This window comes from Schistocerca nitens, chromosome 1, assembly GCF_023898315.1.
Source record: "Schistocerca nitens isolate TAMUIC-IGC-003100 chromosome 1, iqSchNite1.1, whole genome shotgun sequence".
NCBI lineage: Eukaryota > Metazoa > Arthropoda > Insecta > Orthoptera > Acrididae > Schistocerca > Schistocerca nitens.
In genome coordinates, this window is record NC_064614.1 from 809,647,468 (window position 1) to 809,935,825 (window position 288,358).

Consider the following 288,358-nt stretch of genomic DNA (forward strand, 5'->3'; position numbering starts at 1 on the left):
GGACGAAGTTCCGGAATTTTTTGAACAGACCTCTTATAACGTCATAAACACTGAGATACGTAAAAAAAACAATTCCGCATCTTACATGAAGTTTCTTTTACATTTATTCCTTACTATTGCGACACTCTTACAGTCGAGTCAGCTTAAGCAAATTCCTGATCCTGGCGGCGCTTTTGTTAGCTTTCAACTGTGGAGCGCAAACGACTTTAGGTGCAAACCGTAGCCGAGTTATGAAGAGGCGTTGCCATAGAGATATTTGCACAATCGCGTTGTAGACACGCGAAGCAGCTGCCCCAGCGTATAGAAACTGTCCAGAATCATGTTTCTTGAACTGAATACTGTACTTATGTACTTAAACATTACGCATATTTTTTTTTCTGCGAGTGTTTCATGACTTCGAAGGTGTTATCACGAATGCATGGATATTAATTTTTTTCTGTGTTTCCCTACGAACACAGCTCACTCATTGTGTACGTTTGTGATAGGAAACTAGTAAAATTGACGCCAGGCTGTGCCGGGTGTATCAACTAGCGTAGAAATAAATAGTTAGTGGTAGAATGCAGACCAGGTCTTTTTCAAATTATGTAAGCATCATAAACAAAATTTAAAAAACAACAACGCTGTTTTTCCTGAACATCTTGTATAAACGGTGAAAAGGTTGAAAAAAAAATCTGTATCAGGGGAAAATGGAAGGAACTACTTCGTATCGTTTAGGAGTCAATAAGACAATGCGTACAACAAATTTTGTATTCTTCCCTCAAGTTATTTTATTTGTGAAAACATCAGCTCACTTTCAGTTACATTAATTCATTTGCAAGAAGCAATACAAAAATTTTGTCATTCTTTCTTTTTTAAAATTAAATAATTTTTTTTTTTCAAGCAGGAGTTGTCCCTCTACAAGTGCAGCAAAAAGCTGCAGGCTTCTGCTGCCGCTTTTTTTCTGATATGTGAAACTGGTTTGTGTCTGTCGGGTACATAAGACCAAATACTGTGAGATATTTGCAGGAAATCAGATACATATATATACAGATACATAATGTCACATACACACATTTAGTAGTAGTAGTAGGAGAGGGCTGAATCGACGTGCACCTTTCAAAAATATTCACAGTTCAGCTTATGACTCAACCCCATATTGGTCTTCTCATTAAATTCGTAATTACTATTATTATATAATATATAGCATACGTATAATACAAGTTAATTATAATATGTATAGTATGTACATGACAGAAACTCTTATTCAAATAATTCAGTAGTCTGTGAAAGCTGCAGTGTTAATCTTCCATGCAAAGCGTATCTCTTTGGCAGAGATATGTTAGCCCATCACGCACCCTTGCTCGCCCAGTTGCCTAGACTGCCAGGTGAAACTTCCAGAATCACTTCCGACAGCAAAACCTCTCTCTCCTCACTTCCACCTCAACAGCATCCACGAGGTCAGCTGCTAAACTACACAAGCCTTTCTTTCTTTCTTGCACACGACACTGCGATTTCGTGAAAAGGGCACTATTCGCCTAGCGAACGTCTTTTATGTGAAATACTAAACCAATGATAATGTCTTGGTTGAAAAGTTACTTTAGCTGTACGCTACTATTCGGTCAGGTATTAACCCAGGATGTTTCACTGGTGTAATAATTTAGTTTTGGGAGAAATGTGCTCGACTGGCTGAGGATGTGAAGAGACTATTTCATAAGAACTTGAGTCACATACGGACATTATTATTCAAGTCAGTCACAAGAAATTTAAATTTCGTCTGCGTTCGTTACGTCAAACGACAAAAAAGTGTAACTTCTTAAACTGTTAGCTGAGAAGTAATGGTGGAAATGAACATTGGTCAAATCTACTACCAGCGGTGTATTTTTTATCACATCAGCTCCACTAAGTTACGTCCGACAGTTACTCCTTCGCAGACAGGTTACACCTCTGCAAGGTAACGGCTCATCCTTTTTGACGTAGATAACCAGGAGAACAGTAGGATGTAGTGTCGAACACCCTTCAAAACCGACTTTACTTCCGAATTTTGCTTCTGTAATTATCGACAGGTATAGCTCTATCGGCGACAACACAGTAAACAAGGAAAAGTTGCGTCACATCACATTGTTTAAGCTTCGCTTTCGATACAGGAATCTCATTTTAATGCCTAATAGGGTAGTGTGGAATCTAAGCATTGCGATCTACGCAACAACTCAAAATTTTTGTTTCGTGCTTACACCACCATGGTTTCCTTAGCTGTCTATTTACGCTTCAAAGCAGCACTCAGATCTTGGATCTGCCAACATCTCCCTCCTACTTTTCGAAGACGGTTATGAAACCAACGCAGCACACATGTCGTTTCCCAACAGTCCTGTTCACGACTGACCAAGAGATTTACTCTCTCTAAATACTTCACCCAGCGAACTTTAATTTAGTCCTGAAACTTGTAGTGGTAGAAGAATTTCATAGCGCATTTTGGTCATTTTTAGAGTCAATAAGAATGTATGGTATCAATAGCTGCCCTTCCTGACTGAGACGCAAAGTAACGTATAAAGCTGTACATTAACAAAAACGTCTCCATCAATGATTAACTTCTCGTGGTTTGCATTAACAGTCATGTAAAGTTTTTTGAAGGACATTATATTCTCTGTTAAATGTGGAGACTATTTATTTCATAATTACAATTTCGGCCTTGAGACCATTATCAATCGTACCTTAAGACCATTATCAAGCGTACTGCAAAAGATTTTGCTTCAACACCTGTCAGACTTTAAAATCCCATCCGATATGTATAAATGTGATCGTTTTCCTCCGTTTATTGTTATTTCACCCACTGACAGCCCACCCTTCGGCCCATATGGGGCGGGGGGTGGGCTGTCAGTGGTACTATATTCCGCTCATCAGCCATGAGAGGTTTTTAAGAAATATAAGAAAGATGTGAAGAAAAAACACATTAGGTCTGTTTTTTTAATTTAAAATCAAAGACGGACGTCTAGGAAACGAAAATGTATCCATTTTAAAACCACATGGCAGAATGATGAAATTCTTCGGAGAAAAAGCACTGAAGCACTGCCCTGAAAAAGCTGAAGGACCTGCACTGTGAGTTATCTCTGAAGGAGAGAATATGTTCCTCAGGATTGAGACGTGTGGGCAGAAACGATAGGGGTCTGTCAGGCCGAAAAATTATGGATATGGAGGTGGGTGGGTAGAGGGAGAACAGGAGATGGAAAATACATATAGTGGGGAGGTGTTTTGTGTGTGGACAAGGTAGTGGTAACAAGAGGAAAAGGGTGGGGATGGATAGAGAGGGAAAGGGAGAAAGGAGCCATGATACAGAGATGGAAAGATGGGAAAGAGGTAAAGATGATATTAGGAACAAACTTCCCGGCGGATCTCCTTTTCCGGGAGAGGGAGTTGGTTTATGTTGTGTTGGGAGAAGAAATGATCGGACGGTAGGAAGTGTTGATAAAGGCGCGGCAGCATACCAGGGTTGCTGATCAGAAGGTAGATAATGTCAGTTATAGGAATCTAGTCTGTGGATAGTATAGGAGTGCAGAGGTGTTCCATGTGGATGCGGAGTGGTGGCAATGCGATAAGATAGTAGAGCATCCATGTGGAGGAAGGTAAACAGACGTGGAAGGAGATTCAGAGAGCAAGGCGTTCGAGGATTTGAAGGGAACTTTGGCGGGATGCTGATCCATGCAACATTTGCATAGCAGAGGATGGGTCGGATCGAGTTTTTGTAGGTGTGGAGAATTGTTGGAGAGGTTGTAATCCGCAAGTTTGGCCTGTTAGAAGTTTTCGTAGTTTTTGTATGTTGTGGGCTTTCAGTTGGATGGTTAGTAGGTGAGGTTTCCATGTCCGTTAGCGGTCGAGCATCAGCCCAAGACATTTCAGTGTATTAGTTAACTGGATAGGAGGGCCGTAATTGGGAAGGTAAAAAGTTGTGGAGACGGAAGGTACGCTTGGTTAGTCATGAAATTACTGGCTGAGTATTGCAGGGTTTATATTAAGAAGCCCTTGTTTACACCAGGAGTTAAACTGATTGAGGCGGATTTGGAGCGATCTTTGTTATTTCTTTGGTTTAGGGTAGAGGGTAAGGAAAGCAGTGTTATCGCAATATTGAAGGAAGTTGATTGATGGAGGTGTTTTTGGAATATCGTAGAGGAGAGGAAAGAGGGCAGAGCCTTGCGGCACTCCTGCAGTGAGATGGAAGGCACGGGAACTGGTATTGTTAACAGTGACAAAGGAAGGTCGATTAGATAAAACAGATTCAATAAGGCGGACATGGTTACCTGGAAGTGCACACGTCTGGAGTTTGAAGAGGAGACCAGACTACCATACGTGGTCGTAGCCTTTCTCTAGGTCGAGGGAGGCAAAAATAGCGTATTAACGTGAGTTGAGCTGGCTGGAGAAGAGATGGGGGAGGTGCAGAGCTGGTCATGAGAGGAGAGATTGGGACGGAAGCCACACTGGTTAACAAGAGAAGGAGGTGATGCTGGTTCAGGTGTAATGGTTGTGTCGGGAGAGCATGAATTCAAAGATCTTGCTAAAGAGTGATGTGAGGCACGATGGACGATAGGAGGAAGTATCAGTAGGAGTCTGTGCGGTTTAAGGAAAACAGGATTTTGGAGGTTTCCATAGTTGAAGATAGTATTCTGTGGAGAGGATAGTGGTGTGAAGGATTTCAAGGGTGACTAGAAAGGAGAGGGGTATTCTTTGAGGTGGCATGTCATCGTCAGAACTGAGAGTTTTCAGTGTAAGAAGAACTAAACGAGCGTAAAGCTCCGCACATCATGAGAGGATGTAAATTAATGAGCTATTGGCACTGTTAACGCTTAACAGATATCGCGATAAAGCTATGTTCTTAGACACAATTCACTGCGATTAGCGTTAAGAATATTTACATTGGCAATAGTTCATGTAATTTACATCATTTCACGAGGTGCAGTGTGTCACTCTCGTTCAATACTGCTCTGTTCTTACGTTGAAAAGGTGCAGTTCTAACGATGACATGTTAGCTTCATCAGTGCTTTTTCTTACTGACGCCTTGAGAAAGTACGAAGTACTATGAACGGGAAACACGATTAATTGGTGAACAACAAAGAGATCAAAGACAGGCGGTTCTACACATTATACTGTGACCATAAATGAATTCTTCTATTCAGTGGGCAGCGAAGCCCCATTTCTACTGAGGTAATTGCAATACATTCTGCAGCACTGTTACATTCAGGGCGTGTGCTGGCCAGGGACTGGAACCTACATTATCATGTTTTGAAACTTCCTGGCAGATTAAAACTGTGTGCCGGACCGAGACTCGAACTCGAGATCTTCGCCTTTCGCGGGCAAGTGCTCTCTAGGTTAGCAGGAGAGCTTCTGTAAAGTTTGGAAAATAGGAGACGAGCAACTGGCAGAAGTAAAGCTGTGAGTGAGGAAGGGGGGGGAGGGGGGTGAGTCGTGCTTCGGTAGCTCATTGGTAGAGCACTTGCAAAGATCCCGAGTTCGAGTCTCGGTAGTTTTAATCTGATAGGAAGTTTCATATCAGCGCACACTCCGCTGCAGAGTGAAAATCTCATTCTGGAATATCATATTTTGCAGATAGTGGTATTACTGAGCTGTCTGAGATGTCACTCCAACTCCTGCACTACTGTTACGAAATCACTCGGACTCTTCCCAAAAGTCTCATTCTTCATCGATTCAGTATAAATAGTAAGTGAAAAAGTGTCCCGTGAAAATGACGGTTAACAATGGATGTAAAGTTACCATTAGATCAGTTCTGATTATAGCTGCAGACGTGGTACGAGGGAACTGTTATACGGTTTGGCGCTTCGGACGTAACTTGTGTGTTGATGTAATGTAGACAGCCGCGATTCTGTTCCATTATTCGATTATCTCAAAGACGATCGAAGGTCCGCAAGGGAGGAATACCAGACATGTCTGATGTGGATTTGTGTACTCGGTAATCGGCTGGCGCCGGAGCACAGCGGCAAACGTCGGATCGGACACTGACGCCGGAGGCGGCGGTGTCTCGTGCGGGCGTCTTCCCCGGCAGTGGGCGTCGGCGGGCAGCGGTGCTGGGAAGCCGGGCGTCGTGTCCGGGGCGGGGTCCGGCGGCTGCTAGTGGTGGTAGGGCGGGTACAGCAGCGCGGGACCCCACCGGGCTCAGACTAGCCCCGGCGGCTTGACGTCGTCGAGCGGCGGCGTGTGCGCCACGGACGCGGGCGACGCCGCCGGCTGCGACGCGCCGTCCTCCGAGTCCGAGCACGACTCGGAGCTGCCCTTCTTGGAGCCGGAGCCGGAGCCGCCGCCGTTGTGCGTCTTCACGTGCTTGGCCAGGTGGTCGGAGCGCATGAAGCGCTTGTTGCACACGGGGCACGCGAAGCGCTTCTCGCCCGTGTGCGTGCGCAGGTGGCGCTGCAGCTCGTCGGAGCGCGTGAAGCGCTTGCCGCAGAAGAGCCAGTTGCACACGAAAGGCCGCTCCCCCGTGTGCCAGCGCAAGTGCGCCTTCAGGTGCGAGGTCTTGCCGTACACCTGCAACAGCGGGCGCGCCTCTTTTACACACGGCAGCTTCACGGCCACTTTAATAAGAAATAAATTATATTGTGAAGGCGCTGTAGCACCAGACAAACACCTGCAATATCTAAGTCTGCAGAGGCTTTCGTGGCCGTTGTCATTGAAAGTAAAATCTGCTAAGAGATCAGGATGCTTTACGTCCCCCTTGAAACTTCTTCTCCGAAATTCGAAGTTTCGGTCCCTTCCGCTTCGATCCTCGTCAGGAGTTTTCTGGAGCTTCTGGGTGACCGGACAAAATTAGAAACTAACGCAGTGATCACTCATAAAACTGTGTATTTGTACACTTTTTCCGAAGAAATGGAATTGATGGACAAAATTCTTCATAGAACGGCATCATGGAACCAATCAAAGATATTACACTGAGGTGACAAATGTAAAATGGTAGCGACATGTACCGGGTGATCAAAAAGTCAGTACAAATTTGAAAACTTACTAAACCACGGAGTAACGTAGATAGAGAGGTAAAAATTGACGCACATGCTTGGAATGACATGGGGTTTTATTAGAACCAAAAAATACAGAAGTTCAAAAAATGTCCGACAGATGGCGCTTCATCAGATCCATGGCGCTTCATCGGATTGGCGGGGTCACACCGTCTTCTACATGTGTCCTGACACCTCAGTTACGGCAGTTTCAACTGCGGCGCACCGCCACACAGGCAGATTATTTGTTCGCCAGTTCTTGGATGAAACCTTTCCGCCATGCGGGATTAGCCAAGCGGTTTAAGACGCTGCAGTCACGGTCTGTGCGGCTGGTTCGAGTCCTCCCTCGGGCATGGGTGTGTGGGTTGGTCCTTAGAATAATTTAGGTTAAGTAGTGTGTAAGCTTAGGGACTGATGACCTTAGCAGTAAAGTCTCATACGATTGCACACACATTTTTTTGAAACCTTTCCAGGCAGATCGGTAGAGACGAGCCATCGTGTTCGCCACGTTCACCAGACATTTCACCACTTACTAACGTGTGAACTCTTACGGCGCGAATACGAGATGCTGCAGAGGCGGGGACGGGACAGATGTTGATAAGCACATAGAGAAAAGTTGAATACCGCGTACGTTCTGAGAGCAACAAACGGAGAGCATGTGGAATTGTGTCCATAAAAAAGTTTTATGGGTTAAGCTACCATTTGCAACAAACCACATAACAATATCTAATCATTTTTGTAATGGATGAAGGACTTCACGCCCATCCTCCAAGTTTGATTGGTTACATTATGCCGTTCTTTAAACACATAACAGCTGTGTTGTACTGTTTACAGAAAATATTTTAAATAAAATTCGTCTGGTTACATTGGTTAGGTCATAATAGCTGGTAGCAAGAGAGGGAGAATGTTACCAACATACGGGCGCTTGAGGGCAATTGACGTTTTTTGATTGGCTAGGTCACCGCTGTCATTGGTGGAAGGGAGACGGCGCATACTTCTTTCCCTTCCGGTCTGTCCGCACTGCAACACTGCACAAATAAAAGTTGTTTGCAACAAATCAATATACTACTGCTCGCCTGAAAACTGTTCCAGTAGTCCACCCTGAATTACTGTTGTCGTGCCGACAAGGTGGTTCCTTGGTAATTGTTTCCATTCCACTGCTGTTGGTGGGCCATCGTCATTGGGTAGGCACTAATCGCTGGAGGCGAAAGAGAGGGAGAATACTGCCGTGATATCATAGTTATTTTGCCGCCATCTTGATAGTTTATATACTTCGCGCACCTTGACTAGGCATTTACTTTCTTGATGGCATGAAGATATCTCTAAGAATGACCGTAATTTCTACACAGGTGGTAGCTACATACTTTTGGCTCGTGGCTTCTCGCCATCAAGCAAGTAAGTAACAGAAGTAAGGAAGATTAGGATTTCACGCCCCGTCGATGACGGCGTCATTAGAGAAGGAACGCAAACTCCGATTGGGGCAAGGAAATCGTTTCAAAGGAATCATTCAACTTACACGATTTAGGGAAATCAAGGAAAAAGCAAATCTGTATTGGATAACCGGGATTGGTTCCCGCATCGAGTACGAGTCCACCGTCTCACCATTTCGCCACATTGCTCAGTAAGAAAGTAACTATCTGGAATTATGCTTTAGATCCGCTAAATACAGAAGTAGTAGGCCTATACCAATGACGATGGTCCATCAGTGATAATGTAAGAAGTTTTACCCAGTTCTCCACTTCTTCGTAAAGAGCACAGCAAAATGAACTTTTACAAGGGAACGCGACACAGGTTTCCGACAGTGTTAAGTCACCCAGGCGAACACCAGAAGACTCCTGACGAAGATCCCAGCAGAGGCGACGAAACGTCGTGTTTTGGAGAAGTAGACTGAAGAGGAATGCGCCGCTGCCAAATCTCCCAGAAGAATTTACCTTCACCTGAAATATCGATCACGAAGTCAAGTATGTGATTAGCGAGTGTAGTGAGTTTCAGACTAACCGCCGCTCTCCTGTGTGCCAACGCAAGTGCGCCTTGAGGTGCGACGTCTTGCCGTACACCTGCAACACACGCGCCATCCTCTCAATATCGTGGCGTTACAAGGGCTTCAGAAATGCAGTGCAGGCGCTCTAGTGCCAAACAAACACTAAAATATCGGTCACAAAGTCATGGGCATGTATGACTGGTATGGTACTAGTGACGGTGGATTATGTATTTGACATCTACATTATACAAATACGCCACAAGGCACGGTAGAATGCACAGTGGAGGGTACTTCGCACCATTATATTAAATATCGAGATTTTACAAAAACTTTATAAGTGTAGGACGACACTGCAATGGCAAACAAGCACTAAAATAACGGTCACATGCCCTTTAGGACTGATACCCTATTAACGATGGTACATTCTGTAAGTGACATCTACATTTACACAAATACGCTACAAGCCACTGTATATTGTATTTTGTATCATTATATTAAACATGGAGGTTTTAAAAGACATTATAAATATAGTGGAGACGCTATGGTTACAAAGTAATACTATAAATTGGTCACAACTTCATGCATTTCTACTACGACGTTAGTGATAGTTGATTATGTAATTGACATCAACATCTACACAAACACGCAACAAGCAACTGTAGACTACGCAGCGAAGAGTATTTTGGACATGTTCCAATCGCTATCCCTGTAAAAGTGATCGACAGATAAATAAAAGTACTACCACCCTTTGCACATGAGGCACTTGAAAAATTACCGACTGTGTCCCTACGACAATCAGTTCCTTCACCAATAATTATTAATTTTATTTTATCTTTTTACAGATCAATAGTTACTCAAATAATTAAAGGGAATACAGCCGCGTGACGTCTTCGACATATCCACACTCCGTGATTTTCAAGATACAAATGGAACAAGGAAGCTTTCCCTCCCACACAACTTAATTGCTATACTTGTGCCTTGAAAATGAAAGGATGTCATGTGGAAATAACGGCGGTTGCTGAAGACGTCACTAGGCCGTGTTCCCATAAGTTATTTGAACATCTTACACGCCGGGAAAAACTAAAGTTTCAAATCATTGGTTATTTCTATTCGTTTACCCAATTACGAGCCTATTAATTTTCATTTTATATTCTCTCCTCTTCTTAGTCCAGAACTGCTGGAGAATTCTGTTACTGTACCCTTAGTGAAAATAATTCAAGGCAGTTTATTAACACATTCATTACTGAAAAAAGTTGATGAGCTGCAATTCTGTCTTCAACGTTCTGTCTGTCTCTCTATAACTGAAAAGCTCTTAGACATACAACGTAAAAACCTGTAAGCTTCTATGAATCGATGTTCTTGCCAGATTCTGCACCTTAATGATCCACACAGCTGTTTGATATAAGTCGGAAGTAAAATTCTTGAGTCGTTTGCTTGTTTCGTTAAGAAAATGTGTCATGCGTTGTCCAAGCAACCAATGAAGACTCGCTTAAACACTGTAAAAACGTTGTCATAGCAGTGTGTCTACTTCAGGAAATGAATATGTTATTGTAGAAAGTACATTTTCTAATTTCTATATGAAATCTCTGCATGCTGTTAGCTCTAGTTCTGTCGGATACAACCCCAGTGACACTTTCAGACCACATCACCTATTATTATAGCATAAGGAGCAATCAATTGGAAACGATACAGATGGAAAAATTTAATAAATACTTTATTGTTTCAAATGTAATAGCAATAACCACTTTCAGTCCATGTTACCTATTATTATAACGTAAGTGGCAACCAAATGAAAACGAGACAGTTGGGAAAATGGTAATAAATTGTTTATTGTTTCAAACATAATCGCAGTAACTGTTAATACGCACATTTATCCACTTCGAGACACTATGGTTAACGTCTTTGTGCAAAAATGTTTACTGTTGTCTACGCAACCATGATTTTACGCAGGTGTGCACCTCTTCCTCAGAAGTAAATCAACGGCCACGAATGCTTTCTTGAATGCTCCAAAAATATGTAAATCGCATGGGGCGAGATCAGGACTGAATGGAGGATGTGTAAAGACTTCCCATAGAACCTTCTGCAGCGTAGTCTAAACTGCCTGCGGACAAAACACCTGCCCTCATGTTGCCGAGGTTGTTTCGACGACGCTGCAGAAGTATTGCTGGGGAGCCCATACTCATCCTCCATAGAATCCTTGTGATTTCCGCGTTTTTGGAGCCATGAAGAAAGAAATTCGTTGCCGTCGATTTATTTCGGCACGCCTGGATACGATCATGAAACCGCTAACATTTTTCTATGAAGGGGTTGATCGTCTCTTTGCCTCACAGTGGGATAAATGTACGTATCAAGAGTTATGGCGATTAAATTTTCCATCTCTCTCCTCTTGACTGCCCTCTATATAATTCAAAGTTTCTCTATTTTATTTTGCAAAGCGTTCATTGGTTAGACATCGTGTAACACAGAGATCCCAAGTATTTGTATCGAAAAGTTTCTAAGAAACGACTCCGGTATTACGTAACCAGAGTCTGTTTGGACTTTTAAATTTCATTGTCTACCTGTAATACAGCTTATTGAATAGCAGTCTGCAGCAAGTTCGTTTTCTACATTACATAGCTTCATTTCTGCTGTTTCTGTAAACATCACGGGAACAAATACTCGCTCGGTTCTGCGATCATTTACTCGTTGAATTCTGTCGTTCCACAAGGCATCATCTCGGGACCTCTGTTGTAGCACATGATATTTTAGGTCTATAGCTATTTTGCAGCAGTGTACTAGTTAATGTAAGCAACATTCCATGTTAAGCTATGTCCTTACAAGGCAGCAGCATGCAGAGATTCTACCACTAAGTAAGGAAACCGCCACTAGTTAGGGATTATAGAGAGCTACTAAGTGCAGGAAAGGAAGCAAACAACAGGGGTATGAGCACTGTAAGAGTAAGTGTTCCAAATATACTACAAAAGCGAAGGAGTGAGGGCGGATATTCGTGAATGAGAAACCGGTGATTTGCAGGGAACTGTTATTGCAGCACTACGAGAGAGACAAAGCGGGGAGGAGCGTATGTGTGTGTGTGTGTGTGTGTGTGTGTGTGTGTGTGTGTGTGTGTGTGCGTGTGTGCGTGTGTATGTGCGCGTGTGCGTGTGGAGGTGTCGACAGACAGCGTGAGCCTCCTGGGAGGTGCATTGGTCTGGACTGGGTGCTTACCTTGTCGCATCCCGGGATGTGGCAGCTGTGGAGGTTCGTGCCAGGGGGTTGGCACTGGAATGAAAAGAGAGGCGGGTATTAGTCTCCGAGCCGGGGAGCGGGGGCAGGAGGGCTACACTGCTGGCAACACCTCCGGCAAAACAAACCGGCAGACGGCGCCCGCAGGCGCTGCCGCTTGCCGGCTTGTCTTTGCCAGGAGTGTCTCTAGTGGTACGCTTAGGCAGTGACAAATCTCACACAAGAGAAATCACTTTGCTCATTCGTCCAACTTGAATGACAGCGTGTCAGACATATGCAGGGAGTATTACAATAAGTAGCGAAGACTGGCACGAGTAGAAGTGTACGATAATACAAGCGGTAACGTTCCAGTAACCGTGGGCCCGCTACAGAGCCGGTTGCGAGATAATTGCGGATTTATCGTTACGAGCCACCACTACCTTCACTATAAAGCATTATAGTAGCAGTAAAGCCGAATAGGGCACGTAAGCTTTTCGATTTTTATTGGGGGTCAAATTTCACCCACGGACCATGGTTGGGGAATGCGGTTGATGCATGGTGGGACACCCACAGACGACATCTAATGCGCCGATATGGTCCAAGACAGACAGGTCAGGCAGGGTCTGTAATGTGGCCTGCGAGATCATCTAACCTCGGTCCTCGCGAAAGCGAATTGTATAGCCTTATCAAGCTTCACGAGATAATACGTGGGGTGCGGGGGCGGGGGGGGGGGGGGGGGGGACGATACTAGCGTACAGTAAATTGTAGCAGCTATCGCGCTGAAGTAGTATTGTAGTTCAATAATGCTTGAAAGTGTGGAGACCAGGTAAGTGAAGTATTAATCGAAACGCTCACATTTCAAATACATTTGCATTTGACAATATTTCCTCCGTCTCCGTAGCTGAATGGTCAGCGCACCTGACAGTCACGCACAAGACCCGAGTTTATTTCGCGGTATTGCAAAGGATTTTTTTCCTTGGTGGAAGAATCGGAAGAGGGTCCACTCGGTCACACGATGACAACTGAGGAGCTACTAGAATGGTGAGAAGTATCGGCTCTAAGGTGTGGCTATCCGACGATTGTCGCGAGAGCTGTGTGCTAACCCCGCGCCCCTTCATTCCGCATCGGAATGACGTCGCATGGAAGATGATGACGTGGCGACGGGACCTGATTGCGGAATTACTAGTTAAGACAATATTTCTCGCTGCAGTCGTTGTAGGCTCGTAACCACACATTGTGTTTTTCTCGCAAACGGCTCTTTTGCAAGCCCATATGTACTGGAAAGATCTTGCTTCAATTATCGTGTGCTTTCACCAGTGTCAGTTTTCGCTGTTCATTATGGTACACCCTGTATATCTAGGGTGATGAGCTCAACTATTTCACCTCAAATAACCTTTGGCTCGTTCAAGGAATTTACAATCTCTCTTCGCTGAGACGAACAGGGATTAGGGACTCATGAAACTGAAGCGACTTTGCAACTTCTTCAATCACCAAGGTAGAGCCATCAACTTTCTGTTTTAAAACGAGACACACGAGTTTTTTGCTGTGCAACAGTAGATCTGCATGAGACAAATTCAATAACATATTTCATTGGTAAGTCTGACTAGAAAATACATTAACTATGAGGACTTTTGTGCTGTCGTTGGGACGTTCGAGTGGAACACACTCAGGTAGCTCCATTCGCCACGGAAAGTAGCTCCACCTGTTAACTGCGTCGTCGAGATAAGAGATTATTTATCTGGCCGTAAATCAGGCTGAATGATTTTCGACTAAATAAAAAAAATAATAAAAAATATGTTTAAGCCTGTGTAAAGTCTAGCACTCAGTCATGACTTAGCGTCTCAACCAGGCAACGCATGTTTCCATGGAGAGGGGCGTGAACTTCTAACGCCCTGACAAACGGCCGCAACAACAGTACAAAATTCTCATGTTCGATATATTTTTCCTTTTTTTGCAAATTCTCGTAAGACACATAAAAGGTCAGTATCAGCGAATTTGTCTCATATAGATCTGCTATTCTGGCAGAAAAAAAATAGCGTTACATCTCGGTAATTAATGAAGCTCAGAAAACGGAATAGTCTTTTGCATGAGATCTTGCTCACTATTCATCTAGCTGATAAGGGACTGCAGGTAACTTCGACGAGTCAAAAGTTATTTGAGGTGAAAATGTTAGACACCTCGCACTATAAAATACATTCCAGAAATGAACACAATGGAAAATAAGAAATGACAATATGCCTTTCAAACATTTACAAGAAATCAGTAATGCGACAAGAAATCGGCAATACGACAAGAAGGAACAAGATACAGAAACATAGTCAAGAAATAACACATACGTAAAGAATTTAGAAATACTCCTAAATATTACCAACCAGCTTGCAAGTCTACATCACATCAAATCATATGCAGTACACAGACTTTACCTATGAACGTTACTGATCCGTTACTACAGCATAGTAATAAGGTATCCTTTATTTCGGGCTAACACTCTGGTATCTCCTTCTATGGTTACAAACTACCGTAATTATTATTACATGCACAATACACTACAGTTATCACTACCTTCATGCTCATTACGAATGACTTTTCCTTATGAGGTTGTCATCACTACAGTATCTCCAAACATGCCGATCAGAATGCAGGCTGCTTTTGTTTTTCAATTAAATTTCTCATAATTTCACCATATGCACAACCACACAAGTGGCGGTGTGCTCAGATCAACATCTCGTTAATTTAACAGTAATAAAATCCAAGCGCAAAGCATAGTATAAGCAGAAATTTTTTTCTATGTATCATTAATTTGTTTTTAAAAATCTAAACACATTTTACAGTAACAAAGAAACATTAATCATGTGGCCTTACAAGCTCTGTACATGGGACAGTACATTTTATAATTTCAGCAAAAGGAGTGGTATAGAGGGTTTAACGCTCCATCGTAATACATGGTCGTTAGAGTCTAGTCTCGCAATCGACAAGGCTGGGACAGGACATATGGGATGATCATTTGAGGGAACTGCCTTGACATGCGCCTAGATCTGGATGAACGGCAGTTCTCCCACACCCAAGTCCAATAATTTAGTAACAACTATTATCTTGCTGTAAATGCTTACTGCTACATCTGAACAGATATGAACAGTCTTGATTTCTATTTGCGAAAACCATTACATACTGTCATTTCATTCTATTTGGTTCTGGGGCCTTTGATTTACTGCTGGGTAGTCTGGTTCCTTATTCTCAATTCTACATAACGCAGCCTGTTATTAATATGTTCATTAAGTAATACAACATATATTTTCTCGTCCAGTTTCGATTGAAAATATGCGGCTTTGTTGTGGGAGATCGTGTAATATTACCGCTCCAGCCCTTGCAGTTTCATAAAGTTCCGGTATGTGGTTGCGCTAACGAAGGTGTCTCCCAAGGGGAGAGCCGTGACTGGAAAACCACAGCATCGCAGATATTTATAAGCGCTTGCAGAATGTCTTCGGAGACCTGGCAGGGAATAAAAGCACCACGAGTCGTTGGGCGAGGTGCCTATCACCATCGCAACGACGTCGCTCAAACCCGTCCGATCTCCAGGGTGCCGGCCGACCGCACACACTTGTCAGGCCTACAATATTGGAAAGTGCCACAAAAATGCAAGCGAACTTTCCGTTCTCCGTGACAAAACAAAGCCTCACATAACTCTGTCCACACGAGGGGGGCACACAAAACTTCAAGGGGCTGTCCTTCCAGATCGGCCCTATACCCCGAATCTCGTACCTTCCGACTCGCATCTGTTTGGCCGTAGGGAGCAGCAAGTGGATGATGGAGAGGTTACTGCTGCAACAGGACATTGGCTCCGACGTCGACCCGTACAGTGGTACCATGCTGGCATACAGGCCCTCACAGCAAAGTGGCTTAAGACCGGCGCGTTGAACAGAGCTTGTACCGAAAAGTAGCCAAAAGAGTGGGGAATAATATGGTGTATTGGGATTCTGAACAAAACCAATCTGCTTTCAGAAAAGAAATGATTTGTATTATTTATTTAACGCCCCTCGTGCTATTGTGCGGCAGTTGATTCACTTTTGTAACTAATATTTATGGTACGTAAACATCCAAGTCTTTTATGTTACGTGCAATACATTACTGAATATTTATTTTTATTTTGTGGCGTCTTAAGTTCATGTTGTTCATGTATCAAATTTGCATACGTGGCTGAAATGACTGGATAAATGTCTTTAACAAGTGGAATTAACGGAAATGTCTTTTTTTTGTTCATCAGTGTCTGCTACAGATCTAACAAGATCTCTTCACCAAGATGAAGAAAACAATGAAAAACATATTTCTGCGGAGATATCAAACGTCTTTTGGATGGAGCCAAGAGGAGATTAAAAGGTACAACGATGGAATAGTTAACTTTCCTGGGTTGCGAATTTCACAGAATGTACTGTACGGGTAGCCCGCATGCCCAATGGATGCTTCACTCTTTCAGTAAATCTCTCTCGAACCAAATTCGATAGCGAAACGAGATAAAGTAAATAAATATAAATGTCGTGTGACTAGGGCCTCCCGTCGGGTAGACCGTTCGCCGGATGCAAGTCTTTCGATTTGACGCCACTTCGGCGACTTGCGCGTCGATTGGGACGAAATGATGATAATTTGGGCAACACAACACCCAGTCCCTTAGCGGAGAAAATCTCTGACCCAGCCGGGATTCGAACCCGGGCCCTTAGGATTGACATTCTGTCGCGCTGAGCCCTTTTTTTTTTCATTTTGTTCGTTGCTGATTGTTGCGTTTGGTCGTTGCGGACGTCTAGTGACATCCGTTCAAGTTCGTTTCTGATCCTTTCACTCACTTTTTTTTTATTACAGAGGCCAACCAACTCTCTGACCGAACACGCTGAGCTACCGTGCAAGCGCCACACAGCTACCGGGGGCGGACAGTGAAACAAGCTGATAAGCTGATTCCGTACTAGTTACAGGCTAAAGCTCTGTTTCGAATCTTTAAGATAGAGCAATACGAGCACCCCTCTTTTGCTAGCTCAAAGCTGCATTCTACTACTGTGTCTCCTGGTTCGTGCTCAGCAGAGAGCTGATTTCGACTCCTGACAGGCTGCAGCCATGTTCTGGACCGCGGATATTACAGAATGAACTACAGAGGGCCCTGGAAGCGACGTTCTGTTACTACTTCCCTCCCAGACCAGATACAAGAAAGAAAGAAGCTGATTTCGCACAAGGGTTGTAGGATCGGGGAAATGGGGGTGAGGGCAGTTGGGCGCTAGCCGCCGGTCGGTACGCACCTTCCCGCAGCCGGGGATGTGGCAGCTGTGGATGTTCTTCTTGCGCAGGTGCACGCCTGCGGGCCCGAGGCGCTCCGCCTCCTGGCAGTTGGGGCAGTCGCAGGTGGCGCGGCCCGTGTAGCGGCGCTGCGAGCGCGGAGACGGCACCTGCGGCGGCAGCGACGCCGCGGCAGACACCGGCGACGGCGACGGCGCGTGCGCGTGCGCGTGCGCGTGGTGCGCGTGCAGCCCGAAGGCGCCCTGCGCCGCGCCCGGCAGCATCGACTTGTACGTATCCTGTAGGCACGACCAAAAGCACACACCCTCAACACTATACTCTGTCGTCGTGCCTCGAGGCAAGTATCGATATCTATATCGACGTCATAAGGAGCCGAAGCTGACGATATATCACAAGTAAAATATCGATATTTTAGATTCGTATATCAAAAAGACAACTAACAAGACCAAAATAGTGGTTATAAATAAACCGAGCAGACAAGTAAGTGTAAGCATTAAGATAGGAAATATGCATAGACGTGTAGTTAAGCTGGCAATGCCGCGTAAGAAGTTACATAGCAGGTGAAGTATGACTTTATTGATCACAAGGTATCTATGATGTGTTTCGGATTTACTTCCATCGTCAGTAATCCAAGTGCGAAGGTAGTACAGCTGGTATCGCTCTTGTCCTTGTGCTACCTTTGCACTTGGAATTGTGAGGACGAAAATAATTCCGAAACTCTTCACGCATACTCTGTGATCAATAAAGCCAATCTTCACCTGCTGTATGATTTTTTATGCGACTTAGCCAGCTTAACTAAAGCTCTACGCATGTTTGCTGGAATAGTCCATAGCCTCCAATGCGACTTCACTCACACTTTTATTAAAATAGGAAATAAAGTACTGATGCAAATAAACGAATACTGATGCAAGTTAATGAATTCTGATACTTGGGATGTACAACAACAGATGACAACAAATGTATCTTAAAAGAAGCAATGAAATAACTAAATAGGCCTTCAGAAATAAGAGTAATTTATTAACAACTAACCACCATAATACAGAAACAAGATATAAATTCATCGAGACTTTTATTTGGAGCATTTTGAGTTTTAGTTGCGCAGAGTGGACTCTAGGCAAACTAGAAAATAAAATAATTACAAGCAATAGAAAAGTGAATACCGAGGAAAACCACAAAAACATCCTGAACTGAGAGCAATTACACAGACCTTGACAAGAAAAACTAAATTAACTGGCCACCTAATTCGTCATAGCATATTCATAAAAGGAAACTTGTTATTGTTGTTGTTATTGCGGTCTTCAGTCCAGAGACTGGTTTGATGCATCTCTACATGCTACTCTATCCTGTGCAAGCTTCTTCATCTCCAAGTAACAACTGTAACCTATATCCTTCTGAATCGTTTAGTGCATTCATATCTTGGTCTCCCTCTAGGATTTTTACCATCCACGCTGCCCTCCAATACTAATCCCTTGATGCCTCAGAACGTGTCCTATCAACCGATTCCTTATTCTAGTCAAGTTCTGCCAGAAATTCGTCTTCTCCCCAATTCTGTTCACTACTTCCTCATTAGTTACGTGATCTACCCATCTAATATTCAGCATTCTTCTGTACCACGACATTTCGAAAGCTTCTATTCTCTTCTTGTCTAAACTGTGTATCTTTCATATTTCACTTCCATACGTGGCTACACTCCATACAAACACCTCCAGAAAAGACTTCCTGGCGCTTAAATTTATACTTAATGTTAACAAGTTTCTCTTCTTCAGAAATGCTTTCCTTGCCATTGCCAGTCTACACTTTATATTCTCTCTATTTCGACCATCACCAGTTATTTTGCTACCCAAATAGTAAAACCCATCTACTAGCTTAAGTGTCTCTCAATTTCCTAATCTAATTCCCTCAGCATCACCTGTGCGTACGGGATGAGAAAGAAAGACTGATTGTTGAGGACTGCATCGGACGAGATTTGAAAACCTGAGAGCTTAAAGGTAGATAGGGTAACATGCAAGACAGAAATCACAGCTAAAACATCGTGTACGAGTTAATAAGCGCGAATTTGTCTTGCATATTACGCATCCTCCCTCTTTAAGCTCTCAGGTTTTCAAATGGCGTCCGGTTCAGTCCTCAACAGTCTTTCCTTCTCATTCCGTCCACTAAGTGTCCCCTGATCCGGGGTTATGGGCGACATTTCCGAACTCTACCCCTTTTTCTAAATCTCAGCAGTTCTTTTCCTTCATCCTGTTTCTTTCCCCTTCAGCTCTTCTGGCAGTGGAAGGAGCCACTGGCTCCGAAAGCTTGCTCACTGTTAACACCTTTTATTTGTGTGTTCTCCTGGTGTCACTTAGTGCGTAAATTTTTTTATCTGTCCAATTACTTATATTTTCAGAAATATATTTGTCTACTCCCGTAACAAGAAGTCCATGACTACGTGGATTATAGAAACTCGGAAAGGCCCAGAAGGTCCTACACCCCAGAAACCCTCTTGTCAGAAATGACCATATCTCGAAACACAGTACAAAGTTTGAAAAGCATTCAAGTCGAAAGAAGAACTAAAAAGCCCGGAAGACCATTGACGGAAGACCAAATCACTCATTATAACGGGTGCAGGCATCGATATTGTCAGTACGCCGACAGTTTAATTTTCTACGAAATATTGGTATTCACGATAAATCGATGTTTGAAATTACAATGAAATCACTACGCTTAGATGCATACAGGCCTTGATATACGCCAATGGGAACAATCGCAAGTGTGTACCGCGACCGGTTCAAATGGTTCTGAGCACTATGGGACTTAACATCTCTGGTCATCAGTCCCCTAGAACTTAGAACTACTTAAACCTAACTAACCTAAGGACATCACACACATCCATGCCCGAGGCAGGATTCGAACCTGCGACCGTAGCAGTCGCGCGGTTCCGGACTGAGCGCCTAGAACCGCTAGACCACGGTGGCCGGCACCGCGACCGGGACTCGAACCCGGGATCTCCTGCTTACATGGCAGACGCTCTATCCATCTGAGCCACCAAGGACACAGAGGACAGTGCGACTGCAGGGACTTATCTCCGGCACGCCTCCCGTGAGACCCACATTCTCACGTTGTATGTCCCAAAAAATGGTTCAAATGGCTCTGAGCACTATGGGACTTAACATCTGAGATCATCAGTCCCCTAGAACTTAGAACTACTTAATCCTGACTAACCTAAGGACATCACACACAGCCATGCCCGAGGCATGATTCGAACCTGCGACCGTAGCGGTCGCGCGGTTCCAGACCGAAGCGCCTAGAACCGCTCGGCCACTCCGGCCGGCCCCAACTCATTGTCCTGCACTATATTCATAGTGCTCCTGCCCATTATACTCATTACTCGCGGCTTTTTGACGATTCCCGTAAGAGTTAGGGCACTGTGTGTGCATCCGCGCAGAAGAAGATGGTCAAATGGCCGGTGAGCATTATATACAGGGTGATTCAAAAAGAATACCACAACTTTAAAAATGTGTATTTAATGAAAGAAACATAATATAACCTTCTGTTATACATCATTACAAAGAGTATTTAAAAAGGTTTTTATTTACTCAAAAACAAGTTCAGAGATGTTCAATATGGCCCCCTCCAGACACTCGAGCAATATCAACCCGATACTCCAACTCGTTCCACACTCTCTGTAGCATATCAGGCGTAACAGTTTGGATAGCTGCTGTTATTTCTCGTTTCAAATCATCAATGGTGGCTGGGAGAGGTGGCCGAAACACCATATCCTTTACATACCCCCATAAGAAAAAATCGCAGGGGGTAAGATCAGGGCTTCTTGGAGGCCAGTGATGAAGTGCTCTGTCACGGGCTGCCTGGCGGCCGATCCATCGCCTCGGGTAGTTGACGTTCAGGTAGTTACGGACAGATAAGTGCCAATGTGGTGGCGCTCCATCCTGCTGAAATATGAATTGTTGTGCTTCTTGTTCGAGCTGAGGGAACAGCCAATTCTCTAACATCTCCAGATACTGTAGTCCAGTTGCAGTAGCACCTTCGAAGAAAAAGGGACCAAAAACTTTATTGGCTGAAATGGCACAGAAAACGTTCACCTTAGGCGAGTCACGTTCATACTGAGTTGTTTCCCGCGGATTCTCAGTGCCCCATATACAGACATTGTGACGGTTGACTTTCCCGTTAGTGTGGAAAATTGCTTCATCACTAAACACAATCTTTGAAACGAAAGATTCATCTGTTTCCATTTGAGCAAGGATAAAATCACAGAAATCGATTCTTTTAATCTTATCAGCTGCAGACAGTGCTTGAACCAATTTCAGACGATAAGGTTTCATAACTAACCTTTTTCGTAGGACTCTCCATACAGTTGATTGTGGAATTTGCAGCTCTCTGCTAGCTCTGCGAGTCGATTTTCCTGGGCTGCGAACAAATGCTTGCTGGATGCGTGCTACATTTTCATCACTCGTTCTCGGCCGTCCAGAACTTTTCCCTTTGCACAAACACCCATTCTCTGTAAACTGTTTACACCAACGTTTAATACACCACCTATCAGGAGGTTTAACACCATACTTCGTTCGAAATGCACACTGAACAACTGTCGTCGATTCACTTCTGCCATACTCAATAACACAAAAAGCTTTCTGTTGAGCGGTCGCCATCTTAGCATCAACTGACGCTGACGCCTAGTCAACAGCGCCTCAAGCGAACAAATGTACAACTAAATGAAACTTTATAGCTCCCTTAATTCGCCGACAGATAGTGCTTAGCTCTGCCTTTTGTCGTTGCAGAGTTTTAAATTCCTAAAGTTGTGGTATTCTTTTTGAATATACGGAGTTGCCGCAGTGGTTACACCGGTTCCCGTGAGATCGCCGAAGTCAAGCGCTGCCGGGCGCGGTCAGCACTTGGATGGGTGACCATCCAGGCCGCCATGCGCTGTTGCCATTTTTCGGGTTGCACTCAGCCTCGTGATGCCAATTAAGGAGATACTCGAGCGAATAGTAGCGGCTTCGGTCAAGGATACCATCTTATGACCGGGAGAGCGGTGTGCTGACCCCACGCCCCTCCTATCCGCATCCTCCACCGAGGATGACACGGCGGTCGGATGGTCCCGGTAGGCCACTCGTGGCCTGAAGACGGAGTGCTTATATATATGAAGATGGTATCTGTTCTTTCGGACATGTCATCTTCATATATAAATCGATGTTTCTTTGACAAACGTGAACGAGCTCCGGTAAGATCGAGAGCTGGCTTTAGTTGCCGTTAGACGAGACGATCGTACCTGCAGCAGATTGTGTCCGCCGGCGGCGGAAAGCAGGTGGTTGCTGGCGGCGAGCGTGTGGCTGAGCGTGGAGTAATCGGCGACGGAGGCGGCGGCGGCTGACGTGGCGGCGGCGGCGGCGTAGTTGGCGGCGGCCATCTGCGCGTGCGCCGTGGCGCCGCTCATGTCGAGCCAGCCGCAGCCGCCCGCTGCCGCCGCGGAGTGCACGTCCCACCACGCGTCGCCCGCCGCCTTCAGCGCCCCCGGGTGCGCCGCCGCCGCGCCCGGCATCGCGTTGAACGGCCACGACTCGTAGGGGTGCCGCGGGTACACGTCCACCTGCACCGGCAAAGACACACTCTGGAAACCGCGCACGTCGTACAGCGTCAACAGCCCCATCTGCATCTAACTACACAGGGTGTCCCAGAAATGTTACGACAATCTTATAGAGGGTGTCTTGAGGAACAAATCGAGGATAGTATCCCGTTCCAGAAACGTCATCCGACGACCCTACAGAGCGTCGAAGTTACAGGCGCCGGCGCCTGCCGCTAGGCAACCCCTTGGGCAGCGAACGTTACCGTGTACGTTGACTGACCATAGGCGGAGCGTCTCGCAGTGCTGTTTGCTATTCAGTGATCTCGACTGATTGCCACGAAAGCCAGTGGTGAGGGACGAGCTAGCTGAAGCGTCTGTGTTGTCTCATATGTAAACGATGCTCTGTTGCCTCGTTGGATGACGGTTTCGGTCACAGGTTCGCACTCGCAGTTAATTTTTCACTTGGAACCCTCTAAAATCAATTATTTTCGTTTGCTGTTGTTTCCAGTCCAAAGACAGCTTTGATGAAGTTCTCGATGCTACTCTATTCTGTGCTAGCTTCTTTATCTCCCAGTATCTTCTGCAACCCACATCCCTCTTAATCTGTTGAGGGTATTCTTCTTTCAGTCCTCCTCTACGATTTTTACCGTACGCACTGCCCTCCAATACTAAATTGATGACACCTTGATGCCTCAGAATATGTTGTACCAACCGATACTTTCTGGTATACAGGAGCAATATAAACTGCATTTGGAATCCTGTGTCTGCAAGCGCCATGGACCAAGGCATCAGGGCATCGCATTCGTGCGACTCAAGGTCCGCATACGCAGCAGCTATCCCCGTCCTCCTCGCAAGCGATCGTGGCAATCACTCGCGATCACTGAATAACAAACGACGTTCCGAGACACTCCGTCCACGCTCCATCGGCGTACAAAGCAATGCTTTCTGACGAAGGGGTGGCTTTTTGACAGGCGCTGCTAACTTCGACACTCTGTAGCACTGTTGGATGACGCCTCTGGAACGGGCCACTATCTTCGGTCAGCTCCTCAAGACACCCTCCACGACCCCTCAAAGTTCGCCGTAACATCTATGGGGCACTCTGTGTATCTTCATTACCATGAGCCATTTCTATTATTTCTCGAAGTATGCCACAACATGTCTGGGACATACTGGATTACTAAACGGCTGGAACGATCAGTAAGGCCAGTTGGAAGTTCCCTATCTAATGACTTCCAGGGGCAATAAAAACTTGATTTTCAACATAGTGTACGATTATTGACCAAATTTAAAAATTTAAGATCCTTCATAATCTACTCATTATGATGTATAATCTTACGGTGAAGGTTTAGCACAATAAGTCAAGTATTACAATTAGAGATTGCGTATATGTCTTGCGGAATCGTAATTCATGCTGCACAAATTACCCACACTACATTCGTCTACTATTTGAGAAAGCTAACACCCAGCGAATTAGATACAAATATGGCATTTCAGTCTTCGATCGCTGTTTTTTATTTTCAACGACCTGTTTCAGGGTAGCTGCACATCTTCAGATCATATATTGCAGTTACAGAGTAACTTGTCAGTACAGAACTATCGGTTCATCGTCATAACACATAAAAAATAGCGGACAAAGACTGAAATGCCAAATTTTTATTTAAAGAACGATCGCAGAAATCCCATTAAGACAATCATGTCTAGTTTTGATAAACATAGCGAATTTCTGCTATCTTTACACGTAATGTAAAACATTTTCGAAACTTTTTCTCGCTGACACCTCGACAAAATAATGAAAGGGAAAAAGTTAATCGCTTACTACGTTTTGGCTATTCGTGCAATAAAACTTCAGCGTTAGGCATAACGTCTTAATTTGTTACATATTTCCTACTAAATGTATTCGCCGTACATTTTGCATTTACTACTGAATGTACCAGCAAATTTATGTTATTGTACGACACATGGTTCAGACGACATTAATTCGTACACATTGAACACATTAAGATATGTAAAACAGATGTTTTATACCTGAGAGCCGGGGAGAAGGGGGGCAGCGTTTACTGGTTTCTATCGAATTAACAAGTCAGGGGCACACACGTCCAACTGTGGATTGGTAGGCACTAATAAATACACCACATCAGCTTCCTGGCTCTCATGGACCATATATTACCGACCAGCCGCCGTCTCACGTTCTGTTAATGACGTCATTCGGATGCATTACAGAGGGGTGGTGGTGGTGGGGGAGGGGGGGACGAAGGAGACGGGAGGGATCAGCTGTCGGCAATTCCGAGCCGTTATTTTTTGAGAACCCTGGTCCGCTCGTGGCAGTCAGACGCCATGACCACTACTTACTTTCAAAAGAGGATTCCTTTCTCCCCTTCATTCCTTGTTTTCACTCTCTTCTTGGACTGGCTTTCTCTACCATTGATATTCTTAAAAGAAAACTTCGTTTTTCAAAGTTGAAAGGAATTGTAACGTAAGACCGTTCTTCTTTCTAATGTAGTGAATTCTGTGACATAAGTGCTTTCTCATTCGTAACTAAACGTTTTGCGGGTAACCTTATAATATTACACGTTTACAAAAATCATATTACTGCGTCCTTAGAAAGTATGCTTTTTATTTAATTGAAATTTGCGTGAATGAAGGAAAAAAGCAAGTTCATGAAGTCAGTTGGCCTTCAGTGGCTTGTTTCATAAAAAAAAATCTCCTTGGTTACATGAAACATACATTAAATTTCCTTTCTCGTCCTAAATTCCAGTTCTCTAGGATTAGTAACTCCACCATTGAGTATTCCAAAAATAAACCCTTGTTTCTCAAAGGAAAAATGAGTTTCAAATGAAAGTGCATCTTCTTTCTAAAGTAAAGAATTGTCTTCATTCTGTTTGTGAGTTTCTGTCGTCCTCACTCAAACTATTGTTTCTTGATAATGATGAACTCTTAAATCTTTATAAAAATTAAATACTTCCTGCCACAGAAACAATGATTTTGCTATGAAGGTGGACCTTGCCTGAGCATAGGATGGCTTTTTCTTAACGACAGCCATTTTGCTGCATTATCTTTCCTTTTATTTTGAAGCAGACACTTTATTTCATAAATTATGAATTAGCTAATTTCGCCTGCTTGGGCATTGTTGAGCTGCAACATAATAAACACTGTTATGCTTGCATGATGTTATATTTCACACATCGGTGTGCGGAAAAAAATTAAATATGCGATTTCACTTTAATAGTTACGCTTGTACATTTCAATGTATTATGCATGCTGGGTTGGTGGAAAAACGCGCGTTAACAGAAGCACTTTCCTTGTTCTCTATTTTGATTTATCAACTCGGGTAGTAGTGCCCGTAAAACGATGGTTTTCCGAAACCTTTATCAGGAGCGCCATGACATGTCGCACGCTACTATATGGCTCGTAACATCCTGCAAGAACAGCAGTTTTTCTTGTGATGTAAGTTGATAACAGGAAAGGGAGCGAAACATAGTACTGAAATTATTTTTCTGGTGTATCAGTACTTGAAACAGTGTTCCCCCCTAGGTCGTTACACATGATAAATGCTGCACACGGCCCAATGTAAACTTTAATTAAATACTGAAACAGATAGCTTTTTTTCTAGATATTGGAAGACCATTCTGTCTCTTGTCCCTAACTGACATATGCCCTCTGAGATAATGCAGCGTCTTTTTCAGAAAACAATCAAAGAACTTTCATATTGCTATTTCTCTGAGTAAGATAATTGGTTTCTCTTTAAGGCCCATTTTTTCCCGCGAAACTCAGTGTTTGGTTTCTATGGAGATTGCGCGCTGCCGGAAGTCCAGGGATCGCCTTATGTCGTGTCACAGCCTGTGAGGTATTGGCTGCCGGACCGAAACACATTAAGCGGGCATTCAAAGGCGCACATCTGTTTGCCGCGAATATGGTGTGGACATTTGTGACGTTCGTCCATGCATGTCGTAATTTCTGATTCTTTTCCGCTCTTGCATTCCATTTGACTTCGTGTCCTTTTATGTCTTTCTTTTGGTAGCCGGAGTGAGAGTGTGGGTGAGGGCACGGGGGGGGGGGGGGGGGGGGGAGGAGGAGAGGGCGCAGTGCCACCTACGACCCGACCTCCAAAAAAAGATATCCACATTGAGGTTGGACAGTTGTCAAAAAAATGCATCATCTGCACCACTCCTCTACCTAGCGAACACTTGCTTCACTCACACCCTGCTCTGTTGTAGAAATTGCCTAAAACTCGAGGAAGACATTTTAATGAGACATTTAAGCATATGAGATATATGTATATCTTGATTTTAGTGTCAATATGCGTGTTACTAAGTACAAAGTATGTGTGTACACGGTGGATAGTGTAAGGAAGCTCTCCATACTTTCTTTTCAAGATCTATAACTTCCACAATATTGTGTCACGCTTTAAAGCTAGTAAACGGAAAAAATATTTGTAACTCATTTAACCAGTACTATATTCTTAGGAAATACTGATAATAATAATGATCTTTTAACAAAAATTTAGTTTCGTGACTGAAACATAATGCAACCCTTTTATTTAATATCCCACTCACAAAAAAAAAAGAATCATTTTGTTTTTGAGGGGGTAACTATCCCCAGGGTGAGAAACAACGGTGCTTACGAACCTTCCCCAGAAGAGCTGCCTGATGCGCAGCGACGGCGGCGCCTCCGCCCCCGCCGCCGCCTCCAGGCGTGCCTCCGCCCCCGGCTCCGCCGCCAGCTTCTGGCGACGTGGTCATGGGCTGCCCGGGGAAGTAGAGGTCTCCGCCAGAGGAGACGGGCGCGCCGTATCCGCCAGCCGACGAGACGCCGACGCCGACGGCGCAGCCAGCCGTCGTCATGACGGGTCGACCCGCGTAGCTGGCGCTCGAGCTGACGGCCATGGAGCGCGCCACGCCGCCCGCGCCGCCCACGCCGGCGCCGTTGTTGTTGTTATTGTTGTTGTTGTTGCCGCTGCCGCCGCCCGGCGCGCCACTGGCGCCGGTGGTGGCGGCGCCGCCCTGCTGCGGCGACTTCTTCCAGGGGTGGAAGCCTTTGCCGACGGCGGCGTCGGCCAGCGGGGGCGGCGACTTGCTGGACAGCTTGTTGCACTGCGCCGCCAGCATCGCTAGCGGCGTGCCGCGCAAGCTCGGGTGATCCTGTCAACAAATTGCGCGCCAGTGAGTTACCGTACCCATCAAGAGTTTCTGCACATCACTATAATTTCAGTTTCAAGGGCTAAAAACATTACCATCAGTTTGTTATTTCCATAAAATAAGTAACGCCGTATGGCACTGTCGGGTGGAATACCCCGAAGGACTGGCTGATACACGTAACTACAAAGGCTTTTGTATCGTTCGCGCACTGTGGCACATTTCCACAGCAAAGAGAGTTGTGTGTTTAAGTATCTAATAATGGTAGGGTGCTGTAATGTGTGTAGTGTGGGCTCACGATTGTGTTGTATGATGATGATGATGAAATTACCTGGCAGATTAAAAGTGTGTGCCGGACCGAGACTCGAACGCGGGACCTTTGCCTTTCGCGGGCAAGTGCTCTACCATCTGAGCTACCCAAGCACGACTCACGCCCCGTCCTCACAGCTTTACTTCCGCCAGTCCCTCGTCTCGTACCTTCCAAACTTAACAGAAGCTCTCCTGCGAACCTTGCAGGTCTAGCACTCCTGAAAGAAAGGATATTGTAGAGACATGGCTTAGCCACAGCCTGGAGAATGTTCTCAGAATGAGATTTTTACTCCGCAGCGGAGTGTGCGCTGATATGAAACTTCCTGGCAGATTAAAACTGTGTGCCGGACCGAGACTCGAACTCGGGGCGTGAGTCGTGCTTGGGTAGCTAAGTTGGTAGAGCACTTGCCCGCGAAATGCAAAAAATGGTTCAAATGGCTCTGAGCACTATGGGACTTAACTTCTGAGGTCATCAGTCCCCTAGAACTTAGAACTACTTAAACCTAACTAACCTAAGGACATCACACACATCCATGCCCGAGGCAGGATTCGAACCTGCGACCGTAGCAGTCGCGCGGTTCCGGACTGCGCGCCTAGAACCGCTAGAGCACCGCGGCCGGCGCGAAATGCAAAGGTCCCATGTTCGAGTCTCAGTCCGACACACAGTCTTAATCTGCCAGGAAGATTCATATCAGCACACACTCCGCTGCAGAGTGAAAATCTCATTCTGGAGATTATGATGATGATGAGACAAGGGAGAGGGTGAAACGCTGTGCCGGCACATAGCCTATTCGTCTCGAAGAGGGCAGACGATCACAAAGCGTCCATCCGACGGACGGATCACCATCAACAGTGTCACACGTCCTCACTTCTTAAGACACTGCGGAGAGGTTTGGAATTTAATCCACGACACTGGCGCAAATGCTGGTGATCAAGGACTCCCTCTTCTCCTTTGCCCTAATGCAAAGTAAAAGTAGCCAATAGCGCGTACAGTACTCAGGCGCTCACCTATCTATGTACTGTCTACGGCCGACGTTGCGTAACTTCGGTGATGTATCGAGGTCCAGTGCATTCATCGAGTAAACGTTTTTGGCTACTCCCATTAGGTTGAATAATCTAGACGTGAGCTGTAACATTTACATCCACATACGGTGCGTGGAGAAGGGTAATTCTGGTTCCACTATCATTCCCCCTTTTCCTGTTCGCAAATGGCGCGTCGGAAGAGTGATCGTGGGTGTGCTATGATATTAGCTCTAATTTCTTGATCTTCTGCTTGTGATAATTTCTCAAGGAAGTAATTATTTTATCTGATACTTTCACACTGTGACTAGTATTTGGTGAGCACCTCGGTAATGTTCTCGTGCCACCTAAACAAGCCGCTCTTTGTTGAGTTTTGTCTATTTCTTTTATTAATTTAACCTAGTAAGAGCTTCTGATTTATGAGCAACACCATAGAAGCGGTGTATCAAGCGTTCCGTAAGCCACCTCTTCCATCGATGATTCACATTCCCTAAAAATTCTTCCAGTGAATCTCAGTCTGACATCTGTTGATCCTACAGTTTGTTCGATGTGGTCACTTCAGATTAGGTCGCTCCGGATGGTTACTCCTAGGTCTATTACGGTATTTATTGTCTCCAGCTGTTTGACGCCAATAGTCTAATCGTACAGTAGTGGGTTTAGTCGCCTATTTGTACGCAGTATGTTATAGTTGTTTACTTGCAGAGTCATCAGCCTGTCCCAACACGAATCATCGATCCTCTGCACGCCTTCCTGAATTCGCTACACTCTTCTGCCGTTACTACCTGGTTATAGACAGTGCATCATCTGCGAACAGCCTCGTGGGCCGGCTGGTGTGGCCGAGCGGTTCTAGGTGCTTCAGTCTGGAACCTCGCGACCACTACGGTCGCAGGTTCGAATCCTGTCTCGGGCATGGATGTATGTGATGCCCTTAGGCTCGTTAGGTTTAAGTAGTTCTAAGTTCTAGGGAACTGATGAACTCCGAAGTTAAGTCCCATAGTGCTCGGAGCCATTTGAACCATTCTGAACCAGCCTCGTAGAGTTACCGACGCTATCCACTAGTTATTTAAAACACACTGTAAACACTAACCATCAGAAGAGACCTAAAGAGAAATGACGGTATAAAACAAACTACAGGAGAAACAGATGGCAAACCGAGATCCACTGGAAGAATTTTAAGAAAATTTTAATAGTCAGCGGAAGAAATGGCTTACATAACATTTTTGACTATCGCATTCACACTTCCTTCGGTAGTCCTAAAAAAATATTTACATCTGTCCATTTTATTCCTTTAAAAGTGACGTGCTGAGTTCTGTCTCAAGGAAGTCCTAAATTCAGTCACAAATCCAGTCCGATACTCGGTAAGGGTCGTAAGTTGTTCACTAAAAGACGAAATGAAATACCTTCCTGAAGACTGAAGATACGGCATCAACCTCGGCACCGATGTCCACGCCGCTGTGGGTCTCATCGCCAAACAGAGTGAATTGAGAGTCGGGAAGTCTCTGTTTGCGTAATCTAGTTGACTTTTACAGAGGTGATTTTCATTGTCCAAAACTTGGTAGCACGTGAACAGAGAACATGTTCCATACTTCTATAACAGATTTACCACAGCGATATGGGCGTAACACTACCATGTTTGGGAGCACAGAGGCTACTTTCATACAAATTTTTCACTTAGCTGTGTTTGTTGTTTACTTTATTTGCGGTGCATTTCATTTTCGATTATCGTGCCTACGTGCAGCGGGATGAAGCTGTAAAATGCTACGGAAAGAAACTAAACAACAACCTCTACTGAGTGGAAAATTGTATTTCAAAGGGAAGAACACTGCAACAGTTCAAGCTGAGTTAGTGAAACAATGCACCGTAAATGACACACAGGTTCGGCGATGGAGATGCATGAAGTATGGTCAGTAAATAACGAAGAACCAAGTGGAACCATCTCTCTGCGAAGAATCGGGAATCAGAAGAGAAGTATAGATCCTGGTGCTCGAATACCGGCGCATCACAATCGAGGCGATAGTGGAAGAAGTGAAAATGAGTTACGGATACGTTTTCAGCATCTTACACAACATTCCGAACATTACAAAGGTCGCCGCTTGCTGGGCTCTGCGATTGCTCACACCAGTTCAAAAAATCAGACGAGACGAAGCAACAGTGGAGATGCTGCAGCTGTCTTAGGGCGATCCAGACGGCATCTTTAGTTGCCTCTTCACTATCCTCGAGTGCAGGGTTTATCACCATCGTTCTGAGACAGATGAGCAAAGCAAGTAGTGCCAACATGTGGGCTCAGCAGCACCGAAAGAGGCGAAGACCCATTAATCATCGTAGAATGTGATGTTGAGTGTTTCCTGGGACTACCAGTTGTAATGCAACAGATTACTCTTATAAGGGCCGAACCGTCACAGGAGCGTATCACCTGATCACAGGTGATAAATTCTGGATTTTTGAGTACGATCCTGAGACAAAATGGCAGAGTGAAAAGTGGCATACTGAGACATCTCTTCGACCAAAGATAATTCGAATGAGCAAACCTAAGATCAAAACAGTGCTGATTTGCTTCTTTGACATTAAGAATATTTGTTACTCCGGGACAAAGTGAAAACAAGGTGTTTTACAAAGAAGTCCTTGAAAGGCTGAGTAAAATGGTAAACTGCGAGAGACCAGATATTGCAAACAAGTGGATGCTGTGTCATGATAACGCCCCATGTCAAACAGCAACTTCCACCACGGAACTTTTGACCTCAAAAGGCATTCCTGTTGTTCCACAGCTCCCCTATTCACCTGATCTCAGTCTTTGTGACATTTCCTTTTCCCAGAATTGAAAAATTCGTTGAACGACTACGGAGAAAATTCAAAAGAATGTGACTGACATATTAAAGGCCCTACCAGTTGAAGTCTTTCAGCGCTGTTACCAAGACTGGCACCTACGCCGAAAGGAACTACTTTGAAGGGGACAATATTGTTGTTGAAAAAAAAAATCTTTATGAGTTAAAAAAATCAGTCTCATTACTTTTCTCACACACCTCGTAAATATGACTGTGAGCGAAGTTCGCTTGTACAGACAGAGCCGGGGAAACCCCGGGGGTGGGCGTCGCATTACACAAGGGACTATTTCGCAGAGCAGTAAAGCCGAGGAGAGCGTCGTCGTCTCGGAGGCGAGACGGCGCGCGGGGGACGCCGGGAAGCCATTAGCAGGCTGGAGCTGCGGGCCACGCCCCCTACTTACTGCAACCCTCCGAGCCGTTAGCTAAACCAACCCCAGCGCGCGACCTCTGGCGGCGCCCACTGGAGCGTGATCTACTGTCGCGGCCCCCGCGGCATATGGCCGTAATGTATTCATACAAGCGGCCCGGGGAGCCGGCAAATTGCGGGATCACCGCATCCATCAGGGGACCGCCCGCCGTCCAGGGGCCCGGAAGCTGGCCGCGTGGCCGCAGCGGGCAGCCGCGCTCCCGCCGGCCGCCTAATGCGTTCGCCACTTAGCCGCCGTGATTCCGGCTATCAGCGGTCGTCCGCCGGACCTCGAGTGTTCCCGCGGTTCCGTCTGCGGTCCTCCGCTAATTTCATGGACGCTGAAGCCATACAGACAGGACCGCTCGAGGGAATCTGAGGGAAGGAGGGTATTAAGAATCATTTGAACATTTGCAAACTGGTCCCTTCAACCCCCCACAAACCAACCAACCAACAATGGATCTTTCACTCTTTAGTGTAGTGTCTGATGGGTTGGAAGAGTTACGTCTCTCGATAGTATCCCCTGCGGACAGTAAAAATCCGTCTGTGTTCTACCTTGGCAGCTCGCGGAAGCCGAACCGTTTGTGTTGATGACCAGTAGATTGCCTTTCAGGGGGAAATGCTGCGCGAGTTGCGGCAAACACGGAAGCTGTCGCAGCACAGGAGAACGATCGAACACCCAAGTCTGCAAGAGAAGCATAATGACATCATGGAAGCCGAGAGATAACGTCATACTAGTGACAAAGCAGAGTGTAGCAAGGAAGGCTATGTAGAACGCAACAACAAGTATTTAGGTGGCGAGGCAGCAGAAAACAGCCACTGAAAAATGAAGTGAAAGTCTGAAGTCACTAGAAGAGCGAAAACCTGCGGGAAAGAACCAGGACACATAATGTTACAGCCAGCCCCATCGCTGCAGAGCGCAGAGGAAGTTTCTACATAAATATCCCAGCCTTCTTAACAAATGTCTGATTGCCGAGTGCTGGTTGCCTTCTGTTCAGTTTATAGTCTCAGCCCTTGTGGCAGTCGTAGTTATCCAGTGCGAAGGGAGACTATGGAGGTCGACCCTGCTGTCTCCATTCGTCTATGGATCACGTATCCGGGTGAGTGCGATTGCTACGGTCGCAGGTTCGAATCCTGCCTCGGGCATAGATGTGTGTGATGTCCTTAGGTTAGTTAGGTTTAAGTAGTTCTAAGTTCTAGGGCACTGATGACCTCATATGTTAAGTCCCATAGTGCTCAGAGCCATTTGAACCATTCCTTTTTTTTTTTTTTTTTTTTTTTTTTTTTTTTTTTTTTTTTTTTTTTTAAGGCGCTGCTGCTACCGGCTGCACTGCCAACTCTGAGACAACGTTGATGCGGAGCGGAGGCCGCCGTCACCTTGCAGGTCTGTTGGGGGCTAGACGTGCTTGATCTGGATACTGTCCGTGTCATCTGCTCTGGAGAAAAGGGATTTGAGGGGGGGGGGGGGGGGGGCATGCTGCTGCTGTTGAAAGCCGACCTCTGTGAGCCAGCGAGTACTTTAGCTGGACCTGTTGCCTGACACCTGACTGCAAATCTTTGACTTCAGTCAGTGCACTTTGGTGATCGATTTGTATAGCTGAAGTCCACCGCAGTCCACGAGTCGACGGCCGCCCCGTCACGTAACAGCAGCCACACGACACGCCGCTGTGCTGGTGGTACTGTTGTCGAGCACGTGCCAGCCTTCTACTGCTGACGAGGCTCTGCACCACCGACCCGACTGTGGCGCGGTGCTTTGGAAGATAATCCTGTGTTACTGCCTACTAAATGTGTTATTGTCAATGTTTCTTCTCTTAGTGCTCTCGAGCGTGAATAGATTCTAACCACCACATCCCACCCGGCTCTCTCCTGACAGCTATCGGAGTTTGGAACCAGACTCCGAGAGAACTTTTTGGTACGCTATAGCTGTGTCAAGGAACGGGACTCGAACCAACAACGTAGCCTTTCTTGGGTTGATCTAGCTATCCAGGCACGACTCACGACCTTCCTTCGCAACTTCAGTTCTACAGCTACAACTATACTCCAAAAGCCACCTTACAGTGGGTGGATGAGGGTATCCCTGATAGCACTGTCGTTTTTCCCTTCTCTGTTCCATCTGCGTATGTTGCTTCATAAGAACGACTGTCGATAAGCTTCTGAATGAGCTCTAATTTCTCTGATTTTCTCATTTTAGCCATTTTAAGAAAAATACGTGGGAGGTAGTACTAAGATTCCCGAATCGTCTTCGAATGTAATGTCCATACGCGGTATGCAGCGCCTGTCTCCTAGCGACTGCTACTAGAATTTGCTGAGCACCTCCATAACGTTCTCTGGCTAGTTAAACGATCCTCTGGCGAAACGTTCCACTCTTAATTGGATCATCTCTATGTCTTCTGTTAATCCTATTTGGTAAGGGACAGAGACGCTTAAGCTATACTCAAGAATCGGTCAAGTGTCTTGTAGATCACACTGTCCCGGATGTACTACGTTTCCTTAAGGCTTCTGCAATGAATCTCAGACTCTTATCAGCTCTTCCTACAATTACTTTTATGTGGTTGCTTGAGGCGGTTACTCCTAGGTATTTTACGGCTGCTGCTGTTTCTAGTTGTTCTTGTAAAATAGAGTAGTCGAACAGTGATGGTACTCTTCGTCTAGTTACGCCCAGTATTCTACATTTATTTACGTTCAATGGTAGATTCCAGTCCCTGCTTCAATCGTCGATCATTTGCATGACGCTACAGTTTTCTGGCGTTGCAGCTTTTTTGTACACAACAGCATCGTCTACAAAATGGCTTGTGGAGCTTCTGAAGTTATCTACTAGATCATTTATATAAAAAGTGTAATGGGTGTAAGTGCAGATATTTGTATTGGTGACTGAGGACGGTGCACTGAGCAACATTTCATCAGGATTTACGTCATTTGCAGACTAATAATTATAGCCATTACAAGTCACATGTTTTTAGCTTAGTTAGTACCTCCTAGTGTATTTGACAAGAGCAAGCCAGGCGTTGAAGTGTGGACAAGTCGACACAAACCTGTTAGTCAATACTGACAGGCGTAATCCATTTAGTGGTGCAGTACGACCGTGCAGAAAACATAAGGGCGTAAAGTTTGTGCAGTGTTTGTTGGAAGACTGTTTGACAGAGAGGAGAAACAATGAACACAGTGATGTGTGTAAATATTTAGGCACCACATATAAAAATATCTTCACTTATACGCGTTATAAACTGTAAAGCCGGCCGTTGTGGCCGAGCGGTTCTAGGCGCTTCAGTCTGGAACCGCGCGACCGCTACGGTCGCAGATTCGAATCCTGCCTCGGGCATGGATGTAGGTATGTGATGTTCTTAGGTTAGTTAGGTTTAAGTAGTTCTAAGTTCTAGGGCACTGATGACCTCATATGTTAAGTCCCATAGTGCTCAGAGCCATTTGAACCATTTTGACCGACCTGTAAATTTTACACTATAGTGGCCTTATCCCGAACAGTCCCTTGGGGAACTCTGGAAATTATCCTTACACCTGTCAATTTCGTCCCGTTTAGAATACCCTATCGACTTTCATATCCTAGAAACTGCTGAATGCAGTCACCCAACAGGAATGGTGCTAGGTAATTTCGTATTTTGTTCACTAAAGAACAGTGCCGAGTTGTATCGAATGTCATCCAGAAGTCCGGGAACACAGCATCAGCCTCGAGGCCTTCGAGTACGGCAGTCTTGATTGAATGGATGAACATACGAGCTGAGTTCGCATGGTGTCTGGTTCCGTAATCCATGATGGATCTTATAGATTAGCGTTCTACCAGTCCTCTGTCCTACTTTCCCAAACGAAAGACTGGTATAGTGGATCACTCCAAGCTCGCCTACCGTATGCATGGCTCTTCATTTCTTCAAACTACTTCCATTTGAGCCAGTTAACCGCAATAAAACCTACGTCTCCCGCTGCAAATTTTCACATCTCACATTTCCCTCCATTATAAAATAATACGATTTCTTAACCTTTCACGATACATTCTATCAGTCGATTCCTTCTAAATCCTCTTCTTGAAAATAAGGGTATCTCGGAGAAACGACTTTGATGCAGCCTGGGTTCTTCCTAGAATGAATACTTCTTTTCACAGTGTAGTGTGTACATGGGAGCCTCCGGTATTAAACGCGACGGCAAGTTGATACATGTATCAGTGATAACGGTGAACTTTCCAATATTTCACGTACATAAAGGTTTAATGTCGTGTCCTCGTGTATTCTGTCCCTGTCTATTCCCCGTCATTAATTTGCTATGAAGAAGTAGAAAATACAAGTAATGCGTTTCTGGGCCCTCGTTGTACATCATATTCCCGTCTCCTGAGTATGAAAAACGTGTCCTGAAAGTCTTGTGACACTCTGTATAATAATCATGATTTCGCCGGCCGCGGTGACCGAGCGGTTCTAGGTGCTTCAGTCCGGAACCGAGCGACTGTTACAGTCGCAGGTTCGAATCCTGCCTCGGGCATGTATGTGTGTGATATTCTTAGGTTAGTTAGGTTTAAGTAGTTCTAAGTTCTAGGGGACTGATGACTTCAGATGTTAAGTCCCATAGTACTCAGAGCCATTTGAGCCATAATTATGATTTCAGTATCTCTCTTAAAATGTGCGGAAGGCATCTCTTGAAACGTTTCCAACTAGACGACATTGAACGTTTACTTATTTTGAGTACCGTTGCTTTCATACGCAGAAAATCTTGGAATACGACAGTCACGTAAACAGAGGCACATTTTGTCACACGATCACGAGAATGTCACTTATAAAACAGAATTCATTACGCATTTCTAGCAAACTTGTGTTATTGTGGGCTTCAGTCCCAAGACTGGTTTGATGCAGCTCTGCACATTAGCCACACGGTAAAAACCAATGCCGTCAGAAAGAATTACCGCTGCAGTTTCCCGTTGCTTTCCGCCCTTCATAGTACTAGTATAGGAAGACCATGTTGGAGTAGGTTACGAGGCCGGATCATTCAACTGTCCAGACGGGTTCCCCTGCAACTACTGGAAAGGCTGCTGTCCCTCTTCAGAACCACAGATCAGTCTGGCCTCTCCACAGACACCCTTCAGTGTGGCTACACCTACCGTACCGTCATCTGTATCGTTGAGGCACACATGTCACCTCACCAAATCTAGGTCCACACCAAATATGCAGTCCTAACATACGCGAAGGATGCCCTAAAAAGTGCCGAAAAAGAAACACCGAGGAAAAAGTCCAAAGAATTTAGTTGCAATAGATATGAAAACGACAGAGGTCTACCGAGGCTTCCGGGTTTCCCCGCTTTTAACGCACCATCTGTCAGGTTGCTTACGGCGGACCGCTCCTGGGCCGCGTTGTCGCGCTGAGTGTATCGATCGCCGCGAACAATGGCGGTGCTCGGCGGCGGCGTGTCCACTCGCCGAAAACACCGCTACCTGCTGCAGCTGCGCGTAAACACCGTACCACAATGCCCCGAGGGTGTCCGCTCGCAGGAAGCTCTGCACTCCCACTGCTTAGCACCACGTGTTCGTACGCGATAACCAGAATGTCAAAACACAGTGCATCTAACAAGGGAACCTCCGCATCGCAACCCCCTCAGATTTAGTTATAAGTTGGCACACTGGATAGGCCTTGAAAAACTGAACACAGATCAATCGAGAAAACAGGAAGAAGTTGTGGAACTATGAAAAAAATAAACAAAATATACGGAAGATAGGCAACATCAAGGAGAATGTAAGCTCAGGAGCGCCGTGGTCCTGTGGTTAGCGTGAGCAGCTACGGAACGAGAAGTCCTTAGTTCAAGTCTTCACTCGAGTGAAAAATTTAATTTTTTAGATAATCAACTAAGCTCTCCAAAATTCCAGGACAGGTACAGATTTTCTTGGACATATGAAGGACTTGACGGTCTACACACGGAAAAACTGAAATCGTTAAAAACATGACAGAGCACAGGGAAAACTGTGTGACTGTGAAACTGTTGCATTCATTTGTTGCAGTTTATGTGACAAACTCTTATGTTTTCACTACTTTTTTGGGAGTGATTATCACATCCACAAGAAAACATAAATCGGGAAAGGTAGAAGAATCTTTTTACCCATTCGCCAAGTGTACAAGTTAGGTGGGTCGAGAACATATTCCTGTCATGTGACGCACATGACGTCACTAGTGTCGTATAGAATATATCAGACGTGTTTTCCTGTGGAGGAATCGGTTGACCTATGACCTTGCGATCAAATGTTTTCGGATCCTATTGGAGAGGCACGTCCTTTCGTCTACTAATCGCACAGTTTTGCGGTGCGTTCGCAAAACACAGACACTAAACTTATTACAGTGAACAGAGACGTCAATGAATGAACGGACAGATCATAACTTTGCGAAAATAAATTTTCACTCGAGGGAAGACTTGAACCAAGGACCTCTCGTTCCGCAGCTGCTCACGCTAACCACGTGACCGCGGCGCTCCTGCGATCGTATTATCCTTAATGTTGCTTATCTTCCGCATTGACCACTCAGTTTGTATATTTTGCTTATTTTGTTCATAGTTCCACACGACTTCTTCCTGTTTTCTCGATTGATCTGTGTTCAGTTTTTCAAGGCCTATCCACTGTCCCAACTTATAATTAAATCTGAGGGGGGTGCGATGGGGAGGTTCCCTTGTAAGTATACAGTGCCCCGCCTTTTCCTTATGAATCACATACATTTTAAAGAAACGAAGTGGAGTTGGAATTTTGTGTTGTCTACGGAAACAACAGAAAAAGGAAGAAGAAATAGGACGCAACATAATGATGCTTGATATCAAGGGTCGCTGTTGCTTTACGATAGTGAAATGGGAATATTAAGAAAGCTGAGACAGTCGCCCTTACTGCAAAACGTGGTGCAGAATTACAAATACTATAGAAAAAACGAGATAAGATGACGTTACGAAAGCTCTACGCGTTTGTGAATACGCCGGCAGAGAAATGTAGCACTTGTGCGTAGCCGCTTACGAGATACATAACCGAAGGAAAGATAATGTACGGGACCATTTGGTATTTTTGGAAGACTATAACAGAAAGAACCTAGTGACAAAAGTGGTATTATCCTCATGAGCAGGAAAGACTGCGTTTGGTTCAAGGAGCACTGGACTCATATTCAGGAGGTGCGAGGTTCAGCTTACATCCAGATCAGTCGTTTTTCTAAAATATTTCAGTTGGATGTTAGGCTGGTTTCTAAAGCAACGCCACTGTTGGTTTGTTCCCTCAGTAATACTACACTATGTAAATTTAAAGTGACTGATGAACTAAATGTCAACGTAATACTGAAATTAACATTCCTTCTTTCAGTCATCTTTCTGACGCGAAAATATTTGGGTGAAAGTGCTCATCCAGTCTTCAGTGTGGTATTATCTGCTACGTTTATGAAGTGTATATGTTAAAACTGTCTTCATTGGGTTGCGTTACCTTCAGCGTGCAGTTAAATAAACAACGTTGCTCAGAGAATAACGCATTTCCTTCGATGTCCAAGTTTAGGGAAGATGATGATTTTGATTAACGGGACAGCACTGTTGTCCAGAAAATTTGCGTGTAAATCTCTGTGGCTCCGAAAAGCAGAAAAGTGGTTCAAATGGCTCTGAGCACTATGGGACTTAACTGCTAAGGACATCAGTCCCCTAGAACTTAGAACTACTTAAACCTAACTAACCTAAGGACATCACACACATCCATGCCCGGGGCAGGATTCGAACCTGCGACCGTAGCGGTCGCTCGGTTCCAGACTGTAGCGCCTAGAACCGCTGGGCACCACGGCCGGCGCAGAAAAGTTCTAGTATTGTGAGTCATCACTCTTTTAAAACCAGGTGTCATCGGTTACTTCTGAATACGGCTTCTTTCTGGCGCCAGAAGTGGTTGGAGAGTGGATATTACATACACGCAGGACTGTTGTCAAGTTGCGATCGAAGTTGTACTCCGTAGCAATGATTATGAGATCCGTAAGACATCTCCTGAGCAAATTGCAACAAAGTCTGAACTCAAAGCCCTTGATAAACAAGACACTGGCGCAACTTACGCTGATATGTGCAACAGTGCTACATCTTCAGTCAGAGTCATCAACAGAGTGTTTAGGTGAAATTCAAGAGGGAAGCCTTGCTCAGACCTTCCCTGTCACCTACGATGAAGTGTTCAGGTTCCTGAACGGGCGAGAAGGAAGCGGTGTACGTCTTACAGCAACAAACCTGAACCAACTTGATGTGCTTCATCCAATGCACATTAATTTTAGAAACGAATAAATCTACACAGTGCAACAAGTCTGAAAGCAGGACTGGAAATTAAGTGTAATAAGACTAAAATATCTAAAAGCAAGTTGAACAGTTTAACAAAAATATCGTTGAAGAAGTTCAGGTGTTTCTGTAAACCGTAGATCGCTCTATGAGCAACATACAGATGCGTATTTGGACTTATTGGGAGATATGGGAAAAAATGCAAATGGACCAGGCCCAGCCTGTACTAACATACGTACGAGAGAATTGAGGGACAAATGGGAGTAGGCAGAATATGTAGCCAGGTTAATGTCTCGTGTCCCGCTCTGAGATAAACAACGATGCTGAAGTGGATATGCGTACTGGTCAGAGGTCCGTGCAAGCCACCGGTGCACTCGTCGCTGCTTCTGCACGCTAGGCGGCGAGTCGCAGTGCAAGGTCCGATGCTGCCCATCTCCCCTTCTGAAGTCCCGTCCAAAGGTTCCTCGAACCACAGTCGTGCCGAGCTTGAACCCTACCATCAACTCGCCTACGGATGTATACGACAACTGACAAGCCTCGTAGTATCCTGTACCCTCTACCGAAGCGCCACCGGACTTTTGTACACAGGATGGGAAAAAATAAAACTGGCCCGGTTAAATTTTACAAAAAGACTGACACGAGACTGACCCCTGTTGATGAACGTCACAGAGGATGCTGGAGAAGGCCACCGTTGCCGTCGATGCAGTGCTGTGATCGATTTATCGAACTGGTAGATCAGGTAAAACTCACGAACGGAAAGATCGGGCGATCGAGGTAGTCAGAAGATTGCACTGCGTCTCCGGATAGTCCTCTCTTCACAGAATACCTCACTCGCAAGTGACAGTATTGTCAAAGTGGTGTGTTATGTTGCTCCATCTTACTGAAAATATGCATACAGCCGTTAATCTTCTGTGAGCTGATCTACATAAGGACTACGCAGTTTCTGGACATACCGGTTAGCATGAACACCTTGCGATAGAATAGCGTTGCGATGCGAACACCAGACATTGCGCATCAAACCCCAATCCTGAGATAATGAAGCAGTTCTTGAAAGTACTGACGGGGATTCTCTGAAGCGTAATGGAGCATGTCATTTCACAAACCCTAACAGGCCGAACCGCGCCTCACAGGAAGAAATGAAACCCTGGGGATCCAACAGTCCTGATGACACTTCACTCAGAAGCCGCCGGCAGATCTCAAAACCCGAAAGTTCTTCGTAAAAGATAGAGGCTTAAGCAATGACTTAAAATTTGTGCCGTGGCTGGGACTTGAACCTGCCTCTTCTGCTTTCTAGGCAGAGGGGAATATGGGCTGAAACAGTTTGTGTTAGGGAGGGCATTGGACTTGTGCAGGGGTGGTAGCCAGAAAGCTTTGGTGCTGAAATGAATCTCACATCTGCCTGGTAAGCAATAGACCCTTGGTTCAAGTCCTGGTTTGTGCCACCAATTTTAATTCATTGCTTCAGCTTCTACCCTTATCGAAGTTAAAGTTGAGACTTATATCTCTGTGGAAAAATGTTAGTCCATCAGACCTGAATGTTTGTCTGGCTGCCTTAGCTAGTGCACAACAGTAAATTTGTAAGAATGCAGCTGCAGATCCTTTCTGATAATGTTTACACAATACGATCTTACAACTCCCGTTTGCACTGACAAACAGTGTTGAGATTTTTTCGGATACGATTTTTATTCGCTGCAGAGTCTGTTTTGCGCCACTTTGCCAGTAAGTTATGTGAGTTCACAAACCCTGACAAACTGAACCACGTCTCGTCTGAGGAATTGAAAAACTGAGGCTCCACACAGTCCCGATTCGGCTTCATTCAGTAGCTACCGGCAGAACTCAACACGGCGCTTTAACACACGCCTTAACTCATTCACAACAATAGATTTGCAATGGTACAGATGCAGGCCGGTTTTGATAATGTACCGACACATCGATTTCGTAATTCTCACTTGCGCACGCAAAACTGCACTGAGATTTCGTTGAACAGTCTTCCAGACTTTCCCCAAAAATGGCTCTGAGCACTATGCGACTTAACTTCTGAGGTCATTAGTCCCCTAGAACTTAGAACTACTTAAACCTAACTAACCTAAGGACATCACACACATCCATGCCAGAGGCAGGATTCGAACCTGCGACCGTAGCGGTCGCGCGGTTACAGACTGTAGCGCCTAGAACCGCTAGGCCACGCCGGCCGGCAGACTTTCCTCCACTGGAGCACTGTTTTCTGAGGTTCGAACACTTTTCGGATAGTTATGGGTTTCATTCGCTACACAGTTCGTTTCGCGTCATTTTGCCACTGAGATTTGCACTACAGACTCTGCTTGAGGTTTTGCCAAAACACACCTAATCCTACACTCTTGCGCAAATAGTTTTCTACGATTTACGCTTCGCATAACACTAAAAAATGAATAAGTGATTTTTTATCGTGAGCGCCATTCTTTGTTCCATTCCTGATCACTAAACACGTCTGCTCGTCTCACGAACTGAAATGTAATGAGACAGCGAAGTATACAGGCCAGGGCATGCGGAAGATGGGCATGTGCAGACATGTGATAAAACAGATTGGTGCATCGATGTTTCCAGCATTTTCAATGATGGGCAGTTTCACTGTTCATTAACAAGTGTCAGTTCCACGTCACTCTCATAAACAGTTTCTGGCCAATTTTATTTTTTCCATTCTGCATATCGTTATTACGCCGACTTGTACCTGCCAAAGGACCATGCTGGTAAATTACCGATCTTTCTCGTTGTATGCCATAGGACAGCTTAGCTATTCCACGCACCTGATTCTGAAATCGTACTGCAATTTTATTTGTTGTGCTGTGTAAACGGAGGACTGTGTCACAGTGTACAGCAGAACTAATCGTACACGGGCAAGTAAAGTTCTTTGCTGGATTCTATGAGGTTAGACAAGAACAGTATTGAGACATAATGGAAAGCGGACTAATGAGGTGAGAAAACAAGAATGGTAAAGGTGAAGGGGAGAAATCTGGAGGGGATGCTCAGCCAGCAGAAGGTCTCAAATGGCTTTATGACTGACAGACTGCAAAATGAAATAGTCGCAACTTTTTCGTTCAAACAGCTAGGAGTCTATAGCGAGGCAGCATTGCAGCAGGCAGCACGCGGCGGGCCCTGTACGGTAGCTGTAGTTGACAAGACGGCTGTTAATTGCAGCAGACAATGGCGACGCCTGTCCTGTCCTTTCCTATCCCCGCCTCTACACTCCACGGCTGGCCGCCCCAACCGCCACCGCCACTGTAATTCGTTTCCGTGCCAGCCGCAGCCGACACCCTCCGCTGGAAGAAACACAGGGAGCCGCCGATATAATAACTCCTCAATGCCCGAGGAGACGCTGCACCCCGTCTCACCTAGAGGCCGCTCCCTGATTTGTGAGTTGCGCCGCCTTTCAAACCTTATTCTCTTTGACGTTACATGAGCACGCACTCGTGGGAAGAAGGCCATCAAAATACTCGCCTTCTTCTATGACTAATTGAATTTCTGAGGTAGTAGGGATGAAATATTGGGAGAGAAAGGTTGTCTTAAACTTATACTGCAACAAGGTTCCAGTTATAAGAATCGAAGGTCATGGAAGGAGATCAATAGTTGAGAACGGGTAGAAACAGGGTTGTAGCGTATCTTGCTATTCGATGTCATAATATGAATGGTAAAACAAGGGTAATAGAATGGAGGCGAATTGAATAAGACAATATTGACGGAACTGTAAGGGGCAGACGGAAAAAACTAAGTAAACTGTTTATTGCTTCTAAAGCAATCGCCATAACTGTTAATACATTTATCCCACTATGTGGCAAGACCGTCAGTGCCTTCATGGAAAAATGTTTGCGGTTGCCTATGTAATCATGATTACACCCAGGCGTGCGGCTCCTCGTTGCAAGCAAATAGACAGCCACAAATGTCTCTCATCCCGGCTTCAAAAAAGCGGAAATCACGGAGGATGCGTAAGAGTGTCCCAGCGAAACTTCTCCAGTATGCATAGGTCCCGAGTTCGAGTCTCGGTCCGGCACACAATTTGAATCTGCCAGGAAGTTTCAAGTTTCTCCAGTATAGTCGATACAACCTTCGATTGGTAATAGCAAGAAAGACTTCTTTAAAAAGAGGCATTTGGTAATATAGAACATAAATTTAAATGTTGGTAAGTCTTTTCCGAAGATATTCCTTCTTAGCGCAGACTTGTACGGATGTGAAAACGTGGACGATAAACAGACCAGACAAGAAGAGAACAAGTTTTATGTCCGTGTCTCGGAACCAGAACCGTGCTACAGTGCTCTGAGAAGCATTATAGTGAACTAACTCATGCTGATGTCTTGGCGAGTAAATTCGCCTGATGTGAATCGTACGGGACCCATCTGGGTCCCTATCGGGCACAATCACCGCGTACGCAAATCGGCGGCCCGTTATTTACGCGAATTACATGACCTGTGCGTAGACATCTGATGCCACATACCTCCTCCACAAATCTACCAGCAAACTGTCGGATTCCTGTTACGCGGAGTCAGCGATATATTTCATTCCAAAGACTTACAAACAAGCTATTAAGCAGGTGGTCATAATTTTCTGGCTCATCAGTGTACACGAAGGCTGCCAGCTCGCGCTGGGATAATAAGTAACACGCTTTTGAAGAAAAGTTTATAAGGAGAAAGCAGATGCTAGCGAATTTACTCGAAGGTTTTCATCCAAGGAGAAAGCGAAGTGAAAATCTTTCATGCAGCGCAGATGCGTTCAGCCGTACGTGTTCGATCTATACAAGGGTTTTGCAAGACGAACTCGTTTTTCAGCTGGAGCTCGTAGCAGAAGCAAACGATCGTAAATTCCTTATCACATAGCTCAGTATTGTAGCATCGACATCTGAATTGTGTAGTAAGTGGCACAGCGAACGCTAAATGGCGTCTCTAGTTGCTGAAATTTATTGCATGCACCAAAGAAACCATTATCTCAGCTCTGTTCAGCAGGAGCTAGGGCAACAGTATTCTATTAACCTGACAGCGGGACTCTCTCTTCAGCTTATCTTCACTGTATAATGCTATACTGCATTTTCTGAAACCCAGGCCTCTGAATGTCTTACTTAAAATATTATTCAGTGTCTTACCTAAACTGTTATACTCGCGGCAACAGAACGCTGCACTGGGGCGGCAAAAAGCTGTTCGGCTACAATTATGAACAAGGAATCTTTGAAGACTCGCATTTATGGATTTTGAAGGAAACGCATCTAATGTTTCGAATGTATCAAATGTAGATTCCATATAGAATTTTCGTAAATTTTACTCCAAGATACTAACAATGGAAATCTCTTTCTGAAAACCGCGCCAGGCGACTATTTAAGGATAATTACTTAACTTCTCGACTGGTTTCGTTCAGTTGTCCATCTCTTACCTGAGACATCCAGTCAAACACTGCAAACTTCAAATTACTAACCAAGCTGTGTACTTGTACTCACTAGCATTTTATAAAATGAAATATGCAAGTAACGAAAACAGTTAACTTTGTAAACGTGTAGTATCTAACTGATTCTATGAATAATGTCCACTGTTGAACACATGTAAAATGGAAAAATTTTGTGCTCTTTCGCACATCAAACTCAGATGTTGCCTTTAGGAGCAGTGGTACTTGCCATCGGCGAGCTATGACATAGCTTTGCGTCCACATGGAGGTTATTAGAGAGCAGTGCAGCAGTGGTAAGGAGAGGAAATCTAAATTAAAGTAACTGGACACAGATTTGAAGCTGACTCCCAGTACGCATGCAGCATCTCAACCACTGCGCCACCTTACTCGGTAAAGAGGAACTGTAATCACTGTTGGGCAAAGCTTTCTTTGCAGTTTAGCTTTCACCGTAGAGTGCAGTCAACATAAAGCGATATTCTTAATGTTATAGTTCTGTCAAACCTTAGCTGCTATTGATACCACATTAATGGTTTTCGGGCTAGAGCCGTCAGTACGGAATCGAAAAGAGGTAATGTTTGTTTTGCCGGACGCGTTTCGCCTCAGTTTATTTAAGCATTATCAGCCACTTAAAACACATATATCCAAGAGATATAGACAACAAAAGATGTTTAAGTCGCAACAGTTTGCAACTTACACGTACACTAGAAGAATGTGTAAGTTAAAAGTGATGCATACAAATGAGAATGTATATATATTTCAGACCACTTGACAATGCCTCAAGCAACGCCGTGCGTGGCAGGTATTTGGATGGGTAACCGCATTGGTGCGTAACGCTTTGTTGGCGGCTATCCCTTTGCCTCTCGGACAAAAGAGAGGATGCACTGTGGTGTACAATTATTGATCACCAGAATTTGCGCCAGTGTTCTGAATTAAGTTCCAAACATCTCTGCAGTGTTTCATGGAGTGAGAGCATGCGAACAGCTGATGGTGATCCGTCCGTCCGATAGAGTCATTAAGTTCGGCTCCTCCGGTTGTGCTATTCGAGAGGAATGGACTATGTGCTGCCATCGGTTTCACCCTCTTTCTTCTCTCATTATCACACAAGGCAGACATGACGTTACACTACACCCACACCCATTACAGTTATCTACACATATCGGGTGCACTTTAACGCACAAATCTCACACTGCTCGAAGGAATGGTGTCACTACGTTCAAGGGACAGGAAAAAGCTTTCCAACAGGCGGCTGAACCTGCCGCTCTATGTCTCCCAGCCAGTCATGCCATACAACTTTGATTTTTTGTACGTTAATAAATCAAACGAAAAGCGTTTGGCAAGACAAATATTGCCTTTATTCAGGCGCTTACAGATGGTTCTAACCTAAAAATCATTAATATAGTACGCCAATATATTCCTATGATTCTGGATATAAGTAGAAGAACAAGTAACCTCACATTGTAAGTCCCTCGAATCATCTACATTCCCACTTTTACCGTAACTGTACACACCAGTCCGGAAAGCCAAGTGCGTTACACCGCCCTCTTTCGGGATACGCGGAGGGGCACCAGCCACTTATCTAGTCAGCCCGTTGAATTGACGAAGACGGTCGGATGTACCGGTCAGCATGGATATGATTTGTAGGTGGTTTCTCACACGTGACTAGGTGAATTCCGGGCTAGTACCTACGTCCCGGCTCAGATACGCTCTACACAAACATTTAGAAACAAGTTCGCACACTTGAATACGAGACAACACTAGACGCTGCCTGATGGGGCACACAGGGGGAAGTGATGGCGTCAGTAAGAGCATCTGGCCCCCTAGTACCAGTAACATTGCCACCTACGAAGAGACACGCTGTCCCCGTTGTAACACAGGAAAAAAGGCTAGGGAGAACAAAAAGATGGTGACTGTACACATTACATATAAGAACATACGTTCGTTGTGAGCTGTGTAACAGACGAAGAGCAGTGAGAACTGAAACATATTTGCAACTGCATTTTCAAAAAGTGTTTGTCATAGGGTTTACATGTACTACTCGGAGATGGAATTTTCTCTTAAGACAGGTCGCCGAACAGCCCGGGGTCAAAGTTCACAGTGCAGGGACGCCCGCCTGCCCTATGCCGTCGTTAAAGGGGCTCCTGGCTCTGTCATCAGCGCACCCTCAACTCCTTTGATCAATTAAGGAGAGTCGCCTTCATTAAGGTTGCATCGGCTGAAAGAAAACCCGTAGCGCTCGCCTAATGACCTAGCCTTCTTTGCTTCTCAACCGAGTCTCCTTTTTGTCCTGGCGACTTAACAGCAGCAGCCGTTCTTGACGGTCACTCTCCTAGTACCAAGAAAACTCGAAAAATTAATGAGCATCTTCTAATAATGAACATAATGTGTCTAAAAAAGCGCTTGCATTAAAATGTTCCACGGTGGCCCACTGTTGCGTCAGTGTCGAATTACACCGATTATTCAAAACATTTAATTATTCATGTATTTCATACACATGTTGGAATAAATGTTACGAGAATATGCGGCTGGAATAGATGAATTCACATCTATCTCATCGACTCAGTAAGTACGGGTAAATGAGGCTGTCTCACGGCTCGCAGGTACGAACAGTACACCGAGAAATATTTTTGTCACTAAGAAGATTGTGATTCAAATCACGATACCACATCTTTGTTCTATGTAGTGTGTAGATTAACATCAAGAGGAAATAAGGAAGATCAGAATTTAACGTCACCTCGGCACCAAGGTCATCAGAGGTTGGTTAATATGTAAATCAACACCACTGTGCGTGCAAACTTGTACGCATGTTAGTTGTAATTAAGATGGGAAACAGTAACGCTAGACAAAGTGGTAGGAACTTTACTTCCATATCTCCTTAAGCTGGCTTCTCCAATCCCAGGTTCTCCACTTCAAATTGTTCAGTGGAGCATTCTCTATATCCTGTTACATTTTTGCACTTTCTTACGGAAACATCATTTTCGATACGTTAATTGGGATAGCAGTCATTACAACAAAGGCGTTTTTTTGTTGCGGCAAGATCTTTTAACGAATTTTCAGTCACCAAATTCCTCTTTCTAACACGAAAATACTTTGTCGACTCCCACCAACGTAGGAAGAAGTGGTCATCGTAATAAAATTCACAAATGGCTGCTTCTTTTCAGAACGGAGCTGTAGTAAAATATACTTGCCTATTTTGTCGTAAACGTAAATCCCATCCACAGATTCTGACGGACCCATCGATACCGAGCGATCGCCGTGCCAACCATCGCCAATGGCATCATTAGTATGGAGAAGCGTGGGGTTAGCACGCCGCTCTGCCGGCCACTGTCAGTTTTCGTAACCTGGAGCCATTGCTGATCGGTCGAGTAGCTACTCAGTTGGCCTCACGAGGTTGAGTGCGCCCCGTTCCAGTCCTCTCGCCTGGGAAAAAACTCCTGGCTGTACCGGGAATCGAATGCAGGACCTCAGCATGGAAGTCAAACTCGCTGGCCGCACAGCTACGGAGGCGGACCATTGCCTATTTCACGCGAAATCAATCCAAGAGTAAAAACTGTGCTTTAATTTGACAGTAAACTGAAATACTTAGCCGGTCAGGGTGGCCGAGCGGTTCTAGGCGCTTCAGTCTGGAACCGCGCGACCACTACGGTCGCAGGTTCGAATCCTGCCTCGAGCATGGATGTGTGTGGTGTCCTTAGGTTAGTTAGGTTTAAGAAGTTCTAAGTACTAGGGGACTGATGAACTCAGATGTTAAGTCCCATAGTGCTCAGAGCCACTTGAACCATTTTTTGAAATACTTACATCTAACTTAACCAGCGCCAGTCAAAAGTCCATATCCACTAGAAGGGTGGGAAATGCTTGATTCATTTCGTCAAGAAGTGTCTTGCGTAGTGCTTCCGCTCGTAGAGCGATAACTTCCACGAACAGAGTCGAGTTCGCTCGTGCGGGCGTTTCCGCACCAAGTGTCGCAACAGAGCGCGGCAATCGCCCGAGTCCACGGGCCGAACGTTGAGTGAAAGTCATCGTTGCACGTGATCACGTCACACTCTATGGAGTGTCGCCCATTGCTTGCTATATCACAGATCCACTCCCGCCACCCCACCCCCACCGCCCTCCCCTAACGTTGGAAGGCGCCTCTTCAGTACGGTATATCCTAAACGGCGAACTGGATTGCTGCCGTAACGAGCACTTGCGCACCGCTGAGGCAGTATGCGACAGAAGTCCTTCCGACCTCCCTGTATAATGACAGCTGCGCGTAAAAAAGACCTGAAATTACCCGACTGTTGGAGACTCCCTGGGCGGGCAGTCACGGGCTTCCCCGAGAGGGCAGTCCGCCGGCGAACGACAGTCGTCCATAAAGCGGCACGGTGGCCCTTTACGAGCACAGTGTCCGTAAAGTTTAACTGTCGGAGCGCAGCGCAGCACAGCACAGCACAGCACGGCAGCGGTGGCTGGCGCCCTGGGCGTTCGTGCAGCCGCAGTAAAGGGCCATCGCGATAGCGCCCCGGCCGCCTTTCACGCCCGGCTCCTTATTTATGGCAATCCGTGCCCAGCTCTGCTCTGCTGTCTGCCTCGATCCGACGGCCGCCGTTCTTCCGTGGTATATGGAGCGCAGTGGTCGCAGGTTCCGTCTCCAGCGCTACGACTAAAGCCGACATCACACGGGAAGAGGCAGCTAACGCCGACGTGCACGCAGATAGGATATCCAGCATCACGAGACACAGCGCCGTCGGCACACGGGACGGGTTGGTTCAGAAAATTTTTCTTTCAGAAAATTACACTACTGGCCATTAAAATTGCTACACCAAGAAGAAATGCAGATGATAAACGGGTATTCATTGGACAGATATATAATACTAGAACTGACATGTGATTACATTTTTACGCAATTTAGGTGCATAGATCTTGAGAAATCATTACCCAGTACAACCACCTCTGGCCGTAATAACGGCCTTGATACGCCTGGGTATTGAGTCAAACAGAGCTTGGATGGCGTCTACAGGTACAGCTGCCCACGCAACTTCAACACGATACCACAGTTCATCAAGAGTAGTGACTGGCGTATTGTAACGAGCCAGTTGCTCGGCCACCATTGAACAGACGTTTTCAATTGGTGAGAGACCTGGAGAATGTGCTGGCCAGGGCAGCAGTCGAACATTTTCTGTATCCAGAAAGGCCCGTACAGGACCTGCAACATGCGGTCGTGCATTATCCTGCTGAAATGTAGGGTTTCGCAGGGATCGAATGAAGGGTAGAGCCACGGGTCGTAACACATCTGAAATGTAACGTCGACTGTTCAAAGTGCCGCCAAAGCGAACAAGAGGTGACCGAGACTTGTAACCAATGGCACCCCATACCATCACGCAGGGTGATACGCCTTTATGGCGATGACGAATACACGCTTCCAATGTGCGTTCACCGCGATGTCGCCAAACGCGGATGCGACCTTCATGATGCTGTAAAAAGAACCTGGATTCATCCGAAAAAATGACGTTTTGCCATTCCTGCATCCAGGTCCGTCGTTGAGTACACCATCGCAGCCGCTCCTGCCGGTGATGCAGCGTCAAGGGTAACCGCAGACATGCTCTCCGAGCTGATAGTCCATGCTGCTGCAAACGTCGTCGAACTGTTCGTGCAGATGGTTGTTGTCTTGCAAACGTCCCCATCTGTTGACTCAGGGATCGAGACGTGGCTGCACGATCCGAGACAGCCATGCGGATAAGATGCCTGTCATCTCGACTGCTAGTGATACGAGGCCGTTGGGATCCAGAACGGCGTTCCGTATTACCCTCCTGAACGGACCTATTCCATATTCTACCAACAGTCATTGGATCTCGACTAACGCGAACAGTAAATTCGCGATGCGACAAACCGCAATCGCGATAGGCTACAATCCGACCTTTATTAAAGTCGGAAACGTGATGGTACGCATTTCTCCTCCTTACACGAGGCATCACAACAACGTTTCACCAGGCAACGCCGGTTAACTGCTGTTTGTGTATGAGAAATCGGTTGGAAACTTTGCTCATGTCAGCACGTTGTAGGTGTCGCCCCTGGCGCCAACCTTGTGTGGATGCTCTGAAAAGCTAATCATTTGCATATCACAGAATCTTCTTCCTGTCGGTTTAATTTCACGTCTATAGCACGTCATCTTCGTGGTGTAGCAATTTTAATGACGAGTAGTGTAGTTGCTGTAGTAAATTTTTTGGGTTGCGGTAGGTGGGTATTAGCTATCTACACAATATTATCACTGCTTACCAGCATTTTTAGGCCAATAAGGTGATGATTATGTTAAATAAAGGGGTCTGAAAATGTGGGTTTCCACTTTTCAGTATTTTAGGTGTTCAATGTATCTCATTCTAAGGTTCATGTGTTTCTTTCACACATGTGCTGAATGGCAATCATGAAGGTTTACAGACGTACTTTTGCACATCTTCAAACAAATAAAGCAAAACAAAGTTTTTGTAATATTGCTTTTCCAGGTTACCATGAATCATCTCGAGTTTTAACAAAACATTTCTTCCTTCATATCATATATTCTTAATACTAGTCTGGTTATTCCGATAACTGCGGATTGGTTATTCCAGTAACTGAGGACCGCGTGTACAGCACTCGCCACGTTCTTTCTGAGACAGATATAGCTCATCACATGCATCTGGCGGCCTTTTAGCAGCAAAAGCTGCAATGCAGCCCTCGAATCTAAGCACAGAGATGTCGTGCTATTCATCCCCCCTAGTAGATTAAAATCCAATCAGTTTCGTACATAGAACAGATTCTGACCTAGCCTAACCTCCTTGACCCCTCCAAAAACTCATGAAGGTGATCGGACGCAATGTGACCGAGCTGTCGGCCGATGTTATCGGGCGACTTCTGGCGACGGAGCCACTGTGAATACAGCCTAAAGCGCGTAGATGTCTCCGCCCGTACGTTTGTCGTCATGAGAGACGGGTTATAATACGATAACCTTGAAGCGTCATAATCTGTCTCTAGATAAATACTCTGCATGACGGAGACTACAGCCTACAATTACTCATAGTTTGGTTTTTTCTTTCCTAGTCCTATCTCTAACTGAGAGAGGAAAAAAGACTGTCTAAATGCCCTGTGCGAGTCCTAGTCTCTCTTTACTCATGATTCCTGCGCAGCACTGATCTCCAAGCACAGAGGCGTCGTGATATTCATCGCACCCTAGGAGATTAAAATCTAACCAGCTTCCTACATAGAACAGATTCTAACGTATTGTATTAACTACAGTATTCTTGTAGCTCTTTACTGAATTACAATATTCCTTAACTATTTTCTTATTACACTAAACAACATCACAAATATTCTTCTGTCATCCTATGGCTAAGTCAGAGAGTCAGTGTAGGTCCTTCAGTTCATCCTAACAGCCATGCACTTCACACGGAAGTAAATGGTCCATTGATTGGATTTCAACGCACTCACATTTAGGATTGACTGATGGGCCCCATTTGTTCATCAATTGCTTACATCTACCAACACTCGTTCCGAAACGGCCCAAAATTGTCCCCTATTTCCTCGAGAGTTTGAATCCGTCAATCTTCTCTGGGAGTCGTACAAAAAAGTTTGGTTCTTATGTCTATCTATACAGCCCTAGTTTGTTCCAAGCCGTCTTCGAGTCGAACGCTTGCAGCTACTCGACGATTTTCAGTATAGATAACCTAGATTTAGGCCTGTTTGTAGGAGACAGGTCTTGGTGAATAGGGAGTTCTGAGTTGTCTATGATTTCTCTGTAAGCTCTTGTGGGTAACTATGATGGCTTAATTTCAGGGGGCTCTATGTTTACTAGAACGGGGAGCCAGGCATATGGAGTGGACCAGAAGGTTCCATAGATTATCTGCTTTGTCTCCTTCAGTTGGATATCCAGTTTAGCTATGTGTATAGTTTTCATTCAGAATGACGGACAGGATTCAGCCATGCTGTTGACTGCTAGCGCTGGAGTCCTCAGCGTGCTCGCTCCACAACGCCATGTCGTTTCTGTCAGTTTCGACAGGATAGCACTACAGAATTTTGGTTTTCTGCTTAGTATCTTCTAATTACTTCACCACTACTGTAAATCTCTGAAGTCGTCAACGATCTTCAAGTTTGACGTCGCTGTGAAACGCTTTAAAGTCGAGTTGTAATGAGAAGGTCATTCAGCATAGTGAATCGTTGACAGATATTTGGTTTGCACAAAGCATTAATAGAGCCTTGTAACAGTCGGAGTGAAAGCGGCAGGATTAGCGCCCAACAGGGTGAACCGAGTTTGGCTAGGGTAAACGAATTGTGCGCCAGTACCTTTGGTTAAATTCTCATTTCCTCTGTCTTTTGAAGAGAAAAGAGAGGAAAATGTAGAAAGTGATCACACCTTGAGATAAATGGAAGGCCGTTGTTTCTCACAGAGTCGACAGTGATAGTCACAGCCTCCTTTTTTCCATCCGTAATAACATTAATATTGTGCTTATTTAACGTGTTAAAAGGTATTCACTCAGAAGTTCGACAAATTACACAAGAAAATCTACTTATATGAGATTTCGCTCTGTCTTCGGCAAGTGTTTTTGTTTTGCGAAACATGCTGAGAAAGGCCATTTGAATTAGTGGCAGGAGCGACGGAGAATTTTATATGGTGGCAGTGCCGCCACATACCCTGAGAAACTTTTCTTGACTGTGACAACTGCCACGGAAGCCCACGCTTGTATTTTTACGTTATTGATAAAAGTCGTATGAGACAGTGAAAGTGACACCTTCACTTTAGAACCTAGCTGTCACAGCCGTAAATTGGCAATATGCAATTATTTTTTCCACACCATACATTTCTTTCAGTTCCTACCGTCATCAGTTTAGTGGAGTATTCTTTAACCGTACTGCCTGATGATGTGAAAAGCCGTACACAGAAGCTGAAAGTCGGCCTCTTCTACGAAGAGATTAAGAAGTGAGAGAGCGACGCTTCCAGGAGGTGGCCACGACTGGCCACTACCCCGATACCCCACGAAGATTACTGCAGCACGACTTTCCAGAAACTACTCGCCTGGAATTTCCGGACCAAAAGTTTGGTGACTAACAAATCTTACTGCGGGCAGCGCATAGAGAAACTGTTCTTCAGTTGTGCACGCGTCCGACAGATAAAGTCTGCTAATACATCTCTCACACATTATTCGGGTAACAGTTTTACATAGGTTCTTTCTTCTCTATTTCTGCCTAAGGAATGTAAATGTGTACCACGAAAACTCAAAGTAAAAGATATGAGAAAGCTCGTGAATCAACAACTTTTCCAAGTATTGTTTAACGTCTAGTAGCCAACGACATTATTAGATTAATTACGCGAATAACTTAGATAATCCGTCAAAAATACCTCTTTAGTTTTTGCTCGTATGAGATGGCTCTAAGCACTATGGGACTTAACATCTGAGGTCATCGCCGGCCGTTGTGGCCGTGCGGTTCTAAGCGCTTCAGTCTGGTACCGCGTGACCGCTACGGTCGCAGGTTCGAATCCTGCCTCGGGCATGGATGTGTGTGAAGTTCTTAGGTTTCAGTAGTTCTAAGCTCTAGGGGACTGATGACCTCAGATGTTAAGTCCCATAGTGCTCAGAGACATCTGAACATACCCTCTTTACAGGTATAAGCAAAAGAAAGATCAATTGTGTCCACATTTTTCCCGGTTGACTAGTTTACCCTTAAAGTCTTAAGATGAAATGGAATCTACTTGCCGCTGTAGAGTTTCACTGAAAATAACCATGCACAACATCTGCCTTTGTACGACCCGTTCCCTTATAGCCTTCTACTACAATGGTCTTAATGAGGCGTTAAGCTCTAATCACTATTCGTTCCTTTACTACTTCGAATAGTCATTTACTGAACTCTGTTAGAATATTAAAGGCGATGTAACTCGATTTTCTACAATATTGCCTTAGCTATACAAAAGTTATTTGGACAGTACGCCAATCTCAAAAGATAATTCAAACTGAAGCACTGGCGATCTTGGGAATTTTGTAGGGTTACTTTTAGCGTTTCCTATATAAATAAGAAGTGGATCGTGTTTTTATTACGCTTTCTCCGTTAGTATCCATTACAAAATCACGTGAGTCCTTATAAAATACGTTTCACACTAATAGGACAGGCCAAGTAACTTTCATTAAATTCTGTATTACACCAAAGCGACACAGATGGATGTCACTGCTTTTCCACACGCTCACCAAGTCTCTGTAAATAACGGTCGAAATGCTCTACCAATCGTTCAGTTCCTTAACAACAGAAATCCACACCTCGGTCACGGAGACTTTCGATAATCGCTGTGTGAACGTCTTCATCTTTAGAAAATATGCGACTGCTGCGAGTCAGTTCTTCGACTCTGTGATCATTATCGGCTGTGGTCGTTGTTAATGGACTTCAGTCTCGATAAGCATCATACACGTCTGTGAGGTCTTGCTTCGATTGTTGGAACCATTTCACTACGTATGGGCATGAAATTGCATTTGGTCCATACATCGCCAGAATTGCCTGGTGAATGTGTGTGCGAATTAGACGTTTCGCCCTCAATAACCTTTCTATCCGACATATTTGCACACAGCTACACTCGCACGCTGCGACGGATCTGTCATCCGTACTACGGCAGACCTATGTCTCCAGGAAACCCAAAACATGTATCCTCCTCTGATACTGCGCCACTCTTGTTCCGCAATGGTCTCAGCGTGGGACGGCACGTTTAACACTTGTCGATGTCCATTTAGATGCTACCCAAGGACAAGCTGATTGTAAGTGCTTTGTCATTCTGCGGATATCTGTTTCCGGGCTTCGCAGGTGATGGGCAGTCTCTAAGTTTGGATTCAGGAATTATTATATTTCTGCGGTCGTAGGCCGCTCAAAACACAGTACTGTTCTTTAACTGAAAATAGCTCGAAAGTCAAGAACGACATCTACCGGAGAATCCAGTGAATAACGTTCTTTGTGTTTGTGTGATTTAAGTTTTAAGGTGATTGGTTTCTGTTATGGTCATGACTTGTTGGCAAAAACTGTACCTATTGGCATGGTGGATGGATATAGTGGGAGGGGCAGACCTAATTTTGAGTACATAAGGCAGGTCGTTGATCATGTAGGGTGAAAGATTTGTGCTGAAACGAAGCGACAGGAATCGAGAATCGCATCAAAGAACGTCTAGAGTTCATTGGACAATCTCTCCGTCCAAGGCAGATGTGGTAATTTGCGTAAGGACGTATCTCAGCACCTCGGTGTAACATATCACCGGTACCTAGATTCAGTATTGCTCCAGATCGCCTCCGTGTCTCATACGAGCTGGTCAGTGAGCGATAAGGTAGGTGCTGTAATTTGGTAGAGGAGATCATCATTAATGAAGCAAGAGAAGCTGATGGATCGTTAACTGAATACGTCAGGCAGTCCAGGATCTAAAAGTGAAAGGAGATACGGCGCAGCATTGTGTGGGACTTGGGGAGGTCGTGATCGACACCATGCACGAGAAGGGAGGGTATTCTGTAGCAGTATGGAGAGAGGGAGGGAGGGGGAAAGAGAGGGGGGGGGGTTCCTGGGCATTCCTGAGCGCTCGGCGGGCCGCCAGGCGGCCTTGGCTCTTGACACAGTAATTGCAGCAGATCGCTGTCGGCCACGCACGCTGCCCTCCGACAGGGCCATGCCCCGGTTCTGCCTACGTCGACGCTGCGGCAGGTTTCGTCCCCGTTCCTAGCCCAACAATATCGTTAATTTCGTTTCAGGTATGCTAAGTCTTGCCCCCGCACCTTTTTTTTAAGAGCGCACAGTTTGTACTATGAATCTAGTGACGAAGAAGCAACCACTGCCCTGAATAAATTTCAGAAATGAGCAACAATGAATCTTCGGAGAGAAATAGAACAAGAAGTTCGGTTACGACCAACGGTAATGCATTACTGAAGACCCAGAATGATAAGAGGAACAGCAACCGATTACAGTTTATGAAATATGTGTGGGCCCATCGACGCCAGGCTTGAACCAGGGAGCATCATATCCTCAAGGTGTGCCACAAGTTTCAACTCCTGAGTGCCTCAAAACTACCAGCGGTACCAGCTAGGTGCGCATGCCAAGACTAGAGTTTATGCAACGTATGCCAGCAACAGCAAGTTCTGAAGTGCCAGTTAATGGAGAGGTCCACAGTCGTTTCCGGGGCATGACATTTTACGTTTTTAACGGCCTGAAGACCGTCGTGGAAAACTGTCAGAATGAAGGAGTCGATATTTGTAGATCCCGCGCCTCCGATGAGATGTTTCACCTCGGCTACATATCTTGCTTCACGCCACCGAAACCGGTTACTAAAAACATTCAGGTGGTAAAAGTATGACACTGTTTGGTTAATAATTTTTTTTTTTCTTCTGGATTACGTGCACCAGTAAATGGTCAGAGTATTTGCTTCCGAAAGCAGTTAAAGGGGGATAATCTAACCGCTTATCCTGTAGTTTCTGATGCTATGGTTATGGAGGAAAAGCATGTCTTCTATCATATTCTAAACTACAATGTAGGATAGAGTGTTGTACTGCGGAACATTTTTCACACCACTAATTTAACACATTTTTTTATTCCGTTTTTAAATGATAGCATTCTCATCATGCGTGATGCTTTTTTTTATGAAATTAGAGAATTTGCTGCGGAAAAGTAAAGTGTTTCTAAATGCGAAAAACTGTTCCGGTGTACAGCACCTATGGACCACCTTCGAGAGGTGTAACAATTCCCCTGTGGTTTATAAATGCGTGAATTTCCACGGCGGTACACAACCGCGACATTTCGCAAAAAATTTCAAATTTCAGTATGTTTCAGCCGCGTTGTAGCGGTCTTCCTCAGGGTGTTCTTAGGAAGACCAATGCGACTCCTCTGAAACATCGGGTTTTTACTATTTTAGCATTTAAGTTTTTTTTTTAAGTTCACGTGGCAATAGTTCCAGGAGGATATTAAGGAGATTGTATTCTGGATAGTTTTTAATTATTGGCCAAACTGTGGTTCTTAGGTCAAAAGACTCCCTCACAGCGGAACTGCCACGGGTTACGAGCGTTTTTCTTTCTCCCACCGCCGTAGAACGCTCCCCATCGCAAGTAGTGTTAAGGGAAGCTTCACAATTAGCGAGAAGGCACAGCAATCCCATAAACGCCATATCCAGACAGTTCGACGAAAAGATCTCATTACCGAAGAGGAACTGTAGCGACATTTCCAAACAGGAGCGACCGTATTAGGCACTCTCCAAAACAAGTAAACTTCATGAGAGAGTTGTACCTGTAGGATAGCGTACCTAAGAACACATGATTTCCCTGGTCGGTATCAGTTTAAAGTAACGTTAGGGAATGCGTAGTAGAACCCGCCGTAAGCAGTTTTCGGCACTTTCAACTGTTTCTGCCTGTTATGACCCGTGGGACCCTGTTTTGTGCACATCGTGGTAAGTTCACAGATGCGAACACGCGCCTAACGGTCTAGAATCAACTGTCGCCGCTCTGGAGAAGAAAGTTCTAGTGCAAGGGGGAAGAAAGTTCTGCGTGTTGAAGTGCTGTATAATATATGAAAGCTATATGGCAGATATTCCTAATTCATCAGATTGAGAGTGTTTTAGTGGTGACATTCTATATATCTGTAAAATTAGTTATACAACGTGTGGGCAATTACGCCACAACCCGTCGGTCCTGCATCACTTTGTAACTTGAAACGAAACAAGGTCTTGTACCGTGAAAGGCTTGATATTTGCGAATGAACTAAATTTCTTTAACGTCTGAACAACTTTCCCCGTCACGAAAATGGAACTTTGCGTTAGCTGGCAATTGCTTCTGTTTCGGAATGTTTGTAAGTTGTAACTGGTTTTTGATGATGCTTCTTCTTAATTTGATCTCACTTTCTGGTTATTGATGTGGGGCAGAGTAACAATCTGACACAACAGTATATTTCGATTCAAATACTTTTAAATTTGGGATATTCCTCCGTTGATACACAGCTTCGACATCGAAGGGACGTCGTACTCTTAACTCTCCTCGTGGTAACTTCACAGATGCGAACACGCGCCTAACATTTTAGAATCAATTGTCGCCGCTCTGGAGAAGAAAGTTCTGGCGCAAGGAGGAAGAAAAAACTGTCCGTGTAATCTCAGTCATTAAGAGCGCACCACCTCTGGCCGAGGAAGACGTCCGTCAGCGCAACAAAAGGCGTCACGGGGCCGGCTCTGTTATTATGCGCGCTTAAAGGCCGGTAGCCGGTGGCCCGGCAGCCGTGCTGGCGGTGCCGTATTAGTTTTACGGCGGCAGAACAATGAGGGAGTCGCTGCCGGCTCTAGCCGGAGCGCCGTGGGCCGATCGCTAAAGGCCGCCTGTAGTCGTGACGGAGCAACATCTGGCGGCCTCCGAGGGCCGCGGGCGCGGAACACAGGTCTGCCGGCCAGCTGCGCCGCCAAAGTGGTACAGATTATCTGCGGCCCCCCAGTGCTCTTAAAAAGATATAGCGCGAAATATGGTGCTGAGTCGGCGTGAGTTATTGTTCGCCTACTAACCAGTTCCTCGCCCGAAGAAGGAAGGCAAAGTAAGGTACAGTGTGCCTTGTAAGTGCAAAGTGTGACACTTCTGATAAAATGGTCTCTCAGATCTACGAGTTAAGTTAAAATGTGGTGAACAGCGAGCAAGCTGTTCTCGTTCGCAGTACGGTAGTCTCGATCGGAAGACCAGTCACCATCAGCATCATTATCACCGAAAATTTCGGGTAGATTAAAACTGTGAGCCGATCGGCGCTCGAAACTGGGACATTTGCCTTTCGCGGGCAACTGCTCTATCGAAAAGCTACCCAAACACGACTCACGATCCGTCCTTGCAACTTTACTTCAGCTACTACCTCATCTCCTAAATTCCAAGCTTCACTCTTGCAAAACTTGCTAGTACTTCTAGAAGAGAGCAAAGTTTGGAAGACAGGAGATGAAGTGCTGGCAGAAGTATAGCTGTGAGGACGGGTCGAGTGTTGTCTTGGGTAGTTCAGTCGGTAGAACCCTTGCCCCTGAAAGGCAAAGGCCCTGGTTTCATGCCCCGATCCGACACACAGTTTTAATCTCCCAGAAAGGTTTCTTTCCTTCGCTCTCCTAACAATTTCGAATATGCGATGCTTTTCCCAATATCTAGCCTAGACTTTTTATTAAAGTTTTCACATTAACAGACCACGTCTCACTGTTGTAAGGCAGAACTGTTCACAGACAATGATAGCAAAGCTTTCTTATCATCGGAAGCTTGGTTCTGAAAAGCCGGTTTAGGATAGCAAGAGAACTGCAGTCTATTTTCACTCTTGTGTTTATTTATTCTTTATTCTATCAATAATGGTTTGAGAACACCGAAGCTGCTTTCGTAAATATCACTGAAGGGAACAGAAACTATTAGGGGCCACACTTTTTGATAAACGCTTCTCTTCGTCGTAATTAGTTTCGGGCCTGAGCTCACTGTCAGGAGAGAGTGAGGATTTCTTGTACAAATTTCACATTATTTCGGCCTTGAGGGAAGGTCTTTCTTCATATACTGCAGTATAGAGGTCTGCATTAATTACCTGTACCCTGCTGAACCCGACCTTCACTAAAGACAAGATGGGAACACATGAGCTTTCATCCAACGACACGTTAGTTACTGGTGTCAGATGTAAACACATGTGTCCCAATCTTGTCTTTAGTGAAGCTTACGTTCAGTGTGCTACATCTAATTGATGCAGACCGCTATGCTGTAATACACAAAAATAAACTATTCTAAACGCCTAAACAATATGAGATTTGTACAAGAAATTCTCACTACTTTCTGACAATGGGCTCATGTCCGAAACTAATCATGACGAAGTAAAGTATTCACCTAAAAGTATAAGAGACTGCTGTTTTTTTCCTCGAGTATATACGGTATTATTTTAGTCATGAGAAAATAACTTGAGACAAACGTAAGGAGACTTGTCACAGTACAAAGCTTTTATCGAGGCTTATTACTAAGTGGATATTTTCGTTTCTGGAACTCTCACCTTTCATTATGACAAGTTTCATCAAAATCGATCAGGTCGACTGCAGTGGACGAGAAATTTATTGGAGACATGTTCTCGAACTTCAATGGAAGGTAAGATGTACAAGTTCTGTGCATACGTGCGGCAAACGACGTGTCTGAGTGTTCTGAGATTTTACTTTGGAGCACTAGAGCACCTCTATAGTAAACTACTCTTCAACTATCCCAGAGTTGATCGGAGGAACAGGGGAAGACTAGCATTTCACGTTCCGTCGACGATAAAGTCATTAGATACGCTGCACTCCCTCGATTTAGAGGAGCACGAGGAAAGAAGTTGGCTCTCTTCTTTTCAAAAGAACCATTCCCGCATTCCGCTTACGCAATTTAGGAAATTGTAAGTCTCGATAGACATATGAAGATGTGAACTTCAGCCATTTCTAATGAGAGGACCACTGCGCCTCTTGCTCCGTGAGCTTTTGCATGCACTCTAGCGTCAGACGTGTGAAATAAATTGCTCGCTCTTGTGAAATTTGAGCATCTTTATTCTTGAATACAGTAACAAAAACAGTTCAATAAAGGTCAAGATTTCCTACTGGATCGATGCTCCTTCGAAAGCAAGACGATTGTGCACAGGAGTGTTGGCGCAAGAAAACTGGCCTGAACTTCAGTGTTTCGGCTGAGCAGTGGAGACAGCGTGGGCAAGTGAAATATGTTTTCGTCATTTTCCGGCGCAAAGCGCCCGCTTCCGTCGCCCAGCGTCGGAGCGCAGCCCCGGCCGCCATTAAAATAATTACGACGATTAGGAGCGAGCAGACTCTGGCCCTGCCTTATTGAACGAGTGGCGGCAGATAGGCCGGCAGATACGGCGCTGGTGAGCCTACAAGGCGCTGCTAATGAGCATTCATTACGGCCACGAGCTGCTTGCTGTCTGCCCTTTCCTTAGCCGGGCAACCAGCCAGTTTCGCGTCATAGGTTTCACATTACGCGGTTCTACTAGCTAAAACATTACATCGATTTTCTGGGTGGCCCTGGGGACACGAAATCATTTTGTGTAAGGATATGAGCGTCACTTAGCTAATCATAACATAATTTGGAATTCATAAATAAAGCGATGGTTAGGGTAAAGGCTGGTTTGACACAAGGCACAGCACCAATGGAAGTAGTACGACCATTGACCACGCCTTTACCAATGCAAGATAACCTACCAACAACTGGACGGGGTGGGAGGTGGCTGTATGCTTCACAAGCAATGTGCTGGATGTGTCCACTACGAGAACTGTATTACTTATCCAATTACATCATGAGCCAGTGCGTCTTCTCTATCCGAGGTATCGACAAGGAAAGCAATAAGTAGTTTTATATAACCTTCTGCAGTACTTGCGCATACAAAATCGATCCACATTAACAAAGTAATCCATACACATTATAAAAATGTATGTATACAGCTATGTACGTATATACGTACTATGGTCATTCCGCATCTCCTCCTAAATCACTGCACCGATTTGAACCAAACTTGGTACCCATATCAATTACTGTCTGGAAAGAGTCATTGTGGGGTAAGGCCATTAACCTCCTACTGGGGTGAACGAGATGCCGTGGAGACAGAAGGGAGGACTCGGAGATGGTCGGATAGCGAGGGGGAAGGATTAGATAGGCACAAATAGGAGGAGGAAATAATGTACAAGGATAGGATAGCGGAAATGGACAGAGAGAGGGGAGAGGATGAGATGGACGGACAGAGGGGGAGGAGGTTAATAGTTCTTACCCCCGCCACTCCCAATGACTCTTTCCAGACAGTAACTGATATTGGTATCAAGTTTGGTTCAAATCGGTCCAGCGATTCAGGAGGAGATGCGGAACATCCATATTACATATATAAATACGTGTATACATACATGCATTTTTTTGTTAATGTTGATTGATTTTGTACGCTCCACTACTGCAGAAGCTTTTACAAAACTACATATTTGCTTTCCTTGACGATGCCTCGGATAGAGAAGAAGCAGTGGCTCATGACGTAATTGGATAAGTAACACAGTTCTCAAACTATATAGCCACCTCCCACCCCGTCCAAATAGGTGGGCGAATTAATGATCAGTGATGTAGTAGGAAATGTAGATGAAGCTTTCTGAATACTTGGCAGCAACTACGTTTCTTACACAAGTGAGAAAGGCAAAGGTCAGCTTTGCGCTGGGGACTTATCCAGAACGTAAGTACTTGTAACGAACTACAATTGTATCCCATGTAAACCACTGTAGCAGGTCACCATTATCCTGCACAGAGTACGCTGCAGTTTTCCGAAGATAATCAAGAAAAGAAGTGTCAAATTTTCTGTCATTTGTTCTGCAGTTACCAAAATGCTATTTACATACCCGAATGTAGAATATAATTGTTTACTAATGCAATGGTCTTACACTTCATCGTAAAATGACGAACACTAACACAAAAAGAAACAGGACTGACGCAGTATATATATATATATATATATATATATATATATATATATATATACTCCTGGAGATGGAAAAAAGAACACATTGACACCGGTGTGTCAGACCCACCATACTTGCTCCGGACACTGCGAGAGGGCTGTACAAGCAATGATCACACGCACGGCACAGCGGACACACCAGGAACCGCGGTGTTGGCCGTCGAATGGCGCTAGCTGCACAGCATTTGTGCACCGCCGCCGTCAGTGTCAGCCAGTTTGCCGTGGCATACGGAGCTCCATCGCAGTCTTTAACACTGGTAGCATGCCGCGACAGCGTGGACGTGAACCGTATGTGCAGTTGACGGACTTTGAGCGAGGGCGTATAGTGGGCATGCGGGAGGCCGGGTGGACGTACCGCCGAATTGCTCAACACGTGGGGCGTGAGGTCTCCACAGTACATCGATGTTGTCGCCAGTGGTCGGCGGAAGGTGCACGTGCCCGTCGACCTGGGACCGGACCGCAGCGACGCACGGATGCACGCCAAGACCGTAGGATCCTACGCAGTGCCGTAGGGGACCGCACCGCCACTTCCCAGCATATTAGGGACACTGTTGCTCCTGGGGTTTCGGCGAGGACCATTCGCAACCGTCTCCATGAAGCTGGGCTACGGTCCCGCACACCGTTAGGCCGTCTTCCGCTCACGCCCCAACATCGTGCAGCCCGCCTCCAGTGGTGTTCAGCGATGAGAGTCGCTTCTGCCTTGGTGCCGATGATGGTCGTATGCGTGTTTGGCGCCGTGCAGGTGAGCGCCACAATCAGGACTGCATACGACCGAGGCACACAGGGCCAACACCCGGCATCATGGTGTGGGGAGCGATCTCCTACACTGGCCGTACACCACTGGTGATCGTCGAGGGGACACTGAATAGTGCACGGTACATCCAAACCGTCATCGAACCCATCGTTCTACCATTCCTAGACCGGCAAGGGAACTTGCTGTTCCAACAGGACAATGCACGTCCGCATGTATCCCGTGCCACCCAACGTGCTCTAGAAGGTGTAAGTCAACTACCCTGGCCAGCAAGATCTCCGGATCTGTCCCCCATTGAGCATGTTTGGGACTGGGTGAAGCGTCGTCTCACGCGGTCTGCACGTCCAGCACGAACGCTGGTCCAACTGAGGCGCCAGGTGGAAATGGCATGGCAAGCCGTTCCACAGGACTACATCCAGCATCTCTACGATCGTCTCCATGGGAGAATAGCAGCCTGCATTGCTGCGAAAGGTGGATATACACTGTACTAGTGCCGACATTGTGCATGCTCTGTTGCCTGTGTCTATGTGCCTGTGGTTCTGTCAGTGTGATCATGTGATGTATCTGACAACAGGAATGTGTCAATAAAGTTTCCCCTTCCTGGGACAATGAATTCACGGTGTTCTTATTTCAATTTCCAGGAGTATATACTGAGTAAATGTGTCTAACTGTGCCAACAGCCTTGGTGCATTGGTAATACCGGTTCCCGTCAGACCGTCAGATCACCAAAGTTAAGCGCTTTTGGGCTAGGCTAGCACATGGAAGGGCAACATTTCGGGCCTGCCGACCACTGTTGGCAAGCGGGGTGCACTCTCCACTTTTGAAGCCAATTGAGGAGGTACTTGACAGTGATGTATCGGCACCGGTCACGAAAACTGACAACAACTGGGAGAGCGGCGTGCTGAGCATATGTCCGTTCATATCTGAGTGATTCAGTGATCACTATCGTCTGAGGATGACACAGCGGTCAGTCGCACTGGACCTTCCGAGACCTGTTCGGAAGGGTTTTTCCTAGGAATGTGTTCAATTAGTCGTGATCGACTTCAAAATGAGACTCATCTGAATTCATACACTTCTTTATTCGCTCCTACGACTGCACAGACTACTTCTTTGTGTCGTTTTCTTTGAGACTGTACAGTAACTTTTCCTTTTTGTCTTCCAATATAACGCTAGAATCTTGTTCGTGCAATCGTCCGATCTTGATGAAACTTGTTACCTCTTAAGAACACAGACCAAATTCGAGACAGTCACTCACTAATACGCTACGGCGAGTTGTTCCACTCTGTCTCTGTCTCTGTTTCTCTCTTTCTTTTTGGAATGAGATAACTAGCTGCTCTACACTTTATGACGGGAGACTTCAGCGAAACTTGCATTTCAGTTACATTCGGACTAAGACCAAAGTCAGTGGCGGCTGGTAATCACGAATTCGCAATTGTTTCGCAGGCAGTACTTTTAAGGGTCGATGTTTGCTCGGATGTTTTTGTTTGTATTGTTGTATTGTATTGTGGTATACTTTCATCCGTGTCGGATTTCGCTTATTAATTAGTGGTGATCGCCTTCAAAATGAGACTCGAAATACACTGTACTTCAGCAAAATAACGATTGACCAAATGTGGCTGCTTACTTTCACCATACTATGTAACACCTCTTTCCTATATTTTTCGTTCATTACGCACACATACCGAATTCCATTCTAAAGTGTCGCGCGGAATTAGCCGAGCGGTCAGGGGCGCTGTAGTCATGGACTGTGTGGCTGGTCCCGGAGGAGGTTCGAGTCCTCGGGCATGGGTGTGTGTGTTTGTCCTTAGAATAATTTAGGTTAAGTAGTGTGTAAGCTTAGGGACTGATGACCTTAGCAGTTAAGTCCCATAAGATTTCACACACATTTGAACATTCTAAAGTGTCACTTACAGACATGGTTAAGGAAGTCTACATAACAAACCTTTTCTAGGCCCACGTCGTTTTTGGTGCTGCAAGTCAACTGTTCGGCATTAATGATGAAACCACGCGCTCCCACTTTTTCTGTATCGCGGCTTCGGTAACTGGGTCAATGTAAACGCATGGAAAAGCAATTCTGCGGTCGCCAGGATCAGCACGTGATACAGATCTCGTGTGGATTGGGAAAAGTGAACGCAGTTGCGTGGAGTTGTAATACGTTCCCGATTATATCGGCTCGGCGGCAGCCGCCCGGCGGTGTGCTGTAAATGTCACGGCGACTGATTTCGTCAAAGCGAGCAGTTGCGTATGCAAACTGGAAATATCGGCCAACGCGCTTTGGGCAGTCTCTTACTCGCATACTTTTCAATAAAATACGCTCACATACGACAGTTGGTGCTCGAGAAGGAAACTCTGTTCCTCCGGCTCTAGAATCTCGGAGCACTGTAACTGCATCTACGAATATCGGCGCTGGAGGAGCTTGTGTAATAATCCTTAGGCGTCCTATAGTATCCAGGCGAGCAAATTGCTACAAAGTCTCATGATTCCATCGCGAGAGGGTCTTAACTTTTTTTCTCATGCCTGATTGACTTTCGTTTGTAGGAACCTCTCATGTATATAAGACGTACCAGATTGTATGGACGTTAGTATCCCACGCTAAACTGTATGGTTTCTCTTAAATCCCTAGCTGATCTTCTTGACAGACTGGAGAAAGGAATATGTGCAGAGCCCGTAAGTAAAAGCTGCGTTGTTAAAACCAACCTTGCGGTTCATATTTCCTTTACATTAGTAAATAGGTAAATAGCTATACACAGAAACAAGTGTAAGTAATATGCAAGCTTATAAAATTTCTGTCATGCATAGCTTTGCGCAATGTGTCTCTCAAGATAAAGATGTGGAAGAGAACCGGTATACTTCCAGCTAGGATTCGTGGTTGTATCGCCCTCCCGAACTAAAAAACTCTATTAGCTTTAGTATATGTGAGAAATTTGAGGCCGTTCTTCGATGTGGATCTCATGTTGACCTGACTGTTCACTCCATAACTGTCTCCTTTGACTTTCTTCCAAGGGACATGACTAGTACTGTTGTGCTCTTACCGAATCTTCATGGTGTTGACAAATGGCCCTACTCTGAACCTACCTTAAAAGGGGCAGGATGACCACAAGAAAGTACATTTAACAGTGTTGATAAAAAAGGGGACAGTCTTTTCCAAAATCCAGTGTTTGAAATTTGTCTCCAGTCGTCACAAGAACATGTAGCACTATTACACACATCCCATCACAGCACTTGCATATAAGAGGACATGAGAATGCCTGTTCATCATTAGTTCGTGAGCGCTTGACTATCCTTAAACATTCAGACCACCCACTTAGTTCCATAAATCATAATCGATGTTTTCCGTAAGGCTGAAACTTTCTTATTAATGATCTAAACAATAAATCACTTTACGAGTTTACGTTTTTTCATTCGTAGCACGACACCTTTCAGAATTTTTTCTCATTTTCAAGTGCTACTGTTTACATTAATACTCTATGTGTGTCTTAACCGCGGGACTGTTACGGTCGCAGTTTCGAATCCTGCCTCGGGCATGGATGTGTGTGATGTTCTTAGGTTAGTTAGGTTTAAGTAGTTCTAAGTTCTAGGGGACTGATGACCACAGATGTTAAGTCCCATAGTGCTCAGAGCCATCTATGTGTGTCTTAGCATGTGTGTTATTCTGCTACCCTTTGCCTGCCGTTGTCTTTGTGTGCTTTCAAGGTATTGCGCCTCCTTTACTGCGCAGAAATTCGTACATAAGCAAAACGGCACACAAACTTGCTCGCGTAAAATCATAACATGGTACCATGTTAAAAATATCTACAAGATAAGAGAAGCAGAATAACACACACATACAGACATCACGTGCAATACTGATGTAAACAGTAGCATTTGAAAACGCTAACAAATTCTTGAATTGCGTCGTGGTATCCACCAAAAAACGTAACTGGTGCAATGGTTTATTATTTAAATCACCAACCAGTTAAGTTTTATGTTTAAATTTATCATTTCTTCTCCGCCCACTTTCACAAAACGGCACAATGGACACATCTCACAGCCTGTACGATAACGTAACAATCGGTGTTGCAAATCACAGACTTCTTCAATGCAAATTTTAACAAGAGAATCAGCGCTAGTTTTTTAATGGAAATCTTCAGTCTTAGTCACTTCCTGACGCATCGCACTAGTACATGTGTTAGAGATCTATGCCCAACTGCATAAGATACGATAGCCAGATACCGTACACGGAAAAGGAAGCCATAAAACCTAAAAGGAAAGATGGACTTCGAGTTTGAGGCAATGATCGAATTAATAAACTTCAATGCTACAGTTCAGTTCACTACGTTGTCATACTGCAGCTGGTAGCGGAATGGTACTTCTGTAATTGTTTCAGCTTGATAGCAGACATAATGTCAGACCACAGTATAGTATTGCATGTTAACCAGGGACCTAGTAACGACGGAGAGGCTCCGTCCGCGCCGAAGCCGCAGTGGTCCACAACCCCACGACGACTACCACAGTCCACTTCACCCCTCCACCGACCCACACCGAACCCAGAGTTATTGTGCGGTTCGGCCCCCGGTGGACTTCCCCCCACCCCCCCACCCCCTAAGGAACGTCACACACCAGACGAGTGTAACCCCTATGTTTGCGTGATAGAGTAATTGTGGTGTACGCATACGTGGAGAACTTCTGTGCGCAGCAATCGCTGACATAGCGTATCTGAGGCGGAATAAGGGGAACCAGTCCGCATTTGCCGAGGCAGATGGAAAACCGCCTAAAAACCATCCACAGGCTGGCCGGCTCAAAGGACCTCGACACAAGTCCGCCGGGCGGATTCGTGCCGGGGACCAGGCGCTCCTTCCCACTCCGGAAAGCAGTGAGTTAGACCGCTCGGCTAACCGGGCGGGCCAGACCACAGTATAGCTGTAGAAGTATGTATTGGTGGCTTAAAGGAACTTCAAAAATGGTTCAAATGGCTATGAGCACTATGGGACTTAACATCTGAGGTCATCAGTCCCCTAGAACTTAGAAATACTTAAACCTAACTAACCTAAGGACATCACACACATCCATGCCCGAGGCAGGATTCGAACCTGCGACCGTAGCAGTCACGCGGTTCCAGACTGAAACACCTAGAACCGCTCGGCCACCGTGGCCGTCAAAGGAGCTTCAATCTACTGCACTGTGTTAGTGCACCTCAAACTACATGAATTAAAATGATCTTTGGTTTCTTTACTGTATACTAGAAGCACTTAAATTCTGATAGCTAAGAAGTATGTAACGCAAATGGGAAATAAATGAATATATTTAAAAAAACTTAACGCTCAAACCCAGTGCAGTGGGTAAGAAACGGTGTTTCTGAGTCGGTTCCGTACTGACAAATACTTGGAAATACAGGCTTTGTGGAGCGCTAGCTAAGGAGGTCGCAAAGACTGAAAAAGAATCGTTGAAAATGAAACAAGAAGAGAAGAAAAGTCACACAGAGCGTGTGACCCAATGTTCGAGGCGTTCCGATGTGATGCGCAAGATGGCCACTCAGTCCGGCTTGCTTCGTTTCATTGGGTCTCCTTGTGAAAACCTGCGGGACCGGCAAAGAGACGTACAAAAAGAGAAAGAAGACGAGAAAGAATCGAACAACGAGTGGGAAAAAAGGAAAGAAACAAAAGACGCGGCGGACTCGTCGCTGGGAAAGGAACGGACAGTGTGGGCGCGATGAATCAAACCGTCACCGTGGTCATTGTCTCTCGCACGCCCAAATAAATCAGGGGAGTGCGCGGCCCGGGGGAGCTGGGGAGGGGAGTGGGAGGCACGGAGATGTGGAGAAGGAGAGGGGGGGGGGGTGGGAGAGGTGCCGGTTCGGTCCAGCACACAGGCGCAGCCGGCCGGGACTGCACCCAAGGCGAAAGGCCAGCCCCTCCAACGACACGAGAGAGCGCTGCGGCGTGTGTTCCGAGAAGCACGCGTCAGCGGCATTCCGCTCGCTTCAACTTCTGCTTTCCAGGTCACGGCGATTTACATAAATTTTCCCGGCCGGAATGCTCCGCTAAGAGTTTCCTCAAACGGTGAGCCGTCAGCAAGGCGTTGGTACTATGTGCGTTACCTTCGTTAATGTACGCCTTAGACCAGACTCATATCTTACATATACAGAGAATGTTTCAGGATAGACTTTTTTGGCTTGTAAATTACAAAATGACAAGTAACAGAAACACTTATTTAGATAGGTAAATGTAAGGAGCCTTACTCTTTCTGCGGGATTATTGACATAGATCATTTGCTTTTCAGAGCGTTACAGTATCGAGTTACACTTTTCTTAAAAGAACATAATTTTTTAAAATCATGTAGTAAATTTACAGGGTGTTACAAAAAGGTACGGCCAAACTTTCAGGAAACATTCCTCACACACAAAGAAAGAAAATATGTTATGTGGACATGTGTCCGGAAACGCTTACTTTCCATGTTAGAGCTCATTTTATTATTTCTCTTCAAATCACAGTAATCATGGAATGGAAACACACAGCAACAGAACGTACCAGAGTGACTTCAAACACTTTGTTACAGGAAATGTTCAAAATGTCCTCCGTTAGCGAGGATACATGCATCCACCCTCCGTCGCATGGAATCCCTGATGCGTTGATGCAGCCCTGGAGAATGGCGTATTGTATCACAGCCGTCCACAATACGAGCACGAAGAGTCTCTACATTTGGTACCGGGGTTGCGTAGACAAGAGCTTTCAAATGCCCCCATAAATGAAAGTCAAGAGGGTTGAGGTCAGGAGAGCGTGGAGGCCATGGAATTGGTCCGCCTCTACCAATCCATCGGTCACCGAATCTGTTGTTGAGAAGCGTACGAACACTTCGACTGAAATGTGCAGGAGCTCCATCGTGCATGAACCACATGTTGTGTCGTACTTGTAAAGGCACATGTTCTAGCAGCACAGGCAGAGTATCCCGTATGAAATCATGATAACGTGCTCCATTGAGCGTAGGTGGAAGAACATGGGGCCCAATCAGGACATCACCAACAATGCCTGCCCAAACGTTCACAGAAAATCTGTGTTGATGGCGTGATTGCACAATTGCGTGCGGATTCTCGTCAGCCCACAGATGTTGATTGTGAAAATTTACAATTTGATCACGTAGGAATGAAGCCTCATCCGTAAAGAGAACATTTGCTTGCACTGAAATAAGGATTGACACAGTGTTGGATGAGCCATTCGCAGAAGTGTACCCGTGGAGGCCAATCAGCCGCTGATAGTGCCTGCACACGCTGTACGTGGTACGGAAACAACTGGTTCTCCCGTAGCACTCTCCATACAGTGACGTGGTCAACGTTACCCTGTACAGCAGCAACTCCTCTGACGCTGACATTAGGGTTATCCTCAACTGCACGAAGAATTACCTCGTCCATTGCAGGTATCCTCGTCGTTCTAGGTCTTCCCCAGTCGCGAGTCATAGGTTGGAATGTTCCGTGCTCCCTAAGACGCCGATCAATTGCTTCGGACGTCTTCCTGTCGGGACACCTTCGTTCTGGAAATCTGTCTCGATACAAACGTACCGCGCCACGGCTATTGCCCCGTTCTAATCCATACATCAAATGGGCATCTGCCAACTCCGCATTTGTAAACATTGCACTGACTGCAAAACAACGTTCGTGATGAACACTAACCTGTTGATGCTACGTAATGATGTGCTTGATGCTAGTACTGTAGAGCAATGAGTCGCTTGTCAACACAAGCACCGGTCAACATTATCTTCCTTCAATTGGGCCAACTGGCGGTGAATCGAGGAAGTACAGTACATACAGACGAAACTAAAATGAGCTCTAACATGGAAATTAAGCGTTTCCGGACACATGTCCACATAACATCTTTTCTTTATTTGTGTGTGAGGAATGTTTCCTGAAAGTTTGGCCGTATCTTTTTGTAACATCCTGTATACTGCCTGACAACAAAAGTGAAGCACCAGAAGATATGGTCGGATGTGAGTGTTCAAATGGTTCAAATGGCTCTGAGCACTATGGGACTTAACATCTCTGGTCATCAGTCCCCTAGAACTTAGAACTACTTAAACCTAACTAACCTAAGGACATCACACACATCCATGCCCGAGGCAGGATTCGAACCTGCGACCGTAGCAGTCGCGCGGTTCCGGACTGAGCGCCTAGAACGATGTGAGTGTAATTTTGTACACACACACAGCATTGGCGCTATGTTGACAAAGGGCGGACTGTTACTGTGCGGTACACGGGAAGGAGCATCTAGGAAACGGAGAAGCCGGTTGGCTGTTAGCATGCTACTGTCGTGAGAATCTACGCAATTTAGGACGGTCGCCACAAGTAGGCGATAACATTTTTAACGTCCATAGCTGATCGCAGCGCGCAGATCGGAGGCCATCTGTGTCGGATCTGAAGACAGAGCACAGTGCCGGTGCGGGCACAAGTGCATCGGAGTACGCCGTTCAGAGCACACTGTGGAACGTGCAGCTCCGCAGCAGACGTTTATCCACGGTGGCCCAACAATATCATCAATTACGATTGCAGTGCGCACGAGACCAACGAGATTGTATCGTGGATCAATAGAACTATAAAGTATGGTTGTGTGAATTACATTTCAGTGTACTCCAGGTCGGTGGTCGTGACCACGTATGAGACCATCCAGGTGAACGGTTGCTTGAAACATGTCCGCGCCACGGACGCAGACCGGTGGGGCCATTAATATGCTGTGGCGTACGTTCACCCGGGCCTCCATAGCACCTCTTGGAATAGTCGAAGGTATCATGACAGCTGTGGCTTAAGAGTGCATTATTGGAGACGACCTGGATCCCTTCTTACTTCATGTCTCCCCGAATTCCCCAATGGGAATGACATCCTCCGCCCGCATCTCGTGGTCGTGCGGTAGCGTTCTCGCTTCCCACGCCCGGGTTCCCGGGTTCGATTCCCGGCGGGGTCAGGGATTTTCTCTGCCTCGTGATGGCTGGGTGTTGTGTGCTGTCCTTAGGTTAGTTAGGTTTAAGTAGTTCTAAGTTCTAGGGGACTTATGACCACAGCAGTTGAGTCCCATAGTGCTCAGAGCCATTTGATTTGACATCCTCCAGAAGGGTACCTGTCATAAGACCAAAGTCGTGCTGCTGGTATGTAAATGGTTTTAGAATTGCTATTCTCGGAGACAGGTAGAACAGCCATCAGAGTTGCTCGTAGTTAGTACAGTTAGCAAGCCTGAGCGTGAGCGTGAGCGTGAGTGACGTCAGACGTTGTGATCACTGTGATCGATACGGAGATGCCCCGTTATCAGCAGCACGTGATATAATTTGGAAGGGGCTTCATTTTAGGTCTCCATTTAGCCAGCTGGTCGAATCGACCAGTATCCAGAATTGTGGGGCATTTTGGACTGCTTGGGAACGTGAGAACAGGTTCGGAGTTGACCACATTCGACCATAATTACGGAGAATCGCCGTCTTGTGCACCAAGCACATCATAGCCCCTTCGTATACGCCCCTACCATTCGAGAACAAGTAATGGACTCCCTGAACCATTCTGTGTCATCCCAAACCACTGGTCGGAGACTAGCAACAGTTAACAGCACAACACAAGCGGCTATGTTTGCAGTGGTGCCGTACCGGGAAGCATGGAGTGATGATGAAGAGTTTCCAGTTGTGTTCAGCGACGATTAGCCGTTCTGCACTACCCTGGAGGACAGCAGGAGGCGGTTACGGTGACGGCCTAGGCAGAGATCACATTCTTACAATGTTCTACAGAGGCGTAGAGGTGCTATTCCTGACGTCATGGTGTGGGGAGCCATCGGCTATGACTTCAGGTCATGTCTTTAGTGATGGGCGGAATATTGACGGCACAACGGCACGTCACAAACATTCTGCATCCTCATGTGTTACATCTCCTGTGACAGCATAGCCGTGCCATTTTTCAGCAGGACAATCCTCGTCCACGCATGACAGGTGTCTCTATGAACTGTTTGCGTGCTGTTGAGGTATTATTGTGGCCACCGTGATACCCAAATCTGCCCCCAATACAACATGTGTGGAACCATGTCGGACGTCAACTTCCCAGCCGAATAGGCGCATACATCGAAACCAGAACTGACGTGCTCAGACGTGTGCTTACTTTCACGAATGCGCAGCTCATTGTGCCTTATAAACTGCTTGCGGATGTTTTCTCTTGTGCTTTCGGCACATTAAAGGTCAGCGGCAGTTTATTTGGTCTGAGAGCTAGCTTAGCTCACCGGGCTTTTTTGAAGCCGGAAATCCTGGCTGGACTTTCATCCAATTGGCGCGTAATCTCGAGTGCTCACATCACTCGTTAAAAAAAAAAAAAGTACCGGTGCGAGGCACAGCCGTGGTTCGCTGCGGCGTAGCAACAGGCAGTTATCAATAATTGGTAGTTGGTGGGCTCCATTAGGCCACAGCGGGAGCCCGCCGGTTCGTTTCGCTATCTGCTCAGCACTGCTGACCCACCCCTGCCGTGTTCGGCTTTCACTGCAGATAATTCCTCATCCTAGACAACACTTTTCCCTTGCCCCCCATTACGTCCCAGGCTGTCAACAGCGGTATGTACACGGTAGATAAAAGCAGTACCGTACACGCGCTGTGTGTCAGGAGTGCGTTAAAGCTTCTCGGCAAGTGCCGACAGCAAGAGTGGAAGGAACACATTTTTAAGTACTGGTTGCTTGGAGTTTGCAATAAATGATAGCACTTTCTTAGACCAGGCCCCGTTGCGCAGAGCTAAATGAGCTGTGCCGGCCGAAGTGGCCGTGCGGTTCTAGGCGCTGCAGTCTGGAGCCGCGAGACCGCTACGGTCGCAGGTTCGAATTCTGCCTCGGGCATGGATGTGTGTGATGTCCTTAGGTTAGTTAGGTTTAACTAGTTCTAAGTTCTAGGGGACTAATGACCTGAGAAGTTGAGTCCCATAGTGCTCAGAGCAATTTAAATGAGCTGTAGTATAATTTTGAAGAAGAGGTGTTGAAATCTCCGTGCAACAAGTTTGCTTTTTTTTCTATGTGATTACCCTACTTCAGTTGCGACGAACGGTTCAGTATCTCCTTGAGAACGTCACGGCCTATTGTTCCATCTCCTAGTCCAACAGAGACAACACTCCATCTTTGGCGGGCTTGACGACGAATTTTGAAGCACTGTTCGTTGTCACTTATTTCGTTAGATTACTTTTACTTTACAGTCACTGTGACTGGCATCGTCGTCCACCAGTCGTTAACTCCGATCACTATTACAGCGGTAAATACAGAGTGTGATGGGTGTAAGTGCACATATTTCTACTGGAGAGTGAGGACAGGGCGCTGAACAACATTGCAGCAGTATTTACGTCATTCGCAGGTTAAAAGTTATAGCTGTTAGGAGTGGTACGTTTTTGAGTTGGTTAGTATCTTCAAGCACACATGTCAAGAAAAAGCAATTGATGCTTATTTTCCCCTGGGGAGCAGCTCAGGTGTTGAAGTATGGATACTTGGATGCAAAATGAGGAGTCTATACTATCATCCGTAGTCTGCTTAGTGGTGCATTTACGGCCTTGCAGAAAATATCGGGTAGTAAATTTTGTAAAGTGTCTGTTCAAAAAATGGCTCTGAGCACTATGGGACTTAACATCTATGGTCATCAGTCCCCTAGAACTTAGAACTACTTAAACGTAACTAACCTAAGGACAGCACACAACACCCAGCCATCACGAGGCAGAGAAAATCCCTGACCCCGCCGGGAATCGAACCCGGGAACCCGGGCGTGGGAAGCGAGAACGCTACCGCACTACCACGAGCTGCGGGCAAAGTGTCTGTGTGAAGACTGTTTGACACATAGAAAAAACAACCAAGAAACTTAAGTCTGTACATATTACAATACCACACAGAAAAACATCTGCACTAATACCAATTATAGCCCGTACACACATCACAGGCCTTAAGCCCACATCTTTCTTTTGCTTCTTTCATCTTCGGTTACACAAAACAGAAATAGCTATCTCAGCTCACTAAATATCTGCAGCCACATACTACTTCACGAGCTACCGTATACTGCGTCACGGAGGGTACCTCTTACCAGTACTAGTCATTACCTTTCCTGTTCCATTGGCAAACGGAGTGTTGAGAAAACGATCGTTTATATGCCTCCGTAAGAGTCTTGGTTTCTCTTGCCTTGCTTCCGCGGTTCTTACGCGAAATGTATCTTGATGGCAGTAAAATCGTTCTGCAGTCAGCCGCTAACGCAAGTCCTCGAATGTTTCTCAGTGGTCTTTCGCGGAAAGAACGTTCTCTTCCCTGCAGGGATTCTCATTTGAGTTCTCCAAACATCTCCATAATACTCTCGCTGTGATCGAACCCACAGGTAACAAATCTAGCAATCTGCCCCTGAATTGGTTAGATGTCTTCTTTTTATCCGACTTGGTCGTGGCGAAAGCACTCGAACAGTGCTCAAGAATGTGTCGCGCTAATGTTCTATACGCGGTCTCCTTTATAGGAAGGAAGCTTAAGGTTTAACGTCCCGTCGACATCGAGGTCATTAGAGACGGAGCACAAGCTGTAAATGTTGCAAGGATTCGAAAGGAACTCATCCGTCCCCTTTGAAAGAAACCATCCTGACGTTTGCTTCGAGTGGTTTACGGAAATCACGGAAAACCTAAATCTGGATGGCAGGAAGGGGATTTGGACCCTCGTCTTCCTGAATGCGAGTCCAGTTAGTGACCAGTGTGGGACCTCGCTCGGTGGGACTTCGATAACAGTCTGCCGTGGGGCGCTGTGTCATTGAACAGCAAGGTCTCTCCGAAGAAGCTTGATATAGTGTAGCAGTTTATGTACCGGGTGATCAAAAAGTCAGTATAAATTTGAAAGCTGAATAAATCACGGAATAATGTTGATAGAGAGGTACAAATTGACACACATGCTTGGAATGACATGGGGTTTTATTAGAACCAAAAAAATACAAAAGTTCAAAAAATGTCCGACAGATGGCGCTTCATCTGATCAGAATATCAATTATTAGCATAACAAAGTAAGAGAAAGCAAAGATGATGTTCTTTACAGGAAATGCTCAATATGTCCACCATCATTCCTCAACAATAGCTGTAGTCGAGGAATAATGTTGTGACCAGCACTGTAAAGCATGTCCGGAGTTATGGTGAGGTATTAGCTTCGGATGTTGTCTTTCAGCGTCCCTAGAGATGTCGGTCGATCACAATACACTTGCGACTTCAGGCAAACCCAAAGCCAACAATCGCACGAACTGAGGTCGGGGACCTGGGAGGCCAAGCATGACGAAAGTGGCGGCTGAGCACACGATCATCACCAAACGACGCGCGCAAGAGATCTTTCACGCGTCTAGCAATATGGGGTGGAGCGCCATCCTGCATAAACATCGTACGTTCCAGCAGGTGTTTATCAGCCAGGCAGGGGATGATGCGATTCTGTAACATATCGGCGTACCTCTCACCCGTCACAGTAGCAGTTACGAAACCAGAATCACGCATTTCCTCGAAGAAAAAAGGCTCGATAACGGTAGATGTGGTAAATCCAACCCATACCGTGACTTTCTCGTCGTGCAATGGAGTTTCCACGACAGTTCTAGGATTTTCGGCAGCCCAAATTCTGCAGTTGTGGGCGTTGACAGACCCTCGGAGCGTGAAATGAGCTTCGTCGGTCCACAACACGTTACTCAACAAATCGTAATCTTCCGCCATCTTTTGAAACGCCCACACCGCAAATGCCCTCCGCTTCACTAAATCACCTGGTAACAGTTCATGATACCGATAGATTTTGTACGGCCTAAGTGGCAACCAAACAGTAGTGTATGGAATGCCGGTGCGACGCGCGACCGCACGAGCGCTGATTACCCCGTGCGTAGACGAACCCGCTACAGTCTCCATTTCTTCCTGAACTGTCTCGGCAGCATTACGCCTTGTGCTCGGTCGGCCACTACGGGGTCTATCGTCTAAACAACCCGTGGCTTCAAACTTCGAAATCATTCTCGCCACAGCTGCATTTGTCAACGGACCTTTACCCGTTTGAATCCCCTTCCTATGGCGATAGAATCGTAGCGCTGAACTAGCACATTCCCCATTCTGATAATACAGCTTCACTAAAAGCGCCTTTTCAGGTAACGTCAACATGCTGCGACTGCTGGCGCATCTGATTCTCTCTCTCATTACAGCTCCTTTTATACACGATTGTCATGCGCAGTCACTGACGTTTTGCTGTCCAGCGCCATCTGTCGGATATTTTGTGAACTTTTTTTTTTGTTCCAATAAAACCCCATGTCATTCCGAGCATGTGTGTCAATTTTTACCTATCTACATTATTCCGTGGTTTATTAAGTTTTCAAATTTATACTGACTTTTTGATCACCCGGTATATATGTGTCGCATTACAAGCCAGAGAACGAACTGAGAGGTTCGATTATCTTGCCCGTCGATGATGAGGATAACTCACACACACAAACACACACACACATACACACACTCCCGAGCGAAGAAAATCCCAGACGTCAGCAGAGAATCGAGAGTCAACAACGCTAACCACAAAATCACGACCTGCTGATGGTGGTGTAGTTTTAGTAGCCGATAGCGCAGCAAGTAGAGCAGCTGTTTGTCAGAGGAGCAGCCCGGATTCCTCAGATTGTGGCGGCTGGCGTGGTAACCCCGGCGCGCGAGGTGGCCGCGAGCCAGCGAGGAGCTGGCCGCCGGGTCGCTAGGAAGTGGGGCAAGCCTGTGCCGACCGCTGTCGGTCTGCGGTCGGAAGCGGCCGCTAAGTGGGCCCAATTGCAGCCGGGCGGGCGGGTGGAGGGTGGCATGTGCGTCGCCCCGGTAGCCGCCGGCAGCCTCACCTCACGCGACGCCTGCACGCAACTGCCGTGCCCTGGCAGCTAGCGACTTGCTGGCCCGCCTGCCAACACTCTCCCGACCACCAAGCGCCGCCGGATTCCACCGGCCACGAAATCGCCCTGCCACCTACCTTTCAGTCCCACAAGCGAGGGAAGCGGACAGCGAAAGTGGTCCATTTTTTTTTTTTTTTTGCCTTGCTGATGAAACGGAAGGCAAGGATTTTTGTAGAGAAAGTATTCCCGTGAGATGCTAATTCTATCCAATTATTGTTCGCCAGGGGCGAAAGCCACGTCCCTGGTTCAAAACTTTCAATATAGCTGCATGTCCAAACAGGCGTGTCCTGAGGCTCCGACGAGGGAAGGCTCGTGCGCTCCCTCAAACATACCTACAGTCACGATACTTATCTACCTCAATGCTATTAGTCCCGTTAGCAAGATGGTAATAAAAGACCTCTGATGCACCTTCTACAGCAACACAGAGCTCCACAGCACTCCCACGGTCATGAAACTGGTCAAGCCCCTTATCGTCGGCCGGACGGCGGAGGGATGTGGTTAGTGAGAGTGGCTTATTTTTTGACTTTACTGCATGGGTGAAAGGCAGGAATTTTTGTAAAGAAAGTATTCCGACGAGATGCTCATTCCATCTCATTATTGCTCGTTTCGAGTGGCTGCCATATCAATGGAACAAAGCTTTCAATATAGCTCCAAGTCCAAACAAATCTGTCCAGGGGCTCCAATCATGAAAGGCTCGTGTTCTCATCAGGTATACTTCAGTCATGAGACAGCTATACCTCAATCCTCTTAGTCTAATGGTTCAAATGGCTCTGAGCACTATGCGACTTTACTTGTGAGGTCATCAGTCACCTAGAACTTAGAACTAATTAAACCTAACTAACCTAAGGACATCACACACATCCATGCCCGAGGCAGGATTCGAACCTGCGACCGTAGCGGTCGCTCGGCTCCAGACTGTAGCGCCTAGAACCGCACGGCCACTCCGGCCGGCCCCTATTAGGCCCACTAACAAGATATGTAGGTGGTGAGATTATACTTGTAATGTGTGTGGACATTCGATGAGCTCTACACCAGCATGGAGCTCCACCACACACCAACACCACTACGCCCCCTAATCGTAGCCCAACAACTGAAGGACATGTTTGCCGAGAGTTGTTTATTTTTGAACGTACTGGCGAAGCTGAAGACTGACATTTACGAAGAGAAAGTATTTCTATGAGCTGAATTTATCCAATTCTTGCAATTACTGATCACCATGTAGATGCCTCCATAGCTGAATCGTTAGCATCACTACGTTTGGTATGGCAGGAGCCGGGTTTGATTCCCGGCATCTGAGCTGTTTTCTGGGGTAGGAGGGCTTGGAGAGGGATGCAGCCAAATGAGATGCTGCTTGGATAAAGAAGCAGCGGCATCATCAGGATTATCTACTGACAATGACAGCTCGAGCCGGCCGCTGTGACCGAGCGGCTCTAGACGCTTCAGTCCAGAACCGCGCTGCTGCTACGGTCGCAGGTTCGAATCCTGCCTCGGATATGGATGTGTGTGATGTCCTTAGGTTAGTTAGGTTTAAGCAGTTCTAAGTCTAGGGCACTGTCGACCTCAGACGGTAACTCTCACAGTGCTTAGAGCCTTTTCAACCATTTGACAGCTGGAGGAATTGGCAACATACTGATCAAATGTTCCACGATAATAGCTGGCTCCTCGTACTATTTTGTGGCAGCTGGCTACTCGGAACAGGTCTAAGGTCTAATGTCTCCGACGCGTTTACGTTTAGATATTGTTCACGAGAAATGTCGATCATGCCGCCAGGTATTAGGGGGAATCTTGCAGTGGAAGGCTGCCACGATTTCTCCCATCAATGGCGCAGCACTGAACTCCTACAGCCACAACAAAGCTCTACAGAAAACATAATAGCCGACAGCGAAGAGCTTTGGATGGTGGCGGCAGCTTTTCACTGAAACGAAACATGAGGAAATTTCAAGAGAAAGTATTCCTGAAAATTGCTGACGCAGCCCAGTCATTGTGGCTTTTGATGCATGAGGATTGTATCTAGTAACCGTATTGCACGTACAGATATATCTAACCTGGCATGGTCTTCAGTGGTTAGTCATACAATTTTAACTACCACCTCCTAAAAATAGACTTACGTAATTAATATCCTATATGTGGTGTCACTGCCAGACACCACACTTGCTAAGTGGTAGCCTTTAAATCGGCCGCGGTCCGGTAGTATACGTCGGACCCGCGTGTCGCCACTATCAGTGATTGCAGACCGAGCGCCGCCACACTGCAGGTCTAGAGAGACTTCCTAGCACTCGCCCCAGTTGTACAGCCGACTTTGCTAGCGATGGTTCACTGACAAAATACGCTCTCATTTGCCGAGACGATGGTTTAGCATAGCCTTCAGCGTCATTTGCTACGACCTAGCAAGGCGCCATTATCAGTTACTATTGATATTGTGAATCATGTACCGTCAAGCGACGTTCATCATTAATGGATTAAAGTTAAGTATTCCACCAGCTACGTCCGTTTTTCTAAATTCTAATTTCCTTGTCCTGTCCCAGACCTCACGCCAGACTGCGTGAACTACAATGCGTGCATTTCGGCCTCCTCTAGTAACACGGTGTTGGCTCTCCTGCCAACCACAACACTATATATATATTTTAGGCGGATACATGTATGCAGCCCTGCTATACACTGTTGTCCCAACGCTGCAGCCCGCTGCTGGAGAAGCCAAAATAAAATGTTGCACCCCATTTCCACTTTACTAATACTTGTGACCAGCTTACAAAATCCTCAGTTTTGAAACCCTCTGGAAGTCTTCGGTAGTTTGGAACCTGCGAAAGCTGCTGCGGGTATGGTTGCACTCCGACGTTTCCTACATTCACGACAAACGCCAGTCATTTTCACTGGCAATTGCTGCTGTTTCCAAAAGTCGTGGAGGTATCACATGATATCAGGTAAGGAAAATATTTTGAACTCTGCGCTTACAGATCAATTAATTTGGAGCCGAGATGTCGGAGATGTTAACATACTGCACTCACATTCCAGAAAAGCGAGGTTCATATCCCCAGACTGGCAATCCATATTTAGGTTTCTTATAGGTTCCATTTGGGTGAATGCCCAGATCTGAAAAAGTACACTGTGTTCTATTCCAATACTCGTATTATCCTAGCTGTGTCCCATGCAACCTGTGTAAACAGGGTCCCCGTCCTTTTAGGAGACAGCATCACCATCGGGGAACAAACACTGTACCACGGGACAGACCTTATCAGCCATACTGGTCACATAATTCTTGGCTGTACGTGACCTTGCAGAGTACTCATTGGGCCCATGGAATACCACAATTGGCTGCCCGAATCCCCTCCATGCCTCGAACATGTTGGAAAGAATGTGAAACAAGCACACCCAACGAAATAAGATTCGTCCATTGCTCCAAAGTCCAGGTTTTATGGATTAGGCGCCATTTTTTCCTGTTCAGGCATTTACATCATTGATGAGTGGCTTTGGAATTCCAGATCGCCCTGCAGTTACTCGCTTATGAAGCACTCGCATTGTTTTGGTGCTGACAGGGTTTGCGAGAGAGACATTCAGTTCTGCGATGACTTTTGCAGCTGCGGCCCTCTTTATTTTCATCGCAATCCTCTTCAATGACCGACTGCCATGACCACTGAGCACACACTTTTATCTGCGTTGTTACTTAGCGCTTTCCCTGTATGCGATGCAAATCTTCGATACGGTGCCTCTTGAAACACCAAAGACTTGGGCTGCCTTGGCTGTGGAAGCACCCTCCATACGAGCACCAACAACTTACGTTATTCTTTGATACTATCAATGCGGAGATGCTAGATCTGTCGATTTAAATCGTGTGAATAAACATCCTTAGTCAGGATCGCAAATATTCTTTATTCTTTACCGGTTTCGGCTCAGCGACGACCCATCTTCAGATCAGTCTGAAATGTTATTCAGAGTGTGACAATCGCAAAACATCGTCGTATTCTTAGAGCTAAGTCACCCTAAAATGAAAACTCGTAGTTGGCTATGTATATTGACAACGATAATTGTTGATTAGTGATTAACATTGTCAGTTTACACCAGCTACGGTTTTTCATTTTGAGGGGACATCTCTAAGAATAAATACTACGATGTGTAATACTTTCACACACTGGGCAACATTTTAAACTGATCTAAAGATGGCTGCCAGCCGGGGTGGCTGAGCGGTTCTAGGCGCTGCAGTCTGTAACTGCGCGACCGCTACGGTCGCAGGTTCGAATCCTGCCTCGGGCATGGATGTGTGTGATGTCCTTAGGTTAGTTAGGTTTAAGTAGTTCTAAGTTCTAGGGGACTGATGACATCAGAAGTTAAGTCCCATAGTGCTCAGAGCCATTTGAACCATTTCTTAAAGATGGCTCATCAGTTAGGCGAAACCGGTAATCAGTACAGAAAATTTGCGATCTTGAAATAGGATTTTTATCTACGCATGTTTTAAACCAACAATTTACCCACTTTAGAGTTCGCTTAGCTGCGATATAATGCACTCACAACTACAGAGAAAACTGTTCTGCCTCCACTATCACCTGAAACGCACAGACGACATTGCACAGTTGGCGTCCGCGTTTAAATATCACAGCGTAACCTGCAGGCTAGTATCTGCATTTACGTTCAAGCATGCATTTCTCGTGGTGTTTCAGTATTTTTGTCCGCCCCTGTAGTGTCGTTTGGGCAGCATTTTGCAGACCTCGTAAATCAGCATTTCCCAGGTGCAAAAGTAGGTCTGGTAATTACGTTGCATAAGATAATGTAGGCCCTAGAACAAGATCCTTGAGAATAAGCCGCGAGGAAGGTAGCGTGGAGGATGACTTCCAGAGAGTGCGATAGCCGAAACGAGGGCGGCAGTGCGTGTTCAGGCAAGACAGCGGCGAGAGGACGCGGCGTGTCGGCACAAGCAGATGTTTTATTGAGTGCGAGGCCAGGGGTGTCCAGTGGGGGTAATTACCTCATTTGACTTTCATGCGGTGCCCGGGGGTCCACGCCAGAGATATGTAAAGCGGCCGCCAGGACCCGCCGATATCACGAAATACGGACCGCGCCTACGACACGCCGCCGCAGTCTGTTGCTCCCGCCGTCCCCTAACGAAACATGCATGCGTCCCCCTGAGGAGGGTCCAGCAGCTGTAGCAACGATTGTAGCCTTGATGATTTAGATTCTATTCTCAATAAAAAATCTAACACACATCTTAGTTTACTTCCTGTGGCCTGCATCAGCGAATTTCAAATGGTTCAAATGGCTGTGAACACTATGGGACTTAACAGCGGAGGTCATCAGTCCCCTAGAACATAGAACTACTTAAACCTAACTAACCTAAGGACACCACACACACACATGCCCAAGGCAGGATTCGAACCTGCGACGGCAGCAGTCGCGCGGTTCCAGACTGAAGCACCTAGAACCGCAAGGCCACAAATGGCCGGCATCAGCGAATTAACCAAAGACCGTCATTTACCCTTAACCTACTGGAGGAAATTGCTACATCGGTCTTAAAAATATTTTATTTAATTCTTGGGATGGACAGTCAAGCTAATTGTTATTTACATCACTGATGTGCTGTCTTGTTTGCTAATGCGCTGCTTCCTGAACTCGGGTAGGCGCGCCGGTCCCGGATCGAATCCGCCCGGCGGCTTAACAACGGAAGCCAGTGTGCCGGCCAGTCTGGATGTGGTTTTCAGGAGGTTTTCCACATCCCACTAGGTGAATACCTGGCTGGTCCCCACGTCCCGCCTCAGTTGCACGGCTCGCAGACATCTGACCACATTCGCACTATTCCATGGATTACACTTGACACAGACAGTTGTTTGGGTACACTAATTTCGTACCGGGGGGGGGGGGGGGGTATGGGGTGGTGGCAGGAAGGGCATCCAGCCACCCCTTCAATTAACCTTGCCAATTCAGATTAACTATGCGGGAAAAAAGGCACAAGCCAAAGAAAGAAAGAATGTGCTGTCTTGTTTAAGATTAGTCTACCCATCTATCTCCATATTCTGCAGAGAAGAAAGTAAAGCAGCAGTCGACCGTAAGGTTGCTATAAAAACCACGATGTTTGGGTGTGGTAATATTATATTCGATATGCCCTTGTCATGGATTTTAATCTGGAACAATACAGCGAATTTCGAAAAGTTTCATCCAATTTCACAAGACTATTTCATCTGTGGGAATGAAGATGAAAACTTGAGGTGACTTACAACTTACCCATCGAAACTAACAGTTTGCCTAGGAGCCTGTCTTAGTTTTCCAGTTCGTATGGTTGCCGGCAGAGGTCTCCGTAATACAGTTACCTCGCTCGTTTGCTCTCAGGGCCCGGACTCTGGAATGATCTCGCTTATTAAATCAGAGAACGGGATAACATCTCTAGCCTCAAAAAACAGTTGTCAATCTATCTACTAAATCAATAATAATGTCTGTTTTCGTACTAACTGTGGTGTCACCGCCAGACACCACACTTGCTAGGTGGTAGCCTTTAAATCGGCCGCGGTCCGGTAGTATACGTCGGACCCGCGTGTCGCCACTATCAGTGATTGCAGACCGAGCGCCGCCACACGGCAGGTCTAGAGAGACTTCCTAGCACTCGCCCCAGTTGTACAGCCAACTTTGCTAGCGATGGTTCACTGACAAATTACGCTCTCATTTGCCGAGACGATAGTTAGCATAGCCTTCAGCTACGTCATTTGCTACGACCTAGCAAGGCGCCATTATCATTTGTTATTTATCTTGGCATGCATGTACAGTCAGACCGATGTTCACCAATTATGGATTAAAGTTAAGTATTTCACCACCTGCGTCCGTTTTTCTAAGTTCCAATTTCCTTGTCATTTTCAGACCTCACGCCAGCCTGCGTGAGCTTAAACGCGTGCCTTTCGGCTTCCTCCAAACCCCGTGAATTGGCTCCCGCCAATTCACAACACTAGCGCCTTTCTCTACTCCGGTACAACCAGACCTTCCTCATTATCCACAGTCAATTACTTTTGCTGTCCACCTCGATTTCTCTCCCTCAGAACTCGTTAGGTCGTAAAATCACACTTCCGTATACCAATATTACATTTTAATTTACATTTTATTTCTTTCCCATTATTCACGATGCGCCATTTCACTCATAATTACAGTTGCAAGGATGTAGTTCAAAACATGGCTCTGAGCACTATGGGACTAAACATCTCAGGTCATCAGTCCCCTAGAACTTAGAAGTACTTGAACGTAACTAACCTAAGGGCATCACACACATCCATGCCCCAGGCAGGATTCGAATCTGCGACCGTAGCGGTTGCGCGGTTCCAGACTGTAGCGCCTAGAACCGCTCGGCCACTCCAGCCGGTCAAGGATGTAGTACTTTGGTACAAACGTAGGTTACAGGACAACCACTATAATTGTAATCCCCGCACAGTACATCCCATTTTTCCAACTGCATTCATTACGTGGGCAGACAACACAAGGTGTGATCAATAAGCACAGCGTTGAACGACATGGTTTCCGTGGAAGGAGCGTATAAACACTGCGGATATTCACCGGCGATTGGCGGCAGTGTGTGGCGAGAGTACACCGCGAAGAAAAGTGCTTTTGCAATACGATAACGTAGTTTCCAATACGAGTCGGAAAACCGCGGCTGCCGTCGCTGACTCTGAGCACTATGGGACTTAACTTCTGAGGTCATCAGTCCCCTAGAACTTAGAAATACTTAAACCTAACTAACCTAAGGACATCACACACATCCATGCCAGAGGCAGGATTCGAACCTGCGACAGTAGCAGCAGAGCGGTTCGAGACTGTAGCGCCTAGAACCGCTCGGCCACTCCGGCCGGCTGCCGTCGCTGAAATGGGGTTCCAGATACTGCGACATCCACTAGACAAACCATACCACAACCAACCGCGCCAACGTGCTTTACTTGAGGCCAAGTTTATGTAGAGTAGCGACATAACACAAACTATGTTTCCCAGAGCAATTTGTGCTACGGGATTAAATCCATGGGTGATAGTAACTCTATAGGAGCCCCAAAATGCTACAAACAATCATTAAAATGTGTGTACCCTCTGCAGATGAGTCGCTAGGCGATTTGAAACCTGTTATGGCATGGAAAAAAAAAAAAGAAACTGAACCGTCACAAAAGGCGACTCTTACTTCTGAAAACTTTTACTCACCACTGTCACTTTGTTCCACGTCCACAATGGATAAAACTTCATTGTGTTACTATTTGCCACATGGAACTACAATTATTATTCACGTAACTGTGACGTAAAAAGTAGTGTATGTGTAAATGTCTGATCTCGTGTAAGAGAGGACCAGAGGGTCCAAATATGATCAGGTCAAATAGGTAAATATTTACATTTTTTCGCCTTGGGGACACAGAAGTGACAACACAAAAGGCTTTCTATTGGCTTCACTGCGTGTACGTGACGAAACATTATTATATTGTTAAACAAAAGTTTTTTTGTCTCTACAGTAATGATTTATTTTTGCGACCTACGTTTTCGGTCGTCATTCCACTGTCTAGCTTAAGTGACAAAGATGCGCAAAAACATATTTATCAGTTATACTAACCAATGAACTCTTAATCTGAAATCAAAATCGGAAAAATAAATACGTAGTGAAACGGGTGCAAAAAAGTCCCTTTTTTCCCATAATGTAAAATAGCTTGTGATGTGTGTTGAGGTATAAGGGCAGCGTGGGAACAGTAGAAGAAGTAACCTTCACCATGCACTGAACCGAAGCTTACGGAAAGTTAACGTAGAAGTAGGGAGCACAACTGCGACTAAAAACAACGAGCGATTGTCTCGTAAAATTGACTGTGGGTTAGCTCTCCGCGCAGTCTGTAGTGGTTGGCAACGAGCGCTTTTCGTAGGTCGGTTTCATTTATTCGCTTTTTATTCGTGTCCCGACAGACCCCCCCCCCCCGTTCTCCCACCCCCACCCCTCGCCCCTCCAGCCTCACTGGAGAGCGCTCGTCCAATTCCAGCGCACGGAACGGACAATATCGCCGGCTACGGCAGCGGACGCTGTCGTCATTGCCGCTGCAGTTGTTCGGGCCGATCGGCGGCAATGGTCGGGGCGAACAGCAAAACATTATGTGAACCGGCTCGTTAACAGAGCGTCGAAGAGCAATTAACGAGCCTCGCGCCTGATGGATGGACCGCGCCGCCGTGCCTCCGCAGCTGCACGCCCGGTCTGGTCACGCGCTAATGGCCGCCACGTACGCACGAGGCTTTCCCTCTCTCTGGAGTGTTATAGCTCGGTGTATCTGTTCACTGCGCCTGGTACATGTACCACTGCAGCAGCATCGCTAAGGTGGTGATTCACATGCGAAACTGCTCCACAAATGCGGCAGTATTTCGCAACAGGGAAGAAGTAGAGTTCTGTAAGTACCTTAGTTGTCAACGGGATTCATCGGCGCTCAAACATGTCTACCGTCACCTTGGATACTATCTTTACTCCGCGTTATATATATATTATCTCCGATCTCGTAATTTACTCATTAGTTCTGTTAGTGCACCATCCTCACAGATTTTATGATTCGAGGCAATATCTAAAGGTACTTGTCCACTATCAAGTAATTCCGCGAGTACCTACTGAGTCTTTACATTACAACGAGAACTTGTGCATGTTTACTTTCGCAAGTAGCTTGGGAAACTTTATTTCAGCAACTTGCTGCAACAGTTCCCACTAGAGACGCATCCTGAGATCAGTGAGCGAATGTTCACAGTGTTGTGCCAGAAACCAGGGCAGCCGCCATCGTTGTAGCATTATTGTTACTGAAGAAACATTGTGACGAAGAGCAAAATGTTAACAAAAAAAAAGAAATATTCGGATGAAGAAATAGATATAAGGTTGTACATATTTGAGAATGTCGTACGCAATTCTCAGATTCTCTTGTCTATTGTACCATGAAATATTTGAAACCAGGACACAAAAATGCTCTGAGCTATATCACCAAATGGTAATATTTTAATTATTCCTCAATTTTTGTAAACAGTATTTATCACGAAACTTCCTGGCAGATTAAAACTGTGTGCCGGACCGAGACTCGAACTCGGCACCTTTGCCTTTCGCGGGCAAGTGCTCTACCATCTGAGCTACCCAAGCACGACTCACGACCCGTCCTCACAGCTTCAATTCCGCCAGTACCTCATTCAGTATTTATCACTTTTATTACAAATACAACGCAGTCGAGAAGAGGATACAAAAATGTTGTAAGCTAGATCACCTCTTAATTACTCTTAGGTTTTTGCAAAAATTATTTATGTCAAACGTAATCCATTTTACGTTTAGGCTAAGATAAAAAAATCACCTGAGATTTAAAGGCGTCTCTATGGCCATTCCACTTTCCCCTCTGGTCAAAACAAGGTGATTTCGTAATTATTTCGAACTTGCTTTGTTGACTGTGGCCAAGTGTGTATGTTTGTGGGTTCACTTGGTACATTTGTTTCGGTACATCTGGCTTTGTGCCATTCTCCTTTTCCAGGCCGACACTGTCGTACCGGCACTGAACACATAAAACTTCTGAAAGTTTGAGAAAAAATTCCAGCGGCTGGTAAGGTCGGCAAGTATTTGCAGCGAGATGCAAGAAACTGCCCGCATCTCGTGGTCGTACGGTAGCGTTCTCGCTTCCCACGCCCGGGTTCCCGGGTTCGATTCCCGGCGGGGTCAGGGATTTTATCTGCCTCGTGATGGCTGGGTGTTGTGTGATGTCCTTAGGTTAGTTAGGTTTAGGTAGTTCTAAGTTCTAGGGGACTGATGACCATAGATGTTAAGTCCCATAGTGCTCAGAGCCATTTGAAACATTTTTTTTGCAAGAAACTGTTTCCGCTACCTTACGGAAGCTCCTGCTGCAAGCAAACGGAACTTGAGGAGGTCGACCTGTTAGGGGTGCCTCCATGTCAAATAACTAACAGAAGCAGCGTCTGCAAACGACTTGCCGAAGTTCATTTGAGCTATTGTGAAAACAGAATGAATTACTACGTATAATTAAACAATGTCTGCTAGTTTTTGGGAGGATACATGAATGTGTACCATACATCTTCATAACTGAGATCGTCTATGACTTGTATCGCCTATGAAAGTAGCACTGTATTCGGTAAGCCCATCCGCACAACATGAGTACTTCACAGTTGGTTCCAAATAGCTGTAATAGTAGTTAGCATTCTTGCTAGTAGTGTGCTATATTTTAGCTGCATTGTAGGCTTGCATGTCTACAGTTAAAAATACACTACTGGCCATTAAAATTGCTACACCACGAACATGACGTGCTACAGACACGAAATTTAACCGAAAGGAAGAAGATGCTGTGATATGCAAATGATTAGCTTTGCAGAGCATTCACACAAGGTTGGCGCCCGAGGCGACACCTACAATGTGCTGACACCAGGAAAGTTTCCAACCGATTTCTCATACACAAACAGCAGTTGACCGGCGTTGCCTGGTGAAACGTTGTTGTCATGCCCCTCGTGTAAGAAGGAGAAATGCGTACCATCACGTTTCCGACTTTGATCAAGGTCGGATTGTAGCCTATCGCGATTGCCTTTTATCGTATCGCGACATTCCTGCTCGCGGTGGTCGAGATCCAATGACTGTTAGCAGAATGTGGAATCGGTGGGTTCAGGAGGGTAATACGGAACGCCGTGTTGGATCCCAACGGCCTCGTATCACTAACAGTCGAGATGACAGGCATCTTATCTGCATGGCAGTAACGGATCGTGCAGCCACGTCTCGATCCCTGAGTCAACAGATGGGGGGACGTTTGCAAGACAAAAACCATCTGCACGAACAGTTCGACGACGTTTGCAGCAGCATGGACTATCAGCTCGGAGACCATGGCTGCGGTTACCATTGACGCAGCATCACAGACAGGAGCGCCTGCGATGGTGTACTCAACGACGAACCTGGGTGCACGAATGGCAAAACGCCATTTTTTCGGATGAATCCACGTTCTGTTTACAGCATCATGAAGGTCGCATCCGAGTTTGGCGACATCGCGGTGAACGCACATTGGAAGCGTGTATTCGTCATCGCCATACTGGCGTATCACCCGGCGTGATGGTATGGGGTGCCATTGATACAAGTGTCGGTCACCTCTTGTTCACATTGACGGCACTTTGAACAGTGGACGTTACATTTCAGATGTGTTACGACCCGTGGCCCTACCCTTCATTCGATCCCTGCGAAACCCTACGTTTCAGCAGGATAATGCACGACCGCATGTAGCAGGTCCTGTACGGGCTTTTCTGGACACACAAAATGTTCGACTGCTGCCCTGGCCAGCACATTCTCCAGATCTCTCACGAATTGAAAACGTCTGGTCAATGGTGGCCGAGCAACTGGGTCGTCACAATTCGCCAGTCACTACTCTTGATGAACTGAGGTATCGTGTTGAAGGTGCATGGGCAGCTGTACCTGTACACGCCATCCAAGCTCTGTTTGACTCAATGCCTAGGCGTATCAAGGCCGTTATTACGGCCAGAGGTAATTGTTCTGGGTACTGATTTCTCAGGATCTATGCACCCAAATTGCGTGAAAATGTAATCACATGTCAGTTCTAGTATAATATATTTGTCCAATGAATACCCGTTTATCATCTGCATTTCTTCTTGGTGCAGCAATTTTAATGGCCATTAGTGTAAATACATTCTATAGATCAAAAAGTACGATTTATCGAAGATAACATTGTGTGTTATGAAGTTTACTCGTACGGAAGTTAGTTTCGTGTACTTAACAGGTTGCACCAGTGTTTGGCACTGTGTGGAGATGTAAATACTGTTAAACTGGCCAGCATAGACGCCATCTAAGGCATCGTGAGTACAAAACGAACAGTTCTGCTGCTGAACTTGTGACAAGGACTCGAACACGGGGCCTCTGCCTAAAGTACAGGCGGAAGCAAAGCTGTGAGGACAGATGCCTGTTCACCTCTCTGTCGTGAAGCAAGACCAGACGTCGGTCTCAGTATTTAACTTCCATTATATTGGCAGTAGGAGGCAGCCATCGAGAATGGCCACACGGCTATGAATGGCCGCTCCAGAGCCGGCGCCGCACATCACTCGACAGTTTAGTACTCTGGGGCGCCGCCGGCAGCTGGGCTGGTTAGCCGGCGGCGGACCACCGGGCCGGCCTGGTGGGCGACCTTAATCACACGATAATCGCGCCCCGCCGGCCGCCCCTTTTTCACAGTCCGATTTATAGATCGACAACGAGGCGACTCGTCCGGAGCAGAGCGGCAGCGGTCGCGGTCGGCGTTTCCTCGCCGCCGCTGCTGCGGTTGCGAAATGAGAGGCGCGCCGATCCATCAGCGGCCGGCGAGCAATTTGGGTGTCGGGCCGGCCGCCGCCTCCATAAAACTGCCCGCCGCCGCCGAGCCGTCCTCCAGCACGTACTCGGCAACCGACGGCTCCGCTGTTCCACGTTCCCCCGACGCTGCTTTCTCACAGCTGGTGAATGCCCGGGCTCCCAAGCTGACAGGTCGTCCATACTTCCGCAGAGTTTCACTGTTCGGTGTTCTCTATGCCTTCTCTCCTCCTCCATTACCTTCTACATTTACGAGCAATTTAATCAGATACATCAGCCTAGAAACACGGAGCATTAATTCTCTTTTCCTGTAATGAGATTTTCACGACTCACGTCCCATCCTCACAGCTTTACTTCTACCAGTACCTCGTCTCCTACCTTCCAAACCTTACAGAAGCTCTTCTGCTGACCTTGCAGAACTAGCACTCGTGAAAGAAAGCATGTTGCGGAGACATGGCTTAGCCACAACCTGGGGGATGTTTCCAGAATGAGATTTTCACTCTGCGGCGGAGTGTGCGCTGATATGAAACTTCTTGGCAGATTAAAAGTGTGTGCCGGGCCGAGACTCGAACTCGGGACCTTTGCCTTTCGCGGGCAAGTGCTCTACCATCTGAGCTACCGAAGCACGGCTCACGCCCGGTCCTCACAGCTTTACTTCTGCCAGTATCTCGTCTCCTACCTTCCAAACTTTACAGAAGCTCTCCTGCGAACCTTGCAGAACTAGCACTCCTGCAAAAAAAGTTTGGAAGGTAGGAGACGAGATACTGGCAGAAGTAAAGCTGTGAGGACCGGGCGTGAGTCGTGCTTCGGTAGCTCAGATGGTAGAGCACTTGCCCGCGAAAGGCAAAGGTCCCGAGTTCGAGTCTCGGTCGGGCACACAGTTTTAATCTGCCAGGAAGTTTCGGAGAAAGTTCTGTTCAGATATGGATAAGTGTAAGAGCAAACCTGTAACGCAGAGAGAGAACCTGCTCGCATCTGACTGTCTGGCTACAAGATTAGTGGTCAACACCTTAAGCACTTGCGATGGGACTAATAATAAGAAGCGATATGAAAATTTTTTGTGGCTCAATTGCCTGGTGCAGGTCTTTCAACTGGACGCAATTTCGGCGACTCGCGTGTCTTCGATCCACTTCGGTTTTCCAACTGGGGACAGGGGACTACAGTTTAACGTGGAATCCGAACAACGCGTCGTTTATGGCGAATCCTCACATCGTTGACAGGTGGATGCTAGTTTTACAACACGGATTGGGAAATCCAGCGTCCGATCGTGATCCGATCTCGCGACCTCTCGGTTTCCAGCAGCGCGTTTTACCACTAGACCACCAGGACTGGCAGCGATAATAAATGGGGCAGCCACATAAATTCGATATTACTGAAGGCAAATCGAAGACTTAGATGTGTTGCAATGGCTATGTAATTCATCTGTAGAGGAAATCGCAAACAAATGCTAGTGCGATCACGAGGCCCACACTGCAGTAGGTGCCGGCACCCAGGTAGACGGCGTGTTCCTTGACTTCTGGGAGACGTTTGATATAGATCCGCACTGTCGCCTAATGTACAATGTACGCGCGCACGGAATATCAGAACAACTGTGTGATTCGATTGAAGATTACCTTACAAACGGAACACAGCGAGTAATTTTCTGCAGAGAGGCCTTTAGACGTAAAGGTAACTTTTATGATAATTTTTATCCCCAGGACGCCACAGATTCAAAAATGGTTCAAATGGCTCTGAGCACTATGGGACTTAAAATTTGTGGTCATCAGTCCCCTAGAACTTAGAACTACTTAAACCTAACTAACCTAAGGACACCACACAGATCCATGCCAGAGGCAGGATTCGAATCTGCGACCGTAGCGGTCACACGGTTCCAGACTGAAGCGCCTAGAACCGCACGGCCACACCGGCCGGCGCCACAGATTCCTTTCTCGGATTAAACTTAACCATTTCCTCACAGTCCATATTTCGTGTGCAAGGAAGTCGGCCGATTCGACCGAAGAAAACAAAGTGATTGGAATTTCACCGATTGTCGTCAGAAGTCTGTATGTTCGGGCGATGAGATCAGCTGCATTGCGACCGCGCACGTCTGGAGTACTGAGTTGAAAAGATCAGCAGTCTTCGGCCGATGACGGTCGTCGAAATGCATCGATGTTAGTGCCAGTTTTAGCAGCCTCAGGTGCTTGCAACTAACTCTACGGACAACTGGGATTGGGGGGGGGGGGAGGGAGGAAGGGGTCGCAGACAGAAGCGCTCCATGTCTTTGGACCATTCGTGAAACCATTTGGCACATTTCGGGATCTATGAACTGGCGCAACGGCTTGACAAAGAAAGACCTCGCGTGCCGCATGTTGCAACCATACAAACGAATTCAGGTCACACAGCAGACTACGACATCGACGGCGGCTGAGAGGTGTTAGAGTTCCCATTTGGTCTCATGCAATTGTTCTGTACATGAGAAAGTCCTCATCACCTTCCTGAACGATATGCTGTTACCAAGCAGGTTGCGTCATTTCATGTGATTTTGGGCGTCCACACGCTCTGACATCGGTATATATTAACGTGTACGTGATCCGTTCAGGCGACCTTACCCCATGCTTCTAACTTCTAATGGAGATGTTCCTACGTCCACTCAAATATCTCTACTCTACGACTTGTAGCGGTTGGGAACATACATGAAACGTCAGGATGGTTTTCTTCCCTGAAACGTGCTTTCTGTCACTAATGACTTCGTAATCGACCAGACGTTAAAGTATGATGTTCCTTCCTTCTTTCACATATCTTCTCCCAAATATTTCCAGTTGGTATCATCTCCTGCCTCGCTCCAAGGTTTTTACGATTTGAATCAAAAGTATCAACTTTCTTTGAAATTACTGCAGCCCATTTTCTGTCTTATCGCTACGCAATGACCCCGCAGTCAACGGTTCCGTTAAGTACATTATAATCTATCTTACTTGTTTTTGGTTACCGTATACGCTACTGACACGTAACATGTGTCACGAATGGAAAAAATGTCTAGCGAAACTAGTATTACAAAAGTTTCTGTTGCGATCGAGGCGATGAATAAATTTGATATTCGAGTAACGTTTCTATAGAACACAAGGCCCTCTTGAATAGTCTTCCCTCTAGGTTGGTAGTTTCTGTAACGCTCAATACGAATCGCAGGTTGTGGCTGGATGAGTAACTACGAGTATTACATTACAAGTAGCAAAACTTTGCTCTTGAGTGAGTATCGTTGGTAGGATTTCTTAGGGAGTGAGAGTGGTGGGGTAGGGGAGAAGGACTTAGGGGGCTGATAGTAACCTTCATCTCTGACAGTGGTTTGTGTGGGTGAAAACTGACAAGTTGTGTCGTGGTTCGGAATCACCTTAAACTGAAGTTCCCTCTATAACAGTCTGGGAAATTCCATTAAATTAAAGCTATCGAGGACATACTACTACGGTGGTATCATGTTTAGGAACCCACTGCCGTATTTATGTTAACAAGGTGCTGATTACCACATCATCTGAAAATATTATTTGTTGAAAGCGTTTCAGCTACGATATATTCTAGAACCGAACTTGGCGATAGTATACAGGGTGAAAAGTATTTAAGCCGACAAACTGTGGGAGGTTGTAAGGACATCAAAACAAATATTTTTCCCTAATGTCATTTTTTCCTATGAGGAGTATTTAAACCGGTAGAGGAAGATTTCTCTGGCGGCAAATTGATTAAACCAAGAAACACTTTTCCATTTTTTATTACCAAGAGAAACCACATTAACACAACCCAATTTCAATTACAGTAGATTTTCAAAAATTCCCCGATTGACACGTAAACAAAGGTTACACCGTCGGATCATGCTTTGTCTCACACGGGCAAAAACCCCAGGAGTATCCTGAATTGTTCCTGCTGCTGCTACTATCCGGGCAACCAGATCCTCTTCTGATGCAACAGGAGTTGCGTAAACAAGGTTACGCATCTCTCCCCACACAAAAAATTCCAGACGGGACATATATGCGGGTCGAGCAGGCCATGGTACAGAACCACCTCTGTCAATCCATGTTGCTGGGAACCGTCGGTCGAGGAATCGACGCACACGATGACTGAAATGCGTCGGCGCCCCGTCATGTTGGAACCACATGCTTTGTCTTGTAGGGAGCGGATCGTCTTCCAGCAATTCTGGCAATGCTCTGGGTGGATAATCAATTGGTTTCAGGTTGTGGACACGCTGTAAGTGAAATGGACGTAACAATTGCTCTCGAAGGACTGTTCTTACATTCGTCTGATTCGTCCCCATGTTACGTGCAATTGCACGAGTGTTGACTGAAGAATCCCGCTCCACATGCTTCCTCAAATTGCAGCGTTTTTAGCGTGTGACGGCGTCCCTGTCCAGGTAATCTGCTACATGACCCGGTCTCACGCAGACATTAGTACACAGCAGCAAAGGTCGTATGATTCGGGATACGGCGATTAGGATATTGTTGTTGATAAACCCACAGTGCAGCTCGTCTGTTGTGGTGCGCTACGTAGTACGCACTAACCATATCAGTGTATTCACTCCAGGTGTATCGCTCCATTAGTAAACAGAGGCAATGCACTACAACACTGGTGGACAGCAGTTGCCTACAACTGAAGAGCGTAATACGCCCTCTAACAACTGAAGATCTTAATACGGCCTCTAACAACTGAAGAGCGTAATACGGCCTCCAACGGTTTAAATAATCCTCATAGGTAAAAATGACATTAGGGAAAAATATTTGTTTTGATGTCACCTACAAGCTCCCAGAGTTTGTCGGTTTAAATAGTTTTCACCCTGTAGAGAGCTGCGTGACAGTCCTATTTTGAAGTCATTTGACCACTACACCAATTTGTGGTTGTTTTGTTATCTATACCCCATGACGCGGCAGTACACAGGGAGGGTCTTGCCAGTGGCGCCGCCCTGGAGAAGAGCGAAGGAGAGGGGAACTACGCAGCTAGGCCCGGGCCACCCAATTCAACATTCGGGGCGCCTTTGGCCGGCCGCATCGATTTCCGCGCCCCACTCACTTGGGCCCTTGTGCTCTGCTCGAGGAGCCAGTGAGCCAGTGGACATGAGGGCCAGAGGGAGAGCTCTCCACAGGCAACAGCCGACAGTCTACCAGGAAGCCGACAGTCCACGATGAAGGGCTCACGTGTTCAACAGTGCCTCGCGATATTCTAGGACTCTTTTTTCTGTTGTGCTGCAGTCGCAGTACGTTTAGAAAGTTATACAAAGATTATTCATCGCTCCTGCACACTGTGCATTCAGGTATATTATTTCGTCTTTCAGTTGTTACCTGAAATAGAAAACATGTTTGATTATTTCTTATGAGGAAGAACCTTGAGCAGAGCACAGTTACACAGTCTTTCGTCTTAACTAAGTTACGCTTTGACGCTAGTGCGACATCAACAGTAAATTTGTTTCATTTGCTTAGCTAAATTTGATTGTTTATATAGCCATGTTCAAAATGGTTCAAATGGCTCTGAGCACTATGGGACTTAACTTCTGAGGTCATCAGTCCCCTAGAACTTAGAACTAATTAAACCTAACTGACCTAAGGACATCACACACATCCATGCCCGAGGCAGGATTCGAACCTGCGATCGTAACGGTCGCGCGGTTCCAGACTGTAGCGCCTAGAACCGCTCGGCCACTTCGACCGGCTATATGGCTATGTCCAGGATGAGATATGCATAATTGTGGGTCACGGATGATCGCTTAGTAAGTAGAAAAACAGTGCATGTCTTTACATAGTGAAACAGATGTTTCCCCGTCACACTAAACACGAGCAATAACAAAACAAAAGTCACGAAATATTCGAGAAGAGTGCTCGTCTGCAAACGGCTAGATAATATTTTAACAGCTGTTCGGCGGAAAACTGCAAATGACGAAATACAGAGAAAAAACGCGTGCTATATCCACCATCAGCAGCGACGCGGACAACCCAATGCAGAGCTGAGTAAATTAAATAAAGTAAACCCTTTGATGATGACGCAGCAAGTCGGGAACTAATGTGAGTCAAAGTTGTTGATAAAATTGTGGTCCGCTGAAGGTGTCATTTCCAAAACACAAGAGAGGACTCAGCAGCACACAATAGCTGCCTGAGGGCATAGTGGAGAGTGCGGACAGACGCGAAACACAAGGGAGATTACACGTGTTTGCGCTCGTATGAGGGTATTTTCAGTGAAATTCAGAAATCTTAAAAGAAGGCTCTATCATCTTGCCTCCTACCGTCATCGCTCACATTTTTTTTTATAACGCACAATTTGGAGTTCGATAAATTTCTAACTCTCTAAACCTTTGGCAGCGACATCAAATGGCTCAAATGGCTCTGAGCACTATGGGACTTAACATCTGAGGTCATCAGTCCCCTAGACTTAGAACTACTTAAACCTAACTAACCTAAGGACATCACACACAACCATGCCCGAGGCAGGATTCGAACCTGCGACCGTAGCGGTTGCGCGGTTCCAGACTGAAGCGCCTAGAACCGCTCGGCCACACCGGCCGGCGGCAGCGACATCGCTGGCGTACTGACGAACTACGTTCCTCTATGCGAGAGTGTTTCGCAGTCGGAGGAAAACGTGACAGTTTAGTGTTCGTGTTTGAACTGCGGTGGTTCCCCATCGGCCTGCAACCAGAGTCGCAAAGTGCAATGAACTCTGAGGTTTTGCGGAGAAAGCTAGTGTACCTCGTCTACGTTTACAACCAATTGTATCGCAGTAGACTTGTATTCAGTCTTTCTTTTTGTTTTTAGTAGAATAACGAAACGTTACATTTGTGTTAACTTGGGAATGATCAGAGCCACATAGCATAGTCTGGAAGGAAATCAGCTTTTCTGTTGTACTTTATGACCGTAGCACAAGAGCCCTGCTTTCCGCTTTTCCCACGCCGATCGAGCGGAAGTCGCCGGCAGAATGCGGCGGTTACCGCACAAAAGGCCTCGTGTTACAGTGCCCGCGACCAATGTGGAAACGTCGCCGAAATGGGACTTCCGCAGAGAGGTCCCATACAGCGCCGGTCGCTGTAACAAGACTCTCCCAGGACCTTATCTGCAGCGCACCTCGAGATTTCGCCATGAGCGTGTTTGTCGCCACAGTTCCTCGCGACAAAGGACAGTTTGTGTGCCTGCGCGGGCGGGTGTCGCGTTTCCGAGGGCATTACGGGGACTGGCCGGCTCTATTGAGCGTCTCAAGGCTGCGGGACTCCACTGCGGGCAGCTAGACCTACCGCCCCATAGCACTCGCAGAAACCAGCAAACACAACGTGGCCGTTCAGTCGTCTCTCATGCGGCTCATCCTGAGGGATTCTGTTAACAGAACGAGTAAAAGTGGGACCTCTTAATCTCAAATGCTCTCCTCACCAGAACTAACGTACGATTAGAAATGGTCATAGCAGGGAGGTCTGTGACCAAGGTTAATCACATTTTCTCTCATTTTTGCCCCCTGTAGCACGAGACACGATAGAGACTTGTATGTGAGTCATTTTCTGTCCAGACCTTCTAACACAACAGTTCTGTATTCTACATACTTGTTTGTCACTTATTCTGGCAATCTATCTCAGCTTCCTCTCACACCGGACGATGCAGCTAACGTTGACGTGGGCGAATCTCGGAAAACCGACCTCTCGAGACACAGCGCCCACGTCACATGGGGCGTGCTAATTAACGTGATTCGCGACGGTGGCGCTCTGCAGCGGCTGTATCTGGTCCGTAAGGCACACTGTTTGCTAACGAAAATGGACGCCTGTGAAATTCCTAAGTTAGCTCCGTTAATACAAACAGTTCCTTGCTTGTTCATATGCTACTCATGCCGTTCTGTCTGTAGTGTGCATGAATAAAAATTACAATATCCACGTCAATAAGAACATCGGCTTGTAAAACTTCAAAAATCGGTGTTGAGTGTACGTCAATAAGAAAATCAGCTTATAAAATTTCACAAAATCGGAGTTCAGTGTCCGTCAATAACGGAATCAGCTTATAAAGCTTCACAAAATTGGACAAACTCTCTCCTGTGTGTGTGTGTGTGTGTGTGTGTGTGTGTGTGAGAGAGAGAGAGAGAGTGTGCACTATATTTACGAAACATCAGCTTATACGGAAAAGACGAAAAAAACGTATATGCTGCGAGATAAGAACCTTCTAGACACTGGTCCGTAACTTGGCGCCTCTATCATCTACGCTACGCAGATGTCGTGCGACGAATGACACTGTATTTTATCTTACCATCTTCTGAAGGCTTTGCTCACCGACGTCTTATTAAATGATCTTTCATTATCACAAATTCTTCGGAGAACGACGAATTTTTTATGAATCTTCAAGCCTTAAAATGGCTTAGTTTTGTAATACGTGAGTTATAATCAGAAAATAACTAAATACGAAAATTCTTGAACCACAAACATGGCGTTTCGCATCGTTTTATTGCAAAAACTCTCGTCAATAACGAGGCGTTGTCGAGAGATCTTCAATGTGCTGGTGTCTAGAAACAGCATATATTCATAGGGTTTAAGTTATAATATAAAACCAACCAAACATGGACTTGATGTGAAAATGACAAAAGAAATACGGCGTCTCGCAAGTTCTGATTGTGAAGCAGAGAGTATTCTTCCTTACTATTGGCTCTACTTTACTTGCCGAGTTGGCGAAACATCGCTGAACTCATTCTGTGTTTCACTTGACGAAATGGCTCCTCAATGTGAAGTAGCAGGAAGTGACGTCACACAACTGTTACAGCACCAAGTCAACGTTAGCTAACATGTTCTGTATGAAGATAGCTTTAGTCTACAGAGTTCTCTACATTCTTCTCCTCTGTCATTGTCCATTCTGTTTCTAACAATACTAAGGGCCACTCCAAAAATGGTAAACTAATTCGCATTATTATGATTACAATTATTCTCTACTATTATTTTTAGTATTGATCATTATAATTACCCTATTATTATTAAAATAATGTCTCGAATGGCATAACTGGATCAAGAATAAGCATAAAAATTGACAGTGTATTGTAAGAATTTATTGTTGTGAAGTTCTTTGTATGGTATGAGAAAGGGCAGAAGGCCATAATCTGAACAGGACAAATAACGAAATAAATAAATACACCTATAAGAGCATCTAATTTTCCATCCTCTCACCACTTCATATACCTCAGTAGGTGTTAGGGGTATAAGTGTAGATATTTCTATTTATGACTGAGGACAGCGTACTCAAAACATTACATCAGTATTTTCTTCATTTGCAGACCAATACACCAATTATAGCTGTTATTAGTACTATGCTTTTAGGTTGGTTAATATCTCCAAGCCGGCGTGCCACAAGCAAACCATTAAAGCATAATTTCCCCAGGGCAGGAGATCAGATACTGAAGTGTGGATGCGAGAGCACAAAACGATAGTCTATGCTACCAGGTAGTTCTCTTTACAGTGTATTTACGACAGTTCAGAAAACATCAGGTAGCAATATATGTCATGTGTTTGCTAGAAGACTGGTAAATGCGGATGAAAAACAAGTCTCGCACTGAAGTCGGTACATATTAAGGTACCAATTGTCACAGTATCTACACTGTATACCCCTAACACGCTGTATATAAGGCTTACTGTCCATTGTTACGCACTTTCGAATTAAGGTGGGCACCACTTTGAATGTTTGCTCAGTTGCATACAAACCGGGAAATGCAACTCGTTGTCCGTCTTTTGAATGGTTTAGACAGACGCACGCAGCTGTTAGCTCATTGTTTCTCAACGCAGCATCAGAGATTACAGAGACAAATACGACCTTGAGAAACATGCTCATAATACCAAAACAGGAAAATAAAAGATCGTTACAGATATCCGTAAGTAAGTGTATCATTACTCATCATAGTTTTCTAGGAAATTATTTTATCACTTTTTACTGTATGTCTTAATCCTACGCTCAGTCCTCGTCGTGTTTCGACCGTGTTGTTACACCTTCCCAAGGAAGAGACCTCTTTGCTAGATCTGTGTTAATGAAAAGCGAGAAGTCAGAACCTCTACAAATGAGAAACGCCTGCAGAATGCCGATGGGAGTGGTGTTACGTCATACTAACCGAATGTGCTTATACATATCACATGATTTTCGTCTACATTCAGGGTAAAGGGGCCAGGACCTTCACGGAAAGAATACGTAGGCAGGCGTGTGGGACACTCCAACACCAGTACTGTGCAGAAGACCAAACTGGAGCATAGTGTGTGTGCAGCGCACGTTAGTCACCAAGAAAGTTTTGACAACGGCGCTTTTCTCGTCCACTGTCACCACGAAGAAACATTCAGCGATTACTACATGAAATTTAAGTTACTGTTAGAAAGTATGATTACAGGAAGAGGTGCACGATTCATCATTGACGTCTTTCGCTGCATATTTAATGGATCTGAATGTGATGCATTAATATTGGGCGATTGTGCAGACTGTAGTAATTCGCGAAGTCAATAACTTTCTACACGCAGAAAAGTCTTTTGAAGCTGAAAATGTATGTTGGTGTCCTGGAATCGAAATGAGCGCGTTTTGCTTTTCGAAGGGTTCGAGTAGTTGTGTTCTTAGACAATTACAGAAAGTCGATATTATGTTAAGTGAGATTTGGTGCCGTTTTAACTTACTGAAGATTTCTCTGCACTAGACACCAACGCTCTCCACCTAGTTTAAGGAATTAATTCGGGGTGACATGATCAGACAGGGAGTTACTGTTCTATAGCCAGTGTTACGCTCACACACATCTTTATGCACGTTATTATATCTCCCTTCTGAGCTAGAGTTCCCTATTATTCCAAAGCGAGCGCTAAATGTAAAAGTATACATCTCATTAATATTGTTAACAGGAAGCCTGGTATGAAGCCCCGGAGAACCTGGAATGTATCCGGCATTTGAAACGTCAGTCTGAAGCAGGAACGATATATAACTGTGCAGGTTATCAATAAATAATATCTGATTTGGCATATTCTGTTCAGCTAATTCACAAGCACAGTTGGACGATTTCTGAAATTACGGCGAATTAAAGGAGTATCAACGCGCTCCAATTCATTGAGTATAAATTCCGATACAAGTGTTACGAGGTCCGGTTTGTACCGTTGCGAGGGCACATTTCCAGATGTTATGAAATGATTTAAGGTCGGCTGTCAATTATGCAAATGCTGTGGTGTGTTCCTCCCCTCGTATCGGCATTCGTGAGTTTTATCTAGTTATTCAGAGAGCTGTAATGTGGAGAAAGTAAACCGGTATTTATGAACATTGGATACGGGTATATAAGAGCTGTACTAGACCACCACGCTAAACAGATGACGCACGAATTTATTGCAAAGAAATTGACTTTCTCTCTTCGACCAATGGAGTTTCGCCCGAGAAAATCTGTGACTGCATCACAGGTTATTCGCCTCTCAATCGCCAGTGAAGTTTTGGAAGAACCAAAGTTAACAGCGTTTCGATACTGCTGAATATTTTGTATTTCACATTTCTCAAAATGTGATCTATTTAAGATATGACGGAGCAACCAGTGTATTAAATACGCCCTCTAAATATCGTGCAGGCTATTCTCAGACCATCTTTCCCGACTGAATGTTGTAAGAATGGCCTTGTAAAATGCCCAACTTTCTTTCATGCACGTGGTCATATAAGACGACATTGAGGTGGCCCATATTGACAAAGTGTTACATAAGGTCCCATAAGTGAACAGTATAAAGGAGGTTGTAATATTCTACAATATTTGTTATTTATTCGATTTTCAGCTGTTACTCCATCATCAAGTAGAAAGATAACTATGTGCTGCAATGAAATTTTTGTAGAATCAAAGATTATAAAGCAGTGCGTCTACAGAGTATCTCAGTTTCCAAAGACGAAAATTATTGATGTTAGATTTAGTAATAAAATGAGAAGAATTATTTCAATGAAAATACAATGTAAGATTATTTAACTGAGATATATGATGATTAACTAACGAACTCTGTAAGAAATTACAACAGTTGTCATTGGAAGAAAATAAATTGAAGAATAAACTTTGGTGACATATTCCAAGGGGGTGAGGCTGAACAAAATAATCTTGTCTTTAACACGTCCTAAATTACAAACAGATAAGGTATGCTAGTGAGATTAAGCGTGAATAAGCTACGATTAGACAAAGCAAATTTTTTAACAGGACAAGAGAAGTTATAGTAACTGAAATTAAGGGAAAAATCGTGCATGTGAGTAAGAGGGCTAATTTACAACGTGGCCTGGATGAAATTATGAGCAGTATCTGCAGAAGACGTGGTGAGTAGATGAACTGTGTCTGGTCATATTCAATGAACTGTGGATGAAGCCCGACCAACAGGCATTACATGCATTGATCAAAAATGATAATGCATTGAGAATGGCGAGTTTCTAGCTGAAATCTAGAACTGCCAATAAAATTTCAAAAGGATGACTGATAGCTGAAATCTATTATTTGCAAGTCGATATTACGGAGATGTTTCGGGAGCTCAAATGGCAATCTTTGGTGAGAAGGCGACGTTCTTACGAGGAACACTACTGAGAAAGTTGAGAGAACCAGCATTTGAAGCTTCCTGTAGAACGATTTTACTGCCGCCAACATATATTTCGCGTAAGGATCGAGGAAATAAGATAAGGGAATTTAAGCTCATGTGGAGGCCTATAGACAGTACCGAGCGAAGTGGCGCAGTAGTTAGCACACTGGATTCGCATTCGGGAGGACGTCGGATCAAACCCGCATCCGGCCATCCTGATTTAGGTTTTTTCGTGATTTCACTAAATCGCTTCAGGTAAATGCCGGGATGGTTCCTTTGGATGGGCACGAACGACTTCCTTCCCATCTTTCCCTAATTCGATGGGACTGATGACCTCGCTGTTTCGTCCGCTCTCCCAAATCAACACCCCTCCCCCCCCCCCCGCCCCCTCCCTGTAAACAGTCATTTTCCCTTGCTCTATTTGGGAATGGAACAGGAAAGGAAATTACTAGTAGTGGTACAGGGAACCCTCCGGCACGCAACGTACGGTGACTTGTGGAGAATGTATGTAGATGTAGATACCTTATAGTGGAATGAAACACTAATTAGTTCATGATATTACATGAGGGTAGGCTTGCACGGGAATCCTCTTCTTTAATAAGACGGGTGCCTGTATGTGACTCCGATGTACTGTTGTTTATAGAATAGATGTTTCGGTAAATGTTACAAGTTCAATGTGTGTTCCAGAAAGGACTAATGGATGGGATGTAGGTATTGGGAAGCGGGTGGGATTTCAGCTAGGCACAGAAAGCTTGGATTGGGGCTTTCATTTAGATGTAGGACGGGTTGTAATTACATGGTCTGGGAGGGGAGGCAATTATAGTTAATATGGGAACGGAAGTGGAAGGAAACTTCTTGGCAAATTAAAATTGTGTTTCGCGCTGCGACTTGAATCTAGGACCTTTGTCTTTCGCGGGCAAGTGCAAGTAACATGATAGAGTCACAATCCAGTGGACGGTTTTAATCTGTCAGCGCACTCTCCGTTACAGAGTGAAAGCTGTTTATGGTAGGACATTGATGCTTAGAGATGGATGCGTTGCCAGAATCGCGACAGCTGTCCCGAGCTGTCGAGGGTGGGAGATGCACATTGGTGTTGGGATGGGAAATATTAAGCAGGCGGAGGAGTTTTCGGCATCTGAGAAGGTAAAATGGAAATGGCGTGTGACGAGGGCCTCCCGTCGGGTAGACCGCTCGCCTGGTGCAAGTCTTTCGATTTGACGCCACTTGGGCGACTTGCGCGTCGATGGGGATGAAATGATGATGATTAGGACAACACAACACCCAGTCCCTGAGCGGAGAAAATCTCCGACCCAGCCGGGAATCGAACCCGGGCCCTTTGGATTGACAGTCTGTCGCGCTGACCACGCAGCTACCGGGGGCGGACATCTGAGGAGGTAAAAGTAGATTCGTGAGGCACGGTTGAGTGGGGGACCCCGAGAGACAGGTAGAACTGCCTGATTGGAAAGGTTTTCTTTCCATACTTGAGGCACAACGACAACTTTCCTTTGCGAAGCGTGAGAGTTGTGTGTTAAGTGTATCTGATACGTGTAGATGACTAATAATGGGTCTGTGTGTAGTGAGGTGTCATGTTTGCATTGTATGATGATGAGAAAGAGAGGAAAGAGGTTGAAACCAGGTATCCGCTCATAGCCTGATTCTCTCGAATAGCACCAAAGGGACCACAGAGCTTATCGCCCAATCTGGGGTATGGATACCCATCAACAGTGCCACACGCCCTCACTCCTACTCACGCAAAGACTGGTGATGTCGATTTCGGGACACCAACAGCACGTGGCGTACCAGGGCAGTTACCCATCCAAATACCAGCCACACCAGCCACGCCTTACCTTGCTTACGTTCGGTGATCTGCCAAGAACCAGTGTATTCAACGAGGCAAGAACATTGAGTTCGGAGGAGGTGAGGGAAGTTTATGACTAGGCACAGGATACGGATGGAAGAGGGCAGTTGAACACCCAAAACGAGGCAGAGTGCGTGCCGTTCTAGGAGCTGGAGTGAGCGGTAAAATCTGGAAGAGGTGGTGGTTCAAGCAACATTTGCATAGGTGATGATGGATCAGATGAGGATGCTGTATCGAAGCACTCGAATGTGTATGTAATTATTATTTTCTGTTATGTATGTATGCAGACTGAAGAGACAAATGAAAATTTCTACCTAGACTGGAATTCGAACCGAGGTCTCCTGTTCACTAGACAGATCCGGTAGCCACTACGCCACCCTAGCACAACGGCATTGCACAGCAGCAAAAACTATCCTAGCACACTTTCCTCGAATTGGAGAGCCTGTGCAATGGTCTTCCAGCTAGGGGGAATAACAAGTGGGCTGAGGCTTGAAAGGGAGTTTTAACTGCGGAGGAAGGCGTGCTAGGGTAGTCTGTGCTGTTGCGCAAAGCTGCGGCGCCAGAGGTGGTGTAATGCGTAGCGCATCTGCCTAGTGAGCATTAGATATGGGTTCGAATCCTGATCCTGGTGCCAATTTTCATTCATCGCTTCAGTCTGCATTATACAGGGTGACACACGGGAGACGGACGGTTTTTAATGAAATAATACTCAGCCAATTTTAAAATTAATGCATGTTTATTTACACAAAATCAAAGCTCATTATTTGCCATTTTAGTTAACAAAGTTATTTGAGAAAAATAATGTCGTCAAGGTGATGTCCATCATTTCGAATGCAGGACTAGAGTCTCTTCTGAAAATCCTCCATCACACGGGTAAAATCTCTGCAGTGATGGCGGCAATTTCTTGAATGACTGCATTCTTCAACTCGTCCAAATTTCTTGGTTTGTGGTTGTAGACACAGTTCTTAAGGTACCCCCACAGAAAAATGTCACTTACTGACAAGTCGGGGGCCCGCATCTCGTGGTCGTGCGGTAGCGTTCTCGCTTCCCAAGCCCGGGTTCCCGGGTTCGATTCCCGGCGGGGTCAGGGATTTTTTCTGCCTGGTGATGGCTGGGTGTTGTGTGCTGTCCTTAGGTTAGTTAGGTTTAAGTAGTTCTAAGTTCTAGGGGACTTATGACCACAGCAGTTGAGTCCCATAGTGCTCAGAGCCATTTGAACCTTTTTTTTTTTTTTTTTTTTGACAAGTCGGGAGACCTGGGAGGCCAAGGAACATTGCCAAAACGTGAAATGATCCTGCCAGGAAACATACGTCTAAGAATTGTCATTGAAGTGTTTGCGGCGTGTGATGTTGCCCCATCCTGCTGGAACCAAGCGTGTTTTAAAGGGATTCGTCGTCTTCTTACTTCTGGTATCAAGAATGTTTCAAGCATATAAATGTAACGAACCGAAGTAACAGTAACTATGGCCCCGTTCTCTTCAAAAAATTAAGGTCCAATAATGCCAACAGAGTCAAGAGCACACCAGACTGTTACTTTTTCTGAATGTAGAGGACGCTGGTGGATAAGGTGTGGATGCTCCGGAGCCCAGTAACGTAGGTTTTGCTTATTCCCGGTCCCGTTTAAATGAAAATGAGCTTCATCGTTCATTAATAAAATGTCATTTTCTTTCGATCCCAAAACCACTTGCATTCTGTAAGCAAAGTCTTCTCGTACAGCAAAATCAGTTTCCTTAACTTGTTGGGCAACGAGCATTTTTTAGTGATGGAATTTTAATTCTTTATGCAAAATTCGTCTAACCGATTCACGATTGATTCGTAACTCACTAGCATGACGTCTAGCTGACCGTCCTGGGCTTCAGACTGCCGCTTGCCTTACCCTTTCAACATTTTCTGGTGTCGTTACTCTGCGTCTCGGGCCAGGATGCTTCTTATCCGGTATGTTTCCAGTTGATCTGAAGTTTTCCACCCATCTGAGGATTGTGTTACGGCTCGGAACAGCTCCGTGTCGACCGACATTAAACCGCGCACGAAACAATCGCTGCGTAGCAATAATAGACTCACCACTTTTCAGATACTGTAATAGACAAACACTCGACGTTGCAAGTCCCACTGCCCCATAGTGACTAAATGAAATGGCGTCTTATGTGGATCAGAACTATCCCCACTACTACCGCCTCTCACCACCACGCCCTCAGTAATACACAGTTCAAAACCGTCCGTCTCCCGTGTGTCACCCTGTATATACATAACAGATGTTTGAAATCTGTAGAATCATACAGTTTAATTTGATTTTGTGTTATCATCTGGGCAGCGTTTGGGAGTACTCGTTGCGTCCTGGCAGAATCAGCTATTTCGAGTGACAGATACTGGAGCCGGTAGGTGAGTGACACCTGCATATGCTAGCCAGTACGTCACTGCAGGTTTTTCGGCGGCGCGGCCACAGGTGGGCGTACGTCACTCATCGGGCGGGCAGGTCCCACTGGCAACGGCGGCGGCAGCCAGCCCAGGGGCCACGGGCTGTAAATTTGTCCGAATGCCCGCCCGTGCGCCATTATGCAAATCGTATGTGGACACAGCTCCAACTTATCACTATTAAAGCTTTAAACTGGTCGGTAAACAACTTTTACGAGCTGCGACGTCGCGTAAAAGGACGCACGCCGACTCACTTCCGTTTCGCCACACAAGGGACGGACGCCAGCCGTGAGACGTCAGCACGTCGGACAGTGGGGTGACGACGTCCCCATCCTGTCTGTGTCAACTGGGGTAGGCAGTAAGTGCCGTGAAATGAAAGACCAACTACTGAAATAATGCGGAATATACGAGCGCACGGACCTGAAACTCCCCTTGATAGAGCACCTTGCCAGTTTCAAAGAAAAGTGTCACGGAGAATGTCATAAAACTCTACAAGCGACAGAATGCAGACATGCAGTGTAAGTTCGTAGGCTTCCACAGCCAGTGTGAATTTGAATAAAACTATTTTGGGCGTTAGGCTGCGTCATTATAAAATAGCAAAACAACCGTATAGCCATGTTTAGATCGTATTTGCAGCGGTTCCGGACCATTCCGGCCTTTGTCTTGCGTAATACAGAAAAATCATGGAAATCCTGAATCTGGATGGCCGGACAGTGATTTGAACCGCCATCCTACAGCATACTGTCCATTGTCGCCAGTTCCTTCATATCAAGACACACACGACTTGTAAATCAAAGAATCTGCATCGCGGTGTAGCTTGCTCGCCACGTTTCGAGAGGGTGCGTTTCTGGATGAGGTATCGAATATATTGCTTCCCCCTACTTATACCTCCCGAGGAGATCACGAATGTAAAATTAGAGAGATTCGAGCGCGCACGGAGGCTTTCCGACAGTCGTTCTTCCCGCGAACCATACGCGACTGGAACAGGAAAGGGAAGTAATGACAGTGGCACGTAAGGTGCCCTCCGCCACACACCGTTGGGTGGCTTGCGGAGTATAAATGTAGATGTAGAATGTACATGTAGGATTGGAGAAATTAGAGTCACCTGTTAGTGAATATGTTTATAACGTACGGCAATTGTGTAGGTGAAGTCGAGACGAACAAATTGATGAAGGAGACAAACGGTCTATTAGTCCAGGAAACGGCCCCAAATTGGCCTACTCAAACCACCTTCGCTAAAGCGCATGCACGCTGTGCGAGATTTTCGTCAAACACGTTTTAGATTTTATAATGGCTTTCTTCTTGCATTCACAAAGTGTAGAGCTGACATTTCTCTAAATTTTGTCTCAAAATACTGAGAATTTTCACAGTTAGAATTAATAATTAAATAGTTTTGTTTGTCTGATCTTCTTACTATGAAACTACTTTGCTTGTAAGTGATATGTATAGATCGAACTGTAAACTGTAAATTATTTTTTACATAATCGAATGAAACTATATGTTTCCAGAGACCTATTCAAGTTTCAAACATTTATGAAGCTACAAATGAAAATTTGTACGGAGGCTGGGATTCGAACTAGGGTCTCCTGCTCGCTAGGCAGACGAGCTAACCATTTCCCAACCCTAACACAGTGGTTTTGCACAACTGGACAGACTACCCGAGCACGACCCATGTACTGTGCCACTACACACAGCCACTGCGCCAGGATGGCGTAGCGGTTAGCGCCTCTGCCTAGTGAGCAGGAGACCCGGGTTCGGATCCCAGCCTTCGTACAAATTTTCATTTGTAGCTTCAGTATGCATATACACATTTTTACATGAGGTTTACGAAAGTTTTTTGACTTTCATCACCCTCAGTTGGAAGTTTAAATCGATAATGTTATAGACATAACAGACCGAGCCATTGGCATAAGAGATCGAGAGGATATTGAATATCTCGCATAAGTGGCTTCTGTAGGCCGATTTGAGGCTATTTCCCAGTTTAATAGACCGCAAGTGTCCTGTTGTTCGTCCGAACTTCCCCGCACCATTGTGGTATGTACTACACAGTTATCGTTTACACACTGTATATTCAAATGAGCTCTTAAATTTGGGTCCTTGTATACAGATTTACAGTCCTTGTGAAGTGAGACAGCCGAGATGGCCTGTGGCGCAAATTTATTTACTTATTTCTTAACTTTCATTGAACAGGATATCAATCTCAATGACACAATGTCATAAATATGTTAGAACTTTCACATAACTTATTAAGAGAGAGCAAATCAATTAAATAGGAAATTTCAGAATGAAATGAACACTGAAAACAATATTTATGAATTCTCCATATTAGAATGTACTCCACTGTACAAATCTTAAATAAAAAGCTAAAGGCTAATTAGTAGAACATCACAAGCAGTCATCTTGAAATGGTTGGGAAAAAAACATGAAAACTTCAAACTTTCAGTTTCCGGTTTTATAACGAAGGCAGCTGTAAAAATCGAAAGGGAAACATATACGTTGAGTTAATGCAACAAACGGGGTCCTCTCAACAGCTGGTTAGCCAACAGTTGTTATGTACTACTATTTTTGTATTTCTGTAATAGTTTCAAACTGATAACAAATTTGAGTTTGGCATACTTACGTAACTGTTCTATTTTATTTAAATTTTTTCCTTGGGTATAGTTATGTAAGAGTTCTAATGGTATGTGACAGTAGGTATTACTGGCGAGTATCTTGTATCTACAGTATACATAGCGTTTAGTGGGTATAATTGCAGATAATTTTATATTATATGATACCTTAATATGTACACACATCAGTGTGCTGGTTGTTTTTCCCTGCAATGAACAGTCTTCCCACAAACACAACAGAAACTTTACGACTTGATGTTTTCTGTATGGTCGTAACTGCACCGAAAAATTGGATTACGCCTGTCAGTATAGCCTCACCATTTTGCGTCTACATACTCACGTTTAAACACTTGACCTGCAGCCCGGAGGAAAACAAACAGTAATGTCTTGCTCTTGCCCCATGTACTTGGAGGTACTAACGAACCAAAAAACATAAAACTTGTAATAGCTACAATTACTAGTCTGCAGATGAACTAAATACGAATGTAATGTTCAGTACACCGTCCTCGGTCATCAATATAAATCTCTGCAGATATACCCATTTACCTTGTATAACTATGTAATAGTGTTCATGTACCCTCAACTCACAATTCTATCTTAAAATGGAGACTAGTTACTTTACTCTATTTGCAGAACCTCCTAACTTGTGATAGGTAGAAATTATGCAAGGTAAAGTCCAAATTCAAATTGTGTGCAAAAGTAAAAACAGCGAATCTTCCCTGTCTGAATACCAATAATTCCGAGGGAAATGCATATAGTGTAATTTTTTTCGGACCCTCGTGGCCGCAGTCATTTACACATATTTTACATCCAGACACCTCTAACAAATCTGAGAGGTCTTTTCTAGCGGCTTAATAGATCCGCTTGTTATATTACTTCAATTAACTGAGGGCGTTCTTTGTGCGTATTTATTCTTCGGCCTATGGGTCGGGAAATTACACGGCAATAAATGCTCAGGCGTTTACTGAACAAAAAAGCCTTCCTCGGGAGAACAAATGACAGAGGAACCGGTTCCGAGAGTGGGATACGGTCTTAGACGTAACAGAAATGTTCCTGCGACCAGGAATTACTTTGCGGGATGTATACTTATTGCGTCCAACAGACCACTAGTCAGTTGCATTCGCTTGAGCTTATTACTTGTGCCTGTCAGCGTCGCAGTGACTGCAAAGTCAGTAAAGCTCTGCCACAGAGCAATGGCAGTTTGAATTGGCGTCCTTAGTCGGATGTCGATGTCGTGTTGATGGCATAATTCTCAGTTACAGTAAGTGACATACTGAAAAAGAGAAGACAATGGCACAAAGTCAATTCCTATAAGAGAACAGGCAAATAAGGTATTAGCAGTAGTTTGTTGTTGTTGTGGTCTTCAGTCCTGAGACTGGTTTGATGCAGCTCTCCATGCTACTCTATCCTGTGCAAGCTTCTTCATCTCCCAGTACCTACTGCAACCTACATCCTTCTGAATCTGCTTAGTGTATTCGTCTCTTGGTCTCCCTCTACGATTTTTACCCTCCACGCTGCCCTCCAATGCTAAATTTGTGATCCCTTGATGCCTCAAAACATGTCCTACCAACCGATCCCTTCTTCTAGTCAAGTTGTGCCACAAACTTCTCTTCTCCCCAATCCTATTCAATACCTCCTCATTAGTTACGTGATCTACCCACCTTATCTTCAGCATTCTTCTGTAGCACCACATTTCGAAAGCTTCTATTCTCCTCCTGTCCAAACTAGTTATCGTCCATGTTTCACTTCCATACATGGCTACACTCCATACAAATACTTTCAGAAACGACTTCCTGACACTTAAATCTATACTCGATGTTAACAAATTTCTCTTCTTCAGAAACGCTTTCTTTGCCATTGCCAGTCTACATTTTATATCCTCTCTACTTCGACCATCATCAGTTATTTTACTCCCTAAATAGCAAAACTCCTTTACTACTTTAAGTGTCTCATTTCCTAATCTAATTACAAATAATAAATCACGTTGTTAGTGGTTTGCAGAGCATGATTCCTGCCGTTATGGAAAGAAGGTAATTGGTTCGCTACTGAAATGTGTTTAAGAGGCTGGCTTGCATGAATGGATCTATTGACGACGTAATCTACGAGGGCTATTCGGAAAGTAAGAACCGATCGGTCGTGAAATGGAAACCGTAGTGAAAATCAAAAATGTCTTATTTTCAATAATTAGCTACATCTTCCCGCTACTTCTCTACATAATCGCCGCTCCGACAGACATTTGTGGTAGCATTGTACCGACTTTACAATACGCTCGTCATAGAAGGTAGCAGCCTGTGCTCTCTTCCAGTTCTCTACGCTCACCTGCATCTTGTTGTCTTCGTAGACAGAGGTTCATGTGATCAGAGTTGAAAATCAGAGGGATGTACGGCGAGTGGTCAAACACTTCCCATCGAAGACGCTGCAGTAGCGTCCTCATTACCCCTGCAGTGTGTGACCTAGAGTTGTCATGAAGAATGAGATGCAAAATAGTTACGTTTTGTGGACTGCATAAAATCAGGCGAAATCTGTCACAGGCAATCATACTTGGCGGGAGACACTGTTTTCTCGCTATCTGCACGTGCTCACCGTGCGTTCAGAACTGAAAAGAACGACATGGCGCGATCGACGGCCATACTAGAGAAACTGTCCAACGCATCTTTGCCAAGCTTCATCGGAATTTCGCTGAGGTTTCCATTTCACGACCGATCTGATCTTACTTACCGAGGAACCTCCTACAGGGTGTTTCAAAAATGACCGTTATATTTGAAACGGTAATAAAAACTAAACGAGCAGCGATAGAAATACACCGTTTGTTGCAATATGCTTGGGACAACAGTACATTTTCAGGCGGACAAACTTTCGAAATTACAGTAGTTACAATTTTCAACAACAGATGGCGCTGCAAGTGATGTGAAAGATATAGAAGACAACGCAGTCTGTGGGTGCGCCATTCTGTACATCGTCTTTCTGCTGTAAGCGTGTGCTGTTCACAACGTGCAAGTGTGCTGTAGACAACATGGTTTATTCCTTAGAACAGAGGATTTTTCTGGTGTTGGAATTCCACCGCCTAGAACACAGTGTTGTTGCAACAAGACGAAGTTTTCAACGGAGGTTTAATGTAACCAAAGGACCGAAAAGCGATACAATAAAGGATCTGTTTGAAAAATTTCAACGGACTGGGAACGTGACGGATGAACGTGCTGGAAAGGTAGGGCGACCGCGTACGGCAACCACAGAGGGCAACGCGCAGCTAGTGCAGCAGGTGATCCAACAGCGGCCTCGGGTTTCCGTTCGCCGTGTTGCAGCTGCGGTCCAAATGACGCCAACGTCCACGTATCGTCTCACGCGCCAGAGTTTACACCTCTATCCATACAAAATTCAAACGCGGCAACCCCTCAGCGCCGCTACCATTGCTGCACGAGAGACATTCGCTAACGATATAGTGCACAGGATTGATGCCGGCGATATGCATGTGGGCAGCATTTGGTTTACTGACGAAGCTTATTTTTACCTGGACGGCTTCGTCAATAAACAGAACTGGCGCATATGGGGAACCGAAAAGCCCCATGTTGCAGTCCCATCGTCCCTGCATCCTCAAAAAGTACTGGTCTGGGCCGCCATTTCTTCCAAAGGAATCATTGGCCCATTTTTCAGATCCGAAACGATTACTGCATCACGCTATCTGGACATTCTTCGTGAATTTGTGGCGGTACAAACTGCCTTAGACGACACTGCGAACACCTCGTGGTTTATGCAAGATGGTGCCCGGCCACATCGCACGGCCGACGTCTTTAATTTCCTGAATGAATATTTCGATGATCGTGTGATTGCTTTGGGCTATCCGAAACATACAGGAGGCGGCGTGTATTGGCCTCCCTATTCGCCAGACATGAACCCCAGTGACTTCTTTCTGTGGGGACACTTGAAAGACCAGGTGTACCGCCAGAATCCAGAAACAATTGAACAGCTGAAGCAGTACATCTCATCTGCATGTGAAGCCATTCCGCCAGACACGTTGTCAAAGGTTTCGGGTAATTTCATTCAGAGACTACGCCATATTATTGCTACGCATGGTGGATATGTGGTAAATATCGTACTATAGAATTTCCCAGACCGCAGCGCCATCTGTTGTTGAAAATTGTAACTACTGTAATTTCGAAAGTTTGTCTGCCTGCAAATGTACTGTTGTCCCAAGCATATTGCAACAAATGGTGTATTTCTATCGCTGCTCGTTTAGTTTTTATTGCCGTTTCAAATATACCGGTCATTTTTGAAACACCCTGTATATTTGCAATGTCTATCAAACAAATACGCATAATGTGCCAACAAACACTTGTCGATTGTATTGGGAATGTAATGTGCCTCAACGGGCATTTGACTAGAAAACCGTATGGTTAAATTGTAGCCTGATCGTCTGCTATGGAAAGTCTCATAGGCGAGTGCTGTTAATCGATACTGTCACATTACAATAGTTCGCTATTTGACATTAAACAAAGGCTTTTATTTTTACTCCTGTTGTTGTCTTTTTGCCGTAACACTGCTGCCCACGTGGTTTCACTGTCTTCATACAAATTTGGTTTAATTACTCTAGGATCGAATGTGTTGAAGCGATGAGTGACCTGATCCGCATTTTACTTCCGTCACATGAGGACTGCTAGGCTAATGCAACATAATTCAAAGATAGTGCGTGATAAGTAACGGTCCGCAGTTTCACTCCAGCCTGTGGATGAAATTTCATGATCGGAATATGAATAATAACGGAAATGGGATGAGTTTAATTTCCAACATATTTGTATTATCGTAAACAACGTTTGTATAAGGCACTTGTGGATGCAATGTCCCGATAAGGAATTTAATTTCGATTGACCCCTCTGCACTGTTCGGTGGGTGTGACTGATGACCCGGTACTTTAGTCCCATTAGGCACATAATCATCATCAGCAGCAGCATCAACATCATCATCAACACCACCACTATTCGGCGGCAGTGTGCTGTGAGTCGTGACTCGATTTCACCCTCCGCCATCGATAAATCAAATGCAAGACTGCAGTATACACGTCCAGTGACATTCATTGGACTCACTCTTTAAGATCGTATGAATGGTCCGATCCGTAACCGTACAGATTATGAAAACTATCGAGATTAGGCAACCTGAACCAGCTCGCAGTCTACTACAGCTTTAGTTAAGAACATAAAATTTATTGAATTTTCATCTCTTTTTTTACCTTGACTTGAGGTTTAACATCTTCCCTTTTACTTCAGATCAAAAATGGTTCAAATGGCTCTGAACACTATGGGACTTAACATCTGAGGTCATCAGTCCCCTAGAACTTAGCACTACTTAAACCTAACTAACCTAAGAACATCACACACATCCATGCCCGTGGCAGGATTCGAACCTGCGACCGTAGCGGTCGCGCGGTTCCAGACTGAAGCGCCTAGAACCGCTCGGCCACATCGGCCGGCTACTTCAGATCGATCGATTATTTATCAATTAATGGACGATATGGTGTCGAACTCCGTTATCTGAATAAGAAGCGTAGTAGGCTTTGATGAAACTAAGGTCGCATAGCCCAGGGTTTCCCAGACGGTGGTACGCCTACCACTCGTGGTACAGGAGGACATTTTAGGCGGTACGCGTGCCAGTAAACAAAACGTGTACTGATATAATGATTCTCTTACGGTATTTTGTTCTTGAAGTAAAATGAGAGTGGGAAAACTGACTGATAAGAGCACAATTCTGAGAAGTTTAAAGAAAATGGAGTTACCGCAGGATGTTTGTTTCTGAGTGTACGCAGGAGACATCAAAAGCGGACTGTACTCTCCCCACCCATGCCGTCGCTGTCTTGGCTGGGAATTATTCATCTTGTTTCGACGTTGGCGATATTTTGATAAGGCCTTCTCGGTGGTTACTCGAAAGTTCTCGTGCCGCTATGCAACTGCTGCCAACTTGCGCGCTGCACCAACGTGTGGCGTTGCATTAGGCATTATGCAGTGAACGGTTTATTGTTGTTATTGACGCTTTGTTGGGCGTTACGTTAAATGGCATCGTTACACGAAGGTAGCTGGCGTCTGCAATTGATTTTGCAGTCTGAATTACCGTCAACGTTTGATTTGATTCTGACTTTTTTTTTTTTTTTTTTTTTTTTTTTTTTTTTTGCTATTTGAACTCTAATTCACTATACTCCATATTCACCCTACTATTCTTTTGTGTAATTGATCTATATTATTTGTGCTTTTAAAATTAATAAATATTTTAAACGTCATACCTCTCTTACTCATTTAATATTTGTATCAGAACTGGCTAAATTTAATTTCATATTGTTTGCTGCAAATATGTACCGCACGCGAACTTGAACGACTCTATAAAAGCGCTGCCGCGAAATCTCGTTACTTGTCAGCGTCGCATTTCTGCCATACATGAAAGTTGATCGGCACGACGCCAAACCCGTATGTGTGTTGCCAGCGTTGAGCAAGGTCGCCAAAATAATTATTCCCCCCGTATCGTTCCTCACTTCTGCGGCAGTCGCCTTTCAAGCTTCCACACCCCCACCCCACCCGACCCCTCCCCAACTTTTCGTTAAAAAGTGAACAACCATTGTGCTACACCTAGCTTTCTAAAAATGTAAAGTGCTACACAGTGAAAGAAAGTGTGGGAACCCCTGCACAGAATATGAATGTATGAGGAACATTAGTGAGGAATAGAAGTAGATATTTAGAACTTTTCTAGTGCTGTCATCAATAATTAAAATTAAAACTTTTTGCATTTCCTTGCGCATTTACAGTTGCATTGCTTCGCATGTACGAGATATAAGTGATCCATAACGTTCTAGTTTAATATTAAAAGTTATTTGAGAACTACGTAGATTGTGCAGTGCCTTCTACACCAAATTTAAACAATCATTTAAAATTTTCGGAGTTTTGGCTGTTGACAGTGGAGCAAAACGAGCAACAGAAAGTTGCATTCTTTCGGAACTTTCTTCTTGAGAATAACTGGCTAATGAGTGACTTTGCGGATTTGCAGTGTGTACTACTCTGGCGACAACACAGTTTCAATCCTGCTGATATAACATGACTCACTCTACATAGGAAACATCCATTCAGCTTTGAGTAAGCGTTAAGTGAATCTAAAATGTTAAGAAGCAGAGAAGAGGAGAGCAGACGCAGTCTCTGGATAGCCTGTGAGGCTGCGAGGCACAAGAAGCGAGCAGCAGGAGGTAGAGAAGAGACAGAGGCAGAGAGAGCGCGAGTGACAGAGAAAGTGGTGGGTGCACTTACCAGGATCTCCTCGACACTGACACTGGGCCACACTTTGCCCTTAGCCAGACCGACAACCTCCACCGAGCCATCTCGGACCTATATGCACAACAAGAGCTCGCGTTAGTGCGGCCACGTCGTTGGGCGCTAGCCAAGGGGGTTAGTTAACAACACAGCAAGCTTCCCACTCTACTTGTTAGTGCCTCCTTTGCAACACAGTCACAATCGACGGAAAAGATTGTAGCCATCTGGTGGATAATTCACATTCAAAAACTCTTGTTATACACGGAGGTTCAACTGCCCCTGCATATGTGTATTATGCAATGCGCAACGCCTTCAGAAACCACATACACAATTTTTATATTCTCGCGCTCACTACAAGCAAACTATTAGTCCTACAGAAAACATTAACAGGACAGTTTCGTCGGAAATTTAATGTAGTTTACTTTTGTACCGGGATACGTTTTCGCTGGAGGCCATAGTTTTCGAATTATTCAAGAGAAACGGACAAAAGTGACCTTCAAACGGACTTTTTCTTTAACTCGAAAATCCTGCCATCCAGCGAAAACGTATCCCAGTACAAGATTTAACTACGTTAAACCTTCTACAAAAAGGTCCTGTTCATGTTTTCTGTGAGACTAATAGGTTGCGCTTACTGGACGAGAGAATTTCAAAATCTCGTGTGATCCTTGAAGGTGTGGTGGTCTTCATTAAACTCATAAGTAGACGCGGTTCAATCACCCTGTAGAAACGAAGTTGATGCGAGTACTTTGTTTACTTCCAGTAGTTACCATTGAAATACTTCGTTTTCTTGTTCGAAGCAATATTTCCCCCTTCTTGTTGCTGCATACATAGATGCAAGTGCATTTATCAAAACAAGCCTGCCTGCACAAAGGTCGCTTCACTTTGAAGTAGATTAAGGTACCAGTGTACTGGAACCACAAATTGTTCTAAAACTGAGCTTTGACTGTGATTTTTTAGGTGATCGATTCTTAAATGAGTACCTCTCCAATTATAGAAATGCAAGTATCATCTACACCGTCGCTTCGAAGAATGGAGAATGTGATTGTGCTTCTTGGGACAGCAGCTGTCATGACAGTAAGAATATGGAAAAAACCTGTACTACGACTTCTGGGCTATCTCAAAGAGTATGGAAAAAACCTGTACCACGACTTCTGGGCCATCTCAAACGCCTTATGAGTATCAGAGATGCAGCACTGAGGACGTACAATCCGCACCCGGCCTCTGATAAGCATCTTACCTACAAGCAACTGCGCAACCGAGTTAGTCAGTCTGAGAGGAATGCAAGTTCAGGTACGCCCGCTCGTTAACTGAGGCTTTTCTCAGACCTACTGTCCGATGGAAAAATCTACGAAGTCTAGGAATAGGCAAATACAAATTCGTAGCTGAACCTCTAGTTCCTGTCGAGGATCTAAATGAGTGTTTTGCCATGCCGATATCTTTACTTGACCTACTCACAAAGGCGCAAACCTGCGATTTCCTTAACTGGTACAAATGGGGAATTTTCTGTGCTGCCGGTAAGCCCTAACACGGTCAGGAAATCAACTGCGCGAATTCCTTTGGCAGCTGCAGGGCACGATAGTCCAACAATACAAATGATCAGTTTTGTCGTCGATCCACTACTGTCCAAGATAATAGGCAGTTTTAATTACTCTCTGGCCTACAGCATCTGTCCAACAGCCTGAAAGCGAGAACTCATAAAAATATTACCAAGATGGATACTGCGGAGCAACATACCGACTAAAGAACGCATTTCCATTTTACCAGCATTATCCGAGGCTTTAGAATAGATAGCTCACGATAAGATTATTGATTATTTAACATCAGATAACCTTTTAGATGAATCCCAGTGTGATTTTCAGCAAAATTGCAGCACGAGGACTTTTCTTACAAAACGTAATTCATGAAATGAAACAAGCTATGGACAAACAAATAGCGACTACTTTGTGCTTTTCGGATTTCAGCAAGGCTTCCGGCACTGTCAACTTCGATATTCAACTTGTTAAACTCACAGGTCAAAATTTCTCGTCAAGTGCTCTACAGTAGTTCCACATCTCGACAACAGTGTGTAATGAGTCAAACAAAGCGATGACAATAGAAGCATGTAGTAGCAGATGTCCCACAAAGATCAGTACTTGGTCCCATTACTCCTCTCATTATATGTTACTGATGTGTCAACAATTCTCTTCCACTGCAAAAATCACATATACGCTTAAGACCTTGAGTTATATTTAAGTTAAATCCAAAAAATCTGTGCACAGCCATTTATTAAGTAAATGTCGATTTAGTTGCCCCATTAGAGAGGGTGCAGGACATGGATCTGAAACTTAACCCATCGAAAGCGCAAGCAAACTTAGTCGCCAAAAAAAAAAGATTAATTACCACTGAGTTCAGTGGATCTCTTCCACCATTAATCCAAAACGGTACAGAAATAACGTTTTCTTCTTCTTCAAAGAGCTTGGGGATTATTGCGAACCATCACTTAGACTACTGACACACATCTGCAGTCTGTGAGAAGGCGTAAGCGTTAATTCACTCAGTAAAGAAATATAAAAAAGTATTTGCTTTTCGGAGTCAAAAAGAAGCTCGTATCGATACTAATACTCCTCATACTTGGCTATGGTGATGCCATTCTCCAAGCACTTTCGTAATAAAGCTCACGCAGGCTCGAACTGGCGATGAATGCTTGGCTACGATACATATGTGACGTACGCTTTTTCGACCATATCGCACAAGTTTACGAAAAATTCCATAGCTACGTGCCGATAAGCGTAGAGACTATGATACTCTATGTTTGCTCTATCGTCTTCTCCATCAATGCAGTACCTTTTCCTTGTCTTCAACTCTTACACTACAATCTGGACAACACAGCAGAAATATCGTTGTCAACAAAGTAAACTTCTCTCTGTATCATCGCATAACACTGCTGTGTTTTCTAAATCATGTTTTGTAGCAGGAACGAGGTTTTGGAAAAATGTCTATCAAAATATTAGAGAAATTAAATAGCTTTCAAACTACAAAAGACAGCAAATGGTCCACCTTTTATGACAATAACCATCTCCCTCCCATTCCATGCCGCTCGCTCTCGTCAGTCTCCCACCCCCACAACTCTTCCCTCCCCCTTGTCGTCAGAGTTATATGTTTCTATCCTGATCTTTCCTAACAGCCGCTGCCACTGTCTTGTCAATCATCTCCTCTGCCTTTATCCACTCCGCTTCTGATAATAATAAACATGGCTTCAAGAGTGCTAAGCCAATCTGTATCATTCTAAATGCATTTTATTATTATTAATGACAATTATTATTATCACTGTTATTGGAAATGTTTTGTAATATCTTGGGCCTGTGTTGTTCCTAGTCAGATGTAAGAGACAGCTTTAAATCCGTTATTTGGTGAGGCTAAACAAGCAATAAATAAATAAATATGCAAATATTACTGGAATGAAATTCAAGATGCGTAAGGTACTAAAGACCGTCCTGATTCTAGATCAGCTCTAGAACTACTAGACATCACCATAGTGGACTATCCGCTTTCCAACAGGATACGACATCATTAATCTTGTATTAATGGTCATAACTAGGAATCAGGATGTTATCATTTGCTGAGTAAAAGCATACTGTGGCATTCCTGACAATGGAACACGAGAAAAATTAGGCAATGCTGCCGTCTGTGACAAAGAGAGAGCACTTGAAATACCAATTACAAGCCTTTCCCAGGAGACCCAAAAACACTATTAAGGCGCTTCGCCTTCAACCACGGCTATAACAGGATACATCTACGTCGTATTGGTCCGGTCGCAGTGCCGTTTTGCGACTGCAGTAAGGAAGAGGGTGTCAACGTCTTTTTGGCGGTCCGGCCAGACAGAAGGCTACAGTCACCTACTACAACGCCTGATCATAACAATCGCTGTTTGCCGACGTGTGTAAGTGTATTGCTATGCTTAAAGGACTTGAGAATACATCGTCTTTACATGCCTTTTTTGTTGGGAGAGCAGGTCAACGTTTACAAATAATACGGTTCTATTAAAATTAAGTTCTATGTGTACGTTTCTCTACAATGTATTAACCTTACACGTATGAAGATGGCTGTATGAGTCCTGCTCAGAAACCAGATATTCTTCTTTTAATTTTATCGAAACCACAGTCGAATCGTGATTACGAAGGATGCAGACTCGTAACAAAACCATTGAGCCACCGGGTAATGCGGATATCGACTTAAGTGTCAACTTACCACAAGGTTTCATATCAGATACAACATTCAGAATTTGCCTTGGTTATAGTCTTCGCGTAATCCACACTGATGCTGAATGTTGACATAAGAGCATATGTGAAGCGATGGAGACAATCCAGTGTCAAGATGAACCTCTCAGTCAGTCTACGTGGTGTGTGACTGTGCCCAATATGGGAACCTGCCCTCGAAAGGCAAGGATCCACCTGCAAGTCCTATTTATGATTAATATAGCTTTTACTTCACCAAGAATAAAATGATTTTGTCTTCGGCTGATACAAGTTAGTTATTTGTCAGGGTAATGAAACGTTATTGGGTCCATTTAAGGGGAGTGAAGGCTACGATTTTTTTTCTGGAAGTTGATACGTTTTACACCTCAGTCAACGCCGCACGTACGTGAAAAACGACAAATAGCGCCGCGTTTTGAATTCCACGTTAAATAGTAATTTTGCTACTTACTGACTGGGTTTTGTGGTTTTGCATTCGAGTAGAATAGAAAGGAGGAAGTTTGTAATTCTACGTCCCGTCGACGACCCTGTCATTACAGATTACGAGTTCGGATTGGGGGGAGAGGATGGAAATGGAAATTGGTCATGCCTTTCCAAATAATCATACCGGCGTTCATTCAGGATAATTGCTAAAATTTCGAGAGCGTATTTGTGGCTAATGCTGCTACGACGTACCCTCCGCCATGCAGTGGCAGCGGATTGTAGAATATAAATCAAAATGTAGATGATTCTTTCCAGTGTATTTTAGCTCAGTGTCTCCTACCTTACTATGGATGTGCAAAGAATATAAAAGAGGGTCAGAATGAAATCTGTCGTCCTCAGAGTTTTGCGAACGTAGGTGTCGCCGCGTTGCCGGGACTCTGCTACTAGGATTGTGCAGTATGAGCAGTATTAAGTTTGAGATATTAATAATGAGGAGCAATGTAGACATAGAAAGTAATTAAAGTAGGAGGAAACATCGAGAACAAATTAGCATATCTATATGGCACCCAAACACATTGAGTTAATGGCATTAAAATTTACGATGTTAAGCACAACCGACGAAGAATTTCCCTAAGGCTAAAACCTGGTCATTAAGTACTGTGATAATTTCATCATCACTGTTTTATTTCGCTCTTACCACTCATATACTCAAATCTGAGAATAAATCCTACTTATTGGCTTCGTTAATAGCGCCATCGATAGTATATCTTACTTCACACGAGTTCCTGCAAAAAAAAAAAAAAAAAAAAAAAAAAAAAAAAAAAAAATTAAGATCAGCTCTGTATCTGTGAGAGTACTTCAGCTGTTAAGATTTGATGTAAGGCGTTTGTTTACACAATCACCTTAGATACGCAGTCTGGATTTTGAGTTACAGCTCAGGACAACAAAGCAGCTTTTTCTTTTCTTTTCTCTTTCTGTTTGCCAGCGTTTCCATAGCAACATTTTGAGACGCACATCACTGATCGATCACAGAGTAACAGCGAAAACTGGGAGCAAGACGGAAAAAATCGGCCTCTTTAAAGCTGGACTTCTGCTAAACGCAGACGTATATACAGATTATATTCAGTTTCATAAACATTTTGTACGTGACTCGGTAAAACAAAACGAGAGGCGCTTATACTGTCATTCTGTAACAGCGACAGGGTTTAAACGCCCCTGTCCTCTTGGCCTGGGTTACACGTAAGTATGGAGGCACAGCACGGCCTCCACAGTTCTGGAGTGATTTATTTATTATGCATGCAGACATAACTTCCGGCGTCTCAGCGCACCTTATAATTACGGCTTTTGAGGTGGAAGTGCCGCCTCGAAGCGAGTGTAGAGAATGGAAATCATAGATTGTTTTATAGTCTCTAGTGCTTGTAGACGACAGAATAATTGACTTCTCAACACCCTGAAATGTGAATACACTTACTTCATTCCTTCACGACATCACAGCTGAAACTGTTGACAGCTCAAACTGTTTTTCTTCCTTTTTTTTGTAAATTAATGTAAATTGGAATAAGATGTTCGAAGACCTGAGAAAAGAAAACGTGAATGGAGTTATATGGAAACAGATCGATATTCTACGAAGGCTTAATGAGAGTAGTAAAGATGGAAAATGAGATCAGTGTTGGTATTAAAAAGGATGTAATGCTTTGTTATAGCATAGCTTGTAAGTCGAAAAATCAACGAAAGAAGAGAAGGAACATTTCAAAAGGAGAACAAAAGTGCAGAGCGAGCATACTCCAATGATAAGATCTGCAAACAAAAGCATACAAGACTTAGAAGAGTTGGCGAATTGAGTGGCCATATTCTTGAGTCACTGAATTTCGGTTAAGGATAAACAGTGCAATAACAAATATGCTGAACAGTAGTAATAAGGAGCATCGCAGGTGGTAAATATCAGATTTGACAAATACACAGTAGATGCATTAAACAGAAACTACTGACTAGGACAGAAATCCAAAACAATGATGATGTTATCAGAAATGGATTTGGACTGAGTAAAAAATTCCTGAAAGGGTCTGAAACGTACAGTTATTTGGAAGTGAAAATGGATGTCTCGAGGACAGATTGTTGTTACAATCTGATCAGTAGTAGTTGGACATCAATTGGTGGACATTAATATGACACTTTTAAAGGCGTGACTTAATGTCTGTGGATGAACAGCAGCCCGTTTTTTGTAATGAGCCGAATCCAGAGAAGGTAGTTATGTTCGACGCTGGGGTCTGGAGCAGAGTCAACATTCCGCATCATCCCAAAGAAGTTCCATGAAGTTAGGGTCGGGGGTCTCATCAGGCTAGGCCATTTCAGGGACGTAACTGTCTGCCTCACAGATGCTTCGTCTCTGTATCAGAGCGTCCCGGGTTCGATTCCCGGCCGGGTTGGGATTTTCTCTGCAAGTGGACTGGGTGTTTGTGTTGCCCTCATCATTTCATGGTCATCGCTCGTGACGGTGGCTAGATTCGACTGTGTAAAAATTGGTACTTTGTACGGGTGCTGATGACTGCGCAGTTGAGTGACCCACAAACCAAACAAACATCATCATCATCACAGATGCTGCTTTGTGACAGAGTGCATTGTCATTCTGATACAATCATCGTCTCCGAAATGTTCCTCCAAACCCAAACGGTTCCAACGGATTGCCTGAGAGTATAGCGTCACTCATCGCTCCAAATCAATCGTTTCCAGTCATCCACTGTACAGAGTCTTTACACCACCTCATGCATCGCCTAGCACTGGCTATATAGACAAGTGGTTTATAAGGAGCAGCTCAACTAGTCTATCCCATTCCTTTTAACTCTCTACGCAGAGTCGCTGTGCTAACTTGGCTTGTGGCAGCACTTTGGAACTTGCGAGTGATTCCTTCCACTGATTTCGTGCAGCTTTTCACAACCACGTCCCACAGTGCTCGATGGTTCCCGTCCTTTGAACATAAAGCCTGCCTGGTTGAAATTTACCTGATCGATTTGTTACTCATGTGACATCCAATGAATAGTTCTACGTCTGCTCTCACTGAGCTGTCTTGACTGACCCATTCTGCTGTTACTGTTTCCCCACTGACAACACAAAACTCCCCGCCGCCTTTCATGCTGGTTGGTCCATCTCTCGTGGTGTCTAGTAGTGAAATTCACATTTTATCAGATAGTGAACTCGAAGGAAATTGTGCTGGATGGACTGCACACATTTTCCTGCTGGGATATACACTGGATGTTAAATTGTAGAGTGACAAACCAGAAACAATTACAGTTGAGTGCTACAGAAGGTGAAGATATCATCAGTCGGAAAGCTGGTGTGAATACCGAATTGCTTTGCTGGGCATGGTCTTGCTGGAAGAGATATGCCCCCGATTTCCTCTGGCCTTCGAAGCGAATTTCCCAGCGTTATTTCAGCGTGAAATACGGCGATAGCTGGTATTTTTCTCTTACATAAATGATAGAGCTGAAATGATTAATAAGTGCTAGAGAAAAGAAAATACGGCCGACGGAGGACTGCACCCATGGTCTTTGGAAATTTACAATACTAGTCAAATAAGCATGTTATTAATCAATTGGAAAGGTAAAAACGAAAAATCATGAAGTACTAGAAAGTATAGGCGAGTACAGATTTCTACTGAGATGCTTGTGGAAACTGGGAGAGCTCGGCGGAAAATCTGGTAAGATATCCACAGTAACAAACATGGCCCTGCAAGCTGCAGAAGAAGGAGAAAATTGATAAGACAGACAATTACCAAGAATCAGTAAACAAAGAATTTTGAGAGTAAAAAACATCGCAAAGGAGAACAGATTATCTCGAGATAAAAACAGACGAAGGACAGCATCGAACGAGGCGAAGTGCGGTTGCTTTAAGCTCATCACTGTCTTTGCTGTGTCTACGTAAAGTGTTAAAATTAGAAGCTCTAGACTGACATGAAGCACCTATCCCGCCAAACATAACAGTAAAGAGGGTGTAGTGTATGACGTGCCGACGCAACATAAAGAACAATTATAGATAAGGCAAACAACGTCTAAATAACCTTATAGAGTAAAGTTTTAATTTTAACAAGCCTGAAATTTAGCAAAGAAAAGGCACTAATTTTGAGGCAAGTAGTTACTGGTAGTCGTTTCCCATAATTTGACGTAATCTTACACGGAGTAATTAGACGAGCTTTATCGACGGAGCGTACAGTCGCGCGCAGAAATTATAACACGTAATATCTCACAGCGGAGCGCCGCAACGAGGAGGACGGGGAATTTTCCTGCAAACTGGCTACGCTGGTTACGTCGGCGACCGAAACGTAACGCAAACGATAGTGGGTGTGTTCCATACTATCGTGCTCTCAGACACAACGAGAAACGAGTGAATTTCGTCTCGTCGGCGGCCTAATTTGTTCTTTATTTTTTAAAAAGCTTTCATTTTACTTGCAGCGCAGTTTCAGCAGCTGCAGATGATATTCGGAACTAACTAGCCCAAACTGCCTCAAGAAAATGCTGTTATCCTCATTATCCCCGGTACGAAAACTCACATGTCGTCAAAACTCTGTCGTTACTTATTGTGAAATTATGTATGTTAAAACATAAATAAAACGAACTGAAAAGAAGCGATGAGACGGTACTCTGGATGAAAAACTAGGAATGCCAAATTCGCAAGGGATCGTTTAGGACGACTATTTATCATGAATTGTAGTAATAACAGGAGACTTCATAATGCCAGAGTATTCTGCAAGGGAAAGAGTTCAATAAAATGGAATCGTTATTTGTCGATTCCGGACTCAACTCAACGAGAATTGATGTTACCTCCACACAAATTTAAACTTTTGCTGATTGTGAAGGCCACTGCGGAAAAATTTTTCTTTCTTTTTTTTTTTTCCTACATCAACATTTATACTCCGCGAGCCCCCTTTCGGTGTGTGGCGGAGGACGTTTGTGGAACACTGTCACTTGCTGTCTTTCTGGTTCCAACCGCGAATGGTCCGCGGGAGAAACGAATGCCGGTAAGCCTCATTGTATGTTGGAATCTCTCTAATTTTTTCACCATTTTCCTCATTCAGTAGGCGATTTTTCAGTCATGCAATGAGGGTACCTCGTTTACTTTAACATCCGTGCAGATGTGAACGCTTCGAGGATATTTACCGATGGACATCGCACAATGTTTGAAACAATGGATTCGCATTCGCGAAGAACGGAGATAAAATCACGGTCGAGACGTATAGACTTAGGCTTTACTGTTTTCCACAAATCGATATCAGCGAATGACGGGATAATTCCTTTGAAAAGGCCCTGTTTGGTTTCGCTCTTCATTCTCGTCCAATCTGAGTTTGGAATTACTCGTTAATGATCCCGTCGTCGACGGGATCTTAAATTCTAAGACTCCTTCTTTCGAGCGTAGTCAAAACGACAAGTATGTTGTGACTGAGACCAGTTTATTAATATTAAATAACTTACTGTTCCCATGGCCTTCAGTCCAAAGACTGGACATCACGGCTCTCCTCGTGAGTCTGATTGCAGTCTAGCGTTAGCCTCCCACTGCAATTTTTATGGCCCTTTCCCCAGCTCCGCCCCAACACACTTCTCTCTATAACCAAACTTAACAGCCATTGATCCTGTCAACCGAACCCGTCTTTTAATCAGTTTGTGCCATTAATTTCTTTTCTTCCCGTTTTAATTAGTATCTCTTCAACAGTTACCCAACCTACCTACCCAATTTTTAACATTCTACTGCAGCACCAGGTTTCAAAATCTTCTCTCTCCTCGCGTCGTCCGCATTTCACTGACGTAGAAGGCTACACGTCACACAAATACTTTCTGAGAAGACTTCTTAACTCATAAATTTATACTACACGTTTTTCTCTTTTTGAGAAACGCTATTCTCGCTATCGCCAGTCTGAATTTGTGTCGTTTCTACTTCGGGCACAGTCAGCTATTTTTCCAAAGACTCGTTTACTACTTTTGGTGTGTCATTTCCTAATAATCTTCCGTAGGTATCGTCCGGTTTAATTCTCGTACACTCCATACGTCTATTGGTGTTCTTTTTATAACCTCTTTCCAGAGAGAGTCCTTTCCGTTCAGCGGATCTTTCAAGATCATTGCCATCTCTGGCCAAATTAAAATGTCATCAGCAAACTTCAAGGTGTTTCTAAGGACTGTTGATGTAGAACGCAACCAGTTAAAAATACACTGTGTAGTCACATTAATGTCACCACCTGTCAAAGGCCTCAACAACCACCTTGTGCACCGCGGTCCGCTGCGAGATGTGTAGGGAGACTGTCAACGAAGTCCTGGAGTATTCTGGCGCAACCACAAGCGCCGGAACGAAGATGCGGAACGCAAGACCAGAGGAGGCGGTGAGAAAACATCGACGCTTCAGTCTGGAACCGCGCGGCTGCTACGGTCGCAGGTTTGAATTCTGCCTCGGGCATGGATGTGTGTGATGTCATTATGTTAGTTAGCTTTAAGTAGCTCTAAGACTAGGGGACTGATGACCTCAGATGTAAAGTCCCATAGTGCTCAGAGCCATTTGAACCATCTATCTTTGAAATGTCGGCCAATGGTGCGCGGAACTGGACCGCGCCGCGCCAGGAGCGAATATAAGCGCCGCTCCTGCGAGCCACGGCCGCTCAGATCGGCTCCGTATACAGACGTTAGTGGACAGCACTCGCAGCTCAGTTATACACAACTGTGTGTCAATCTTACATGGACTTTGTCTATAGCGAAGATCATTTACTGCTTGCATGTCGCCTCTCGCTAGCGACATTTTCTGTAATGAAAGTTAAGTATTGCCAATTCTGCCTTATAGAAATAAAACTATTGAAGTTATTTGTTTGACTTGTTGTATAGCATTCCGAGAACGCAGCATCTCTTAGGCACCCTATGAGATGTGGGTCACGTCGACTACAGTGCCGTGGACAGCTGGCCTGGGTTTCATAGTAGTGCATCCATGGCTCGAACAGCCCGATCAAGGTGGTCCCATAGATTCTATCTTGAGTTTAAATCCGGGAAGTCTGGTGGCCAGGGGAGTGCAGTAAATTCATCCCGGTGCTCTTCGAACCACGCACATAACACTGCGAGCTGGGTGACACGTTGCTCTGAGCGGGTGGTAGATGCCCTCCTGCCGAGAAAAAAGTCTTCATGTAGGGATGGACATGGTCCCAAAGCACTGAAGCGTAGTTACGTTGGTAATCTGCGCCTTGCAAACTGACGAGACCACACATTGAATGTCCGCCGACTTGGACCGTTCCGACCATTGTTGCAGGCTGTTTGCGTTCAGACGTTTCACGCCGTACACGACAGTCCGATGGACCATAAAATGCGATTCATCTGAAAAGCCCACTTGTCGCCACTCGAGCATTCTTTTGCATTGCAGGAGCGGACTGCACCGTACTGACAAATATAACACTATAAAAAGGAAGTGTAGTCATCTGACGGTGGGCATGGTAGTTCAAACCCCGCAATGACAACAAAATAAATCTTTTTTTGAAGAAAAGTGTTTATGGTTTGTTTTGTTCTACGTCAAAAATCCTTAACTGAATTGCTGTGATGAAGTCCAACAAGATCCAGCATGCATAAAATGAAATTTTAAATTTTCATTTTTTCATTCTGAATACACGAAAAACGTCGAAATCTCTATCAGTCAAATTCGTTCATTCGCGAACCTGTTTCGCCGTGTATGTAGTAATGGTGTCTGCCTCCGTAGCTGAATGGTCAGCGCAGCTAATTGCGATGCAGAGGACCTGGGTTCGACTCTCACTACTGCCAGGGATGTTTCGTTGCTAAGAGGACTGTAACGGGATGCACTCAGTCTCATGATGCCAGATGGACAGCTGTTTGACCGACTGCCCGCATCTCGTGGTCGTGCGGTAGCGTTCTCGCTTCCCACGCCCGGGTTCCCGGGTTCGATTCCCGGCGGGGTCAGGGATTTTCTCTGCCTCGTGATGGCTGGGTGTTGTGTGATGTCCTTAGGTTAGTTAGGTTTAAGTAGTTCTAAGTTCTAGGGGACTGATGACCACAGATGTTAAGTCCCATAGGGCTCAGAGCCATTTGAACCATTTGTTTGACCGACTAGTAGCCGCTACAGGCCACGAAAACTGACAACGGCCGGAAGAGCTGTGCGCTGATAATGCCGCTCCGTACTGCATCCAATGACGCCATTGGCACACAATGACACGGCGGTCAGTCGGTGCCAAAGGGCCCTGTGGACAGAGTTCACGCATATGCTAATAGTGAAGAAATGTTAGGTCAATAGAAAAAAATGGCTCTGAGCACTATGGGACATCTGAGGTCATCAATCCCCTAGACTTACAACTACTTAAACCTAACTAACCTAGGGATGTCACGGACATCGATGCCCGAGGCAGGATTCGAACCTGCGACCGTAGCGGTCGCGCTGTTCCAGACTGAAGCGCCTAGAACTGCTCGGCCACACCGGCCGGCTAGGTCAATAGAGAACCGGTGTTCTCTTCTCGTACGCATCAAAATCCCTCGCAATTATGAAATTAATTAATATTGTCTTCTTTGTTTTATAACTTCATTTTCCGTAGCTTGCGGTTATACAAGTTATATACAGCTTAATACAGTCTTTTGTGACTGTAATAAAAGTTTTATTAAGACCAAACGCGATTTGTTTTCTTTTGAAGCATCTTCCGCGGTCAGGTTTCCTTTATTCCTTACGTCATTCTTAACGTTCTCCTACACACATGTCTTAGACTTTTTTTTTTTTTCAGACTGCACCGTCAATGAAACGAAATATATTTACGATTTATGTTTTATAAGTCCACTGTCATGCTCACAAAATGGCGAGATTGCCACTTCTCCCTCTTGCAACTGTCTGTTTATGGCTGTGAGCGTAAAAAACGTAAAATCGTAATTATTTTATCGAGTCAGTGAAAGTGCTGTGTGAAAAAATCTAACACGTATATGTAAAAGAACGTTAAGAATGACGTAAAAAAAGAGGAACTGGCCATTGAGGATGATTTAAAATAATGCGAAATACGTTCGGGCTTCATAAGAGTGTCAGTCGTAAGAGACAGTATTAACCTATATACAACTTGTGAAACACATAGTTCCATTCAGGCTCTCTAGCCGAAGAAATAGTAAGCAGCACGAATATAAGTGAGATGTAAACTTACGACGTTCGTACCATAGGAACGCCGTGGAATTCAATTACGAACTGGATGCTGGTTAAGACCAGTCTTTTCCAATATTACCGTGGTCAGACTGCGGATGGTCCACTGTTTGAGCTTAGGATGACAGGTAGATGAGAATAATGACTGTAAAAAAAATTTCTCGAGGTTAACACGGGAGGCACAAAAAAATGCGTTTACGACGGGCGCAATTACGTCGGCGTGGCCGAGCCGGGCGAGGCGGTCGTGGCGCGCATGCGCGAGCGACCAGCTGCCCCGCGAGTCGCCGGGTTTCCCTCCAGCACGCCGCGGCCCAGGTCTTCTCCACGCACGCCGCATTTCCCGGAACCGTTTAAGAGACGCCCCGACCCGCCTAACGGGCCGATAAACGTTTTTTGGTAACAATTTCATCATCCGGATAATGATGGCTGTAATTTATTTTTTCTGGTAACGTGTACGCTCTCCGCCCAATTAAAAACTAATTGTACATACGTATGAATTTTAATGGCGCGTCGGAGATGAGGTTCGCCGTTCAGTATTCGGCTTCCCGATGGAGAAGTAACGCCTCCTTCAACGGTGGTGCGGGTCTGTCTCCCATTTCGAGGTCTGCGTGCCAACACTTAGTGTGCATCACGGAAAATAGCTTTGAGTCGCTGTCAGTGACTCAACTTTCAGTACGTGAGAACTTCGAGAAACAGCGTACTCCTAGAGCTCCGGTTACCTTCAGAGATATAACAGATCTGCACACAGTGAGACCCAGAAAATATTAGATACAGGCTCCCAGGTAGATGCCATTTTCCTTGACTTCCGGAAGGCGTTCGATACAGTTCCGCACTGTCGCCTGATAAACAAACTAAAAGCCTACGGAATATCAGACTAGCTGTGTGGCTGGATTAAAGAGTTTTTAGCAAACAGAACACAGCATATTGTTCTCAATGGAGAGACGTCCACAGACGTTAAAGTAACCCCTGGCGTGCCACAGGGGAGTGTTATGGGACCATTGCTTTTCACAATATATATAAATGACCAAATAGATAGTGTCTGAATTTCCATATGGCTTTTCGCGGATGATGCTGTAGTATATAGAGAAGCTGCAGCATTAGAAAATTGCAGCGAAATGCAGGAAGATCTGCAGCGGATAGGCACTTGGTGCAGGGAGTGGCTCAAAAAATGGTTCAAATGGCTCTGAGCCCTATGGGACTTAACATCTGTGGTCATCAGTCCCCTAGAACTTAGAACTACTTAAACCTAACTAACCTAAGGACATCACACACATCCATGCCCGAGGCAGGATTCGAACCTGCGAGCTTAGCGGTCACGCCTAGAACAGCACGGCCACACCGGCCGGCCAGGGAGTGGTTCAAAAAGGTTCAAATGGCTCTGAGCACTATGCGACTTAACATCTGAGGTCATCAGTCGCCTAGAACTTAGAACTAATTAAACCTAACTAACCTAAGGACATCACACACATCCATGCCCGAGGCAGGATTCGAACCTGCGACCGTAGCGGTCGCACGGTTCTAGACTGTAGCGCCTAGAACCGCTCGGCCACTCCGGCCGGCCCAGGGAGTGGCAACTGACACTTAACATAGACAAATGTAATGTATTGCGAATACATAGAAAGAAGGATCCTTTATTGTATGCGGAACAAACACTGGCAGCAGTTACTTCTTTAAAATATCTGGGAGTATGCGTACGGAACGATTTGAAGTGGAATGATAATATAAAATTAATTGTTGGTAAGGCGGGTGCCAGGTTGAGATTCATTGGGAGAGTCCTTAGAAAATGTAGTCCATCAACAAAGGAGGTGGCTTCCAAAACACTCATTCGCCCTGTACTTGAGTATTGCTCATCAGTGTGGGATCCGTACCAGGTCGGGTTGACAAGGAGATAGAGAAGATCCAAAGAAGAGCGGCGCGTTTCGTCACAGGGTTATTTTCGAAGCGTGATAACGTTACGAAAATGTTTAGCAAACTCAAGTGCCAGACTGTGCAAGAGAGGCGCTCTGCATCGCGGTGTAGCTTGCTGTCCAGGTTTCGAGAGGGTGCGTTTCTAGATGAGGTATCAAATATATTGCTTCCCCCTACTTGCACCTCCTGAGGAGATAACGAATGTAAAATTAGAGAGATTCGAGCGCGCACGGAGGCTTTTCGGCAGTCGTTCTTCCCGCGAACCATACGCGACTGGAACACGAAAGGGATGTAATGATAGTGGCACGTAATGTGCCCTCCGCCTCACACCGCTGGGTGGCTTGCGGAATATAAATGTAGATGTAGATGTAGTGGCTCTTCAAAGCAGCGTGAAACTGAAACCAGAATCGTTCAGCAACAAACGAATGAGATGCAGATCACACAACGATGTCAGCTAGCTTTCTACAAGAGTGCGCAACTGCAAAGTGTAGCCTGGAAGCACCATATGTTATTGAGTCTGTCCTATTTATCTTGGCCACCACAAATATCTTTATGTCCAAAAAAATATTGATTAGCTAGCAGATGGTCACTAAACGGAATGACTGGCTTTCTTGTATCTTCGTTCGTTACGAAGACATGAATTGCAGTTCATCTTTTCTTAAAAGGTCACCCTACTTTTCTCATTGAGTAATTCAATTTTTGGAGTTGACAGAAAACACGTGTAAAGAAAAGGACAGATCCAACTGGTCATAATTTGCATTTTCCATTAACGAGTAGCATTTCTACTTTTCTTCTTTGGTGTACACTGCATTCAACCGAAGACAGTTCACTGCGTGACAAATGTGCATTTCTCTTGCGTTTCAATTCGTTTAGTGCAAACTCCAACAACTGGCGAATTACCATATATGCACACACTTTGTGCTTGTACAGAAGAGTCAAAGTAGATTTTATGTTACGTTTTTAACAACTTAATGTTTACGGGAATGGTATAATGCCATACATTTTTCGCCAAAGCGTGAGGATAGGAAGTCGATTACTTAATACTGCTTACAAAAGAGTACGGCTGTTCATATCTTCGTAACGAACAAAGTTACGTGGAAGGCAGCCATATTAGTAACGTCCGTTACCCTGGTAGTAAACAACAGATGCTTTATACACTTTTCATTTTGCTTTTGGATAAAAAATTATTTAGAGTATTTAAGTATACACACTGCGATAGAGGTCACTTATCTGACACTCTTAGAGAAGTCACATACAGTCGAAGAGAGAAGCTATGTATCTCGCGGAAAGCTGATTATAAAATTCCAAGAATCATTCTCAAGGATGGAGTCTACAATTACTTTTCAGTTTTTGGTCTAATTTTATATCCACGATCTATGAGGGAGCGGTAGATGGCCTGAAAAGTAATTGTAGATTCCATCCTTGAGAATGATTCTTGGAATTTTATAATCATATTTCCGAAAGATACATAGCTTCTCTCTTCGACTGTATGTGACTTCTGTAAGAGTGTCAGATAAGCAATCCCTATTGAAGTCAAGCAACAGTTTCCCAGCATCCTATCAGTCACTCAAAATTTGCGTTTTACTCTCCTACAGCTGAGGTCGTGAGTCCTACTTAATATCTCCACTCATACATACCGAAAGGTATATGACAACACTGACAACACTGACTACAGTTGTAACTTATTGAATTTTGCAACCGTTGTGTACTTGACACTTTCGCAAGCTTACATTTCTTGACATTGAGCTTGTTGATACTTCCAACAGGCAGCTGCTTTATCGAGATCCGACAGGACACTATCGCAAGCCCATGAAAATCGAAGGAACGACTCTATGGTCAAAAACACCTCGTAAAACGGTGATAGGTGTTAGGTCTCTGACAGAAACGTTGCAGTATGTTGTTCAAATGTCATTGTCGTTGTTTTGGTCCTCACTCCAAACACTGGTTTGTTGTAGCTCCCCGCGTTTCTCTATCCTGTGCAAGCCTCTTCACCTCCGAATAACTGCTACAACCTACATCCATTTGAACCTGTCTACAGTACTCGTCTCTTGGCCTCCCTCTGCAATTTTTACCACCTGCATTTTCCTCCAGTACTAAACTGACGACTCCTTGGTGATCCTGAATGTGTCCTATCAACCCATCCCTTCTTTTACTCCAGTTATACTACAGATTTATTTTCGTCCCAATTCTATTCAGAATCTCCTCATTAGTAACGCGAATTTCCCATCTACTCTTAATCATTCTTCTGTAGCACCATATTTCAGAACCTTCACTTCTCTTCTTGGCCGGCCGCTGTGACCGAGCGGTTCTAGAGGCTTCAGTCAGGAAACGCGCTGCTGCTACGGTCGCAGATTCGAATCCTGCCTCGGGCATGGATGTGTGTGCCGTCCTTAGGTTAGATAGGTTTAAGTAGTTCTAAGTCTAGGGGTCTGATGACCTCACATGTTGTCCCATAGTGCGCAGAGCCATTTGAACAATTTGAATCTCTTCTTGACGGAACTGTTGATAGTACACGTTTCGGAAATTCGGTTTTAATGGAAAAATATCGATCCAGTCATTCGTATTCCACGCTACACCACCGCAATCTTGTTTTCACATCTATAAAGTTAACCTGCAACTGTAGGCTGTATATTCTTATACAGGGTGTTTCAAAAATGACCGGTATATTTGAAACGGCAATAAAAACTAAACGAGCAGCGATAGAAATACACCGTTTGTTGCAATATGCTTGGGACAACAGTACATTTTCAGGCAGACAAACTTTCGAAATTACAGTAGTTACAATTTTCAACAACAGATGGCGCTGCGGTCTGGGAAACTCTATAGTACGATATTTTCCACATATCCACCATGCGTAGCAATAATATGGCGTAGTCTCTGAATGAAATTACCCGAAACCTTTGACAACGTGTCTGGCGGAATGGCTTCACATGCAGATGAGATGTACTGCTTCAGCTGTTCAATTGTTTCTGGATTCTGGCGGTACACCTGGTCTTTCAAGTGTCCCCACAGAAAGAAGTCACAGGGGTTCATGTCTGGCGAATAGGGAGGCCAATCCACGCCGCCTCCTATATGTTTCGGATAGCCCAAAGCAATCACACGATCATCGAAATATTCATTCAGGAAATTAAAGACGTCGGCCGTGCGATGTGGCCGGGCACCATCTTGCATAAACCACGAGGTGTTCGCAGTGTCGTCTAAGGCAGTTTGTACCGCCACAAATTCACGAAGAATGTCCAGATAGCGTGATGCAGTAATCGTTTCGGATCTGAAAAATGGGCCAATGATTCCTTTGGAAGACATGGCGGCCCAGACCAGTACTTTTTGAGGATGCAGGGACGACGGGACTGCAACATGGGCCTTTTCTGTTCCCCATATGCCCCAGTTCTGTTTATTGACGAAGCCGTCCAGGTAAAAATAAGCTTCGTCAGTAAACCAAATGCTGCCCATATGCATATCGCCGTCATCAATCCTGTGCACTATATCGTTAGCGAATGTCTCTCGTGCAGCAATGGTAGCGGCACTGAGGGGTTGCCGCGTTTGAATTTTGTATGGATAGAGGTGTAAACTCTGGCGCATGAGACGATACGTCGACGTTGGCGTCATTTGGACCGCAGCTGCAACACGGCGAACGGACACCCGAGGCCGCTGTTGGATCACCTGCTGCACTAGCTGCGCGTTGCCCTCTGTGGTTGCCGTACGCGGTCGCCCTACCTTTCCAGCACGTTCATCCGTCACGTTCCCAGTCCGTTGAAATTTTTCAAACAGATCCTTTATTGTATCGCTTTTCGGTCCTTTGGTTACATTAGACCTCCGCTGAAAACTTCGTCTTGTTGCAACAACACTGTGTTCTAGGCGGTGGAATTCCAACACCAGAAAAATCCTCTGTTCTAAGGAATAAATCATGTTGTCTACAGCACACTTGCACGTTGTGAACAGCACACGCTTACAGCAGAAAGACGACGTACAGAATGGCGCACCCACAGACTGCGTTGTCTTCTATATCTTTCACATCACTTGCAGCGCCATCTGTTGTTGAAAATTGTAACTACTGTAATTTCGAAAGTTTGTCCGCCTGAAAATGTACTGTTGTCCCAAGCATATTGCAACAAACGGTGTATTTCTATCGCTGCTCGTTTAGTTTTTATTGCCGTTTCAAACATACCGGTCATTTTTGAAACACCCTGTATATACATCATGATAAGTCCATCCAGGTAACTGATGTGGATTTTCAGAAACCCAAAGTCGTCGATTGCTCTTCGAATTGACGTATCACTTCCGCCCCCTCCCCCTGCGACCCCCTCCCCGTTGCCTTCCATCCCCCCCCCCACCCCCTACCCCACCCACCATGCCTGTCACTATAAATGCTGCTGCGCCTCATCAGTAAAAAAAGAGCGTTACACGATCAGACTCTCCATTACGGTAATACTGCAACAGGCAGTCGCAGTATTAACGCTGAAGAACACTGTCTGAATTAATCAGTCAGTGCACTAACGTTACTTTGTAAGGTTTCAGTTTGAATTTGTGAAATGCCGTGTGAGCAGATGCTACTGGCACCAGTCTGAAGCGCTAATTGTAGCAAAGATTTTCTCGGACTTCTTTCCAAAACTGCTCCTAACTCGTAAACTCTCGGCTCAAAACGATAGGTCATCTACCACACCTCCGGGCATCGGTCCCATGCCTGCGTGACACTTTGCAGACAGCCCTTGAGCCGCGTGTGATACATCCTGTACATCAAAGGGGGAGAAACATACAGTAGTAGAACAGGCCAGTAACGACTTTCACTCGTAAGCGAAGCCTACATTTACATTACAATTAGTCAAATATATCTCTTATTTTTGTGCGTTTCCGCAGCATGACACCACAGTTCGTTCTAAAACTAGCAGAGTTGTTCTATCCATACTCGTAAATACCTCCGTTTGACATAAAATATTATCATATTCAGCTACATAATTCACAGCGAGACATTTACACTCGGGGGGAGGGAAAGTGGCTAGTGAAAACAAATGCAGACAATCGGCGTTCCAGGAAATAGGTTGAGGCGAGCCGGCGGCGGCTTGTAGGCCACTGAGATAAGGAGCCTTCCCAGAACAGAACGGCACGGGACAGAAAAGAACGAGATAGCGCGGACCCTCTGCTGCGTGCCGCGTGGCCTACTTGGCAGTCACCGCTGGGTGTGCTACCTGCCTCAAGGCAGCGCGGCAGGCTGCAGTTCACCAACGCCACTGTCAAGGCCCACATGCACGATCTAGCTTATTTGTCAAAGTCGCTCTTACCTATCCACGATTTTGTCAATTTTACCTCTCTTTTGAAACAGACGCTATTCGTTTATGCTGTATTTTGACACTAGAGGGAGTGGCTACGGATGCAGATAAATCATTTCAAACTTTAATTTCGGCAGAGTGTTTAAAGAATAGGTCGAAGAAGGAGGAGATAAGACGTTAGTCCAGGGAATGTTTTAAAACGATAGAAATAAACACATGGAAACCTGTTAAAAGAAATGTTACAACAGTAACCTCATGATTAGGTCAAGCCGGCCGCTGTGGCCGAGTGGCCGAGCGGTTCTAGGCTCTTCAGTCCGGGACCGCACTGCTGCTCCGGTCGCAGGTTCGAATCCTGCCTCGGGCATGGATGTGTGTGATGTCATTAGGTTAGTTAGGTTTAAGTAGTTCTAAGTCTAGGTGATTGATGACCTCAGATGTTAAGTCCCATAGTGCTTAGAGACTTTGAACCATTTCTTTTTACTAGATCAACTTTCTCCGAATGGACAGTGAAGTTTTTAATAATCTTTTTACAGTTACTTCGCTCTCACAATGAAAAAGAACACAGAAGTATGCAAAAATTTATTCTCATACTTGATCCTTTGATTACTATTATTTAAAACATCACAACCTGAGAACACATAGCCCACATAGTCCGTTGAAGAACTGAAGAACTTCGATATTTTCTTTATTGCACTCTCTACTATATGTTGGTTGTACATAGAATATCGGTTTCCTTCTTAACCCTTTCCTGCATAATACACTGAAAAGCCAAAGAAACTGGTACACCTGCCTAAGTCGTGTAGGGTCCCGGGAGCACGCAGAAGTGCCTCAACACCTTGTGTCATGGACTCGACTAATCTCTGCTGGAGGGAACTGACACCATCAATCCTGCAGGGCTGTCCATAAATCCTCAAGAGTATGAGGAGGAGGAGATCTCTACTGGTCAGCACGTTGCAAGGCATCCCATACATGCTCAATAACGTTCATGTCTATGGAGTTTGGTAGCCAGCGGAAGTGTTTAAACTCAGGAGAGTGTTCTTGGAGTCACTCTGTAGCAATTCTGGACGTGTGGGATGTCGCATTGTCCTGCTGGAATTGCTCAAATCCGTCGGAATGCACAAAGGACATGAATGGATGCAGGCGATCAGACAGGGTGGTTACGTACGTGTTACACGTCAGAGTCATATCTAGAGTTATCAGGGGTCCATTACCACTCAAAATGTACAAGCCCCAATTCATTACAGAGCCTCCACCAGATTCAACAGTCCCCTACTGACATACAGGGTCCATAGATTCATAAGGTTGTCTCGATACACGTACACGTCCATCCGCTCGATACAATTTGAAACGAGACTCGTCCGACAAGGCAACATTTTTCCAGTCATCCACAGTCCAATGTCGGTGTCGACGGGACCAAGAGAGTCATAAGGCTTTGTGTCATGCAGTCATCAAGGGTACCCGAGTGGGCCTTCGGCTCCGAAAGCCCATATCGATGGTGTTTCGTTGAATGGTGCGCACGCTGACACTTGTTAATGGCCCAGCATTGAAATCTGCAGTGATTTGCGGAAGGGTTGCACTTCAGTCCTCGTTGGTACCGTTCTTGCAGGAGCTTTCTCCGCCCGCAGCGATGCCGGAGATTTGATTTTTAACCGGATTCCTTATATTCAAGGTACACTCGTGAAATGGTCATACGGGAAAATCCCCACTTCATCGCTACCTCGTAGATGCTGCGCCCCATCGCTCGTGGACCGACTACAACGCCACGTTGAAACTCACTTAAATCTTGATAACCTACTTTTTTTGCAGCAGTAACCGATCTAACAACTGCGCCAGACACTTGCCTTTTTCTGCCTGTTTGCATACCTCCGTATTCGAAGGCGCATACGTATACCAGTTATTTTGGCGCTTTAGTGTATATGCCTGCGAAAGATGCAACATTCTAACATTCCAGTAATTTTCAGTGCTACTTTATTTTCAGCCCTGATCGTTGTTTCCATAGTTGTGGAAACTCACTATACAGTTAAATAAATTGTAATAAAACCCTTTTTCACTTAATACGAGTATATGCGGCGAAACATCAACATACTAACGTCCGCCTTCTTGTCAAATTTTCCGTCACTCAAAATTTGTCTCAAGCAAGTCAAACACACTCTTATGTTTGATAAGCGAGTGAAACAGAACTATAAAATGATCAGATATTTAGCAAACAGAGTGAAGTTTCAGAAACTGTTTGATCGTGTGCGGGGGCCTTCAGAGGACCACAGACGCAACTATTATATCGGAGTTGGCGTGTACTGTTTCCGTAGAGAGGCAGATTTGTGGCAGGGGGAGAAAGCGAACAAGGAGAAATGAGGAGAGAGAGAGAGAGACAGGGAGGGGGTAGGGGATCAGAGAAGAAGAAGGAAAAGGGAAAGGACCGGAAAGCACTGAAATACACTCCTGGAAATTGAAATAAGAACACCGTCAATTAATTGTCCCAGGAAGGGGAAACTTTATTGACACATTCCTGGGGTCAGATACATCACATGATCACACTGACAGAACCACAGGCACATAGACACAGGCAACAGAGCATGCACAATGTCGGCACTAGTACAGTGTATATCCACCTTTCGCAGCAATGCAGGCTGCTATTCTCCCATGGAGACGATCGTAGAGATGCTGGATGTAGTCCTGTGGAACGGCTTGCCATGCCATTTCCACCTGGCGCCTCAGTTGGACCAGCGTTCGTGCTGGACGTGCAGACCGCGTGAGACGACGCTTCATCCAGTCCCAAACATGCTCAATGGGGGACAGATCTGGAGATCTTGCTGGCCAGGGTAGTTGACTTACACCTTCTAGAGCACGTTGGGTGGCACGGGATACATGCGGACGTGCATTGTCCTGTTGGAACAGCAAGTTCCCTTGCCGGTCTAGGAATGGTAGAACGATGGGTTCGATGACGGTTTGGATGTACCGTGCACTATTCAGTGTCCCCTCGACGATCACCAGTGGTGTACGGCCAGTGTAGGAGATCGCTCCCCACACCATGATGCCGGGTGTTGGCCCTGTGTGCCTCGGTCGTATGCAGTCCTGATTGTGGCGCTCACCTGCACGGCGCCAAACACGCATACGACCATCATTGGCACCAAGGCAGAAGCAACTCTCATCGCTGAAGACGACACGTCTCCATTCGTCCCTCCATTCACGCCTGTCGCGACATCACTGGAGGCGGGCTGCACGATGTTGGGGCGTGAGCGGAAGACGGCCTAACGGTGTGCGGGACCGTAGCCCAGCTTCATGGAGACGGTTGCGAATGGTCCTCGCCGATACCCCAGGAGCAACAGTGTCCCTAATATGCTGGGAAGTGGCGGTGCGGTCCCCTACGGCACTGCGTAGGATCCTACGGTCTTGGCGTGCATCCGTTCGTCGCTGCGGTCCGGTCCCAGGTCGACGGGCACGTGCACCTTCCGCCGACCACTGGCGACAACATCGATGTACTGTGGAGACCTCACGCCCCACGTGTTGAGCAATTCGGCGGTACGTCCACCCGGCCTCCCGCATGCCCACTATACGCCCTCGCTCAAAGTCCGTCAACTGCACATACGGTTCACGTCCACGCTGTCGCGGCATGCTAACAGTGTTAAAGACTGCGATGGAGCTCCGTATGCCACGGCAAACTGGCTGACACTGACGGCGGCGGTGCACAAATGCTGCGCAGCTAGCGCCATTCGACGGCCAACACCGCGGTTCCTGGTGTGTCGGCTGTGCCGTGCGTGTGATCATTGCTTGTACAGCCTTCTCGCAGTGTCCGGAGCAAGTATGGTGGGTCTGACACACCGGTGTCAATGTGTTCTTTTTTCCATTTCCAGGAGTGTACACTACTGGCCATTAAAATTGCTACACCAAAAAGAAATGCAGATGATAAACGGGTATTCATTGGACAAATATATAGAACTGAGATCTGACTGCATTTTCACCACTGACCAGACGTTTTCAATTGGTGAGAGATATGAAGAATGTGCTGGCCAGGGCAGCAGTCGAACATTTTCTGTATCCAGAAAGACCCGTACAGGACCTGCAACATGCGGTCGTGCATTATCCTGCTGAAATGTAGGGTTTCGCAGGGATCGAATGACGGGTAGAGCCACGGGTCGTAACACATCTGAAATGTAACGTCCGCTGTTCAAAGTGCCGTCAATGCGAGCAAGAGGTGACCGAGACGTGTAACCATTGGCACCCCATACCATCACGCCGGGTGATACGCTACTATGGCGATGACGAATACACGCTTCCAACGTGCGTTCACCGCGATGTCGCCAAAAACGGATGCGACCACCATGATGCTGTAAACAGAACCTGGATTCATCCGAAAAAATGACGTTTTGCCGTTCGTGCGCTCCAGTCTGTGATGCAGCGTCAACGGTAACCGCAGCCGTGGTCTCCGAGCTGATAGTCCATGCTGCTGCAAACGTCGTCGAACTGTTCGTGCAGATGGTTGTTGTCTTGCAAACGTCTCCATATGTTGACTCAGGGATCGAGACGTGGCTGCACGATCCGTTACAGCCATGCGGATAAGATGCCTGTCATCTCGACTGCTAGTGATACGAGGCCGTTGGGATCCAGCACGGCGTTCCGTATTACCCTCATGAACCCACCGATTCCATATTCTGCTAACAGTCATTGGATCTCGACCAACGCGAGTGGCAATGTCGCGATACGATAAACCGCAATCGCTATAGGCTACATTCCGACCTTTATCAAAGCATCACAACAACGTTTCACCAGGCAACGCCGGTCAACTGGTGTTGGTGTATGAGAAATCGGTTGGAAACTTTTCTCATGTCAGCACGTTGTAGGTGTCGCCACCGGCGCCAACCTTGTGTAAATTCTCTGAAAAGCTAATCATTTGTATATCACAGCATCTTCTTCCTGTCGGCTAAATTTCGCGTCTGTAGCACGTCATCTTCGTGGTGTAGCAATTTTAATGGCCAGTAGTGTAAGTCTATTGATTGGTAACACAAATTTGCTGCTGTCGGTTCACTGAGTTTCGTTGTGTCAACTGCCCTAGATTCTAGGCCGATGTCCAATCAGCTACGTGAGATCAAACTGGGAGCAGGTGGCAGCGCTAAAAAGTATCGAAATGGTGTGGAAGAAGAGATCAGCGACAACTTCGTAAATACGCGTGCGTCACCTGCGTGTTCGTAGCGCCGCTAGGGCCGGAAAAGGCGCAATGCACTTTCCGAGAAGCGGCGTACGAGCGTCAGCGGCGCGGGCCTATCGCCGGGGGGTGTTGTCGTGCATTAGCGGCGCCGGAAGCGACGACAGCCAGGCAGGCACCGCCAGGTACTCTGTCCTCCGCGCAGCCACCAAGTGGCCACGCGGGGTCTGTCCCACAAGTGATATATGGGCCCTCCTGCCTTTTTTTTTTGTCCTTGCTGTCACAATTTCTTTCCTACTTCAGACTTTCTTAATGACATGTCTTTCACTTATTTGTCTTACAACTTTGGGCGTATTATGCATGACACAAAAAGTAATTTGTTTAATGGGACCTCACACATTCTGCGAACAAATTATTGTTTAATTATGAGCCCCATGAGGAAAAAACGAAATAAAAATAATTAGACAAAAAATTAGGAGGAAGACAGTTTCATTGAATCATATACTGTTATAAGGCTGTACAATTTAGAAATTATGTTGAAGGCCGCCCCATGTTTTTCTGCCTTCTTTTGGCCTATGCTTTGCTCGATACTGCCATTAAAGGACTTGTCACGACTTGTTTATCGGCCGTGCGGTTCCTGGGCGCTTCAGTCTGGAACCGCGTGACCGCTACGGTCGCAGGTTCGAATCCTGCCTCGGGCATGGATGTGTGTGATGTCCTTAGGTTTGTTAGGTTTACGTAGTTCTAAGTTCTAGGGGACTGATGACCATAGGTGTTAAGTCCCATAGTGCTATGAGCCATTTTTGAACTTGTTTATCACAAGCCTTTCTATTTTGTTTTCTCCTAGGTGTTAACTCTTTATGAGGCTTCTGCATCACAAAATTGGACAGAAGTTCTGTAGTGATTGTAATTTGTGCCCTTTTATATTGATTGTTCATAATTCCAGCACCAAAGGGGCTCGGCATACCAACACTACCATCTTCATAAACAAAAGCCAGCCGGAGTGGCCGAGCGGTTCTAGGCGCTTCAGTCTCAAACCACGCGACAGCTACTGTCGCAAGTTCGAATCCTGCCTCGGGCATGGATGTGTGTGATGTCCTTAGGTTAATTAGGTGTAAGTAGTTCTAAGTTCTAGGGGACTGATGACCTCAGAAGTTAAGTCCCATAGTGCTGAGGGTCATTTAAACCATAAACAAAAATTTATGATCGTCTAACGATAAGTGTGAAAAAGGATGTTAAAACTGCATTGTAATCCCTGATACGTATGTAATAATAAGTAAATACGAGAATTTATGTGGGTTAAGCTGCAGTAATTTTGGCACAAACCCCTATATCTGAAGGTTTCTGTCGGCAGTCAAAACAAGATAACTTTTCTACTCATTGGTAAAATCAGCTTCAGCGCCAGGACGCTCTATAGGCGTGACACCTACCTACTACTCATAATAGATATATTCACCACAATAATGCGCCATTTTGTTGATTACTAGAAGGGGCCCACAGTATTACCCTTACTGCTAATGAAGCGGTAAGTTTAGAAGTTCTCCCAATCCATATGTGGCATACAGCAAACCAGTGCTTAACAGTATTGGTTAAAAACAGTCTTGGTTGCAATTTTAATTTTTTTTATATTTCAACGACGCCTTTCGCCTTATTTAGGCATCTCCAGGTTATCTGCATAGAAAACAGAGAACAAATACATCTAGTTAAGGATCGCGATCACGTTGTGCAGATTTAGATAACCTATAAGCAAGTATAAACAGATCACCTATTGAAAGACCAAATACCTTAATTTGGTATTTCTTAGAAGAATCCTTTAGTCAGTGTAGCCAAAGGGCATCGTCGAATATATCAGGCCAACATCGCCTTCGTTAATCTCAGTAAAAACTAGAAATATAAAATTGTAAATTCATTACCTTTTCTAGATGGACGCGTTCCCGTTCACAGGAGCGAGTAACAGTAAGATGGGTGCTCAGGTAGTACTTGGTGAATATCGGGTTGGTTCTCAAGTTGCACCTCAGTTGCATGACTCGCAGAAATTCAGAAAAAGAAATGATCGCACACTTTCACGTGGATAACCCCACACGCAGACAGTTTTGGGTACACAGATTCCTTCCTAGGGGGTAAATAGTTGGCGACACAAAGGGCAGCCGACCAGTCTGTTAACATTAACGATTTCAAATTCGATAGTTGACATGTCGACCACTTGTAGGTACGGGATAAATGCAAAAGAAGGAGAAGAGAACAACAAAATCAACAAAAAGGTCGATGGAAGTTGTTTGCAGCCAGTTTGACGCTGTGTAGAAACTGTAAGTGATGTACACATTCCATCCCAGTCGTCAGATCTTTTGTGAAAGTAGTTTTATTGTTATAGTCCTTGTTGATTGTTGGCTTTGTTGCAGTAACGAGTTTTAACCTTGTCACATCTGTCTGGAGATCCTTGTTTGAGTGATCTCACAGGCGGAGCACAGCAGAGAATGAATCCGGGCCCACAAGTAAGCATCTCCGATTCAATCTGCAGAACAGTACGTTGGGTAAGTTGCCTTGCGCGCCCCGTATCACCAAGGGTGCGTGTGCCCCGGCCGCGGTCGCGACTTCGATTACGAGCAGCGCCACGGAAGCTGCGAGACGACGAAAGAGCAGGAGCGTCTCAAGCCTCTGTCGGTAGTCACATACAGTGGTGTATCACTGAAGCAAAAGGCACTGCGTTAGTTTTGAAAAAATCTGCTCGTTAAAGTTTTGTAATAATTGTTGGAAAGCAGGGAACGTTACTGAGCAAAGAAAAGCTCTGTTCTTTGCTAGAGGTTTATACGAGGGCCGTTCAATAAATAATGCAACACATTTTTTACCCTCTATTACATTACATCATATATTTCCCACTCTTTTGGTTACAAAATCCTATTTTGTAACATATCTCCGTTCAATGCGACGCCTTACGCCACTTTACCGGAGGTGCCTGAACGCCCTTATGGTGCCACTCCGCTGGACGCATGGGAGTCAACTTGTCGCTGCGTCAATAACCTCCCCATTATCCACGCACTGCTTCCCGCGGACTGTATCCTTCTTTGGATCAAACAGATGAAAGCCGGAAGTTGCGAGATTCGGATGGTAGGGTCGATGAGCAGGAACAGTCCAATGATGTTCCGTGAGCTTCTCTCGGGTATGCAGACTTGCGTCAGCTTCACGTTGTCCATGAGGAGGAGATGTTCGTTTTCATCTGTCGATCACCTCGAATGAGAGTGTGTGCACGTTCAAGCAGTGCAGGGGTCACAGCTGTGTGCGGCCGGCTGGCACGCGAAGGATCCGACAGGTTTGCGCCCCATGACTCACCGTGCTTTTTTGTTCACTGCTAGGTCTCCTTAGACATTCTGCAAGCGCCTATGAAAATCTGCGATGCTCTGTTTTTCCGCCAAAAGACGCCATTTTAAAGGCTACGTGTAGCGCAGCCACCTATCGGAACATCTTGAAACTATGAGGGCTGCAGCGGAAGTATTCCACTATATCCTACAACAAATTCTTGATTTTTTGAACCAAAAATTGGCCGAGAAACAATACATGTTGCATTGAATGCCTGTCATACAGGTATGAGACCTTAGAGTGATGGGCGAGGAAATGTGGAAGACGAACAACTTTCTGGACGACCAAACGGATAGTTGGACTCTGGTCTTCGACTCAGCATCGCTGTGATCGGCTATTGGACTGTATGAAACAAATTATTCCCGCGACTCTGCATTCGGCCAACATTCGAGTGAAAATTATACTCACAACTTTGGCCGAGGGTTTAAAGAAGATTCATTCGACGATTCCTTCCGAACTAGCTAAGCTTTTGACAATAAAACTCGAGTAATCCAGGAAAACCACAAATATTGGCTGTAAAATAGGTTTCCACAGCCACCACAAATTTTCTGAACGAAACCTTACACCACAGAGGGTGTCATTCGCTGAAGTTAAACGTCCCTTTATTTTCTTTCCATACAAACCAGTGCGTAAGTACAACCCACCAGAGCGGCTGTTCTTGTCCGAGACTTCATGAACTCTTCAATTCAAATGAGTAGTGGTATAGTCGTAGGAACCTGGAAACGTTCTCAGAGTTCACAGTAAAAGTTATGACAACACGCGTATCTGTTAGTGCAGTTATCTGGCGCAATATCGTGGTAAAATTCCTTACAGTGTGCAGAACTGAGAGGACTGTGATTGTTAAAGCAATTAAAATGTTTTTACTATCATTTTTATATACAATCACAGTTATCTTTATTGACTATCGGTTTCGTCCATCTCAAACGGGCATCTTCCGAACTATAAATAAAAACAAAACAACATTTAAATTTGAAGGAAGTCATCTCAAACGGTTGAAAATGGCCATCTGTAAAAATAACTGTGATTATGTCGGGAAGCAATAAAAAAACATTTCAACAGTGAGATGTTATCAATTCAACGATGTGGAAAAGTTCCAAATTATATAATCCAGCTTTACTGCGCCTGGAAAAAAAAAAGTTTGGATCAGGAAGTAAGAACGGCACTTATTGTCTTTTTTGTCTGTACACGTTCAGCAAGTGGATGGAAAGCCACTCAACGTCGACCAAGCTGCGTGGTTACTCTCACAAGGGAACAATCACTGCAGTTGTGGCGTATTCGCGACCTGTTGTGACATATCCGTCTTTGAGGAAGAGGTACGAAGTGCCAGGCGATGCGAAGCAAGCAGTGGCCCGACTGCGGAAAGATGAGCGCCGTGGACCGGGCGCTCCGGCTGCAGGCTCAGCTTCGTGGAGGGATCGATGCTGGCCGCGTGCGGTGGGCGTGGACTTCACCCGCACACTCTCTGCCTGCGCTGGAATGGCGGCAGCCTGGCAAGGCGACCAAATCGGCCAAAACGCAAAACGATCGGATAGTTGGAGTTCGCTGTGGGTTTTGGGTATGAGGGGGAAGAATATTTCTGCAATGACTGACTGTTATTTCGAAGTTCACTTATTTGCTGACGTAGCACCCTTTAGGGAATTGGATTTTGTTCAAAGCTTTTCAAGTGAACAAGTTGTATCCCTGCAATGCGATTCTAAAAAAAAAATGTTCAAATGTGTGTGAAATCTTATGGGACTTAACTGCTAAGGTCATCAGCACCTAAGCTTACACATTACTTAACCTAAATTATCCTAAGGAGACACACACACCCATACCCGAGGGAGGACTCGAACCTCCGCCGGGACCAGCCGCACAGTCCATGACTGCAGCGCCTTAGATCGCTCGGCTAATCCCGCGCGGCAATGCGATTCTAGGCAGGAAAAGAAGTATACTTCTACGGCTGCCTTAGGTTCATAATTGGACACGAAAAGCTTTCCTGCCATAAATTTCTTTAGATACGGCCACATATGAAACTATGACAATACCAAGACGGTGAGTACTGTGGATGTTCCGAAAACTAGTGCTTAAGGTACGTCAGTTTCCCACTACCAATGCAACTCTGTAGGTGTACCGATGAAAGACTGAAATACGAGCCTCTAATCAAATATTTTTTCATTTACTTTCTCCAAACGCTAGAGTAGTTTTTGCCAGTTAATATTTCCCGACAGAGACTAGCCACTGCCGGCAGACAGCTTCAGCTTCGTCTTTTTCGGTGAATAACCAGATACTTTCATCTGACACTCTGACTACTGTTTCGATTCTGTTGCCAAGTGTTGGGTCCGCTTCACACCACAGTAAAAACATGTAAATTTCGTATGGCATTATCGGGTGGAGCATCCCACGATGTCTGTTCAGCCGCCTAGCGGAAGGGTGTCCTTCCTCCGCATACACAGGTCCCTTTCCTTGCGGATATGTGAGAGTTGTGTCGTATATGTGTTTTTGGAGAGTGAGTGAGTGAAATGTATGTGTGTGTAGTGTAGTCTTATGTTGACGTTACGTGATTATGGTGGTGGTGGTAGTGGTGATGATGATGTTGACAATGTGAGCGAAGAGAGACGGCAAAACCCGGTGCCGGCACATAGCCTGGGCCTCTCCAATAGCACCAGCGGAGCCGCCGAGCTTAATGTCTCCATCCGACGGGTGGATCAGTATCAACAGAGCCACATGCCTTCATTTCATGACACACAGCAGAGAGATTGTGAATCTAATCCAGATCATTAACACAAAGACTGCTAATCAGCAACACCACCTCTTCTTCTCTTGCTGACCGAATACTAGCAGTGAAAGTTTCATCCATCACCAGGATTCGAACTGGCTTACCGCCGGGTCGAGCGCCATCGCACAGGCATGTGTCGGCGACCTCGGATATGGAGGAGGGTTCAGATCCACTGTAACAAATCGACACTAGCAGTGAAAGTTTCATCCATCACCAGGATTCGAACTGGCTTACCGCCGGGTCGAGCGCCATCGCACAGGCATGTGTCGGCGACCTCGGATATGGAGGAGGGTTCAGATCCACTGTAACAAATCGACACACATATTCAGCCGGGTGGTTTCCGGAGTTGCCGAGAAGCTGATTTCTCGTCTACTTTGGGTCAGGAGCAAACGTATCACAGAATCTCTCCATTGTTTATTTTACTTTAAATTGTATCATATTCCTCCTCTGTTATACCTATGGCATCAGCCGGTCTTCTAATGCCATACTTTCTCGTTGTTTTAATCTGTGATCTGTTTTCAGAAGTCTCGCGTTGTTCATCATCAAGAGAAAGGTAACAACATGAGGGTCACGTTTACAGCACTCTCTAGTACAGGCGTTCCCAGTTGGAGGTAAAGTATAATTTTCCTAGGGATGAAAACAAAAGGGTTCCATTACGATTTTGGTCACAAAACTAATTATTTTAGAAGATCGTCACTATTATCACCATTTCGTAAGACTCTAAAACTGGTTATACAGAGTGTCCCAGAAATGTCCCAGTTGTAGATGAGGAACAAATAGATGATAGGAACCGTTGTCCGGAAACGTCATCCAACGACTCTGTGGAGGTCGAAATTGTAGGCGCCGGCGCCTGCCACTAGGCCAACCCGCAAGCAGCAAATGTGACTCTGAACGCTGACGGAACGTAGGCGGAACGTCTCGCAGTGTTGTCGTTACTCAGTGATCGTGACTCGTTGCCACGATCGTCAGTGGAGAAACGGAGCTAGCTGCTGTGTAGACAAGCCTTGTCTCCTATGAATGCGGTGCCCTGTAGCATCGTTGGATAATGTTTCCTGGCACTGGTTACTGACCTCGTTTTGTTCCTCAAGACACCCTCTAAATCTCCTACAAGTTTTGCCCGACATTCTGAGAAATCTGTAAAAGTTACTAAAAATTACTTTTTTAAAAAATAGTAGCATTAACGTGTGACATAACCTAGTGGAAGTTACACTTTGCTTATGAAATGATCGTATGAATAAAATCTTCTTCACATAGTCCATTCAATACTTTCATACACTTTATGATAAAAGTATCTGAACGCCTATTTGTGTACACCCATCACCCTTATGATGGCTTGAACAGGAGATACTGGCTAATATCTGATTTCACTCAGAGGTCGCAGAAGGTTGGGGACCACTATTATAGTATCATTGAAAAGTCATTTTTACCTGGTTAAAATGACTAACAGGCTCCTCACTAACTGTCTAAAACAAAGAATTTATAATGGTAAGAATTTCTACTTCTTTTTCTCACTTTTCAAGGGATTTTAAATGACACGACCAGTTCCAGCTCGCATCATTCTCATTTTTTTCTAGGTCTTCCAATACTTCTTCGTTCTACTGGCCTGTAGTTGTAAACTGTTTGTGACATTCTGGTATTTCCCATACTATTTAAATTCTCTTTACACTTTTTCCTTCCATATTTCATTTGGTCAGTGATACTAAAAGCTTTACAACCTTACCTGATTACATTGTTCTCTATCTTATCCGGTAATCTCTATCTTTTTACCGATCTAAGCTAACTCCTGACGAAAAGCGCTGCCTTCTTTTAGTCTTACTTACTCTATTAACACAACCTGGTAAGGGTCATTACTGAGGAGCAATACTAAAGTATCCCTCAAATAAGCGTTTTGTAGACTATGCCCTTAGCATAGTGAACTGTACCTCCTGAAGACGCTTGTAGCGAATCTCAGTATGACATCTGATTCCTTTATGATTTGTTTTATGTAGCCGTTACACTTCAACATGCTCCGTATGTCCACTACCAGATATTAAACAGAAGTGACTTCTGGAGTAGTGTTTGAAACAGACGGTAGATAAAAACCCAGTACCAATACAAAGCCTACAAAGCTACTCATTTCGTAGAGCACCATCGGGGCCGCAGAAATTAACATCTCTATTTGACAGGCGGGCCAATGTCGACAGTTCTCTCTCTCTCTCTCTCTCTCTCTCTCTCTATCTATCAGACCGCTTCTGACACACAACATAAACACGGAGTTCTGATCAGGAACCGTGAAAGTCACCACGACAGCTGTCCCTAAGCCAAATTCCGAAGATGAAGTCCTCTACCACTAGGATTCCGTCTCGCTACCTAGAAGTTATACCTACCTCATACAGTTACCGAAGTGTTCCGTACACCCTCTATAATGGAGCATACGGTGCTAAGCCTAACAATTTGGTAATAAAGGGGGAAAATATGGAAGAAACAAAAAAGAGGCCACAATGTGGGAAAACGGCTCTACGTAGAAATCAAGAATCGCTACGACGAAGAATATGATTTAGTAGGATATATTGGAACACGTGAGGCAATACTGACCCTACGACTTATCTTAGAAGAAATATTAAGGAAAGGCAAACCTACGTTTCTAGCATTTGTAGACTTAGAGAAAGTATTTGACAATGTTGACTGGAATACTCTCATTCGAATTCTAAAGGTGGCAGGGGTAAAATACAGGGAGCGAAAGGCTATTTACAATTTGTAGTCGCGGGACATGAAAGGGAAGCAGTAGTTGGGAAGGGTGTGGGACAGGGTTGTAGCCTCTCCCCGATGTTATTCAATCTGTATATTGAGCAAGCACTAAAAGAAACAAAAGAAAAGTTCGGAGTAGGAATTAAAATCCATGGAGAAGAAATAAAAACTTTGAGGTTCGCTGATGACATCGTAATTCTGTCAGCAAAGGACTTGGAAGAGCAGTTGAACGGAATGGACAGTGTCTTGAAAGGAGGGTATTAGATGAACATCAACAAAAGCAAAGCGAGGATAATGGAATGTAGTCGAATTAAGTCGGATGGTGCTGAGGGAATTAGATTAGGAAATGAGACACTTAAAGTAGTAAAGGAGTTTTGCTATTTGGGGAGCAAAATAACTGACGATGGTCGAAGTAGAGAGGATATAAAATGTAGACAGGCAATGGCAAGGAAAGCGTTTCTGAAAAAGAAAAATTTGTTAACATTGAGTATAGATTTAAATGTCAGGAAGTCGTTTCTGAAAGTATTTATATGAAGTGTAGCCATGTATGGAAGTGAAACATAGACGATAAATAGTTTGGACAAGAAGAGAATAGAAGTTTTCGAAATGTGGTGCTACAGAAGAATGCTGAAGTTTAGATGGGTAGATCACATAACTAATGAGGAGGTATTGAATAGAATTTGGGAGAAGAGGAGTTTGTGGCACACGTAACTAATGAGGAGGTATTGAATAGAATTTGGAAGAAGAGGAGTTTGTGGCACAACTTGACTAGAAGAAGGGATCGGTTGGTAGGACTGTTCTGAGGCATCAAGGGATCACCAATTTAGTATTGGAGGGCAGCGTGGAGGGTAAAAATTGTAGGGGGAGACCAAGAGATAAATACAGTAAGCAGATTGAGAAGGTTGTAGGTTGCAGTAGGTATTGGGAGATGAAGAAGCTTGCACAAGATAGAGTAGCATGGAGAGCTGCATCAAACCAGTCTCAGGACTGAAGACCACAACAACAACAGGAAAAAAAGTTTTGTATCTATATGTTTCGAGTTTGTTATAATTGTCAAGGCAAAGTATTCTCCTTTGCTAGTGAGTCACTTCTGTTGCCAGTCATTCCGGTCCCAGAACGATCGCCGAAACAAGAAAAAAAATGTGTTTCGGAACACAAACAAATTCGCATTGTCCCAAAAAGATTTACTGAATATATGAGCCTCTCGTCCGGTTCTGACATTTAAATAAAACGCTGGGAACAGATCTTGTCAAGCAAATGATTGCTGAATAATGGCTGATCCGAGGCACAAGCAAACAAAAACGTGGCTTCCGTCCTGGCAGAGTTCTGAAATGTTAAAATAAATGGCTAAACCGAGAAAAGTAACAAAGCGAGGGCGGCTAATCCGATATGGAAATTGTTAGGTACACCACGGTAAATGCGGAATCAGCGAACGTATCTGACAACGTGGGCATGCCGGAGCTGGGCGGCGTGGAGGAAAAACGAGATTTGCAATCGCAGCGGCACGAAGCACGAAAAAATGGTGTTGTGGCGGCCGCCTCCGGATTATTCATACTACGTGCCCGAGGGCGCACAAAAGAGAATACGAATGGGTCCGCCGCGTGTAGAACACACAATGCGGCCAATTACGTACTTTTCATACAAAGGGATTCAAGCGCGGCGAACACCGCGGCCTCTGCTGCTGCTGTTGTTGTTGTTGCTCCTGCAAGACGTACTGTCTGTCTCATGGTAAGCAGTTTATGTAAACGCGGCGCGCTAGAATTTCAAATTCGTGCTGCATCGGTGTGCTATCCTCCGGCTTGTCCCACCTGTGACGCATTCAATTCAAATGCCGCTCCCCACTTCAGTGTCCTCTGGTCCCAAACACCTGCGGCGCCTAGGTCACGCCTGTGTTTAATAAGAGAAGGAAAGGGCCAAATGGGATGTGAGTATGGAGCAGCTTCAACGTCCAGGTCAGTACAGGAATGATGTGTGTAGCCTCAAATAACTGCAGCAGTCGGATCCGTTTGTGTGTGTGTGTGTGTGTGTGTGTGTGTGTGTGTGTGTTGAAAGGTGTCTGTTACATTGAAAAATTCCATGAATTACGTTGCACTTGTCTGTTACTCGTGAACAGTCTTTCTGCTGTAATATCTGCGTCCACCAGCTGATTATCTGTGAGGTTGTGCTTTCATTGGTTTACATTCACTAAGGTGTCTGAGGCAAGTGGGGTTCAGCGAATGAAACTCCAAGGTGGATACAGCGAGCGCATAGCCTGCTAGTTTGAAACACACAATGCTTTCCTCGTTGGTTCTTGATAGTTCTGTTCTGTGGAGCGTTAAGGTTCAAATGGTTCAAATGGCTCCGAGCACTATGGGACTTAACATCTGTGGTCATCAGTCCCCTAGAACTTAGAACTACTTAAACCTAACTAACCTAAGGACATCACACAACACCCAGCCATCACGAGGCAGAGAAAATCCCTGACCCCGCCGGGAATCGAACCGGGGAACCCGGGCGTGGGAAGCGAGAACGCTACCGCACGACCACGAGCTGCGGGCGTAAACCAGACAGATCATATTACAGAACTTTGGCGAGCCAAATTTGAAATATACTGTTCTTGTTAGAATCGAACCATGTCAGCTCACAGTATGTGAACTGCATTTTTTCGAATCACGTGAGCCAGTCTCTTGTTTACTATACGGTGTATTGTTTCGTAACTGAAATGAATAGACAAGTTCTCATTCACCCGTCATTTCCCTGATTTTTCTGACTTCAAGAATAGTTTGTGAGCTAGATCTTTGACTGTGGCGTAAGCACCACGTGATTAATGTAATTCTAATTCTGATGTTCTACGTAAAGCAACTGTATTCTCTGGACTTTAACTAGCAGAGATTAATATCAAATCTAAATTTTTTTTGTTCACTCCCTCATCAAATTAAATTAATACACATGAACTGATGTCTCGTACAACGATGATAAAGGATCATAGCCTTGCGCCTTCACCACGATAGTTGCTTCGTTGAGAGCCATTTTTTTATGTTTTACGAACAGTTTCGAAAAAACAAAACCATTGGCGTTATTCAAATAGATTGTTTTCAGGAAAGTTTGCCGAGAACTTCAGAGCAGCAGTTGTTATGCCATGTATTCACATAATGTTCTATGGAAATGCTGTTTTTATCAGTTCTTAAAGCGAGAGGTTGGAGTTATAGTCGAGTACATGTTTTGCTTAGTTGACGTAATCTAGAAAACGTTCATTGAATCAAATGTTAGTTTCGGTGATGAGAAGGTTGCGCATTACACGGCAGTAAATTATTTCATATACCGAAATATAGGGTCACTATTCATATAACAAAGAGAACATCTTTCAATGAGGCAATCTTATGTGGAACTTTTACATTCATTACTTTAATAAGCTTTTTTACGTATCAACATTATGTAATGTGTGTGTGTGTGTGTGTGTGTGTGTGTGTGTGTGTGTGTGTGTGTGTATGTGTGTATGTCTGCAGCAGTTGGGTCATTGTGTGTGGGCACTTAGGTCTCTGTAGAGTGCATGTGTACTTGTGATGCAGAGGGGTGTAGTCAGTAATTTGGGGTGAGTGAATGGGGGCAGTTGGTGAAAGGACTAACATAGATAAGTGTAAGTGAGTGAGAGTATGTGTCTAAGTGTGGGTAAGAGAAGGAGAGAGCGAAAGGGTGGAGGAGAGGACTACATTACTGTAGTTATTGTTTTGTGTGGGGGAGGGGGGGCAGGATAAAGCAACTTCATGGTCTAGGTCATTGTTGTGTGTGTGGGAGAGAGAGGGGAGCGGTTGACGTGGGAGAGATACCTCAAACATTCTGTGTCAAAGATAGATAGATAGACAGAGAGAGAGAGAGAGAGAGAGAGAGAGAGAGAGAGAGAGAAAGAGATCATCATTATGTCAAATTTGGTGTTCAGTGCAAAATGTGGGCTCCACGGCTGTAGCATGGTACCGAGCACCTGTGTGATTGTAAGACATTCCTAACTCCTTTGCCGCAAAATGACTTCACATTGCCTAAGTCCTGATGTATTTCGTCACGAACTCGTCAGTTTAAACTATTCAAAGTGGCCCTAACGCTCTCGCGTAATATAATCAAACCTTGGTTCTGTATATGTGCGATGTTCCGGCATGGTCTTACATGGCACGAAGCTCGCAGCTACATCGGTAGCAAGTACGGTCGTTTCGAGTCCGTGTGGTGTAGTAACTTTGTTCAACTGTAATCTGCCCAGCGAACCGGATTCTGTTTGTTTCCTGCGATTAATTTCCAAATCTCTGTGCAGTGTCATATAGAGTTTTGGTATGTGAAACCGCGGCTGGAGATTCTTTTCTCCCATGGGAGTGTTAAAATCAGAGGCCCGATAATCAAGCATGGAGGTGTAGTCTACATAGCTAGACTGAGGTTTCCAGTGGTTTCAGTACATCGTTGAAGGCGATCCTGGGACAATTCGTTTGTAAAAGACTAGGCCGATTTCCTCTCACGTCCTGTCGTATCTGAAGAGAGCAGTTTATATGATGAAACCAAGTTCCATTATTTCTCTTTCCCATTAAACACGCACACTAGAATCTGTTTGCTCTGTAGTCTAAACACATACATACCATACAAGACACTGATATTTTAAGAGGGAAAGATACCAACGTGTGCAAAGGAAGAAATTCGTGTTGATTATATGACCTAACAGCCACTCGGAATGTCTCAATAAATGGCCTTACACGGTCTTTCTTTCCCTATCTCTAATTAAGTCATACGAAATACATTCGTTAACTTGTTCTTTATGAACTACGATGAGCCAGAGGTTATCACTTGCAGAAAACACGATGGAACCTACGTCGTATTGCATATCCCTTCTCAAGGTCGCTTTACTACCTAGTACTCGAACTTATACCCGTGATTGTGAGTTGTTATAGTGCTGTCAAAGGCCGTAACATTTTTCTGCGTAATGAAGACAATTAAGTGCTTAATATTCAGTTAACGTCAGTTGCTACAATGCAAATATTTTTCAAGACAGACTGGATAACAAAAAAGCTTTTTTTTTTAAAAAAAAAGCCGGCCGGAGTGGCCGAGCGGTTCTAGGCGCTACAGTCTGGAACCGTGCGACCGCTACGGTCGCAGGTTCGAATCCTGCCTCGGGCATGGACGTGTGTGATGTCCTTAGGTTAGTTAGAATTAAGTAGTTCTAAGTTCTAGGGGACTGATGACCACACCAGTTAAGTCCCATAGTGCTCAGAGCCATTTGAACCATTTCTTTCTTCTTCTTTTTTTTTAAAAAAAATAACAATTTACCTGTCCGCGTTATTTCTGTAATATCTGGTAAGGCAAATATTTTGTATTGAAAATGCAGATACACAGAGTATGATGAACTGTCATCTTTCAGTGGAGCATACATTATGTTCGTGAGCATTGACGAGTATCCGCCCACGATGTCGCCATTTCTACATTTTATTTCATATTTCACCTACGCCCACGTGAGCACAGGAGTTGGATTTCACGAGAATAGAGACATCGCTAGTTTCTCTTTGTAAAGTGGAGCTCAGTAGTTCAGTGTGGACATTTACGTCCGTCACGAGTTCGAACTTTTGTCATTTCTATCATATTTACTCTCCTCTATCAATCATGTCGCCTCAAACGACAATACGTGTACCTGAAAATTGTCAACTTGAATAGTGTTTCAGAGTCCAGTCAGCTAATCGTACGTAGCTTACATATCATATGCATACATTTTCTAAATTTACAGTTATTTAAAGAGCCAGCCAATAATAGTCTCCAATATGTGAAAAACGTCTTCGTGTTTTACTGTGCTTTTGCAGAAAAGTTCTCCAGTCTCGTCGTAGATTGCGGTGCTGCTGGACACCATAGAAACATCACCTGAGTGGCGTTATAGCCGGTGGGTTTTGCTATCAGCCTCAAGAAGAACAGTAAGTCCCACTCACTATCTGCTGTACGCCAGTTTGAGTGATGCATGAGCTGAGTCAAAGAAACAGTCACATTTCAGACTCAGCGTACACATGACATCTAACACTGCACGTTAACGACCGAAACTACTTAGGAGTGCCTCTCCTAACAGTGAGATTAGAGCCGAAGTAGTACTCTGTCATAAAAATTTATGCAAATCTAGTTTTATGTTCTGGATGTGAGATAAAGCCTGGTATATCACAAACAAGTCCTTGTGCGAAACATATTTACACCGACGTAACAGGAAATGCCGGTCTCGCTGAAGCTTTCGTTCCAGTTTGTTTCGAAATAGCGGTCAGAGTTTCAGCTCTTTACTATGTATTTGCTAGTTTTATATGTAACATTCTTCACAAATAACGTAATAGCTGTGGTGTCACGGTTGTGTGACGTCCTCAGTCACACTGCATGTAAACTGTTATATCTGGGTTGCTCGTTTGGTGATCCGCCTGCACGTTGCTGCCTGCAGTGAGCACACCCAAATGAGACACGCAAATGCATTCCCTTTAGCCGAGGGCTACACCGATCGCTTTACCGAACCCCATTCAACGGGAAAGAAAGGGACCTGTAACAGAGGTTTGACAGCAGCCTGAAGTGCGCCCAGCTGGGTCAGGTATCAGTCGCGGAACAGCGCGTTGGCAGGCTGACAAAAGCCGAGGGCGCAGAGGTCCTCCTCCCTCGCTCGTCATCCTGGCAATCCCAGCAGGTAGCTGCCCGCACCTGCCACTCCACTTGTTCTGCGTCGTTTCAGCGCAATCTGCCCACTTGACGCCAATGGCCAGAAACTGCCGTTGCCAACCAGCGATCGAAATAAGCGCGTATCTTATTCTCCGGGCCTCTGGCAGACCTGCCAAACTTGCTCCCCTCCCACCACTTCCTCCTCCTCTACCATCCTGCAACTTTTTCTACGCTCGGATACGCGCGTACGAACGACACATCCATATGGGCACAAGTGGCAGGACCAGATAAAAAAAAGACTGTTCAGTGAAATTTGACACAAGAAATATATGAGTTAAACGATTGGAAGTGATACTTAAAGACTTCCGATGCTTTAGAAAATGTCAGAGTTTCATTCACGCAAGAATAACAAAAAAATACGTAATACATATGTAAGTCCTGTTTTCAGTGATATTACGACCCAAGATAAAAATGCAGCCGATGATCAGTGGCAGAGCAAACGTTTGTTTACACGAGGTTTCAACTGTTTGACAAACTGAGAATTGTTATCTGCAGGCACAACGACTAACAATTCCCATAACGCTATTGATCAGCTGCAGAAGGCTTAGTCTTGAATTCCTTTTTATCTACAGCAAGACTGCACCCATTGAAACCTATGGGCAGCAAAAGTATTGGATGGAACGGTAAGTAAATTAGACGTACCATCCGTCAAAGAAATGACGGAGGTAGCTTGAACTAACAACTGTAAACAACAGATGTGCATTCGACCAGTCAGTTGGCAATACGCACTTGTTACATGGTTCAAATGGCTCTGAGCACTATGGGACTTAACATCTGAGGTCATCAGTCCCCTAGAACTTAGAACTACTTAAACCTAACTAACCTAAGGACATCACACACATCCATGCCCGAGGCAGGATTCGAACCTGCGACCGTAGCGGTCGCGAGGTTCCAAACTGAAGCGCCTAGAACCGCTCGGTCACAACGGCCGGCTACTTGTTAGATAGTAGGCCGTAGTGTGTCAAAGTTGTTTTGTCTCAAATCGCACTCGAACATTATCTCTATACCAAGTGCTGACGAAATTCCGTAGAATGTTTAGAAGAAGAGCAAAATGTTTGCAAAGTGTGCCGCATACCCCTTGACTCACGAGCCAAAACCACTGGTGGCGTGGATACCTGCCACGACTCGATTGAAATCCCAAATGCAGACACTCTGTTCTGTAAAATGTCACCAAGAGTGACGAGACTTTGTGTTATCATTTCGAACTTTCCACAAAACGACGAATTGCAGAAATTCGCATGAAAGGTCAACGCGCTGACGACATAACCGAAATTCAAGGCTATGCGACGCGTTATTCCGAACACGTGGTAAGTGAGAAAACACATGAGAAGGATTTAAAATTTAACTGTCAGTGTAGCGTTGTGTATTGCACATTCTCAAGAAAACTCTCTTCAAACAATGTTACATACTCATTTAAATCTATTTTCATCAGCTTACAGGGCAATATTCAATCTGTGGCGCGAATAAAAACCATCCCACATCTCTGAAATTAGGAGTATAGAGGCGCATACAGTAATGGTATAGTCAGTCTCCAAACATGCAATGAAAAACTTAAATACTAAGGATATGAACAGTGTTACCTACCGTCAATAGCAATACACAGTATAAGTTACAGTCACGTATAAAACGTGCTACGTCTGTTAATCTTCGTCTACACATTACAGTTCGGGATCAAACTTCTCCTGCGTGCACTCTACACACTGCCGAATACACAGCGGCTTTTTGTTCACAAATCAAGTATATGCAAAGCTGAGGCCAACGGCCTTGCAGCAGTGGTAACACCGGTTCCCGTCAGATCACAGAAGTTAAGCGCTGTCGGGCTGGGCTAGCACTTGGGTGGGTGACCATCCGGTCTGCCGACCGCTGTTGGCAAGCAGGGTGCATTCAGCCCTTGTGAGGCAAACTGAGGAGCTACTTGATTGAGAAGTAGCGGCTCCAGTCTCGTAAACTGACATACGGCCGGGAGAGCGGTGTGCTGACCACATGCCCCTCCATCTCCGCATCCAGTGACGCCTGTGGTCTGAGGATGACACGGCGGCCGGTCGGTACCTATGGCCTTCATGGCCTGTATGGGAGGAATATATATATATATATATATATATATATATATATATATATATGCAAAGCTGATACAGTATAGAATGCAGAGAGTCTCCATTCATCGATATTTACGGACAGATTCCAGGAACTAATATCTTACCATTTTCTTCACAGATAGATACAGTCCAATTGTATGTGAGCATTGAGCATTTGGGACAATCATACATAAAAACGTACGATCTGTAAGCCACATGCAACAGCCTACCATGTGTATTACAATAACGTTAGGTAGACATTAATGAAGTGACTTAGAGACAAATTTATTTCTTTGTATTCTACTCTGTATGAAATAATCGACACTTTAAATTTTGAAAGCACAATGTTTCTGCTTTGTAGTAACTTTGTATCCCTGAAATTTTGCCTTTTTTCTGATTGGATGCCACAGCTTTAATATGACCATGTAAGCTGATATAATTGAGTAAGTGAGATCGTATTATAAATGTTTTGGCGAACATGTGTACCACGTACCGTTGCCTTTACAGTTAAAGACTGTGTGACACGTTGGATTGTCCTGCTGGTAGATGGCATCGTACCGAGAAAGAACAAACAACATGTAGAGATGGACATGGTCTCCAAGAATAGATGCGTATTTATTTTCACCCACTGTGCCTTCCAGATGTCGGGATCACCCAGGGAATGGCACAAAAACATAACCCAGACCATAAAACTCCGACGACTGTTGCAGGATGTTTGTTTTCAGACGTTTCACGCTGTACAAGCCAATGGCCATCTGCCTGATGGAGCATAAAAAGTGAGTCATCTGAAAAGGCCACCTGTCGCCACTAAGTAGACGTGTAGTAGCGGTATTGAAGCTCAAATTCCAGTCTTCGCCGCCGATAAACAGCAGTCAGCTTGGGTGCATGAACCAGGAGCCTGCTGGGAAGGCCCATGTGCAGCAACGTTCCAGGAGCAGTCCTTGAAGAGACACTGTTGGTGGCACCTTGGTACATCCGGGCGGTCAGTTGCTTTGCTCAAGAGTTGCACGTGTTTTCGCCCGTACACATCTGCGCTGCCATCGTTCACCCCTGTCATCTATGGCCCGTGGAGCATCACGGTTGCCTAGGCGTCTGTTTTGGACAGCGCCATTGTAACACACACGGTATACAGTTTACAGACTTGTAAGCCGCCGAAATGCTTCCACCCTTGGCCCGAAAACCAATGATCATGACCATTTGGACATCAGATAAATCGCTCCGTTTTTACATTACGACAACGACTGCATTCAGCTTGGTGGTGCCGTGGTTTCAGTTGTAGCCTGGCCGAAGGCATGCCTATTCTTAGACCTACTGCAAGAACACAGTTCGAAATGTTTACTGATGACACAACAGGTACAACATGAGTCCAGCACTGTGCCCAATGTGTGCAGCAGTCCTTAGATACGTCTACCTAGCTTCCCGCAGGTGCACAATGCGATCTAGTTCAAACGGCTGAAACGGTTCCACAGAAGTACGTACTCCGTAGGTAAGGCACGGTTGTTCCCTAGCATGAATGCACTCTTCACCTCTGAACTCACCATAGTTACTGCCTGATGTGTCAAAATAGAGGCCGCACAGACAGGCCTCATGAGCGCCACCTGATTGCCCGTGACTGTGATAAATGGCCCGCTAATACTGCAACCCCTCAGTTTGCACGCATTATAATATGGTGACGTTGAACTCAGTCGTTGGGGATACTGCACTTTTTTTCGTGCAGTGTGTATTCGGATGAGTGTTACCAAGGGAAATAATAACATTTACTTCTGTGAATCCCGTCCTAGGACAAGGTAATAGATTTAACGCCACCTCGGCTCCATTTTGTATGCTGATCCATATGCATGTATTTCCACCTCAGACAAGTCTGAGGAACTTTGCGGAAATGAAACTTGCGTCCTTCACTTCAGGTGACAGCAGTCGTAATTACGTGACCACGTAATCGGGCTCCCAATCAAAAGAAACAATGGGAAACGAAGTGTACGCTACCAACGTCTTTAACAGTGTCCTCCACAGAGAAGTAGTAGAAAACAATACAGTCTAAGAAATCTAATACACGGCATCTCAAATAATACTAAACTGCGACCGAGCGAGGTGGCGCAGTGGTTAGACACTGGACTCGCATTCGGGAGGACGACGGTTCAATCCCGCGTCCGGCCATCCTGATTTAGGTTTTCCGTGATTTCCCTAAATCGCTCCAGGCAAATGCCGGGATGGTTCCTTTCAAAGGGCACGGCCGACTTCCTTCCCCATCCTTCCCTAATCCGATGAGACCGATGACCTCGCTATCTGGTCTCCTTCCCCAAACCAACCAACCAACCAACTAAACTGCGCGGTAGTCCTCGTCAGAACAAGAAAAGAGTTAGGCAGTGCTGTGTTTAACACACTATTGTATCATCGAGGAATGGTTCTCAAATCACCAAAACTTAGGTTTCCTGTTCTTCGCCTTTCGGGTTAATTCCTTTGAAAGGGCAGACACCCTTGGCAGCTCTTGCTCAGTCCGAGCTTTTGCTCCGTATCTAATGACCTCATCGTCGATGCGATGTTAACTCCTAATCTTCTTTCCCTTTCCCGGCTACAGGACTCACAGTCTGGATCTATATACATTTTAGGTCACTATGTGTTGTTTTTATTCATTTATTGTGTAAAATGTTCGTGGGCATACGGCTGTTTTTGAAACTTCGTGGAATACTGGTATCAGTTGAGAGGCACCCACATGCCTTGCTCATACTGTGGCATCAAGCAGTCAGGCCTGCAAGATGAGTGGTCTGCCAAGCGAGTGGATTCATTCTTATTTATCGAGTAACACGAACTCTCGTACTCACAATTAAGTTACAAATTATCCTCCTGTACGAATAATACGCAACGGAAACGCACATCTGACTATCAGTAATTTACAGAACTCTGACTGTTCACTACGCACTGGCAATACCACATTTTCTTTTTGTCTTTTATTTAACGGCTTTTATCAACACGTGGCCACCGCACTGAATATGAATGGCGCACACATTATAAATTCGGGACATCATGACAACATACAATTCGAAGGAAAAGTCCACCAATCTTTTTCTTTTCACTATCTTATTTATTCCGATAAATTCTATAACCTAAACACACAAATTCTATTACCTACAACAATAACACATGAGAAATTCCGCCCAGTGGGCATCGCTTTACATTGGTGATTCTCTACCTTATGGTCTCGTAATTATTTAACGCTACAGTGCACTTTCTGGATAGGATGGTGGATCTTTTATTATATCTCACACTTCGACTCTCACATTCATCATCACGAAACTTTCCTCCAGATCGAGCGGTACAGAAGGAACAAGCATAACCCACTAATCTTTTGAAACTACCTTGCTACCACACATACCCAAATTACATGACGTACACCACACTACAACATGGAATACAATACAATAAATAGTCACAACACTATCACTTTCAGCTTTCCCACTTCAATTAGTATTTATACTAGTTTCACACAAAACTGCCCCACTATGTAATTCTACTTTCCTACTATGAACTCTGGAGATATATGCACGTCTTCCTGTGCAATGGAAGCCAAGTGGCGTTGCTGGATAGACGGCCGACTCATCTTGCTTCTCTCTCAGAGTTTGAATCTAGCGGCACACGGAATCATATCACGCAAAGTAATATTAAGAACATATTCATCACACACGCGAGTCCTCAACTGATACTATGGACGAGTACTTCACTTTATCCTTTGTCTCATACACAGATTGAGACTCACACAGTACTCACCACGTGGAAGTACTCGTCTCTAATTTCAAGTCCTGCACACGCCATTTCTTAACTATTTCAACTTATGGTACACACGCTATTTCTTAAATATTTCAACTTATTGTACACACGCTAGTAATTCAACTTAACTTAAGCACACGGAAGTATTTCAACTTATTGCTACACGTGGTTTCATTGTGACCGTTGGTCACTTCCGAAGATTACTACGATCCCATTAATATTACCTGCCTGACATTTAATTCTCCCCACAAAAGTTCCTGGAGTAGAGAAATTATTATTTCAAACTACTCTTAAATATTCCACATGCATACCATGTCTCCACTCTTTTGTCTTTACGGAGCACACCTAAGACAGGTCTTAACAACACAAGATCCAGCGGCAGAGTGCTGAAACATGGCCGTTCTTCAGGTTCTCTCGCACCTCTGTCGAAGTGGGGGAGCACCTTGCTACCGTATTGGTCAGCCACATTTCAGGCACTCAAAGCTCAGGTAAATTTCATCTCTTTGGTCCCCCCAAAGGTGGCCAAAGGATCGTCTCAAAGATGATCATATATTCACATTCACTATCTGCGGTTAGCAGACGACCATACATTCATTCATTTCACAGATCTCACCAAACTGGATGTAGGGATTTGTTTTGTGGGAGTGCACATGTGATCAATTAAATAAATAAATTGTCATTCTTTCCCACACTGGTATCCGGCTTCGCTGTATTAATTAAAATTGAGTTATTATTAGAAAAAAAATGTGTTGTTCTGACAAAAATAATGAAGTATGTTGTACCTATTTTCAATGTACCCTTTCACAGTGAATTGAAATTTTTGACATTATCTGTTAGATACTGTGTGTATGCGTGTGTGTGTGTGTGTGTGTGTGTGTGTGTGTGTGTGTGTGTGTGTGTTAGAGGCACAAGGGAGAAGGGGGTGGTACAGAGAGAGGGAACAGAAAACGTGCGTGGTTGCACGTCGCGCTGCCTCTGCGCGGTAAACTAAGTGTGCTTATCACCTCATCTGCGTGTGGCTGAAATTACCAAAATGTGCCAGGCGAGGAGATGTCCGGTTTTTTTCCCGTCTGCTGCTAGCCTGTGGGAGATAAGATGCAGCACATGTGGTGTGCAATTAAGTTAAACGCTTCCTACAGCTGGCGCCTGACAGGGCGACTTACCTTCTGCTGGTGGCCTCTTTCCAGAACGGCTTTTTTCGGTGACTTACCGCGCTCATATTAACTGTTGAAACAAGACAGCGTGTGTGAATAGATGGCCAGAGTCAAATAACAGAAGCAGACAGTCTGTAACTCCAAACGACTGCGATGACATTCTAGCGATACGTGTTATTGTGGTGATCATTTACTGCAACTTTAGTGGATTCCGAACCAGCAGTAAAAAGGTGCCAGATCTCTCAATAACGTATTGAATCGACTATGTTCAAGTGACGATGGCTCACGTTCATTCAAAGCTTGGCTTTTTTTGATTTATTTAAAAATTATCGTCTTTTTTGAGATGAGAATGAACTTTAGTGGTAGACACATCTGTTGCTACTTTTTCGTGTTACTACTGAGACTTTGACTGTTTATTACGGCTCAAAGATACCTTTGGGCAATAAGTGTTATTTAGAAAAGCATACCGTCGGCGTTGACTCAGGCTGCGTAATTTTTATTGACCTTTTTTTCAGTCAGTCATTGACAAGTAAATTCATGTCGTTCTGCAACTGTAGCAGTGTAGCCGACAGTAGTAGCAGCTGCAGCTGCGTAGGTCGTCTAGTGACAGGACAGGTTTCAAATTATGACCTTAGAAGTTAAGTCCCATAGCGCTCAGAGCCATCTGAACAGGTGTCAAATACTACATAATTATGAGACGTGGTCAAAACGTTTCCGTTTGAGGTCGTTGCCACAACGTAGTGCCACTCCGATGCGGGTATACAAGCACCGAAATGTAGGTACGGGATTACTGTGCCATTCGTGTCTTGCCGACGTGCGTGTGGTAAATGCTGAAACTGTAGCGTCTAATTACCAAATGCGTCCAAACAGGACCAACGTGCTGTTATTCCTTCCTTGGCTGTCGAAGGGCTGGCAGACATCCATTAGAGAATGAACTCTGTGTATGGGGCGGCATCTCTCTCGAAAATCACCGTTACGGAATGGTGTGCCAAGTCCCGTGCTGGTCGCGATTCGACACAAGACAGCGGTCGATCTGGCAGGCTAGCCTCATTTCAAGGAACAGGAACGTCGTGTCTCCATCAGTGGGGAACGGTAATGATCAATGCTGGAGAAATTATGGCGTGCAAGTAGGAAGCAACGTCCGGGAAAACTGCGACTAAGGATGCTGTTACAAAGGATACTGCACATCCCATATCGCAAACGTCGTATCGCACAAGTTACGCCAACTGACGTGGGATGCTGTTACTTCATGATACTGCATATCCCCATATCGCATACGTCGTACCGCACAAGTTACGCCAACCAACTTGGAAGAAACTCGAGCCCTATAGTGCTGATCTCTGACCACGCGATTATCACTCCTTCGGTTCCTTAAGAAAGATACTGGAGGATCGGCCACTCCTGTCGGACGAGGACGTGTAGCAGGCAGTTAACTACTTCTTCACGCAGCAGGACACAGTGTTTTAGCAAACTGATATCTTCATCCGGGTGAGTCGTTCAGATGATTGCCTCAATGCTCACAGCGATTTTTCCCGATTGGTATAACGATTCTGCACTGTACGGTCTTCGAACGGAACCATGTGATCGCCTCCTATATCTTCAGGTGCTCACAAGAACTCGAGGACTTGTAGGTATATACAGTCCACGAGTACAGCAAAGAGGATCATAGGATCAAAGCATTAAATACTTTCCTGACAAACATACGTGTACTAAGCCACCATGTGATTGTCAGTAAGCCGAAACAAGAAGCACAGTGTCTGTTTACCAACTGGAAGCGTAATCAATTTGTATTGTACATTCCTAAGTTGTCAATAAACTGAGCAGTCCGAGCAACCCCAATTGTTGGAGGGGTTAGCTCTATTCCTTGCCGTTGAATCTGCGTTACATCTACCTGAATACTCTGCCTCGCAGAGCATTCATAGAACCACCTTCAAATAATTCTCTATTATTCCAATCTCGAACATCGCACGGAAAAAACGAACACCTAAATCTTTCCGTGCGAGCTCTGATTTCCCTTATTTTATAATGGTGATAGTTTCTCCCTATGTAGGTAGGCATCAACATTCGGAGGAGAAAGTTGGTGATCGAAATTTCGTGAGAAAATTCCGCCGCAACGAGAAACACTTTTGTTTTAATTATGTCCATCCCAAATCCTGTATCACGTCAGTGATATTTGCTCCCTTATTTCTCTATAATATAAAACGTGTTGCTCGTTTTTGAACTTTCTCCATGTATTACGTTGATCCTGTCCGGAAAAAAAATTGGAAACTTGTGGTAAGTCTTATGGGACCAAACTGCGGAGGTCATCGGCGCTACGGTCGCAGGTGCGAATCCTGCCTCGGGCATGGATGTGTGTGATGTCCTTAGGTTAGTTATGTTTAAGTGGTTCTAAGTTCTTGGGGACTGATAACCTAAGATGTTAAGTCCCAGAGTGCTGAGAGCCATTTTTGAGGTCAGCTTACACACTATTTAATCTGACTTAAACTAACTTACTCTAAAGACGACACCCACACCCACGCCTAAGGTAGGACTCGAACCTTCGACGGGGGAGAGACGCGCGGACCGTGACAAGACGCCCCAGACCGTGCGGCTGATGCTGTCCGGTAAGGATCCCACACCGCGCAGCAGTACTCCAAAAAGAGGAAGGACAAGTGTGGCGTAGGCAGTCTCTTTAGTAGATCTTTTGCATCTTCTAAGGGTTCTGCCAATAAACACAGTGTTTGGTTCGCCTTCCCTACAACATTTTCTGTGTTATTTCCAATATAAGTTGTTCGTAAATGTACTTATTTGAATTTAAGGCCTTTAGATTTGACTGATTTATTGGGTAAACGAAGTTTAATGGATTATTTTAAGCATCTGAAGGACCTCACATTTTGCGTCATTTATAGTCAGTTGCCAATTTTGCACCTTACAGATATCTTTTTTAGATAGTTTTGAAATTTGTTTTGATGTTCTGATGATTTTGTTAGGTGATAAACGACATCATCTGCTCATAACCTAAGACGGTTGCTCATATTGTTTCCTAAATCGTTTATATAGATAAGGAACTGCAGAACATTGGGGAACGCTAGAAATCACTTCCATTTTACTCGATAACTTTCCTTCAATTACAGCGAACTGTGACCTCTCTGAGAGGAAATCACGAATCCAATCACGTAACCGACACGATATTCCATAAGTACGCAATTTGACTACAAGCCGCTTGTGAGGTACAGTGTCAAAAGGCTTCTAGAAATACGGAATAAATTTGAAATCCCATGTCTATATCACTAAACGCTTTGTGTGAGTAAAGAGCTAGTATTACTGTCCACAAAATACATGTCCAATAAAAAATGAGGGGGAAATATTTCTCGACGTTCTGGTCACAACTTCATATGCCTTATTCAGAAGAGCACGTGAGCTGTTCTAATAACAGATTTCTTAACCTGGAATTTACCTCTTTTCAGCATTACACCTCATATAACCCAGTTCGTCAGTTTTATAAACAAATCAAGTCAGAGCATTTAAAGCTATACGCACACATCAGAGACGAGCTGTATTACATAACAATAATAATAATTAATATTACTGTTGCTATTATTAAAAAATCTGGTCCGTATACTATCATTCAATCATTGTACTGAAATATATGAGTAGATATGATATTAGTGTCTACAAAACTCTGTCAGTCAAAAGTAATAAGCTTAGAAAGTTAGTATATGTTAACAAAAACTTCGTTTTCAAGATCAAAGTGGTTTTTCTCATCGAATAATATAGAGAGACAGCAAGCTTACAATGTCAGAAAGTGGGGAAATGTACCATAGGACGAACACCTATCATTTTACATAGTTTTGAAAAGCTATACAGCATAGGCTCTAGAAAAAGAGGTTCATTTAAGTCACGAGAAAGTACTCCTATTTTAACCAGAAACAGCTAATATCTCACTTGCAGCACACTAGAAATGTTCATCAAAAACATCTTAATCTGGGGAAAAAAAGGAAAAGAAACCCCCAGACATGAAGCATCAGTTACAATCCATTATTTACGTGGTGTTCAGCGTGTCGGCAGTTGTAAAGTGAGAGCGTAAACAACGTTAAATGATGGTTTATAAGCCGATTCTCACATCCATAACCCTCGAAAATGCCAGGATGCATAGGGCAGAGGAGCTCTTCGTCTGACCCGTCTTAGGAATTTTTTGTCGCTCTAGGTCACAATTTACTTCGGCGCAGCCGAGCCGCCGCTGCGTTTAATTCTCTGTTCGTTGCTTAAACTGGACAGTCTGGTTTTATTTTTATTTTTTTTCTCCGCCCTACTTGCGTGTGGATAATTATCCTGACCCAGGGGAACGGGTTATCCGTTACGTTTTGTCATTGGACGAAGAAAATTAGGGCAGCCGAGAGTAAAAAGATGACCAACCTTGCTCCGTGTACAAAACGCTTTGGTGTTCATTAGCTTTGCGCATCCTTGGTGCATACTGAGACGCCATTAATGTCCTCAGAGTAAGTTAGCTACGGCGGTATGACAAAGGAGAACGGCAGGCCAGGTCAGTTCCTCAGAGCTACACCTGTGCTCTCCGTATTGCCATATTCCACTGTGATGTAACAAATTTCGAGAAACTAAGTATAGGAACAAAAAAAAAAAATACGAAATGCCGATCAAAAGGAAGAAGATGTCTATGGAAATTTGTAACTCTAAGATTATGTGCACTTTATACGTGAACTGCTGAAGCAGAGTCATCGCGCAACACCAAGTCAGATACGGTTTTTAGCACACTGACTCACATTCGCGAGGACGATGGTTCAAATCCGCATCCGGCCATTCTGGCTTCCGTGATTTCACTAAAAAAAGGCAAATGCCAGGATGATTCTTGCATGGTACGGTCGATTTTCTCCCCCACCCTTCCATAATCTGAGCTTGAGCTCCGTCTCCAGTGACCTCGTTGTCGACGGGACGTTAAACGCTGAGCGTTCTGTCGTCCTTACACCAGACACAGGCGAAAACTATAGAACATATTACGACGCGGTCACACACCCAACATAATCACACTTAAAGCGACCAAGCCATCCTTGTGACGAAAAATTTTAGGTGCGTATTAAACTGCTTTGTGTATCTGCACAGATTCTCACACTGACACCGTAAGGATGTTAACTTACTGCACAGTGTCACGAAACCTTTAGTAAAGAAGCAGTAATATATTTTTGGTTGCAACATTCAACAGAGGCTGTTAGCTATCGAAACCCAATGTTCTGTTCTCAAGGAGAGATACAAGCACATCGGACATAAAACTAGTGGCACCCTGGAGATATCGCGCTACTGAAATGCAACATTCAGCAGTACCTGTGATTATTGTAGATCCCTTAAAGCTACCAAACTACATGGATGCTGATTGCTATGTTTCGTCTGTTGTTCCCAAATAATTCCAGACACATTCTAAGGGCTCAAAATCTGGGAATGTAGTGGGCCATTGGGTGGGATGCTGAGGTGTTAGTCAAACCGAGAACGTCTCCTTGCAGCCCCGTGAACGCGGCTGTGTTCATCATGGAAGAGAGGAGTGTCCACAGCCTTTCATGATGAAGATCTGGAAGAAAGGGCAGCACTTTGTCTCCCACAATACTGAAATAAACATTCTGGTTCAGAAACTTGCTGGCAGATTAAAACTGTGTGCCGGACCGAGACTCGAACTGGGGATCTTTGCCGCGTGAAAGGCAAAGATCCTGAGTTCGAGTCTCGGTCAAGCATACAGTTTTAATCCGCCAGAAAGTTTCGTATTAGCGTACACTCCGCCGCACGTTGAAAAATTCTTTCTGGAAACGTTGCCCAGATTGTGGCTAAGCCACGTCTCCGCAGTATCCTTTCTTCCAGGAATGCTAGTCCTGCAAGTTTCGTAGGAGTACTTCTGTGAATTACGGAAGGTAGAGGATGAGCTATTGGCGAAAATAAAGCTGTGAAAACGAGTCGTGAGTCGTGCTTGTGTAGCTCAGTCGGTGGAGCACTTTCCCGCGAAAGACAAAGAATACGAGTTCGAGACTCGATCCGGCATACAGTTTCAATCTGCCAAAAGTTTCATATCATCACGCACACCGCAACGGAGTGAAAAATTTCTTCTGGATTTTGGTTCCACCGGTACACACGACGCCTTGCATCGTTTGAAAAGTGCCAAAATCTCGAGTCTTCGCAAAGTTTGCTCGGAAACTGGTTGAGAACGACTTACATTCACGGACAGCGGCAGTTCCTGTTGGATTTGTAACCGATTATCATCGACACTCTTCTCCGCTCCGTGTCGGTTAGGGTCGTCGTGCGACCACTGTTGTTACGGTATGTTGCACAGTTGCGAGTGATACACCACTCATTGTAGATACATTGGACCATCTGCACTTGTACTCCGATAAATTGGCCAACTTTATTCACGGTGTAATCGAGAGCACGTCCAAAGGTGATAGCTCCCTTTCCCATTCGGTGAATTCTATAAGTCGATCTATCTTACAGGGCTGTTTTCACATAACCGTTCTGCAGATATACACAAATCCACTGTCGTGAATGATATCGGCAGAGGAGGGTTAAATAACCACGTGGTACCACTTCTACTTCATTTGCAGCGTTTCAGATTGACCAGTAAACTCTTTTAAGGACGTGACAAATATTATGGCTGATGAACTTTTATCAGTTATGACATCAAAGCGCATGTTAGAAAGTTGATGCTGCTGTATGCCTTTAACCGATATGTTTTTGTGAATGCTGAAGCGTATTTCATGCAATATCCCGTGTTTTTTGAATGTTATGTTTGTGATATTACTGCTATGCGCCGCTAAGAGATACTGTTTCATTTTCTTCCGGTATTTGCTGGTTGGTTTATTGAGAGTACTGGATATGTGGGCTTGGAAGGAAAGCTTTGTATTTTTCACACTGGGTAGGTTCACTCCTGGTGTGGTCGCATGGTCACGTTATTGGCAGCAGGCAGTGAGTGAATCTCTTACGAGTACCTCCGCAGGGAGACGGGCACTTTTCGCAGATGTGAGGCTGTGGCCACCTTTGTACGTTTCTGGGCAGAGCCGGTGCCTGGCCTAGCTGAGGACAGGGGATGCCTTGCCACCATCGCCATACCCAGAGAATAATGGTGCGTCAGTCTTTGCTTTTCTGTATTAACAACAAAGGTTGAGCTACCGTGGGAGCGCCAAGCCAGCTTGAGAAACACTGTTGCTTTCGCTCCAAACTTTGGGCATACAATCAAATTGAGTCGCCCTGCCACAGTATTTGGAGCAAGAGGACGACAAATAAAGGAAACGCTGCTCTAGGCAAGTGCCAACCTCAGGTTTCTACATCTACATCTACATCTACATCTACATGACTACTCTGCAATTCGCATTTAAGTGCTTGGCAGAGGGTTCATTTCTCTACCATTCCACTCCCGAACAGCGCGCGGGAAAAACGAACACCTAAACGTTTCTGTTCGAGCTCTGATTTTAATATTGCGGTTAGAACACCGAGAGTGGGAAGTTTCTATTGTGTTCGCCTGTTTCTTCATGAGATAAATCAAACTGTCGTCCATCTTCCTCTCTCAATAGTTTTTTGAAAGTGGAGAGCTGAGAATGGAGAACCAAGTTTCAGTAGCACTCAGGTTCTGGCCGCTATGCGAAAGTTCTCCTGGCCACTGTCTGGTGCTAGTGTGTGCAGGATTTACCGATGTTTGGGAAATATAAGTTTCGCAAACTGCAGTAGCGCGATCTCTACTCTGAGCCACTCGTTACTTACTTGTTCTGATATGCAACTTGAGTTGCCGATTTGATTGTAAATTGTGATTTTGTCTCATTAATGTTGAATTCATTACCTGGCCAGATAAGGTTAACTCGTTGGGTTTGTTTCATACAGTCTTCCATAAAATTTGGTACCTCCTCGCATATTTGACGTCATTTTATGTCAATTCATCCTAGATTTGTAGAAAACGTTGCTGTCTGTTAAGTACTTGACCGTTGTATCCAATAATAGGAGGAGGTACACGATCCTTTAAACTGTCTTACAGCTTTTCCATAGTTAGACGACCCAATAAGCGTGTTTTCTAATTGAAACTGAACGATCATTCTCTTATTATTCTCTAAAGATAACGATCATTTCACTCCCTCATGTTGTCTGATTATAAGTCTGTTTATTGACTAGGGTGAGCTGTGCCCCTACGGTATGACTGTTTGACTCACAGCCATGCAATAGTATGACGTTATGACGTAATAAGCAACAACATTTTAGAGCAGCTTCATACCGTAATACACGTCCGGGGTCACCGCCCACGCCGGTCCTTTGGTGAAACGTAGCACCTAATACACTCGGCGCGCCACCACTTAGTGGACAGCAGCGCAGCAGCGGTAGTCGGGGCACGCACTGTTGCGCCTCGGTGTGAAAGCTGTAAATGGCCGTCAGGAGGATCAGAAGCGCGGTTACGTCAAGTTCCGGCGGCGGGGCCACGCCCTTCGCGCGGACTTTGAAGTTGTAGCAGGTAGCGCTCCATTTGCAGCGCCACGACGACTAATCAGCGTTATGAGTCCTGTCTCGCTAGCACTCCCAGAGTCTAGTGAAGAAAGGAGGAGGTGACATTTTTACATCGAATAACATGGAAAGCGTCACTATCCACGTATCCGTTGAATTTTCCACTTGTACAGAGTTGGCCATTAACAATGCAACACCAGGATGATAAGAAATAACGAAATTTTACTTTTTGTTTATATATAGAAAGTTAAAAATTACCGAATTATCGGTTTAATAAGTTATGGTTTCAAAATACTAATTCTTTGCAGAAGAATGGAAAAACTGATAAAGTCGACCTCGGGAAAGATCAGTTTGGATTCCGGAGAACACGCGAGGCAATACTGTCCCTGGGACTCTTCTTAGAAGAAGTTAAACCTGCGCTTATAGCATTTATAGACTTAGAAAAAGCTTTTGATAATGCTGACCTGAACAGTCTCTCTTAAATTCCAAATGTGGCATAGGTAAAATACAGGGAGCGAAAGGCTATTTACAATTTGTACACAAAATCAGATGGCAGCTATAAGAGTCGAGGGGCAAGAAAGGGAAGCAGTGGCTGAGAAGGGAGTGAGACAGGGTTGTAGTCTATCCTCTACGTTATTCAATCTGTGTAGTGAGCAAGCAGTAAAGGAAACAAGAGAAAAATTTCGAGAACGAAGTAAAATTCAGGGAGAAGAAATAAAAACTTCGAGATTTCCCGACGACAGTGTAATTCTGTCAGAGACAGCCAAGGACTTGGAAGAGCAGCTGAACAGAATGGAAGTGTTCTTGAAAGGGGGATAAAAGATGAATATCAACAAAAGCAAGACAAATATAATAGAATATAGTCGAATTAAATCAGGTGATGCTAAGGGAATTACATCAGGAAAGGAGACACTTAAATCAGTAGATGAGATTTGCTATTTGGGCAGCAAAATAACTGATGATGGCCCAAGTACAGAGGCTATGAAATGTAGACTGACAAAGGCAGAAAAAGCACTTCTTAAGAAGGGGAATTTGTTAACGTTGAATATAGATTCAAGTGTCAGAAAGTCTCTTGTGACGGTATTTGTATGGAGTGTAGCCGTGTATGGAAGTGAAATATAGACGATGAACAGTTTACACAAACAGAGAATGGAAGCTTTCGAAATGTGCTGGTGCAGAAGAATGTTGAGGACTAAATGACTAAATGGGTAGATCACTTAACTAATGATTTTCTCTGCCTCCTGATGACTGGGTGTTGTGTGCTGTCCTTAGGTTAGTTAGGTTTAAGTAGTTCTAAGTTCTAGGCGACTGATGACCGTAGATGTTAAGTCCTATAGTGCTCAGAGCCATTTGAACCAACTTAACTAATGAAGAGGTACCGAACAGAACTGCAACTTGACCAAAAGAAGGTATCGGTTGATAGGACACGTTCTGAAATATCAAGCGGTCACCAATGTATTACTGGATGAAAGTGTGTGGGCGGGTGGGGGGAGGGGGACAAAAATGGGGTAAAAATATAGAGGGAGATCAAGAGATGAAAACAGTAAGCAGATTCAGGAGGATGTAGGTTGCAGTAGTTATTCAGAGACGAAGAATCTCGCACAAGATAGAGTAGCATGGAGAACAGCATCAAACCACTCTCCCAGACTAATCGTAACAACAACATGCAGCATAGCAGGAAGAAAAGACGATTACATTTTTAGGTTACTAGGAGATATACTGGAAGCGAAGTTTAGTACTCAGCGACAATGGTTGTAATCTGGCTGGGCATCGGGTAGAAATAAATTGAGATTACACATAAGGGTATGACATTCCATCTTGCTTTAAATCTGTGTAAGAAATCGTTAGTCGTAGTGGCGCGCCAGTCCATCAGAAACCCATGACCAGATGTTTTCAACAGGGGAGAGATCTGCAAACCATACTGGCTACAGTCGAACACTCTCCGTATCGAGGTAGGTCAGGACAGTATAGGTAACATGTTTTGTTGTGTTTTTTTGTTGCAAGATAACGTCAGGAGACCTCAGACATATGACGCAGCCATCAGCCTGAACGCGTCAAATAACGTGACTGAGAACCAATGAACCTATTGGTACCCCATACCGTCACGCAAGGTCCTGGGCCCAAAACAGGTTGACGAATGCAGTTTGGCAACTTTCGTTCTCCTCAGTGCCTCCGCACGGGTGTAAGTCAATCGCGACGCTGTAGGCAAAAGGTTTGGCACGCCTATCTCAGCTGCCGCATGGCGCTAAGGTGCAACAATGGTCGCATACTGCCAGTCAGTAGCCCTGCAGGAATCGTTTCATTGTCCGTGTAGGTAATCGCCTCGATACAAATACACCAATTTTATGACAAGTTATGAGATGTAGCTTTACGATGCTCCACGACAAAGCGAACAACTTCTCTGTCCGCTCCAGCGCTAGTCGCGTGGGGCTATCGAACTCATGCAGAGGGCTGAACATGATCCTCTTGTACTCGTCGAGTCCATATTCGAGTGACACATGTGGGACCTCGGCCAACGCGAGTAAGAATATTGTGGAACGATAAACCACCGTCTCGAAGGACCGCAATCATGCAGCTTTCAAATTCGGACATGTGCTAGTAGATGCTTCTACTTTTTACATTAGATATAACATGATCTTCTCACAGACAAACAACGTTCAAATGGAATTTCCAGATGTGTCATCCTTTCTTATACAGCGTGTCTCAGGAAGAATGGTCAGTATTCAGGGATATCACAAGAACGATTACAGTCTAGTAAACATGGGCCCTACAATGCATACCTTAAAAGCTCTAAATTGCGCACCTTAAGAGCTATGAGGACTTTTCCGTTAGAACAGACGTATTTCACAGTAACGAAAATGAAGAACAGTTCATAGTTTTTAAGGTATGCATTTTATAGTGCATGTTTACTTGACCTTTTTGCTTCGAATGATCGTTCCTGCCATATCTGTGACTTCCTCCCGCGATGACTTTATTCTACCCACGTATTTGGTCCGGTTGCGCTGAAATGTTAATTATTCCCACATCTAGTCATGTAATACTCTTCATGGCAATTATGTTTATCACACCCTATCTTCACGATGTTGCAGTCGTAGTGCCCAGTAGTGTACAAGCTACGAAATGATGAAGGAAGGGGCGATATTGAGGTCATTAGGGACGACGCAGTTAATTAGTCAACGACGATGGTGAGAAAACCGAAAGTGGTTTACTAAAGAAGAGTCTCTGCAATCGCCTGAAACTACGGAAAAGAGACATCAACATGACCGTAGAGGTATTTGAGCTCCTAACTTCCTGAATACAGATTTAGTGGATTAACAACTGTGCTGTCCCGCTCTCTGTTAAGTGATGAAATAACATTAGTTTTTATAATGAAATTTCTGATAAAGGTGGTTCGTCACAGATATATGGAAGTATGTCATGATAGAGAATTACATATTAGTAGACGACAATATTATTCCACCTGAGAGAGAGGACGCTTCGGCCGGCATATCTTGAGTTTTTACTGTGATATTTCACGAAGACGGTTTTAGCAAACAGCGGTCATGCGAGAGACAGCTGGCCCTCTTTGTGCATGATCTACAACAGGCTCTAGATACCGGCTCCCAGGTTGATACCATATTTCTCGACTTGCGAAAGGCGTTCAACTCAGTTCCGCACTGTCGCTTGCTCCAAAAAGCGCGCTTATAGTCTATCCGATGACATATGCGATTGGATAGAAAGTTTTATAACAGAGAGCAGTATGTCATCCTGAATGGGGTAACTTCAACAGAAACAAGCGTAATTTCAGGTGTGCCCCAGGGCAGCGTAATAGGTCCGCTCCCTTTTACGATTTACGTAAACGATCTGGTTGATGGTATTGACAGCGACATTAGACTGTTTGCCAATGATGCTGTAGTCTACAGGAAAGTAGTATCACACGGAAATTGTGAACAAATCAATGAGGATTTGCAGAAAATAAATGTGTGAGGTAATGACTGGCAGTTATCTCTCAATCTTAGTAAGTGTAACCTACTGCGTATAATAAGGCGAATATCCTCATTAATGTACGAGTACAAAATAAATGCCCAGTCTTTGGAAGCGGTAACATCCGTCAAGTATCTGGGTGTGACTATTCGAAATGATCTCACATGGAATGATCAGATTACACAATTAATGGGCAAGGCGAACTTTAGGTTTCGGTTTATTGGTAGAATCCTGTAGCTACAGCGTTACAAATATCATCGAGACTTCCGAAATTCGATCTTCGCCGACTATGTAGAGCATATGTTATTACCACGAACATTCATATCGCGCAATGATCACCATTCAAAGATAGGGGAAATTAGAGCTCGTACTGAGGCGTTGAGACAGTCGTTTTTCCCTCGCGCGATCCGCGAGTGAAACAGATAGGGGGGGGGGGGGGGGGGAGGAATATGACTTTGGCGCGATTTGTGCCCTCTGCCATACACCGCTTGCTAACTAGTGGAGTATATATGTAGATGTAGAAAACACACTGAACCTCTTGATATTATATGTATAAACCGTCCTGAAAGCATTCACAGTGCGATTCGTGTGTTTGGTTATTGCAGCTTCACCGTATGTTTCCGAGAAAAGCCACAGGAGGCAAAGTGCGATAATCAATAATATCGTGGTTTTATAGTATGGATCCGCAGAGCAGTGAGAAAAAAAGAGGTGTGTGTGTGTGTGTGTGTGTGTGTGTGTGTGTGTGTGTGTGCGTGCGTGCGTGTAATAGTCGTAAATGATACGACACTGCGCGAAAGTTAAGATGTATATAAATCTTTCCCATGTGCATCTGAAGACTCGGTGAGGCGCAAATTACCTGTTTCACCTTCAGAAACACACTTAAAAATAAACACCGGGTTATAATTCCCTGTTCGCGTACACAATCCTCTGCCAGTATTAACACATTTGTGCGTTGAAACAGAGCAAGATAACAGGAAAAAGGGAGGAGCATGAGCGAAAATTACAATATATTTGGTAATATCGAGTAAAGCTTCTGTAGATTCTAGATTCGCGGTTAGCGATATGGGAGATATATTCAACGAGGCAAGAATGCCTTACATGAAGAAAAAGAAAAGAGTCGTCAACCTCTGTAAAATATATGCGTACCACGAAGTTAGATTTATATCACTTCGGAAGATTAAAGATAACGTCATGTATACAGAAGGAGCAGTACATAGTCAAAGCTTTTCCTTTTCTCTCATCAAAGAAACGAATCCAGATATGACATAAGAAAACAGAGGGAAAGAATCTTTGTTTCCTCGTTTTCGTTCTGTTGCAGTATTTTTAACACTATTTCATCATTGTCTTGGGAAAAATTTTTAAAGTTAATCTTTGACGAAAAGAACGGCACACGACAACGTTGGCAGGAAAGAGATTCACACACGTAACTGAGTTCATCGTCATGGGAACTCAAGTAATACGGCCTCTTGTTCAAGGAACGATGCAGACATTCAGTTCAAGGCTTTAGCGAAACCACGAAAAAAATAAATAAATAAATTACAGTGGCCAGTCTGTGACATGATTGCTCATCACTCTCGAGACAAGTCCAGAGCTGTATGCATTCTGTCATTTCCGTCCATTTCCATCTAGACAGAACAGAAACCAACATCTGAACACTATCTCCACGCTATCACGGCGAACGAGCAGGGCTATTCTGACAGCAATCAAGCGTTTTCCTTGTTCTTATCACAGGTTGACGACAGAGGAGCTGGTAACATATCCATAGTATCTCGGGGAGGTATCTACTTTTCAAAAACGCGTAGAAATCCTGTGACTTATTCGCTAAGTGTGTTTTTCTAGTAACAAAATGGATATCGTGTCTATTAAAAATCTCTAGCGGAATATACAGACTGATTCTGGAAGAGAGTTCAAAATGTAACAGAACGTAGGTAGGGAATGTGGGGTCGGAGAAGCCTACGTTAGGAGATAATAGGAATAAAATCACATTACTGTGTACATTTTAATTTACATTATTTAAATGCAAATAGCATCACTGACACAATGAACGTACCATTTGTACTGTATCTTACAAAATGAGCTGAAACTGACGGCCCTCAGCCTCAGTGCAGGCGTGACATCGGCGAACAAGACCCTGACACACGCTAACAAACATCCCTGGCGTGTCACATCACAGTTAGCTACAATTCTGGCAACTAATTTCGTCTCCATATTCACTGGAGTCTCATACGCAAGTGATATCCCCATACGAAATAATCAAGAGGATTCAGGACAGGTGACTTCGCAGGCCATGGAGCAGGACCTCCCCTTCCAATCCAGCTATCAGGAAATACTTTACCGATACTGCTCCATCGTATTCTACTGTACGACCCTGAATAGCACTGATAATGAACGGGTCTGCCGTTGATTTATACTATGTTCTATCATGGGACAAGTACATACGATACAAGAGACCGTGGACAAGTAAAGTAAACAGAGCCTGCACCATGACTTCCTGGTAATCAGGCTCGTCCTTCTTGTTTCCTTGCAGGAAATAGAGAATGTACACGTAAATAAACAGCACAGTACGTGTAAACTTGTACGCATTTTAGTTGTAAATAGGCTGGAAAACATTAATACTACAGAAAGCGGTATACAAGTTTACTTCCATATCTGCTGAAGCTGGCCTCTCTGACCCCAGGTTCCCTTCCTCAAATTGTTCAGTAGAGCATTCTCTATGTTCTGTAACATTTTTGCACGCTCTTACGGAAACACCTTGTATGACGGGGAGTCAAATGAAAATGAGACAGGTGCAAAGAAATTCTTTCATAAGTAATCGCCGTAACTGCTAATGCCCTTATCCCTCTGTAAGACAAGAATGTCAGTACCCTGATGGAAAAATGTTTGCAGTTGCCTATGGAACAGCATATTCGCAATAATAAACAGTTTACGTACTTTTTTCCCAAGTGTCTCGTTTCCATTTGACTGCTCCTTACAGATTCATAGCAAGCTGCTGTTCATCATTCCAACTAGAAATTATATTTAAGTCATCTCGCATTCTACAGTCACTCAACGACGACACCTTAGCGGTCAGCCGGTGTGGCCGAGCGGTTCTAGGCGCTTCGGTCTGGAACCGCGCGAATACTACGGTCGCAGGTTCGCATCTTGCCTCGGCCTGGATGTGTGTGATGTCCTTAGATTTGTTAGGTTTAAGTAGTTCTAAGTTCTAGGGGGCGGATGACCTCAGATGTTAAGTCCCACAGTGCTCAGAGCCATTTGAATCATTTGAACGCCTTAGCGTACTCTACAGCTTCATCAGCAAACAGCCGCAAGTTGCTGCTCACCCTGTCCGTCTGATTATTTAGGTATGTACCAAATGAAGGCCGTGCTACCACACTTCCCTGCCTCTGATGAACAATCGTCGTCGAAATGGTTCAAATGGCTCTTAGCACTATGGGAGGTCATCAGTCTCCTAGAACTCAGAACCACTTAAACCTAACAAACCTAAGGACATCACACACATCCATGCCCGAGGCAGGATTCGAACCTACGACCGTAGCAGTCTCGCGGTTCCGGACTAAAGTGTCTAGAACCGCTCGGCCACAACAGCCGGCTAATCGCCGTCGAGAACAACGTACTGGCTTGTATTACTTAAGAAGTTTTCGAGCCACTCACATATCAGGGAAATAAACCTCACATGATCAGACTTTTATTTACGTCTCGATTTTCTACATCACGTGTTTAAGTTGCAACATATTTATAGCTTTTTTTCCTTCCATTACTTCGTTATAGTCCAAAACTTCGAACCCGCGACCGCTACGGTCGCGGGTTCGAATCCTGCCTCGGGCATGGATGTGCGTGATGTCCTTAGGTTAGTTAGGTTTAAGTAGTTCTAAGTTCTAAGGGACGGATGACCTCAGACGTTAAGTCCCATAGTGCTCAGAGCCATTTGAACCATTTGAACCTCTAAATGTATCTTAGTATTATCCCCAGATACGTATATGATTTGACGTGCTCAAGATGTGCATCCCTAATCTTATTATCAGACACTGTAGGGCTATTGCTCTTTATTACACTGATACATTTTCCGTTTCAAATGGCTGCTGTGTACAATGTTTCGTCGTTTGTGTCGGCGACCACTTAGTCTCCAAAACGTCACTTCCGCGAGAGGCGGCGTTAGCGCCGTTCCAAACCGCAAACGGCGACGTGTCAGGAGCGGAGCGATAACTTCAGACAGAGCGGAGAGCCGACTCTCGTAAACACGTTGTTATTAGGCGTTTCGCCGAAGTCTTCGATGCCTCCACTCCTTTCGCCCTCCGGTCGCGCTTTCGATGCACACACACACACACACACACACACACACACACACACACACCGAGTGAACGGAGAAAAGGGAGGTCCGATCTGATTCCGGGCCTTCCCGCACACCTAAGCGACTTTCTAACGACAAGCTGTATGACATGATTTGATTGTAGGACCTTCGGCAATAAAACTGCGAAACGTGAGGCGTCAGGAACACCGCACATTACTGTTGGAATGTTGGCCGGTTAAGAGGCGGCATTTTCTCACAGCGTATTGCGACTTAAATTGCTTTACGTACTGGGGTGATATACGACCTGACGGCCCCCGCATAGAGAAGATATAAACAGACCGCGGAATTACCGATCACGCACGAGGAGTCACGTGAGTGTCAGCGCACGCGGACTCGCCCGTATTTACGAACGCGTGGGCAGGAGTAAAGCAGTTGTTCCGATACTACGGCGCGTATAACACAGAGGGCGATATTACCTCATTTGAGCATTTTGTGGGAGACTTTTCGAGCCGAACGGAGGCGCACGCAAAGTGTTTCGTGACGTCACCACTGCAAGCACCGGAAGAACCAGCACCCGCCTAGCGATAAAACTTACGCGCACTCGGTAAACACGATTTGCATAACGCTGCCAGTACGTTATCGGCCGCCAGGAACAGGAGTGAGTGAGCACTAAATTTAAAAAATAGTCTTCAGTCACTAGCAGTAAATGCAGTACCACTACCAGCGTACATCGTGCGTAATGTTTTCTGCTTGATAATAAAAAAAAAAAAGCCAGTTGCAAGAAGGACTTGCACACTGAGGGTTCCGTACAAACTTATTTATGGGTGTAGACCGTGTATCCATGCCGGGAATAGAGAATGTCGACAATTTTTGCCTGTAGTCGACATTGATACTGGCAAGATATCGGTCCCAGAAATTTCAAGACTTTCCCGAGAACTGCGAACTTCTAGCATGCTGGAATTGCAGTGGATCAGCAACTTCTGTTAATCAGTACAACGAAAACACGACAAAGCTGCAAAATTAACTTTCTTTATTCACTCGATGTCTAGTTTCGGGGCAGACCCATTTTCAGATCATCGTAACGTTGACAAAAATGGTATTTTCGACTTCAGATAACAAATAACAAAGGAGAAAAATTTTGGTTTTGATATAATTACAACAGTTTTGAGAATTTTTTTTTCTTTACTTGTACTGTGAAACTATCCTTTTGTACTGTGAAACTATCCTTGTGTACTGCGATACTATCCTTCTTGCCAAATTTCATGATCCTACGTCATCGGGAATTATCTTATGGATTTTAGTGAGTGAGTTAGTGTCAAAATATGTGACATGGAAGGCCCAATCTTTTTATTGCATTTACTTAGAAGCTTAACTGTTTTACACCACCAACGGACCATAGACCTCAGCATGTGACATAAATTTCAACTTGATACACAGAACTGTTACTGAGAAAAAAGCATCTTAGACAGACAGTCTGATAACAAATGACCAAACTAATCGTGTGATGTGATTATAAATTAACAATTTTCGGACCTTTTTTCCTTTCGTTGTACTGTGAAGCCTTTCTTCTTGCGATATTTCACGACTCTAGATAAAATGTGGACGGATTCTGTAAGTTCTGATGAGTAAATTCGAGTATCAAAATATGTGACATACTGGCCATATCTTTTGATTGCATTGACCTAGAAGTTTCAATTGTTTACATCGCCAAGGGACCATAATCATTAGTATGAGACACAAATTTCAACTTGGTACGTCTAGCTATCCCTGAGAAAAAGGTTGATAGTCGGAGATACACACATACAGACAACGAAGTCTCAATAAAAGATTATTTATTCGTCACACGACCGGTTTCGGGCTTCTGCCCATCCTCACGGGTTTATACATTTATGTACATGTTTATACTGCTGGAGATCACTGTTTAAATACAAAGAAAATTATTTTCTGGTAACTAAACAGATACAAGTCGAAACAATTGTAAGTGGCAAGGCAGCATTTGTCGAAAATATATCTGTACTTACATAAAGATGTAGTATCCTTATTATAATTATGCTGTATCGACCGTTTTTCCACTCCGTCGCGCATCTGCTATCAATTTTACGTCCATGTTTCAGTTTTTTAAAATTTATCTGCATATTTAAACAGTGATGTCCAGCAATATAATCATGTACATGATTGTTTAAACACCTGAGGATGGGAACAAGCCCGAAACCGGTCATGTAACGAATAAATAATCTTTTATTGTGACTGGTAGCAGAAATTTTTCTACACCCTTTAAAGGAACAGTCACGGAACTCAACAGTATCCACTTGGATACAATTCAGACAAGTAGTAATCTTATGAGGGTTCCGTTTTTACTGCCTGAGGTATGGAACGTTAACTACGCAGAGTTCAGTAGTTCCGATTTTGTTCAGATAGGTGTCGACGGGGCAAAAGCTTGACTGTGTGTGTCTATGGGGATGGGGCGGGGGGTAGAAGGGGAGTGAAGGGTGGGAGTGGTGGTGGGGGGGGGGGAGTGATTTACTTGTTCGCAACATTCTCCTAGTTAAAATGTACTTCCTGTCTAGAGCGCGAAATAAATTTAATACCATCACCCCGTGGGTACCTTTAAGTAGGAAATTCCTTATTGACATTGCGCTTCTTCTTCTCCCTTCCTGCCGGCCGTTGTGGCCGAGAGGTTCTAGACGCTTCAGTCCGGAACCGCACTGCTGTTACGGTAGCAGGTTCGAATCCTGCCTCGGGCATGGCTGTGTGTGATGTCCTTAGGTTAGTTAGATTTAGTTAGTTGAGGGGACTGATGACCTCAGATGTTAAGTCCCATAGTGCTTAGAGCCATTCTCCCTTCCTTTCGTTAACTTTTATTCAGTCTACTAAAGGGTCCGGTTTTCACTCTTTTTTATTAAACTTTGTCCCAGGATGCCCTTTACGACGCCACAGTCCTCCACATAACCTAAGTGTTGTGCACCCACTGTTAGTCAAATTCATAAACCTTATCTGGTTGCGTATCATTTTCTCCGAGGTGGAAGTTGGGAACCAGCCCAATATTTGCCAGACGAGAGGGGGAAATCGCCTAAAAACAACATTTAATCTGGCCAGGCCGAGCGGTTCTAAGCGCTTCAGTCTGGAACGCGCGACCGCTACGGTCGCAGGTTCGAATACTGCCTCGGGCATGAATGTGTGTGATGTCCTTAGGTTAGTTAGGTTTAAGTAGTTCTAAGTTCTAGGGGACTGATGATCTCAGATGTTAAGTCCCATAATGCTGAGAGCCATTCGAACCATTTTAATGTGGCCGGTCTACCAGCTCACGTTTATTAATCCAACGCGCGGTTTCGATTCGGGTCTGAGTAATCTTCCTGCTTGGTAACTAGCGCGCGGAGCGTTACGCTATACGAGCTGGTCCGTTATTGGACTTCGTTGCGCTGTTTGCAGTAAACGATAGCATGACGCAAAAAACATAACAAATGAGCAGTAACATACTGATTTTGTAATGTAAACGTAAAGTACATGTAGAAATTGAGCCACCTTAATTATCGCAGAGGAGTAGTTAATTTTCGTCATCAATAAAACATCGTCTCTCATACGCGATGCGTACGAAGTTTAGATGTAAAAAGTGCTACAGGGAAAGTTTTCCATTTCATGTTACGAACTAACTACCTTCATTTCGTGACAATAGTTCCGAAACCTTATGTTGTAAAATCTAAGAAGCGTCGTATTGTAGTAGACAGAACCAATCTGTTTCGTGCCTAATATTTTTCTGTACAGAGAGAATCAGAATTCCACCGACAAAAATTCAGAAGTTGTTTATTGATATTTTCTGAGTATTTTGATATAAGGGACCTACGGTCGCCTGCGACCAAATACACAGTAATTGCATTTCGTTTGATTTCTTATCCCCCTCTCTTTTTGTACCTGTATTGGACTGAAAATCTCTACACAATAGTCGAAAAGTCGATGGTATGCGACGTGTCTTGCTTGAAATCAAATTTGTTCCAGTCATTCACAGCACTTACTACCAAAAACTGTAATTTCGTCCTCAAAATTGCATCCACTACTTGTCGGTTCCGTGTCGCTTTTGCATTTCCGTCAGCGTTCATTGTATGTTCACACTGTCACACGCAGTATGGATAGTTTTACTGGTGAGGTGTTTGTCGATATCCATGTCCCGAATGGGCTCACTGAAATGCAACAGCAGAGTAGCACAGCAATTCTTTTGCCGAGCACTTTCCGCAGCGATTACAGTCGCATCGTACTTTTGTATCTGAGGGTTGTTGCATTGCTCTTTGTTTTACCCCGTACATTTTGGCGGTTGCATATAACAGGCTCACTGATGTGACGGCATTCAAACATAAACAAATCCAGTTGTTGTACTAAATCGAATAATAATTACCCTGAAACGAGTCACTAGAGAGCACGGGCACAAAGCACCAGTATTCAGAAAATATCGCAGAAGAAACTTCGAGATTATGTCGCTGAAGTTAAAAAAAAAATGGTTCAAATGGCTCTGAGGACTATGGGACTCAACTGCTGTGGTTATCAGTCCCCTAGAACTTAGAACTACTTAAACCTAACTAACCTAAAGACATCACACAACACCCTGTCACGCTGAAGTTCGGTTTCACCCTGAGTACAGTCATATCTGTCACTCGGACAATAAAACTTTTACCTTTGAAAGTAATGACAAAAAAGCAACAAAATATTGCGAGAATTTCGATTATTGCAGACAAGAAACAAAACATACTGTTTTAGTGCCGGTATGAAACAGAAGGCAAACAAGCCCTCCAAGAGCCAACATGTTTGACTGAAGTGGTTTACTACCTGTAATTACCGTCCAGATTTTATTTACGTAGCTCGTATCGCGCTGCACGGAAACCTATCGCGGCAGCAGCTGTGACGATCGGGAGCGATATTCTCGTTTACATTATCTCCAGATCCGTCCGGCACGCGTGCTGCTAGGAAGGAAACGCCCCTCCGCCGAGCTGTGCACAGGAAATGTGCAGAAAAACAGATGGCGTGCAGCCGCGCATGCGCAGTTGAGTGCCACGCGAGAACACCGTGCGCCGAGGCGTCGACGGTCGGTGGGTGGCCATATATACGCACCCGGGCGCCAGTTGGCGGCGCATTCGTGACGTCACAGGTCCGGGGGAATTGAGCGATCAAGATGGCACGGTCCGCTGGCGGCATGTGTTCGTGGGGCCTGCGCCATTAGAGGCTGTCTGGTTTCCCTGGCAGTGGCGACGAGCGACGCTCGCAAATTCAGCTTACGAGGACTGGCTCGCGGAAGTCTGATAACTTTGCAGCTGATAACTTCTTAGTCAAAGTAGAAGGCGCTAATTCTACTCTTTAAGGTTGGCTGGATGTGTGTCTCAGCACAGCACGAGATCCAGAAGCCACGCACAGATTAACAGCAAAGGCGCGAACGGTTTCAGCTCAGTGAATAGCGGGAGTTTTGCCACTTTCACATGATGAGTTTTCACAAACCTTACAACACATTCAGTTGCGTTTGAAAAGCTTGGCTCTTTGACGTCTAAGAAATAAGTCGACAAATATTTTGCTACACTCAAATGGCAGCAGTCGATGGATGTCCGACTACTGCTTCACTTCTTTCAACATAATTAATCTGTCAACAATGTTTCACGTTTAAGGTGTCAAAATTTTCGGAACCTCTCGATTATACAAGAACAGATTTATTCACTTCTACTACATCTACTCAACGGAAAGAAACACTTGTTTGCCGCTTAGTTTAGCTGTTGTTTATTTTTGTGTTTTGGGTTATTAACCCCCTCTCTAGCATTACTGACAAGGATTTTGTTGTTGATAATGGAAGAAATGTAAACAGCAAATAATTTGTAACCATTAAAGAAATTAACTGCTAATACTAAATATACAGAAAATTACTTAGATTTATAACGATGAGAGACTGAAATAAACAACTGGCACATCAATGTAGAGTTGCGCGTAATTTAACAAAATTTGAATGGATAATCAGGCAAATTCCAAGATCCTTAGGGGATCGTCGAGTAGTTAAAACCAGAAAGTTTGACAAAGAATGGAACCTGTGCCTCCTATAAATGGCTTTGTAACTCAGTTGAGAGATCGGAGTAAGGCAAGTGCGTATCCACGTCCAGTAGAACTCTGCCTAGGGAAGAACTACATTGTTGACAGTTCGAATCTCCCGCTAGAGGTCGGTATCTACTGTGTTGGAAAAGCTGCATCACTCTGAAGACAAGGTCATTTTATTGACAAGAGAGGTGAGAGGTAGTTAATTATTGTAGGAGAGTACATCATAATTTCAGACCAAGTGAAACGCCCCTTCACAGTAAAGGTTGCCCAAACACTCGCGTGAATACACAGTGCACCCCCCTCTAGCGGCAACGCAGGCGTGTATTCTCACATGTAAACGGTCATAAAGGTGCCGAACGGCAACCTGCGAAAGATTGTTTGTAGCAATTCGGCAATTTTTTTCTTTTTTCTTTAATTTATTGACTTTCAGTAGCGAACATAGAGAATATCGATAGTGTACTGTGAAATATGATGACACGAATGTAAGGACAACACAACACCCAGTCCCCGAGCGGACAAATCTTTGACCCGGCCGGGAATCGAAACGGGTTCCCTTCAGTTACCAACCGGCCACGCTGACCGCGCAGCTACTGAGGCGGACAGCGGCAATGGTTGTTAATGGAACGAGTGAGTCCCCCGTTCATCATGTCTCGTACCTGTTCAGTTGTTGGGATATGTGGTGATCTTGCTGGCTAGGGCAGCTGTACACCACAAACAGCACGTTGCGTCACAGCGGCCGTATGTGTACTTGCATTGTGCTACTGAAAAAGCACATTGCCTTCCTGTCGGAGAAATGACAGTACCAAGGGGATAACAACCGGTGCAATGTAGCAGACACTGGTTCCTATACTCTTTAGAAACACCAAATGTAGACGGGAGTAGTAACTGGTGGCTTCCAACACCATGAAGTCTGAGGTAGGCCCTGTGTGCTGTCAGCGAATGCACTGCATGCCCAGTGCACGGGAGGCAAGCTCGTTACCACCCAACGAAGCAGGCGGACTCTGCTTATTCTAATCTCACCCTGGTGACAGCTTTAGCCCTTTGGTTCAAATGGCTCTGAGCACTATGGGACTCAACAGCTGTGGTTATCAGTCCCCTAGAACTTAGAACTACTTAAACCTAACCTAAGGACATCACACACATCCATGCCCGAGGCAGGATTCGAACCTGCGACCGTAGCAGTCCCACGGTTCCGGACTGCGCGCCTAGAACCGCGAGACCACCGCGGCCGGCTTTTAGCCCTTTAAGAGCAGCAACGTTCCACGCTGCGTTACAAGCACAGCCCGCCATGAGTGAGATCCTAGTGCCTTAACCCTTGCGATAGCCCAGCTCTGTATCGTCGGAAAGCGCTACCGGCGTTGCTGCACCTTGGTCGTATTAACGTTACGAGCTCGCTTTCGGATGTGGTTCTGAGAAGGCAGCGGTCTCCATCAGCTAAGCAGGGCAGTAAATGAGGAGTAGCGACGGTGGCGCCAGGCGGCCAATGGGATAATTAAGCGAGCGCCCGGCGCGTAAATCAGACGCCGGCTGCCCTTCCTACCTGCTCCTGGCCGGCGCTAACAAATATTACTGGCGCGCCACTCGCCATCGCCTTATGCATACCGGGCAGCTTTCTCACGCCGCCGGCCGGCGCCACCGCAAGTTTTTCTCTGTTAACGCCGCTTGTGCGTATAGCTGCAATTTGTCCGAAGTAGTTGCAGGCATGTCTCACTGACTGAGAGTCGTAATGAAGTCACGCCTGCCGCCGCATCTCACTCCTTTGTTTTCCACATACACGTCTGCTTATTGTTCACGTATCTACCAAACGGAGTGCCGAAAAAAAGGGTGCCCTTCTCCCGTGGGGTACTGAGTTCAAATTAGGTCAGATAAGTTGTGTATCAGCTAGAAAACACTAAATTTGTTACACATTTAAATAATTTTGTTGTTTAGTTATGGTCAGTGGGTTTATATACTGTCTTAATATCACATGTTGATGTTTATGTGTCTCCTCACTTTTGCATTGCAGCTGATAATTTTGCTTAATTTCGACGTTCTTTCCCACTTTTTCATGCATCCATGCAAACTGGATAGTCTCACTGTTAACGTCTTGCCGGCCGCGGTGGTCTAGCGGTTCTAGGCGCTGCAGTTCGGAAACGCGGGACTGCTACGGTCGCAGGTTCGAATCCTGCCTCGGACATGGATGTGTGTGATGTCCTTAGGTTAGTTAGGTTTAAGTAGTTCTAAGTTCTAGGGGACTGATGACGTAAGATGTTAAGTCCCATAGTGCTCAGAGCCATTTGAACCATTTGTTAACGTCTTACGAGATATTCAGTTGTTCCGTGAAAGATGTAAACAGTCATACTGTGCGTGTCAGAAAGCACAATTTGTATAGGATGTTGAAGAACTGGAAAAGAAAACAAATGACAAACTGAAACAAAATAACAGCTATACAGCAAGCTAGAGAGCCACATAAACATCAGAATCTGTAGTAAGATACGACGGTGAAACTTCACCGAAACATGGATGGGTGTTCAAAAAAAATTGTGTTTTCTCAAGGTTCAAATGGTTCAAATGGCTTTGAGCACTATGGGACTTAACGTCTGAGGTCATCAGTCCCCTAGAACTTAGAACTACTTAAACCTAAGGACATCACACGCAGCCATGCCCAAGGCAGGATTCGAACCTGCGACCGTAGCAGTCGCGTGATTCCGGACTGAAGCGCCTAGAACCGCTCGGCCACCACGGCCGGCGTTTTCTCAAGGCAGAACCGTATTTCCATAATACTATATTTGAAAGCGAACAAGGAGAAAACATAAGCTTCAACCACAAGTTGAACGTCTCATTGTTCTTTGCGATTACTTGCTCGAACATAACGTCCCCATCATTAGCTAGCGGCTGCCCATTAATCAAAATATAAAAGAGAATCTACACAGCTCTTCCTCATCGTTGAACACTCATAAGACTGCGACCAGTCACATATGAACTATTTTTCTATTCCCATAAACTAGTTTTATAGACTTTTCAGGATCGTTTTCGGATGTGCAATGAAGAAGTTACACATTTATGTTTTGTTGTACGACACTGCGTACATAAATACGCAGTTTCTGAATGCTTCAACCGAAGGTGAGCCTGAACGGGCTTGAAAATTAGTTTACAGAAATAGTTTGATTGGTCGCAGTTATCTGTATCTATATTCAGTTAATACACAGTCAAGATATTCTACGACATCAGTAATGGATAAGTGTAACGCGGTCAACGAACAAACAGAACTGGCACGTAAGGCATTCAAAAAATAAATAAAAAAAAGTGAAGTCCCACAAAGATCTCGCTCGTGCTACGCTGTAACACATACGACCACCAACCAGTAGAAATATGTGTGACACACGTTCTGTTTTACATAAAATATTACGTCAAATGTAGTACTTACAAAATCTAATAAAATAATTAGATTTGAATGGCGAATTGAAACATTGAAACTTCCTCAGGAACTTAAACAGCGTGCCGGACACGACACGAAACCCATAATTCTGTCATTCGTGGCCACTACCGTTATCGCCTGAGCTACCAAGCCGCAGCGCACGATCCGCAGATATAGTTTCAGTCTCGTCAGTACACTTCTTCTGCTTTCCAAATTGCGTAAAAGCTCCTTCGCATACCGTGTTGGACAAGCATTCCTGGAAGAAAGGACATCGCATAGAAAAGGCTGAAGCACAGCGTAGGCGGTTGTTTCCAGAATTAATCTTCCTCTAGCTTAAGCAAGATGTACCACTGTTAATTGCAATTTCACCTGTCCAGTGCCATCCCCTTCTAAGAGAGTGTGTGAAAATTCACTCTTAATAATTCAGATCAGATTGTACTACTAGTTTCGATAACTTCTCTTAATAAATTTATATCAGTTTTTGTTGCTCAGTTACATTATTTTCACCATTATCGACGATATATATTGTTATCTCTTGTACTCTCTTCCTAAATCCTCACACAATCACTGTAAATCTTTGCTCTGTAACGTTTCTTTGTGCTGTAGTTTCACTTTCAAAGACACTGTGATACTACGAGGTAGTGGCGTTCAAATGCGTGAGCAAATAGTTTCCGATCCATAACTTATGTTCAAGTATTTCGTGACTATGTCGCTGAAAGCAGATCATACAGTGAAAACTAAATCAAAACGATATTTTGCGGACAGTAAGTGCACGTCCCATACACTTGTCTTATTGTTTTTGCCTTGAGTTTATCTACAATTCCGTTCGTAATGTTTTTACTGCAGACTATCGTGGCGCTCAAAAAGTTGCAACAACGGAAGACGAGTGAGTCGCCTCATTAACGTACTACACTACCCCATGGCGAATGTTTTCTTCGATTGCGGTATCGGTAAGGAACAATAAAATTATTTAAATAAGTAATCAGTTCACTGGTTGGTAGTGAATGAGTCGCCTCATTAACGTACTACACTACCCCATGGCGAATGTTTTCTTCGATTGCGGTATCGGTAAGGAACAATAAAATTATTTAAATAAGTAATCAGTTCACTGGTTGGTAGCGATTTCACAAGTAGACTTACGTTACAGCCTGGACACCACCATCACGCCATTTGTCCATAAAATAGCTTCAGTCCTGTTTCTCCCCGTTTCTCCAAAAACAAAAAAACAACAACAAAAAAAATAAAATAAAAATAAAAACTATTCAATTTCTAATGGCTGAGGCGTTCTAAACATGTCGTTCACTATGGAAAACACCACCATAATACAGAAATAAAAATTATAGAGAAATAAGTAGACTGACTGGGTACAGTGCAACGCAACAAGTCTTAATATTTTGATTTACTCAAGGCTAAAAGTTTGGAATACTAATGCGATTTCGACAGTCGTGAATCAGTTATCTGTCCAAAACCTTGTATGTTTAAATACCGTCTCTAATCCTGTACCGTCTTATTGCAGCCCTTCTTGCTACCCTGTCTTACGTTATTATTACTGTTACTATTGCCCAGTTTGCAAAGCGTAAAGTGCAATGTCCTAGTTTGTCAGACAGGCAGTGAGTCAGATCCTGATGGAATACGATTCATCCCTTGTTACACAGACCAGCATAAGTGCGACGTCCCACATTCTTATAAACTGTTGGGATAGTTCCCTATCTTTGCCTATGAAACACTACACGGAGACAATTAAAAAATTTGTAGAGTACACAAAAAATAAAAGTAGGCAAGTCACGGACAGATGGTGCACGTGGCACATGGGTCGCCCCCCCCCCTCTCCCTCTCTTCTAAAAACGGAGTGAAGCCGACGATCGCAAAGTTGAGAGGTAAAGTAATTGGGTGGGGAATTTGCTATTATTAGTAGCCCCTACGGAACAAACTCTGAACGTAAAGTAGATTATGATTATTGTTTATCACTGAACCCCTCTTGCAGAAAGAGAATTCATTCACTAAGGTAACATCGACTGCAGAACCTGGTGGAATCTATCTTATACGAAACTAATACAGCAAAGAATAGTTATCTCTCAAGACAAAATTCATCAAGCATTACGACACAGTAAGGGATGGATTCCCCATCTCAATTTGGATTTCTCTGGGTAGAGTGTCTGGCGAGGAAAAACTGTTGGCCATACTGGACAAAACTAAATTATCAAAAAATGCTCTCTCCGCCAGGAAACAGCAAGTGTGATACGATAATATTAAACAATAGCCTTACGCCTCATGGTAGTACCTCCTAAACAAACGTTTATAGCAAAATAAATTAGTGCATGGCTACTATGTTTTTTACGAGTTGAAGTTGGCAAAGTCACTGAATTTGTGTTTGCTCATTGTCGACGAGGTACCTCAGAAACGTTTTAAACTACAGTGGTCAAAATAAATGTTGCACATTACCGAAACTTTAATATTGAACGTTTTGATACAGAAATACGCCATGATATCAGTACATCTGAAACAGTCCAAGTTTCTACTGTGAGGGGACAGTGTGCAGTCTACTGCAAACACGTCACCTGTAAGCATTGCAGTACTTTGTGATGTGTGTTACTAGGAGAGATGAGTTGTTTCAGGATGGTTCGGACAACGACGAGGTACGACCAGAGGCTCCGCGTAGTGATTCTAGTAGAGCGAGGAATGTCGAAGCGAACGTCTCTGTCAGTCAAGTGTGTCTCTAGAACCTGGAACAAGTTTCTAGCGAATGGATCAGTTGAGGATCGCCACAGAAGTGGCCGCGGAAGAAAGACAACAGGTGTGCACGGCCGATATCTGCTTATAATAGCAAGCAGAAACCCTCAACGCAATGCTACACGTCTATGGCAGGAGTTCCCAACAGTTACAGGAATGGAAGTGGCAACACGAACAGTACGAAATAGGCTCCATAAGCAGGGATTATGTGCCAAAGATCTCTCGAAACTCGTCCTCTAAATCAGGTTCGGGGAAGACTTCGTATCGCATGGACACGCCACCACTCTTTGTGGGCTAGACAGCAGTGGGACACAACGCTATTTTCTGAAGAGACCCTTGTCAATCTCCACCCTGGCGATACTGATATTCGTGCGTGGGGGCAACGAAGACAACGCTTGCACCCTAACTGTGTCGTAGACCGCCATCCTCATCAAAGCGGTTCAGTTATATTTTGGGGTGGAATCACGTACGGCCGCAGGTCATCCCATTGTGCCAATACAAGAGAGGATGAATGGTATGAAGTGTCGGCACGAAGTCCTTGCGCACCTCATGGCTTCATTTGGTGAACTTACAGGAGTGAAATTCATGCTGATAGCCGACAATGTACACCCTCATCGTCACAGTCTTGCGAAAGCTTGCTAATGGACTACAGAACCGGTCGGACTGAATTTCCCGCACAATCGCCAGGTCTCAACTGCATTGAGAATGCGTGGTCCACTTTAAAACCGCCCTGTCCCACCACGGGCCTTCCAGGGCATCACAGACCCTGCTTTGGAGAGCTGGGACAAATTCACACAAGCTTAACCGGACAATTTGGGAAACATTATGCTAAAGCACATACCAAAGTGTCTGCAATTACGAGGAGGGTCAGTTGGTTCATAAACATTGTGTTATGCAAAATGACAGTGAGAGAATAGTGTAACGATTCCAGTGGAATCTTTTATAAGTTTTTTGTGTTTATCAAGTGGAATGCGTTTATCTCCTATATTTTTGTTTATTATGACTGTAACTGACAGAACAAAATCAATTTTGTGTCCTATTATGTCTAGTATTGACAACAAAGCAATACGCAACATTTTTGACTCCTGTAGTACTTTTGGAAACAGCAGACGAAAATAACACAAAAAGTATAGCTTCGTACAACAGTTGGTATACTACTTACAATCGAAGGGGCACTTTATCTCGCTGAACTTTTCCCAGTAAGACAGTAAAATGTTTGAAATATGCCAACGCCCGCACGATAAACTTGTTCGCCGGTCGTTTTAGCATACGAGGCTGCCAGGGACACGATTGGGCAATGCGTGTCAAAGCGTGTGAAGCCCGTGACGAAATCATTAGTCAGCGTCACATGCGGGCTCGGGTTTCGAGCTCCACCCAGACGTGCCCTCGTTCCGAATACAATAGGCATTTGAAATGTAACTGGTATCATTCAGGAAGAATAAAAGAACTAAATGGCCCGAGACATTCATGAAGATGTTCTGCTCTCTGAATAATGCAGTGACAAATCATTTAGGAGCCGCACATCATTTCAAACGCTCCAAAAAATTGTGACAACATGCGCACAGAAAAAGAAGACAGCCTTATCTTTTATTGGAGATACCCGCCCTCAGAAACACTTGCAAGACATTACATCCTGATAAAAATATTATAAACTGAAAGATATTTTGAAACCAGCGTCAGCTCCTCATTGCCACTGACTGCCATTATTGCAGTTCTTCAGTCGAGCTGCGGGCAGCTCTGTACGGGCCTTTCATAATACTTATAAAGACAGGATAAGGATTATTGCAGAATTTATACAATCTGATGTTTTTGTGATGTCATCATTACGTGTATGGCAGTGAAAAGAGAAATTAGGTGCAACTTTATAGATGTCATTCCTTCCCCCCCCCTCCTCCCCCTTCATTTGAAAGGTATTGTCCTGTTTAGTTAGATATATACTCGATGTACAGCAAATAGTTTCGGTTACAAAATGTATGTTTCTTTACCGGGGTGTTGAGATATTACAAGATCAGTTAACTAATAGCAATGTTTGGAGTTAATACTCTTTTTCGATCTGAATTGTAATTTTGAGTTAGAGTTATTCGACATACAGGTATACCATTTTCCGAACACAGATGTTCCTTTAAGAATTATGTTTGGTGTGTTTCTTTCTGGCGAACTCTCGGGGAAGGATGGGGAAGGAAGTCGGCCGTGCTCTTTCAGCCTCTCAAAGGAACCATCCCGTCATTTGCCTGAAGCGATTTAGGGAAATCACGGAAAACCTAATCCAAAGGGATTCAATAGTAAATTAAAGAACGTCCTAGATCGGCTATAATCCACTGGCGAATACCTTCATAAGCATGCTTAAAATTAACGTATTACGATATAGTACAAAATTATTACCACGTATAATACTACTTACGTAATACTACCACAACCAATCATTTCATAACCGCTGCTTCATAAACGACCGCTCTACTCTTTTCCACGGATTACGATCTACAACCAGACACAATCATGTTGCTCCTGCATATTTACCAGTGAATCGATCTATAACCCCTCCCCCGACCCCCTCTACTACCCGCTTTGCTGACGCATTAGGTCGTCTTTCTTGGTCTTTTCTTAACTCATGGACTGTGCAAAGAACGTCCTTCACTTGTCTTCCATGCAATCGCTTGGCTACTTTTTTTTTACAACAGTCATAATTACGTAATCCAGTCCAGCCTGTTTCATGATACATTTCTTTTCGTGTCTCCGTCCGTAATTCACATCATGCGTCTCTCCAATGCTCGCAGTTTACGCTTTAAACGTCCACGTTTCATTGCTATAGCACAAAACTGGTAATACACACTAATTGTAAGCTTTAAGTGTGATATTGTTTAAATATTAGTCCTTCTCTTACACTGTATTACGTATAGTGTACATCTGACACCTTTCCACATTCCAGAGTCTTTCCTGCGCCGTATGCGTGAAACGTAATTAGTGTAACATAATTCTGATGGTGTAGAGAAGCCGGATTTCTGCTCCATCTTGTACAGCTAGCGACACGGCGCCGAACGAAAAGTATCGATATTTTGTTCTGGGTTAGTATCGAGAGAAAAATATCGTATTCATAGAAGTATCGGTACCTTAATCTACCGACACATTGATAAAAATATTAGAGTAGATCAGTAAACCCACACCCCCAGTCCTTTAAAAAAGAGAACAGCCATGTATGTATCGTAGTACCTCCGGAACTATGTGCCGTTCAATGAATTTTGCACGTGGATTTTGTGGTATGTTGGGTGCAGTCTGCAAAATGTACAGTGAACAGAGTTAGTAGTAAGGAAGTACTAATTTAAAACATTATGCCTCATGCTGCAGTTTTACTGTATGAACAGGGGAAATGTAGTAAGCTATTCTGTGGGAGGTATCAGCGATAAGAAGCTTCTTAAATGTTTGAAATTATGTGTAAAGTTTGTTGCACTCGCTAAGTGCTCTCATCCTCATATACGGCATGAATGTAGTACGGGTGATTTGCTCGTCATGAGTTACGCTTCTTCAAGACACACACACAATTTAAACATGCAATACTGTTTTTAAACCCTTAACATAACATTATAGCCCTTAATAAGTAGATTATGAAAGCATTTCAAATTTTTAAATTCGGCGAATAACTGTATGAGATATTGAAAATCAAATTTTTTGTTGGCTGTGGGAACCATTAGATACACAACTTGCAACTGGTTCCGCGACCCGAGTTAGCCGTTCAGTAATATAGACGCGCTCTACCAGCCCCAATATAACCATTGGGTTTTTAAAATCACTCTATAATAGATAGATAGAGACGATTTCCAGATGTTTAAATAGAATCATAAAAGCTTTAAACAATTGATGTTTTTATCTTCATTATAGATTAAAACATTTTAAAAGAAATGTTGGGACTTGTTATACAAAACTGCAGAGAGAAAAATAGCTGAACAGTATCCGAGAGTAAGTAGATTAATTTTACCTAAACTTCCTATTCTCCCTTCATACAGTCTCTCAAAACCAATATTTTACCCACTTGTTCCGCTGTTAATCTGTTGCATGACGTTCACAAAGTGCTGCCTTCGTTTGAAAATAAACACTCGGAAGGCACTCGTTGGCTACATTTCAGAACTGAGAGAATACGGTTATCGTGCCTTATCATTGCCCTAAATGATTAACCCACAATGGGTTGTAAAGAAAAGCTCATTTCACCTTCTTCATCAGCCAGAGCAGGTTTGAAATATGCGACTGTTCCGTCTCTTTTCTTCTGTTTGCTGTGTGCTAATGTCTTACGATGACTCTAAAAGTCATACACAGTTTCAAGAGGATAATCTCTGTCTGGTTGGCTGCTGTTGGTGTTCGCACGTTCGACTGTTGGAAGTGATGGATGACCCTTGTGGCCATAACTGCAGGGAAATAAAAGAAGTGCAACAAATCAGGGTGACTGAATATGACACCTGCTGTAAAATACTGACATGAGCAAAATTATCGATGGGAAAGTATCGCGCAAAACGTATCCCCGTCTACCTCTACATCCATAGTCCACAAGCCACCATACGGTGTGTAGCGGAGGTATCGCACATTCCAGTTCCGGTCGCAAACAGAGTGAGGAAAAAAAAAAAGACTGTCTATATGCCTGTCTATGAGCCATAATTTCTCGTATCTTCGTTGTCCTTACGCGAAATGTACAGGGTGATTCAAAAAGAATACCACAACTTTAAAAATGTGTATTTAATGAAAGAAACATAATATAACCTTCTGTTATACATCATTACAAAGAGTATTTAAAAAGGTTTTTTTCACTCAAAAACAAGTTCAGAGATGTTCAATATGGCCCCCTCCAGACACACGAGCAATATCAACCCGATACTCCAACTCGTTCCACACTCTCTGTAGCATATCAGGCGTAACTGTTTGGATAGCTGCTGTTATTTCTCGTTTCAAATCATCAATGGTGGCTGGGAGAGGTGGCCGAAACACCATATCCTTAACATACCCCAATAAGAAAAAATCGCAGGGGGTAAGATCAGGGCTCCTTGGAGGCCAGTGATGAAGTGCTCTGTCACAGGCTGCCTGGCGGCCGATCCATCTCCTCGGGTAGTTGACGTTCAGGTTTCATAACTAACCTTTTTCGTAGGACTCTCCATACAGTTGATTGTGGAATTTGCAGCTCTCTGCTAGCTCTGCGAGTCGATTTTCCTACTTTTTCTACATTTAGAGCTATCTGCCATTCATTACACCAAGTAGAACTTTTGTCTAAGGCATCTCGTATCCTCTTATAGTCACACAACTTCGACACCTTCCCGTACCCCACAGCATCGTCAGTAAATAACCAGAGATTGTTGCCCTGTATATAGAACAAGAGCGATATTATCACACTTCCCTGGGGCACTCCTGACGATACTCTTGTCTCTGATGCACACCCACCGTGGCCGACCGCTGTGGTCGAGCGCTTCTAGGCACTTCAGTCCGGAACCGCGCTGCTGCTACGGTCGCAGGCTCGAATCCTGCCTCGGAAATGGACGTGTCCTTAGTTTAGTTAGGTTTACGCAGTTCTAAGTCTAGGGGACTGATGACCTCACATGTTAAGTCCCATAGTGCTTAGAGCCATTTGAAGCATTTGAACCACACTCACCGTCGAGGGAAACACAGTGGGTTCTATTACGTAAGAAGTTTAGCAGCCACTCACGTATGTGGAAACTTATTCTCTAGATGACAGTTCTCGACACCAAACAGTATCGATATTTTTCTCTCGTTAGAAGCAGCGTACGAATCTAATTTTTAATGTCCGTTTCGTTACTGAAGCAGGTACGTTGGTTTCGTAACAGTCATATGGGTACAGGAAAGCAAAAAATAATTGTGATGCACGACTATCTAATGTCGGATAGTTTTTTAAAATTCTCTCTCTCTCGCTCTCATAGACACACACGCACACACACACACATACGCGTCGCTCCCCCACCCCCACCCCCCCAACAACCAACACACTCACGCGCGCGCGCACAAGAAACCAGTACTGTGCAGTCTATACGAAGGGGATGGCGTGAGCAGACGCTGGCAAACCGCTGCGCACCCTTCCATTGCAGAATACAACCAACTATCGCGCCGGCGTGCGACTCTGAAAATGAAATGATAAAAATTTTAAAAAAAGGAGGCGAGAAGAAAGGAGGGGGCAGTGTCTTGCGCTGTGCTGTGTCGGACACAATGGCAGCCCGGCCGGTATGAAAACATTTGTGAGGGCAGAGCGCAGCTGCGGGGGCGTGCCCGGAACAAGTCGTATTTCATGCGCCCTCATTGTGCCTCCTACCCTTCCCTCTCGCTACTCCTCCCCTCCCAGGTTCCCGCCCCTCCCCCCTAACATGCGTGTGCGTGAGTGCGTGCGGGTATCGTGAGGGTGACGATCAGGCGCGTCGCCATATGGTCGGCGCGACTGGTTATGACGTGGGCCATAACCTACGTATGTCGTTGTCGCACGGGCCGTCTGCGCTGTCTCAGACGCCGAACGCCGTAACAGTCTGACGATAGCGATAGGTTTCGATGCACAGCAGGGCACGTCGCCTCAAAACCTGGACAAAATAGAAAAGAAGGTGCACGTTCCGACTTAAGTCCCGCGAAATATTGAGTAGAATGCATTGGTGCTTACTTGCCCGGTACTGTGGTGTCATTCCAGTCTCAAGTAGACATGGTAAGTGCCGTGACAGTTGACAGTAGGGTGAATCAGCCAATGACGAGTTTTTAGATACTGTTTGTGTGGCTAATTTAATACATGATAGCGGTTCTGCTTTGTTGTTTGGAAAAATAAGATGGTAGCAGTCCAGAAGGTAGATTTATAACACCTTGAACGCGTGTAATGACGTATATCTGTTTCAAACAAAAACTACTACCGATATTATCCGAAATCGTTGGCTACGAAATTTCCGCTGCCTGGTTCCAATTTTCTAAATGGCTCTGCTACTACCTTAATAATATAGTCACCGACATCAATTTTTTTTGTGACAAATTTGCACGTTTTTAGTGAACGGTCATTTTTCTACAGGCTGTCAGTGCCATGCGCTAAAAATGGGTCCCTCTTTAATGCAGTTATCTCATAAACTATTGTCTGCAGAAAAAAGTAATTAGGGCTTTCTGCAGACGTCTTGAGGAGCTATTCGGAAATGAGATCATAATTTTTTTTGCAAAATGGCAAACAACTTTTTTACAAGATTGTAATTTCTCCGAATAATACTTTTTTTTCTTTTTCTGCGAAATGCTGCAGAACTATTCAAATTTCGTACAGAGAACTTTTGAGCGAAAAAAATCTATCAAGAAAAAAAAGTACATTTTTCGAAAGTCGAATGCCAACCTCACCAGACTCACAATATTCTGCTATAATCCCCATACGATTGATGCACCGGTATTCCAAAATTGAAGTTGCTCCGTTGCCGAGTGGTCGGCTATTTGAAGATGCACAGGAAACTCGGAATAAGGACGCTCCACGTTACCGAAATGATTTTACACTTAATTATTACCGAGAGATAACGATGCATGTCGTATTCCATCGGCTTCTGACATCTTCATATCCATCGCTCTCGAGAGACCAGAAAATGAAAAATGATGTAAATAAACAGATGCCACCTGAGGTAAAAGATGTGCTTTTCGAATCATCATCCGACAACGAGCCTTCTGAAAGCAATAATGACACAACCTACGAATGCGACGGTAATTTCCATTGAAAAATGCAAAATATCGAGTAAAACATTTTAGTACGGCCATTTCAACTTGTGATTTCTTATCAGTGACCTCACAATACTTTATATTCGAGGTTTTATTTCATTCCACTATATTTATGATATCTCATGCGCCAAAATGTATCCGTCATTTTGGTTGGTTGATATGGGGGAGGGGACCAAACAGCGAGGTCATCGGTTCCCATCGGATTATGGGAGGAAGTCGGCCATACGCTCTCAAAGGAATCATTCCAGCATTTGCCTGAAGCGATTTAGGGGAATCACGGGAAACTTAAATCAGGATGGCCGGGACGCGGGTTTGAACCGTCTTCCTCCCGAATGCTAACCACTACGCCACCTCGCTCGGTTGCCATTTTGAATTTTGTAATTTCGCCATCGAATTCCTATAATCAGCGACCCAAAGAATTTAAAAAGAACACATTTTTGCAAGTTTTTATTTCCGTTTTTCTGTTGTGTCCGGGTTTTGGAGCGAGTTGGCCCACTGTGCGACTCCCAGATTGATGTCGTGTTCCTTGGATTCGAGAGGGCTTTGGATACAGCCCCACACTGCCGCCTAGTTAATAAAACAGGAGCGTACGGAATGTCAGACCAGCTATGTAACTGGACTGAAGACTTCCTAACGAAGGGAACAAGGCATAGCCGGCCGGTGTGGCCGTGCGGTTCTAAGTGCTTCAGTTTGGAACCGCGTGACCGCTACGGTCGCAGGTTCGAATCCTGCCTCGGGCATGGATGTGTGTGATGTCCTTAGGTTAGTTAGGTTTAAGTAGTTCTAAGTTCTAGGGGACTGATGACCTCAGTAGTTAAGTCCCATAGTGCTCAGAGCCATTTGAACCATTTTTTTGAACAAGGCATGTCAATTTTAACGAAGAGAAATTTTAAGATGTAAGAGTAACTTCAGACGCTTCCCAAGGGAGTGTTATAGGACAATCACTTTTTCACAATGTAACTTATATAAATGATATGATGGATAATGTCGGAAGTTCCATGAAGCTTTTCGCGCCTGATGCTGTTACAATAGAAGTCACAATTCTGCTCTGAATTGGTATGACACAGGTCTAGCACTTTATATCACTAGTAGAGAAGGTGAATGGACGGCTTAGATTTCTTGGTGAGCCTCTGCAAAACTGTTGTGTATCTTTAAAGAAGCCTCATACATTATGCTAAAGCAACCAGTTCGAGTGTGCCGCGCCAGTGTTGTTTGAAGTCCTTTGCATGTAGGAATGACAAAAAACATCAAAGGGAATTAGAGACGCACTGCTAGGACTAAAAGAGACCAGTCCAGTCCGTACCGAAGTGTAACGCGGATTTTTAGAGTAATCACAAGGGAATCTTTGGGAGAAATACAAAACATTGTTTGATAATTTTTGCGTTTCTATTCTGGCTGTATTTGGCTAGCAGTCACATTAATACGTGCATATGTTTCATTAATGAAATTTCGTCAACATTCTGTGTTTCGGTTTCTTAGTAGCCTATAAAGGGCCAGCAAGGAATTTGAAAGAGCAATTGATCGGAGTGGGTAGCGATCCGAAAGGAGACTGTAAGACGAATATCAACAATGGTAAAACCTGAGAAATGGAAAGCAGCCGAATTAATCAGGTGGCGTTGCTAGAATTAGATTAGGAAATGAAGGATTAGAAGCTGAGTTTCACTATTTTGGAAGCAAAATATTTGACAATAGCCAAAGTAGAGACGATATAAAATGAAGGCTCGCTTTTCTGAAAAATAGCCTTTTGTTAACATTGGATACAGTGTTTGGAAGGGTTTTATGAAGGTCACTGTGTGGAGTGGAACCGCGCGCGGAAGTGAACCGTGGACGATAGATGAACAGATCAGGCAAGAACAGAATAGAAGCTTTTGAAATGTGGTGCTACAGAAGGATGTTGAGAATTAAATGGGTAGATCGAATAACTAATGCAGGTAATAAGTCTAATTGGAAGAAGACGATATTTAAAGTAAAACTTGACTAAAAGAAGCGATCGGTTGATGGGCTACATCCTGAGGCATCAAGGAATGGAAGGGAGCGGGGAAAGGAGGGCGTTAAAGTCGTAAAGCGAGGCCAAGGGATGAAAACAGTAAAAATCAAATGGCTCTGAGCACTATGGGACTTAACATCTGAGGTCATCAGTCGCCTAGAACTTAGAACTACTTAAACCTAACTAACGTAAGGACATCACACACATCCATGCCCGAGGCAGGATTCGAAAGACCGTAGCGGTCGCGCGGTTCCAGACTGTAGCGCCTAGAACCGCTCGGCCACTCCGGCCGGCCCACTCCTACATGCAGACTGGTTTTTCCTCGGTACGAAATATATTAGCAGGACTTTGCAACGCCCCACACAGCTCGCAGTGTACGTGCGTGGTTCGGAGAGCACCAAAATCAGTTTATCGTATTCCCCTGGCCACCAAACTTCCGGGATTTAAACCCAATCGAAAATTTGTAGGACCACCTCAATCGGGCAGTTGACTCCTTGGATCGGTTAATCAGGCTTTAGATAGGGTGGTGTATGTGTAACAGGCGACAGGTCTACCCGACGGGGGGCCACAGCCACACGACATTTCCATTTCCAGTCCTATGTAGTTACACTTAAGGGCAAGAGTGGCGGATGACAGTCGAAACAGAGCAGGACGCACAGTAAATACTTCACCTACATTGTCCGTCCGAATCCGCCGTAAATTATCAGACATTAATGTCACATCAGAGCAAAGTAATCAATTACGATAGGGACGCCTGATACGGGTAGCCGTTAATTCCACAGCCCGTCAATCACAAAATGCGGCGTCCGGATCTCCGATAGAGCAGACAGACTTATCGATGTATGTAAATGCGCCTTAATTACCGAGCGCATTAATTTAATTGTCGCACGGTATGATTAGTGTCAGCCGGAGCGCGGTTGCCGGCGCTAATAACTGTGATTTCGGCGCCCGCGTCGCGTTACGCGCACAGCGACGAGCAGTTTTTGCTGCGCGGCTCCGGGCCTGGCGTTTCAAAACGCCGACGCTATATTTCTTTAATTGTCCGTATCTTCTGCATCTGTCGAGTGGGAGTCGCCCGGCGTATCCCTGACTATACGAAGAGACTTCATGTCCTACTCATCTGCGCTCTAGTCTGGGCTGCGTCACTGAACTGGGGAATCATTGCTCTCGTAATTACTTGCATACCACTCTAATCCGAAGCCACAGCAGCGTGGCTACGAGCACGTATAGTGAACATAACACCTATATTCCTTGCAGGCGGTTTGCATAACTTAATCAACACTCCGTTTCATAAATGGTTCGCAGCATCGAAACAAGGCTGCAACAACTGAAAGTACGTAGACGCAAGTCTGAGGTCATCAGTCGCCTAGAAGTTAGAACTAATTAAACCTAACTAACCTAAGGACATCACACACATCCATGCCCGAGGCAGGATTCGAAGCTGCGACCGTAGCGGTTGCTCGGTTCCAGACTGTAGCGCCTAGAACCGCACGGCCACTCCGGCCGGCAGACGCAGGAATGTTGTCCTGTATGAAGCGAGGGGCTATCAATAAGTAACGCAATACATTTTTTTCTCTGAAAACAGGTAGGTTTTAATTAGGATTCAATGCACCATACTATTCCCACTCTTTTGACTACAAAATACTATTTTACAATATAATTTCCGTTGAATGCGACGGACTAACGCCATCTTACTGGGTATGCCTGTATGCCCGCGCGGCACCATTCTACTGGTCGACATCGGAGCCAACGTCATTGCTGCATCAATAATCACCCCACCACTCTCGTACTGCTTCCCGTGGAGTGCTTCGTTCATTGGGCCAAACAGATGGAAGTCGGAAGGTGCGAGATCTGGGCTCAAACGATTGTGTATCCCTACTGATGGACGCGTGTGTCAGTGTTACCAGCAGAGGAGTCCAGTTGTGCGGTAAGATTTTTGATTGTGATTCTTCGATCACCTCGAATGAAAGTGTTTCAACATTGCAGCAGTCACAGCTGCGGGCGTACGGCCGACACGCTGGAGATCGCACAGGTTTCCACGACCTTGTTGTGATGTTGACAGACGGCTCACCGTGCTTTTGTTCACTGCCAAGTCTCCGTAGACATTCTGCAAGCGCCTATGAATATCTGAGATGCTACGGTTTTCCGCCAGAGGAAACTAAATGACAACTCTCTGCTTGGAACGCACTTCCCTTTCATGCGCCATGTAGCGCCACCACCTATCGGAGCTGCATGAAACAATAGGGCCTGAAGCAGGAATACTCCGCTATGTCCCACAACAAATTCAATATTTATTTCAACCAAAACTGGCCGAGAAGAAAATGTGTTGCATTACTTATTGTACACCCTCGTAAATGCCCATAGTGCGTGCACTAGATGTTAATATTTAGAACTCAGAGGAGACGAAAAACATTTTTCTTGCGAAGTTTTGCAACTCCGAACCCAAGAAGATTTTGACGCTACTGACGTTACGAGACGGTGTTCAGACTGCATGTTGATCAATATTCTTTTAGTGATGTTCTGATCTCCTATGGATTTCTTTTTTTGGCGGGAGATGAAACATTTTGTGTCCGAGACACCGTTAGACATTGCAGAAAGGCTGGTTGCCAGTTTGACTGAACTTACAGCCATTATAGGTGAAGCAACTGGTTGTACTGAGCGTGTTAGACGATCATTGGTTCGCAGATGCCAGTTATGCACTAATGTAAACGGACATTTTCAACAACATCTCTAAAACAATATTCATCACACGGCAGTTTGAGCACTGTCTCTAAACATGAACAACGTCAAACCGTCATAGCCCCTAGCGGTGAAAAGGCCCACTTTTGACATTTCTGTCATACAAAAGTGTGTCCTGTAGACACTTAAGTCATTTATAAGTAGTTTTTTTGCACTGTGTTATATACCATAATTATCATCAGCCATTTCTAGTATTAAAAGATATGGCGTCTCCAACTACTGAGATCAGGTATATGTGCAACTTCTTCTTGGGCGATATTCAGCCAAATGGAGACTCCAGTGAGTTTCCGGAGGTCTTTGTCCCATCGGTCTGGAGAAGTTCATCGTGGTCTATCTCCCTCTTTCTCTTGGACGCCGCTCCACTACCGACTTTCTCCATCGTGGTGGGGTGGGGGAGATGGGGAGGGAGAATTGGGGGAGAATGTGACATCCAATGTTGTTTTTGTTATTTTGAGTTGCCACTTCGTGACTGTGGAAATGTTGGACGCATGACAATATTCTGACATCAGTTAGTGCGTTTCACGAACTATTTTACACTATATCTACATGTCAGAGTTTTTACTTACAATTTATGCCTTTTAAGCTTCATTTTCACGATTTCCTGACACAACTGACTCGCAACATAGAACTCACACTATACTCCTCAAGAACAGTACTACTTTTGGAAGACAGTGGAAGAGAGTGACATAACCTGTGTTGTGAACGTGGTTTTGCAAAAACTAAATGCCATTTGTAGACATCATTCCAGAGGATCGGAGTCAATTTCCCGTCGGAATATCGTGATCCAAACCTTTCGAAGTTACCCTACATCGTTTAAATCTGATGAAAATTACCTTCGCAAAATGCCGTAACCCTCACACCATATGATGAAAAGTAACCGGACATCTGTTGGTGGACATTAACATAGGGTATTTTGCCTGCATGACGGCTTGAACTCTTCTGGAGAAACGTTTAGTGAGCTGTCTGAATGTCTGCGGAGGGATGGCAGCCCAGTGTTCGTGAAGAGCCGAAACCAGTGAGGCAGTGATGCTGGACTCTGGCTGGGGTCTGAAGCGAAGTCGGCCTTCTGACTCATCCCAAAGGTGTCACATTTGGTTGAAATCAGAACTCTGCACAGACCACTCCATTTCAGGAATGTTATTGTCTACAAACGGCTGCCGCATGGACGCCGCTTTATAAGATGGTGCATTATCATGCTGATATAAACAGTCATCGTCTCCGAACTGTTCCTCTACTGTATGCAGTACACAATACTTTAAAATGTACACATATCACTCTGCATTTGGAGTTTTCTCAGGCTCAGTTAGGGGACCACACCTCAACCGCCAAAAACACACCCATACCGTAATATCACTTTCTCAGTAATTCATTGTTGGGGTCGCCAAATTCAAACCCTTCTATCGGAATCCCTTATGTAGCATAATTAATTGCAACAAATATTTGGTTTCCATTCATTCAGTATCCAGTGGCGTCGCTCTTTAAAACATCTCAAGCGTCGCTTCGCATTTATTACAGAAATGTGCGGCTTATGAGAATCTGATCACATGTTTTCAACTTTCTACTCACAGTCATTGCTCTATCTGGACTGTCATTCCTTCCGCTGATTTCATGTGAATTTTTCCAACCAACCTCCACAATACTCGACGGTCGCTATCCGTCTGTAAATGAGATCTTCTCGGTTTTGGCTTATATGTGGTTTTTACTCGTGTTTCCACTTCATCAATAGTTGACTTGCTCAGATTTAGAATGACTGCAATGTCGTTGATGGGCTTGTTTCTCAGACGATATCCAATAACTAGTCAACGTTCGAAGTCATTGACCTCGCGCGACTGACGAATTATGCTGCTACTGTTTCTCTTCTGACAACGTAATATTCCCCGCCTCTTTTTATACAGGCGGGTTCGCCTTCCGTAACATTTGCTTAGGGCTGTGCGGATAAATTTGATTAAATAGTGTATGTCATTTCCGATCGCTCTCCATCTTTAATTATATTGAGGACGAACATTCAAGTATAACATTCCGTCCTTTTGTCAAGACATCGAGATAGTATTCAGAAAGATCATTTTCGCACATTCGTCAACAGACCACATTTTTACGCTGAAACAAATTCTCAGCGTAGTGTGGGCGCGCTATTGAGCATCCAGACCGAAGCTGCTGCCAACAACGAGTGTCTCGGCCACTCGAATTACAATAAAAGGAAAGAGAAAGAGCAGAGCAGAGTGGCGGGAAGTGGAAGAGGCGCGCCGCGCTCTGACAGCTGCGGCAGATCCGGGGTCAGTCGGGAGCGGCGCTCTCTTATCTCGCGTCTGCTTAATTACCCTCCGCCAGCCACCACGCACGCCGCGCTACACGCCCCACACCGCGCTCCGCGCATGCGCACACACCGTCTGCTGCAGACGCTGCGGCACCAAGTGTGCCGTTGCATGCAGCCAGCACATGGTAGTTGACGGGACAGCAGAATGTGTTTCCAACCGCTGGGATATCCTGATCTAAATTTGCATACATGTGCATGTAAGTTAGATGTCTTTGGTTTTTTCGTTAGCAGCTCTCGAGCGCGCATGACGATACTGCTGGTAGCGTGGAAATTGTTCCTAAGAAGTTTTTGATATTCTGCATAATATGAGAGTACACACCGTCTGCTGCAGACGCTGCGGCACCAAGTGTGCCGTTGCATGCAGCCAGCACATGGTAGTTGACGGGACAGCAGAATGTTTCCGACCGCTGGGATATCCTGATCGAAATTTGCATACATGTGCATGTAAGTTAGATGTCTTTGGTTTTTTCGTTAGCACCTCTCGAGCGCGCATGACGATACTGCTGGTAGCGTGGAAATTGTTCCTAAGAAGTTTTTGAGATTCTGCATAATATGAGAGTACCTGTTCACAGAAACCATAGAACAGAATGAAATTTTCACTGATTTTCGCTGTGCAATGGAGTGTGCGCAGATATGTAACTTCTTGGCAAATTAATACACTGTGGTGGACTGAGACTCGAACTCGGGACCTTTGCCTTTCACTGGTAAGTGCTTTACCGACTGAGCTGGCCAAGCATGACGCACGACCCGTCCTCATAGGTTCACCGAGTTTGAGTCTCGGTGCTGCCAGGAAGCTACAACTATAGAACAGTTGCAAAAGGAAAGGCGTGCCCCGTATTTTCATGTCTTGTGACCCATTTGATGCGGGCCTCCAAGATTTCCTCTCCTGTGTACGTACATCCAACGTCCTCGATTATTTGTTGGATATATTGTAAACTCAGTCGAGCCAGAAATTTGCTAGCAGGTTTAGAACCACAGCATTGAGAAGGACAATGATACAGACACGTCACTATAGCCATGGCTGATTTTTGGACCTAAGTCAATGTCCAGACTGTAGCGCACGTTGCTTCCATAAACAAAGTGACATTATTCCTGTTTTATGAACAAATAATGGTGATTATTAACTTTTACAAACGTAATTGCACAGTAAAGACAGTTGTTTATTCATTATGTTCAAATTGGTTCAAATGGCTCTGAGCACTATGGGACTTAACTTCTCAGGTCATCAGTCCCCTAGAACTTAGAACTACTTAAACCTAACTAACCTAAGGACGTCACTCACATCCATGCCCGAGGCAGGATTCGAACCTGCGACCGTAGCGGTCGCGCGGTGCCAGACTGTATCGCCTAGAACCGCTCGGCCACTCCGGCCGGCCCATTATGTAGAAGATACTCATTCCTAGAGCACATGAGAGAAGAGAATGGGGTAACTTATAAACATCAGAGGCAGAAGTCCACGAGGAAGAGCAGCAAGTAGATCGTTCGATCAAGCGAACATTACTAAGCTACCTCTTCACATTATACATGGTGTAACGAGCATAGCTGAAGATACTTTTATATCTGATACCTTCATATCTAAGCACATCAGTGCGTTATTTGTTTCTTCTCTGCGTCGAACAGTTTTTTCATAAACACGTTACCATGTTAAGATCTGATGCTTTCTGTACGATCGTAACTGCACCACTAAATGGACTGCTCCTGTCAGTATAGACTAACCGTTTTGCATTCACATGTCCGCACTTCATCACCTGACATGCTGGGCAAGGGAAAACAAACATTAATGGCTTGCTCTTACCACACATACTTCGAGGTAGAAAACAACTTAAAAACATATGACTTTTAATAGCTATAGTTATTAGTTTACGAATGACATAAATATTGATGTAATGTTGTTCAGTACACCGTGCTCAGTAACCAACAGCGATATCTGCACTTATACCCGTTACACCATGTATTAAGAAGATCTGAAGGAGATCGCTGTGGATAGACACGTCTAGTCGAAGATTCTTTTACATAAGAAGTGGATAAAGAATGGGGTTACGGCATGCAGCGATGAGTATACTGGCTAATGATGATGATGTACGGGAAACACTATGTAATATGTTCAAGAAATGTATTTCACCGAATGAAGCTGGGCTTAGACCGAAAACTAATTACATCCGAACAAACCATAGAACTTTTTTGTTTATTTGTACGGAACAACAGCTGCAAAAAGTCAAACAAACAATCAGTATGTGGAACACAATGCTACTGCAAGTAGTTGAATGACGCGAGGTAACTTAAGTAAAGATAGAAGACTGCGTTACAATTACTTGTCAGTTGCGTAAGCGTGGGGAAGAAAAGGTAGACTCTGTTCATTTCAAAGAAACTGTACCAACATTCGGCGTAAGCGAATTAGGGAGACCACGAAATCCCTAAATCTGGGTGAACGTAGGTAGATATCAACCCCGCTCCTCCTGATTATGAGTTCAGTACCTTATTACCTAGTCGATGTCTTTAGGCAGTGCCGAAGTTGAGGTGTCTATAAGGTCTTGGAACAGTCCTTGGTGAAGATAGATCTGGCAGCAAACACGCCGACTTTACATCCTGGATGATTAGTGCAAAACTTCACAGACATATCGACCCAACTATATCACTGATAAAGTAAGTTATATCACTACGTTTTGAAGCAACAGCGCTAAGCAAACAAATCCTTCAGTCCTCAGATCTGTGACTGGTTGCTATGTTCATCTCGACGTTGTGATCCCAGACATTCGTCCGTTCCTGTTTCTTGCTTTCCACCTATGCTAAGCAGGACCGCCACCTTACGGCGTCAGGAATAATTAAAGAAGGATATGTCTGTTCTCCGCTTACTATCATCTTCTCAACGTATGACGCGTCTAGTGTGAACGGCAAGCAGGTAGCGTCCTTATAGGGAAGAATCGATTGCGCTGGTGGCTCAAATGGTTCAAACGGCTCTAAGCACTATGGGACTTAATATCTGAGTTCATCAGTCCCCCAGACTTAGAACTACTTAAACCTAACTAACCTAATGACATCACATACATCCATGCCCGAGGCAGGATTCGAACCTGCGACCGTAGCAGCTGCGCAGTTCCGGACTAAAGCGCCTAGAACCCCTCGTCCACAGCGGCCGGCTCGCGCTGGTGGGTAGCTATGTATATGTCACTGCCTCTACATGTTTATGCTCACATTACGTGTCATTTCACGAATCTCGGATTCTGTCTTGTTTATAATGCATTCTAATAACGCAAATTACTATGACATCTGTTCTGTTTCGCTTTTAATTTTTTTGTATCGTAACCTCCAATTGGTTTTACTGATCTTTACCATTACGGATAATATTTCTTCGGCGTGTTGATAATAATTCTGCAAATGCTGCATTTCTTTCCAAGCCGGCTAACGATGGTTGTGAAGTCTTCATTTCCCACCTACGACATTATTTCAGACCAGTCTCATGGCGTTCTCCATTCAAGAATGATTCAAAAAGTGTTTTCATAAGAGGTGAATAGCTCGAAGCAGATTTTATGGTTGACATGATGGTAGATCCTTTCGACACCGCAGATCGCCTGAAATAAAGAGACTGATTTGGTAAGAAAACTGTTCCAGCAGAAACGATTGATGGTGGATTTTCTCACCGATTGAGGCAGGTGTCGAAGCTGCAAAACGAGAGTAACAAGGATATTAATGATCGAGGTGCGGTAAAAACTCGAAAAACGTTAGTAACGTAGAAACAGTCGTGACAACACTAGAAATATATTGAGGTGAGTGTATGGGTGTGTATATTGTGGGCGAGATTCCAAAACAGTAGCGTAGCTTTCCATGTAACAGACAGGTATTTAGTTTTTATATTTTTTATCTTTACATGGAAGGCCAATTTCATCCAAATGCTACTGAACTTCTTGGTTTCTTTATTAGTTCCACCAATAAAAAACTTGTGTTGCGTACAGACGTGAACAAATATATCCACAAAAACTTCCAGTACTTTTTGGAAGGGTGTCAGAAAACACAAAATGAATGTTCTGTGCAGACGATTCTCACCTAATGAGGAGGTTGTTCAGCGTTGCGGAAACGGATCTGTGACGGTCTGATAGGTCATCCGTGAATAGGATGGGGCGATAAGTCGCAGACCGTCGGCGCAGCAGCTCGCGAAACTGCTGAAGCCGTTTCCTTTCCTCGGTTACCCGCAGCTATAATCACTGAAACGCACGACTGACTCTTGACTAAGAATTTAAAACAAAGTAAACAGCCACAAACAATTTTCCAGTTAGGGGCGCACAGTCGTAGCAAATACCGTGACAGATTAGCTCTATTCGCTTGTCTGATAAGCTAATTATACTGCTACTATTCCCTGCAATTACAATGTTCTGCACCAGTGCTTATAAATAAACTTGCCTTACACTGCACAAGAGTGTCTGTCCAAAAAAAAAAAAAAAATGCTGTCGAATGTATTTCTTATCAGAAAAACCGGCTACCTGTTAGTGCCGGTAGGCAAAACGCAAATATTTCACATGGTACTTACTTCATATTAAATTTTGTTCGATCTGACCTGTTCACAGGGTGTTAGTTTGCTATACACTGAACTGAATCCCACTGTGATCGAATACACGCACCACGTTATCGAAACGTATTCCGGTGCGCCAACCAGACAGAGAGTGAATTTAGGCGGCTCTCCATATTCATCTTCATAAATCTTAGGCCCCACATTCGCCTTAGTAACACAATATGCAACCAGTTTCAGTACGATCAACAGAAAAAAATCTGTACTTTACTCTGAAAACTGGCACAAGTGAGTTAATTGCTTAAGGAATCAAACCATTTCGGTGAAAAAAAGAAATTTCAGAAATAAGTGAGTATAAAACCTTGGGAGGGTGGTAGAATATTTTGAGATACGTCTTTTACAAATTTATTTCAAACGATTCTCTACTTCCTGACTGCATTCTGCAAAACCAGAAAGTAGTTACTTTATTTTTCACATAGCAAAAATTACCTTCTTGTTTCTTCATACTTTTTAGCCAACTACACTTACTGTTATGAAACAACACTCATATTTAATCTCATCTGGGTTTAAGGTAAAAAAAAAGGTATCTTTTTCATCTAACTGATAAACGAAGAATATTGCCACCGCAGACAGTAGAATTCCGTTATGGCCATCTGTTCTCTTGTTTGCAACCACTGTCGTTTTACGTCTGCAGGATGCAGCTGCCACAAAATAATCACGTGGTGGCGAAACAGCCTTGCTGCTGCTGCTCTGTCCTTCTGAGTGCACATGACTAGCCAGCTGGACACATGCTTCTGGCTACACTACAAAGAGATGACCCTTACACTTTACAGTTATTTTAGGAATGTATCTGGTAATAAGAAAATTGAAAATGTTACAATCAAAACAACGCATATTACTCCCAGGAAACAAGGCAGACAGGCAATGCAGTTGACAGAAATTTTTCATTTGGATAAAAAACTGTTAGCTAAATTGCAGCTCAGATCCACTCTCTTCGTGTGGATCAACTGTTTCAGCCTGTTGCTAATTCGATGTTTACTTGATTCTGCATTTTTCCGTCCCATACCGACGGGTTTCGAAATTTCACTCCAAGCAAGAGCTGCCACACAAAGGTTAAAGACCCACGTAAACAGTAGAGGAAATAAATGTCAAAACGAACGCAATTACAGCCGCAGTTAACATGTTCATTTGTAGTCAGTAAACCCCCATACAGTGTGTGGCTGTTCCACTTGCGAATAAAGCACGTGAGGTTAGTTAGCTTGGACGCTTCTGTACGATTTCATTTTACCGACGTAGTCCTCAAGAGATATATATGGGCGTGAGAGAGATAAGTTCCGTAACGGTTCTCGGAGAAGGGATCACTGGAATACTGAGATCAATGCATTTCATCAGATACGACGACTTTATTATTTGCTATGGCTGGGTTCCAAGATAATTTCGTCAGCAGCAGTATCCTTCGTAGATGAGTTACATTTCTTGAAATTCTTCCTTTGAATCTTCATCTGGCACCAGCGTTAATGACAGATTCCTCTCAAACTATGACTAACGTATAAATATTTTACCATTGTGGCTGAACTCAAAGACACATCGCATATTAGGTAGGCCTACACATACTGCAAAGCAGTTTTACACCTGTTCCCCGGATTACACTCTATTCGTTTCCACTGGAAGTTAGCTAACAGTATTTCCAAGACCTGATATTTTCCAATTCCTAAATATTCCGAAATTTTTCTGACATTGCTACTTTGTAACAGCGTCTTCTGTTTGGTTTGTGGGGCGCTCAACTGCGCGGTCATCAGCGCCCATACAAAGTCCCAATTTTTACACAGTCCATTTTCTGTTCACAATCCAATCTAGTCACTCTCACAAATGATGATGGTGAAATGATGAGGACAACACAAACACTCAGTCCCCGGGCAGAGAAAATTCCCAACCCGGCCGGGAATCGAATCCGGGACCCCGCGATCCAGAGGCAACGCTAACCCCTAGACCACGAGCTGCGGACAGCGTCTTCTGCGAGAACTGAAGAGCATCGTTACCACTTGGAAAAATGCTGGGGTATTGTCTTCATGGCAAAACTATGAAGGAAACTTTCGTATAAACATATGTGAGGAAGTGCTTTCTATTTTAGACGTTAATGAAACAATATTCTTCGTTATCTGACACCATCAGTCGTCCTGCTGGTGTCTCTGGTGATAAGATGAATCATGAGCCTCAAGCAATCTAGGTTGCAGCAAATTTTGGTCACTTTTTTGCAGATTTCTTATTATTTTTATTTACAGGCCGTTAGAGTTCATACTCATCTTTACCTTGGCTGATGTATCAGTATGACAGTAGTGGCTTCACATCTTGCACTTGTATCACACATGTTCATTACGTTGGTTGATAACACTAAAAAATTCTTATGCGATGATAATTTCTAACAGATTTTTACTTCAACAATAGTTTGTCAGTGATGTAGCTGACGATGGCTGGTTTCGCCTGCTACGGATGAAAACTGAGCAACTCACGGTTAGCCGCGGTAAAGCCGACTTGAATCAATGGATCACGAAAGACACGAATAATCGAAAATACACGTGTTTTTAGCGGAAATTGCTATTTACTGTATCTAGAAAACATGCTACATATCCAATTTGACAGCCTGCTATCTTACTTAAGCGTTGCTCAACGGAAACTGACAACTCTTTAGGAAATTGCTTTTAAAAAACACTGGATTTTATATCACTTGCTTTTAGTTCCTCTTCAGGAAACAATCGTGATTTTTTTTTGTTTCATTTAATTTGTTTTTGGAGACCTTGTTTTCTGTGACAAGGGATTCCTCGGTCTCATCTCGAACCCACTTTGAAATATGTACAGAAACCAAGCAGCAAATACAAGAGTGGAAGGACGTGAAAGAGAAACCGCAGTTGTGGAGGTCGTGAGACAGGTTTGTAGCCCATGCCCAGTGTTATCCAGTTTGTACACTGGGCAACGGTACAGTGAACTAAGGAGAAATTAGGAAAGGAAATTTCAGGGAGAATAAATACAAACTTCGTGGTTTCTCAGTGACATTGTAATGGTGTGACAGACTGCAAAGGATTTGTAAAAACACTTGAACTGAATCGACAGCGTCCTAGAAAGAGATTATAAGATGAATATCAACAAAGGTAAACCATGGGTTATTGAGTGCAACCGAATTAAATCGTGCGATGCTGGGGGTTTGAGGTTGGGAAAAAGAAACTAAAAGTAGTAGATGTGTTTTGCTTTTTGGGCAGTAAAATAATTGGCCGAAGCAGAGAGGTTATAAAATGCAGACTAACAAGAGCAATAAACGCATTTCTGCAGGAGAGGAGTTTGTTAAAGTCTGACTACAATTTAAGTGTTAGTAAGTTTTTTCTGAAGGTGTTTGAAGCGTAGTCTTGTACGGCAGTGAAACTCGGACGATAAGCAGTAACTAACGAGGAAGTACTGAATCGAGTAGGAGAGAAAGGAAACTTATGGCACAACTTGATTAAAAGAAGGGATCTGTTGACAGAATACATTATGACACGGGATGGTCAGTTTGGGACTGGACCGAAGTGTGAGGGGTAAAAATTATAGAGGGAGGCCAAGACTTAAATATGGTAAGCAGGTTCAAATTTATGTGGCTTACAGCAGTTATACAGAAATGAAGAGGCTTGCATAGGAAAGACTAACACGGAGAGCGGCATCAAACCAGGCTGCGGGAGGAAGACCAGAACAACGACGAAGATATTCGTTCTATAAAGAGCGTTCTAGAAGTTCCCGTGGAAGGTTGTTGCTCGAGCGTACATACAACGCAGCACGACTCCAGTGTGGGTAGATAAGCAGCGACATGTAGGCGAGGAATTTGTGTGCCATTAATGTGTTTCCGACCTGAGTGCCGTACATGTAGAAACGTGAACTATGGTGACATAATTACCAAATGCGTCCTAACAGGACCAACGTGCCGTTATTTTTTTCTTGGCTGCCGAAGGACAAGCACCGGTGGACATCCATCGGAGAATGAAAAATACATACAGGGCAGCATGCCTGTCGAAAACCACCGTTTTGGAATGATGCGCCAGGTTCATGATAGTGCACGTCTCCATATCGCTAACGTCATAAAGCAGAAGTTACGCCAACTCAAGTGCGAGACACCCGAGCACCCGCCCTACAGTTCTGATCTCTCTCCATGCGATTATCACGCCTTCAGTCCTTTTAGAAAAGAACTTGAAGGGCCGAAGATCCCTGTCGAGCTTGGATGTGCAGCAGGCAGTTACGGACGTCTTCTCACAGATGTACACAGTGAATTATCACATGGGTATATTTAACCTGGTGCGTCGGCGGGATGATCGAATCAATACTAGAGACGATTTTACCTGATTTGCATACCGATTCTGGACTGTACGGCCTTCGAGCCCAAACTTTTTGATCGCCCTTTGTAGTTTAATTAGAATACTTCAGGCTTCTTTCTTAAGGGGGGTAGGACGTCAAACGGGCCGACTTGGAGCAGTAGAGGCACCACTGGACATTTTAATTTCTACTGTCTATACTTTTACAAATAAATTCATAAAACTTTGTCAGGATGACCAGGAAGGATTGAGGACTCATACTCATAGCAGTGGAAGTTCAAAAATGTAGCAAAATAGCAAAATACCTTTGTTTTACATTTGAAATTTCGTCATTTTTTCACTTACTACTGGCTACATTTGTTTCTGTAGATACACTTTTCTTCCTAAGTAGGAGAGATTCTTCGATGAGTTTTGCACAGCATACAAGCAGTACTTACAGGTGTATGAAACTCTAGAATTTTCCAAATCTATTAAAAACTGTGGTAAAAATTGAGATAATTAACTATAAAATTTGAGTTTTTTCTAAACAAGAAATTTTAAATGTAACAGTTCATTAATTTTTTTTCATAAATTAAATAAACTATAGAGTTTCACACACATGTAACTGTAGTTTGTATGCTGTGCGAAATTCATCGGAGAATCTCTCTTACTTAGGAAGAAAAGTGTACCTATAGCAACAAATGCAGCCAGTAGTAAGTGAAAAATTGATGAAATTTCACATGTAAAAAAATGTATTTTGTTACCGTTTATGGGCTTCCACTACTATGAGTATGAATCCTGAATCTTTCCTGTTCATGCTTTCAAAGTTTTATGAATTTATTTGTAAAAGTATAGACAGTGGAAATTAAAATGTCCTGTGGTGCCTCTCCTGCTCCAATTTGCCCCATTTGACGTCCTACCCCCCTTAATTTTTAAAAAAAAATATCGCTTAACTAAGCACGGATGATCAGGAGCCCGCTGTAATTTTTATGTTGCGGCATGCGCTCACTGCGACAAGGGTCGCACTTTGCGATGTTGACATCTGGAACAGATCTGAAGGCGGCCCCTTCCTTACTGCAAACTAACGGATGCTAAGGGCAGTTCGCAGGAAGCCCCAACAGGACTCTCTCTCTCGTTAAACATTCTGACATCCGAGTCAGCCCTCCGGGTGACGACAAATCTACTTCCAACGCGAAAGGCATCGGGGAGAAGGACATCGCTGCTGTTTCGCATATCCACTCAGTTGTCGCTGGGACGAGTCGGGCGACGTAGCCGACTCGGATAAAAGAGCCGGCGGCATCGGCTGACAGTTACACGGGGTGGGTCGGCTGTGCAGCTTTCAGCAGCCGCCGCCCCTGCAGATCCATCATCCGCGCTGGCTGCCGGCGCGGCGCGGCGCAGCGTTTGACTTCGCCGGTACCGGTGGTGACTACTAGCACCCCTACCGTTCCCTTGTCAGCGCTGCCAGTCTCGATTCCTAGCAAAGACGGCTAAGGAACTTTTACTACAGCCGGTTTCGGGGCAATACACCATCTTCTCGTATCTACATCAGTCCAAACAAAGGAAAATACGAAAATACACTATTTGCTTGCCGGCCGCTGGTGGCCGAGCGGTTCTGGCGCTACAGTCTGGAACCGCGCGACCGCTACGGTCGCAAGTTCGAATCCTGCCTCGGGCATGGATGTGTGTGCTGTCCTTAGGTTAGTTAGGTTTAAGTAGTTCTAAGTTCTAGGGGACTTATGACCTCAGCAGTTGAGTCCCATAGTGCTCAGAGCCATTTGAACCATTTTTGAACCACTGTTTGCTTACAGCTGGTACTTGAAATGATGCCTACTACATGATCAGTATTACTCGTATGTCGCATCACTTACAGACATGGAAAACCATATTATAAATATAAGAGTTTCACAGTTAGGCACATACAGCAAGGAAACAAGTGTCTTAATGCGGAAGAAGATTTGGCCTGTTAGAACAGCAGATAACATCTGATCGTCATATAGTATGTACACGCTATGGGGTGAGAACCTAAGATGGTTGCTACAAGAAATCAACGAAGCCGAGGTATAACTCATGTTAATTCATACATGCAGCTTCATAACAACGCAACATGTCACACAATATTGTGAAATTGCATGAATGAAGTAACAAGAGTTACATCTACATTTCACTGATTTCTTCTGTTGTCTCTCTGTAACATGCGTTTACTGCATCACGATCAGTTGATATCTGCGGTTCTAATGCGTCACACCTCTCCCGTTTAACTAACCTGTTGCGTTTCTGCATATGCGTTAACTGTGTATATTCCTACGTATTATATGGTTCTCCATGTCTCTAAAGGAGGTGATAGTGTGTAGGTATCATTTCTTACACTGCCTACACGCTAATGATGTATTTTTGTATTTTTCTGTATTTTTTTTGTTTTCTTAAATCGTATACCGAGAAGCTGGTATGGTATACTACCGAAACCGTTTGCAATACAAGAGATTTAATATAGTTCTGTGTCATGCGTATCAAAAATTACATTACTGCTGTTGAAGGTAACCTGCAAGAAATGTTCGATTTTGGTGTAAGAGACCCGTTGTCTCCGGTGGCTCGTTACAGTGTAAACACATAATTATTGGTTCAAGTGGTTCAAACGGCTCTGAGCACTATGGGACTTAACTTCTGAGATCATCAGTCCCCTATAACTTAGAACTACTTAAACCTAACTAACCTAAGGACATGACACACATCCATGCCCGAGGCACGATTCGAACCTGCGACCGTAGCGGTCGCGTGGTCCCAGACTGTAGCGCCTAGAACCGCTCGGCCACCCCGGCCGGCATATAAGTATTATTAGTTTTTGTCAATATTCGAATTACCTCTCTTCCTGCAAAATCACGTTCACGGCAGTGAAAATTTTCACAGTGAACTTCGCGGCATTTCACTTGTGCTAACATAGATCAGGATAAACAGATGAGGACCTGAGGCCCTTCCTCCTCAGTGAGAGTCCAGTCTTAACCACTGTGTCACCGCCATTGGTACCTTTATCAGTATAGTTGCCATGGTAAATACACAAAACAGTAAACGTTTACAATGTAACAAGTAGACAAGGTTGGTTCAAATGGCTCTGAGCACTATGGGACTCAACTGCTGAGGTCATTAGTCCCCTAGAACTTAGAACTAGTTAAACCTAACTAACCTAAGGACATCACAAACATCCATGCCCGAGGCAGGATTCGAACCTGCGACCGTAGCGGTCTTGCGGTTCCAGACTGCAGCGCCTTTAACCGCACGGCCACTTCGGCCGGCAAGTAGACAAGGGAGATTGACAACCATCTCTTCGTGTAGAGGAAGAGTTATTGCTAAATAACGTTAAAACGAGGTATTCTTCGGCTGCAAGATTGGGGGGGGGGGGGGGGTCATAAACCGGGGACAACCATGTCATACAAACGGCGCCCCATCGATGACGAGGTCATGAGAGAAGGTGTTTCGATTTAGTGTGAGGATATCGGCCTTGTTCTTTTTCCAAGTACACCATCTCGAAACTCGCCTTAACCCATTACCCGGCATGTAATTCAGTGTCTGCGCAACCCCGCTTCACAAAGATGGGCAGGATTAATGATGGCAGGCTCGTTCTGCTAGCGGTAGGGTATATGAAATAACAGCAAAATTTGCACTTGTCGACGAAAGCAAAGGGGCTAACACCTTGTCAAGTCCTACAAGTCCTACTTAGAAAACTCCGATCTCAACCTGTATGTGACCTGGAAAACTTTAGAGATTGCTCCTGGAACATCAATGGAAAGAAAAGTAGCTGGAGAACGTCATTGATAGGAGTCACTCTTCCCATACCACTTTCGTGAATGGAATCGAAAGAAATACTAAATTATAACACAGTACGAAATTTCTCTGTCTCTATCCTTGGAGAGTTTTACAGACTACAGAAGGGAAGAGAGGGTTTAGGTGCAATCATCTCCTGCGAATTTTAGGAAATCAATGGGAGACTTTAATTCTGATGGCTGGACGAAGAACTTCGCTCTTGGTGAATACCAGTAAATGCTTCAACCACAGCTTAACTAAACTCCATATCAGATTTAGAACAGCACTCGCGCTATCTTCAAGAAAATTATCATCATCATGGTCGTATATACCATAGTCGATATAATAACAGAAGTTTGTATCAGCTGTGGTTACCTGATATCTTAAAGTTATTAATAACCAAAGCACATCGAAGTTAGAGGAAATTATTGTACATTCACGATTTAGATACTGACACTGCAGAACGGAATTCCGTACGTTAGCAATAAACTATGCTTATAGCGCAACAGATTTAGTATGCTGTCACTCTCAAACAGACTCTTAGCCAAGAGACAATTTCTCAGTCACTTAGGCCGACGCATGTGCAGTCGATTGACATTCCGCCAGTGTCCATCATTGTAAATGGTTGAGAAATGCACATAAAGAAGTAGCTCGTTCATCTAACTAAAAAATCCGGTTATTTATCATAAACTACATGAAATATTCTATTTCTGTTATTATAAGCAGTTGCTATAGAACTACTGAATAACAAATTCTCCAAAGTGGTAGTGCAATTGTGTGTTGAGTTTGTTAATAGTATGGAATTAGTAACATTGAGATTGGAGTAAAATGCTATATTGTACTGTAGCGCTGAAGTACTGAAGAGAACATGTGAGGTAGCTAAAGTACTTGACATCGCACAGCCTGATGCACAAATCCGACGACCGTAAATGAGTGAAAAAATGGTATACGTATGGCGTTAACTAATTTTCCGACAACAGTGTGAAACAACTAGCAAAAAACAATGTAAGACAAAAACAGGACTTTCATACTTACAGCACTTCGCTGAAATACTGAGGCCCTACATAAATCATGTAAATTACGGCAAAGAAGTCTAGATACCATTGTAATATTTTAGAAAAGTGTCGGTAAACGGTTAAAAGGCTCCTGCGTAGTTTCGTAAAAGTAGTGAAGGTGTCAAAGGGTGGTTCTGCTGTTCGAAATAGTGTTAATTTGGATCAAAAATCGTAGATTTTTCGGGAAGAGCATTTCCAGGGAAGACATTTTTATTTACGTACAATTGCTAGAATCACGTAAGTGAGAAATGGTACCACAGTTTCTGTTGCACCATAGTTAGTCGATGTACATTTTTCTGGCTGGTGACCTCTCTCAAAGGTCTGAGAAATGCAACAGAATGCCGCCCCCAACTCAAACTTTCGGCGAAAAGTACCGTGGCTTACAAACAGACATTCGAGTTATGACCCTGTTTGCTCATTGAAGTATTTCGGAATACAAAACCAGAATACTGTCATGCTAAGAATGTGTAAACTTATTAACTTACTACTCAGATGACAAGCTACTAACTGATGCTAACTCATTATCATCTATGGTATTTTGTGAGAAGCATACGACAATGTGTCATTGACAGAGGTGCGACTTCAAAACATATCTACAACTAAATCAGCTCGACACTGTACCACATAGTACTAACCGAGATACGTACGGAGTACCACTGTAAATGTGTGATTGGCTCGAGGTCTATTTGACTAACAGAATCGGAATTTTCCAAAGAGTGCTCCAATCATAAGCACAGCAGGAAAAAATCTCCTACCCCTTCACTTCTTTTACGAAATTATACTCCAGGCTTTTTCTCGTTTACGAAACTGTTCTAACGCATTATACTGTCACCTAGAAATCCCTGACATAATTTGTATTCTTTATTTAGTGTTCCAATTAGTATTCTTGCGGCAGAGTAATAAACATGAAACCTTTGTTTTTATCTTATATTATCCTTGCAAAAAGCGAGTTGATTTACAGTTATTATCGGAAAACTAATTAACGCCAGTCATTTATTCCGTGTCAGTTCTCGCGCGTCGCTTTTGTGTATCAGAATAGGCGACTTCCTTTACTTTATCTACCTCATATGTCACATTTATTTCAACGCTGCTGCATCTATTTTACTGTTAAGGCTCAAACGATGCACACTGTCAATAGCAGGTTGCCTATCTGAATGCTGCCAGGGGCAACAAAAATTTGACTTTCAATATTTCGTACACTTATCGACCGCATTCAAAAATTTAAAATGCTGTCCTAATCTACTCACTAACAGATATAATCTTATCTTAAAGGTTTAACACAGTAAGCCAAGTATTCCAGTTAGAACTGTGAGTATGTATCCAGGCAGCATAACCTACGGCGCGCAAATTACCCACACTCCATCGATTATTCGAAAATAAGAGAACTTAGCAGTTTCCAACAAGCTTTACGCGTACTTCAAACTCCTTTGCAAATTTTTCCCGCATAAAATAATTAAAGTAAAAATGTTTATTACTTATTACGTTTTTGATCTTCATGCTGTAAAACTTCGCTATCAGTCATGACATTCTATTTTATTACTTCTGTACTATCAGCTCTACTCGCAACATATTTTGCAGACAGTATTAACAGATTCGAATGAATGTACCTGCAAGATTATGTCATTACACGACACATAGTTCAGGAGATATGACGTAATAAACATTGTGATACGCGAAAAACTAGCTTTTCCTGGAACGGAGCGCAAATTATCCAGATTGTACTCATCAAGAGAATAATCCGCAACTAATAAAACTAAGACGGAGACTTAGAAAAGGAGACTCTGCTTTTGCAGATCACCTGCTTCAACAAGGCCACAGTTACAAGGTGCAGCATGAGCTCTTACATAACATTCAGAAAGGGAAGAAGAGGAGCTACCTTGAAATACCTAGAAAGAAACAACATCAAAGAATCAGAAATAGCGGAAAGAAACCGTTTTAAAAATGAAATACTAAATTTGGAGGGCTTTCAAAGTAGAAGAAATAAGAAATCAGGAACAACATGTACAGAAGAAAGGAAGAGACTTCATGGGGAGAAAATGAGGGAATTCTGGAAAAATAGGAAACAACAACAAAAGAAGACGAGGAACTGAAGTTTTTGACGTGATCCTAGTTGGTCTATAAGACTGAGAGAGAGAGAGAGAGAGAGAGAGAGAGAGAGAGAGAGAGAGAGAAAAGGTCACTTGCACTGAATGATAAAACACAGTTCCCTTACTTACCCTTCTAACTGCAGATGTTGACAATAATCTCATCCAAACAGTTTTGTAAGTTACGTCTCCTACTCATATACCCTATTTTAGTTGTTTCAGCTGCTGTAGTTTCGCTTGCACTATTAAGAAAAATTGTTTCGTGTAATTATAGTTCTTTCACTTGCCTATATAGTCTCAGCTGTAATATTTTACAGTTTCTAATACTCGACTTGTTAAAGACAAGATTATGCCATTCTGTCACTCTTTCCTCTCCGCCCCCCCTCCCCACTAGTCTGACTAGTTTCTGTCTTTGCTCAATTTCACAAGCCACGTGTACTGTATTTAGGATATGTTTGACGTGGACAGTTCTATTTATTTTATTACAATGAAATGTATCTCAGATCTTCATTATTCAGCATTATCTGATTCACTTGACAACGATATTTTATATGCAATGGAAAATTTGTTCTCATTGGATTGCACTGTGTGTGACGCTGACAAATTTATCGCAGCTTTGCATCAGTCTCTGTCAGAATTAGAGAACTTCGCAACAAAACCTGTCAAAATTACGTTAACTTTACATGAACATCTTTCAAGCCCGCCGCGGTGGTCTCGCGGTTCTAGGCGCGCAGTCCGGAACCGTGCGACTGCTACGGTCTCAGGTTCGAATCCTGCCTCGGGCATGGATGTGTGTGATGTCCTTAGGTTAGTTAGGTTTAGGTAGTTCTAAGTTCTAGGGGACTGATAACCACAGCAGTTGAGTCCCATAGTGCTCAGAGCCGTTTGAACCATTTGAACATCTTTCAAAATAACTATAACATCTATGATAAATAAGTCAGCGTGATAAACAATGTAATCCAATAAGAACAAATTAATCATTGTATCTAAAATATGGTTGTTACATAGATCACAACAAAATGTCGAATCAGAAACACCTTAATCCGTCTGTATTTCCAATTTTATTTTTTTTTCCTACCAGTTTTCGCTTTACAGTGTGCCGTTTCCAGGCCCCCTGACCGAGGTGTAGGAAGAATCGCACCTCTTGTACTATCGAAATAGTGTCCAGCATACAGCCATTGGCCTGAAATTAATGAACGAAAGGATCGCGTTGTTAAAAAGAAGTCTATGAATACCATTGATTCTATGCTGGCCACTATTTCGATTGCACAAGAGGTGGGTTTCTTCCTACACGTCGGTGAGGGGGCCTGAAAATGGCATAATGTAACGTCGAAACTGATAGCAAAAATAAAATGCAACTGGATTTATAAAAGGCCGGCAGCATTTTTGATTTGACATTTTATATTGAACTGCGGAGGTGCGCGCACGCCCTTTATGAAGATGGACTTCCACAGACTGGATCACAATATTCTGGATAATGAAGATCGGCGATACCTTTAAGTGTGATGGTTTACTGTCTACATCAAATGTATCCTAAATACGTGGCTTGTGATAATAGGCAAAACCGTAACCAGTCGGCCAATATGTACTTAGCAGCTTCAGGGTAAACTTATTAGAAATTTCTTTTCTTCAATATTTGAGAGTTACAAGACGCGGCTAAATGACATTGTTTATAAAACGAACTGACATGCACTGCAAATGCGCTTTATTTGAAATCTTTGATCCCACAAAAATTTCGGTTACTCATCTTTATCTTTGTAATTGATGATGGTGTAACAGCCGAAAACCGATTTACAAAATAATGCATACTGTAAAATGTTACACCAGCGTCATGTTTTTTTTCGTTCATAGCTGTAATAATAGCAATAATAATAATAATGGACATGTTTAACGTCAAATACTTAACAAATTAACTGATTTGTAAAGTAATAAGGCTTGTAAAGCTTCTGTTATTGATATTCGAATGAAACAACAAGTTTATGGTCACCAGTGACAGTTCATTTACATCCATGACGCGTTTCGAAGGTTTAAACCTCCATCATCAGGTGGATTTACATGTGTTAGTACGACATGTGTACGTGTATGTGTGTTGTGTTACGATTTTGGGGTAACGTGTGGCACTGTCTCCAGTGGTCACAGGCTCCTTTCAGTGTCATAACACATCACATGTAAACTGTCACATATTTTTAATAAAGATAGTGTGACACGTATCTGTCATACTAAGTAAATCCACCTGATGATGTAGGTTTAAACCTTCGAAACGCGTCGTGGATGTGAATAAACAGCTACTGATAACAGAAAACTTGTTGGTACAGCATTTTCCTGCAATATGCTGAAATGTCTCTGTTGGATTCCTTTCAATGCTATCTACACAGTTCTGACCTCCTTTTCAGTTTCTTTTTCCCCGACACCCTGTTGTACATAATATTTGCAAGGAGTGTTTTCATGGGGGCGCGCGATGTGGCACGAGCTGGGCTCGGGGCAGACGTGTGCGGCCGTGCGACCCCCGCCAGTCTTCCACAATGCGACGCAGCGGGCGCCCGCGGGCCATTCAGGCACCTCTGCAAACTTTCCGCCGGATTAGCCGCGCCCGTGTAAGTAGCTTTTGTGCTCCGCACCTCGGGCAGTCCTAAGAGGTTAAGCGGCTCCGCGCAGACAGACACTAAAAAAAAGGAAAAAAAAGAAACACACGGCTGAAGAGGGGGAAAAAATAGGATTGCGGTGCGCAGAAAAGAGCAGAGGGCAGAGGGATGGCTGTCCGACTGGTGTGGCGCTTTCGCCCGCCGGACACGGGTGCGCAGCGGGACGCCCGACAAAAGGGCCCTCGCCGCCGCCGCCGCCACTCGCGGCTCTCCAGCAAACTAAAAGCTGGCGCCAGCCGCGCGGAGCGAAAATAAAAGACCGATAGAAGAGCGCCGAGACTAAACAAATAGAGGAGGCAGTCTTCGGAAGGGCCCGTCGGGTCCATTAGCGACTGTGGCACCTGACGTGCGATATACACTTACGGGGCGCACAATGGGGAAGGGACTTAATTTCTCAATAGCCGCCATATGCCGCGCCAGGATGTGGGCCCCGGCAGCCAGCCAGCGGTTTGCACGCAACGCGGCTGGGCCGCAAAACAACACCAAAAAAAAGTATGTAGGGCGGGTGTTTGGTCAGTCGGCCGCCAATTAATGCGTCGCTGCGTGCGAGGGGGATCAGCCAGTAGCGGTGCGCAGAAAAGGCTTACACAGCCGCGAATGCAGCCGAATAAAAATGGTAACGTTAGAATTCTTCTCGGTACACTGCCGCGTCATCTTGTGAAATATCTGAAGTGTTGAAATAACCGACCGGGGTGGCTGAGCGGTTCTAGGCGCTACAGTCTGGAACCGCGCGACCATTACGGTCGCAGGTTCGAATCCCACCTCGGGCATGGATGTGTGTAGTGTCCTTAGGTTACTTACTTTTAAGTAGTTATAAGTTCTAGGGGACTGATGACCTCAGAAGTTAAGTCCCATAGTACTCAGAGCCATTTGAACCAAATAACCGACGTTTCAGGAAGATTACGGCTGCCTAAGGTACAGACCAGGGGTTCTCAAAATTTTCCTCTGATGGAACACACTGAAAATTCTGCACTTCGATGGATCACCTTCTTTATTTTGAGAGTCAATAGAATACATAAAAATTTTAAAACTGACAAAAAACCTTTTTTAATTGCGTGATTATTTCAGTTTTAAAAAAAATGGTTCAAATGGCTCTGAGCACTATGGGACTTAACTTCGGAGGTCATCAGTCCCCTAGAACTTAGAACTACTTAAACCTAACTAACCTAAGGACATCACACACATCCATGCCCGAGGCAGGATTCGAACCTGCGACCGTAGTTGTCGCGCGGTTCTAGACTGTAGCGCCTAGAACCACTCGGCCACTCCGGCTGGCATTTCAGTTTTACATCGTAACCAATAGCACAGAAAACGTAACAACTTTTTAAACAAATAAGTAGACGTCCAGAAAAAAAAACATGTTACGAACGGTTTTTCCGGGACACTTACAAACTTTCCATGGACCACCAGTGTTCCGTAAAACACAGTTTGGGAAACACTCGTACAGAATAATTAAATATTAATCTACGCCCTGAGAAAAGTATTTGCAAAATGGCCGAAACTGTTATTTTTTTGTTCTTTTCTGTTTAAAGTATTTGTTCACGTCCACAGCTGAGTTGTCAGTGCGTCTCGCTGCCATGTTGAAGACGGGCGTTCTATCACCAGTACTGCACTAGGTGTCTCCTTGGTGCGAAGACTATTACTAGAGTGGACTCCACCCCAGATTGGCGATGCCAGTGGAAGAGCTATTTGAACGATAAATAGAGGCACAAGGTCTGGAAAGCCGATAATGATTGCGAAAGCCTTGTGCAAACCCCATACCCGTGCACACCGCATCCGAATGACACCACATGCACAGAAAAGCACTGCGGCCGGTCGGCTTAGCGCGACCCTCTGGGCCTAATAGTGGGGTCTAATTTTTGCTGTTATACTATGACGCGGCAGTACACCCAGAAAGATTTTGTAAGAGACATCCTAATGACTTACAAATACAGTAAGTCACGTCAAATAAATACACATACACATAAATACACATACATTCCAGCATCAACTTCTAAATGTATTAAATGGAATGATCACGAACCTCACTTGGGAGTAAAGTATGTGGTAGGCTTTGACAGGCCGCGAATTATTAGTAGGACACGGGCAAGCTGCAGAACGTCAACGTATGACATGGCTAACAAAACACGTCAGTGGCCTATTCTCCCAGTACTCTGTTCAGGTGTGTCGGTTCCCATGTGGGTCGACGGAAAGCAATGAGCGTATATAAAAAGCGGAGCAGTCAATAGTCATAGGCTTTTTTATTGGCGAAAGAACATACCTAACAAAAATACTGATACATCTTAACGTTCCCTTGCGATACAAGGTCGGCATTAACTGAACACATCCTGCCTTACATCGCTAAATAACCGGAATCCACCGAATATAAAATATTTATTGACGCCTCTCGGGCATATAGCAGTTATCATAACAGCCTATCTGTTAAAATGAACGTCACAACTGTTACGCGGAACAAAATACGAATGACATATTACGCTGAATAAAGTTGCAGTAATCTGTCATCTGTAATTTTTATACCAAGGAGAGCGACCTGAAAAGGTGATAAGGACGTAGTCAATCTTAACCGAAAAACCTTCTACGAAAGATGCAATACATCTAGCGAAAATTAGCTTAAAAATTCCTGTAACAATCTTTTACCTTCAGACCCTCAGAGATCGTGAAGATAACATTAGACTAAAAATAGTAGTCAGTGCATAGAGGTACACCAGCAATCATTGTTTGCAGACACTACCAGACTACAAAGGCTACTTAAAATATACTACACTAATAAGCACCCTCTACCACACACTTTATACTGATTCGCAGACTAGATACGTACAGGAGAGCCACACTGCACCGATCTGTCAGTGAAAGTACTGGGCACAATAAAATATTGCTCCTGCAGTAACACAGGACCATCAAGCGATATCGTTGATACAACGGAACGAGCACTCACATACTATGGACACAGATTTTGCCGAAACGAAGTTAAAAAGTTGCTCTAAATACTTAGATGTAAAAGTGCTAATAGTTGCTCATATGTATTTTCTATTACATTACTCTACACTATCCGGTACCAACTTCTGAAACGACTTTCTGTTCGCGATTGAAACCTACATTTTTTTAGTTGATTAGGGGAACTATGTAGAGCAGAACAAAAGTGCTTGTGAATTTTGTGGTGCGTTGGATGTAAAAAGTATATCTGAGTGGTTATATAGTAAATCATTGTTGTAGACGAACTGTGACAAGGTGTGATAATGGAGCAACAAGACGTTGCCGAAGAATTGTAAGTAAAAATCCCGATTCTACTAATATATGCAACTGTTTATGTAGCCTTTGTAATAGAAAAGAGTTTTGGAAGTATAATGCAATTTCACACCGCGCATAATGATAACTTCGTTTCATAGACATCGAAAAACATTAGGCGTAACTGCATTTCTCTATCGACTGTTGAGCAAGTGATGATAACAGAAAACGTGGACAAACAGAAATAAGTACATACTCGGAAATCCAGTTTCACAGGTGTTGCTTTTCTGTGAGCCAGAGCAAAATCAAACAGCTGTCAACGACTGTTCCTCAACACCTTATCCACATTATATTCTTCGCTTTACATACCGTGAATTAAAATGAAGGAGACCTGACTTACAGGTGCATATAAAGCAAAACTGCGCATTCTATGGTGTCAAAGGCTCTACTTCTTAGTTATGATTTAATACTGCGAGTAATATAGAGGCTATCAGTAGGTGAATGAGAGTAATAAACTGGGAATTGATCTCAAGCATCGAAACCGGACCGCTGCAGATGCACTGTGAATTCATATGAGCGATAAAGGTGAAATGGCCAAATTGTATCACTTCGTGCAGAACGAAGAAAGGACTACGCAAGAAATTAACACGTCCACGGACCAACAGTAAAACAACAGTATTGGGCAGTGAGAAGCAGATACGAAGTAGTAGCTACTTGAGTGTGACAGCGAAACCATGTCGGAGACACGTACTTAGTAAACCTTAAGCCAACCATGAAGAAATGAGTTGGAAACAAAAATTGCAACGTAAAGGAAGAAGATGTAAAATCGGGTGACATAGAAATTTCTCCTCAAATGGCAGACATATAACATCGAATGTTTTCGAAAAAGTATGAAAATAAACTTTGTCACTGCGACCTTAAACCTTTCAACACGGTGGCTGTTTAACACTGCTTTTAATGTTTTAAGTGCAGTGGACACAAGTTTATATTTACTTGGCTGTTTGGGACAAGTTAAACAGATGTCAGAGGCAAAACAAACACTCTGCCGACTACTTACAAGACTTCCAGTTTCAGATCGGAAAACTCGACAACCGCGTCATGTTTTCGTGCACACGGTGATACATTATTGACGGAAATACGAACTGCTCTTTTTTATAATTACGCTGAAAGTCGCAAATGTCGCGAATGGTACATTGTCTTCGAGTACACGGCCTTCACATAAGGCGCTTGCGACGTTCTTAAAGGTACGTGTGTGAATATTCTGGCTCCAGATATCGCCAACAGATTGTTACCAAAACTAACTGGACCTCAGCTACGAAAACCAATAGTTCCCACACCATTCTCATTTGGGAACAAGAATTTTACTTTGAGCCGTCACAGCTGGCGTGCTCGTCATTTGTGAAGTGCGCTCGTCCGCGAAAGTAAGCGCCATAAATCGGGCCGAAAGCGTCCCTACAGAACCAACATGTCTTTTTCCACTCATATTAAAAGTTCCATGGTTGTTCTCATCCAGGCGTATGACTTCCTGTTTAAGACCTGAATATGCGATCTTTCCTTCATCCTTACAGTCCCCACGTGTCAGTAAAGAGGCGGAAAAATTAGTTTTTACCTCAGGAACACTGTTTGTTGAAAGGAGAAATAAACGTGTTTGCCCGAAGATGACGAGTAAGAAACGTACCTAGGTGTCAGTTCAGATCCGACATTTTTATTCCGCTATTAACCTGGGAAAAGTAAAAGCTATCCACAACATTTGTACAGCCTATGTAGCTTGATGGTTCTGAACTGCCGACGATTCGTTCCATCGTATCGGAACTGAATATAATGAGTAGACATTTACGTAAAATATCCTACTGCCAAACACTATGAAAGTAATGGAAAGGAACAGGTGTGAGGTACTGACCACGGATCCATGAACTTGGAAAGCGGCATTACTTAACTGGACTAAGCGCTTTACAATTTGGCCGTACTTACAGTCTTGGGATAGACCTGAATGTTGTTCCGTCGATTTTAGTGACCGCGTTTGAAAACAGAGGCGAACAAATTGAACGTAGGAGCTAGCTAGATTTCTACTGCTAATTGTTAAGGACAAATGAAAATCGTCATCTTGTGGAAATGCCAGTTCAAGTGGTGGCTGTTATTCAGCTGCTAACCCAAAAAGAATAGGCATATATCATGAAATTTGAAACTATTCGCATCGCATGTATACACTGCTCGATGGCCTTGAATTACCGACAACTGATTCCGTTATGTTTGGATCGCGCAGAATGACAAGTATACATAAAATGCCCTGGCGCCAAATACCCTCTTTGAAAGTAGTGGGAAGAAAGAGGTGTAGGGAAATGACGACGTTTCTACGAACTTTCAGAGACTTTTACTGTACTGCACTACGCACTGGAGGATTTGACGGTACCTACGGCCTTGCCCAGAATATTTGTTCCATAAAACTGGTTTTAGGAGAAAAAAGAAAGAAGCCTGAGGAAGCCACTTGCAGTAGTGGCCGAAACGTCGGGTGTTTTTCATGTTGACACTGCGGTCACAGACTCAGAAGAATTTTATTGACTGTTTCCATGGCCGCGGAAGCCTATTCTTACACAGAATATTTGTCGTTCCGTCGGCTTTACAGTGCTCACGTGTGTATACATGGAAGAAAAAAATTTTGTTATTCTAGGAAAACGTTAGACATCTACAATTGGTTGTAAGAACAAATACTGCTAAGCCGATATGGTAAACCGAGAAGAATCGTATCAGCAAATTGGAAGGTATCTGTAGCCTTTGTAAATGCACCTCGACAGTCTGGAACAAGTGATGATTCATGTTGGGCAGAATGAGGAGTAGACACTTGTGTAAGCTACAATAGTGCTAAATACCGTCTTCGGAAGTAGTGATACTCAACAGGCGTTACGGAAATGACATTCCTGCCAACTTGACGAGAGCAACTAGAGAAGTGCAGTAGGTGGCCTAGGAGTTGCCGGTACTTACGGTCTGTGCGTATAGCTGGCCGGGCGGCCGGCCCACGGACGGCGTCACGTCTGTGAGCATCGCGGCGCGGCTCCGTCGCGGCGCGCCCCTTGCTCCTGGTGCCGGCGGGTAGCAAGCGCGGCCGGCTGGGTCTCCACAGTCGAGGACGGCGCAGGTCGCAAAGTGAGCGCGCGACCAGACGGGCGAAACACGTCCCTCTCGCTAGCCGGCACAAACTACACTGTCCGCCGTTGTGGGCGCCGCCGCCCCTCCCCGCCCCTCCCCACCCACGGGCCCAGCCCCCACCCGCCTACCCTAACCGGCGGCGAGGAGAGACGGTCGCGCGAGCGGTAGTAGGGGCGGGCTGCCGCCAATCGGCGTGGCCCTGGCTAATCGTCGGCCACGCCCCCCAGTCGCGGTGGCATCATCTGTTCGTGCTGGTGGGGGGGCCGAGCCGGCACTTTTTTGTGCGCCTTCTTCGTCTTCTTCGTCGTCGTTTTTTCCTTGTTCCTTCTTCTCCACCTCCTCCTCCTCGGAGGTGTAATCAAAAGTCAGCGGGTGGAAGAGGCATCTTGCGGCAGGACTGGGAAACGTTAGGAGGGGGCAGAAGTCGGGCGTTTGGAGTGCGAGGATACTGAAACGGAACACGTTGGTTTTCTCTGCGCCTCGGTAACCTACATTTTATTACTGCAGGTCTCTTGCAAGCCGAAAGAGCAGAGGGTCTGTTATCGCTCCTTTGCTGCTAAATTCTCGACCCGCGGTCTCAGTTCAAGCAAACAAATGCCACCCACAACTATTGCTGGAACTACAATAACCCAGAATTAAGGACTTCAGAATAATTACTCTTACATGTTTAGTTTTTTTTATTTCTTTATTTACTTCGTTAGTCGGCCACGCAATAGCCACTTTTCTCAGTTTTCTCTTTTTCCTTTAAGGTAGATGTTTCTTTTATCAATACACTCGGTGTTCAGCTGACCTTTTTGTATCTGTTGTTCACCTCGGTAAGTCCTAAACGTCTGCACAGCTGTTCTGAACGAGCCACGGTTTTGCGCATCGCACCGCCGAGTGGCCGCGTGGTTTAAGACGCCATGTCACGGATTGCGCTGCTGCTCCCGCTGGAGGTTCGAGTCCTCCCTCGGCCATTGATGTGTGTGTTGTTCTTAGCATAAGTTAGTTTCAGTACTGTGTAAGTCTAGGGACCGACGATCTCACCAGTTTGGTTCCTTAGGAATTCACACGCATTTGAACATTTTGCCCATCAACCGGGTGAAAACATCCATATCCTCTAGTTCAGAGGGGTCCCACCTTTTAGGTTACATGGTCCACATTGCAAGTAGACGAGTATTTTTGGATAGCACATAATATACTTAACACCAACAATAACCGCAGAAAAAAACGGTATTGTCGGAGGTATATAGTTAACACATTTAAGTAATTTAGCATATATTAATTTATGATCATTTATCCAAAAAAAGTAAGATGGAACTAATTTTACATTTTATACATAAGATTTCATTACTTTCATTACTTTACATTAACCAAATTTTATGAAGTACATTGTTATTCTTCTTCTTCTTATTATTATTATTTACTGTTATTTTGCCGATTTTGTGATAGATGCTCACTTCATGGGCAGCACTGATACTTGCCTCGAGCGGCATGCAGCCCGCGGGGAGGACACTGCCGATCTGGACCTGTTTTAATGTTCACGTACAATGGCATTATTGTTTTCGATTTTGAGCCAAAGCTGCTGAAAATGAGTTGCGTCCATTCATTGTTCTTACTTGGCCACGAATCGACCTCTCTGCACAAATGTGTCCACCTTTTCTTTTAATTTAGAATATATTTCTTGTTTCGATATTTTTTGTGCCCATTCTATTTCTATAATTAGGACACTGTGTACTGTGTGAGGCCTTTCTCTATTTTCTTTCCAATTTTTTTTGTTATGTGATTTACGTGTTTTAATTTTGCTTCCGTTTGAGTTATTAAGCAGCAGTTGCTTTTACTTAACAGAACGGTGGCTACGAAATGTCGAGCTGTTGTTACTCTAACTGTAATTAGTTCATTAATTCTTTTAAGGAACATGTTTCATTCAAAACTTTATGTCTTCTTTAGTAACAGTTCACAGCAAGTTAGTGTTGGATGCAAATATGGCATTCTGCACCCCACTATACGAAACTAAATGATGGGTCAACATACATAACAATAAGCAGCAATAAGATACAAAAGGAAAACCATTTTCACAACAGTTTAATTTTTTCGATTATCATTTCAACACTTGCATATCATCAACTATATTTCAACTTGTCGTCACTCATTGGCTACTGGCAGAAGTTTTTCGCTCGATCTTCATTTCCATGCTGAGTACTACTTAAAAATCAAATATAACTTGTTTTACGTATGTTTCCTCCAGAATTACGGAAAACACAGCTTTCTCAATAAGAAACGGATATTCCCTGGAAAGCTGCCAGAAAAATTTTGACAACACACCCTTGAAAATATTCTAAAATCATCTTTTTCATTTTTATTATTAATTAAATATGTTCCGGCTCTCGTCGTACTTATCTAAGTCAGTATGTCTAACCTGTGTATCTTGCTGTAGCCTTCGGCGGTCACGCGTAGTGACCAGGTTCACTATACAACGTTAGACTCAGTGTCATGATGTTCTCCTTATTCAGTTGGCTTTAATGTTGGAAGTGATTATCACACGTGTACTATATTAGCAGAAACAAGAGACTATATAATACTTCGATCCAACCATTTAAAAATTATTTAGACAAGTTAAAATATTGATCTCGATAATGTACATTTTGAAAAGCAATTCTGAAATTTGTTAGAACACTGAAAAATGACGAAAACGTAAATCAAACATTTTTAAAAATTTTATAGACTCCAATACAATGACGATCCTTGAAGGTGAAGAGATGTAAAAACGATAAAACGTAAATTGGCCAGGTGTGAGCAAGACTCACGCTTTGAGGGTTGCAACCAAACCTAATTATGTATATAGTTTATCTATTCCGGGAGTCGAGGATATTAACGATTTTTCCCTGTTATCGACATTCATACAGCCAAGATATCGGTCTCAGGGTTCAAAGATTTTCGAGAATGTTTTAATTTCAAGTTTGAAGTCAAATAACAAATGACAAAAGATATTTTTTTCGTTTGATATAATTACAAATTAACAATTTAGTAATTTTCCCTTTTTTTGCCAAATTCCATGGTTCTAGGTCAAATGGAAGTACTCATTACGTATCTTTTGATTGAACTGACATAGAAGCTTAAAATTTTTACAATACCAAGGCATTATCCACCTTAACATACGACGTGAATTTGAACCTGATACGTCTAAGCGTTTCTGAGACAAAGGAATCTTAACAGTCGAACATATAGACAGACGGACGGAAGGACAACGAATCGGCCCTATAAGGATTCCGTTTCTAACGATTAGGGTAAGGAACACTCCAAAATTGAAGTACGAAACTATACTGCAGTGTAGAAGCAGAGCATGAGTGAAGGGATCTAAGGGCAGGAAACAGAGATGTCTTGACATGGTAAAACAGTAGTGGACGAAACAAAACTACGAATGGCAATTAATTAAAACTGGATCGTAAGTCTTAAGTACTTGTGACGCGATAAAGTAAAATTAATATTCTGTTAAAGTGACCTGGTATTGGCATTTTTCGCGATATCTGATGTATGATAACTAAATTAATAAAGATTGCTTTGCACCAGGTTTATCTTTTTTGAAGGATAGAGTTACAACTGAAGTTTAGCTCAAAACATACCGTCAGAAGATAGGCCTCCTCTTAGGGATACATAGTGAATCGCAAATATGGTCTATGCGTAGAATGATCGTTTCATGTTGCTGAGTAGCGAAAAAATATCAAGCGTTATATCCGGTGCTGACAGCTACACACCAAACACACACATCAAAAATTTTAGTAGAAACACGTTAAAAGGACATACAGAAATGTACACTGGAAACTTTCTCCGTAACAGGAATGGGAGGATTGTCGAGACATTTCTGCTGATGGTCACTTATCAGAGAGTATTATGACACAGTCCTTCTCGCCACCGCAGAACAACTGTTACATTCATCCCAGCACAACTGGAGGAGGTACGGCGGTATTACTCCCACGGTACAAGTAAGAGATTCTCTTACGTGACAATGCTGAGTATGCTGTACTGTCATATCACGATTACTTACAGCATAACTAATTTTTCTTCATTCCGAACAAACGGAGAGTTTCAAATAAGGTACATTCGACGGACAACATACATGTAGACGACATTTCCAGTATTTCGTGCTACTGCAGTATAGTCTACAACGATTTTCTATCTCATTTCTAACGATCTTACAAGAGAGATATGCGTGGTTGAACGGATTAAAGCGAATAAACATTATTTTAATGTAGGAAGGTGTACCCAATGTAGCACACAAAAGGGTAATCGTCAAACCCTGCATTTGTCTACAATCGCTATCTGAAAGTTAACGAAGTTAAGGACTAGCAAAGCACAAGTCGCCGAGGAAACAATACCGCGTGACAGACAATTATGACGAGCAGTTTCACAAGAGTCATTAATGATGTATTACTTGGCAAAAAGCCAACCATTTGGTTGAAAAAACATAGGTTACCTCATGTTGTACTCACAGAGTCTTATTTTCTAAAACAGAACTTGCGTTGCTTGTAGGCCTACATTCTTCCCTCAGTCCGTGATCGAAGTCCAAATGTAGACATTAAAATTCAGCACAATTATACAATATGCTCACTTGACAAAGACCGACATGTAGACTTGTTATATCATTTGTATCTGAATTACGATAGTATAGTATAAAATGCCACAGTGATCACATTATCCAGCCTTTGCCATTACTGATCCACCTCGATGTATTATAACATTTCACCGGTTGTGCGTACATGCAGTGTTTTACAGACGAATGACCTCGATTTGTGGTAGAACAGACACAACTTCCTGTTTTAAAATCATTTTGAATTCTCCTTTAGGAGATCTACATTCAAGTAGCATATGTATCTGAGGGTTTGGTAAATATTCTCGGAGACGGTAGTATGTACTATTCCTGATTGAACAGGTCACATAAAGATACGTCCATCTCTAAGCAGCTCTGGAGTTATGCGTAAAATAAACCACACAAAAGTTATCACAAGCACACAATAACTTACCGAAGCAGTTTATTAGAGTAGAAACGGGCGAGTCATTTATAATCATTTCTATTAAATTTTCGAAAACCCTACCACGAATTTCAGTAGACCTCTATCGGCCTTCGCAGTATTGTGTGTTGTTCTGAATACGTCTCGGTGTGATTTTTTTGATGGTTATTATACAGGTCATTAATCCATCTTTAGAGTTTACCTTCTGTCTGTTTGCTTCGTCTTCACCTTTCCCCGTAGACAAAAATCTAATCGAAAAAACGCCAATGGATAATGAACGCGACCGAAGTGGCCGAGCTATCGCCCAGGGAAGTTAGATGTTGTTACCTACTGGTAAAAATGTGTTGAGGCTCTGCCTCATTAAAGAAAATCGTTTTGCCGTCAAAAGTAACTCTTCCAATAATTCTCTTAAATCTTTATGCGGGAAACTAGCTGACGTAAGCTCACTAAGTCGATTACTTAAGGTTTCAGGCCAGTGTAATTTTATAATTTCGTGTGATTCAGCGGCCTGTTGGTAAACGTTCAATTGGACGCCACTGTGGCGACCTGCGTGTCCCGAATCTATCCCTGCAGACCTATCATCGACAGAGGACATTCAGTTTAACGGCGGCAGTACCAACGCATTTTCTACAACTCGATACTTCAGGAAACATTGATGTGTAATTTAGGTTATGAACCTGAAAGTATTGAATATGAAATTCATCGGTGAAGTGACATCTACTCTTAGGCCTTACATTTTTGGGTTAAATTTAACTGAATAATTAAAAAAAACTATGGCATCTCGTAGAAGAATTAATTAATGGCTAGATTACAATATTTTCCAAATCCCCCCCCCCCCCCGCCAATGGTATTGCAAGCGTTAACGTGGAATTTGAACGCAGTCTACACAGATTTTGTTGAAATACATAAATTTCACAGTGTTTATTATTTTTGGACGTTGGTACATTCTGAATTTCCTTTAACGCTTTTCGTAAGCAGACAGAAGAAAGACGTCTGCTGCATTCCCATGCAGTTCAGTTGTTTGTTTAGAAGAATGGGACGATTACAGTTTTACGTACAGTCGACTAGGAGGTCACCAGAGGTAGAACTCACTCTCGGCTGGGAAAAGAGCTATGGAGGGAAATACCTGTTCCTTTTTCAAAGGAACTATATCGGCAGTCGCCTTAATAGTTTTAGGGAAATCACGCAAAAAGTAAATTAGGATTGAAGCGAGCGGACTTGAATCCTGAATCTCCCAAGAGCATATTCAGAGCCTTAGCGATTTCACCTAGCCGTTCAGAATATTGTGTACTGAGAATTCTGTCAGTCTAGAGACCTTGTCAAAAAACGCCTGCGGTGTTAAGAACAAGCAGCAAAATCTGTTCCGTTGAAAAACGCGTAAACTAATGCCATGTCGGCATATTCGTCATATTCATTATTCCTAAAAGCTGTGTTACCACTGACAACGGCACTGCACCCTCGTTTGATACAGACTTCAAAAGTAGCAAACGATAGTCATATATTACAGACTAGAGCACGTATTAAATTCCAGCACCTGCATCTCCGAGCCCACCAGAATTTTAAGACGTTTCTATCGGAACAGAAAGGTATCAAATACCTTTTATGACACACTTACTTGCGCACCTCTCATCTCACGTCAGACATTACAGTACATGAAAGTTGTTAAGAAGAATTTCGCTGGGCTGGAATTTCGAAAGTGAGATCGCTACTTGCTGTTACACTACGTCGGTCGTGTCGAGGATCACGAATCCACTGACGCTTCTCAGAACGCGAGCGTCAGAAAAGCTCCTGGCTGTGGGAAAAATCAGAGTGAGTCGGTCAAGAAGTTTTTGTTCGGACGAAGAAGAAAGCTTTCACAGATATTGCGGCGGCGATTTCTTTCAGCGCGCAACGACTTCCGAGCAGTGGACAGGATGTGGCCACATTTCTGAGCCGTACCGGGAAGGCCCCTCAAAAGCGATGGTCCTCGCCGCGCTCTCCGGCGGACATACCTGTCCAGGTTGTGCCTGCTCACTGCGGAACCCACCTTGTCTTCAGCCTCTTTGCATGGGTCATAGTTCTATTGTAAAAAGATACAACACGAATATTTTCCAACAGCGAACATTATGCGCTAATTCAAACTACGGTTCGGTAGTTTTGGTGCACTACATAAATGATTGGATTACGGGTACCATTGGTAGCATTGGTAGAAAAAAGAAACATAAATGAACGTGTGAGAGAAGAACTGGGAGCTGATGAATTCTCTTTGTTTTTGTTAATTTGTTTGTTTTGCATATAATTAGAATCGCACATTATCCTTACAAAATATAAATTGCATTTTATAAGTAATAAAAATTAGTTGTTCGCGTAACTTCTGCTTTTACGTAACCAAAGAAATCATTTTTGATGCAAGTACAGTTTACATGCATAAACATAGCCAAATCTATGTAACTGTTGTTATTTTGTGCTCAATAGAACGTTGTTCATTATGATCAAAGTCAAAAGTTCCCTGTTATTACTGATACGAGCGAAATTGCTTATGAATAACAAAAACTTATTTTACATCAGCTCGACGAAGTACTGAAGCAATGTTCGATATGTTTTAGTTTTGCATCTTTATTATGTTCCCCTTTTTTTTTGAAAAAATTTCGTTTTCTATGGTAAATGATAAAACTGTATTGATTTTTTTTATTTTTATGCAACACATCTCTGTTTTACGTAACAAATCAACAGTTTTCGAATAAAACCTGAATTAAAGAATGAAAATTTCAATACTGTAGTAAATACTGCTCATTTTTAAGTAACAGACAGGACAATAACTATGTAGTACAAAAATTTTCCGTAGATTACGCAGCCCTTATATACAGTCTCTTAGTTTCTATACAGTTTACTGTTTCAGGTTTTTAGGGTTATCTAGTAAGACGCTGATCGCAAACACAAACAAAAGGATCAAAATGAGCTAACGCCCGATCGATATGCAACACAACTAACGCAAACGTAACGCAGTTACGATCTTAACTGACCAGAAAAACTACCGTAGGCTACACTTGTTTATGTTAGATAGTCTACAATAGTTTAACAACTCTAGTTAAGCCATGCACTTAAAAATGGCTGCGTAGCTGAAACCAAACAAAAATGAAAATACAAAATAAGAGAGAAGCCATTAATTCAAGCAATAACAGCCACTGCCGCAGGTTGTTGTCTATCCGAAAATTCATATTGGAAGTGGGCATCGCACCAGCTGAAATATAAAAAAGGACTATTTAACCTTTTATTCAAATTGTTGACGCAACCATAACGTTTGCGAGTACTCCTGATCATTTTCAGTGACGATACACGCATTTAATGCTGAAACACACCGACTTGTATGTAGTGCTGTTGCACGTTTAAGCACTTAGTGCAGAGTTGTCAATTTCTTCCTCCATAAAGATTTATACTTACAAAAAAAAAAAAAAAAAAAAAAAAAGGCTAGTGCTCGAGATATGAAATTGTGAGCTTCTATAACACTGTTAACGTCTAATTCCAGGGAAATGAAACTGTGAGTTCTGTAATACTGTCAACGTCTCATTACGACGGACAGCTCCGAGATGGGGTCTGTGGAGCCATTGTGAAATACTGATTTTTCGCTCATTCTTCTTGTCACAGTAAAGTGATTCACCTTCGGGTGTTAACATATTTTTACAGTTGTATCCTTACCACTTCTCTACAATCCACACTCGTCCATTCAGATTTGCATTTTCCATGGTTTCCTTCAATTGCTCAAGGCTAGTTCAGCAACGGTCCCTCTCAAAAAGCGGATTCCCTTCCCCACAACTGTCGGTCCCGAAGTTGAGCTTCTTCTATAATAACCTTGTCGTCAACGGGACGCTAAGTCTCTTCTTCCTTTCTTCCTTGCTTTTCGTGAAGTATGCTTCGTTTTCTTCCTGCAAGTATGTAGCTGACACTAAGTGTAGTAGAAACTGGTGTAATATTTGCTCGTTCTCACTGAGGATGTAGTGAAAGTTTTCCTAAGAGGTTGGCCTTTCCTGATTTCGAAATGAAAAATACATGAAGTTAATAACTCCATTGTATTTCTATTCCGGGTATTCGATGACCTCGCCAGAATTATTCCTGATGTCAAACACTTCGGTTTGTATTTTAACTGGGCTTGACAAGGCTTCCGAGCTAATTTAGCTTACAGAGATCTATCTGTATTACCACTTACACTCCTTCTCAGGTTGTGAGGCCACGAGTTGTCGCAACAATCTACAGTTAAGATGTGGCGAAGTGTAAACGTTGAGGTATGGTCACCACCAATCTAAAAAAAACTGTTAACCACAAACTATTCCCGCTCTGTTATCACTTCCTTTCATTGCTAAAAGCTTCTGTTATAGTCATAAATAGGAATCGGAACATTAAATACAAAATAGCAGAATCTTCGAATTGTTTTAAACTGGAAAGAGTACAGTTTATGTCAGAGAGTTACATTTGATCGTACGACTGAAGATCAATCTCAAGTTACAATCCTTATCAACAGCCAATAAATAAGTTACCTTAGGTTGAGTGGTTATTTATCAACTGGCGAATGAAACTAACTCATATGAATGGTGTGGGCTACGTTATCCTGTGAACGAGTATCCAGTATGAATAAACTGTGTTCATATATTTTGAGGTACATAAAAAAAGGAAAAAGGCGTAACTATAGAGTTTTGTTATGACTAGTCCTGATTTAAGAAACGCTTTTTGTTCAGGAAAAATTCATATTTGGTTTTCCAATTTCTTTTAAGAGTATGCTATCCTCTCCTGTAAATCCGTTATTTTACTTTTTTTGTCAACAAACCCCATGAGAATAAATCATATTTTTATCATAAGTTACGTAAGAGTTAACTATAAATTTAGTGCAACTAGTAAAAGGAAATTGTCAACAGAACTTCTGTACGAATAACAAATGTAACTGATAGATTACATAATATCTGGATGGCATTGTTCTGTTGTTGTCATAAATGTTGCCATTTACAAATTCATCGCGCCATTGATATCTAAACAGCATACCAGTACTTCCTCTTTTTTCATTTTCCATCGATACTGGCATGTGTCATGTTTCACTGCTAGCCTTTCCTACATGTGAAGAAGATACCTTGTATTTCTTCTTTGTCTTTTCTTTAGAGACAGCACACCTGAACGTTCACTGTTGTTTCGTCTACTCTTGTACATTTTAACCATAAGCTAATACAAATATTTCAGTAAGTGGAAAATCACAATTCTTTTTTAAATTAGTATTTGATGTTTTCCACGAAGTAGTTCAGTCCCTCTGTGGATTACAAAAGATGCTGACCCAGCGGTGTCTCGGATGCCTCCCCAGTCACTAGGAAAATGTAAACCCGTATTTTGATGTGAGGTCAAACGAAGACGAGGACACCGTCGGGTGCTATTATGCCGTGTAATTCGGCATCTACTGAAGCGACATTATTGTACACGCGTCTATATGACGTGTTGGCCCCATGTGTATTCTGTCGACGCCAAAACTCACCAATTCAAGTGCATACGTATTTGAAACTGATCATGTGGTCAGACTCGACCAGTCGTGACAAAAGCAGTTAATTCCGCAAAACTAAAACATTTAGTATTCTACTTCATAAACCCCCCCCCCCCCAAAAAAAAAAAAAAATGGCTGTAGAAGGATTTAGAGCAATGGACCGCTTACAGCTCACAAACGAAATTCCAGAAAGGGGAAACTGTTTACAAATCATAGACCTCGAGGAAGCTTTTGACTTAGTTCGAACAAACTCTGTTCTAACAATACTGTAGAAGGGAACTTTGATTTAACCTGTATTAGTAGGCCTATAGGCTTACTGTACAATGTAGATACGTCAGTGCTAAATCTGAGTTAGTTTTCATCGGGGCAGTGAGAAATAATTAAAGAGGAATCGGAGGAGGAGATTAGACGGTCCCTAAAACTATTCTCAGCAGTTCTAGAGGAAATTTTCATACCCAATAACCTGGGAAAATGGGGAAAGAACGTGTATTAAAGGTGTATACCTGAACCACTTCCGTTTTGTTCGTTATTAAGAATGCATACATGTCGTATGCTGATAAGCCACAACATTACGACCACCGGCCTATTATCAGTATAAACCTGTCCAAGCGATAGCAGTGTCACTTGGCGGGAAATACCTGCTAGTCAGACACACGCATGGTGCATGTAGTATCAGTGAGCGTGCTGTCCATGTGTAGAATGGGGAAGGTGCGCGATGTGTATGAGTTTGACCAAGGGCATATTGTGATCAGCCGGAGGTTCGGTTGAGCATTTCGAAAAATGCACGACTTGTCGAATGTTCGAAGAGTGCTATGGTGGGTGTCTTCAACACGTAGCGAAACCAAGGTGAGACCACGTCCAGGCGTCGTGGGGTTGGGCGGCCACCCCTCATTACACGTCGCAGAATGGGCAGATTGATAAAACAGGACAGGCAGTGAACTGTGCCGGGACTAACGTCGGACTTTAATGCTGAGAAGAGTGCAAGTGTCTCTGAACACACAGTGCACCGAACACTCCTAACGGTGGGTCTCCGCAGTCAATGACCCACGCAGGTGCCAATGTTAACACAACGACATCGTCAATTACTACTGAAATGGCCACGTGACCATCGGCACTGAACGTTGGCGCAGTGACAGAGGGTTGTACGGTGTAATGAATCACGATACCTTCTTCATCATGCCGGTGGGAGGGCGCGAAAAAAAAATGTTTCAAATGGCTCTAATAACTATGGGACTTAACATCTGAGGTCATCAGTCCCCTAGACTTAGAACTACTTAAACCTATCTAACCTAAGGACAACACACACATCCATGCCCGAGGCAGGATTCGAACCTGCGACCGTAGCAGCCACGTAGTTCCGGACTGAAGCGCCTAGAACCTCTCGGCCACAGCGGCTGGCTGGGAGGGCGCGAATCCGTCTTCCAGGGAAGACACCTCACCTGTACTGGGGGAAGGAGACAAGTTGGCGGCGACTCCATTTGCTCTGGGGAACATAAACGTGGGCATTCATGGGTCCTGTGGAGCCAGTGCAAGGCACCGTGACGGACAAAGAGCATCGTACACTGGTTGCAGACCTCGCACACCCCTTTGTTGAGATCAAGGTTCCCGACGGCAGTGGCGTTTTTCAAAGAGATAATGCTCCGTCTCGCAAGGCCTGAGTGTGATGGAGTGGTTCGAAGAATACAGTGGCCATTTCCAACTGATGTGCTGGCCCCCAGCTAGCCAGATCTCAACCCGATCGAACACATCTGGGAAGTGACTGAACGTGGCGTCGAAACACATTGCCTCCCTCCCCGGAATTTATAGGAATTAGGTGACTTCTGTGTGCAGATGAGGTGCCAACTCCTTCCAGCAACGTACGAACGCATCATTGCGTCGTTGTTGTTATCCGTGCCAAATGTGGCTCAAAATGGTTCAAATGGCTCTGAGCACTATGGGACTTAACATCTGAGGTCATCAGTCCCCTAGAACTTAGAACTACTTAAACCTAACTAACCTAAGGACATCACACACATCCATGCCCGAGGCAGGATTCGAACCTGCGACCGTAGCAGTCACGCGGCTCCGGACTGAGCGCCTAGAACCGCGAGACCACCGCGGCCGGCGCCAAATGTGGACATAACGGCTATTAGGTAGGTAGTCATAATGTTCTGGCTGATCACTGTATATGGTTTTAAATACATATTTTTTTCAATAACTGCGTGTAATGAATACTTCATTTATTTTGTTCTCTAACCGAATATAAGAAAGGCTGCTGTTTGTGAAGAATAAAAGCTTGTCAAGGTTGTATACGAATATTTACGTTCTGTAGATACATGCCTCGCACTTCCTTAGCATCTTCCGTGTTACTTTCGAGCCGCGCGGGATTAGCCGAGCGTGTTCGGTCAGAGGGTTTAGCTACCCTATGTAATACAAAAACTGAGTGAACGGATCAACGAACAACTTGAAGAAGTGTCATCGGACGTCCGCCAAGAACAAAGTCAGCAAATAATATAGAACAAAATGAGATATAAAAGAAAAAGCGGTCTAAGGCGCTGCAGTCGTGGACTGTGCGGCTGCTCCCAGCGGAGGTTCGAGTCCTCCCTCGGGCATGGATGTGTGTGTTTGTCCTTAGGAAAATTTAGGTTAAGTAGTGTGTAAGCTTAGGGACTGATGACCTTAGCAGTTAAGTCCCATAAGATTTCACACACATTTGAGCTTTTTTTGTTGTTGTTACTTTTCTACACGACACTTCTGCGCTCTTTGGCTGTACATGGAACTGGCGGATGACAGGAAGTGGGCAATGTTCATCATAGATGGATCTCTGTTTGGAGGTAAATAGTAATTATTCATTAGACGAGTCACTATTGGACTTCAATAGTTGTGGACTTTAATTCTTTTATTCTTTTTATTAAATATTAACCTACGGTTTGTCATCTCATATACCAGAAATGGGCAACTACAAGAAATTTGCTTTTACAATGGGTTATAGCTATCGCATTGGTAATGTTGTATAATGCCAAACCCATAACAAATCTGTAAGTACCGTATGAGATTAAACTAGTCAACAATAATCTTTCCCGTGTGCTAGTACAGAGCTGCTGAGAGTTTCTAAAAAGGAATTTCAGATCGCACACCATATCTAAACTTCGTTGTACGTTAAAGTTACTTAATTACATGTTCCATAGATCATGTGAACGATTCTATCATCGAAATCATTTTATTCTTACTCATACAACTACAATTAAAAACAAGATCTTTTTTGTACTGGCTATCAGCTTATAAGTAGGCCTTCGTCAATGGAATAGGGGGAGTTGTCCAGGAGAAATTATTTTAAATTAGATTTATAATTTGCTTATTTTGTTTTATGTTATTGGGCAAATGATCAAAAAATTTTGTTGCTGCATATTGAACTGCTGTATGAGTCACTGACAGCTTGGTCTGTGCATCACTGTTCTCAAATTGTGATTGATTATTTATAACGAATTTCAGTGGTGAAATATGTATTGCGACTGCACAATAGAAATGCCTATCTCCTTGAACTGGTACCCACATGACGTCCGAGCCTGAACACCACTATTATTCTTACAGCTCACTTTTGAGCAATCTACACTTTCTTTCTATGTATGAATTACCCCAGAAAATTATCCCATACATTAATGAGTCGAAATATGCAAAATATTGTTTCCAAGATTAGCAATTATGCTAAGAGCAAATGTAGTTGAACTTAATCGTTTGAGAAGCTCAGTAATGTTCTTCTTCAATTTCAAGTTTTCATCAGTATGTACACCCAAACATTTGGAGCATTCTACCCTACTTCTTGATTCCTGCTCATGTGCTTCATCAATTGTTGGTATGATTCTATTCGTTGTACAGAAATAAATGTACTGTGTTTTTTCAAAATTTCGAGAGAGACCATTTTCAGAGAATCACTTATCATTTCTTTGTAAAATGTTGTAAAATATCATTTAGTAACTCTTCTGTTGCTTTCTCTCCAAGGGGATTTCTTACATTTGTATCGTCTTCAAAAAGCACCAATTTTGCTTATTGAATGTCAAATGGTGGGTAATTCACATATATAAGCAACAGGAGTGGACACAAAATTGAGCCCCGTGAACTTCCGTTGTGATTTTTTTTCTCCAGTCAATAAAATTTTCTACCTTTCCGACATTTTCCGAATTATTCAGCACAACCTTTTGCATGGATGATTTAAACCAGCTGTGTGCAAAGCCTTCAATTTCATAAAACTTGAGACTGTTTAAGAGAGTATCATGATCTACGCAGTCGAAGGCCTTGGAGAGATCATAAAAAATACCAAAGTATATCAATATTATTATTTAAAGCTTGTACTGTTTGATGAGTGAATGTAATAATTGCATTCTCAGTCGAGAAATCGTTCTGGGATCCAAACTGCGATGTGCTAAGTAAATTGTTACCACTTTAAGTGTGCAACTACTCCTGAATACATTACATTCTCTAATATTTTGGTAAAAGATGTCAGTAAGGAAATGGGACGACAATTGTTTAAGTCTGTCTTGTCACCTTTCTTATGAAGTGGTTTAATAATTGCTTGCTCTGACCTATCTGGAAAAATTCCCTTGTGTTAGTGACGCGTTACATATATTATTAAGACCATTACTTATTAAGTTGGAACAACTTTTCAGAATTCTGTTTGAGACTTCATCAACCTCACAAGGGCTTTTGTTCTTTAGAAATTTTATAAATGTATTAATTTCAGTGAAGGATGTTGGTGCGACTTCTAGTTGCTTAAAATGTTGTGGAATGACGTTTTTAATATATTCTCTTGCTTCTTTAACTGAACCTTTCAATCCTGTATTTGCTGCTACATTTAGAAAGTGATAGTTAAAAGTACTTGCAACTTGTGAACTATGAGTCACAACTCTGTTATTTAGGTTATTTGTTATGGGATCTTGTACACTGATTGACTGACTTGTCTCCCGTTTGACAATGTCCTATATGGTTTTAATCTTAACATCCGCATTATTTATTTCTGTCAGTACATGCATGCTTCTGGACATTTTAATGACTACAGTATTTTTTGTCGTATGCAAGTAACGTCGGTTCTTGACTTATTCTTGTCTTTACGTAAATTTCTATCTCCCTCTTCTTTCTTTAGTTATCTATGACATAATTTTTTTTCACCGGATCTTTCGGATAATTTTTTTGTGAAAGCTACTTTATAATATTGACACAAATTTACTGTGGAATACATTCAATTTGACATTAGCAATGAATACGATATTGTCAGTTCTTGACATGCAGTGAAACTAATTTTGAAACGACAATAACGAATCACTTGACAAACTCGGTGTTCGCAAGCAAATTCTCCTAAAGACGTTGTTGCGCAGAAGTTCTGTCTCCATCATATGAAAAGTAGAGAACGTAAATGTTTTCATAGACGTAAGAAAGACATGTATTCCAAACAATGTGAAAGATACTAATATATTTTAACAGACACGATAAGTAGTTGTTATCAAGATGAAATTGTCGCAGTTAATGCTATAAATTGTTAAAGTTGACGTAGCCTATTTGTAACTCAAATTAGCCAAATTTAAGTATATATTTCCGGAACTTTAGTGCACTTTTTTAGCCTTTTTAATGCGTGTAATGATTCACGTTTCGGATATTTTTAGTGGATATCAATCCATGCTTTTTTGAAAGATTCTACTTATTGTCTCTACTGCAGCTGAACATCAAGAACGAGTGGAAGAACTAAAAAGAGAAAATTTTAAAGTCGAAGGGAGAATCAATTTTGTTACTAATGCTGCTAAAATGTTTATTATCGCAGTTACAAAAAATTGTACCATTGAACAATGAGGTCATGGAATAAGGTGATGCAATGCTCCCGGATTTCCAGCCGAGTGGTTTTGTTGAGACAACGCGATATTTCCACTTCGTCAGAATTGATGAGTGCGACACGCAGCAAAACGTCTAGGTACCTCAACACCGCCACTCTGTTGAAAAGCATTTCATCAGGCGTATACGCTGGGAAAGTCTACAGTCACAAATAGAATAAGGTGATGAACTATTATTGTATTTCGGGATGTCTACAAGCTGTACTTCCAGTTTAGACATACAGCAGTGAGACATGGACTTTTACCGCGAAAACCACTCAAAAACTAAGACTTTATCAGAGATCAATGGAAGTTACTGCCGCGCGGGATTAGCCGAGCGGTCTTGGGCGCTGCAGTCCTGGGCTGTGCGGCTGGTCCCGGCGGAGGTTCGAGTCCTCCCTCGGGCATGAGTGTGTGTGTTTGTTCTAAGGATAATTTAGGTTAAGTAGTGTGTAAGCTTAGGGACTGATGACCTTAGCAGTTAAGCCCCATAAGATTTCACACACATTTGAACATTTTGGAAATTGCCAGGAGAGGCGATAAAATAAGCCAGTGGGACAATGCAAGACGTAATAATGACTGCAGTGAAAATTAAATGAAGATGATGGAGATAACTAGACAGCCGAATGACCTGTAGGTGTTCCAGAGAACTGCTTTGATGAAAGCCAAGATATAAGAAGTGACCAAAAACACATAGTGGGAGGTAGCTACATTACGTAAGAGAAGAGGTAGAAATAACACAGATGTGAGCATTTAAAAATCGAATGCATAAGATTCTAGATTATATCTTTATCCAGCAGTAGATGCCAGATGGTAGATGAGCAACTGAAAATTAATGCCTCAGTTTAACGTTTTGTTTATATCTGAATACGTATTATAATTTCTTTTTCTTTCTTCTTGTCTCATCGACTATCTATGGACCACGCTATTTCAGTTGCATTGTGCCCTTTCCTTTAGCCCAGTATTCACGCATTCGTTTCCTTTACTGTTCCTTCCTAGCTTCAGTCAACATTTCGCCAGTTTTTGGTCTCTACTGTTCATGGAAACCGATTGTTCTTGCAGATTCTTCTTGAGAGGATGGCGTTTCTGTACATGCTCTTATGTTTACCCACACCTTGCCGGTGTTTTTCTAGCTCGAAGAATCATGCCTCCTTAGTGTTTTTGCTGATAAAATAGCGGAATATCCAGCTCCTCAGCATTGTAGAATTCCTACGAGCAATGTGGCCGTAGAAAACAACTATCCTCCCACGAATGGTGTCTGTAAACATTTAGACATGTGTATAGATTTCATGGTTGTGTCGTGTTCTAAATCTACCATTTGACTGGATCTAGGATTTTCCTCAACGTCTGTCTTTCACTTGTTTCTAATTTCTCGGTCTACATCAACATGATTACTCTGCAGTATTTGTAAGAGGGACTGCAGAAGCAATTTCAGGCTATTTCTCAACCGTTCCACTCTCGTATGTGGGAATCAAAAGTAATTTCCTATTCGGAGGAGAAAGTAGTTGATTGAAATTTCGTGAAAGATCTCACCACAACGAAAAGCGCCTTTCTTAATTAATTGACATTTAAACTCGCGTATCGTATCCGTGACACTCTCTCCCCTATTTCGTGATAATGCAAAACGAACTGCCTTCTTTAAACTTCTTCATTGTCCGCCGTTAATCTTATACGGTACGCCAGAAGAGGACGGACAGGCGTAGTGTAGGCAGTCTCTTTAGGTTTGTTGCCTCTTCTAAGTGTTCTACCAATAAAACGCAACCTTCAGAATGACGTCACTCTGCAGCGGACTGTGAGATGGTATGAAACATTCTATGAGATTACAACTATGTGCCGAGCGAGTCTCGAACTCGCGACCTTTGTCTTTCGCGGGTAATTACCGTGCAACCCTTTCTATAAATAACAAGATATAGATGCAGATTTATTCTTGTAGACTCTTTTGGTTAATTCATTTCCTGCTTCCATTTTCCTGACACGTAACGCAAACGCTTCTTTCCGAACGCGTTTGACTTCAGATGTTTAATTATCTCCATCCGCTTGATGCGTCCTTATTATGATTTTTATTTCGTAGTACTTCGTGACAGAGACATGAATAATCTACTTCTGAATACAATGTACTCTGCGTATAACGTATATTAGTTGTAGATATAAACAGCTGTTGATGAATCTTCCGGGATGTATGGTCATGGAGTGTGCAACATTTCCGTTTCTAACATTTCGTCTATAGCTGCGCTGGTTATCTTCAGAGTTGCTCGTTGTGCCGGTGAGTTTTGCCTACTGACGTGTCGGACGTCGCTGAGCGGCATAAATACTGCGAAGAAGTGACGTGGGAGATAATCCTTGTCAGAGATAAAACTTAACCGTCGGACGGCCTGTCAAAAATAAAACCAATCTGTCGTTACCATAGAGCTAGGGACCACATGTCATTAAGTTTCATGACTTTTTCTTTTTGGTTAAAATTATCCACATGTTTATATGTTTCTGTGGGTTCTCTATATAGCCGTGGGTAATAGCTTTTGTTTCCGAAAACTTCACTTCAAAACTTCCTGACTAAAGAGAATGATCTGCTAAAAAGATGTTTCTATTTTTCTCTAGTCGACAAAGACTTTTGTGGTCCTTCAGCAGTGTACTCACGCTTCTCTTGGTAGCTCCAATGTAGACCTTACTGCACCTACACGGACTGTTACACTCGAATATTCCGAATACCGCAAAAGCCAACAGGGCATTATTCTTTACAAATCGGAGGGCGTGACATACTTGTTAGTCCAAAAACCGATCTGATGTTTATGTTTCTATAAAATCTTCCCGATCTGATCAGTTACTTTTTTAATAAAAGGGAGAGAAACTCTATTCTTCGAGGTTGTGTTTTATCTTTGTCCTTCGGCATACTGTTATTTAATCGTAAAACTCTTCCTGAATGGCCATTTTCCTACAAAGACTGCTTTAGATGTTTTATCCAGCAGTCTGGTGTTGCGGCGTGTAAACTCTTTTGGCTCTGTCGAGAAGACTTTTAATGACACCGCTTCTTTGCTGTGGATGATGTTTGGAATTCATATGCAGATATCTGTACGTATGCGTGACTTACCGAAACTGGCCTGTCTCATAAGTAAAACATCAAAGCGAATGTTCTGTTGTCATTTTCAGTTCCAACGGTAATTCGAATTTTTGGATTTATGTTATTTAGGTGGCAAAGGACTCCTATAAAACTTTTTTATCGTGCGCCCAAACCACAAACACATCATCCACGAATCGGTAACATCGAAATGGTTCCTTATTTGTTTTTTCTAGAGCTGGTGGTTGAATTCTCGCACTTCAAAATTAGCAATTACAGGACGCAATGGGTTTCTCATTGCGATGCCATCAACTTGCTCTCAAAATTCATTGTCCCACTGGACCAGAATACAAGAAAGGCAATGTCTACAAAGAGCAGTCAAATCCTAAGACATCCGTTCGTGAAAGTCTCCATTTAAAGAGGTAAACAGTTTCACATGAAACGTCCAGCGGTACTTTCCAGTTCCGTAACTGCAATTCTGACCATAGTAGGCGTCCGAGTGCTGCAGCTCGCGTGCACAGCACTGCATGACACAGCCGATTTTCCGAGAACGGCCGAAATCCGGCCAACATTCCTCAACTTGCAGTACAATGGAGGGAGCGAGGAGGCGCCAAAACGTACACAATCAGCCAAGATCCAGCGCGGTGCACCTGACCCACTTCCGCGGTCATTAGACACCTGCTACCCTGGATTCTGCCGTGATTCCGCAACTGTATCGGCTTGACCCTCGACCGGCAGTACGCAGCCATTACGATAACTGTAACGAGACCTCGAGAGCCGAGATGCGGCTCCGCACGCATGCTCTCTGTCTGTCTCTCTCTCTCTCTCTCTCTCTCTCTCTCTCTCTCTCCCTTCTCTCTGATCTCTGTGCCATTGTTATTTATCGTCGCGCAGGCTACAAATGATCGGCAATTTGGAGCCTACCCCGCCCGCCACCGCTAACAATGAGGAATTACCATATTTTTCGCGGCCGGCCGCCACATGTCACGTAACGGTTTGCCTGACCCAGCCAGGCACACAACAGCGCAAATCTGGGTCGCAGCTACGCGTGAATAGCAACATACGCGTGCGATACTTGTTATTGGCACGCATCGCATGTTGGATCTTCACTCGTGATAGGATTAATAGGCCATTCTCGACTCTCCAGTGGGAGGCCCCTTTAACTGACCAGTAGCCACGAATGAAAACCCGAATAATGTTTAACAACGAACGCGGAAAGTCAAATATGGGGACGGGTGAGAAAGTGGCTGCGCCTTATCACTTGAACGACATCTAATGTGCAGTCGACTGCTGTAAGAGGGATAGTTATGAAGTTTCAATTATCACCTTGTGAAATACAATATTTAATTTGTTTGTTGGTTGCAGGTACATGGCTGCAGCCCTGGGACACATTGAAATTACCTCGCCACAGTGCCACAGCACGACGCCAAAAGAAAGTGGCGCAATAAAGTGGAGAATGGTAATTCGTATCCAGCATTCGAATGGGAACGCCGCTGCAACAGTCCATACTGAGTTCCCTGGAATTCACGGCAACAGTGCACCATCATATGGCATAGTGCCGTCAATGAAGTATGAATGACGGATAACTAAGTGGTAGCCCATATCTCTGTGAAGAACCGCTAATCACACGAAGATTGGAGTCCCTGCTGTTTGAAGGCGGGCCTATTTCGGTCGAAGCGTCAGTCATGGATCAGTTTTCAACATTTTTTACGTTATTTTGAACCTGAAAGAGGTCGCTGGTTTCCTCGACTGCTACTCCCATCCAAAAAGCCCGAGGAAAATGGGGCAGCAGCGGCAACCCTACAACATTTCAGGCCAGTCCAGATGATTCGTTTAACCGCCTAACCGCCACAAGCTGGTGATAGGATTATCACTGTGCCCATGAGACAAACGAGGAAAGCGAGAAGTGGAAATATGAGGATTCACCACCGCCGAAAGAGGCGAATCCCCAAGATTCATAGGGCGAGGTGATGCTGAATGTTTTCTGGGACTACCAGAACGTGGTACTAGATGATTACGCTCGTGAGGAGCAAACAGTCGCAGGAGCATAGAACCAAAATCTTCGGTTACGTTGTTACGCCAGGGTATCTGCACATTTCGTACATTTCTCACTAACAACTGAGGGCCCAGCTTTGCCAGACGTTGAAGCACATTTAGTGCAGCAACAACAGATATTGTGACCAAACTTAGCCCGAAATATCATTGAGCTTATAAAAAGCGTTTAGACGTCGCTCTAGCCCTGGTCTGATGTACGTGAGGGCCTGACGACCCCAATCAGATCAGGTTGAATAGTTAAATAGTGACACACAAACTTTGCATATGACTAATGAACTAAACACCTGGGCGGAAGATGATAAAGTATGTGATCTCATTCACAACCAGAAGAACAGTGAGCTGATGGCCAGGGAAATGCGTGGACAACCAGTAGGACATATCTCAATAGAGAGGAAACAGCTACAGATAACCCATCATTTCAAATATCTTGGCAGTGTTGGCTCCGATACTGGTTCCCCAGGCAGAGAAATCACTCACAGACTCCAAGGAGGTAGTAACATCTACCAAACAGTTAAAGACCAAATATGGAACAAGAAAGTACCCGCTAAAACGTAAGAGAGTCATCTATGAAACCTATTACATTCCCATTTTAACATACGGTTGTGAAACATGGACCATGAGAAGAAAAGACATCAACAGAATTCAAGCAGCTGAGATGAGGTTTGCCGGCCGCTGTGGCCTAGCGGTTCTAGGCGCTTCAGTCTGGAACCGCGCTGCTGCTACGTTCGCAGGTTCGAAACCTGCCTTGGGCGTGGATGTGTGTGATGTCCTTAGATTAGTTAGGTTTAAGTAGTTCTAAGTCCAGGGGACTGATGACCTCAGATGTTAAGTCCCATAGTGCTCAGAACCATTTGAACCATTTTGAGATGAGGTTTGTTCATAGCGTGGTAGGAAAGAAACGGACGGATAGAATCCGAAATGTAGAAATACGAAAACAGGCCCAAATTGTAAGACCTCAAGACAAAATAGTCTCTCAGCGGCTGAGTTGATATGGATATACGAACACATGGATCCTAACACGCTATAAAAGACTAAGAGGAAACGCAAGACTCAGATAGAAGGATATGGTGAAAGGTGGCATCGTGCAGAGAGGACACCATCAAAGAGGGAGAGAAGTTTGAGGACCGTAATTGGTGGAGAAGCCTCTTTTGCTGACCCATCAAGTAAGACGAAGGGACGTGGGGTGACAAGGATCATGATGACGGTAATTATGATGATGATTATGGTGACGAGTGAATTTACATGTGCTTCATCCTACTCCGCACGTTCACAATATAAGCGGAAAGTCATATTATATGTTGAGAAAAAAATATTTGATGCAACAAATTACGCAGATTTAACGAAAAAGTGTGTTCCTTTAAGTATAATTACGAGGAAACCAAACCCTCACGGAATAAAATTTAAGATTCCTCCCTTCTCTCTTCCTTTAACGCCATTGGAAAATTTCTTGTTTCCTTTTGCACTGTTATCCAGCTGTTTATAAAAAATAATCACGTTTCCCCGAAGAACAGACTTTCAGAGAAGAATTTACTTTCATCATGTGGCAACGTTGATGTAGGTGAAATTTTGCGGCTGTATCGGGAAAAAAATGGTCAGGACACTAGACTCCAATTCCGCGTGACTGGGGCTCAGATCCCCATAGGGACATCCAGTTTGAGGTTATCCTGGGCTTCAACAAATCACTTAATCGTAATGCCAGAATTATGCGTTTAAGCATGGACTCCGCGTTTTTTAACTTCGTTGTCGACGAGACGTTGTACATTCATCATCCGTTCAGTTGAAAGACCTTCTAGGCTCGCGCATATTAGCACCTTCCTTCAACTACATCTTCCCACTGTACGCGGAGGCGCACCTTAAATACATACTTTCTGGAATAATAAAAAAAAAAAAAAATCAGTGAAGCGCTCGGAATGGGAGGAGGAAACTTCGCTGGTTGAGAATGTATATGATGTTATTTCAGATATTACAAGATCGAGACAAATATACAAAGTGGACCGCAGTATGAGCTCAGTTATCGGAATGACACTGTATCCCCATCTGGCCTTGGTGCGAGCACTGACTCGATTGGGCATAGTGTCCTCTCCGAGACAAACCGGCCAACAACTCTGGTCATTGAAATCGTGGATACTGGCAGTGGGACGGAGTTGACGTCCAAGTTGGACCCACACATGTTCTATCGGGAACATGGGGCTCTTGGTGGCCAAGATAATGCAGACGATTCACAGGGCACGTTTATGTCTGGATGTGCATGATCGTGTTGAAGAATGGCACCACGGCACTGTCGTATGAGATGTAACACAAGAGGATATAGGGTGTCCATACCGTACCGTTGTGCCGTCGAGTTCCCTCAGTCACACTCAGCCGTGACCTGAACTCATACCCAATGGCTTCCTACATCATTACGCCAGTAGTAACACCGCTGTACCTCTCAAAACATTGGGAGAATCGGACCTCACTCTGGGTCACCGCCATACTAGTCGTTGATGATCATTCGAGAGAGCGTCCGCTCCCGGTAGCTGAATGGTCAGCGTGACGTATTGTCACTCATCTGGGCCCGGGTTCGATTCCCGGCTGGGTCGGGGAATTTTCTTCGCCCAGGGACAGGGTGTTGTGTTGTCCTCATCATCATCATCATCGACTGCAGGTCGCCGAAGTGGCGTCAAATTGAAAGATCGGCATCCGGCGAACGGTCTGCCCGACGGTGGGCCCTAGCCATACGAATAAATAAATAAACAAATTCGAGAGAGTGGAGAGCCGCGATTCATGGCTGAACACAGTGCGGTGCCATTCATCAGTGGTCCATACTTCTCGGTGACGGCAGCACCCCAAACGGCAGCCTACGAATACGTCTATAATTCCTAGGCCGGCTGTTGCTCTTCCCCGATCAATGGCGTTGCAGGAAGTCCATTACTCGTTCTCGGGGGATGGGCGCAGATGTGAAGGCGTTACGACGTGCCTAGTGCGTGATTCCTTGTGGTGGCCAGATGTAGTCACCCGCAACCTCGACGATGAACACGCCTGCCCCCACGTTCCTATGAAGCCCAACATTGGTCTACTGTCACATATGAATGTCCCACAAATCTGGATATTTCACGATTCGACCAGCCTGCCAAATGGAGACAGGCAACGAAACTCCTTTCAAGGTCTATCATGTCCTGGTACCGCTGTCTCATGCTAGTACTCGACATCTCCGTGTCCTTTGCAGTGATCACTCATCTGACGCTGTTCACGCCCTTTGTATATCCTACTAGGCGAACAACACTATGAACTCTTTTGTCCAGTCTACCTGTCAAAAGAATTTCAGTGTATCACTTACATACCCGCCGATGGTGGTGTATGTGTAACACTAATCAAAACGGCCTTGCTGTGCTGGTACTGCGAACGGCTAAAAGCAAGGGAAACTACAGCCGTAATTTTTCCCGAGAGCATGCAGCTTTACTGTATGGTTTAATGATGATGGCGTCCTCTTGGGTAAAATATTCCGGAGGTAAAATAGTCCCCCATTCGGATCACCGGGCGGGGACTACACAGGAGGACGTCGTTATCAGGAGAAACAAAACTGGCGTCTACGGTTCGGAGAGTGGAATGTCAGATCCCTTAATCGAGCAGGTAGGTTAGGAAATTTAAAAAGGGAAATGGATAGGTTAAAGTTAGATATAGTAGGAATTAGTGAAGTTCTCTGGCAGGAGGAACAAGACTTTTGGTCAGATGAATACAGGGTTATAAATACAAAATCAAATTGGGGTAACGCAGGAGTCGGGTTAATAATGAATAAAAAAATAGGAGTTCGGTTAAGCTACTACAAACAGCATAGTGAACGCATTATTGTGGCCAAGATAGACACGAAGCCCACGTCTACTACCATACTACAAGTTTATATGCCAACTTTCTCTGCAGATGACGAAGAAATTGATGAAATGTATTATGAAATAAAAGATTTTATTCAGATAGTGAAGGGAGACGAAGATTTAATAGTCATGGGTGACTGGAATTCGGTAGTAGGAAAAGGGAGCGAAGGAAACGGAGTAGGTGAATATGGATTGGGGCTAAGAAATGAAACAGGAAGCCGTCTGGTAGAATTTTGCACAGAGCATAACTTACTCATAGTTAACACTTGGTTCAAGAACCATGAAAGAAGATTGTATACATGGAAGAACCCTGGAGATATTAGAAGGTATCAGATAGATTATATAATGTAGATTAAAAATGAAGAAACTGCAAAAAGGTGGGAATTTAAAGAAATGGGACCTGGATAAATTTAAAGAACCAGAGATTGTACAGAGTTTCAGGGAGAGCATCAGGAAACAATTGACAGGAATGGGGAAAAGAAATACAATAGAAGAAGAATGGATAGCTTTGAGAGATGAAATAGTGAAGGCAGCAGAGGATCAAGTAGGTAAAAAGACGAGGGCTAGTAGAAATCCAAGGATAACAGAAGAAATATTGAATTTAATTGATGAAAGGAGAAAATATAAAAATGCAGTAAATGAAGCAGGCAAAAAGGAATACAAACGTCTCAAAAATGAGATCGAAAGGAAGTGCAAAATGGCTAAGCAGGGATGGCTAGAGGACAAATGTAAGGATGTAGAGGCTTATCTCACTAGGCGTAAGATAGATACTGCCTACAGGAAAATTAAAGAGACCTTTGGAGAAAAGAGAACCACTTGTTTGAATATCAAGAGCTCAGATGGAAACCCAGTTCTAAGCAAAGAAGGGAAAGCAGAAAGGTGGAGGGAGTATATAGAGGGTCTATACAAGGGCAATGCACTTGAGGACAATATTATGGAAATGGAGGAGGATGTAGATGATGAAATGGGAGATACGATACTGCGTGAAGAGTTTGAAAGAGTACTGAAAGACCTGAGTCGAAACAAGGCCCCGGGAGTAGACAACATTCCATTAGAACTATTGGGAGCGCCAGTCCTGACAAAACTCTACCATCTGGTGAGCAAGATGTATGAGATAGGTGAAATACCCTCAGACTTCAAGAAGAATATAATAATTCCAATCCCAAAGAAAGCAGGTGCTGACAGATGTGAAAATTACCGAACAATCAGTTTAATAAGTCACTGATTTAAAATACTCTACGTTTCTAGCATTTGTAGACTTAGAGAAAGCTTTTGACAATGTTGACTGGAATACTCTCTTTCAAATTCTGAAGGCGGCGGGAGTAAAATACAGGGAGCGAAAGGCTATTTACAATATGTACAGAAACCAGATGGCAGTTATAAGAGTCGAGGGGCATGAAAGAGAAGCAGTGGTTGGGAAAGGAGTGAGATAGGGTTGTAGCCTCTCCCCGATGTTATTCAATCTGTATATTGAGCAAGCAGTGAAGGAAATAAAAGAAAAATTCGGAGTAGGTATTAAAATCCATGGAGAAGAAATAAAAACTTTGAGGTTCGCCGATGACATTGTAATTCTGTCAGAGACAGCAAAGGACTTGGAAGAGCAGTTGAACGGAATGGACAGTGTCTTGAAAGGAGGATATAAGATGAATATCAACAAAAGCAAAACGAGGATAATGGAATGTAGTCGAATTAAATCTGGTGGTGCTGAGGGAATTAGATTAGGAAATGAGACACTTAAAGTAGTAAAGGAGTTTTGCTATTTGGGGAGCAAAATAACTGATGATGGTCGAAGTAGAGAGGATATAAAATGTAGACTGGCAATGGCAAGGAAAGCGTTTCTGAAGAAGAGAAATTTTTTAACATCGAGTATAGATTTAAGCGTCAGGAAGTCGTTTCTGAAAGTATTTGTATGGAGCGTAGCTATTTATGGAAGTGAAACATGGACGATAACTAGTTTGTACAAGAAGAGAATAGAAGCTTTCGAAATGTGGTGCTACAGAAGAATGCTGAAGATTAGATGGGTGGATCACATAACTAATGAAGAGGTATTGAATAGGATTGGGGAGAAGAGAAGTTTGTGGCACAACTTGACTAGAAGAAGGGAGCGGTTGGTAGGACATGTTCTGAGGCATCAAGGGATCACTAATTTGGTATTGGAGGGCAGCGTGGAGGGTAAAAGTCGTAGAGGGAGACCAAGAGATGAATACACTAAGCAGATTCAGAAGGATGTATGTTGCAGTAGGTACTGGGAGATGAAGACGCTTGCACAGGATAGAGTAGCATGGAGAGCTGCATCAAACCAGTCTCAGGACTGAAGACCACAACAACAATCAAATAGGAAACTTACAAGAACATCATTTTTCAACATTGCCTCCTTGCGTTTCAACGCACTTTGTCCAGATTTGCACAAGCTTTCTGATGCCCTCATAAAAGAAGGTTCTCGGTTGAGCTGCGAGCCAGGAATCCACAGCTTCTTTCAATGCTTCGTCCGAGGCAAATCGACAGCCCCTTTAATGCCTGTTTTAGTGGACCAAACAAGTGATAGAAGGGGCAGGATCGGGACTATATGGAGGATGATCCAGTACTTCTATTTGAGTTTCTGGAGCGTTTCAGCAGTGTGGGCAGCAGTATGCGGACGGACATTGTCGTGCAACAACACAACATCTTTTGGCAGCAATCCTCGGCGTTTGCTTTGAATTGTAGGCTTTAGCCTGGCAGTAAGCATCTCTCTGTAACGTACACTGTTTATTGTTGTGCCCCTTTCCCCATAATGCTCCAGTACTGGACCTTGTGCGTCCCAAAAAGCGTTAAGCGTAAGTTTTCCTGCTGACGGTTGGGTCTTCAACTTTTTCTTGCACGACGAATTTGGATGTTTCCATTCCATACTCTACCGTTTACTCTCCGGCTCGTAATGATGGATCCATGTTTCATCACCAGTAATGATCCTGTTTAAGAAGTTGTCCCCTTCGTTACCATAGCGATCCAAATGGTTTTTTTTGTAGACGTCCAAGCGCGTTTGTTTATGCAGCTGTGTGAGTTGCTTTGGGACCCATCTTGCACAAACTTTATGAAACCCAAGTCTGTTGTGAATGATTTCGTAGACAGAACTGTGACTAATTTTCAGACGATGCGCCACTTCAACAATAGTTAATCGTCTGTCTAAGAGAATCATTTTACGTGTACACTCAATGGTTTCCTCATTTGTGGCGGTAAACGGTCGTCCGGCTCCTTTATCGTGCGTAACACTTGTGCGACCATTTTGGAATTTTTCAATCCATTCGCAGACACTCCGTTGTGGCAAAACACTGTTCCCGTACTGTACCGAAAGTCTTCGATGAGTCTCGGCACTTGATACGCCTTCCGACCACAAAAAACGGATCACTGAACCTTGCTTTTCTTTGGTGCAAATAGACAGTGGAGCAGCCTTGAATAACAGCACAGCAGCGATAACGAAACAAACCAAGCAGCTTAAAAATTGCAAAGATATAATAATAAATAAACAAAACATGCATCATCAACGTAAAATGAAAATACTATCAAAATAAACAAAAATATAACTAAATTGCGGATAATAATTCACTTACCCTCGAACCTTTCATTACTGGTCAGTAGAGTATATCAGTCTTGAATTAAAACATGAAGATAATGTTCCAAGCCGAGCAAGTGTCAGGTTGCATGTGTAATATCGTAATACCAAATGTGGAAAAAGGAAGGAAATTCAGAGCTTATCATTACGTCAATATGGAGATTATTATAGTCCGAGCAGAAGCTGAGTTTGACATTGATTGGGTACGAAATTGGGCATGGGACGTTTTAAGACAACCGTCTCGCCATTTTCCCGGGCGGAGGTATGGAAACCCTATGGAAGGGCTAAAGAAAGTTGGCCGCACCGGTATACGAATCCATCACCTCTCCGATGCGAACGTCAACCACTGCTCCATCTCGCTGGCTTGCGCTTGAAAGGGGTTACCGTCGTGCTGGGATCCATGTGACGGCACACGGCCCCTAGCAGTACCTGGCAAATAGGCTCGTTCTGGCGTCGAGATACTGAATCTGAAAAACAGACACGTCAACATGGCTGAACCCACGAAACCACTTCCGCTGCCTGTCACGCCTCGGAAACCTCAGAGGGGAAGAGTGGGGTTCAGACCCCTGTGTGGAGATTTAGATTTTTCGTAATTTCCCTAAATCGACTGAGGCGAACTTTAGGTGTTCACTTCATAAGGTCGCAACTAATGGCCATTTCTCATCCTTGTCCAACTGTAACCTGAATTTGAAAGGTCTCTGTTGGATTCCTTTCATGTTAATTTCTTAAATCTGTTGTCATTTACGGCATAAATTCCTCTTCTAAATTTACTTTGATGTTTCTGACTATCTGGGAGGAGACTGAGCAGTGAAACGTGTTACTTTTACACATAAACAAGAACGATATGTCACACTACTACACTTTAAAACACAATTTATATGTAATTCATGTCACACAGTCTCATACGGAACCTACATCCGTTTTCTTTTATATACTGTATATGATAAGATACTGTCATCCCCCTTCCCTTCTGTGTGAAAGAATGAATGAGTAAATGTATTTCTAGTTGCAAGCTGGATGGTAGCAGACAAGCCTGTCTGCTGGAGAACAGTAGGACCAACGTCGGAACAGGTAGCTACGGTTTCTAAAAGCAAAGAGGTTTCTATCCTTACTATGGTCCTGTCCGTCCCTTGTCATGTTGGTATAGGAAGCTGCCTCTCTGGTCACTTCCGTTTTGTATACGGAAGAACCCTTGGTAGGAGCCCAGGTCAGTCTGTCCGCGGCGAGCGTCTGAAGTGGTAAGATCTCCTGCTAAGCGCGTGTCTGCTAAGTCCGTAGGACAAATGATTTCTTGGAATGCAGTGTTGTATGCAGTCTCCCAATCTTGGCTACATATCTGATGTGTTCCGTAAGATTACAAACTCACATTTTCACAATCCTAAATAAGGCACCAGTTTAGTTATGAATCAAGTTTAATATGCTGAAATTTCAATGATCAATGTTAAAATAAATTTCCAAATATAAACTGATTTATTTCTTTTTATTTTAATTCTCTTTTTATATATATATCACCGGTTGTCGTATGACGATTAAAAGATTATAATTAATGTTAGTCTAGTTGGGAATTTGGTAAGCTAGACTGGACACCTGGTGAAACAGATGCTCAGTAATGCAAGGTTAACTTCCCCAGACAGCTCACAGCTTTTAACCCACTCTTATGGTCTTGAACATCAGCACTGCTTTCAGAGCAAATTAAAGTAACAACATTACAAATTCTCTCTCTAACAACCTTGTCGTCGATGAGATATTGTACTGTAATCTTCCTTCGAAGCAATTTTGGAGGCGGCACCTGTCTCGACGGTTGTCTCATCTTCAGATAGCGTGTTCTGGTACTGACCTTTTGTGGTTCATGAATCGTCTAATGACGTAGTCTTCAGTAATATTCTGCATCTGAACACCTGGTCACCTCAACTTCAGATGAATATTAAAGATAGGCTGCCTGACGATGATATTTTGTAACTGTCCAAATCGCAAACACATGTTACAGTCTTTTTGTAACAACTTAACAATCGCTGGCGTTTCGCTGTCACATAGTTAATTAAAATATTATTCGTTCCCCCCTTTCTTAAAACCTTAGAAATCACAGTAAAACGACAGTCTTATTGCTTTCCACTAGTGTGTTGGAATAACATCGTTTCCCGAATGGTGGGTTAGTGAAAAATGACGAGAGGAACAATCGTAGAACTTCTTACATCTGGAGGGTAGATGGAGGTTTTCAGTAAACAAAGACATGAACAGCCCCATATTGTGTCGACAGCTGTGTAAGACATGATATACTCCTTCATGTCTACATGAAAATCCTTATTTTGTTGTCGATAGCGCTATGTCTTATCCATGTGGGCAGTGCAATTTAACTCTGGCTCGACTGACACGGTACAACATTTCAGATGATATTTGTGAAGAGGAATACATAGATGAAACGAAATTAATTCAAGCAGTTTTGTAACTTTTCATTGGTACCGACTCTGTGTCTCAATGAGGAATGTATATGTAACACACTCTAAACTCCACAGGCGGGAGCAGAATTCAGAGTTTCCACTGGAAATACCAAGCATCTGTGGAATAACGGGATCACTTCATAAAAAGCACGAATCCATTTTCAAGAGAGATATGTTTTACGTTTGTAGTTGATCAATAAAGAAGGATAATCTCTCTTTCTCCTTTGGTTTCTTTAGCTTGTATTGATTATAATCACAGGCAGAAAAATTCTCTTTGCGCGCACATAACAACTGCGCGAAAAACTTTAAGTAGTCAATGCTCGTTAACTGTAATGGTTAGAAATTACAGACAAAGATACTTCTATATCCGCTTCGCTGCACGTTTAGCCACGGCTGCTGCAAAGCGGTCCTGACCTACAATGAGTAATTCCTGGGTAATTGTTGTTTTAACGCTGCTACTGTCACCGAGCAAACTTGAATAGGATCCAGCCTTTCAGGTGAATTATTCTCACCTTGTAATTTTCAGGTGAAGGCATCAGGAGTAACAGTTTTTACCAAGTACAGGGAAATGAGATTGGATCTGGCGTAGCTAAGTAGATGGATACACTCAATTATCTTTATGGGTTCCTAGTTACGCAGATCAGGAGATTAGACACTAACCTACGTATTTTATACAGTGTTGGAGCTTCCACGTCATAGGGTAAAAGGCCAGCAAAACCGGAATGTGTCTACTTCATTTGATTGAGGAATTATTTTGCAAATCGTCCATGATCTTCTTGGCACCATGTATGTAAAGACATATTGTCTGGATCACAACACAGCTTCAGAGCAGTACATTAACGCTTAAAAATATATATATATATATATATATATATATATATATATATATATGAAATGGTATTTTACAAATTAAGCGTCCATTGTTATGTTCCTTAAAATCCGAAGAACTGGTATACTGCATATGACACTAATACCTCTCTCTCTCTCTCTCTTTTTCTCTTTCTCCCTCCCTCCCTACCCTCAACGTCTCTCTCTATTCATTTACCTCCCTGTGTTTATCTTTTAGTTTTGTTTCTCTTTCTGTTTGTCTCACAATTTCTCTATATCTCTCACAATTTTTCTCTCTATCCATTTGTTTTACAACATAAAAGCAACGCTTCTGCTTCTAATCCGTTTGCTTGTTTCTTTTTTTCTCTCTTCATTTTGCCTCCTTACTTATTCGAACGTCGTTACCATGCGTTCTGTGAAAGAAACAATGAAATAATTCCTGTACTAGGGAACAGCTCTAAATCCACCGTAAGAAGAGCGAAATAGCTTAATAGCTAAAAAAATGTATATCCATGAGAAACTATGCTGTTTTATTTCTATCTCAGACGACACTATGGTAGCGCAATCGTTACTTTACGTCCTTCTGTAATATATTTGGAAAGTTAAATTGACGGCAAAGGCCGCACAGAATCAGTTCTCGCGCCGTGTGAGGTCCGTTAGACACTCACAAAGATGTGTTGAAATTCATTACAACGACCATATTGAAACTCCAGCACTTAACTCTCTGTTAGCCTTCGATTCCACAATGTCCCGCACGTCATCAGTCGATTTTCAGCCTTTCTTTTTCTTGCGGTGTAGTTACACGAAAGCAATTCAGAACAATTAGGACACCTGTAGGAATTTCAGAGCCGATTGCGTATCCTATATGTATTAAACCAGCGTTACAGTCGGCTCTGGCCGAATGCGTGGAAATAAGCACAGTGTGAACCTGTTTCCTGAGGCCACAAGAGGGCACCACGTGTGACCGTAATTCTCCAGATGGCAGTTCGTATATAGGATCTCACACTGAAGGTATGTTTATTGACTTTTGCCGCCCGTCTAGAATAAAGCTCTTAACATCTTCATAAGATTTCACTAGCTGTAACATAGGAAAGCACTTGTAATCTGAGGTAGCAGTAACGAATATCAAAGAAACTTACCAACTTAAGATACTCTAGTCTAGTGGTGCAAAAGAAAGAATAGGGAAGAAGAGTTTAAAGTGTTGATATGTAGTAGAAACTCGTACTGGACAAGGACGGACAGTGAAATGGACGGTATGATTTTTAGGTAGCCGACCCGTGACAAGCCTTAATCGAACGCTAATGCGATTTCAGTGGTCTAAACTCTGCTACATGCTACTCGGTTTCTTAAACGCGATACCAAAGAAACTGTTCTTTGTCAGCAGAGATGACTCTGTGTGTTCCGAAAATATATCAGTAACTTATAGTCTTTACAGCAACGCGAACTAATGTCTCACAAATCTTTCTTGGAGGAGTGTTAAAAAAGGGCACTTTCAGACACAACTCCATGTGTTCGTAAGTCGTCTCTATGATGTGTTGTTGGCCATAATACAAAATGGTGTTCATTCTGATTCTTGATATGTGCATACATGTTAAAACACTCATACGTGTCAGCTTGATATATTTTGAATGGGGACAGCAAAGTTACTCACATTGCTAGTCACAATGGAATTATCAGGTCCGTATTTATGACAATAATTTGTTCACTCCCGTCACTGGATTTATTCATAACACCTTTAAAACAATATTTCCTTGTTTCTCTTTCACTTTAAATCACCATTTTATCGCCTGTTTTTCCTTGTTTCTTTCTTCTTCCTTTATTTAAAAAAAGTCTGTAGGCTGTAGAGCAGCGTAGTAAGCTGCTTCCAGCCCGCCCCCTTCGGGGGGAATTGAAAATCAATAAAGAAAAAAAATATTCTCTTTCTGACTAGAAAATCGTGTGGACAACACATAGAAGTGACGACTAAGGATTGCAGAGAGAAAGAGAGAGATAGAGAGAGAAGAAGACGGTAAAACGAAAATTATTTCATCTTTTACTTTGCAATTTCCATACTGCTCCTAAAAAGGACCATAATAAAAGTCTCGACAATAAACAGTATAGCTTGTTTCAATAATTATTTAAACAGAAATTGGCGCCCGTTGTGGACAGAGGCTTCTCGTGTTATTTATAGCTTGCTACAGATTCTGTGTGTTGGCATTATTACCATGTTCACTACAGGACTGTTACATGTGAAGAACGGTTAAACGAAACATATTTAGAAAAAATAATCGAAACGAAGGCAGCTCTAAAAAGACTCTAATAGCTATGCAGTTTGTATCTATAGATTCTTTTGTGACTTCTTGGTACAAAAATTTCATATTGAATTTGGAAAAACAAACAAACCAAGCGTTTATTTTCGTTTGGTATTTCCAACCGGTTGTCGTCTTATTGGACCATAGTCAGCAGCCCACTGACTAGCGTCCGCAAGAGAAACAAGAGATAGGACACCAAAAATTACAAAGATACTATCAACACACGCAAAATCTTTGGTAATGACATTCGGTGAGGAACGTCTGATCGAACTCTTATCCACAGGCGACCGCAGGGGTGATGGTGGTTGCTGGGGAGAAGGAGGTGGGGGAGAGGCGAGAAGGAGCACTTCAGAAAACTCCGATACGTTGCTCGATGTGATTTCACATGCTTTTGCTAAACTTCTGGCTTACAAGGGGAGGCCGCCAATTGTGAAATTCAGATTCGATTCATACTGCGCATAATAAAAGCTCATGGCCAGAGGTGTAATGTGTCAAAGAACCAAGATGCACTTCTCAGCCGTTGTCGAGAAAATCGACAGTTAAAAGAAACCGTTGCGGTGAAATACTCTCTATGATTAATAATTTTCTATAGCGTCGTGGCGCAGCGGTAAGCGCTCGGGTTTGTAATCTGAAGGTCGCCGGATCGAATCTCGCGTCATGCAACTTTTTTTTTTAGTATTTGTTTTTTGTAGCTCATATATATATATATATATATATATATATATATATATATATATATATATATATATAATTCTCGGCAATCAGTTGCAACAATTATGCATATAATAAGTTGTTGAAAGTCGTTTGTCGTGGAAAAACTGGCGACTTCGAATATATCATTATATTTCCCGCAAACAAAGTTGTATTTCACAAATGTTATTAATTGTCTTCATAATGTTAACCACGTATAGTTAACGGAAGACGTAGAAACGGTAAGTCAAACGTTCGAATTAGAATAGAGACCCCACGAACACAAATTTGCTGCGGCAGGTATGAAATATAAACTCCGTTACTCGCTCGTTACACTTAAAGGACAGATGTTGAATGGGCCGAAACGAGCCGCCGCATAACAGCGTAGTTGCCTGCTAACTTCGAAAGAAGGTAGATGCGGTCCCTAGCGCAACTTATAACATCGTCGAAAATCAGTGCGGACGGGAGAGCTTTGGTACACCCTGTTAAAAAAAACGGAAAAATGGAGGCGGTACAATTGAACAGCGATCCGCCTTCACCAACATGCATAAACAATTCATTAATAGTATATATATATATATATATATATATATATATATATATATATATATATTTGAATTACAAAAAACTAATAATAAAAATAAATTGCATGGCGCGAGATTCGGTCCCGCGACCTTCGGATTACGAACCCGAGCGCTTACCGCTGCACCACGACGCTGTAGAAAATTATTAATCGTAGAGAGTATTTCACCGCAACGGTTTCTTTTAACTGTCGATTTTCTCGACAACGGCTGAGAAGTGCATCTTGGTGCTTTGCCACATTACACCTCTGGCCATGAGCTTTTATTATGCGCAGTATGAATCGAATCTGAATTTCACAATTGGCGGCCACCCCTTGTTAGCCAGTTGTAGCATTACTCGGCTGATCGCAGTGAGTCAATACTATGGTTTTAGCATTTCTGTTGGTTGGTTGGTTTGTTTGAGGAAGGAGACCAGACAGCGATGTCATCGGTCTCATCGGATTAGGGAAGGACGGGGAAGGAAGTCGGCCGTGCCCTTTGAAAGGAACCATCCCGGTATTGGCCTGGAGCGATTTAGGGAAATCACGGAAAACCTAAATCGGGATGGCCGGACGCGGGATTGAACCATCGTCCTCCCGAATGCGAGTCCAGTGTCTAACCACTGCACCACCTCGCTCGGTATAGAATTTCTGTATAACTTAGTTTGTTTACATCAAAAATGGCAAGCTTAGTGTTGTATCTCCCCCCGTTCCACCCCCACCCCACACACACTTAGAAAAAATTCCTGCTGACGCCCACACTATAATCACTGTCATCACTCGTGTTATGTAATACTAAACACGTTAAGCTGCAGCTCTAAACTGCAGTAATTTACAAGATGGGCAGTATCAAACACAATGCATAAAGAAAACACACAGTATAAAAATATGTAAGTTGTATGACTGCAATGTGAAAGTTTGTAAGGAAAACCGAAGTAAGGTATAGTGAAAATTATACTGTGGTTCAAGTTCGTGGAGATGAATGAAGTAGTTGGGACCGAGTTCACGAAATAAACAATCATTAGTAGAGCAGGAAGCAGTTTGTTTTTCAGGCTCAAAACAAAGAAGAAACATTATGTAGTTATTAACGCGTCTTAACTTTTCAGTGGTTCGTAGCTTCTACAGTTTTCGTGTGAATTAATGAAATATGTTCGTTAATCTTTGGAGGAACAAATATCATACTGGAAAAACAATAAAAATCAGATGAAATAAAGAACGCAGTACTATTAGTCCTGAATAACAATAAGAGTAGTGTTGATTTTTAATGAGTGCAGGAGTTATTTTTGGGAATTCCCGGACATCAGAAGTCTTTGCATGCTGACTCCAGTTGATGTGTGATGTTGAGTGACCGAAGAGATTTTTATTAATTTGGTTTTATGGTGATAGACAGAAGTTGATATCTTCACTCACTGACCTGGTAGCAATGAACAGTAAAAGAAAGCAACATGAGAAGATGTCTCCAGTAATTCGCCTTCGTTAATCGCAAATTCAGGGACAAAATTTTGTGAATTTCTTTAACCGTTAACACTACAACTGCCGCATTTTTCGAACCCCTTAAAACTGCCGTCGGGACGAAAATGTCCCATCTTTAGTCAACGCGTTTGCAGCTTATTCTTAGCCTTTTTATTTTAGGGAATGAGTTTTTCTGTGACAGGTAGTGACTCTAATAGTCAAATATTTTGTTTTAGTCCTAAATATTAATTCCAGTCATGCCAGGTACTTAACGTTCACCACCAGGACAAGTTTAACCTTCCCCAAGATAAGGGAAAGCATTCAGCATATACTGAGAACTTTTATCGATAGCCATCCCGTATTTCTGCCCATACTTAGTAGGTTTTGGAGCAATGAAATGAGTGAACATGGATGGGAACTATTGCTTATTGACAGAGGTATATGGGCCATGAATACTTTGCCATTTTATTATGACTCTGTTCCATATGTGTGACACGAGAGCAAACATTCATTTTTTAAATCGTTCGGACCCTGTCGACCGTAACTTAAACGTGAGGAACATCATCATATTCCTGAATCGATTACGCGATATCACAGACTTGGAAAATTGTTCTCTGACAAAAAATTGTCTAATTCCATTCTTTGTCATTCAGTGGAACTCCTAATGTACAGAATATCAAAAAATGCGTCTAGCGCTTTATCTTCCAGGGCTCTACAGACCTCTCTTTCAGTGCATTTTCAAATGGTTTCAGAACCGAGTTTTTAATAAATAAGCCCCAAGCATCACTCATAGCACGCATTTACGCGTATGGACCAGGACCAGAATCCTCTAGAAAGTATTTTCCGCGATCGCTTCTCATTCTTACATTCCGATGTAACAATGTCTACTGTTGTGAAATGGAAAGTAACTGCACCGATAAGTAGTGACGGTAACGTCGGCTGCAACCAAAACTTCACTTGCCTTCGTAGATAACGTAATTGTAATAATTACGAGTGTAACTATGAAGTATCGTAGCTCTTCAACACATAAGACAAGCCGCCTGCGTTTAAAGATCACTACCGAACGAAGTAGTTTGCACACTGAACTCGCATTCGGGTGGATGACGATTCAGATCTGCATCGGATCATCCATGTTCAGGTTTTCAGTGATTTCCCTAAACCACTCCAGGCAAATGGCGGGATAGTTCCTCTGAAAGGGCACCGCCAATTTCCTTCTCTATCCTTGAAACAATCCGATGTTGTGCTTCTCTCTAAAGACTACAATATTGACGGAACGTTAAACTTTAATCTTTGTTCCTTCCGTGAAAGGTGGCACATGTTCGCTTCCGCGATGTTATTTGACACATAGATGGTCGTTCAGAACGCTGCTACTGGAAGAAATTTACACCACAAGTATTTGGTGTGGAAGAGTTGGATAAGCAGTGACGACAGAGGAGTGATGGGGGGGGGGGGGGGGTTGGTCTAGTGAACAATGTTGCTTGTTTCTAAGACTAGTGAAACAGTCTTAAAATTACACGCTGTCTTGTATGAGAGACAACCGCAGCCATAAATAGACATCTTGAACAATAACCGCTTGGCTGCTCTTCTAAATAATTTATTTAACGATCGTCTTCGTAGCGTAGAAGCCACATCATCTGGTTGCATCTGTTAAATTAGAAGATTTAGGTCGAATTACGAATTACAGGTCTGGAACCGCGCGACCGCTACGGTCGCAGGTTCGAATCCTGCCTCGGGCATGGATGTGTGTGATGTCCTTAGGTAAGTTAGATTTAAGTAGTTCTAAGTTCTAAGGGACTGATGACCTCAGATGTTAAGTCCCATAGTGCTCAGAGCCATTTGAACCATTTGAACGAATTAAAGCCACAGTCAGTAGTGAGAAATGTAGCGAATTACTTACATGGTGAATCATGCCATTAAAGTTGCAACATAGAAAGGACCCAACATTCCTTGTCTATAAATACACGACTTAATTAGCGGATGGTCTGGTGAGTGAAAAATACAGGTCCACGGTTAATCAACGGTGCCTAAAAAGCTTTTGAAAAATTGGAGAACCTTCAAGAAATATTCTCTGAAGCCAAAGCGATAAATAACTAGCCTACTGATGGGCTAGAAGCCCTAGTCAAAAATTAAGAATTAAAAACACTTTCTCTGAATCCAGAACGGACGACAGTGGGTCGAATATAACTACTGTCGTCCGTCCAGATCTACACTCCTGGAAATTGAAATAAGAGCACCGTGAATTCATTGTCCCAGGAAGGGGAAACTTTATTGACACTTTCCTGGGGCAGATACATCACATGATCACACTGACAGAACCACAGGCACATAGACACAGGCAACAGAGCATGCACAATGTCGGCACTAGTACAGTGTATATCCACCTTTCGCAGCAATGCAGGCTGCTATTCTCCCATGGAGACGATCGTAGAGATGCTGGATGTAGTCCTGTGGAACGGCTTGCCATGCCATTTCCACCTGGCGCCTCAGTTGGACCAGCGTTCGTGCTGGACGTGCAGACCGCGTGAGACGACGCTTCATCCAGTCCCAAACATGCTCAATGGGGGACAGATCCGGAGATCTTGCTGGCCAGGGTAGTTGACTTACACCTTCTAGAGCACGTTGGGTGGCACGGGATACATGCGGACGTGCATTGTCCTGTTGGAACAGCAAGTTCCCTTGCCGGTCTAGGAATGGTAGAACGATGGGTTCGATGACGGTTTGGATGTACCGTGCACTATTCAGTGTCCCCTCGACGATCACCAGTGGTGTACGGCCAGTGTAGGAGATCGCTCCCCACACCATGATAGCGGGTGTTGGCCCTGTGTGCCTCGGTCGTATGCAGTCCTGATTGTGGCGCTCACCTGCACGGCGCCAAACACGCATACGACCATCATTGGCACCAAGGCAGAAGCGACTCTCATCGCTGAAGACGACACGTCTCCATTCGTCCCTCCATTCACGCCTGTCGCGACACCACTGGAGGCGGGCTGCACGATGTTGGGGCGTGAGCGGAAGACGGCCTAACGGTGTGCGGGACCGTAGCCCAGCTTCATGGAGACGGTTGCGAATGGTTCTCGCCGATACCCCAGGAGCAACAGTGTCCCTAATTTGCTGGGAAGTGGCGGTGCGGTCCCCTACGGCACTGCGTAGGATCCTACGGTCTTGGCGTGCATCCGTGCGTCGCTGCGGTCCGGTCCCAGGTCGACGGGCACGTGCACCTTCCGCCGACCACTGGCGACAACATCGATGTACTGTGGAGACCTCACGCCCCACGTGTTGAGCAATTCGGCGGTACGTCCACCCGGCCTCCCGCATGCCCACTATACGCCCTCGCTGAAAGTCCGTCAACTGCACATGAGGTTCACGTCCACGCTGTCGCGGCATGCTACCAGTGTTAAAGACTGCGATGGAGCTCCGTATGCCACGGCAAACTGGCTGACACTGACGGCGGCGGTGCACAAATGCTGCGCAGCTAGCGCCATTCGACGGCCAACACCGCGGTTCCTGGTGTGTCCGCTGTGCCGTGCGTGTGATCATTGCTTGTACAGCCCTCTCGCAGTGTCCGGAGCAAGTATGGTGGGTCTGACACACCGGTGTCAATGTGTTCTTTTTTCCATTTCCAGGAGTGTAAGATAGGTGTTTTTAATTCTTAATTTATGGCTGAATGTTGTAGCCCATTATTGGTGACTTACCGCATTAGGTTGAGAGGATATTTCTTGAAGGTTCTCGAATTTTTAAAAAACTTTTCAGGCACTGTTGAGTAATCGTGGACTCGTATTTTCACTCACTTGACCGTCCGATAATTACGTCATGTATTCATAGAAAAGGAATGTTCGGTCCCGTCCTTGTTAGAACTCCAATTGCATGATTCACCGTGTACATGTTTTGCTGTATTTTTCACTGTTGATTCGACCAATCGTAACGCGCTTCTTTTCTAATTTAAAAGATGTAACCAGATGATGTGGCTCCTAGACCACGAAACCGGTCGCTAAATAAATTATTTACAAGAGCAGACAAGCAATTATTATGCAATAAAGTGGTTCGATGAAACATCTGCTAAGCACTTAAGTGTGAATTGCGAAATAGTCACGTAGATGCAGACGCAGACGTGGAAGTCTTCGCTACCAATGGTAAAACCACAAGCACTACAACGGGGAAATAACACAAGAGGTGGTACTGGGAGACGTACACATGTCCATGCACATGTAATGCATGTAATCCTGTTCTGAACTATCGTCCGCCGCCCTCTAAAGGGCAAATTACAGAGCGCGGATGTGGGGGCTCATGTCAGGGCGTGCAGAAGCAGCTGTCAACAGCTGAACAGCTTAGTGAAGTTCCGCTCGTCACCCATGCACCAGACGTGACGCAGACACTCGTATTAAAAGCCGTATCAATTTCGGTGCGGCTCGTATTAGCCAAGAACGATCATAATCGCGGGGCCCGAATGGGCGTTATTATTGTCCGCGCCGCTCGCGACCGGTAATTGTATTTGCCGTGCGGATGCTAGCTCGCGCTCATCAGCGCGTATTTCGTGGAAATAGAATAGCGGGAAGAGGAGGAGGAAGGTTGCTGCGGAGGAGCAAAGAGGAAGATTTATTTTAGGACCTTAGTTATGCGCTTTGAGGCGCAATAAATGATTACGATTACAATGTTAATAATACGATGATGACGGTAATCTGCGCGACCGGATGATAATTCAACAGCGCGTCAGGTGATACAGGCACAGACCGCAACGGATAATAACGATGCACTGCCACTTCTTTTTTCGTCTCTCTCGCTTCCTTCTGCTTCTTTTTTTTTCGCTTCTTTCCTCCTCTTCCTCCGCCCCTCCCCTCACGAGCCGAGCGTAGATCGACCTCCGACAACAGAGCCGGCCTAGTAGCGCCGCCGGAATTGCTGTTGCTGCTGACGTCATGCGCAATGATGATGACGCGGTGACAGTAGTGGCGACGGCGGTCGCTCGGCGCGCTGGCGGCGCTGCCGTCTGGCGCTGATGTGATGGCGGCGCCATCTGATAGAGCCGGCGGTAATTACAAGGTAGTGCGCGGCGCCGTCCCATCTACCCCTCCGCCGCACTTAGGAGGAGAGATCTGTCCCGTCACAAAGCAAAGTGCCTTGTGATTACTGTTAATTGTTCGGGACTCGGGCGCGCTGGCGACCGAAATATCTGCAGGGTCGTTAGGACGGCCCGGGATATAATGTAGGGCGACGGCAGGCCGAGGTCGGCCTGTGCCATGTGCCGCGGCTGCTCCCAGAAAAAGCCGTGATGCGCAGGCAAGCCCTGTCCAAAAAAGACGAAGCTGGACGCTGGAGATGGCGGAGGGCAGCCGTCAGCTGCCCAGACTCACGATCTTGTCTTCAGAGCTTTGTCTCACGACGATACGACTACATTAGAGTCGCAGTTGTTAAAGCTCTATGGAAGGCGATGTCGAAGCTGAAAAAAAAAAAAACATTGTCTTCCCTCATGCAACAAAAGTTAAGAACAAAGGCCGGGAGCCTTACGTTTTGTATGTTTTGTGACACTCTATCGATTACAGATGGGACAGGTGAAATACCTTCAGACACCAGCGGAAAGACACAACCATAGGCCCTACCTTCACTGTGCAGTAGTAATGGCAATGTTATCGATAAAGTTGAATCTAAAAGGGGAGTGACTAAACACGGTTTTCCGAAACTGCTTCGCCAAAGAAGACGAAGTCAGTATTCAAGAATCCTAAACAAGAACAGCTGTCGAAATGAGTAACTTAGAAGTATGATCCCTCGATGTAGCGAAGCTACTTAAATCACTTAATGAAGACAAATCTTCAGTTCCTGATCGAATACCAGTTATGCTCCTTTCAGAGTATGCAGAAATGATAGCTCCATATTTAACAATCGTATACAACCGCTCGCTCGACCGAAGATCCGTAAGCTATCTATGGAGTGGAAAGTTGCGCTGGTCACACCAGTGAACTAGAAAGGGAAAGAAGTAACCGGCTGAATTACAGACGCATCTTACTAACGTAAGATTTTGGAACCTGTAAGCTTCCTGTGTTCGATCATTATGAATTACCTTGGAAAAAAAAGCTCTATTAACACGTAGCTCGTATTCAGAAAATATAATTGTTGTGAAACACAGCTGACATTATTCAGACAGTAATGAGTGCCATCGACAGGGGATCTCAAATTGATTCTATATTTCCTGATTTCAAAAGGCTTTTGAGACTGTTCCTTACAAGCGGCTTCTAATCAAGTTGCGAGGCTACGGAGTATCGTCATAGTTGGGTGAATTGACTCACAGTCAGAAGTAATTGACGGAAAGTCCAAGGTAGCATTATACGCCCTCTGCTGTTCCTAATCTATATAAATGATTTAGGAAACAACCTGGACAACATTCTTAGATTGTTTGTAGATGATGTAGTCGTTTACTGTCTTCTAAAGACATCAGAAGATGAATACCAATTGCAAAATGATGCAAATGGTTCAAATGGCTCTGACCACTATGGGACTTAACATCTGTGGTCATCAGTCCCCTAGAACTTAGAACGACTGAAACCTAACTAACCTAAGGACATCACACACATCCATGCCCGAGGCACGATTCGAAACTGCGATCGTAGCAGTTGCGGGGTTCCGGACTGAGCGCCTAGAACCGCACGGCCCATGCGGCCGGCTGTATGATGCAAAAAGTGTGTGGTCATCCACGTGAGCACTAAAAAGAATCTGTTAAATTTAGGTTGCATAATAAGTCACAATTTAGAGGCTGTCTGTTCAAATAAATACCTCGGGATTAGAATTGCAAACAACAACTGGACCCACCCATATTGAAAATGCCGTGTGGGAGACGAATCAAGGACTACGTTAAATGGTGGAAGAGTGTGTGTACAGCTTGTATTCTCTGCTGAATACTTTAATTTTACAGGCAGATCAACAGTTTCAAAAAATGGTTCAAATGGCTCTGAGCACTATGGGACTTTACATCTATGGTCATCAGTCCCTCAGAACTTAGAACTGCTTAAACCTAACTAACCTAAGGACATCACACAACACCCAGTCATCACGAGGCAGAGAAAATCCCTGACCCCGCCGGGAATCGAACCCAAGAACCCGGGCGCGGGAAGCGAGAACCAACAGTTTCACCAGCCACACAGCAAGAGGACGTGTAATCGCCAGCACAAGTAGTAAGTAACAAAACATACTTTGAGCAATAGGTGCCTAGGAGACAACTGTCTAACTTACATGTACAATAGTAAAATATGGAAAATATAAGTGTTGCATACAAATGAAATTGTGTAAGTATTGGCTCTGAGCACTATCGGACATAACTTCTGAGGTCATCAGACCCCTAGAACTTAGAACGACTTAAACCGAACTAACCTAAGGATATCACCACATCCATGCCCGAGGCAGGATTCGAACCTGCGACCGTAGCGACTGTAGCGTCTAGAACCGCTCGGTGTAAATATTGCAGGGCGTTGATGATACCTTAATGCACTGCGTTTGGCGAAACAGATTCCACCTCTAGTCATTTGCATGTAGACAGTTTTAACGTAAATACCATTAATAAAACAAAAATTAAATCGGCCACTTCGGCTGTTTCTGGAAGCAATGAGTGATTTGTGCAGTATTATTGAATCCTTTTGTAACTTAAGATCTCAGATAAAATGCCCAGTTACACATTTCGCACTGTCAATGGAGAGGGACCGCCGAGCACTGAGGAGGAGGGTCGGAAAAAAAAGCATGAAATCAGCGGAAGTAATCACTCGTGAGTTGCTATGTACCAGCAGCTGGACAGCTAACACTGTATCTGTGCATGGGAAACGAAAATAGTGGGATACGGTGGTCGAGCTGCTCCTAATAACCCACACGTCTCTGTAATCAATAATGCTAAGCGACGCTTGAGGTGGGCTAAAGAGCGAAGCCACTGGACAGTGGATGGCTGTAAGCGAGTGAATTGCAGTGATGAATCACGCTGTACCCTGTCGCAGTCCGATGGAAGAGTTTGGGTTTGGAGTTTGCCCGGAGAACGTTACGTGCCACCACGTGTAGCGACAGCAGTGAAGCACGGAGGAGGTGGTGTTACGCTACGGTTGTGTTTTTCGTTGCTAGGAGATGGTCATCAAGAAAATATTAAATACATGATGGATATGAACACGTTTTACAACACTGTGCACTGCCTACACAATAGTTCGCAAATGATGATTGATTGTATCAGCATAAAAATCTACATCTACACCTACAGGGATAGTCTGCAAATCACATTCAAGTGTCTGGAAGAGCGTTCATCGAACCACCTTCACAATTCTCTATTATTCCAATCTCGTATTGCGCGCGGAAAGAATGAACACCTATTGCTTTCCGTACGAGCTCTGAATACCCTTATTTTATCGTGGTGATCGTTCCTCCGTATGTAGGTCGGTGTCAAAAAAATATTTTCTCATTCGGAGGAGAAAGTTGGTGACTGGAATTTCATGAGGTGATTCCGTCGCAACAAAAAACGCCTTTCTTTTAATGATTTCCGGCCAAAATCCTGTATCATATCTGTGACACTCTCTCCCACATTTCGCGCTAATACAAGACGTACTCACTGTCTTTGAACTTTTTCGATGTACTCCGTCATTCCTATCTGGTAAGGAACCCCCACCGCGCAGCAGTATTCTAAAAGAGGACGGACAAGCGTAGTGTAGGCAGTCTCCTTAGTAGGTCTGTCACATTTTCTAAGTGTCCTGCCACTAAAACGCTGTCTTTGGTTAGCCTTACCCACAACACTTTCTGTGTGTTCCTTCCAATTTAAGTTGTTCGTAATTGTAATTCCTAGGTATTCAGTTGAATTTACGGCCTTTAGATTTGAATGATTCATCGTGTAACCGAAGTTTAACGAGTTCCTTTTAGCACTCATGTGGATGACTTCACACTTTTCGTTATTTAGGGTCAACTGCTACTTTTCGCACCATTCAGATATCTATTGTGAATCGTTTTGCAGTTTGTTTTGATCTTCTGATGACTTTATTACTCGATAAACGACAACGTCTTCTGCAGACAACCGAAGACGGCTGCTCAGATTGTCTCCCAAATCGTTTATGTAGATAAAGAACAGCAAAGGGCCTATAACACTACCTTGGGGAACGCCAGAAATCATTTCTGTTTTACTCGATGACGTTCCGTCAGTTACTATGTATTGTGACCTCTCTGACAGGAAATCACAAATCCAGTCACATTTGTGAGACGATATTCCATTAGCACGCAATTTCACTACGAGCCGCCTGTGTGGTACAGTGAGTGTCAAAAGCCTTCTGGAAATCCAGAAACGCACCCTGCCATAAAGCAGCATCGCTGAGCCACTGGTCAGTGGACAATAACATTTCTGCAATGTACTGTCCTGACCAGAGTCTCATCATGAATACAATGGAATACATTTGGGGTGATTTAGAAAGTCGTTTTCACTACAGATCCCAGCGCCCAACATGAGTACCTTTTTTGGTTTCGGCTATTGAGACAGAATGGGCTGTCATTCCTCCACAGACATTCTGACATCTTATTGAAAGTATCCTCAGCACCGTTCAATCTGTCATAAAGGTAAATGTCGTGCGACTAGGGCCGCCCGTCGGGTAGACCGTTCGCCGGGTGTATTTCGATTTGAAGCCACTTCGGTGACTTGCGCTTCGATGGGAATGAAATGACGATGATTAGGACAACACAGCACCCAGTCCCTGAGCGGAGAAAAATCTCCGACCCAGCCGGGAATCGAATCCGGGCCGTTAGGATTGACATTCTGTCGCGCTGACCACTTTTTTATTTATTTTTTATTTTTTTCAATTTTTTGTTGACCTTATTTTGTTACATATTGCTCGTATTTCTTCGAGGCGGACGTCCCATACCACCCGTTCGGGCATTTCGTTGATCGATTAACTCAGTTTTTTTTTTGTTTTGTTTTTAATTGCAGAGGGTAGCTACCCCTCTGACCGAACACGCTGAGCTACCGTGCCGGCTCCACTCAGCTACCGGGGGAGGACGACATAAAGGTGAAGAGGAGACACATTCCATACTAATATCCGCTAATACCTTTGGTAAGATAGCGTATATTCAGGTAATGGAAACAGCGATGAGCGTGAATATGAAGCATCTCGGGAAAACTGTGCTGATGGGGTTTCCAGTATTTTTAAGTATTGTTATTTGATGTTGACAGTGTAGCCTCGCTCAACTCAGATCAAAAAGCAGTATATCTTCCAGTGGTAGGAAGGAGGCGTTTACTGCGCCTGTTCCTCTCGTTGCTGCCGTCAGTAGAGAGAAGTTTCGGTATGTAAGAACTTGCCTCGCTGGCTTCAGCTACAGTGCTTCTCGCAAAAAAAAAAAAAAAAAAGAAGAAAAGAAGCGTCGGCTGCCTGGCCGCATGAAAAATTGCCCGCGAGCGCCAGTTCAATTGTGGAGCTGGCCTGCAGCTAAGTGCCTTCCGCTGTTAAGCTAGTTTATCCATTAAAATCTCGTAAATTAAACACTCCTCTGAGTGGTCAAATGGCGGCGCGGCGGCCACAGTGTTTCCACTCGGGGCCAGCTGTCAACAGTGACGACTCTATGGCGGCCGAGAGTCAACGACAGCCGGATGAGCAGCTTCCAAGAGGAATCGGTTGCACAGTTTTGGCACGCGGCGGCGGTTTGTAACAGAATATCAATGGCGGAAATAAAGGCTGTTCCCACGAGCGTCGTAGGCGCCGTGTTCGGCGTTACGTGGGAGCCATCTTGCCTTAAGGGGCTCCGGAAAGGCTCAAAATCATGAAAAGTTCAATTTTTACTTTTTTGCGTTTTCTGAATCTGCAAACTATTGTCTTCTAATAGATATATAATTTATTCAATTCCGAAGACTACAACTATTTTTAAATTTTTTTTTAAATGTGTTCTACATGGGCGTGACCCACTGTGGCGCTGTTAAACTGCTGTCAAATGGTGTTATTATTAACGTCCGTGTTCATCAGGTACATTTTAGTGATGTGAGATAAAGTATGTGTTGTGGCTAACCTGTGATGGTTCAATATATATCGCTGGTGTGATTGTCGATTGTTTCATGTTTATTTACTCTGTCGTTATCTCGAAAATATTCGTAATTAATTCTGTTTCTTGAGTCTCTGTTTTGTTGAAGTATAATAATGAGTAAAAGTAAAGTTATTAGAAATCCTCTGAAGGCTTTTAAGAAAAGGAGAAATGTTGAAAAGCCAAAGGTATTTAGAAATATGGGAATGAAGATAGGTTCTAACATGGTACGAGCGATGCTTGCTTTAGACAAGGAACGCCTTCGGGCTGCAGAAAGGGCTGTAAAGAGTCTAGAAATACAAGCAAGAGTAAACAGGAGGAGGAACAAGAGCAAGCTGGAGGAGGAGTTTGCAGAGGATGAAGATAATCCATCCTATGGACCTGGAATGCACTAAAAAGTTAATCCAATCTTTGTCGCTCGATTCCCAAAACTTTTATTTTCTCATACTAATTACATGTTTTCTAAGGATCTTCCAAACATATTTGTTTCAAACTTTCAGTAAATATTACACAGTACCTTCTGCATAATTTAACACAGCCTTTTTCAAAAAACTGTATATTTTTGAATATATAAATAAAAAATTGCAAAAAAATGTTGTGAATTTTCATTACAATTGAAAAAAAATCATCTTTAATAACTGAACTAAAATTTTGTAAAATCCCTGTGTTAAGTTGTAGCCCATATTCCAATAAATAATCTGTAAAAAGTTCAACTTCCTACCTCAAATACTTTGTGAGGAAAGATGTAATTTATAAGCGTTATTTTAACATTGCAAGTATAGGGCGTTCCGGAGCCCCTTAAGCTGTTTGGATGCAGGACGATGTAGCTGACGTCTATGTGGACGCGGACGCTAAAAGCCACCGCTCGAGACACAGCGTCCGCTTCACATGGGACGTGCTGGTTAACGTGATTCGCGTTCTCAGCGCTCTACACCTGCAGTTGTCGACTGTATCTGGGTGGAGAATCACACAGTTTGTTCCCGAAAATCGACGGGCGTGATATTCCTACATTAACTGTACTAAAACACTCGTGTGCTCCCTTGTACATACGCTGGTCATATTGTTCTGCCTGTAGTATAGACAAACAACTTCGGTATACATGAGCGTTTTTAAGGCAAAAAGTTCCGTAGCGGTCTATTAGGACATTTAACTTACAAAAGTTCCTTTTCAAACAATACGACACAAATTCCACGCAAGTTAAAAATGGTTTCCTCTTTCTCATCTTTCAGTAAAACTTGATCACTGTTTCTATGCAGTAGCAAAATTTTTAGAACTTATAAATTATATGGCTTTAAACAAGAGAGTCCGAAATATCATACGGTAAGTAGTGAAAGCTCTCTTCTAAATAGAGCAAAATAATAATATTGACACACACACACACATATATATATATATATATATATATATATATATATATATATATATATATATATATTCCCTGTGTGTGCGCGCGTGCATAAAATCATAAAGAATAGTACCCAAAATCTAGAACGTTTTGTGGATGAGTAAATAAACACTGAATTGTGATGAAAAGAGGCAGTGACCTAAAAAAGGAATCTTGTAATTACAATATGAAAACAGCCATATACGAAAATTCTGTAATCACCAATAACTCGTTTCCAGTCATTTTACATCAAATAGTATCAATAACGACGTGTTTTCGACGGATCCTCAGTTTAGTGGTGCTTTGAAAAGGTATCTATTCATAGGAGCTAAGATTTAACATAAAATCTACCAAATAAGGTATAAAATACTTGATAAGATGAATACCCGAAATTGAGGAACATCTTTACAGAATAATGTGTGTGAAAACTTATGGGACTTAACTGCTAAGATCATCAGTCCCTAAGCTGACACACTACTTAACCTAAATTATCCTAAGTGCAAACACACACACCCATGCCCGAGGGAGGACTCGAACCTGCGCCGGGACCAGCCGCACAGTCCATGAATGCAGCGCCCGAGACCGCTCGGCTAATCCCGCGCGGCTTTACAGAATAAAAATCCACTTGTAATTTTTCTTAATTTATTCTAGAACCGGTTTCGAATCGTAAAGCTTCATATTCAGATGCCACCAAACAGTTACGAAAACGTAAATGTGTGGCGGTCGGGGCAGTCGGTCACTATGGATCACACCCACGTCATATAGTCGCATGGGAGCTTAGGGCCAGCAGTCACAGCGTCGCCTTGACAGCCCGTCACGGAAATGACGCTTTGTTTTTGCCTGTACTACACTCTCATGCGACTGTTTGCTATGGGTGTGATCCCGTGACTAATTGGTCCGACCGCCAAAGGTTTATGTTTTCGTAATTATTTGTTAGTTCCGGCCGATGTGGCTGTCGGGAACCACGGACTGCTACGGTCGCAGGTTCGAATCCTGCCTTGGTTATGGATGTGTGTGATGTCGTTAGGTTAGTTAGGTTTAAGCAGTTGTAAGTTGTAGGGAACTGATGACCTAAGATGTTAAGTACCATAGTGCTCGGAGCCATTTTTTTTATTTGTTAGCACCTGAAGATGAACCTTTAAGCTTCGACAACGGTCATGGAATATCTAAACAAAATTAATATCAACTACAGCGGATTTTTATCCCATAAAAAAACAGTTATGGGCTTAACTGAAAACGATGAAATCCCACATGGCGACTCCATTGCTCTGCTTGAGACGTAGAGAGCGTGAGTGTCTCTTATTGCTTATACGAGGAGCGTTTGAAAAGTCCGTGTAAAAAAGTCCGAGAGATGGCACCACTGGCGCGTATCGAGGTCATGTTTAGTTATTAGCATCTTTGGAAAGAACGCACATCAAGTTTCAGCCATATTGGTCTATTGCTTTGTGTTTGGCATTCGTGTGAATCAACTAAGTCGAGTGATTGTCAAAAAATGGACTTTAAAAAGAATTTCATGTGGTGATTAAACATTACTTTATGAAAG

General features: G+C 44.0%; 1 protein-coding gene across 1 annotated transcript; it reads right to left on the reverse strand.

Annotated features, from left to right (window-relative positions):
* Nucleotides 1-1,681: 1,681 nt before the first annotated feature.
* On the reverse strand, nucleotides 1,682-237,348 carry LOC126262582 (transcription factor Sp8). The gene is made up of 6 exons (XM_049959322.1): nucleotides 237,148-237,348; nucleotides 120,302-120,379; nucleotides 27,610-28,122; nucleotides 22,691-23,008; nucleotides 17,430-17,705; nucleotides 1,682-6,504 (listed from the first exon to the last, which is right to left on the reverse strand). Exons 1-6 carry the CDS (start codon nucleotides 237,205-237,207, stop codon nucleotides 6,136-6,138), a joined length of 1,614 nt encoding a protein of 537 aa, XP_049815279.1. The 5' UTR covers nucleotides 237,208-237,348; the 3' UTR covers nucleotides 1,682-6,135.
* Between the last annotated feature and the right edge of the window lie 51,010 nt (nucleotides 237,349-288,358).

Excerpts from the sequence above, each read along its gene's own strand:
- LOC126262582 (XM_049959322.1), bottom strand. The coding sequence starts at position 237,207 with ATGCTCACAGACGTGACGCCGTCCGTGGGCCGGCCGCCCGGCCAGCTA. Across the intron at positions 28,123-120,301 it reads TCAGTGTCGAGGAGATCCTG|GATCACCCGAGCTTGCGCGG; the intron begins GTAAGTGCACCC and ends ATTTGTTGACAG. Across the intron at positions 17,706-22,690 it reads GCGGACACAATCTGCTGCAG|GATACGTACAAGTCGATGCT; the intron begins GTACGATCGTCT and ends TCGTGCCTACAG.